General features: G+C 37.8%; 1 protein-coding gene and 1 non-coding gene across 5 annotated transcripts; both read right to left on the bottom strand.

Annotated features, from left to right (window-relative positions):
* Positions 1-39,747: 39,747 nt before the first annotated feature.
* LOC149066930 (protein madd-4-like) lies at positions 39,748-266,331 on the bottom strand. 4 transcript variants are annotated; one of them, XM_089253235.1, is made up of 21 exons: positions 265,466-266,331; positions 163,775-163,864; positions 124,251-124,409; positions 106,288-106,518; positions 105,978-106,122; positions 90,412-90,541; positions 83,236-83,437; positions 81,874-82,045; positions 81,611-81,701; positions 78,698-78,828; positions 73,128-73,292; positions 71,966-72,095; positions 70,779-70,989; positions 69,264-69,605; positions 67,344-67,533; positions 66,036-66,317; positions 53,113-53,831; positions 51,230-51,382; positions 47,057-47,239; positions 42,685-42,836; positions 39,748-40,019 (listed from the first exon to the last, which is right to left on the bottom strand). In XM_089253235.1, exons 1-21 carry the CDS (start codon positions 265,517-265,519, stop codon positions 39,929-39,931), a joined length of 4,023 nt encoding a protein of 1,340 aa, XP_089109361.1. In that variant the 5' UTR covers positions 265,520-266,331; the 3' UTR covers positions 39,748-39,928. The 4 variants fall into 4 exon arrangements, 2 of the variants coding, with proteins under 2 accessions (XP_089109361.1, XP_089109360.1); XM_089253234.1 differs by having other exon boundaries at positions 39,814-40,019; positions 42,689-42,836; positions 265,466-265,603; XR_016195428.1 differs by having other exon boundaries at positions 39,889-40,019; positions 42,685-42,867; positions 265,466-265,603.
* TRNAT-GGU (transfer RNA threonine (anticodon GGU)) lies at positions 115,414-115,487 on the bottom strand. Its single transcript has one exon. It is a non-coding gene; the product is annotated as a tRNA-Thr (tRNA).
* Positions 266,332-280,841: the final 14,510 nt, after the last annotated feature.

Here is a 280,841-nt window from a genome sequence, read left to right as displayed (position 1 = left end):
CAACTTTTAGAACGCAAGATATCGCCATCGTTCGGTCAAAAGTTGTGGGTACCACGTGCATTTTGTCATATTTCATTGAAATTCTTCAAGTTTTTAATATTAATTTTACCATTTACCAACATTATCCAGAGCAATTTCGTTTAAATAATTGTTAAAGGTGCCGAGAACTTCGATAATAATCTGAAGATGGACTTCTGAAGGAGAAACTGAAATATTTTTTTTTATTTTGCAGAATTATAAGTTAAAGGAAGATATGTTCGCTGCTGTTTCGTGTCGAAATTTTATTTCCTTCTGTATTGAGAGCAGTTTTATATTTCTTATCTATGGATCTATGGGGGGGGGGGGGTTGTTGGATTATATAAATACAAATACAACGCCACAACAGGCAAATTGCCCAACGAGGTGGCTGACTTAAGAACATCATGGATCCCCGAGCCCTACCTACTACTGCTACACCACACATGCACCCCGCCCAAATCCAGAAAAGACGCAACAAATCATGACTAAAATCCCAGTGAGGTATGAATCAGATTTGCCAATAAGTGAAGAAAGAAAAAAACTGGGTAATGGAAAGGCTATGGAGAATTATGAAGAAAAAACAAGGGCAAAATATATAAAAATGAGTTATAATGATAGAACCTGGATAAATCCAAATTTGAAAGGAAAATGGAAAAATGGACCCAAAAATTCAAATTGGACAAATTCGTCAAAAGAACAAGAAAATAAGAAAATTAATGGATCTGATGGTAATAATTTCTGGAAAATACAGCAGGAAGAGAGAAAAGAAGGTGAAGCTCTGAAATTCAATGAAAAAAACAAGACACAAGAGGTTCCATTCTCGAAAAACATTGGTGGGGGACTGTTAGAACAAATTAGGGAGAATACAAGACCAAAAAATGGTGAAAATTACAAGGAAAATCAATTTAATGAAGACAGAAGAGCTTTTCCAACAAATGAAAGAAATTTTTGGCAGCAGAGAAAGGGTTTTGAACGAAATAATGAAAAATTCCAAATAAAAGATCTGTCTTCAAATCAACACACAAATGGGAAAATAGTGATAATAATGAAGAAAAAAGAAGTGAATCTAGATGGGATTTCTCACATATAATGGAAAAATTCATGAGAATAGTGATGGAATTTGGAGATTCATGGCAGCTTCAAATATAGAAATCAAGATAAATTTGGATTTCTACGCCATTCCGGGAGCGTCTATAGGTCCTAGTAGTATTCATAGATGGCAGTGCTGTTATTGCTGGGTGATAGACATGAAATTTTTTTCGCCATCTTACGGTAGTATTTATTCCGAATTGAAAACTGTTACATTCAGGAAATTTTACAAAGTATGGTGCAATATACGCATACCAGCATCCACTGACTAAAATAATTTTATTATGCATTTTTGAAAAAGCAACGACATCAAGAAAATAGAAAAAGATCTATTAATTTAGGCAGTTGAAATTTACCAACGGTAGTTTCAGATTAGTATTTTCAAGTGCAATGGTACACAAATACAATTAGAATCTAATATTTCTAATCAAGAATGTGGGTGTTATTATGTAATGCTCCACGTCAAGGCTGTTGGTGTTTAAGGAAATTGTTTTCACAGATTGTTTCTGCTCGAAGCTAGCGTCTAAAGTTAACCGTTGCGCTATCTAGCGAGGGTTTTTGTAAACTTTTCTGGTTTATCCCCCATACAAAAATCTAGATTTTTTTTACAAACACTAGATGGCAATGCTCATTTTGTCCATTGAAGTGCGCGACATCTATGAACTGCCATCCTATCACAATATATAGATTGAAAACTCTTGCTCTAATTTTAGTTTCCCCTACAAAATTCCAATAACAATAATAGGAGCGCTTATCCGATTAAAATATAATAATATCACCGTTTTTTTTCTCTCGCACAGCAGCCATTCTTTTCGGCCGTGAAAGGCTCCCGTACGGAATACAGCTGCCGTACAGATCTAAGTATCTAGAACAGAGGTTCTCAACCTTTTTTTGTCCATGGCCCCCCTTTCAACCATTTCTCATTCCTGTGGCCCCCTTGGGAACATGAGTAATTTTCGACTCCCCCTTCCTTTCTCCCTCCCCCCTCATTTTCCCATTAGAAGATGGTTATTCAAAAATTGTCTGAAGTATAAATATTTGTGAATTTAATTTGATTAATTTTTAATTTATGAAAATAACGAAAAAGCAAAATAAACATAATAGAATACAGTAAAACTAGAATAAATCCTTTGGGGTCACAAAGTGTCTGTATCATCGTAATGTTACTTTTTGTGAAGTTTATTGTTTTGTGTTTTTCTCAGTTTGATTTGTATGTTTTATGTGTTGTGTCATTCCAATTAAAAAAATATATATTTTTAATCAATGTAAACTCTGCGCTTGAAGACGGCTGTCATCAAGTTACTGTACTGGATAAAATTTTTATTATTTCCAAATTAGTGTTTTTTTTTTGTGTAAAAGATTATGGTTTCATTGAGAAATGTCAGTTGTAGCTTCCAAAATATGCATTCTTATAATGATAAAAATCGCAAAAAGTGGTAGCAAGCAGTTTTATTAATTTTATTCTTTTCATGCGGATAAAAGTAGTAATGAGGGAGTAGCCACACAAATGAATCACAATTGAAAAGTTCAACCTTCCACATCGTTTTCAACAATAATACATGTATCAAGGATATGGGTTGATGTTGTAGCCCTACTATAAATTTAAAAAAATGAACTAAAATACGTGTGAAAATTTTTTAAATATTTGTTTGAACCATTCATTCCAGAGAAATCATGTACGCAGTGACAAAACTGTTCGTGTGAACATAATGATTCATTATCAGGATTTCAAGTCCATCGGAAAATATAAATAATCAGATTTTGTAGCAGGCAAGCTGTTAACAAGGATGTACAGCAATACTTTTATTCACGAGACACGTGAGATTTAAGTTGTATCGAGAGACGAAGACATTCTCGAAGAGTTCGATTTTAACCTTCATGGCGAAGGGTTGTATGTTTCGCAGGTTAATGCAAAATAAAGGAATGCTTCATGTTCGTCGCTTCGTATACACCTCACCAATCGTCACATTGGTGTCCAACGTTTAAAATAGACGCGTGAGGGTTTTTAGCTAAGCGGACATCCTAATTAGGTACCAAGTGAGTGAAAATGGCATACTTAGCGAAATATCGAAAAGACGAACTCCGTCGCCTTGCCGAAGAGATGGGCGAACCTACCGAACCCGAGATGAAAGTGATAGAGCTGAAGAAGCTGATTACGTCCAGTAAAGAATACGATGAGGTCTTCGCAAAAGGAGTGCTACAGACCCTCGTAGAAGAGAGAATTCGACGAGAAGAAACAGAGGAGAGGATTGGACGGGAAGATGCCGAAGAGAAAGAGAGAATTCGACGAGAAGAAGTCGAAGAGAGGAACCGGCGAGCAGAAATGCAGTTCGAACTCGAGAGACTGAGGATAGAAGCGGAGAAGTGCCAAGCCTCCGTTCGACCGGCTGTGACAAATCGGGACTTTCAAGTGTCGGTTCCGCGTTTTGAATCATCAGATGACATTTCATTGTTCCTGGTCCTGTTCGAACGACACATGGGATTACACCAGATTCCGGAAGAATTGTGGATTACGTATCTCATCAATAGCTTACCGAAGGAGGTGGCTAGGATCTGTGCCAGGGAGCCTGACGAGAAGTTCAAGGACTATCGGTATCTCAAGGAACTGCTGTTAAAGCGATTTAAGCTACATGCGGACAGATTTCGACAGCCTTTTGTAGAGCATCGGAAGAACTCGGAGAGTTCATGGCGTGATTTTTATTTTGAGTTGAAAACGTATCTTGAAGGGTGGTTAACAGAAGTTAAGGTCACAACATTCGAGGACTTGATTAATCTGGTCATAGCTGATCAGATGGAGAAGAAGTGCCCTCCACAAGTGAAAGAACATTTCATCGATGTATGGGCCATGTTGATCTCCCCATCGGAAATATCGGAGAAACTCGACGCGTATGAAGATGCCAGGAGTACTTTCACAAAGAAATTCAACCAGCAGTACGATGTCGAGGGTCGTCGAAAGCAAACACCGAGGAAATATCCATGGACGTCATCAAAACCAGTGATTCGTGCAGATGAACAGACACTTTCCATGATCAGTCTGGATGAACAGCGACCTGTAAGTTGCTATGGATGCGGATATCCGGAGTTAATTAGAGCGCAGTGTCCGACCTGTAATCCTGAAACCACAGCGACAACCGCTCAGTTTGGTCAGTTGGAACTGAATTTATGCTCTTCTGTAACAAAACCCGTAGCATTGTTAAAAATTCATGTAAATGCCAAAGTGGGAACTGCCTGTGCCGACAGCGGTGCTACGCACTGTATCGCAAGTGATACTCTGCATCGTATTTTGAAAGAGCAAAACGCCAAATTCCATCGGGAAACTATCGAGATGCGTCTTGCAAACGGACAGCAATCAACGGTGAATGTGTGGACCACAACGGTATTGGTCAACATCCAATGGAAGTGACTAAGGACGAAATTTATAGTTCTTCCCGGAATCGTCGGTAACAGAACTCTTTTGGGAATCGACTTTCTAGAGAAAGCTGGTATCGTGTTGGATCTCAAGCGAAGGCAATGGTGCTTCGGGGAAAATACTCGGAAGCGATTCCACTTTGTGAACGAGTCTACGATTAAAACTGTTCAACATGTAGTAGAGCATGTTAACTTGAATTCTTACCAACTACGACAAGTTGAAGGAGAGCAACGGAAACAAGTGCTGAACAGGTCATGGAAAAAGAATGAAAATTTTTTCAGTCCAGGGGGGGAGGAGACACTCCCGAAGGCGAAGTTCACCATGGTGATATGGCATCGGAACCTCAGCGGTGGGATCGGTCTAGACGTCTCAGGAACCAAACAGGTCGCGTCCGTGACTATCCACGTCATGTTTTTGGCTATCCACGCCTTGCTGTCCATAGCGAAATCCACCAATCCGCAAGAAGTGTTCATCACCAACCGGTGCAAAGACAACCACGAGTTACTCCTACAGGCAGGCAAGTACTAGACTTACGTTTCCGCAGGAACGAACGAGTCGAACTTTCCGGTGCCAGGCGACGCAGTCCAGTATCACCAGGATATTATCACATACTGCATCGTTGTAAAATGCCAAGCCAAACAATAACGTCTAGCAATATCTTCCATGAGTCAAGGACCCAAACAAGTATAAGCAGTGCTAGAGAAGGGAACGATAAATGCAGGGGGAGCGGCATTAAATATTCTGATCAAAACCCTAACGCGCGTCGATCAGAAGGTCGCAGCCATGCCCAAAGAAGTCGTGAAAACAGGTTGACACCCATGCAAAGCCTTACAAGAGTTTCTGTGAAGCAGAAGGTGGAACAAAAACGGGATGAACGCAAAGGTTATGTTGACAACGGTTCCAAGCAGAGTTCTCGACAAAGTTCACGCCACAACGAGATGGACCGTACCCTGTGCTAGCTCAGAGATAGCTTATGAGGTACATAGTCGCTGATCCGGCCAAATCGGGTGTCTCTGTCAGCGTATATCGTACTTCTGCTCTCACACCATGTGCGAAACCGGATGCTGTATCCGTAGTGCCATCACGGAAGAAGGGACGACCACTCAACGTTGGAACTAACAAGAACACTGAACAACCTCCCACAACGCCTATTGCTGGTTCCTTGCCGGGACGTCCGCGAAACCAGAGGGGGAGTATGTAACAGGCAAGCTGTTAACAAGGATGTACAGCAATACTTTTATTCACGAGACACGTGAGATTTAAGTTGTATCGAGAGACGAAGACATTCTCGAAGAGTTCGATTTTAACCTTCATGGCGAAGGGTTGTATGTTTCGCAGGTTAATGCAAAATAAAGGAATGCTTCATGTTCGTCGCTTCGTATACACCTCACCAATCGTCACAATTTTCAAATAAGAAAATTATCAGTTTGTTGACTCCAATTTCGATACGGTGAAAATCTGATATTTCGTTGGATGACAAGTTACCTTCAAGTGGCTTTTTGGTTCATAACGTGGCCGCTCTCTCGCAGGCAAATGAAGCAACTTGCGAGTTGACTTAAACCCAACACAATTACTTCACATAACAATCCGTACTATATTTAATATACAGAGCACATAGATAACGGGGCATATGGCATTTTACTGGTGAACCATTGGTCCTAGGGGCATACTTCCAGTTGGAAAAAGTACGCGAATAATGTGTAGTACTCAGATATTTGATTCATGTTGTCAGGGGTTACATAGTTATTAAAATAAAAATGTTGACTTTTTATGCGAACACCCATTGGCAGCGTTGAAGAAATGACAAACCATTGTAAAGGCATATACACACGTCTGCAATGCATCGCTAGGGAAGCACTGTAACCAAAGTAAACGTTTGGAAAGTGATTGTTGTGGCCCAAAAACCATTGTTGCCCGACAGTTTTTTTGCCCATTTGGGGTATTTGCCCTGCTCTGACGAAATTTTAAAGTAACCTATCGTTTAAGTCGGGTCCCATTTGGTAAATATTCAAAATTTGGCGACGATCGGTCAAAAATTGCAGATTTGTATAGAGAACATACACACAGACAGAAAATCAATTTTATATACACTCATTGCCATAAAAATTTACGCACCCAGAAGAAGTCGTCAAAATGAAACGAAATTTTACTCATGTAAGTACTACGTTGATATAAGTAAGTGATTAGAAAATCCAAGAAAAAGGATCATTTATTGCAGAAAAAAGTACAGATGAACAGAAGTTTTAGTACTGTGTTGGACACCCTCTAGCACGAATGCACGATGCGATACGAGCGGGCATTGAGGCATACAAGTTCCGTATGATGTCCTGAGACATCTCGTTCCACAGTTGCTGTGAATGCGCCTCTAGTTCGACCAACCTCGTAGGGTGTCCAACTTGCCGTCCCAAATGATCCCAGATATGCTCGATTGGTGACAAATCTGGGATAGAGCAGGCCAGGGAAAGGTGGTAATGTGGCGGAGGCAGTCTTGTGACATCCTTGCTGTGTGTGGCCTAGCATTGTCTTGTTGAAAAATGGCTCCTGGGAGCCCTGCCATGAGTGGCAACACATGTGGCTGAAGGATGTTATGGACGTACCGCTGGGCTGTCATTGTGCCATGAATCAATATTAGGGGTGACCGTGTATCGTAAGCAATGGCACCCCATACCATGACACCAGCTGTGGGAGCGGTGTGTCGCTGTAAAGCGAAGGCAGGATTGAAGCGTTCACCACGGGGCCTCCACACACAAACACGATTGTCATCACTGCTCAAGTTGAATCTCGATTCGTCGCTGAAGACGACCTGGTTCCATTCCGTTGCAGCCCAATCCCGTCGTGCTCGACGTGGTGTCGAGCACGACGGGATTGTGGTCCTCCCACAAACTTCCCACAAAAACGGGACCACCACTTCTAACACAAAAACTCGTAACCTCCCCTCCTCCCAACCACCTTTCCTTGTCCTATTCCTTCCGGTTCCTTCTCATTGATTCCGGGTCTCCTAAACGTCACACCTCCCTCCTTTAGGTCCCAGTCTGGAATCCCATACTGGAATCTCGCTCCCACCTCGATGTCTACATTCCAATGAGCAGCTCCGCCTGGCAGTCCTTCTGAAGATACAACTGCCCGAAGGGCAGGGCTAATTCTGAGAATCTACACAAGGCGTTGGAATTAACACCTGTGCATATAGGCGTCTCACCTATTTCTAAATACGCATTTGCTCATTCTAAATAAAAGGCCCAACTCAATTCCCAGACTGTCTGGCGTCGTAAATGTAAATATATTCTAAAAGGCTTCATTAAATTTAAGTTATTAGGTGAATAAAATATTAATTAATAGTTCTACCAATTATATATAACAAGCTAGCGAGCAGTAGCTTGTTACTCTAAAGTTAAAGTAAAAAAGTTTAAAGTTTTAAACCTCTTTTTTCCCATCTTTTCTGATCACCCTGTATATAAAATAAAAAAAAAATAGATTTATAAAAATATTCAAAGTTTATAAATTATATTATTAGGTATGTTTGGTATGTAAATATCAAAAAATATCAAACATACCTAAACTCGGTATTAGGCTATAAAAGTTCTCCAATAAAATGTATTTTATAAAATAAGTTTGACAAAGAAATATTTCTTTATGATCGTATATTTGATAATGTGATGAGTAACTTTTTTGATGGAAGACGTGCTTTGTTAAAGTTGCTTTTATCAAAGTTAACCCCCTCATCCAATATTTCATAAAAGATTTATTTTGATGGAAGTCTGTAGCGAGGGGTGAGGGCGAGCAGGGGGGATTCCAGTGAAATCTCATAAAAGTTTCACAAAAAGATTTTTGTAAAGTTTTATAAACGTACTTTTATGAAAAGTTTTGTCCGCTGTAGCAGGGGCGCAAAATACGTGATGAAAGGGCAAAAACAAAAAAAATTATTGCCTAAAAAAAAAAATTAGGGAGAATGGTTTTCCACATATGGGGGGAAATATCCACCGCATAGGAGGGCGCCAAATCCGAGTAGGAATAGTGAAAAAACATTAAGAACCACAAAAAAATCAAGGAGAATCGTTCTGTCCGCTTTTAGGAAAGGCATCAAATCCGCAACGAAAAGTCGATAAAAATTAGGGGAAATTATTTCTGTCCGCTCTAGCTGGATCTAAATCCATGCCAAATCCAAAAAAAATCTTACTGTCCAAAACAAAATTAGGGAAAATTCGTTCTGTCCGCTCTCGGAGTCTGAAAGAGCGACAAAAAATTTATATTGATCAAGAGAAAAATTAGCGAAAATGGTTTCAGTCAATTCTAGGAGGGACAGCAAATTCCTATGTGAAGAGCAGGACCCTTTTGAGAGCATCCTGACCCCCAATCAAGAGCTGCAACTATGTATAGATACTTTTTCAGCCGGGACAAGCCAAAGACTCTTAGATGTACAAGACTTAATGTATCTCTCCCCCAGGTTGTGACGTCACAAACCGAGTCCATAGCTTGCCTGTTTTTAACGAAGCACACCACGTGCGTCTTGTCATATTATATTTTGCTGAAATTCTTCAAGTGTTTAATATTCATTTTACCATTTACCCGTTGTTACTGCTTTTTTGAAACGCATTGAGCCAGAGCAATTTCGTTGAAATAATTGTAAAAGGAGCCGAGAACTTCGATAATCATCTCACGACGGAATCTTGAATCAAACTAAAATATTTATATTTTTCTGACTTTATTTTCCATAAACAAGTTGAAAGTTGATATGTTCGCTGCTGTTTCCTATGTGGGGAGTTGGACTATATATTATGAGAACCGTGTGGATTTCCATTTGAAAACATTAGAATTCCTGCTAGCTAGTATTCACAGATGGCGCCACTATTACTGCTGAATGCTAGTGATGAATGATTTTACTGCCATCTTTTGCGAGTTTTTATTCCTAATAGAAACTTTTACATTCTAGAAATTCAACAGAGTATGGTGTAATATACACATACCAGCATCAACTGACTAAAATATATTCATTATGCATACTTAAAAAAGCATTGACATTATAGAAATAGAAAAAGATCTATTTATTTACGTAGTTAAAATTTACCAACAGTAGTTTTTTATAAGAATGTTCATGTAGATGAAATTAATGTTATAGCTTGGGGGGAGGGGATTCCACCCCATTCCACTTGGAATAGATGTTGGTGGCTGCAGATTGTGTGAACTGTGATGACATACACTACACATTCATGCAAACACATATTCTTCTTCTTAGCCAGTTTTTATGCCGGCAGTTGGCCCTCGCGGGCTGGAAATCAGTTCAAGTCTGGTCTGGACCATGTATACATCATAAATTACTTATTAACTTAAATTCTTTCATTGAGAGAGATGTGAAACAAAAGCGGGCGTTATTGTATGCCCGTGTTTTTGTTTAGTGCTGCTACATCGACGTAAGGTTTATGTTACAGGTTCGATCGAAAAGTATAGGAAATTTTTCTTTTTTCGAAATTAGTTTTGGCTTGGGGGTGGGAAAATTGTGTATTAGTTTGCGTATTTTATTTTATTGAAATCCATTCATATCTTCCGCTGAACTAAAAATTGACATTTTGATGAAAATTTATAAAAAAAATAATTTTTTCGTAATTACTTATAGCAGTGGTTCTCAACCTTGGCAAGCCCACGGCCCAGTTTCATTCATTTTTGTGGGTGGAAAGCCCAGTCAAATACAAGACCAACGGCAAATGAATGAGGAAAAATGAAACGGCTGATCATTCGCGGTATGAATGATGTCAGGGCCCGGTGGTTGAGAAACACTGACTTACAGCATGGGGTGGGAAAGTTGTTTTGGATATATTTATGTTGCATAATTTTTTCATTGAAATCCACTCATATCTTCTATTGGCCAAGTGCCCCAAAACTACTAGTTAAAAATTGACATTTTCATGAAAATTTATAATTTTTTTTTTTTGAAATTACTTTTGACGTGGGATGGGAAAGTTTTGCCTTGGGCATATTAGTTTGCATAATTTTTTTTATTCAAATCCATTCATATCTTCTGGTTGCACAAGCACCTCAAAAATAGTTAAAAATTCACACTTTTATGAAAATGTATTAAAAATTCTAAATTAATGAAAAATGTTTATAAATTTTGCAGTGTATTCAGGTATTAAAGTATAAACTTATAAATAATAATAATTTTATAATAATGCATGAAGTATAAATTTAAAAATCAAAGCAATAAATCATAAAACTTATAAAAATTTAACTTATATAATGGCTTTTTTAGTTGTATTAATTTGAAGATTTAAATTTTGTTTTTTTCTAAATGTAATGCTTTTTGGTATTAAAATGTTTGATAAGGGCTTCTTGATCTTATCCTGTTCAATATGAAGTCGTGTCTCTTCTCCACACGCACTTTCCGACGCCTCAGACACTAGGCGAATGCATCTTTCAACTGCTCGGATATATGGCGTGAATATTTTTTTTCTCTCTCTCTCACCATTCTTTCCAACTTTCACCATGGCTTCCAAAAATATGCTAGTATGCTTAAAAGACAACTTTTGCACCCTAAGCCGATTCTATTATCCACATTTAGATTTTTCGATCCACCCTAATACACTGAAGAGCCAAAAACACTGGCACACCTGCCTAATATCGTGTAGGGCCCCCCGCGAGCACGCAGAAGTGCCGCAACACGACGTGGCATGGACTCGACTAATGTCTGAAGTAGTGCTGGAGGTAATTGACACCATGAATCCTGCAGGGCTGTCCATACATCCGTAGGAGTAAGAGGGGGGGGGGTGGAGATCTCTTCTGAACAGCACGTTGCAAGGCATCCCAGATATGTTCAATAATGTTCATGTCTGAGGATTTAGGCGGCTAGCGGAAGTGTCTAAAGTCAGAAGAGTGTTCCTGGAGCGAGCCACTTTGTAGCAATTCAGGACTTGTGGGGTGTCGCATTGTCCTGCTGAAATTGTCAAAGTCCGCCGGAATGCACAATGTACATGAATGGGTGCAGGTGATCAGACAGGATGCTTACGTACCTGCCACCTGTCAGAGTCGTATCTAGACGTATCAGGGGTCCCATATCACGCCAACTGCACACGCCCCATACCATCACAGAGCCTCCACCAGCTTGAACAGTCCCCTGTTGACATGTAGGGTCCATGGATTCATGAGGTTGCCTCCAAACCTTACACGTCCATCAGCTCGAAGCAATTGGAACCGAGACTCGTCAGACCAGGCAACGTGTTTCCAGTCTTCAACAGTCCAATGTCGGTGTTGTCGGGCCCAGGTGAGGCGTAAAGCTTTGTGCCGTGCAGTCATCAAGGGTACACGAGTGGGCCTTTGGCTCCGAAAGCCCATATCGATGATGTTTCGTTGAATGGTTCGCACGCTGACACTTGTTGATGGCCCAGCATTGAAATTTGCGGAAGGGTTGCACGTCTGTCACGTTTAATGACTCTCGTCAGTCGTCCCGTTCTTGCATGATCTTTTTCCGGCCGCAGCGATGTCGTAGATTTAATTTTTTACCGGATTCCCGATATTCACGGTACACTCGTGAAATGGTCGTACGTGAAAATTCAAATTTCATCGCTACCTCGCAGATGCTATGTCCCATCTCTGGTGCACCGACTATAACACCACGTTCAAACTCATTTAAATCTCGATAACCTGCCATTGTAGCACAGCAGTAACCGATCTAACAACTATGCCAGACACTTGTTGTGTTATATAGGCGTTGCCGACCGCAGCGCCGTACTCTGATTGGTTCCATATCTCTTTATTTGCATACTCATGCCTGTACCAGTTTTTTGGCTCACTCGAACGGGAGCATAATATAAAATTGCTGGTTCTTAAGGAATTTTTTCGCATATTGTTCGTGCTCAAAACCTCATGGTGATTTTTTTTTGAGTGGATGCAACAAATACCGCTTATATTGTCCAGATATATATTTTTTTTAATTAAAAAAAAAATTATTTGATCTTTGATGAATTTTTACTCCAACTCACGTATGCAATGTTAAGTCAATGGAAGCAGCTTCTCTGTTGCACGAGTGGGAAATTTTAGAAACCTTGAGGGAAATTACCAGGGATGCGTCTTTACGAGAAAAAAAAAACATACAGGGAAAGAAAAACATTAGAAACAATATTTAAGTGTTTAATAATTTGATTGAGCTGAAAAAAAAATTCTTGGCCTAATACGGTATTTGTTTACTCGGCCTTACATAAAGTACAGCAAATTACGCTCGCAGATTTCTTGCACAATGCAAACGCGCGTGAATTTATCCTAATTAAGCCTATCCAAACAGTCGAAGAAGGTGGTAAGTCTTCGCATGAATCGTTCCTCAAACCTGGGGTGACCATACGTCCCGTATTGCCCGGGACAGTCCCGGTATTTTCTGTTTTTTTGGCCGTCCCGACTTTTTAGCAAAAGTGTCCCGGTTTTTCCCGTATTCTACACGAAGCCTACTGGAACATTTATTTTTATTGAAATCAAATATTGAAATTATTTTTCAAGTCGTAAATTATGTTATATTATAATAATTACAACTATAAATGAGAATATATATCTCCCGCATTTGCCTTGGTGAAATTTTTTTTTTTTACGTGGAATTCATTTTAATCCACTGCAATTTGCATTAATGCTTCATTTCCCGCCATAAATTCGTAACTTCAGCAATATTTGGCAACTTTGTTCGGTTTTGGCGATGTCCCGTATTTTCCCGAGGAAAGATGGTCAGCCCACTCATACATCGACATTAAAGATGACTAAGAGACACGGAGCACTATATAACATTGTATGCTTGCGATAACCTTAACCTACTAATATCATGAACTACCGTTGCTAGTTGGTGCGAAGTACCGAGCACTGAGCTCTCGTCTTCTTCGTCTTGGTTTCTCTACTTACGTAGAGATATTGATCAGTCAGTGGCAAAATGGTTGCTTAAAAGTTCTATTGATTTTTTTAATTTGGAATTACATGCGATGATTTTTTATTATTTTTTTAAATATATATAAATATATTTTTTCGGATTTATATATTGAATTTTATCGTGTAAACATGTTTATTTCATTGTTGTTTTGTGTTCGGGGATTTTTTTTTCGTTCATTTATTAGCGTCATCTTTTATGCATTATTTTTTTTGCATATGTTCGTGTGTATGATTATGTTATTGCCTTTACTGCCGTCTCTTTCCAATTTTATTGATTGATTGAATTGTGCCCCTGTGGAGTTAGAGCCTACTGGCCTTGCACAGGTTTTGTATATAATAAATAAATAAATAAATAAATACAAGCTTGTAATTAGGCGAACAATGGTGTACGGTTCAATCGTCTGGTTTTACAATCGAGATTCCATTATGGTTAAGGTTGAGCGGGAGCAGAACAAACACATTAGAAAGATTTTGAAAGCTCTGTGGTTTGTCCGAAACCGTTACCTGCGAGATGATATTAAGCTTGAAACGCTTTTCCGACTACAACCAAAAGCTCGCTCGCAAAGTCTTCGAAACCCGAACATGAACATCTAAACCACGTATCCGATTACGACAGTGATTGTTATATTGGCGCGAAGGCTCCCCAAAAACATCCTGAGCATCCAAAGGCCCAACGTTCAGGGTCTTTAACAAGAAAAGGGCAGAAAAATTGTATTACCTGACTCCCGACTTGTTCCTCACTTTAATAATCAAACCGAAACCAGCGACATCCCCAGATGTAAACAGAAAAACTACGTCCCCGCCGACTCCAAACTGAGAGGTAATCAGCTGGGCGTACAGCCAGTATACTCCCGCTTCACTTCAAGAGGTTAAAGATAAAGGATAGTCGTTGCCCATTGCCATGGCAACGAAATCAGTTGACCATCGCCAACGTAGTGGTGATAAGAGACCCTTATCACCGCTGATAAGGGAAAGAAACAACCGTTGCCTAGGCAACTAGCTACGATATCTCGCCTCCCACGGAGAAGAGGGAAAAAATATTGGGGGAGAAGAATAAATGGAAGAGCACCTTCCACTTTCCCCCCCCCCCGGCACTAAGCTACCAGAGATAACGAAAAGAGGGGAAAGAGAGACAGCGGCCTTGTCGGTCTCCAAGGCAACGGCACCATCACCCCCCCCCCCCCAACTAGATGTGATAAGAAATAAGAGGAAAAGGAAATTGGTTAATGCAAGCCATCCCCAGGGCAACGTAAACCATAGAGACCCCTGCTATCGCCAGATGGCGCTGTGAATAATGTAAATAACAAATGTAAATACTGTAAATAATTGGTGAAGGGCAATTTGACATTTTTATCCCTTTAATTATTTTCTCGTAACATGATTTCTAAATGTATGCAATCCATGATCACCCAGCACCCAGGTGCCACGGCCCTTAGAAGACCCCGTTTTTGAAGTGGTAATCATGACTCGAATACGTTCGCCCCCCCCCCCCCTGCGAGATAGTCATAAAGTTCGACAGCACCCGGAAAAAGAGAAGGGATTAAAAATCGGCGGTCGGTACAACACTGTCTTAGCGAATCGATGAAAGCACGTCTTCTCGCAATACTTGCAAGCCCTCGCAAGGGGGCGTCAACTTTCTTAAAGGGAAGTAAATTATATGTAATCAATCTGCATAAAACGCCATGGCTGCACGCTACATTCGCTGCGCAGATGGCGAGGCTTCATGAAGGGGGTGTCGGGACCCCAAACCAGTAGTATTGTCAACATGAACGAGCAAGGGGGAAAAAAAAAAGTAGGACCAAGTTAGTCACGTGACATGTGTGACCAGATCCGTGTGGATTTCTATGTGGAAGCATCTACAACTTCTTCTTGTATTCACAGATGGCGCTGCTATTATTTCTGAATGGTAGGGATAAACTGTTTTACTGCCATCTTTTTCTGAATATTATCACAAAAATTTGTATAAATTTTCTGAATATTTCTTCAGAATCGAAGACAATTACTTTCTGGAAATTTAACAGAGTACGGTGCAATATACACATACTAGCATCAACTGACCAAAATAATCTCATTGTGCATACTTAAAAAACATTAACGTTATGAAAATAGGAAAAGATTTATTAATTAAATCAGTTAAAATTCATGAACGGTAGTGTTTTATAAGATTTATTTATGCTTTATCGTGATTTGTTTACGGCTAATATCGCCATCTTTGCATTTTAGACGATTATATTTCGCCTTTGAACATATCCAGTCAAGATGGCTCCTTCTATAGGGTATATAAAACGCCCGAGCCCGAAAAGCAATTCTCACCTAACAATAACACGCCGGCACATCATATTGATAGAGTTAATAACAATGTAATTATCTACTACTCATTGCGAGCAACCTTCTTCTCTCTATCCAACTGATATTAATGAAGTTAAAAACATTATTACGCACCTTCACAAAAAGAAAGCCCCTGGCTATGATAACATCAATAACCTTGCGATTAAATCCCTTCCGGACAATGTGATCAAACATCTCACAACATCTTCAACAAACTTTTAGAGCTCCAATACTTTCCGCTTTATTGGAAAAAGGCAGTGGTGAAGGTAATCCCGAAACCAGGCCAAGACCTTCAGTTGGCGACAAATTGGCGCCCGATCTCACTCCTTAGCTCTCTTGGCAAGCTATTTGAGCGTATCATTGCCATAATAATTGCCAAATTCTCAGAAGACAACGAGATAATCCGTCAAGAACAACACGGCTTCCGCAGAGGCCATTCCACTTGCACTCAACTACTCCGGGTAACGGAATATTTGCAAGAAGCCCTAATTAATAAGGATACTGCTGCAATAGTCTTTTTTTGACATCCAAAAAAGTTTCGACAAAATTTGGCATCATGGACTTTTGCATAAGCTGATTTGTATGGATATGCCGTACAGCATAATTAAATTCGTGAAAAGTTATCTGGAAGGTCGAACTTTTCGAGTCCAGATCAACGATTCACAATCCGAAATTAGGCAAATACGAGCTTCTATAGCTCAAGGAAGCTCTTGGGCCGCAATTGCATAACTTTCATATGAACGACTTCCCCAGAGCCCAAAGGGGAATGACCGCACTATTTGCCGACGATTCTTGCATTATCCAAGTTGAAAAAGATCCCCAACGAGCTCTTGATAATCTTCAGCGCACTATAACTGAGGTTGAATCGTGGTGCCAAAGAAGCCGCGTTGTTCTGAATCCTAATAAATCAGTTTTCATGTGGGTCTCTCGTCGGAACATCCTTCCCACGCCCGCTCACGTAACAATTAACAACATAGACGTACCTCCGTCTAACTCTACTAAATACCTCGGAATGATTTTGGATAAAAAATTGTCCTTCGCTACACACTGCAAAGACGTCATAAATAGAGCTAAGAAATCAGAAGCTCTAATTAGACGCCTCTTCAACACGAGGTCTGCTCTTTCCATGGAGAATAAACTAATTTTATACAAAATGATAATCCGTCCATCACTTCTGTATGGATCACCTGTCTGGATGTACCGTAAGAGATCCAACCTCATAATGATCGAGCGACAACAAAACAAATACCTCAGGAAGGTCACGGAGGCCCCTTGGTTCGTACGAAACCATAACATTCGATCTGACATCAAAGCCCTCACGATCTGCGAATACGTCAAGAGTCTCGCAAAGCGCTTTTTTGAAAGGTTAGAGAGCTCGGACTTCGACCACCTCAGAGCGATTTCAGCGTACAGTGCCACCGAATTTAGAGCACTGCCTAGACCTAAGAACGTTCTCTTGATGGGTAGACCCCCTATACAGGGATTGTAAATACACTTTTTTTTTTTTTTTTTTTGTAAATAATATTAACTACAATCGTAGATCATATTTTTTTTTCACCTTATTCCATCACTTAATCATCTCATTTAACATCATCCTTGGTTGTGGAAAGCATTCATCATTTTCGATAAGGGACCCATGTCTCATCCCCCTTTAGCTAGTTGGTTCAGTTATTTGATGTTTTATTCCGTGATGTAATAACATGGTCAACAGTTAACAAATAATTAACATTGTAACGAATCTATTTTCCCAGTATGGATATTTTTACTAACTCTCTATGGCCTTACAGCACCTAATGCGTTTTGTTTGTTTATACGTTGTTAAAAGAAGTTGAGAAGAGAAAATCTATCTTCCAAGAGAAGAGAACGTGAGTTGGAATGTGGCTTCCATTCTGTACGGTTGTCTGTTTTGAGTGTGCTTCGAAATAAAGTCTTCTTCTTTAAGTTCCGCAGTTTCGTGTACCAATTGGACATCCCTCCTATATCAAGGGATTGGGGATATTCCGCCACCTCACGGAAAAGAGACGCACCTTCAACGCGACGTCCCCTTATAAAAGTGGCGCCCAACGTCGTGGCTCGAACTCAAGGCAGTACGAAACGGACATTCGAAATCAACTGTGAGGTTCCTGATAGCTCCTAAAATCGAAATGGCGTACTTGGCCAAAGGTAAGAAACGTGATTTGATCCTACTCGCTCTAGAATTAGGAGAGGAAGTTCCGAATGATTCGCGTGTAGTAGATCTCAAGCACATAATAACAAAGTCCTCCGGTTATGAGGAAGAATTCGTGAAATCCCTGCTGGCTACTATTATCGGAGAAAGAGAGGGAGAAGAAGAACGAGCTAGAATAGCTGAGGAAAGAGAAGAAGAACGAGCTAGAATAGCTGAGGAAAGAGAAGAAGAACGAGCTAGAATAGCTGAGGAAAGAGAAGAAGAACGAGCTAGAATAGCTGAGGAAAGAGAAGAAGAACGAGCTAGAATAGCTGAGGAAAGAGAAGAAGAACGAGCTAGAATAGCTGAGGAAAGAGAAGAAGAACGAGCTAGAATAGCTGAGGAAAGAGCTAGAATCGACGAAGAAAAGGAACAATCTAGGATCGCCGAAGAAAAGGAACGAGAACGTTCGTTTGAACTTGAAAAGATGCGGTTGCAGCTTGAGTTTCAACGACTCTCGCAACCGGCAGAAGAGCCATCCGTCACTCTCATCGATCAGCCCAAGTTCGACGTGAAGAGGTTGATACCGAATTTCAATCCGAGTGAAGATGATATGTCGCTATTCCTAAAGTTGTTTGAAAGACAACTAAAATTCTTGAAAGTGGAGAAGGTGAACTGGGTTGCGTATCTGCTGGGAGTTTTGCCGAATGAAGTTGCTAAACTCATTGCTCGAGAACCTGAAGATAAGGCTCATGATTACGACCACATCCGGGAGGTTCTCTTACGCCGTTTCAAGCTGAGTGCGGAAAGGTTCCGGCAGCTCTTCTCTACTCACAGAAAATCACCTGGAAGTACCTGGAAGGACTATCACTTTGAGATCCAAAGTTATTTTGAAGGCTGGCTGTCCGAACTGAACATTAGCAACTTTGACGAGCTGAAAGATCTGATGATTTCGGATCAGATGAAGAAGAGGATTCCACCCGAAGTAAAAGAACATTTTCTGGATGTTTGGAGTGAGTGGACTACCCCTGATGAAATCGTGGAGAAGCTTGATGCTTATGATAACCTTCGAAACAAAAAGAGCGAGATCCAATGCGAGAGGAAGAAGTTGTTGTCAAAGCAACATGAACCCCCTAGGTCCCCAGTGCGACAAAGAGACTTTCATTCTGATCAACGTGCGAATCCGGAATCGGAAGATGCAGGACGTCATCCTGTCTTAAGATGTTATGGTTGTGGGGAACCTGGTGTTACCAAGTCCCGATGCCGAACGTGTAATCCTCCAACGGATAGACCAGGACCCAGTGTCAACGCTTTGGACTTATACAGTTTATCATCCCATCCTAATACGGAATCGAAAGATGCCAGTAGCAGTCATATCCTAAGATGTTACGGGTGCGGAGAACCTGGTGTCGTCAAGTCCCGATGTCGAACGTGCAGCCCTGCCACGAACACCCCAGAAGTTAGTGTCGACGCCTTGGACTTTTACAGTTTCTCAACTGAGAGACGTCAAAGTAATGCTATCGAAGTCATGATCTGTCATAAGCGTGGAGCAGTGTGTGCTGACACGGGTGCCACACATTCGGTGGCAGGGGAGAAACTATATCATCTCCTACAAGAACATGGTTTGCTCTTTTACAGCAAGACTATCGTTATGAGACTAGCCGATGGATATGCTCGTAGAGCCGAAGTCCTAACTACGACTGTGGACATTAACGTCCAAGGTAAAGTGATTCCCACCGAGATGATGGTGCTACCACAGGCCAGAGAAAACCGAACCCTTCTCGGTACCGACTTTCTCAGTGATGCTGGTATCGTCCTGGATGTTCCGCAAGGAAAGTGGTACTTCTCTGAAGCTCCTGAGAAGCGACATCCGTTCGTCGAAAGCCCATCTGAAAGTAGTGCTCTCCTGGCACTACCTGCTGAGTCACCCTCGTGTCGACTTCGTGAAGATAAAGGTACCCACCTTACTTCTCAGCAACGAGAACTTGATTCATTCCCGCCGGAGTTCAAGCGATGCTTCAAGCCAGGGGGAGGCCCGTTACCTTTAATCGAGCAGCGAGAACTTTATTCCTTCTCAGAAGAATCCCATAGATGCTCCAAGTTAGGGGGAGGAAGATCTTTTCTCAAGCACCAGATCAACAAGAGTGGTGATGACAGGGTACACCGCTGTGAAGGTGGCCCTAGAGAAGACTACGAAAAGTGTCGTGTTTCAAATTCTCGCTCGACCTTGCGAGAAAGGCATGCTTGCTATAACTGCGGTCGACGTGGACACGTTGCCCGAAGATGTTGGGATCCGATAGTGTGTTATCAGTGTAAAAATCGTGGTCATATTGCCCGTAACTGTCCAGGCAGCCACACCGATAAGCTATCCAGCCCAATTGGTAAAGGAGCCAAGCAGTGTGAGCTGTTCAACTTCATTGTAGTGGAGAAGAGTTCACGGACTCTCCGCGAGTCCCAAAGTGGGAATGATGTTTTGGATAAGATCAGTGAAAACGTTGAATCTACTCAGGAAGCTGAAGATTTCCTGAACGGGAGGAAACATGAACTCGTCTTGAATCCCGTCAAGCAGTACCGATTCAAAAGGGAGTTGACTCCATTACGAGATGCTGAGACCACAACCGTGGTTACCCGGACCCCAAGAGAGTGGCGTTCTTCAAAAGTGCATCCGAACCCTAGTCGACGTCCCCAGAACCGGTGTGACTCGAAAACTGAACTTCGACCTGAGACAAGAGTGTCAGCAGTTGCCCGGAGCTTCCCGTTCTGTTCGTCAGGAACTACTCCCAAAGGAGAGATGGCTCTTACTGACTCCTCGCCGAGGCGTCGTCGGAGCCAGAGGGGGAGATTGTAACGAATCTATTTTCCCAGTATGGATATTTTTACTAACTCTCTGTGGCCTTACAGCACCTAATGCGTTTTGTTTGTTTATACGTTGTTAAAAGAAGTTGAGAAGAGAAAATCTATCTTCCAAGAGAAGAGAACGTGAGTTGGAATGTGGCTTCCATTCTGTACGGTTGTCTGTTTTGAGTGTGCTTCGAAATAAAGTCTTCTTCTTTAAGTTCCGCAGTTTCGTGTACCAATTGGACATCCCTCCTATATCAAGGGATTGGGGATATTCCGCCACCTCACGGAAAAGAGACGCACCTTCAACGCGACGTCCCCTTATAACATTTATTTAATTAACTTTTGAGAGCGAGAATCAAGCGACCGACTGATACAACAACAACAAGAAGACTCTACAATATTATACAGTACATTCGAGAACATTGGTCAGAAACGTGTGAGCGTTTTAGCTAGTAGAGCCGAAGTGGGCGCGCGCGACACGACTGCCATCTCGAGGAATATTCGTCGCCACACCCCCTTATCCTCCCCCCAGGAGAATAATATAAGAGAACGTTCTTACGTCATACACAAACAACCCTTATCCGTTTAGGATACAGCCTAGCAAAATTGGCTCTCTCTTTTCCCCCTTCTTCTACCCTCTGTACCGCCACCAGGTGGCGCCCAGCAGCCTAAGAGCTGCATAAATCTAACGCCCCTTACACCAACCATGGCAAAATTTGCACATCTGTGACTACAATTGGCAGAACAATGATGAAGTGGTTACATTGTGCCATAATGGCAGCGAGGCACCACGTCTGACAAATTATGGCTTTGGCTTTGGCTATAGTGATTGATGTCTGCTTTTTGGTTTGTAATAAACGGACGTTGTTATGTAAAGTTCCGCGTTAGTGTTCACTCGTTAATGGTTTTCGACACAACGGGAGCATAACGTAAAATTGATGGATTTTAATTAATTTTTTCGCATATTGTTCATTCTCAAAACCTCATGATTTTTTTTTTCGAGAGGATACAACAAAAACCGCTTATTGTCCAGATATATATATTTTATCATTTTAAAAAATGTATTTGATCTTTGATGAATTTTTACCCCAACTCATGTATGCAATGTTAAGTTAATGGAAGCAGCTTGTCTTCCACGAGAGGGAAATTATCAGGAACGCGTCCTTATGAGAAAAAAACATACAGGGAAAGAAAACCATTAGATACAACATTTAAAAGTGCGTTTAATAATTTGATTAAATTGAAAAGAAAAAAATTTTTTTTTTGCTCTCATACGGTATTTGTTTATTATTATTATTTTGAACTCGGCCTTACCTAAATATTTAAATTAGAACAATTTACGCTCGCAGATTTGTTGCACAACGCGTGAACTTATTGGTAAAATTGATTCCCGAGCAGGATGCCACGGCACCCGTGGGTAAGAGGCAATAACAAACAATGCCGTCCTAACGCATGGGCCCATCCAGACACGGCCAGGGGGGACCTCAAGAGAGAAGGGCCCCACAAAAATGAGATGTGATTGAAAATTACTAGAATTAACCAGGCGCCTCTGAAAAATCACTTGGCTTGGGGGGGGGGGCTTATGATGCTCTTAAGATAACCCCTGGTAACAAGGTAGGGGGGAGGGGGGGGGGTTCTCATCATTTTCTATCTTCCCAAGGGGTTTTCGTTTGTTTTTTACTGCTGTAGAATATAAATTCATCTCGTTTCTGTCTCAGTGCCGTCTTAACGCATGGGCCCACCCGGACACGGCCCGGAGGCCTGCTCTTCCGTCCAAGTACGCCAGTGCCGCAAGATAGCCTATGTTAGGAATTATGTTGAAGACGGTGACTGGGCTGTAATTCCCAATGGTGAGCCACAGCATATTGGGTTGCTATTTGTGCCGTAAATATTCTGATATTCTGCTGATAGTTTATTGATAGTTATTGTATTATAGTTATCCTTATAATACGTGCAATATAATTTAATACCCGGAATATCACGGTACCTCAGTGAGCCGCGGCACGCAGTTTGGTTCCAGACTAGTGACGGGGAGCACCGGAGTGGCGCAGTCGTAATATGTTCACCTTCCACTATGAAGGTCACCGTCAAGGTCCACGGGTTCAAATCCAGACATAGAACGTCAGAATCAAGTTGTTTACCTACCGAGCCTGGGGTGACCACCGGTGGACGGAGCCCCCATTTCCCACCCTGCTCCACTTGTTGGAAATTGCTGTTTGGCGATATAAGACCGGAGTTGGTGGGCGGTAAAGCAGACTAGTGGCGGGACTGCCATTATGAAACGGTGTGTCGCGGTACACAAATGCATTGGTTCTTAATATCGGGTCATACGGCCTCTTAGTATCCTAGTATATTCTAACGAGACCCATGGGCGAAAACCAGATGAAAGGGAAGTCACAACAAGTGATGAAGAGGGCCACAGAGAGCTGTGAAGAAATAGTTATTCCCGTAAATTATGTTGCGACAAAATAGGACTATACTTTCTGAATCTAGCAGAGCTGTCCGAGAGACCAGATTGGTGCAAAAAATATTGTTACGATTGTTACGATACGATCTATAGATAGGGTGACCATACGTCCCATATTTCCCGGGACAGTCCCGGCACTTTCGGTTTTCTTCGGCCATCCCGACTTTTTGGCTAAAGTGCCCCGGTTTTTCACGTATTTTACACGAAGCCTACTTGAATTTTTATTCTTTATTGAAGTCAAAGACATTATTCTTCAACTCATAAATTATTTTATGATAATTACAATTATTATAAGAATAATCTCCCACATTTGCTTTGGTGAACGTTTTTTTTTCGTGGAATACATTTTGATCCACTGCAATTTGCAGTAATGCATCATTTCCCGCCATTGTGATTTTTCCGCAATTTCAACAGCATTTGGCAACTTTGTTTGGTTTTGGTGATAATTGGCGATGTCTCGTATTTTTCCGTATTTGGAATCCCAATGTCCCGTATTTCTCTAGTAGAAATATGGTCAGCTTATCTATAGATGATATATTTCTTGATTTGTTCGACGACTATGAAACATACGATATCTGTTGGCAACAGCAGTTAATTTACAAATTTTATTTACCATAATAACCCCAGGAGGCATGAAATGCACTTATACTGGAAGAAGAAGAAAAAAAAAAAAAACAATATTCAGAACGGGAAGCACTTCGCATACGGAGTCAGGTCGAAATCCCCAATAGCGGAAGCAAATCTTGCGTAGGAGGCACGTACAAGTTCTGATGGAAGACTGTTCCATATTCTTGCCACACGGCATCTATATCCGTGGAAAAAGCAATCCCTTCCAGCCGTTGGTATTCTTATTTGGAAGCGATGCCTACGTAGGTTAACTCGCCTGTCTATGATCTCAAAGAAAGGCTCTCTCGATGGTAGATAAACATTTTGGTGGACTAGTTTGTAGCACATCTTCAGATCTGCAGCGATTCTACGCCATTCCAGCGAGTGTAAACCCAGAAATTGAAGTCCCTGGCAATAAGATAGACCGCTCATGCCAGGTATTCGTTTAGTAAACGATCTCTGTGGCTTTTCGAGGAGCTTTATGTCCTTGATTTTGTAAGGGCTCCATACTTGCGAACAGAACTCCAGAGTCGGGCGAACGTACACACAGAAAGCATATGACAACGTATGCGCATCACACTTACGGTATGCCGTACGTAACATATATGAAATTCTATTAGCTTTGCAGACTATGCCATGATAATGATCAGTGAAATCCAGAATGCGGCTCATTGCAATACCTAAATCCACGCATGTATCCAATTGCTGTAACGTTTCATTACCTAGCTGGTAATATTCAGGATCGGTGCGTCTACCTAAATGCATTGATCCACTTTTTGATGATGAAATAGGTAGCTTATACTGACAACTGCACTGGAAAAGTTGTTGGCATGCAATTCTTAGGCCCCTAGTGTTTTCCACTGGAGAGAATAACTTCACGTCATCAGCGGATTGCAATAGAGAAATGGGTGACACAGCCTGAGTAATGTCGTAAGTTATATTAATACCGGTTTCGGTTTAGCGCAAAGACATGCGATTGGCGGAGAACTGGTGTAGGGTTAGCAAAGACCCTGCCGCAGGGATCCGCCCTCCAGACAGTGGTGCCGCAAACCTGGTGCTATGAAATAGAAATTTGTGGAATATTCTTTTTCTCGAAGTTTCGATCGTAGCTATAAACAGTGAGGTGATCACAAGAGGGAACGTTCCAGATTAGAGGGACTCGATGAAAAGTCAGTTGTGATTGAGCTTTGCGAGAAAGTTGTTCGCTCTCTCTCTCTGATTAGCTTGTGAATACGTGCATATTGCTGTTCTGTAAATAAATCTGTGTTTGTTCGTCGAACCGCTTGTTTTGCAATCTCGAAGTCTTGTGGAAAATTGTCCGGAAAAATATCTTGAGAATATTCCCAAGCAGAGAAAGATTTTGACATTATGGATTGAAGATTTCCTTATGGGGTAATATATGATGATGATGACGACACAAGTAGGTAATTTCTTTACATGTAAAAAAAAACAAAAACAAATTGATCAACAAATAATTTTCTTTGTTTATAATAATCAGTTATAGTCCGTTTCAGGTTAACTTTGCAGTCCAGAGAAAGGTAGAGAGTGTATTCCTTCGCCGCAAAATATAGTTCCCACATATCGGAGGCTTACGATGATCATTTATGCAGAATATTTCAATTTTTTGAATGATTGAAAATGAATACTGAAAAAATAGTGTTCTGAATCGATCTTTATTCGTTTAAGAATTTTAAAATAGAAAAAAAAAATGATCACCATTATGTGTAAAAAAAAGATTTTTCTCAGTGAGATTGGCGAGAATCAGCTATACCTTACCGCGACTGCGCATCGATACATTGGTTGAAAGGCTTTCGTTGTCATAGCAACGTGTGATGCGGTTCCCTCGTAGCTTCCCTTTCACTGCAAAGTTAACCTGAAACGAACTATAGTTCCTTTTTGGATAGCACATTATATTTCCGAGAGAATTCTTTCTATCGCAGCGCCTTCTAACGAGGAAGAGCGCCTTTAATGACAATGACGATCTAGCAGCGAGCCAAGCAGCAGTCTCTTCTCTTCCCCCCCCCTTCCTCTTCATTGAGGTGACCATACGTCCCGTATTTCCCAGGACAGTCCCGATTTTCTTCTTTTCCTGACCATCCCGACTTTTTTTTTGTAAAAGTGTCCTGGTTTTTCCCGTTTTTTACATGATGCCTAGTTCGATTTTTATTCTTTATTGAAGTCATAAATTATATTACGATAATTACAACTATAAATAAGAACAATAATCTCCCACATTTGTCTTGTTGAACGTTTTATTTCGTGCAATTCATTTTAATCCACTGCAATTTTGCAGTAAAGCTTCGTTTCCCGTCATTACGACTTTTCCGTAATTTCCGCAATATTTGACAACCTTTTGCACTTTTGGCGTTGTTCTTAGCGATACTCGGAGATGCCCCGTATTTACCCGTATTTGAATCTCGATTTCCCGTATTTCTCTCGAAAAAATATGGTGAGCCCAGGGATAGTTGACACAACTGACCATATTTCCTCGAGAGAAATACGGGAAATTGGGATTACAAACACGGGAAAATACGGGACATCGTCAATTATTGCTAAGAATGACTCCAAAAGTGATCAAAGTTGCCAAATATTGCTGAAATTACGGATATATCGCAATGTCGGGAAATGAAGCATTACCGCAAATTGCAGTGGATTAAAATGGATTCCACGAAATAAAACGTTCACAAAGACAAATGTGGGAGATTAATGTTCTTATTTATAGTTGTAATTATCATAATATAATTTATGAGTTGAAAAATAATTTCAATCTTTGACTTCAATTAAGAATGAAAATTTAAGTAGGCTTCGCGGAAAAACTGGGACACTTTCGCCAAAAAAGTCGGGACGACCAGAAAAATAGGAAATACCGGGACTGTCCCCGGAAATACGGGACGTATGGTCACCCCAGTTATTACGCCCGTTTTGGCAGCTATCTTTCAAATCTGCTGTATGTTTCGTAATTTTTAAATAAGAATATATTTTGAACATAAAAAATGATATATATAGTTTAGAAATGTGATCTCTTGCGGCACTTTATCATTAAAAATATGATATAAATCTTTTAAATTATAAGAAGATCATGAATTCTCACAATTTGCAAAAAACTATTGCCGATGTCAACTGGTGAACCTAAATGATGATTTTCAACATTGTTAAAATATTGATTAGGCGCACTCTCACATATTATTTACGTCCATGCTGCGTACATAGAGCATTATTATTATTTTTGTACTGCATAGTTGGACAGGTAAATATTTCGAAATCTGCGCCCCCAAGTACGTGCAATGCACGTCGTGCATGCTCTTCCTAACCATTCCTCCGCGGAATTGAATCAGTACATGCAGGATGCTGTTATGTGTGTACACGCCTGACCTCCTATCATATTTGTTGCCGCAATTGTGCTTGTTTTAATTTTCTTGCCGATAGCGCAGTAAAAAACAAAATGCTGGTGCATTTTCAATAAAAAAATCATTGCTGGTTCTTCTATAAAAAAACGGGGAAAACAGGGATATTTTTGAAAAAAAAAAGTCGGGACGGCCTCAAAGCCAAAGAAAAAGAACCGGCACTGCTCAGTTATTGCAGGACGTATGGTCACCACAAAATGTTAGGATTTCATGAAGTATATAAATAAAGTGCTGCCATCTATCAGCCGAAAGTTAGATTTCCCATTTGTCAGTAATGTTCCTGCATATTCTCGAAAATTTTGATCATTATTTGAAATAAATTTAAGTTTATTTTGTGGGGAAGAAAGGACTCCATTCGTATAAAGTGGCGGGAAAGTAAATTTTATCAGAAATTTTTTTTTTTCACACTTGATAAAACGAGGCATTGATACTGTTTAATTTTATTCAATCACTTTCAATACATCGCCGGCAGGTGGTAGCACCAGTTCCATGACATGAACTTTATTTTGCTCTTGAAGGTGCACCCAATGACCATATGCCCCTAATTTGTCTGTCTTTTTCCCCTTTACTTCCATCGTGACCATACATCCCATATTTATCGGAACAGTCCCGTTTTATCTTTCCAGAAGTGGAATACCTTTTTGTAAAAATGTCCGTTTTTTCTCAATTTTTTTTAAAAACAATCAACGTGGACTTTTATTAGAATCAAGGATTATTTTTTAAATTATAATTATAAATAAGAATATATTCGTAGGCTGACCTCGTTTTTCTCAACACGTTCGCTATAGAGGGGAAAATATTTGTCCTGGGGCCCCACCTCGGCATCCTAAGCATCAAACACGGGTGCACTTTACTTGGAGGAAGGGGGTCTCTGAGCGAGGTGTACGTGCTCAGAACTCAAATTTTCAAGGCTACGAAATTGACCGCCTTTTGCATTGCAGGCAGAGGTCCCTCCCCATTCCTATGCCTCAAAGAACACTTTTTATAAGGGGTCCCTAAAATTTCATATTTGCCCGGAGTACGGACTCAAGGTTCGAGTGGCTGTACGAGGGGGGGGGGGGTTCTGTCTATACCCTTGACTTGCAGGTTCCCTGTCTTCGACATAATTTTGAGCTATTGCTTTGTTAAGAAGTCATTTAGTCAAAGCATTTCTATTCCGTTTTGCAGCCATGTGTGGCTGCACCCTTCGCACCTGCCGAAATCCATCCCCCTCGGTGCTGCCGTCTATTCCACATTTCAAAGTAGAGATGGCAAATGCTTGAATGTTTTTATTGTTTTTGTACGTTACTTTTATGTTGTAGGTCTGCCTGCTCTATGCGGAGAGAATTTTTAAAGTGGGAGACCGCAGACACTTTGGGAAACCGCAGAAAAACCGACTTCAGCCGACCACCACTGTGCCGCCAGCAGGGGAGGGGGGCGGTTCCCACCCTCGATTCTTACAATGAGAGTTCAGCACGATGCCTACACGACAGCACAGCGTCCACGCCCCCCCCGACACTACACACACACACACACACACACACGTATTATCGAACAGCCCGGAATGCTTTGCGTTGAAGGCAAAGTCCGCCAGGGCAAGCACGCGTTTTGACACTATCATCATGGCCCCCACAAGGGGTGGGCTGACAAGGCTCCAGTCCTGGAGCCCGGGAGGATTTTAATCATTTTTTTAAAATTCAGAATCATCGCTGTTCCTCCTAACGGAGAGAAGACCATATGGGAGGCACCTAGGGCTCGCAGGCACTCGGTCTAGCCAGTAAGGTCAAACGGATTCAGAGCTCATCAGAGTGAAAATATGCGAGTGTAGGGCCCGCCGACCTCAATGTAGACATAAAGGAGGACAATAGGCCAAGGGAGCTCGCCGAGACCAAAGCCGCAAAATCCCATTCCCCAGACAGCCGGCCGGAAACAATGGCAAGGCAGCAAGTGCTCAACCGAGCACTGGGGCTCATTCGGGAGCTCACCACTCAAAGACCCATTGACTACACTTTGAGAACTTTACTCGTGGGAGGGTAAGAGTTGCGCAGTATATGCAACTGTCGCGAAGCGGCTGAACTTTGAAGGCTGCGCCACGATCGGCCACATGTTACTATGCAGCTGTATGTGTTTATCTGTATACTTTGTATATAACCGTTTTCGTGGCTCCTGCCCAGAGGGTTCGAGTTATAACAGACCCGGGGGGTACAGTAACAATTCCGGCACACCTAAATCGGTAGTAAACTGCCTATGGGGCTGTGCTCGGTTTGAATGAACGAATGTTCCTGCTAACTGGATAACTGGACATGAGTATCGGCTCCTTGAACGGGGGGGGGGGGGTGAAACCTAAGCCCTCCCGCTTATGACAATCATGAATTTTTTTTTTTTTTACTGAACGGAGGCGCGCGATTCGCAAAGGCGGATTTATGGTTTTCCCGCTTGCGGGCTACAGAAATTTTGCCGCCCTTCTCCCATTCAAATCTAATTTTCTTCAAATTCGCCAGCCTGTACAGTATCTCGCTTGGCCTCTCACATTTTTGAAAGTACACATGTTTCTAGAGTCAACTCTTTTGGTCACTCCCATGCATTCATATGCTTGCACATTTGTTTGGTCACTCACATGCTTGCATAAGTTCTAGGTCACTCTTGATTCCTCACTGACATAGTTCCCCTTGCTGGGTCTTTCTTTTGATCATTTAAACCTTAACGCATGCAGTTTTCAACCTGTTATGTCTTGAGGACCCGAAAGCCCCCAATTAATTTATTTATCAGATTAACTGATTCATTTTATTGTTATAGAGCGGACGCGGAACATTAGTTGAGAACCACTGCTGTAGGCAGGGCTGTAACTAGAGAGGGCGGGAGGGGGGGCAACTGCAAAAATTCGGGGGGGGGACGGTTTTAGGTGGAAGAACAAAGAGCACCGTTATATGAAATTACCTTATTTTAAAGATGTGAGGGGTGACAAAATCATGTTTGCCCCGGGTGGCAAAAATCCTAGTTACGGCCCTGGCTCTATGTCAGTCATTCTTTTGGCCATTCACACACTCTCGGTCACTCACTAACTGTATCCCTGGCTCTGTATGTCATTCACATGCTTGCACGCGCTCCAGATCACACTAGATCGCACTGATATGGTTATTGACATGCTTTGATATTCTCTAGGTCACTTTTTTGGTCAATCACATGTTTGTGATCACTCTAGGTCACTGTTTTGGTCATTCGCAAGCTTGTACACGCTCTAGGTCAGTGGTTCTCAACCTTTGGTAGCCCACGCCCGTTAAATGTCTTTTTGTGTTAGTGAAAGGTCCAGTCATACGCACAACTAACAAGAAATTAAAGGGAAAAATATATGGAACTGAATCATTCACGGCCCGGTGGTTGAGAAACTCTGCTCTAGGTCACTCATTAACCTGGTTCCTCGCTCTGTGCGTCATTCCCCCTTTTGGTCATTAACATTGCTTGCTCACGCTCTAAGTCACTCTTGCTCACTCATGTGCTTGCAAACTCCCTAGGTCACTTTCTTAGTCACTCACTGGCCTAGCCCCTAGCTGTCAGGGCACAGGTGGATTTATTTAGGGTTATACACATTTTTCCGCCCTTCTCCCTTTCTGTAACTTTTTTGGCCATTCATTCCTCCAATTTGCCGTCTCTCTGAACTTTTCGCACTTGGCTGTAGCCCGCTAAGCCCTCATGGAAATATACTGCTGCTCAAGCGTTAAGACGGCCACTGCCCAGGTATTTAACAAGGAAGGCTCCAGGGAAGGTTGGCATGAAATACTTTTAGTTTCATTTACGTTAACAAATTTACTGGAAAAACCCCAATATGAGTGTGGGGGGGGGGGGGGGGCACTGAATGTCTCTGCCTGGTGGTTTCCGTAAGTTACTGGTAGAAACCTGAAAGCTAATTACTGACGGTGAATTGATGGTTCGTTACAGTGAAGGACCCCCAAGAGCATAATTGGGGATAATGGACAGTGACGAAAAAAATAAACGACCTTTAACAGCCGAATTTTTCGTTCCATTGTATGGAATCGTGAAATAACGGGAGAATCGAGTTCTAACTTTCGATGTCTGCTTGAAACCGCTATCAGCAGAAACATCGTAAAACTTACGTCAGGGGTTCTTAACCTATGGGTTGCGATATGGGCTACTCGTGCCCAGAGAATGAATGTCTCGGATCTCTTGTGCCTATAAAACGAAGGCCGAAGACCTTTCGTGCAGATAAAATGTTTGCCATGGACTACTCGGGCCTATAAAACGAATGCCACGGACCATTTGTGGCTATAAAGTGAATGCCACGGACCCATCTCGCCTATAAAATGAATGCCACGGACCCATCTCGCCTGTAAAATGAATGCCATGTCAGGCCTATAAAATATCCGTCATGGATTACTCGTGCTCATAAAATGACAACACTCATGACTATAAAATGTTTGCCATGGACCTATAAAATGGAGGCTATACATCCCTCATGCCTATAAAATGAAGACCACGGACTCCTCGAGTCAATAAAATGTACGAATATATCACGGACCCCCCCCTTAATTAGAATAATATCCAGTACATTTTATAGAAATAATGAATTAATTATTTTGTCATGTAAAAAAAGCTGAGTGATCCCCTGAAATCTTTGCAAGGTTCCTCTGGGGGGGGGGGGGGTTCATGGACCCTTGGTTAGGGAACCCTGATTTATTTGATTTACCGATTAGGTATTATTATACTTAGCACTGTACGTATAAACTCAAGCATATACTCCTAAACTCTCCTCATGATTAAGTAATTCAAATTATCCACCTCTGTTGAAAAGCACCCGGTCAAGGACTCTTGTAAGACTGCCCAGCACTGTAGCAAACAACTACTACGCATTGTTCACATTTCCCAAGTGAACAGATTCGATCCGATTGTCGCCGCCCTTAAATACGATCGCCAATCCGGAGCCGATTCAATAAGAGCGTGCGACCAGCCTAGACTAGAAGCTCCCGAGTGGCGTAGTAGTAAGATGCTTGTTTACCACCGTGAAACGGTGTCACGGTCCCAGGTTCAGACCCAAGGGAGGATATAGATAAGATATTTTCCCTAACAAGGTTGAGAGGACCACCGATAGACAGCACCTTCATTTCCAACCAATCTCATTAATGGCAGTAAATTGCAATATAGCGATATGGTCAGGTTTGGTGAAGCAGTAGAGCACAAAAGAAAAAGTTCTATAATGTGTCTCCATAATGGACGTTTGTTCTCGCATCCGAAGAGTCTGAGGAGGTCCGTCTGGTATAGACGGAGTAAGGGAGCCGGCATCTCTCTGGGCGGCAGTTAGGGTTGTCGTTTTCCCTTGCCACAATAATCAAGGACCCAATCGCTCTTTTCATAGACGCAATTTTAGAAGTCAAAATTATCGAGAAAAATAATTGGGAGAGTTGATTGGTTGGTTCCCAAACTATACTCCGTGGTCCGGGAGAAGCGGGTAACTATGGGATGTGTTCAAGTTGTGTTTAGGAATCACTCAAACAGAGAGTATGCACAAAACCCATAAACTTTTTTAAACACTAAAACTATTAGATTAGAGTTTTTTTGAATTATTAGGGGAATCGGAACGGCCCATGGTTTCCTATGGGTTGACCAGATTCTAATGAGATGAAACCAGGACACCTAACCGGGCCGATTATTCTTAACCCTTTCAGAGACAATGATGAGATATCTCGCCTAGCTTGATGCCTAGTACTTCGACAGTTTCACATGATATCTCGCTTCCTCAGGACTCTCGCAAAACGTGAAAAATTCAAGCATTTTCATCTTTACTTTAGAAAATGAAAGACAGATGGCAGCATGAACACGAAACAAGCGCAACTCGACAACATAAATACGTTAGGACCAAGCCTATACTCAGAACACACATTCCGACATGTGCCGATTTGTTAGAAATTTCGGAATGTGTACGACGTGCATATCCGGTTAAGTAGTAGTCTCTAGTAGGCTATAATAAACTTCGAAGTGGCATCAAAATCATTGTTGTGAAAAAATTTAAAGTAAATTTATTAACGTTTATTATCAAGATCAATTGCAATCACAAAGAAATTAAAAATCTTCATTGCAACGTGTAGAATTTAGTATGAAAATGTGCCTCGATGAATAATAAAATATTAAAAAATATAAAAACTCCGAGAAATCACTAATTATAGTCAATACGCCAAATAATTAAATAACTACTTTGATTACAAATTTCTGACTGAATCGTTATTACTTCACTGTTCCCATCAGTCACGCTACCATTTTACATCTTTTTGATGTAAGCTTTTCACTCGTAACAGTTCGATGCAATTTTAAAACAACTCAAGAAAGTCTTTCCCCGTTTTATTAACTAATGTGTGTTCCAATTCGAAAGACAAGGTAGTAAAAAACGATCGCGCATTAAAAAGTATGCACTGTATCAGCACCTCCTAGAGATAGAAGGCCTTTGTATTGTTTGTCATAAACGTCATTCAGACTACCTAACAAGTTTGCCACATCTTGAAACACAGCATCATATTTCGTTTCTTTTTATTTTGGCGTAGAATCTTCCTGATTGGCTCACAAATACCGCATAGTGATTGGATGTGGGGCATAGAAATCGCCAATTCTGAGCCTGATCATTTCTTTTTCTCACAACAATGATTCTGGCACGAGCAGGGATTTTCTTTTCCTGAATATTCTGAGGGAAAATGGAATACTCACTGACGTCACAAGCAGACTGCGGAGGCCTTCTATCTCTAGGAGGTGCTGGCCAAACACCCAACGAAAGTAAATTTCTCCGCCAACAGCGGGTTGTTCGTGGAAATCAACTTAAAATTTCAGTTTGGATATTTAATATCGAATAATCGGGATGGATATTTTTAATATCCAATCCCGTTAGAAGCCAAGTTCGGCCTTTTTCTTTCAGAGTCGACGCTTTCTCTCAACGTAGTATGACCTTGTTATTACGTGTTACTTACGTTATCAGCTTCCACAACTATATTGGAAAATTTATCATCAGATTTGGGAAGTGTTAGCCAAATGACATCTATTTGAAAAATTTTTAAACTAAATCAACACTTTTTGGTCGAAGTATGTTAATTTACTCTCCTTTACTGTTTAGTGTAAACTTTGGAGGGGAAGGTGTATCAGCACCTCCTATAGAGATAGAACGCCTCCGCACGAGTTGCTATAAACCATCATTCCGACTACCTAGCAAGTTTGCCGCATTTTGAAACATAGCATCCTATTTCGTTTCTTCTTATTCTGGCGTAGAATCTTCCTGGATGGATCACAAATACCGCACGGTGACTGAATGTGGGGCATAGAAATCGCCAAACCTGTGCCCGATCATTTCTGTTCCGCACAACGAAGATACTGGCACGAGCAGGGAATTTTTTTTCCTGAATATTTCTGAGGGAAAATGGACTACTTACTGACGTCACGAGCAGACTGCGGAGGCCTTCTATCTCTAGGAGGTGCTGACTGTATACACCCAGCACCAGTATTTATCATACACGACGAGACACAAGAAAAGAAAAACCAGAACCAAAAGAGTCAAACTAATAATGGTAAAATTTAATGGAATGTCAACAGATTCACGCGTACAATAGACGTTTCATGACAAGTGGAATGCATAAGTAATTAAGATAATTGTCGTAATATATGTTTGCAGACACTCGTTCACAAGTGCGGACATAATTCATTATTCGATTGATATTTAAGCTCATGAGAAAAAAAAAAAAGAGAAACAAACAAGACATCCTATAAAACGAGCAATTTCTTGGACGCGAGCGCGGCTTACTCGGTTCTTCTTTAACTTACGATAAAGATCGTGACTTAAGAGAAAACTCGTAGAGTCCAGACTTCGTCAGCCACATTTAATCGCTTGAATTCAACCAGTAAATACAGTAAAAAAATTGCAGAGTTGAAGGGAGTTTGGCGCTTTTAAGTTACATCTGCATTCGCTGCAACCGGAATTTGACATCGACTCTCACCATCGCTAGTTAGCATCCGGGAGGATGCCAAATCACCCGTCACTAATAGGTTTCCTATAAATCGATGTTTTCCACATTTTTTGGACGTCCCGTCTTTTGGTAAGAATGTCCCGTTTCGCCAATGAATTTGCTACTTTTACTGGAATCTTAAACATGAATGATTTGCATGAGTCACATATTTGCCATGTGGGAATTTTTCTCCATTGAAATGAATTTTAATTCACTTCACCTCGTCCATATACCTCTGTGGAACTTCTAACTAATTGGCACATGTTGGAATGTGTGTGTACGTATAGCAGGGCCGTCTTAAGAGAATCATGGGCTCCGTGCCGAGTAATTTTTGTGAGGCCTTACCTGGCAAGTTTTCGAAAATTTCAACTGCTTTTCATTTTTCTGAGGCCCCTCTTTTCTTGAGATGCCCGGGTGGACCCATGCATTAAGATGGCACTGACGTATAGTGAACCTTCCGTGAAGTTTGTTTCTGTGTAATGCTTGTTATGTGTAGTGCTGCCAAGGACTATTGTATTGTCTCGGTTGCTGATAGGGTTGGCTTTAATTGATTGCTTCAACATTACACTTCGACAGTTTATTCTCCGAAAGGAGGGGGGGGGGGTTTGCTTCATCTTCAAATAAAACTGCGAACCATTGCTTTGGCCCAGTTTGTAAATGAGTGTTGGCGATTATTTTGGCGTCGATTGACAATAGCTAGTTTTCGTTTTGATGACATATGGGTCAACCAAATCATTATGATCAAATTAATCAATTCCCTGAAGATTTGCTCCATAATTTCGGTTGTAGGTTCGAATGCAAGTGGAGTTCAGACCTTTACCTAGCGCGTGTATTTTTTTAATATTTTTTTTGGCAGCAAATAGCAAATTTTGGTGATTCAAGCAGCAGTAGATTCATCATGTCTGCTGAAATTTGCGACTTTAGCTGGTTCATGTTGCAAATGAGTTATCAGTGGCAGTGTTCTTCCCTGGATTCTGGGTAGTTTGGCTGAAAATTACTCCAAGTCGTCCCCTTCGACAGTTCATATCGTTGCAAGACGGATGCTTCATCTTCCATAAAACTGCGAACCACCGCTGTGGCCGATTTTCGTAAGAAGCCGATTGACTATAATTTTTATTTCAGTTGGCAACACCCAGTTTCTGCTTGAAATATTGTCAACCAAAGCCAAATTAATTAATTCACCGCAGACTTTTTCTGTGATTTAGCGTAGTATTTTTATATCTAAGTGATGAAACTAGGCCCTTAGTTTGCATGAATTGGCGTCTTTTTCAGCGGCAAATAGAAAATTTTAGTCATTTCACCACTGGTAGATTCGTCAATGCTGTTTATTTTTGAGACTTTTGCTGATTCAAGGAGCAAATGAGGTATTAGGTTCTGCCCTAGTTACTGGGTAGTTTAGCTGAAATTGCTCCAACACGGACACTTTGGCAATTATTGCAACAGGAGGATTTACTGGGTTCATCTTCATATGAGACGTCAAACCGGCTGTAACGGATTTTTCGTAAGTAAGCAATTGGTGATTATTTTGGCGTTAATTGAAATACTCAGTTTCCGTTTGGATGATGAATGTCATGATCAAATTAACTAGTTAATTGCGGATTTGTTCCGTGATTTGGCGTTATAAATTTGAATGCACGTGGTGGAGTTGAGACCTATACTTGATGAAAAGTAGAGTCTTTTTGGTGGCAAATATCAAATTTTGTTGATTCCAGTAGCAGTAGATTCATTAATGCTGTTGATTTTTGGGACCTCCACTGGTTCAAAGTGCAAATGAGGTATTGGGTTCTGTCCGGGTTGTTGTTTCAGACTCTGCCACGAAGCTGTGCTGGAAGAGACCTCGGCACAGGGATACGTCCGGCGGCAGAATTTTTTCATTCATTAATTCTCGCTCGTATTCTTGGTCACTGGGGGATTTGGCTGGAGTAGCTTCAAGGTTACACTACAGTTCTACTTAATCACGTGTGTTCTTGTTACTACTTCGACAGTTTATACTACCACAAGGAGGTTTCAGACTTTATCTTCAGATAAGACTAAACCGGTGCTTTGGCCGATTGTGTAAATGAGCGATTGGTGATTATTTTGGTGTTAATTGTGTGTGGCAATACCTAGCTTTCGTTTCGATGACATATGATCACTGAAACCGTTATCACGATCGAATGCAGATTTGTTCTGTGATTTGGCGTATTAGGTTTCAATGTAAATGGTAGAGTTAGGCCTTTCACTCCACGCGAATTGGTGGCTTTTTGCCGGAAAACAGCAAATTTCGATGATTTCAGCAACACTAGATTCATCAATGCTGTTGATTTTTGGGATTTTCGCTTGTTCAAGGAGCAAATGAGTTATCAGGTTCTGTTTTTGTTTGGCTGGCATTGCTCCGGCATGACACTTCGACAGATTGCCACAAAGGGGTGGGGATTGATAGGCTTCATCTTCAGATAAGATTGCGAACCGACGCTTTGACCGATTTGTAAATGAACGATCGGCGATTTATTTGGCATTAATTGGCCATAGCCAATTTCCGTTGTCAAGATACATAGTCATTCAAGTCATGATCAAAGTCAAATTGCGCCAACTAATAAAAAGGTCATCATTTTGGAACCAAATCGGAAAAATTCAAACAAACATGGCTGACTTCCGAAAGCTTTGTTTGCATTATGATGAATCCCAACGATGTTAATCTAGCCAATGCTCCGACCAAAACATTGCTCATTCTACGAAGGATATAAAAAATGGCTTTGGATTTTATGTATTCTCTCTACATAGTAGCAATGATAATAATAATAATATCTATCTTTGATGCAGCTAATCATAATAAAACAATCATATAGTAGCAACACCACAATCAACAACAACAACAACTAAGCCATAAAATAGAGGACGACTAGGGTTTTAGAACAAGAACCCTGACATACAATACACACACACAAATACAATATAGTATAAAAAAAATATATAATAATAATAAAAACAAATAACTTCTTGTAATACTTGGCGCTGAAACATTGGAGCCATCACGTGTTCGGTTTTCCTGAGTTGTAAATTAAGACTGGGGGGGAAAACTTGCATGTATTAGGATTCGTTTAGGCTCCTGGTGAACCAAATTGGTGGATTAGGTATCAAAAAATGAAAACAAAAAATACCCGTTTTAATATTTCTTAATATGCGCAAAAAATTGAAGCTTAGTGTTATATTCAAAAACGCAACTGCCAAAGTGTAGTGATATTCCCAGCATTGGCTAGTACTGCCTATCCCAAACGTTGCCAAAGAAGCGTCGTCACTGTTTTGTTTGTTACCTCTGAGACAAAGTAGATGTAGCAGTAACTAAAACCGCCATATTGGGAAAACCTGACCATAATGTTATTTTAATGAACACCAAATGTAACAAGCACGAGGCACATGAACGTTATTTTGAACATATTGTCTCTCTTTCTTTTGGCGAAACAAACGGCAAAAGATGGCAAATCACTCCTATTTTTTGGTTATCGAATTTTCTAGAACATTAAAGCAGCTGTTCTTACGAGATCAGTCTAACAACTGGCAGGGCCAAAAGTCACACAAGAAAAACGAAACAACAGTAAATATTTCCCAGCCAAAAATCCCCGTGCCAAGCATCATCGATGTTTTTAGCTTTCAAGGAGGCCTGCTGACATCATTTTGTCTAGCTCTCAGTATCAAATGAAGCGACCAATTTGGAGGTTACCAAACAAAAAAAGTCGATATCATCACCATATTGGCGACAAACAATCGCAACGTAATCTGATTTTGAAAAATCGCGTGCTACTAGAAGTAGCATTTTCGATTTTTTTCAGCGAAACTAACTGCACAAAGTGGGGGATTTTTCACCAATTTTCGGTCACCAAATTTTCTGGAACATTCTTTACAGCAGCAGTTGTCGGCAGGGTAAGCACACGTACAATTCGCAAGCGAGAGAAGTCACACAACGAAAAAAAAATGCTTTACAAAGACACCGTGCATGTGTGTGTGTATTCCACGCACAATACAAAGTAACACAAGTGATCCGATATATAATTCATAGAGTGAAGCACGGAGTACTCATTTTGGCAAAAAATGACAATATGATGAATGTCTATACATAATATCAGAAACACAAGAAACAAAAACCGAAACACTTTCTAGAAACACACGAAAAAAAAAGTAACTCCATATTTCAAAGAGGACATTTCTGAGATGAGGAACATCGATAGAAATCCGTTTCCTTTTCTGTAATTTGATTCCAGGCAGCGATTGTTCTTTTTCTTTTCTTTTTCATGTCAATCATCAGATAATAATAATTATAATAATATCCACGAAGATATACGCACAAACACACAATGACACACACATACACAGACACACAAAAACTCCTTGTTTTTTTTTTCATCCGGGGCAGAGAGAGGACAGGATAGAAAAGGAAAACACCTCTCCTCACAGTTTCAGTTCTTTCCGATGAATTCCACATTAATTTTTTCTTCTTCTTCTTGTTGTATTAATTTATTTGTTATAATACGTTCGCCCCGCCCAATAATAATTGATAGTAATAAGAAGGAGAAACACAATAAGAAACTCACGCATTCATATTCAATGAACATCTTGGAAATTGATTTCAGTTTCTTTGTCTTCTTTTTTTTTTGTTGTTTAGGTATAAAGAAATAAGACATTTTTTTTTATTATTTTAAATTCTGTTGTTGTTGGTAATTTTTTTTTTTTTTTGCAATATGCTAGGCCATTTGTATGTTTGTTTCTTAATTATACCTACATGAATCACAGCATCGGTGATGGTATTGACTCAGGCGACAGAGGTGCATAGCCTTTGCTAAGCTGCAGAGATTTGATCGATCTGTGCAACCGTCTCCTGTGCATTCAAAGGAAAAAAAAGAGAAAGTCCATCATACTCAAAATATTTCATATAAACAAAATATACACAGTGTCTGTAATTGAAGTTGACGTGTTCTAAGCCGGTGTGTTCTTCAACCGATGGTCTACGAAACATTTCGACCAATTCATATAGCCACTATATGATTTTAGATTTATTTTAAACTTCATACCGTCTTTCTTTTTTTGGCTTTTATTTGTGTATTAGCCAAAGGAAAGTCTGCGAATTATTTCTCATATTTTTTTATTTTTTTGATCTGCAAATTATCTTTCCCATTCATTTATTTTCTGCTGGTCCGCAAGTAATTGCTCCCATTCGTCCGCAAATTATTTCAATTTATTTATTATTCCGCGTGTCTCACATTATTTCTCCCATTTATAATTTTTTACTGGTCCGCAAATTATTTCTTAAATTTATATCCCCTTTTATTTTTTGCCGGTTTGCAAATTATTGCCCCCCCCCCCACCATTTATTTTTTTCCGATCCGCAAGTTATTGCTCAAACAAATTGATTTTTTCCTCCCTAGGTCTGCAAATTATTGTTCCTATTCATTTATATTTTGTTGTTCCAAAGATTGCTTCTCATTTATTTTTATTTTTTGTTGCCCTTTCGCAAATTGTTTCTCCCAGTTATTTTTGTTACGGTTCGTAAATTATGTTTCTTCATTTCTGCCTGTTAACGTAATTGGGCAACTACTTTCATCTGTTCACAGCTGTAAAAAGTTGAAAAACACTGCTCAAGCAAGTGTTGTTTTCCCAAAATTTTTCCTAATCGTTATTACGAGGGTCATTAAGGGAAGAAATAATGTATAATATATAGCTGTGCTCACACAGATGACAAAATGTTGTCACTTTTTCAAAATTTCACTATGACAAATTTGTAAACAATATTTTGCTAAAATGCGTTATTTTGGCTTTTCGACTTATTGCCTCCATTGTTTCCCATAAACTGAAAGAGAAAAGTGAAATTTTGCCATTTTCCAAATTTTGACAAACGAGACGCTGGAATGTGAACTCAACCTTTTGAGAAAAGTGACATATATATATATATATGTTTATGTGTCATAACTGCAGAATAGATAATGCAATCTTATAGGCTTATCTCACACGGCGCTACTCAAATCAAGCTCAAGTAGCTCGGAGACCAAGAGACTGATCCGAATTTTGCAAGAGTTGCTCGTAATTCCTCACCGGCGCCACTAAAAACACTTCAAAGCCCAAGAGGGAAAATTATGCAGATTTTTTTTTGTTTTTCACCTACACAATATTTGCCGCATTCACTAAAAACTTAATAATTTGTCAATGTATATAAAGACACGAGAAGACATCGTTATGAAGAACTTTGAATCATCAACAAACGAAAAACAATCTGTTGCGTTCAAGAGAAGCATCGGCAGGTCGTACCATCTATGCGCAAAAAAGTGCACTAATTTGTTTCAGAATCGCGATACTTGTGTATCGAAGAGACTGGTACGCGAAGTCATCAGTCAGCCGGTCAAATGGATATCCTGGTCTGAGAGGTGCTATAGAAATAAACGTGTTAGGTCTCTTGAATACTAAATTTCCTGGTGTCCAAGAAAAATCAGTATCTCCGTGTGAGGAGGACCTTAGTGAAAATGACGTAAATTGTTGGGGGCTTAACCCCTTTAAGCGGCAATAACGAGATATATCTCGTCTCCATAAAAGCCTCTTATTTCAGCATTGACAAGCCTAGATATTTTGTGAAAATTATTTCTCCATGGAAAACTTTCCCTATACTTCTCTTAATTTGCACCTACTGAAATTTGGAAGAAAGCCTACTTAATTAAAAAAAAGAAGTGGCATTTAGAAAGGGGGTTTGGTGATTTCTAATTGTCGCTTAGAGGGTTAAGAAACGTTTTTTTTATTACTCTTATGGCGTCCTTGAGCAATGTTAGGTGTGATGTCTGTATGTATCACGGGGTACTGTGACGGTGTAAGATCAGAGATCGCCTGAACCGTAGAAAGGTTTCACTACGAAAAGTCAAGCTTGATAGTCTCAATTTGTCGCTATTGATAAACTGTAGGTTAGAGACAACGTAGTTAAAATTTCAATCAAACGAACGAAGGAGTCCATTCCCCCTTCAATCAAAAAAATTGATAACTTTTATTGTGATCGATCTTTTGTCAATGAGGACAGTGGTAGTTGCTTTTTCTCACTGTAGAACTTTTTTTCCCAACTACAAGGAATTAAACCCCCGGCATGAAGGATTGTGCAAATTTTGAGTTAGAAATATGGTGAAAGTGAACTTTGGCGGCTTTCATCAGAGGGCAGCACTTGAAGTTGAACTTTCAGGGGGGAGGATTAAGATAGCTTTCAGGAGAAAGTGCCTCCGGGAAGAGTGCGATTTAATACATAAAATTTAGCAATAAAATTATGGAAAAATGTGTATGTGAAGAAGAACATATACTCTGATTGAAAAAAATTGAATGAAGTGATTATTTCTTCTCAAAAAAAAATTAAAATTTGCTGACATTTATGTTTTAAATGCATTTCTTGTGTATCAAAAACGCAAAAAAAATCTTGATGCTTGGTCTGAAAGTTTTAAATAGCCACCAGGCATTGTGGATGCATGCATTGAAATTAAAATAAAAAAAAAGTTAGTAATTAGTGGTCGTTGACTTACTCACTCGACTGGCATGGCGGTCCGGTACACGGCCGCTCAACACTCGGCCTGGGCTGGTCACGGCAGGTGTTCCCGGCGGGTTTCGCGCTCCCGAACCATACACACTGCAGGATCCTGGACTGGAATCCCCGGCGACCGCAGGATGCTGTGCACTGGGTGGACACATAAGGAGGAGACAGCAGGCTGTCGGTTTTAACATCATATTGGGCAGCATTATGTAGAGAGAGACAAAGATAAAAGAAAGAAAGAGAAGGAGAAAGAAAAGAGAAAGAAAAACGAGAGAAAAAGAGAAAGAAAGAATAGTTGGTTCTCGAACACAACATACAGACAACACACACAAATAGACATTGAAAAGGTTGCAACATGATTTGCGCATTGCTGCATAGTTGCCATCAAAAGGCTTGTTACGGACTCATTTACTCGTACGGTTTTTATAAAGTGTTTTGTTAAAGTTAAATTTTCGTGAGAGTTTTCCCTCGAAGGGTTATTAATCCCTTTAAATCTACGGCTTGCCTTGTTTCTTATCCTCTCCTCGGAAAAAGAGTTTTGAGGAGACTGTTTTGCTTTTGTTACACCGAGAGAATCGAGAAATCACATGATCATTTTTCATCGCTAAGAAAGCGACAGATACCCTTAGGCAAAAGTGCTCAAAATATGGGTACTGCATGTTATACTCCGTGATGCTCAGCTTATACACGAGTATGTACGGTATTTAAGATTTTCAAGGGGATCGATATGATGGACCGTGAAGTACTGTTACACCTTCATTCAAATGCTTCTACTCGGGGACACCAGTTTCGATTAGTTAGGGATAATTGACATCGATGTGAAACATCTTGATTAATGATGATACGAATGTGAAACTTCTGTTTGAACTATGAGAATTATGTGAAGCATCTTGTCGATCTATGAGAACTGTGTGAAACATCTTGTTGGACAATGAGAGTTATGTGAAAAATCTTTTTGAACTATGCGTGACAGCTACATGAGTCATCTTGTCGATGTATGAGAGAGAGAGAGAGCTATGTGAATCATCGTATCGATCTATGTGAGCTGTGCGGAACACCTTGTTCAAATATGAGAGTTACATGGAACATCTTGTTCAAATATGAGAGTTACATGGAACATCTTGTTCAAATATGAGAGTTACATGGAACATCTTGTTCAAATATGAGAGTTACATGGAACATCTTGTTCAAATATGAGAGTTACATGGAACATCTTGTTCAAATATGAGAGTTACATGGAACATCTTGTTCAAATATGAGAGTTACATGGAACATCTTGTTCAAATATGAGAGTTACATGGAACATCTTGTTCAAATATGAGAGTTACATGGAACATCTTGTTCAAATATGAGAGTTACATGGAACATCTTGTTCAAATATGAGAGTTACATGGAACATCTTGTTCAAATATGAGAGTTATATGGAACATCGTGTTCAAAGTTATATATATGAGAGTTATATGGAACATCGTGTTCAGAGTTATATATATGAGAGTCATATGGAACATCTTGTTCAACTATGAATTTATGTGAAACAACCTTTCTAAATTATGACAATTACAGGAAACATCTTTCTAAACTATAAGTAAGAGAGCTGGGGAAAACATGTTTTTGAACTATGAGAGTTATGTGTAACACCTTTTTGAATTACGAGGGTTATGGGAAACATCTTCAACTATGAAAGTTATATGGAACATCTTTTTGTACTGTGACAGTTATATGGAACATATTTTTGTACTGTGACAGTTATATGGAACATCTTTTTGTACTGTGACAGTTATATGGGTAACATCTTTTTGTACTGTGACAGTTATATGGAAAACACCTTGTTGAATTATGAGATTTATATTACTTTTCCAACTATGAGAATTATCGGAAAGATCTCGTTAATTAGATTATAGTAAACATATGAAATATTTTGTTAAACTTTGAAGGAAAATTACAAGGAATTTAAATTTTTGAAGACTCTTATATTTTATGAATTTCTTAGGACATTATGATTGATTATTGGTTTTTTTTTCATTCAATTTAAGATTTAACTGAAATTTTCCATTACACATTGGAACAGAACAGCACAATTCTTAATATTGAAAATGACAATCGTAGAGAAGAATTCTGAAGCATTGCAATTTGGGATTCGTTTTAAATGTACACAAATCAAGAAAACGAATTAACAATGAACAACATCCTTCTAAACAAAGAAATAGAGTATTTAGCATTTAAACTGAATAAAATTTATTTTAAAGCGTTTGGGGCTCATAGTCGCATAATTTAGGTGATTATGTCTGGCGTTAATTCACAATTTATTTGTACTCAATCTGCAGTATCCCCACTCGGTCAATCAAGGATGGGTGCCAATATGGATGCAGAAATGATGAGGGTGACGATGCAGTTCACGCAGCGAGGGAGCTCAAAAGAGATTTCAAGCACGATGTCGCGAACTTTTAAAACACTTAAAAGTTTCTCAAAATTAACGTTTCACGAGATTCAATTTAGTAGGGAGTTTTGGGAGGGGAAAATTTGTTTGGGCACGTGAATGGCAAATTATGTACTACATACAAATCCTCCACCGCCTTTAAGCTCAACTTATTAGCATAAATGACGAGAGGTCCTGACTAGTGTACACGAAAAGGAATTTTCCAGGTGTCATATAGAGCGGAAATTCTAGAGGCAGGTTGCTACATCCACCAACTACCCTTCTGCTTGACGATACGGGGTCTACCAGGATTATAATCACGAGTCTTTTAAGTGAGCACGAAATTTTTAATAACTTGGAAAGTGATCCGAAAAATTTAGTTTAGTTTCTTTTTGAAAATTTAGAAATTTAAGATACACGATCCATTTCGAAAGAGTTAAAATGCAGCAAGGCGCATAATAGTAGAAACATCAAGAAAATAATGAATACATAGTAGAAAATTTAACGTATAAATTAGGTAACATTAACCAATTTTATTTGCGTAATACCAGAGTTTTGATTTGCATCTAAAAACACATTTGAGTTTAATCAGCAGGCTCCCAACCAGTTATACGCTATACACGGCAGTTCATGATACGTCATGATATTTTCGAGTGTCACGAGTGAAGTACAGGGTGTCCCATAAATTTGTAAATATTTTAAAAAATTGTAAAAAAATTGAATGAACATTTTAATGCGGCTTGCGAGAAAAGTTATTATTACGAAGGAGAGATTTCTTTTTTTGTATAGGAAAAAGAAAACTTGTTCACATTTTTTGCCGATAGAAGACGCTGCATGGAAGGTAATCACTGGAAATTTGCAAATCTGAGTCCTATGAAATGCAAAGCGTACGAATAAGGACCGTTACACACGGAGCGGGAGCGGCTCCGGAACCGCACGGCTTTTCACACTAACACATATTTGCGGGCGTTTCGTCCGCATTTTTAGACTCATTTTGTTTTCACCCAGTGAACGCTGTACGTGGATAGCGCGTTTTTTTTGTATTTAAATTTTTTAAAATTTTTATTTTATTATTTAATAATACAATTGTGAAATATGGACAAAAGGAAGGTTCTACCTGTACTAAAAATATTTTTAAAACATTTTAATATAAACTGCTGGCAGGCATTACACATGCTAATGTTTTTCATTAAAATGCGTTTTTCTCAAAATTAAGTTTTCTGTTAGATAATTAACATTTTTTCGAACACCATTCATTCAAAGGTCTTGAAACTTTGTGTGTCTCTCAACACTATGGTGTTACATACTTTAACATGAGGATTTTTTATTGAAATTATTTTTAAAATATTACGGAACAAAATACGGGGAAATTTTGGTGATTTTTGAAAAAGTTTCATGTTGTTGTTGAAGTTAAAATTCAAGAAAAAAAAAAAAACCAACAATTACAATATCCTAAAAGCTCATGTTAAAGTATGTAACACCATAGTGTTGAGACACACATGAAGTTTCAAGACATTTGAATGGGTGGTGTTTTCGAAAAACGTTTCCTTATCTAACAAAAAACTTAGTTTTTAGAAAAACGCATTGTAGTGAAAACCATTAGTATGTGTAATGCCTGCCAGCAGTTTATATTGAAATATTTCGGACATATTTTTAGCACAGGTAGAACAAAAACTTGAACATAGTCGCAGAACATTCCGTAGTATTGAAAAATTGGAAAGTGTGTTTTTTGTACAATTTGCGAGCACCAACCCCCTTAAAACGGAAAAGTTTTTCGCCAATTTTCTGCTACTACTTAAAACACCAGATATCGGGTTGAATCATTAATTTCTGTTTGAAATTAAGTATCGATTTAATTGATAATTAACCGTTAATTGATGAGAGTTATGCGGATGAAATTCATTGCTTGATATGGACCAAGAATTTATTCATTGACGGTGATACTCACGTCTGACCATTCTCCGACTTTCCAGGTGCTCCGACAATTCTCGTTGTAGCACTCACGCTTCCTGCGGGGACGAGTCTTCTCGTCGCAATGAGACAGTGGCACGTTAGTACCATTCGACGTCCGGCAATACACGGCTCGTTTCTGGTACGACGTATGCCACGTGAAACACTGTGATTCCAAACACTATTAAAGCAGAAAAAAAAATTGCATTAGTCGTTTCCTGATGGATAACAGCCAAAAAAATAGTCATCGGTGCATAATACAGTCTACGCTCTACTGTACAATGGCCGTTCCATTATAACGACTACTTTACCGAACACCAACTCCGGTCATACTTCGTCATACACCAATTTCCCGCCAGTGTAGTTGAGTGGGGAGGCGCAATCTGCCGATGGTCGCCCCAGGCTCGGTAGGTAGAGAACTTGTTTCGAATGCTCCATGCCCAGATTCGAACCCGTGGACGTTGATGGTAATCTTCATAGTGGAAGCAGGGCATCTTACCACTACGCCACATGGGATACATCATAATGACTGGTACGACACAGTCATAAATTTTTTCTATTTCCACTATGTTATTTTTTCCATCTCGTATAACGACGGGTAGATATTGTTGCGGATAATGTCTCTCCCAAGCACTCGAGATGGCAAAGCACGGAGACATTCGTTCGTGTTTTTTTTTTTCAATAAAGAAATGGACAAAATCCGTTTTTAAGTGTGTGTATGACCTTGATTTTTGAGGAAAGGGTAAGATAATTGTTGATAAGGGGCCGTACAAGTATTACGTCAGCAAATTTTTAGTAATTTTTGACCCCCTCCCCTTGTCAGCACAAGTCAGACTCTCCTCCCCCTGGTCAGCAAAATTTCGTCAGCTCTGTCCCCTACTTCCTAACGCATATTGGTGGTATCAGAGACGTACCCCCCCCCGCCCCCAGATGATCAAATCTTCATTTTTAAAAATATTAAAGAAAAATACTGTATATTAAAATCTTGAAAGAAAGAAATGAAAGAAATGAAAAGAAAAAAAAAGAAAGAAAAAAGAAAGAATTTTGAAAGAAAATGTCTTTATATGTGTTGTTGTAATCAATTTCTGTTAATTCCAAAGCTATTTGAAGGCTAAGAACTCAAAATTTCTTTTTAAGAAATTCTTGCGGTCCCCCCCCCCCCAAGTCATATATAAGAAATCCTTGGCCCGCGGACCAAATGTGGCCGGTTATCTGATGTGGCCTGCAACCTAAAACCTAATTTTGTAAAAATGAACTGAGCGGCACATTTACAGATCATTTAAGCGACCCGTGGCACATTTACAGATCATTTAAGCGACCCGTGGCACATTCACTGATGACTTAAATGACCCGCGACACAGTTCCAGAACACTTGAGCGATAAATGGCACATTTAGTGACATGTGGCACAGTTTTAGAGCACTACAGCAGCCCCCAGTGCGGTTCTACATCACTCAAGTTACCAGAGGCACATCCCCCCAGATTAGTTAAGTGATCCGCGGCATAATTATGGATCACTTGAGTGATGCATGGTGCAGTTCCAGAGCACTTTTGCGGCCCGGACACATTTCCAGATCACTTGGATCCGCGAAATATTTAGAGATCATTAAAGTGGCTTTGCAGGGCACTTATCAATAGAAAGAATGTTAGTTCAGCTACCCGCAAACTAGCGAAAGGTTTTTCCCGTTTTTGGCGCACCACGAGTAAAGATGAAATTAAAAATATTTCATGTTTTTCATAAAGGGTGGTTGGTGACGTAAGCATCATTCAAACCCCTTTCCCCCTTGTCATTAAATCCACGACGATCCTCTTCTAAATCCACGTTGTTTATCGCTGACCCACTTCGTTTTCTCGATGTAGTAGTTGATTCTTTGTGTCAGCAACTTTTCGAGAATTTTTCCCACTGTGTTTAGAAGAGTTATTGGACGGTATGAATTGATATTGTTCGGATCGTTTCCTGATTTTAGAAATAGTATCAGCTGCCCTTTCTTGAATGCTGTGGGGAAAGTATTGAAGCTGAGGCATTTACTGAAAAGAGTCAGGAAAAAGAATTTGTGGAGAGCAAAAAATGGATACTTTTAACCAATGCGTCTGTTATTCCATCAGGATCGGGAGCTTTTTTCACATCTAGTTTATATATTAATCTATTAACTTCTTGAATTGAAAAAGGTGGATCGTTTCTGGTATCAGCATCCTGTGTATTTCTTGATTGTCTTACAATATTTCCGTTTTCTCCTTCATTAGTTTTGGGGAAAATTGAGTAACCAGGAGAGTGTATGGATTGAATACCAGGATTGCCACTTTCCCATTTTTTGGACATCCATCTTTCGCATCTTCTCGGAAATCCAAGCAGTGGCTTCCCTGGTATTCCTGGCTCAATTATGTCAATCTTGTTCTTCTTGTTCTGCCGCTATAGTTCAATCTACATTTATTTGTAGTATTTTGAGATTGCCCATTGGAGATGGGGCTGTTGAAGAGCATTGAAGTTGTTCTTTTCGACTTAATCTTGGATGTTTTTCCCATCCGTTATTTTGAGCTGTTATCTTGAAGTTGGCTATTGCATCCTTAGTTATCTTGAGGCATTGTATGTCATAAATGTAATATTAAAATAGTATGCTATAATGGTCGCTGCGATGGTCGAATGATGATAGTGACGGACTCGCGTCGCGAGATCCCGGGTTCGAATCCCACCGTCGCCGCAGTGGTGGTCGGATGGAGTTGGTTTTCTGTGGTTCCCAACTTCAAGGCGCGAATGCGAGCCAATCTCTCCTTTAAAAAGTCTCGCCACTGAGAGCAACAGACCTACAAACAATATAAATGTAATGCAATCATAACACATCACACTCACTTTACTTCTGAAATATAGATGGCAGCACTGAAAAATCAAACAACACTACATACGCACTTAGACTGTTAGGTACACACACAGTTACACTTCCGGCACAACTCAATAGGTAGTAAATCGCCCATAGATGGTGATAGACCTGAATTGTGCTCGGTTTGAAAGAAAGTAAGCGAGCTATAATAAGCTACCCGACTTACATGAGTAGGAATACAATATATTGTCTTGTTATCAGTTTTTCAAGTGGTAACTTCAACTTGAAATTGTTTGCGACTACTGAACTCATCACCTTTGCAGCTGACGAGTTTTTACATATCAAAGTAATTTGACCTTTATGTTCACATCTGTATATATAATAGTAACGAGCTCCTGTAGATTGCTGTCTAAGGAGCAACAAGTCTAACTGTTGTTCTAAGTCATTCATCACTTGCTTGATCTCTTTTTGGTCATTAGCGTTGAATGTTATTTTGGATTCATTGAGATCTGCATACTGATACGCGGTATTGCAAGCTCTTGAGGCTAGATTTTTCTGGTTAGCACAAGAGATTTCTGCATATGTACTATGGCTGCTTCTAATTTCACTATGATTCTTACGATGACAACGATTGTAGGAAACCAAGCCGGATCCAAATCTGAATGCTGAAGAGGCCTCTCTCTTATAATTCTGTTTTTGGGAGTCTTAGACAATATCACCCAAGAGGTTTGAATTTTTCTGATACATTGTGTGTGTGTGTGCTGTTGTTTTATTATTGAAAATACGCCCAAAGTTCTTGTTATTTAAGGTTTTAACTCCTGCATGTGTTTGCGGCTGATGTCGTTATAACAAGCGTCGTTTGTATTTCCTCCAAACGTCATTGGAAAAAATTCAATCCAGTTCTCTTTGCTTTCTTTCCTCATCACCGCGAAGCTTTATAGCAACTATGTTGTTTTTCCCTCCCCGTTTTTCCTAGGCTCCTGTTAGTGATTTACCCCCAATGCAATGTAACGTTCTACTATAAACATGTAAGAGCGAAAGAGAGCACCTAGGGTGAGGGCGATAAGACAAATCTACTGTATATACTCTCTTACCTATTATACTGTTTTACTTTCCCTTCTTTTTTTCCCCGCTTTCTTACTTTTTCTGATGTACGGCTAGGTTAGGACAAGGTTACCAAATTTATCGCCGATTTGTCAAGTAGAGATTCATGGTTATGCAATGCAACGTACTCTGCACTCCCATCCACTTTCTATGCGCGCGCAGGAGTCCCGTATTAACTTTTTCACGCCCGTGTGTGCCTCTGATTAGAGTGTAATTTTACAAATACAAAAGAAGCAGAATCGAAGTACTGACCTCCGACCAAGGAGCTGAAATCCACCGCGGACAGTCTTGACTTCCACAGCTCTGGACAGTCTCAGGAACTTTAAGGCCAGCGTCCTCGCAGAGGCTGTTGTCCACTGTCTTGGTGACGTTATTTAGGCGGACTAGACACTGTGTTGCTCGGACCTACGAATGTTTTCCATAGAAATAAAACTTAAATAGACGAAATACCATGCAAGTTGTGTGCGGAAAATTGATCTCCAACGATTCATCGACATGGAAATTTGCAGTAAGGAAAATTCGCCGACTAACATCGATAATTCATCGGCAAAGTGATATAGTGAGTGAAGCAGGCGAGTGAGTTAGGGGACTGGTGAAAGAGTAGATGAGTATGTGTGAGTGAGAAACTGAAACGTCACTGACTCGGAATATCACCACTCGCTAGGTCAGTCGGTCATTCATGCTGTCACTGGCTCGCTATCTCACTCGGCCATTCTACCGTTCACTGGTTGGTCACTCAATCTCTCATTCACCCACTCATACGGTCACTTACTTCGAAATATTCACCCACTCACTGATAGAGTTACTTATTCACTTACTTGGTAATGATACGGTTACTCAATCAATTGCTTACTCACTAGGTCAATCATACGGTAACTCATTCACTCTCATTCGGTCACTCACTCACCAACTAGCTTATTCGCTAGCTCACTCACACATTGACTCACCAACTCATTCCGTCACGCACTTGCTCAATCACCAAATAATTCAGTCACTCACACATTCACTCACCAACTCATTCCGTCACGCACTTGCTCAATCACCAACTCATCTCAGTCATACACTCGCTCAATTACCCACACTCATAGGCGTACGCAGAATGTTCTCGAGTGGGGTTTCAGATTTTTTTTTCCTTCTGAGGAATGGGTACACGGTTTTTCCTGCAAAATAACACTATAATCTTGGCTCGGGGGGGGGGGTTTCCCCCCTTTGAGTACGCCAGTGCTCACACTCACTCATACATTCACCAAACACGAACTCTGGCCATATCGCTGCATTGAAATTTACTGCCATTAATTACGTAGTTTGGTTGGAAATGAAGGCGCCATATATCGGTGGTCGCCTCAAGTTCGTCACGGAAAATATCTATCTTCACCCCCGGGTTTAAGCCTGGGACCCTGACAACAACATTCACGGTGGTAGACGAGCATCTTACAACCACGTCACTCTCTTTTACCTTGGCGGTGACCTATCGGTAAGAAATTCTTCGAAATATAGACTGGGTCGCAGTTTCGGTTAGTAAGTAAGTAAAAAAGCCACGTCATTCGGGCGCACATTCACACACTAGCTTATTTGCAAGCATATTCACTTGCTCTCATTCGCTCACACATTCACTTGCTCTCATTCACTCACACATTCACTTGCTCTCATTCGCTCACACATTCACTTGCTCTCATTCGCTCACACATTCACTTGCTCTCATTCGCTCACACATTCACTGAATCACTAACTCCTTCCGCCACACACTTGCTCACACATTCACCCACTTGCTTAGGCACTTATTCGTTCACTCGCTCAATCACCAACTCCTTCGGTCACACATCCCCTCAATTGCTCAATCACCAACGCATTCGGGCACACACTCGCTCACACATTCACTCATTCGCTCAATCACCAACTCCTTCGGTCACACATTCCCTCAATTGATCAATCACCAACGCATTCGGGCACACACTCGCTTACACATTCACTCATTCGCTCAATCACTTATTGAGTGCTGACGAACTATTGTCGGTGAATTTTCCCAATTGTGATTTTCCGGTCGATGAATTGTCATCGGCGAATTTTCCGTAAATCCATGCAAGCTGATAGATAGCGTTTTTTGGCAAAATGTGGATGAAAAGCTTCGTGATTACCTGAAACCCGGTGGTGCCACAGGTGTGCGAACAAGTCGACCAGTCGCCGATCACCCACTCGAAGTGCAAATTTTCGGCATTGCCTTTCCCCAGGATGAAACTGCTGGCGATAGTCTTCGAAGGGTTCAGGAACACCTCGTCGCCGTCGACCTCTTCGTCGTTCATGTCTTCGACGCTCTTGTCGAATGCGGGGACAGTCGTCCGGCCACCCGCGATCGTGTTCCCGCCACCGCCACCCAGAGTGTGGTGCAGGTTGACCAGAAGCTGTTGTATGTGGGACCCCGAATGGGTGCTGGAAGCACCCGAGCTCGCGGGTTCGTGGTCGAGTCCTGGAAAACCTTTCCCACCGTGAGGGGTGCCGAAGTTGAGCTCCCCGCTTTCCTGATCCGAGAACAACGCCCCGCCGTGGTTCCGCTCCCAGGTGTCGTAGGGTTTCGGGTACTGGGGTTTCCGCCTGGAACCGTCGTATTTCTGTTCCCAGCTGTCGACGGTTTTCGGGAACGGGTATGTCGGGATCTCGTTCCTTTGGTCCTCGTGAGAGCTTCCGGCGTCCGGATTCGTCCTTATCGAGGGATCTCCGCCCAACGACGGTACCAGCTCATTGGAATCGATGTCCAACTCGGTGGATGTCCTCGGTCCTTCTGTGGTCTGTCCCGCCAAGACGTATAGGGGTATCCTCTCCAAGGTACTGATGTCGAATTTGTTCTGTTTGTTCTTCCCTGAAATATGAATTGAAACATTTATGAGGTACAAGATTACTAATAGTTTACCGCACATTTTAACTGCGGTTATATCGCAATATTGACTTCTGAGGGTTTACGTAAATTCGGTCATCGACACTTCACCCCCACCACCACCACCATACCGTTTTGCTCCGTGAAGTCTCCGTCACCTCTTCCCGGACGGAGCCAACTGAGTGGGTGAGTGACCGTATTAGCGATCAAAGCCATGTATGACTGACCAAATGAGTGATGAAGTGAGTGTAACTGACCGTATGCATGATGAATTGTGTGTTTGAGTAGTCGCATAAGTAAGTGCATGATCGTAGGAGTGACTATATGAGTGAACAAGTGAGTGGATGAGTGGCCTCGTGCACAGAAAAATGACCTTGGTGCGACAAAAATAAAATCAAATGATCAGAATCCGACATGTCAGTGCGATTGCTGTCTCATGTTTTGATTTCTTTGGAAGCAAATGTTTGATAAATCGGATGACCACCAGAGGACTCCATTATCCAATTTTTCTAAATTTTAAGTCAAATGTATTTGTAGAGTTCTGTATCCGCGTCTCCCAGTTAAAACTTTGACTTGACAGTACTGTGAAAGGCTCAAGAGCCCAAGAAGGAAAATGTCGATTGTTCGAAGGAAAAAGTCCCCTTCAGTTCTTGTGATTTTGGTTCTGCAGGGGGACATTCAAAAATAAAAAAAGTGTGTGTACAAAACGATCGAATAGGATCGTCGTCGCCAGTGTACGTTCTTATTCTATAATTTTTACTAATAAATCCCTGCTTAAGTTTGTCTTGATGAGTGCTCACTATTCGAAGAAGAGTCACTACAGTATTTTTACGATTTTTAACTCACTTCTATGCTCACTAACTTGCTCATTCACTCACTTCTATGCTCACTTACCCACGAATGCTATAATCTATGCTCATTCACTCACTTCTGTGCTCACTTGCTCATTCACTCATTCCTATATTCACATGCTCACTGACTTGCTCATTTACTCATTCCTATATTCATATGCTCTCACTGACTTCTGTGCTCACTTGCTCACTAATTTGCTAATTCACTACTTCTGTGTTCATTTGCTCACTAACTTGCTAATTCGCTATTTTTGCGCTCACTTGCTCACGGAGTTGCTCATTCAAGTGAGTCATAAAGTGAGTAAATCAGTGAGCAAATGAGCTCTCCTTGAGCCCGCGATCTTGTGAGCGCCACCGTTTTTATAACCCTGGCAGAAACTTCGAGAAATAAAAAATTCCACAAATTTCTATTTTACTGTTTCCAATTTGGCGGCGCCACCGTACGGGGGGTGTTGGACCACTGTCTGGAGGGGCGGGGCTTTCTAGAATGTTCGCGCCAGTTCTCCGCCAATCGCATGTCTCTGCGCTAGACCGAAACCGGCATCAACTGATTTCGACATTTTGAGAGCCATCGAACGCGCCATCTATCGATTCTATCGTCTATAGTTCGTAACAATATGCTCACTGATATGACTGAACAAATCAGTGAGGCATTGAGCATAGGAGTGACGATTCAGCACATAAGTTAGCAAGTGAGCACAAGTTGTGGATGAGCAAATCATTGAGCAAGTGAGCATAGGAGTGAGCGAATGATAAATCAGTGAGCAAGTAAGCACGGAAATGAGTGAATGAGCGAGCAAGTAAGCATAGCAAAGGGGGAAATGAGCAAAGCAGTGAGCAAGTGAGCATAGGAATGAGAGATTGAGGAAAATCAGTTAGCAAATTAGTGCTCACTTGTTCACCGACTTGATCATCATTCATCAATGAGCGTAAGTTGAGTTGGAAAAAAAAAAATCTCATATGAGCCTTCTTGAGGCGTGAGGAAGTTCAATAGGCTTGTTTCTGTGCGTTTTAATTAAACAGGCAGCCATCTGATGTTCCGAACAGACCAGCATCAGACTTTTGCCCCAGTGCGCAGCTCTAAGGGCTGATGTTCCACTAGGTTTAACAAAAGATATATTGTCGCTCATTATCATTGGGTTACATCAGTGTTTCCTCAACCTTTCTGAAAACAAGGAGCAGTAAAATGTCTAAAACAATTTGACGGACCACTTGTGGCCCATTTTACGGGTCATGTATGTAGAAAAATGTCCTCTCCACTTGTTAATACAAGATTCCTCGAAAGACAGTTACATTTCAGGAGATGATTACGAGGAACATTCTGTTTCCATAGCTAAGTTGGTAAAGCAAACGGGAGACCGGGGTTCGAGTCTCCATGGAGACAAGAGTGAATTTTCTTCCTTGTAATCATCGTCTCCAAAAACATAACCAGTCTTTTGAGGAATCTTGTAATACGGGACATACCTGTAATTTTCGTTGTTCCGATTTTTTTATACATTTGTCCCGTTTTATCAACGATACTCATTTGCATTTATAATACAGTAATTACTAAAGTCGTTAATACACAGTTTTTTTTCATAATATAAATTATATATTATAAATAATAAAAATACTGAATCTCACACTTATTTGTGAGGTTGAACGTTTTTTCCTCAATTTTTCAGCAATTTCAATTACGATTTTTGATTGTGCATACTTTTAGCAATGCTTTTTTGATGACAATTGGCGTTGTCCCGTATTTTAAGGATTTATTTATGATCCCAGTTTAGTGCATTTTTCCTCAATGAAATATGATTATCAGATCGTTAGAATATTATTTTGTGAAATAACGTATATTTTTGAAAAGTGTGATTTGTAGCAGCCCTTTATTTCCACGCCCTTCACCAACTTTAGCAATAATTAGTAAATTGCATTTAAAGCAATAAATTGAAATTTTTGGCAAAAGTTAGTGAAATCTCGTATTTAATTGCAAATAATCGTAAATAGATCGCAATTTCTAGCATTCTCCTCAGTGATATATGGTGAACCTAAGTATGAAGGTATAACTTTATTTGAACTCGCTACTAATAACAATTACAACGGGTGAATAATTTTACCAAGTCTGCCTACGAACCACATATGTCATCGTCGCGGACCATAGGTTGAGAAACGCTGGGTTGCACAATACTACGGCTTGCAATCTCGTTCGAATGCAAGCCGGTCCTTCATTTGAAAAGCGGAAGAATTATTTCAGAAAAACGTTAAGAAGCCTTTCCGAAAATTAAACTGAGCGTTCTATTCGGTTCTTTTGACCACCGCTGAACAATGTTCAGAAAATCTAAGCAGCTCCTCAATGAGAATTTCCAAATCGGTGGCCCTAGTTGCATGAAAGGAATAATTCTAGAATAAATGAAAAATAATTCTAGAATAAATGAAAGAAATTATTCTGGCCCGAGATTTACGAGGTGCCGGAATATAATAATTGTTCGGTAAAAAAGCACTAGTTAGCGGTAGTAGTGCGCTCGATGAGACAAATACGTGGGATGAATTATTCGTAGATAAGATATATATAATTTATAAATTATGAATATACCATCTGTCACACAAAATTTCAGTAAAGATTATAAATTCAAGTTACCTCTCTCTGTTGAAAATACGGAGCACATTTTTGGAATATGTCGGGAGTGGAGAAATCACATGATATTCAGCACAATGTGTACCGTGATATCCGTTGTTTGTTGTTTCACGCGATCGACCTCCTTCACTATGAGAGGTACCTCGCGGTGGTAGATACGCTGGGTTACTTCTCAAAACATCGCTTTGCAGACTGCTGACGACAACCGGTGGAACGCGGAACGTTTGCGGCTCAGACTCGACCATACTGGCTGCGGACGCTGCAACATGGTGTGCGCGTATGCGTTGACTTCTTGTCTCGACAACGGAGTGACCATGGAGCGCCTTTAGCTTTCTGCATCATGCTGGCTCGTTATAACGCCCGGTCCATCGAGAAATAAACGTTCTGCAGCTGCTCCGCGATGGGACGCGTCCATAACCCAGGACCTACTCACAGTTTAGACAGGGTTCTCATCTCTTTATATATATATTTCAACTTACGTGTGATGAGGACTTTTGATTGTTACGAGCAACACTCACTGGTTGTTGGAACTCACTGTTGGACATCACTTGACAACAAAGTGTGCTTTGGTGTGTTTCATTAACAATAGCATTGTACCCTAATGGCGATGGCCTCACAAGTTGTGGATGGAGGAAGATCAGCTGTCTCAGTCTGAAAATCCCTCTTGATAAGTATAAGGACACTCACTCCCTCCTGATACGTTAGGGCGGTCAAGTCTATGGTATTCATATGTAGGGCATAGGCAGAGATCAGCATCAAAGGTGGAGTCGACTGGTGTAATGTATATATGAATTGACATAATCATCATCGTGCCCCTCCCCCAGCAATAATGACCGTGCCCCTCAGACTTCCAAGTCTATCTCCGCCTTTGATGTAGGGACTGAAGTTGCGTGATGGTGAAAGCCGCGATTCTTGTATGATTCTTGTATGAGAATCGCTTCCGGATTAAATTCCTCAATGCTTTCACGCAATTGATGGAGGTTATTGGGGAATTCCGTCAGCGTTCCAGCTGAAGATTCTAAAAGGTTTAGGAGCCGTAGTAAAAGTGTTGTTACTAATTGCTATCGCATTAGTGTTTGAGATTCGCAAAAAAGCAGAAATTGATAAGTGAATTGAAGTAATTGTTGATGCATGTTTCCCACTCAAAGAATGAGGGGTAGGACGGACGTTTCTTCAGCCCCCAACGAATCGTTAATGTGCGTGTACGTGTAGTGAAACCTGACGTGAAGTTTTTGTTTCTCTGTAATGCTTGTTATGTGCAGTGCTGCCATCTGTCACCAGTTTTTCTAACTACGAGTGAAGTGTTATGATTGAATGATTTATCGTTGTAGGACTGTTTCTCTCTGTGGCGAGACTTTTTAACGGAGAGATCGGCTCGCATTTGCGCCTTGAAGTTGGGAACCACAGAAAACCAACTTCAGCCGACCACCACTGTGGGGTTCGAACCCGGATCCTCGCATCACGAGTCCGTCACTATAACCACTCGACCACCACAGCGACGTTAGTAAGTGACCGAAAGCGCCCTTCACCAACTTTAGCAATAATTAGTAAATTGCATTTAAAGCAATAAATTGAAATTTTTGGCAAAAGTTAGTGAAATCTCGTATTTAATTGCAAATAATCGTAAATAGATCGCAATTTCTAGCATTCTCCTCAGTGATATATGGTGAACCTAAGTATGAAGGTATAACTTTATTTGAACTCGCTACTAATAACAATTACAACGGGTGAATAATTTTACCAAGTCTGCCTACGAACCACATATGCCATCGTCGCGGACCATAGGTTGAGAAACGCTGGGTTGCACAATACTACGGCTTGCAATCTCGTTCGAATGCAAGCCGGTCCTTCATTTGAAAAGCGGAAGAATTATTTCAGAAAAACGTTAAGAAGCCTTTCCGAAAATTAAACTGAGCGTTCTATTCGGTTCTTTTGACCACCGCTGAACAATGTTCAGAAAATCTAAGCAGCTCCTCAATGAGAATTTCCAAATCGGTGGCCCTAGTTGCATGAAAGGAATAATTCTAGAATAAATGAAAAATAATTCTAGAATAAATGAAAGAAATTATTCTGGCCCGAGATTTACGAGGTGCCGGAATATAATAATTGTTCGGTAAAAAAGCACTAGTTAGCGGTAGTAGTGCGCTCGATGAGACAAATACGTGGGATGAATTATTCGTAGATAAGATATATATAATTTATAAATTATGAATATACCATCTGTCACACAAAATTTCAGTAAAGATTATAAATTCAAGTTACCTCTCTCTGTTGAAAATACGGAGCACATTTTTGGAATATGTCGGGAGTGGAGAAATCACATGATATTCAGCACAATGTGTACCGTGATATCCGTTGTTTGTTGTTTCACGCGATCGACCTCCTTCACTATGAGAGGTACCTCGCGGTGGTAGATACGCTGGGTTACTTCTCAAAACATCGCTTTGCAGACTGCTGACGACAACCGGTGGAACGCGGAACGTTTGCGGCTCAGACTCGACCATACTGGCTGCGGACGCTGCAACATGGTGTGCGCGTATGCGTTGACTTCTTGTCTCGACAACGGAGTGACCATGGAGCGCCTTTAGCTTTCTGCATCATGCTGGCTCGTTATAACGCCCGGTCCATCGAGAAATAAACGTTCTGCAGCTGCTCCGCGATGGGACGCGTCCATAACCCAGGACCTACTCACAGTTTAGACAGGGTTCTCATCTCTTTATATATATATTTCAACTTACGTGTGATGAGGACTTTTGATTGTTACGAGCAACACTCACTGGTTGTTGGAACTCACTGTTGGACATCACTTGACAACAAAGTGTGCTTTGGTGTGTTTCATTAACAATAGCATTGTACCCTAATGGCGATGGCCTCACAAGTTGTGGATGGAGGAAGATCAGCTGTCTCAGTCTGAAAATCCCTCTTGATAAGTATAAGGACACTCACTCCCTCCTGATACGTTAGGGCGGTCAAGTCTATGGTATTCATATGTAGGGCATAGGCGGAGATCAGCATCAAAGGTGGAGTCGACTGGTGTAATGTATATATGAATTGACATAATCATCATCGTGCCCCTCCCCCAGCAATAATGACCGTGCCCCTCAGACTTCCAAGTCTATCTCCGCCTTTGATGTAGGGACTGAAGTTGCGTGATGGTGAAAGCCGCGATTCTTGTATGATTCTTGTATGAGAATCGCTTCCGGATTAAATTCCTCAATGCTTTCACGTAATTGATGGAGGTTATTGGGGAATTCCGTCAGCGTTCCAGCTGAAGATTCTAAAAGGTTTAGGAGCCGTAGTAAAAGTGTTGTTACTAATTGCTATCGCATTAGTGTTTGAGATTCGCAAAAAAGCAGAAATTGATAAGTGAATTGAAGTAATTGTTGATGCATGTTTCCCACTCAAAGAATGAGGGGTAGGACGGACGTTTCTTCAGCCCCCAACGAATCGTTAATGTGCGTGTACGTGTAGTGAAACCTGACGTGAAGTTTTTTGTTTCTCTGTAATGCTTGTTATGTGTAGTGCTGCCATCTGTCACCAGTTTTTCTAACTACGTGTGAAGTGTTATGATTGAATGATTTATCGTTGTAGGACTGTTTCTCTCTGTGGCGAGACTTTTTAACGGGGAGATCGGCTCGCATTTGCGCCTTGAAGTTGGGAACCACAGAAAACCAACTTCAGCCGACCACCACTGTGGGGTTCGAACCCGGATCCTCGCATCACGAGTCCGTCACTATAACCACTCGACCACCACAGCGACGTTAGTAAGTGACCGAAAGCGTGACCTATAGTGAAGAGCCAGTAAATGACGAAAAACGTGACCTAGATCTGAGCATGGGAGTGATTTGAAGATTAAAGAACTATGTCAGTGAGTGACCAAAACATGCGAATAAGCATGCAAATGAACAACAGAGTGACTTGCAGACCGAAGGACTAGGACAGTGAGTGATCAAAAGAGTACAAACATGTTAAGTGATCAAAAGAGTGGTCTAGACAAAGAGGTATATTTACAGGCGGGGGGGGGGGCAAGAGGATACGGTGCAGGGCTACAAATTTGAGTCAATAAAACTAGACTTGAATGGGAGAAAGGCGGCAAAACCATAAATACGCCACTGTGTTTAAGTGTGACTCGGGGAATATTCCTACATTACTTGAATGGCCCGCTGCACATTCCCAGATTACTTGAATGAACCATGTCATATTCCTAGATTGCTTGAATGAAACACGGGACAAATTCTTAGATTACTTGTATGAACCATGGCATATTCATAGATTGCTTGAATGAAAAACACGGGACATATTCCTAGATTGCTTGAATGAAACACGGGACATATTCTTAGATTACTTGTATGAACCATGGCATATTCATAGATTGCTTGAATGAAAAACACGGGACATATTCCTAGATTACTTGAATGAAACACGGGACATATTCTTAGATTACTTGAATGAACCATGGCATATTCCTAGATTACTTGAATGAAAAACACGGGACATATTCCTAGATTACTTGAATGAAACACAGGACATATTCCTAGATTACTTGAACGGACCGCTGCACATTCCCAGATTACTTGAATGAACCATGTCATATTCCTAGATTGCTTGAATGAAACACGGGACATATTCCTAGATTACTTGAATGAAACACAGGACATATTCCTAGATTACTTGAACGGACCGCTGCACATTCCCAGATTACTTGAATGAACCATGTCATATTCCTAGATTGCTTGAATGAAACACGGGACAAATTCTTAGATTACTTGTATGAACCATGGCATATTCATAGATTGCTTGAATGAAAAACACGGGACATATTCCTAGATTACTTGAATGAAACACGGGACATATTCTTAGATTACTTGAATGAACCATGGCATATTCCTAGATTACTTGAATGAAAAACACGGGACATATTCCTAGATTACTTGAATGAAACACGGGACATATTCTTAGATTACTTGAATGAACCATGGCATATTCCTAGATTACTTGAATGAAAAACACGGGACATATTCCTAGATTACTTGAATGAAACACAGGACATATTCCTAGATTACTTGAACGGACCGCTGCACATTCCCAGATTACTTGAATGAACCATGTCATATTCCTAGATTGCTTGAATGAAACACGGGACATATTCTTAGATTACTTGTATGAACCATGGCATATTCATAGATTGCTTGAATGAAAAACACAGGACATATTCCTAGATTACTTGAACGGACCGCTGCACATTCCCAGATTACTTGAATGAACCATGTCATATTCCTAGATTGCTTGAATGAAACACGGGACAAATTCTTAGATTACTTGTATGAACCATGGCATATTCATAGATTGCTTGAATGAAAAACACGGGACATATTCCTAGATTACTTGAATGAAACACGGGACATATTCTTAGATTACTTGAATGAACCATGGCATATTCCTAGATTACTTGAATGAAAAACACGGGACATATTCCTAGATTACTTGAATGAAACACAGGACATATTCCTAGATTACTTGAACGGACCGCTGCACATTCCCAGATTACTTGAATGAACCATGTCATATTCCTAGATTGCTTGAATGAAACACGGGACATATTCTTAGATTACTTGTATGAACCATGGCATATTCATAGATTGCTTGAATGAAAAACACGGGACATATTCCTAGATTACTTGAATGAAACACAGGACATATTCCTAGATTACTTGAACGGACCGCTGCACATTCCCAGATTACTTGAATGAACCATGTCATATTCCTAGATTGCTTGAATGAAACACGGGACAAATTCTTAGATTACTTGTATGAACCATGGCATATTCATAGATTGCTTGTATGAACCATGGCATATTCATAGATTGCTTGAATGAAAAACACGGGACATATTCCTAGATTACTTGAATGAAACACGGGACATATTCTTAGATTACTTGTATGAACCATGGCATATTCATAGATTGCTTGAATGAAAAACACGGGACATATTCCTAGATTACTTGAATGAAACACGGGACATATTCTTAGATTACTTGTATGAACCATGGCATATTCATAGATTGCTTGAATGAAAAACACGGGACATATTCCTAGATTACTTGAATGAAACACGGGACATATTCTTAGATTACTTGAATGAACCATGGCATATTCCTAGATTACTTGAATGAAAAACACGGGACATATTCCTAGATTACTTGAATGAAACACAGGACATATTCCTAGATTACTTGAACGGACCGCTGCACATTCCCAGATTACTTGAATGAACCATGTCATATTCCTAGATTGCTTGAATGAAACACGGGACAAATTCTTAGATTACTTGTATGAACCATGGCATATTCATAGATTGCTTGAATGAAAAACACGGGACATATTCCTAGATTACTTGAATGAAACACAGGACATATTCCTAGATTACTTGAACGGACCGCTGCACATTCCCAGATTACTTGAATGAACCATGTCATATTCCTAGATTGCTTGAATGAAACACGGGACAAATTCTTAGATTACTTGTATGAACCATGGCATATTCATAGATTGCTTGAATGAAAAACACGGGACATATTCCTAGATTACTTGAATGAAACACGGGACATATTCTTAGATTACTTGAATGAACCATGGCATATTCCTAGATTACTTGAATGAAAAACACGGGACATATTCCTAGATTACTTGAATGAAACACAGGACATATTCCTAGATTACTTGAACGGACCGCTGCACATTCCCAGATTACTTGAATGAACCATGTCATATTCCTAGATTGCTTGAATGAAACACGGGACATATTCTTAGATTACTTGTATGAACCATGGCATATTCATAGATTGCTTGAATGAAAAACACGGGACATATTCCTAGATTACTTGAATGAAACACAGGACATATTCCTAGATTACTTGAACGGACCGCTGCACATTCCCAGATTACTTGAATGAACCATGTCATATTCCTAGATTGCTTGAATGAAACACGGGACAAATTCTTAGATTACTTGTATGAACCATGGCATATTCATAGATTGCTTGAATGAAAAACACGGGACATATTCCTAGATTACTTGAATGAAACACGGGACATATTCTTAGATTACTTGTATGAACCATGGCATATTCATAGATTGCTTGAATGAAAAACACGGGACATATTCCTAGATTACTTGAATGAAACACGGGACATATTCTTAGATTACTTGAATGAACCATGGCATATTCCTAGATTACTTGAATGAAAAACACGGGACATATTCCTAGATTACTTGAATGAAACACAGGACATATTCCTAGATTACTTGAACGGACCGTTGCACATTCCCAGATTACTTGAATGAACCATGTCATATTCCTAGATTGCTTGAATGAAACACGGGACATATTCTTAGATTACTTGAATGAAACACGGGACATATTCTTAGATTACTTGAATGAACCATGGCATATTCCTAGATTACTTGAATGAAAAACACGGGACATATTCCTAGATTACTTGAATGAAACACAGGACATATTCCTAGATTACTTGAACGGACCGCTGCACATTCCCAGATTACTTGAATGAACCATGTCATATTCCTAGATTGCTTGAATGAAACACGGGACAAATTCTTAGATTACTTGTATGAACCATGGCATATTCATAGATTGCTTGAATGAAAAACACGGGACATATTCCTAGATTACTTGAATGAAACACGGGACATATTCTTAGATTACTTGAATGAACCATGGCATATTCCTAGATTACTTGAATGAAAAACACGGGACATATTCCTAGATTACTTGAATGAAACACAGGACATATTCCTAGATTACTTGAACGGACCGCTGCACATTCCCAGATTACTTGAATGAACCATGTCATATTCCTAGATTGCTTGAATGAAACACGGGACATATTCTTAGATTACTTGTATGAACCATGGCATATTCATAGATTGCTTGAATGAAAAACACGGGACATATTCCTAGATTACTTGAATCAACCGCAGTGTATTTCTAAATTACTTGAATCAACCGCAACGTATTTCTAGATTACTTGAATCAACCGCAACGTATTTCTAGATTACTTGAATCAACCGCAACGTATTTCTAGATTACTTGAATCAACCCCAGTGTATTTCTAGATTACTTGAATGAATTGCGGCACACATCGGATCACTTAAGTTTTCAAATCAATAAAAAGTGTCCCGTGCCGTTATAAACAAACCCTACATTCCTAGCTACATTATAGAAATTTAGCGCATCGTGATTGGCCGAAATGAGTGACGAACCATTACGTCACTCATAATAAAATTTTTGCTTGGCGACGTTTAACAATAGATATACTTAAGTGTACTCGAGTCCGACATCTGCAGTTGAAACAGTGGTTTGAGTAAAAAAGGCACGTGCACCGAATTTGCGTGTTCGATTCCCTCTCAAACCCATCCGAAATATTTTTTCCCTCCCTCCCATCTTTGCTATCATTTATTCATTCACTAAAAAAAATGGTTTCATTTTTCGTTAATGAACTCCGAAATTTAGTTTCGCCATAAGCTCCGCCCCTCGTGACGTTTTGTTACCTTTCTTGCTCGTAGTGACCAATCACCGGCGTGCTAATGCCTCTTGTGTTACTAAGACTGTAGGGATTGTAATTACGCGTCCCATACTCTCCTAAAGGTTGAGCACCTTTGATTTAAAGCGATATATTGACTTAGTAAGAGTTTCCTCTAACCTGTGTTCTTTGTGTTGGAACCAGAAGAATGATGACTGATCTTGTTCAGGTCGTTCTCTTCGTCGTCACCGTCCTCGTCATCGCGAGCACCTCCGCGATTTTCGTGCGACTTCACGAACTTGTTGTTGCCGTCGTGTGTGATCGGAACCATGTTCGTATCGATATGGTGTTTGTAGTTGTTGTTGTTGTTACGGCTTTTGCCCTCGTTGTTTGCCTTGTTCGACGTGGGGCGTCGCTCGTGGCTATATATCTCTTCCGTGCTTGGTGATTTTGGTTTGACTTCTATGAAATAATTCAATTCAAATCAATTGCAAGAGATATACAGGGTGGTCCAGAAGTCCTGACCTCTTTTTTGAAAAAAGAATATTTAAGAAAAGCTGTTGAAAATAATGACAAATGGCTCAAAGAATTTGAAAGAGAAGGTTTCAAAGTTTTTTTATTATTTGATACTTACTTCAAAATTTCTACATTCTACGTGCGCACACATCTTTAGTGACGCAGAACATGCTCAGTGCACGGCCCTCTGGAGAAATGTGACCCGCGGTGTCTTCTAATGTCGTCCGTGACCTCAAACCTGATTTTGTAAAAATGAGCCAAGTGACAGATTTCTAGATCACATGAGCGGCCAACGGTAAATTTTTAGATCCCTCAAGCGACTCGCGGCACAGTAAAAAAATCGTTCAAGCCGTCCGCAGAAAACTTGCAGATTAATCAATTTTGCCACGGCACATTCCCAGATCATTCAAGTGACAAGCGGCACAGTTCTAGACCACTTAGGCATCCCGCAGCACATTACGTTGGCGCACGACACAGTTGCATATCACTGCAGTGGCCCGCGGCACATTTAAAAGATTACTCAGTGCCCGCGGCACAGTTCCAGATCATTCAAGTGATACACGGCACACTCATAGATCATTAAAATGACCGGCGGCACATTGCCAAGTAATTCAAACAGAACGCCGCACATTTAGACCACTTAGATAACCTGCGGTGCTGTTCCTGATCACGTAACTAAGTGGCTCGCACTCTCCTAAAGGTTGAACACCATTGATGTAAAGCTTATATAGTATATGCCATGTTACTAGTAACATAATTGTTACAAAGAATGGAAGTAAAAAAAAACTCTGAAACCCCTTCTCTTTCAAATGCTTTCAGCCATTTTTGTCTCTATCTTCTTTAACAGTTTTTTTAAATATTTTTTCCTCAAAAAACAGGTAACGACTTCTGCACCACCCTGTATGAATAAATACAAACTATGAAAATCGATTTTTAATAACGCATCAATAACATTGATAAATATGAGCTTACTAGCCGGTTTTTCTGGAATGTGTTCTTCCTGCTCTTCGCTATCCGTAGGTGGCGCTGGCTTGACACTGATGTATAGATCGGCTTTCGAAAATCCGGTTTCACAAGTGTACTTTCCACTGTCTTTGTGCGAAACCTTGCGGATACGAAGAGCACCTTTCAACGAAATCTTGATCCGGCGAGACGATGATATCTGGAAAGAGAAATGTATACGAGTGGTTAAACTGGATGTATTCATTACATATACAGGGTTATTCAGACACGGTACAAGCACGCATTTTGGCTCCCCCTCGTAATGTTGAAGGACAGTTACAAATGTTAAAGAGTGACATTTGTGCCCCCACTCTGGTCCGGCGACCGGGGCACCAGATCCGCCTGCTTCCCATAGTTGCGACCCTGGTAGCCCCATCTATTGGTCCATCGCTTGCGTTATCATCATGCATTGTACTTCGAAAATTGCTTGTTCAGATTTGTTCAATCACTCCTGAGTGCAAAAGGTGACCCCAAGCTTTCAGAAGGGCTCTGCACTCATGATAACAGAAGTGAAAAAATAAGCACTGAGAAAATCTCGAGGCAATCGAAATATCAGAGGACCATAAAGAAATAGGTGTTGGCCGGGAAATGAATAAATGCATATTTGTTCCTAGTTGTGGGTCGAAGGCATCCAGAACCCCTGATCTAACACGGAGGTCCCAAATTATTGAAAGCATTCACGAATTCTCGAATTATTTCTTTCATTAATTCTGGAATTGTTTCTTTCATTAATTCTGGAATTGTTTCTTTTACTAGTTCTAGAATTATTCCTTTCATTAATTGTGGAATTGTTTCTTTCATTAGTTCTGGAATTGTTTCTTTCATTAGTTCTGGAATTGTTTCTTTCATTAGTTCTGGAATTATTTCTCTCAAATACAAGTACAACGCCACAACAGGCAAATTGCCCAACGAGGTGGCTGACTTAAGAACATCATGGATCCCCGAGCCATTTTTTGGAGGCCCTACCTACTACTGATACACCACACATGCACCCCGCCCATCTCCCCCCCCTTCCGCGGAACCCCCAACGAATCGGTACATGCGGGAATGTGCGTGTACGTGTAGTGCAACCTGACGTAAAGTTTGTTTCTGTGTAATGCTTGTTATGTGTAGTGCTGCCATGTGCCACCAGTTTTTTTCTAACTATGAGTGAAGTGTTATGATTGAATGATTTATCGTTGTAGGACTGTTGCTCTCTGTGGCGAGACTTTTTAACGGGGAGATCGGCTCGCATTTGCGCCTTGAAGTTGGAAACCACAGAAAACCAACTTCAGCCGACCACCACTGTGGGGTTCGAACCCGGATACTCGCATCGCGAGTCCGTCACTATAACCACTCGACCACCACAGCGGCTCTCATTAATTCTGAAATGATTTCTTTCATTAGTTATGAAATTATTTCTCACATTAATTCTGAAATGATTTCTTTCATTTGTTCTGTAAGTATTTCTTTCATTATTTCTGGGTTTATTTCTTTCATTATTTCTGGGTTTATTTCTTTCATTATTTCTGGGTTTATTCCTTTCATTAATTTTAGAATTATTTCTTTCATGAATTCTCTCAATGACCTTCAGCTGTTAAGTTATATCGTTCATCAATTCTGAATTGTTTTCAACTGTTAAATTATTTTTCTTTTCATTTCTAAATTTTGATCAGTTCTGGAATTGTTTCTTTTATTAATTCTGAATTTTCGGAAGAGCTGATTCACCTACCCCCTAAAAATATATTATCAGATCAAAAGGGGGTCCCTAAACATTTTAGGGGCCCGAAATTGTGAAGGCGTCCCTTGTCCAGACATCATTTTCGCACCGATCCCTCGAGTCTGGTAGGGGGTGGCCCGGATAGAAATCAAATAGCGATACTTATGACAATTACAGTCGAGTTAGCTTACTTTGTCGTCGTTTTTGTACCACTGGATAGTGGTCTTGTTGGACTTTCTACTTGGGCATCTTATCTTCAAATTAGTTCCGGCGAAAACGATGGCGGTCCCGCCGACTTTGAGGAACACTCTCCTTCTAGGCTTTTCCTGGACGTAGGTTTGGTGAGACGGATATATCCTTTGATTCAACACGTCGTCTGGATCCGGACAAGGTTTGGAATTGCAGGACTTTTGAGACTTGGGCTGTCGTTTCGGGCAGCTGGACGGTGCTAGTTCGACGATCTGCCCGAATGCTAGTTCCCTCAAACAACGCAGCTTTCTGGTTTTTTTACCTCCTCCGCAGCTCTTCGAGCACTATAAAAGAAAGAAGAAAATTATTCATCAAAATTCCGTGGAAACTCTAAAAATCCAGGGGTTCTTAATCTTTTTTCAGCCGTACCCAAAATCAACAACGAAATCAGCTTTGCGACCAATGGAACTGTTTGTTCTTCGAAATTAGTGAAAACCCAGTCTCACAATAACGGCATTTATAACAGGATTGTAACTGGATTCGTACTACCCATCTCAAAAGCCCTGTGAATAATGTTTGCGTCGTGACAGATAAGTCAAGAATCTTTGGTTGTAAGTGGATTTGTACGAACCATCTTGGAAGACTGCGAATCTAGTTTGGGTCGTGACCCGTAGCTCAAAAATCCCTGGCTTTTCAAGTGGATTTGTGTTCAATGAGTTTCGCTCTTTAAGTGGGCTTCAACTTTTCCTGGAAACCCCTGCGAACCAAAAGAGGTGGGAGCCATATCTCAAGAAGCCCTGGCTTGTTCGTTTGAACGGACCATCTCGGAAGCCTCTGTGAATCAAATTTGGGTCGTGACTCAAGAGCTAGCTCTAAAGCCCCTGACTGTTTGCGGATTTGTACGAACCATCTTGGAAGCCCCTGCGAATTCAGTTTGGATTGCGACTTATAGCTTCAGAATCCCTGGCTGTAAGTAGATCCGCAAGGCCCTTCTAGGAGATCCCTTTGAATTAAAAGGGGCGTAACCCATAGCTCAATGAACCCTCGCTGTGGTTTTATTCGAAGGAACCGTCAAGGAAGCCCCTGCGAATCAAGTTTGGGTCGTGGCCAATAGCTTGAGAATCCCTGGCTGCAGGTAGATTCACACGTCCCATCTCGCACTCCTCTGCGAATCAAATTTGGGTCGTGACAGATAAGTCAAGAATCCTTGGCTGCACGCGAATTCGTACGAACCATCTTGGAAGCCCCTGCTTTCAATTCTATCCGGTTTGGGTCGTGGCCCATAGCTCAAGAATCCCTGGATGTATGTGGATTTAAACGAATCTTGTAAGCCCCTACGAATCATATTTCGGTCGTGACCCATAGCATTAGAATCTCTGGTTGTAAGTGGATTCGTAAGACCCATCTCAGAAGCCCTTTGCGACCGAGGTTCGGGTCACGACCAATTAGGTTCAGAACCCCTGCCGTAATCAACCTAGTTTATTTAATCTAAGTTTTTTTTTTAGAATTTCACTGACCTTCGACCAGGGTTCGGCTTCCCATTTTGTCGGGCAGTCGAACACGTTGCAGAACTGCTTGTCTCTAGGCTGTGGTTCGGGACACTGGTCGTTCGAGACGACCAGCGTGTTGGCCGCACCTCTCGTGACCTCGTGCAGGCAATGAACTACACGGACCTGGACGCCTCCACCGCACTGCTTCGAACACGTTGAATACTCGGAGACATTCCATCTTTGAAAAGTTGATGGAAAGAAAGAAGAAAAAAACAATTAAATATATATATATATTGACAAAAAATCCAAAGCATGATATAAAGTAGCACTCATTTTCCCACAACATTTTGTTTCATCGCCCCCATCTTCAAATTTTTTTATCGCCTCCCAACTAAAGGCAACCGATAGGATCCTATAATAAACACATAGCACCTATCACCCTCCTCTAGACAATTCCATCTCCCTGGGGGGGGGGGGGTTGATATTGCTCATTTTCGGAAACACATATATTAGTGTAAAACTCCATCGACATTTTTAAATTTAGGAATAACAAAAATAGATGAAACAAATCATCAGCTGTAGCGTGGTTCATCACAATTCAATAATTAATACGCAATTACTTGTAATTATTATTAATAAATTAGTATGTAATCTATCACATATAATAATGATCTATCACATTCATAAGCATGATTCATAACTTATAATCCATAATCTATAATCCATAATCATTATCTATCATCTTGCATATTTATAACAATTGCTCATAAGTTACGAATCAGAAGTTCTAATCCAAGATCATAAGTTATAATCTGTAATCCTGATTCATAACTTATAATCCACTATCATAATTCAACATCTATAAGCATGATTCATAATTTATAATTCTTAATCATCCTTTGTAATATATCATGATAATCATCATAATCCATGATAATGATTCTTAATTTATAATCCAAAATCATCAGTTGTAATCCATAATCTATGATCATGATTCATAATTTATAATCACCCCTATAATCATAAGTTGTGATTCATAATCTATTATAATGACTCATATTACATAATCACCAGTCATATATAATCCATAACAATCAGTTGTAATTCATAATCTATGATCATGATTCATAATTTATAATCCATAAACTATAAGACGGATATTTAAGAAACGTGATACATGTCATAAGTTACGAAGTACAAAGTGCTTGACTTACTTCGGCGGACAAGGATGGTCATTACACGTCTGTGTGATGATATTGGGTTTCTTTGAGATATCGCAGTGCGATGTCAGCACGACGGATTGGTCATGATCCCGGACGCATTGCACGATGGAGTCACGGACGCCTAGAGAAGAAAAACATAAATTTTTTTACACGCAAAAATATAACTGAATTTTATTGATGCATAATTATAGTATCTACAGCACTTACTAATTCTGAACTCATGCATATTTGATCTAATCATTGGATCCGTTAATTGGATATTTCATTAGAGATCCGCATTTTTTTAAACAAGATCTTGATGAATCGTAATCAGTGCTATGATTTACATAAAAAAATTTCAATATTTAATCAGTATTGTATGATCATTTATTGAAAAACAAAGAATGAATTTCCATTGATTGGCTGATAATACAGTGAAACCTGTACGACACGGAACGTCAAGGGACTGAAATAATATTCCGTTTTAGATAGATTTCCGTTTTATATAAAGGTGCAAATCAAAGCACTAATCATTGAACGGATTACATTTTGATTCCGTTTAAGACAGGTTTCCGTCTCATACAGTGTCCGTATCAGACAGGTTTCACTGTATTCCGTTTTAGACAGATTTCCGTTTTATAAAGTTACAAATCAAAGCACTAATGATTGAACGGATTACATTTTGATTCCGTTTAAGAAAGGTTTCCGTCTTGGACAGGTTTCACTGTATATATTAGTGATCTCTTTCGAACGCAACATTGATCGCTGTGCATAGTGAGAAATATACACAGCTGACACTTTTCCCATATTAAGTTTCTTCAATATATATACAGGGTCTCCCATTAAATTAAGTTAGTTCAAAAACTCATAAAAATTCAAATTGGTACATCGGTATATTTGATAAAATGCGGTTTGCGAAAAAAAGTCATTCTCACGAAGGGGGATTTTTAGTACAGAAAAAATATTTATTCAATTTAATTCAATATATTTACGAGTTTTTAAACTATCTAAGAATGTATGGAAACCTTGTAAACAATAAAAATATACATCTGAAATTTTCCCATATTACATTCGTTCAATATGGAATTTCTACGTCAAAATTCAACTTTCATACCTTAATTATAGGCATGATGATAATCAATGAAAAAATTTGTGTAAAAGATAGTATTATTACCTCCTAGACAGGAAGCACTGCAAGGAGTATAGCCACTAACTCTCCACGAATATGTCACTTCGATACCGATTTGGTTTTTCGGAGGTCTAGGTCCGTCTTCGGGTTTATTCTGGTCGAACGAACACGGTCTTGAGAAGCAGCTTTCGACGTCTGGTGGACGAGGACCTGTGAATTGAAATCTGCTATTCAACCAGAATCTACCATTATATATATATATCTGATGTTTCACACTTGCAACTTTGATGTATCGTTTCATTTACAAATTCTTGAAAAAAACCAACTCGAAAATTAAATTCTGTTAAAATGAAATTCCTATAAAATGAAATCAAGATGAACTGATAGAATAGAATTCTGATTAAAAGAAATTGAAATTATATCCAGGTAAAATGACAAAAAATTTGAGAAAATTATTAAAGAAAATTCCGAGAAGGTAATTAAAACAAGATGATTCCGAGGTGGTAATTCCAATAAAATTATATTAGTGCAGTTTGAAAAAAAAAGTCACAATAAACATGGAATTTTGATGATCGCTCATTTCTTGTGGGTTTCCTGATGAAAAAATATAGTTTAATATCTTTAAATATATTGAAGGGGAGGGGAGAAGAGTGTCTTGTTGTTTGTGACCACACTGTCCTACACATGGTAAAAAGACCAAAGAGTGACCTAAAGCATATGCAAATATGAGAGTGTGTGAGCATGAATGCCGCAATATGGTGTGAGAGTGAGTGACGAAAACATGCAAGCATGTGAGTGACTTGGAGAGTGTCAAAGCATATGAATGGCTAAAAGTGACCTACAGAGTGAGTAATCAGGTAAGTGTGTGATCTAGAGCATGTGCAAGTACGTGAATAATCAAAAGAGTGGCCTAAAGAGTGTGAATTACCAAAAAAAAAAGAAAAAAAGACAGAGCATGTGTAAACGTATAAATGATCAAGAATGGAAAAATGATAAAAAAATAAAGGTACAGTGTTAGCGCAATGACCAAAGGGTAACCTAGAGCATGTGCAAGTACGTGAGGGACCTAAACTGTGTGCTGGCACGTGAATGACTAGGAGAGTGACATGGAGAGTGTGTGAGAATGTTAGTGTCTGAAACATGTGTGCAAGCATGTAAATGACTAAAATAGTGATTTAGATATTGTGTGAGTATGATAGTGGCCTAAAGAGTGACTTAAAGACACGGAAGTACTTGCAGGAGGGGGCGGGCAAGTGCTTTATAGTACACGGTGGCGAATTCGAGTAGTAAGGAAAAGCAGCACGACAGAAACTAGCACGAGAGAAGGGCGAGAAAATTCGTGTAGCCCACAGGTGGCAAACCCATAAATGCGCCTCTGAGTAGAAATGGAAAAACGGTGGATAAGAAAAATATGTGAGACAAATTATTCGTATAGTTATAATATAATTTACAAATACAAATACAACGCCACAACAGGTAAATTGCCCAACGAGGTGGCTGACTTAAGAACATCATGGATCCCCGAGCCCTACCTACTACTGCTACACCCCCCCCCCCAACGAATCGGTACATGCGGGAATGTGCGTGTACGTGTAGTGCAACCTGACGTAAAGTTTGTTTCTGTGTAATGCTTGTTATGTGTAGTGCTGCCATCTGCCCCCAGTTTTACTAACTATGAGTGAAGTGTTATGGTTGAATGATTTGCCGTTGTAGGACTGTTGCTCTCTGTGGCGAGACTTTTTAACGGGGAGATCGGCTCGCATTTGCGCCTTGAAGTTGGGAACCACAGAAAACCAACTTCAGCCGACCACCACTGTGGGGTTCGAACCCGGATCCTCGCATCACGAGTCCGGCACTATAACCACTCGCTTATATATTCTTATATAAGTAATAAGAATGTCATGTCATCATAACGGATTTCAGTAGAGGTTATAAATTAAAGTTACCTCAGTTGCAAAAATGTCAGCACTAGAACAATATGAGCAATTATCTATAATTGAATTTAGTGTGAACCGTGATATCCGTTGTTTGTTGTTTCACGCGATCGACCTACTACACTACGAGCGGCGTCACGCGGTGGGAGATACGCTGGGTTACTTCTCAAAACATCGCTTTGCAGACTGCTGACGAACGCGGAACGTTTGCGGCTCAGACTCGACCTTACTGGCTGCGGACGCTGCAACATGGTGTGCGCGTATGCGTTGTAAAAAAATACGGGATATTTGGAAAAATGTTGCCAATTACAGCCGAAAAAATTGTCAAAGACCAATAAAGTTGTCATTAAGAACCAAAAAAAAAAAATGTTAATGACAAGTTAAGTTACCAATTACAGCCAAGAAATTTTCAAACGCAGGTAAAGTTACCAATTACAGCCAAGAAAAATTTCAAACGCAAGTAAAGTTACCAATCACAGCCAAGAAATATTCAAACGCAAGTAAAGTTGCTAATTATAGCCAAAAAAAAATTCGAAGTTGAGTAAAGTTGTCAATCACAGCCGTAAACAAAAATTGTCAAAGTAAAGTTATCGATTACACATAAGAAAATTTCAAACATAAGTGAAGTTGCCAATCGCATCCAAGAAAAACGTGAAAGGCAAGTAAAGTTGCAAACCACAGCCAATAAAATTGTCAGTAGCAGTAATTGATGATGACATGGCAATAATCTTAATTCTTGATCCGAAAAATTCAAGTAAGTCTCACTGAAAAATAAGAGAAAAAAAAAACGGGACACACACACATTTTACGGAAAACTTGGTGCGATCAGTATTACGGGAATGTCATGTAAAATACGGGTCATATGGCCACCCTCTTTATACAAGTTTCTGGCTACTTTATGCAAGTTTTTGGCCAAAGGGCGTCAGAAATACCGCATATCTGGCCCGCTGACTGCAAAGGTTGTGCAGCACCCGGATCTAAGCCTTAAAGAATCTCTATGCAATGAAATTAAAATTTGTTTCTGCATCGTTTCACACGCAAGCACTTCGAGAAATCACAAAAACAAATTTCTACAAACATACAAATACAAAATGTATGCATATAATATATGTACAAAAAAAAAGAAAAAGAAAACAAAATAGAGGTTACAAGCTAGAAAATATTCAAAATATACCCGATTCAAGTTATTGAAATAAAAGACCGAAAAGAAGAAAAGAAATGCATTAACAAACGACTAAAGACTCAAAACAAATAAAGTAGAGACTATTAAAATGAAAAAATTGAGTATGTTTGGAGGGAAAAATAAAAATAAAAAATGTATAACTCACAAAAGGATGAATTAGAATGACGTCTTTGTGTGGTTATGTAGTATCAAAAGGTATATTTTCCAGTGGAGAAAAGACCGAAATTTACGACGATGGAAAATCACCGTTTGTAGATAGATACGTAACATGAACATTCCGAAAAATCAAAGACTCGGGAAGAAATAAAAGAAATATATATATATATATATATATATTCATCGGTATTACCTCAATATGTATTTAAAACATGGCCGAAACATCACGTACTGCTTTGATCTTAAAAACCCATCCAGCGGCTCATAACACCGCCCACCTCCCTCTCTTACGCTCTGGGAAATCCTTCAGGATTCAAATACACACAGAGAGAAGATCATAGAGATAAAAGAAAGAAAAAAATTTGTTTTTTTTAACTTTACAAAAAAAAAAGAAGAAAAGAAAAAAAAATATGAGTACTTAGAAGAACACGGTCCAGATCACACGGAATAAATTTTTCCCTTTAAAAACTTCTTATTCTCCTCGAAATTCCAGAAAAGCAGATACCAGAAAAAGGACTTGAACTCATGGAACTAAAATACTATAAACCTTTAAATAAATATATTTTATTTCTCGGGTATATTTTGTTTTCTTTTTTAAAATTACATATTACTATTTTAAAGATATTTTGAATTTGCTGAGATACAAGGGAAAAAAAGTTCCTGGAGGCAAAAAAAAAATTTAATTTCGTCAAGTATTCATTATATTGGAATGAATACACTTGCGTCAAGTATATAATTCGTAAATGAATAAAAGAAATTTTTTTTCGCGGTTTTTTTTTTTTGTGATAATTATTATCAAAAACCAATCATTACAAAGTCATCGAATTATAAAAAAAAATATAATTGTGAAACCAATACTACACCACTATAGAGTACTTTTCACATAAAGTAATTTTTTTTAATGTATTCTATAGTCATTGTATCTATCAAAGGAGTAAATGGCATAATTAGATATAAAATAGTTGAATAATTTTTTTTCCTCATATAGAAATAGGGTGATACCAGAAACTTATTAAAAATACTAGAATAAAATATGTTTTGAATACGTGTAATACTATTGAATTTATGAGCAAATAAGAATGTGTATAGGAATTTTTATAAGTAATTTGAATACAGGAAATACACGGGCACCTAAAAGTTCAGCACATGACGGTTTATATAAGAAATATACGTCTTATATAATAATACGCAACCACTTCAATCTTGCCCACTGGATTAGACGGTTAGTGGAGCACAAGCACGTCGTATTTGGAAGCACAGCCCTTTCGTGCGGATCCTTCGGAGGCGCACAGTACTGGCAGATATTGTCTTACTGAGTAATGCTGTAACCATGAATGTGATAGTTGTGGAGGTCACTCGACGATTCTGCTTAGATACTTTTACAATATAACGATCATAAAATGGGATGGTAACCCTAGGTCCAAGCGTGGATCCAAGGCGACGATCGCCCCTTCTAAGAGCCGAATGATATGGGAGAAAATTTGTCTGTCCCGCTAAATACGGAATGATCCGATGCACCTATGCAATAAGTCGCTTCTCTGACACATCACCCTGGTTCCACTCCATTCGCAGCTGAAGATGTTTGTTTCGGTTTCTTCCGCAGCTGAAGATGTCTACATCGGTTTCAGCTGAAGATGCCTGCCTCAGCTCTATTCGCAGCTGAAGATGCCTGTCTCAACTCTATTCACAGCTGAAGATGCCCGTCTCAACTCTATTCGCAGCTGAAGTCTGCCTCGGTTTCATTCGCAGCTGAAGATGCCTATCTCCGCTCCATTCGTAGTTGAAGATGCATATCTTCACTCAGGTGCAGATTCGGGATGGGGAGACAATGGGAGCGACCGCCTTCTCCCAAGATCCGAATAAAATGGGAAAATTTATATGGAAGTGAGATACGGAACGATCAAATGAACTTAGACAATTCACTCCTCCCGTCAAGTCATCCTGGATCCGCGCCTGCCTAGGTCGACACAGGTCGAGTACAGGTCTCCGGACAAGTGTTTGAAATCGTTTTCATTATCGGTATATTGCTATAATAACCAAGCGGAATCAACGAGCGATCTCCATAACTGTCACATCAATGGTTGCAGCGTCACTTGGTAAGAATCTGCCAGTACTGTGCGCCGAAGGCTCCACATGAGGGGGACTATACGCCCGAGTACCACGTGTTTGTGTTCCACTAACCGTCCAATCCAGCGGGAGCAAGATTAAAGAATTCAAAGGTTGTGCCGTAATGTTATGTAAACCGTCTCAACTTTGAGATGGAACTTGTATATGAAGTTGTGAAAGAGATCGAGAGAGAGAGAACTGACTATATACCATAAGATGATTAAATAGTTATTTACCAGGGCATTCTCTGTCAGGTAGGATGGCAACTGTTCTCGAAAACTCTAGGAATATCTTGCAATCGACTTTACGTTTGCGGATTCCTTGACCGCATGTTGTGCTACACTCGCTCCACTCTCCTGGTACGTAACTGGGGAAAAATTATTATAGTATAAGGAAGGAGTTTATACATATATATATTTAAAAGAAATAATTTAATAATGACAAATGATTTCTTTGACGCTATTTAATATCATAATAATCTATGAAATCTGCCCGTGAAAATTTTTTTCGCTTTTCAGAGGCAGAGAGATGAACACCCACTAGACCAATACTTACTAATAAATTTTTTTAAAGTCGAAATAATAATATACGCATATCTCAATAATGTTTTTTCGATGATTTCTTTTTTTTAAATGATATCATAGCTATGTGAATCTTGTATCACAACAATTCATTCTTAGAAATCTGTGTCTCATAACAAATTTGAAAAACTTCTTAGAAACAATGATTTTGAGCCCACTATAAAAAAAACAATTTTTGCGAATGAATTTCGATCGACAATATTTTGCACACAGCTTCTATCAATGTTTTTTTGCAAATATCCTCTATCAACATAATTTTGGATGTCTTTTATCAACGATGCTTTTTGGACGACTCCAATCAACAATGTTCTCGAAGTTCTTTGGGTGTCTAGTCAACGATGTTTAATTTATATCAACGATGTTCTTTGGGTGTCTCTTATCAACGATGTTCTCCGTATGACTCCTATCATCAACGACCATTGGTGTCCTCTTAGCAAAAATTTTCCCTGGATGACTTCTGTAAAAAAAAAATTTCTTGGATGATTTCTTTAGTCGGTTGCAATCAACAATGGCCATTGGTTGTCTCTTACCAAAAATTTTCTTTCGAGGACACCTACCAAAAAATGCCCATTGGGGATGCCTCTTATCAAAAAAAAAAAAATTGGATGACGCCATTCAAGAACGTTGAACTGAGTCAAAAATTTTGCAAAAGTTCCTCTCATCAACGATATCCTTTAGGGGTTTCTTATCAACATGTTTGAATAACATCTTTCAACAATGTCCTTTGGATCCCGTTATCAACGATGTTCTTTGGAGGACTCCTATCAACAATGTCCTTTTTGGGTGGCTCTTTGGAGGACTCCTATCAACAATGTCCTTTTTGGGTGCCTCTCCCTCCTTTTTATGAGAGGAACAGAAAAATTGCCTTTTCTGTGCCTCTTATCAAGGATTCTCACTTTGGATGATTCCTATCAACATTCACCTTCGACTGTCCGATGAAGTGATTCCCCCAACGATATTAAGTCGCAGTAACTGAAACTATGCAAAGATATGCAACCGATTTTACTGAGAAAACAACTCCGAATAATTAAATGCTTCTGAAATTTCGTGTCACCAAAAGTACTGTTTTCAACTGTATTTATTACTTTACTGTAGTTCTTCTGTATTTCAAATTAACTTTGATGATTCATGTTACAAATGCCCCCTCTTACCGATATGACGATATTCATTTATATTCCTGTGATGATGCGATTCGAATCAGCTTTTGATTCATAGGGTCTACCTACACATATCTGTATATATGTCAGTCTTAAACTACGTTAATATATATATTTTCCTGCTCAACAACTATCATGTTAAAGGGTGTCATGACCCCGGAAGTCGAATTTTCAAACATTACTTCAAAAAATACTTCATTCAATCGCAAATAAAATACTAAAAATTTCGTGTCAATCGGTTAATTTGTTCTTTCATAATAAAAGAAAGAAATAATGAATTACAGTGTAAACGTATACAAATACAAATACAACACCACAACAGGCAAAATGCCCAACGAGGTGGCTGAGAAAAAGATGCCCATAACAAATATGGATGTCATATATTTAAAAAATAACAAGAAAAAACAACAGTATACAAGAAAAAACACTTTAAACGCGATTTTCTCAAATTGCAGTTTCTGAGCCATCCGCAAAATTAATAAAAAAACTACAATCCCGAAAATTCTGAAATTTTGTAAAAATGTTTATTCGACATGTGTTAATAAAATGAACTTCGGATTTAGCAATTGGCTGGTGGAAAGTATTTTTTAAAAAATGTTGAATTTAGATTTTTGAAATTTATATATTTCTCAAACTTTAAAAATTCATGAAATTCTAATGAAACGTCTGATATTCAAGTTCGAGGTTCATTTCACTAACTCATATTGAATGAACATTTCTGCAAAATTTCAGAATTCTGTGGTGTTTGGTCTGAACATGATAACTTCAAAATCACATTTTTGAGATATAAGCATTTTCATTGTCATTTAAAAATCAAAAATAAAGCATACACACAAATACAAATGAAAATATCATACATCAGCATGTTGTTTAGCCGTATGCATGTATTTGGGCATTTATCTCACTTCTAATTAGCTGCAATTAGCAAGACTTACTTGTAGTAGACTTACTACAGTAGACTTACTGTAGATCAAAAAGCCATTTTTTGGAGACATCATGTTCTGACCAAACACCACAGAATTTTCAGTAGTTTTTTATTAATCTTGCGTATGAGCTCAGAAACTGCATTCTGAGAAAATCGCATTCAAAGTGTTTTTTTCTTGTATACGTTTACACCATAATTCATTATTTCTTTCTTTCATTATGGAAGAACAAATTAACCGATTGACACGAAATTTTTGGTATTTTATTTGCGATTGAATGAAGTATTTTTTGAAATAATGTTTGAAAATTCGACTTCAGGGGTCGTGACACTCCTTAAATAAACGAGCTCAGATATTTAGGAACTTTCTAAATGAAGGCTTTGACGAAGGGGGCGAGGGACTATGGAATTTCAGTAATAATGATAAGAAATTTCGTAAAAGGCACGTTCATCTAAATTAAAAAATAATGAAAGATGAGCAACAGTCACCTTGGCTCGGTGGAGATTTGCTTCTGCTTCCATGGCAAAGCGTGATAAGAAGAAACTGGTGGAGCATCTTTGAGCGATCCTTTGAATATATCTGAAAAAAGAAAATCACTCAATCCCAATTATCAATATATATAGATAATTCAATGAAAATAATTTAGAAAGTACATGGAAATCCCCTCCACCCTAAAATGAAAATTCTATATCCTGAAACGTATATTCACTTACATTAGATGTTACAAATCGACAGTTATCACCAAGCTTACCGGAGAACAAATAAGTGCCGGGATCTTCCGATGGCGAGCAGATGAGACCACTGTCACATTCCTGTTTCGTCGGTGGCATCACTTCGACGTCACAGTCCTCGCTGTGATGTCCTTTGGCATCGTGGCATGCCACTGATCTGGTTTTATGACCCTTGCCGCAAGTAACTGAACACTTGAAATCAAGAAGAAAAATATAATATCAGAAAAATAGTGAATATAGCCATATCCATGAAGATGGCTGGTAATTTCTTCTACCATTGAGAAATCACAGAACTCGTAAGATAAGATAGTATTAATATAAGCCCAACGAGTGAGCCATAACAATAAATAGGGGTACGATTCTAAGAGTTCACTTCTGAGAATTTTGAGCACTCTGAGCCCCCGGGTCCAAATCCACTGCTCAGGATGATTATCAACAGTGTTCCCGCTTCTTTGTCACTACTGAGGACAAGCAATCTGAGTCCTAGGGTTTAAATCACTGCTAGAGACAAGCATCAATAGTCCATAGTGCCTTGGCCTCTGCCATTACTGAGCTCCCGAGTCTTACGTCACGGCTGAGGCCAAGCATTAACGGTGCTCTGGCTCTTACACCAAAGTTGAGTCTATCTGCAGCCCATTGCACCTACGCCTTTGCTGAGAATGAGCACCAGAAAACTCCGACTGTGACGTCACTGCTGATGATGAGCTCTAGTGATGATTCAATGATGGATATCGAAATCCATTCTTATGGAATATTGCAGTGAAAAATGTTCAGACACTAAATCCCACTGTAATCGGGGAATACGACGCAACGAAACGTAAATTAGAAAGGGGAAGTATATACGCAATTCAAGGGAGTACGCACCTCGATTTTGGTGCCTTAAATAAACAGCGCTGTAGCAGCAGTCAGTGACGTCAGCTAAAGGTCAATCAATGCTTAATACATGCTTTGTTCAATGCTCTTTCGAACGTGATATCATTCATTTCCTGTACCATTTATACATTGTAGTTTTCGAGAAATTAAGTTTTTTTTGTGATCAACACTTTTTTGTGATTCTCTCAACTTTAGCGTGATACAATAAAAGTCATATAAAAGTTCTTTTATAAAAATCTATAAATTCAACCGATGAGCTGATCGGTTGCATTTGCTGGAATATAATTGATAAGCTTATTTGTTGCATTTTCCAAGTTTTATAAAAGAACATTTATATAACTTTTGTAGTGCAATCCTGGCCTTAGTTTTCGAAAATGCACCCTTGAACGATTTCAAGACAGAAAATTCTCTCGATTCAAGATGATTTTTTTTTAGTTTCAGTGGCGAACACTTTTTCAAAGTATTTTTTTTTCTCCTAGTACATTATAAAGGAATGCAAGGACTCTTACGCCTGACCACGGTCCAGTAATCCACTGCGGGCATGGAACCGTGTTGCAGGGACGCTCCGTCAGAGGCTTCTGCCGGACGCACAGGTGCATGTCAACTCTGATCCTGATTCCGTCAGGTCCCATCTGAGCGCAGTGGACTTGACGAGACTGTCTTCCTCCTCCGCAAAACTTGGAGCACGGACTCCAGCTGTCCGTTACCCAACTGGAAAAGAAGATAGAGACAAGCATACATCACTAAAATAGTTCGTACAATAGCAGTGATTCTCAATTTTAGGGGGGGGGGAAACTATTTTGTAAAAATACCTAAGCGAGGAACACACTCGTGAAAACTCTGTCTAGTCCTCTAAAACAATTCAAAAGACTATCCTTGAAAACTTCCTGGTTGAAAAGTTTTGTTTCATTTCACTTGAGTGGGCAGGCACCGGAACACCTTATAGCAATATATGCTCAACCCGCGGGAAAAATGTGGCCCTCGGAGTCGTCTGATGTGGCTCGCGACCTCAAACCTAATTTTGTAAAATAGACTAAGCTGCATATGGTTTGAATAGATTCTATTCTGTCTCGCGGTGCAGCTCCACAGCACTTAAGTGACCATCGTCATATTTAGATCATTGGAGCGGCGCAAAAAACAAAAATAAAGAATTGGTGGGCCGGACATATTCGGACATTGATTCATAATTGGAATTTTTATGCTTAGAAATGAAGTGCTGCAGATTCTTCGGCGGTCTGGATAGAACTTCCATCACTACCTTACACCGAAGACGATATCGCCACCTGCCGAGGTAAGAATGATTGTCCCTTCAGAACTTGGTTCTTGAACCTATTTCTAGTCGTGCGAACCGCCCACCTTCGCTATCAAAAAAAGAGCACGTTAAGGACCTTTGAGTCCTTAAACGTTTGCAAGATTCGGTGAGACGCAAGCGACGAGATTTTTGGAAGGCCAAATCTTTGGGGGGGGGGGGGTTTATCACGACAATCTGTTGGTTCACATGACCTCCCCCGGTGTCAGATTACCTGTCAAAACATCACATTCTGATACTTTCACAACCAGCTTATTCTTCGCTGATCTTGCCCCACGTGACTTTTTCTTTTTTCTCAGATAAAGGATTAACTCAAGGAGTATACGATTCTCTGTTCTGAAGAAGTGCAGTGAGCAGCGGCGAAGGCACTACTACTACTTAACCGGACATGCACCTCGTACACATTCCTCTATGGAATTTCTATCGAATTGGTACATGCCAGAATGCGCTTGCATGTGTTGTGAACCTAACTTAAAAAGATATGCACTTAAAAAGGCCAAAATATGCACTTAAAAAGGCCAAAATATGCACTTGAAATGCCAAAATATGAGCTTAAAACTGCAAAATATGCATAAAAACCACAAACAAATGCACTGAAAAATACTCAAAAAGTTAGAAGAATTCGGAAATGTGTACCAAAAATCAGCAAATATGAATTTTAAAAAATCACTATGTAAAATAAAAAGCAGATACGCGCGTTTCAAAATGCATATTTTCTATTTCTTAGTTCATATTCAATTACAAAAAATATCCCCACATATGTACGTAGTGAATATGCAAATAATTTCTACATATTTTTGTTATCATGACATTTTTAATTTCTTGTTTGTTGCAGCTGCTCAGTAACGAAATTCCAGTAACAAAAGAATTTTGATACTATTTTCTGAATAAATTTAACACTTTTGACACATCTCTAGAAATAACCTTACAATAAAGCGGTTGATATTTGGAAAATACAGTGTTAAACATATTATGAGCAATATTTATATGAAAAATTATTTTAACAAAAAGTGATTCAGTGTAAATAACACTTCAAAAAATATGCAGTTATTCTGAAAATTCTTTGATTTTATGCATTTATATGCATTAATGCCCAAAAAGACCAAAATATGCAAATGCATATGTGCATATGCATTTGCATATAATCCTGGCTCTAACCATGACATTAAAATGCAAGTGACGTGACCGACAAATACATATTAAGAAGATCCCAGTACGAATTTTACTTCAGCATGCAGCTCTCTCTATAAGATGTCACACTGTCTGCGTTATTCTTCGTGCATAATCACATTCAGAGCATTTATTTTCTAACAGCCTACATTCTTTTTTAAGTGTATTGCCTTTCTCCATGTAAGTGCCTCTCTAATGCATTTATGAAGATGAAGTCATAAAAGATAGATGGTAGTGCAAAATAAAAGAAATCGATTACAACACGAAGGTGTCTTGCTGCAGGGACATGAATACTCAATAATCCGACCATCTTTATACCACTGATGCCCCTATTGCGTATTACAAAAGCGTAATTTAATGCATCAGTAGTTACTTTTTAACAAAATCGGGTACTAAACGATGTAGTAAATAACCGGTACGACTATATCTGAGGGTGGTTTTTTTCCGTCTCTTTTATAACGTAGACACCGATAAAGATTGGTTGCAATAGAGGAAGATGTGGGAGGAGGGAAGATAATAGAAATCTGTCTTTTCCTCTTCACCAATAAATTTTTTTTTTAAGGAATAAGCTCATAAAACGTTTCTTATTTCATCCACTCTTTCGATTCTGGGGAGGATAAATTTACATGAATTCCATATGAACGGGAATGTCGTTGTTATCGACGAACAAAAAAGGTGTTTCCCCCCCCCCCTTCTTGATAAAGCTGATGCAATGCGACAGAGAACAGGATAAATGTACATCCTACACTATAAAAATCGAAGGATATTCTTCATAATATAACGATCGGTGGGAAATATGAAACATATTTTTAGAAATGTTAAATGGAAGAGAAGAAAATAGGGGAAAAAAATGGATACATTTTTACGATAACTCGTTATGTCCATCCATTCACGTTGCGATTCATTTTTTGATGCGCGTAAGATAAATATATGGGGGAAGAGAAACGGAGGGAGGGGGGGAAGTGATAGACGTCATCATTGTGGCGCCATCTGTCGCTGTCGATCAAAACAAGTCACTTTGAGAGGGGGGCCTTTGTTTCAAAACCGTCCCAGAACTTTACGAGAGCCATGTCCCCCTCTCCCCCACATATTACAGCAGTGGCCCTCTACTCTGGGATCTTTCGCGGGCTATCTCGTCAGATGTTTCAGAGGGGGGGGGGGCAATACAGTGGATTTATAGTGTGAAAAAAGAGAAAAATTAAGATTTATCCCGTGTCTCTGGCTGGAGCACTGTCAGCAGGGCAGTAACTAGGCGGGGGGAAGGGGGAAGCAGGCGGGTCTCGTGCCCCGGACGCTGGACCCGAGGAAGCGCAAATTTCATTCTGAAACCTCTCTGACAACATTACAGAGGGGTGTCAAAATGCGCTCTTGCCCCGGTGGACCAAGTATCTAGTTGCGGCCCTGACCGACAGCTACATTTTTGTTGGTGCCAGGACGAGAGCAATTCATGAAATGTTTTAAGTTAGAAAGATGAAATTTAGCGCATGACTGTAATTTGAATTTGTATTTTTTAAGAGGTTTTTTTCTGAGCATATCGTGGCAAAAAAAAAAAAAAAAAAAAAATTGCATATGCAATAGCATCAAATGCGTACTAAAATGCCAAATTACTTTTTCATCATTGTTTCAAGAAATTAGAATATATCTGATCTGACTTATGAAGAATTATTACATGAGTACTTTCATGCAAATTGACATCAGCTTGATCGAATAGGGGTTATGTGTCTTTCCTGATCGTGTATCTTAAGCCGGGTTTTCCTAGGAGCAGGTTTCTACAGCCCACGCAGCGTAAAAATGCTGATTGGTCAAAAAAACCTGAATTTCAGGTTTTTAGCCAATGAGCATTTTCACGCTGCACACAGCGCAAAAGTTTTACTCCTAGGAAAACCCGGCTTTAATCTAGAATAGTCCAATTACGGGAAGAAAAACGGGACATATCTGCAAACGCAAAATTACGCGTGCACTTGTCTGGGCAGTACAAAAAAACACGTGCTGATATCGTACAAGTGCAATGTACTGTGGTCGTCATGGGCTTTGACTATGAATTATTTATGCATCGAGCGATTGAATGTAGATTTTAAACTTAGAAATTATATTTTGAAGCTCTCAATACTAAAAATTATCCATGGTCTACAGATAATAAGGCTTCTAAAATTCACGAAGAATAAACATAAAACAATATCGAAATATAATTTACGGCAGGAGATAAAAAGCATTTTTACAGGAAAAAGTTTGAAAATAGGCAAAGAAAGAGGCACTTTTTTATGGCACTTTGTCCGAACTTCCAGGCTCTATATATAAACAGTCCCTACGGCATTGGTGCTCCAGTGCTGTTTCAACTAAAACAGCACTGGATTACACCAGAGCCGTCGTCATTTTTCTGAGGCCATATCAGGCGAATTCTCAAAAATTTCAACCAGATCTCATTTTTTGGGACCCATTTTGTTGTCTTGAGGCCCCTCGAGTCGTGCTTGGTAGCCTTATGCGTTAACATGGTAATGGATTCAAATACAGTATAACTTCATATCGCTTCGTACTTTGAGGTTCTTTTTCGGGTCAGAGTCACCACTGACATTTTTATCCGGGGGTGCACAACGTCCAGCCCGTGGGCTAGATGCGGCCCACAAAGTTTTTTCAAAAGTTATCAATACATACAATACGATAAATACTCAGGTTGATCCATATTTCTTTCATAAAAATACGGGATATCACAATAAAAGTTGTCAAAATAAGTGAAGTTGCTCACTTACAACCGAAATAATTGTGAAAAGCTAGTGAAGTTGCCAAACACTGCCAAAACATTGTCGAACGCAAGTGAAGTTGCCAAACACTGCCAAAATATTGTCGAACGCAAGTGAAGTTGCCAGTTACAGCCAGAAAAATTGTCAAAGGCAAGTGAAACTACCAGTTACAGCAAGAAAAATTGTCAACAGCAAGTAAAGTTGCGAACTACGGCTAAAAATTCTGAAAAATCGCCAATCACGGCAGATGATGGGTACTGTAAGTCAAAATGTAATTCACCCCAAAAATGTTTGTTTGATAAATATGCGAGATGAATATATATCTATTTGACTGTAATTATATATATATAACTACGGTAGAGTTATAATTAAGGTATAATTAAGGTATTAATTAAGGTATTAATTACCGTAGAGTAATAATTATCGTCTAACACATATATGTAAGTCATGAAAATAATCTTCATTCTTGCTTTCAAAAATTCAAGCTTTGCTGAAAAAACGGTAAAAACGAGATATTTTATAAAACAAAGTTGCAACAGCCAAAATTACGGGAATGATCCGTAAAATACGGGTCATATGGTCACTTTTTATATTTTTTTTCACCCGCAAGAGACAGAAATACCGCATATCTAGCACGTGCATTGAAAAGGTTATGTACTCTCCCCACCACCGTTTTTATCAATTAAAAACCAAATCAGGTTTGAGGTCACGGGCCACTGTTAGATGGCTCCGGGGGGAAGGGGGCGAGGCACATTTGACCCACTGACCATGGGTGTATGAGCATGTATGCTGTAAAGTCAACTTTTATTGTTACTTTATCGCTTTAATGCGACTGTCATAAGAGGGTATGTATACACTGTATCATATATGACATTATGAATCTGAATAAATGGCTTAATTACAATGTAGGGTATTAAGACTATTATGGATATTAAAAAAAACTGAATTCCGAATACATTATCCATTCTTGATCGTAGACTGGGAACATGAAAAGAATTCATTTTCTGATGAGTGGGGGGTATAGGATTTCGGTGCGTTTTGTACCCACAAACATTCTTTCTATGGCATCATGTTGAAAATTGAATGACGACATTGAATTTCAACAACTTTCAGGGCCCTGGAAAGCGTTCTGTGCTGCTCTAAATGGAATTCGGACACACTAGACACTCCAGACTCTCTCAAATTCGTTTTCAAATCACCACTCGCATAATCGTGTTTTCAAATCCTGACCGCAACATTCATCATGAAGGTGGATACCATATTTTTTTTGGGGGGGGGGGGACGAACTTGTTCCACAGTTTTGTGATGCTTTGATCCGAAAGCAATGTGGATATTCAGTTTAACGTATTTATGCGGATGGCAAGTATTCTCCCATTATGGATATTAAATGGTGGGATTAATATCAAATGGGATTAACATTATTCTCATTCAAAAATTGAATATAATAATATAATAAATGATATATGTAATATAATAGTATATGTAGTCATAATTCATGATGACTGTACAGCCTGTAAAGAATGTATTTGGTGATTATCTTATTGGATAAACGGTGAGCGCATAATTCTGAAGTGTTCTGTTGCGCCAATTTGCTTTCATTTAGGGGTACTTCAGAGCCTCTATGACCAGGATGCACAACCTGCGGCCCACCAAGAGGTTCCATCCGGCCCAGTAGAAAAGTTTCAGTACACACACAATACGATAAATGCCTAGGCTGGCCATATTTTGTTTATAAAAATACGGGTTATCATCAATTAGTGCCGAAAACATTGTCAAAGGCAAGTAAAGTTGCTAATAACAGCCAAAAAAAAAAAAAAAATGTCAAAGGCAAGTAAAGTTGTTAATAACAACCAAGAAATTTTAAAGGCAAGAAAAGTCTTTAACCTCAGCCCAAGAAATGATCTGAATGCTCTAAATTCGCCAATTAAGCCAAAAAAGTTGATAAAAACAAGTAAAGTCGAAGATTATAGACAAGAAATTTTCAAAGGCAAGCAAAGTTGTCAGTTATAACCAAAAATAATTTTCAGAGGCAAGTCACCAATTACAGCTCGAAAAATTATCAAGGGCAAGTGAAGTTGCCAATTATAGCCAAAAAAAAAGTGATTATCAGAGGGAAGTAAATGTAAAAGTAAAGTATCAATTAGAAGGCTGAAACTGCCAATTAGGAGAATTGTACAATTTTTAAAAGTCATAAGTCTTTTCTAAAAAATTCAAGTAAGACGGGCTGAAAATAACGAAGGGAGGGGGGAAACAAGACATTTTATGAGAAAGTTGTGATAACCAAAATTACGAGAATGTCCCGTAAAATATACGGGCCACCTCATTAATTCAAGTTTCTGGCCTCGAGCGGCAAAATTACCCCATATCTCCCGCCCACTTACTGAAAAGGTTGTGCAGCCCCGATCTTAAGGTACGGAAATTCATCTTCGTCAAATGTATATGTTCAACACAATGCTTAGTAAACTTACATCGGAGGGCATTGATGGGTGTTACATTCCTTTATTTGAGGACGAGGTCTCTGAGTGACATCGCAGAGTCGTTCGTCCACTTCCTTGTCGGTCGCCTTGTTGAGACAAGTAGGTCGAGACATCCGGTAACCTGCAGATTGAATAAAATTGAATATTTTATCAATCAAAAAAATAATTAGATTTAGTGCAAATGGTAGATGATGGCTGTATTGAAAATATGGATATATGGAGTTCAGGCGAGAGCTGTTATAAGCCGGGGGGATTAGTACTGATTCTAAGAAGAAACCCTCTGGCGTTAGCGTTCTACTTCAGGGTATGAGAATTTTCGTTTACAGGGTATTCGTAGACTACAATTTTGTTTATTTTTCACAATTCAGTTGATTCTAATCATTTTTAAATAGGAATTCTATTATTGGTTATTTATTATGCCTTATATCCCTATCTTGGGACAGAGTGGGAGCCATGTTCTGGTTTGGTGGTGGTTAATTTATTATGGGTCTAATTTTAAGTAGTCATCGTTTTTGTTATCATTGTCGTAAGTGTGAAAATGTATGTGTTTGAAGAGCTCATAAGTGTTTATAATTCATCGGTGAACACGAGGCTAAAGAAAATTCGTCAAATGAGTTTCATAGATTTATGATAGTACAATGGAATGATTATGATCACAGATGGATATTGTAAGTGCAATGGTTATTACCTTTCTTGAAGTGTGATGATCAGCACAGATCAATATTCCACAGCGTTTATGCAACTTTATACTCTCTCCGATTTCGACAAATACGTTTCTAGAGTATTTTTCGTGAGTCTACCGTTCTTTGCCAGTTTGTAAAAGCGAGTCTTCATACATTGCTGTAAGAGCATTTACACGAGCTTTATCAGTGTTTAAATGCGAATCGGTGGTCTTCAAAAAATTTTTGCGAGTTTTGATTTCCTTTATGGGTTTTCAAACACGCATTGCGAGTCCTGAGTAACTTTTTTCTACGAGTCTTTTAACGTGCCTTGTGAGTCTGTGAAGTACCTTGTGAGTAAGAATACTCATTTGGAGTCTTTGTGAGTCGTGGAATGATGCTGTGCACCCAAATGAGATTTGAATGTCTTTAAACATGCTTTCGAATCTTTTCTATTCTTTTAACCAGCTTTGCGAGTCATTCTTTTAACCCGTTTTGTGAGTCTTTTTATTCTTTTAACCCGTTTTTTTTTGGGAGTATTTTATTCTTCCTACATACTATATTCTTTATCAAACACGCTTCCTTTTTTATTCTCCAAATACACTTTCTTTTTTATGCTTCAGACACGCTATGCTGATACTTTTATTCCTCAAACACGCTTTGTGAGTCATTTCATTCTTCTTTTTTAATTCTTCAAAAGCACATTACACAAGTATTTCTTATTTTTTCTTATTCTTCCAGTTTCTTTGTGTGTGCTTCAAACACGCTCTTTTTCCATTTTTCAAAAGAGTGCATTTGTAATTTTTAAACACACACTTTGTAGTCTTTTATAGTTTTAAATACCTTTTTACAAGTCTTTTTGAGTTTTCAAACTGAATTTAACGAGTAAACGAGTTTTTATTAAGTTTTTAAACGCATTTTGCGAATATTTTCTTTTGTCTTTAACCACACTTTGGGAATATTTTCTTTTGTCTTTAACCTCTTCGGTTCAGAAGTACACATATGCGTACCTCAATTTTTAATGTTTTCTAATGATTTTAAACAGTTTTAATGGTTCATTTTTTAAGTTAAGACTTGGGGTATCCATAAGAGTACCTATAACGCCAGTGGTCTTAGTAAAGATATCGACCCATAATTGATAATTTTTAAAATCTTTTGCGAGTCATCTATCACTTGCCTGACTGACCCGTGTCAGACACGGGCATTTACTTCTTCTCAAAATTGACTTGCCCGTGCAATCGTAATCTTTGCCCCTAGAGGGTGCTAATGAGAAGTGAACATAACTGGTCTCGTGGGGTCATTTTTACGCCAGCAAGTATTAATGCATTTTAAAAATCATCAAAAAGAGTTTTCATAAAAACAATGGGGTTTTTTATTTGATTCATCTGTTAATTAATTCTCACTAAATAATTTTTAAAATTTTTTAAATTATTTTCTGAAAATTTTTCTTTTATTAAACACATAAAACACATTCGAGAAAAAATGGAGGGATGCATAACTTTTGAAAAATTATTTTTCTGAATTATATATTAATTTTTTTGAACGCAACTTTCATGATTGAAAATTAACACATATGATTGAAATATACTCAAAAAATAAAATTTAGAAATTATATTTACTATATATATTTTCACAAGCACCCAAAATTAGTCTTATTCTAAGTCAACACAGTACTTGTATGCAACACTATGACATATTGATCACACCGATCTTGCGTACAATTCGCTAACAACACTATACTCATGATCGCCTCCGATATCCGATGTTTCACCATTAATTTGGAATCATTATCGAGAAAACTGGAGCCCTTTCGATACGCCACTTCGATCTGAACACTCCAGCCGGCAGACAAAAAAAGACTTACGAAAGTGGTGAGGCGGGCTCATTTTGACCTCACGGAAACTTTCATCAACGATTTAGAGCAGTGATTCCCAACGTGGGCGTTAGCACCCTCTGGGGGGCGATGGAATGTTCCAGGGGGGCGGTAGAAGCTACGGATTTAACATAGGATCCTATGGGGTAGATTGCGTTGGGGGCGATGGGAGAAAAAAATTTCTGAAGAAGGGGGCGATGGGACAAAAAAGGTTGGGAAACTATGATATAGAGGGAAGAAAAAGTAGAGGAACATCATAAATTTGTCAAACACATGCAAACAACTAGCTTGAAAGGTACTGAAACTAAGATGGTCCAGATGCATTCCTTTCTCAAGGGGTGGCAAGATGAAAACTGCGTCACCAGCCTACCACACCAGTCACGGTTAAACAACGGTTTCTGTGAGTCTTTTTCTCCGCCCTTCAACCCTTTTTATTTTTCTTTTAAAACTCGGGAACACACACATTAAGACAAAACATCCATTTCCTACTTGAATACACCAAATTTAGAAAATTGCGTCATACCCACTAATTCTAACACCACCAGGAATATTATAGATTATTTTTCATGATATATATTCGCATATGTTCATGAAGGGAATGAGGAACTCGTATCTATTATCATCATACGTGAATTTTTTTCATGTATTTCATTCACTAAAAGAACAACCGAAATTCACTCTTGTTTTTTACACATGTACATAAAAAGGAACCGGTGGCAAGCTTTATATACTCGAACATCAATATTTAAAAAGAAGTGGGGAGACTAAAAACCTGTCCACCTCTATTTCTAGCTCGATTCGTTCACAGTAGCATTTCGATTCCATTTCTATGTTGGTGCAAATAGTAGACGATACACAATACACTGAGAGAGAGAGAGAGAGAGAGAGAGAGAGAGAGAGAGAAAGAACAGTACATTCAGACAAAAAAAAGAAAATATTTTTGTTTTTTTTGCTCTACTTCTCCATTGTCCCGCGCTCAAGCGGAAAACTTCCATTTCGTGGGAGGGAATGTTAATGGATTTTATGATTAGAGAAGCACAAGTCCATATTTAATAGAAATGAGTTGTGCCCTCTCTCTCTCTCCCTATTTTTCCTCTGTACATGTAAACGTACGGTATATCTGCTCACAGACCGGTCATTCAGCGGGAGCCTTCTCTTTCTATTTTTTTTAGGAGGAAAAAAAAAACAGAGCAAGAAATGGAAGACGGACCAAGTCACGCAGGGGACTGCTGACCACTCCACATACACATTCATACATGCTCGATGGAGTCCATTCAATTATAAATTTGATTGGTGGGTACGTGGCCGTTCTTGGAACCACGTGAAAGTGGTGTTTGATTTAGAGCTTAGGGACGCGCGCCAAACAATAATACTACTATTTGCTACCTTTTTCCTACCCCCTTCTCTACGTTTTCTTCACTCCTCCGCCCCTCCCAAAAATAAAAAAAAATCCCATAATCTGGAAAACTTTTGCCCCTCGTCCTTGTGGTGGTCACTTGGACATTATTCTGGCGATACTTTGCTCCCGTTGCCCACTTAGCGGGATTAATCACACACACACATAGACAGACACGCGGCGCTAACTGCTGCTGAACAGCTGGACGATGTGTGCGTGGATTGAGCAATTTTGGATCATATAAATATAAAAATACTGATTTTTTTTTTGCGGATAATTTATGACCAGGAGATGAAAATTGAAAATAGTTAGTGTCTGTCGGTTGCGTTTATTCATTTATGACAGAAAGAGAGAGAGATTCCATATTCCCGAGCACTGACTCTCGATATTTCACATGATCCTAGAAATGAAAGTTTGGTGGAAAATCTGACTACAGATCCGAATCCCATATAACATCGTTTCTCAAAATTTCTGAATCCAAGGACCAGTAAAGTGTCTGAAACATTTCAACGGACCACAAACGTATATAATTAGTAGTGCTTATATAATCCGCAAATAATTGTATAAAATGCAGGAATCTAATACACGAATGTCCGTATTTTATACGAAATTAAAAATATGTATTTTAATTCCATATTAAAAAAGAGACTAATATACAGGGTGTCTTGTAAGTGCTAATGCGGCCTTTATCTCATCAACCGTCCGTCTTGGAGGTATGATTCCAATTTGAAAAAATGCTCAGAAGGCTTTCAAAAATTACCCTTTACCAGGTTTGAGAGTGAAAATACAGTGTGTAACAAAATAAAAAATCTAAATACCGTCCCCCGTCCTCTAACCTGCAATTAGAAAGTTATTGCTCTGTCGTTCCTGAGGCAAAAAGAAAATCTAATTATCTAATTGCAATATTCACTAACATATTTGAATCCGAAAAAATCAGAGAAAAGTTATGAAAGAACAGTAAAAACTAACGGATAATGCTCTTTTCCCTCATTTATGCTCCCCTCTCCCAACTTTTCCTCCGATTTCTGAATTCGAATATCTCAGGGAATATTGCACTCAGATACTTGATTTCTTTTTGGGGGTGGGTCACTTTAGGAGAGGCAGAGATACGACTTTCTAATTGGAAGTTAGAGAACGGAGGAACAGTATAAAAAGTTTAGATTTTTTATTTTGTTGCACACTCTATTGTGCCACTATCAAACCTGGTATTAGGTTAATTTTTGAACGCCTTTTTAGCCCTTTTTAAGGTGAAACTATACCTCTACGACGAACGGTTGTTGGGATAATATATACTGTATATACGTTTATATATTTATGCTTGTACTTTTTGCCGTTGAAACTTCTTTTTATACAATTGTCTGTTTTCTCAACGAAGCTTATCTGAATGCGTAATATTCACTTATATCGTGGACGAAGGTAATTTTAAATTTTTATGAATTTATGAACTATATTATGATAATTATGAAAAACAAATGTTCATCTCACTTGTTTGTACTGTTCCGTCTTTTTCTTGAGCAAATGATTGTTTTAAGTTCACTTCAATTTTTATTAGGCCTTTATTTTTCGTTTATGATTTTGAACAATTATAGAATCATTCGGTGATTTTGGTGTAACTCATGACAACATTTCTTGTGACAACGGACAATATCCCCTATTTTTTCTGTGTTTGTGATCACAATTCTTGATATTTTTCCTCAATGAAATGTGGCAACAGTTATGATGAATGTTTTCTCGTGAAATATAGCAAACTTTTTTTTCCAATTCGATTTGCAACAGTCCTTTGTTTCTCCATCCTAAAGTGATTTTAGCGAATTATTTTCATTTCATGGCTACATGTAGCTATATCCGTACTATGTCCGTATTTATAATAGTTATTTCTCGCATTATAATATATATTGTTTTTAATTGCATTTTTAATTGGGTTTCTGTATTTTTGAAATATATGACATCCATATCTGTTATGGCATATTTTTATCAGCAACCTCGTTGAGCATTTCGCCAGTTGTGGCGTTGTATTTGTATTTCCGTTTAAGATATATGGTTCTTCTAAACTAAGGGTCTGATTTTTATTTGAACTATATATTTTATTATATACAACTAATACATGAATTACAACAATTGAATAGCTTTTAATTTAGTTATAAATGAGCCATCAAGTTTGCTTGCGAACTATCTCTAGTTCGCGGAGCATAGGTTGAGAAACGCTGCCCTAGATCAATTACAAAGATCTCGCGTGAAATGAGTATTGGGTAGTAATACAGAAACTTTGGAAAACTGTTAGTGAATCTTATTGTTTTGATTTATGAAAAATTTGAGCTAAATTGCTCACTTATGGAGATAAACCTTTGAATTACGTATGCTTTCTATACGACGTGCTTTCTATTCTTGTCAATAATCTAATTCCTAATTCAAAATTTTCATGAATTTTCTATGAACAATTGTGTTTCAGGTCTTTCATATATATTTTCAAGAAATGAGATATAATTCAGAATTTTTGTATAATGTTTTTTTTCTTTTCCTTCTGAGGAACATTTAAGGGTTATACACCGAATGGATGAAGTTGCTAATTACGTAAGAGATAACAACCAATTTCGAATGAAATTTCCCAAAATTCTCGGGTTATTAATGAGTGTCTCGTGACGATAACAGCTGTTTCGATAATTATGGGAAAAGTCCGACCGACTCTCCAGACCAGACCAAACCAAAATTGTAAATTTATACGTGAGATTTTTTTGAAGATAGGCCTACGAACTATTTCAATAAACTATCCTCTTATGGGGGAATTATGCAGAGCCGTCTCAACATCATGGGCCTCAGGGCAAAATAATGTTCTCGGACTCCGCAATAAGCTCACATTTCAACATACTTACTCTCGAAAAGTATGGTACCAGATCTCATCATGTAGGACTCCCCCAGCCATGGTTTGTTGGACCCTCATGTAAGTGTAGAAGACTAATTCTATATGATTTACTTCTAGAATGCAAAATTTGCCACAATTTGTCTATCCCTAAAGGGCCATATGGCCCTATGGCCCCGTAGGGATACTGGGATATTTCAAGGGAGCCACGGAATAAAATAGAGAGAGGGGCTATGACAGGAGGTTTGGAGGGCTGCAGACAGCTGGGAAGAAAAATTAAGGTGTGAAGAAATAAAGCTTTTATATTAGTGACTATACGCTTATACAGAACCCAACAAAGCCCTCCATAAAACCAGGGCCGTCTTAGGGCATGGACCCACCCGGGCCTCAACGCCTCATTTTGCAGCAGGTTCCCTAGGATGGGGTTTATCGCAGGCCCCCAGCTATATTTTTCACAGATCCCTCCTGTATATGAAATTTATAGTGTGAGAAACAAAAAATGATGAAAACCATATCAGGCCCCGGGCTGCAGCTTTGTCAGTCCCGTTCTTGTGACGGGTCATGCCCGTGGGTCTCATGTCCATATGTGACCCCACTTTATGATATGTTGCATAGTACAATAAATTTTGAAAATAAGTAGGAAATATGTAGGCTGTTTATTTCCAGCTAAGTATGGGACTACCATAGCATCACTTTGCCTAAGGCGTCCATGATGTTGAGACGGCCCTGAATAGAACTCGGACTATTGAGGAGCTCAATAAATTCTAAGCCAGTGGTCTGGAGGCCAATCTTATTTGCAAAATTTTTGTTCAGTATAAATACACTGAAAAAATCAGTTCAATACGTATAAAGGATCTTGCTTCTAGATGAGGGTCGAAAACTATGGGTAAGACGGGGAGCCGCAAGGAAAAAAATATGGTTCAAAGGGGGGGGGGGGCACAGGCAAAAAAAGTTAAGAAACACTGGTCTAACGCACTTTCCAGGAAAACGAGGAGACGGTGGTTCAATTTCCCGCAAAAGACTATGAATTTCGTTTTCTAAAACCATCCCCGCATTGTATCCAGTCTTGTGTACTTTGTATCAATAGTGGGGAGTGACTATAGTGAATATGAATCTTCCACAATGTACAAATCTCACAATTCCAACGAGAAATTAGACTCAAACATTAGACGTGAAATAAGTTAAAACTCAAATAATAGAAAAGTATGAAAATTTTTCGAAAATTCTATATAATCCTTATTTTATTCGCAATAATTCCTTTTTAAAATACAGTCAAACTCGGTTGCAACGACATCGAATATTCTACGAAATTATAATATCGTTATAACGGAGGTGCCGTTACAACCGATGTTGACGTTTTTACGACCTTTCTTGACGAAAAATATAATCAGAGGAAATCAAAAAAGTGTATGAAGTTTTTATTTCTTTACGATTAGGGGCGATTATATTTCATTGAAAAAAAGTAGAGGATTGGTATAACTAATATATGGGGCATTGCCGATCCTCATTAACATTTTGCAAAACGTCGGCAAAATTGCTATACAGGGCTCCCATTCAAAAAATTAGAAAAAGTAGAAGGAGGAGGGTCCCCCCACCCCTTGGAAAACACAATCATGGGCTAATAAAAAAAATCCCCTGAACAATTTTTTTTTAACAATTAAAATATCATAGCTCTTTGCTGAGCATTGTAAATATTTTTCATGCCTCTGCATGACCTAAAAATACAGAAGACAATTGAATGCTATTGGGTAGCGTCAGAGTCACAAAGCCAAGAGTTGGCCTATATATCCAACTGCTTTGTTATGCAAACTGTTGTTTCACCTATGCACATAATGACACCATAATTTTGAATGATGAATGTTAGTTACTGTACAAGACCATGAAGTAGTGAATACAAAATTTCTTTTCCCCTCCAGACAGAATTTTTCAATGACAGCTGCCTTGATTGTTGTAGCCTAAGACTTAAGCAGAAGAAAAATTAATAATATTATCACAAAAATTAGAACTTTGCCAGGTTTAAATTCATACACGAATTGACACGTTTTTAAGACAAATAAAAATTTAATTGGTCCAATGGTCGACGCATTTCGGCTCTACAATGGAGAGCCGTCATCAGGACCTCGTGGTCAGATTTCACACATATGAGTCGTGGAAGGGTACGCGTTGACCATTCGACCAATTAAATTTTTATTTCTCTTAAAAACGTGTCAATTTGTGTATGAAAAATTAATAAACCAAATTGTCCAAATACACCTCCAAATAACCTAAAAAACGACACAATTCCTTCTTTGACAGAATCATTAATTGCAATCTACTACATTTGCATTATTTGGCAAAATATCGATGATTCTTTTTTCACAATTAAAATCAATTATACGAATTTTGTTGATAGGGTTTGGTAAAAAAGTAGGAAAAGTAGAACAAAAACTAGAAAAAGTAGGACAAAACGCAGAAAGTAGGACTAAAATATGATATTTTGCCAAAAAGTAGGAAAAGTAGGATCCCTGCACAAATATTGTTTATAAATAACCCTTGGGTGAGAAATGTTGCTATAGCAAGTCTGCTAAAATGTATTTTACGGAAATGAAATTAACTTTGAAAATATGAGAAATTAATATATATATAGTCATATTTATAATGATGCGATTTATAAATCCAACAAATTACGGACTTTCATTATTGATTCTGATAAAGATTAGGGACAGAAGCAAGCTTCATTCAAAAAAAAGAGATATTTTTATAAGAAAACATCAGGAAGGATAAAATACAGGAATATTTTGCATAATATGTCATGCCAATCAACAAGTCGGATCGTAAAACTTGTAATTTGTCTTAGTTTTAACGTTGGTTATAAATATAACAGCAAATGATTATTCCGTGAACGTGATCAGTTGTTAATCCCAGGAATTCCTCTGGGAAACGTCATTGAAACAGAAACAAAAATGACCAAAAAAAAAAATCCTCGTTATATCCGAGGTAGTTGCTTTTCATCTACGTTATAAGCATGGCTCATAAACATTATTCTCTATGTCAAGGGTGCACAACTTCCAGCCCGCGGGCCAAATGCACCCCCCCCCCGACATTACAGTTCTCATCTTGCCCGCGAAAGGTGTTCTGGTAGAAAAATATCAATACAAGCCACAATAAATAAAATATTTGGTTCATAAAAATACGGGAAATCGGCATTTATATGAGGCATCGCAAAAAACATTGTCCCAGAGGCTAGTAAAGGGGCCGAATATAGCTAAACAAATGATCAAAAGTTTGCAAAGTTGCCAATTATCGCACAAAATTGGCTGAAAAATCACCAATTATGGAAAAATATAGCAACTGCAATGGATTAGAACGTAATTAAAAAACAAACACGTGTATCTTTATGTATCTTTCACAAATATGTTATATGTATATATTTATATCATAATTAGATTATAATTATCGTAATACAATTTATACGTTGTAATGCATAAAAATATGTGAAAAAGTTATGTATATATAATCTTTTAATTCTTGATAAAATACGGGTTATATGGTCATTCTTATATACAAGTTTCTGGCCCGCGGACTGTAAAGGCTGTGCACCTGTGCTCTATGGGCATCAGTCTGGGCCATCAATTTATGGTATTCTAGGCGAAATGTCGTTACATCCGATGTCGTTATAATCGAGTTTTTGACTGTTAATTTTCTATTTCTCTGCCAACGATTCGAAAGGGTTTCGTATCGCAATTGCGCAATCCTCACCACATATAACGCGGAAGAAAACACAAACCTAAGAAAGGAACTTAAGCCGCAAATATGATTTATGCCTATGTACACAAAGACACTCATCTAGTGTACACACATATAAATCATTTTATCTACTTAAGCATATGTACGAGGCTAATACACATGCACAGGTCAACGGTCCACATTCGCGTGTCAACCAACATGGTGAGTGAGGTACGTACGATTCCGTGAGCACCTTTTTGGACTTTTCAAGAGGATAAGTTGAAAATGAAAACAAGGTGTGGGGGGAGGGAAGGCAATGGACAGTCAAGAAAAGAAGACAGGATCCGGAATGAATATTAAACAAATTCATTGAGGTACAAGTACTACAAAAAAACAAAAGAAAAACAGGAACAATTTCGTTAACACGCATAGCTCGAGGAAGAGACACGTTATAAACCCTCATGGGTACCAAGCTGAAGGGGCGAAGACGCGCTGGACTTCATCAGGACACTAATAAAAACGTGCGGGAAAAAGGAACGGTCAAGTTTTTAAGAGGAACTGACACACACACACATACACACGATCCTCATAGCAGCAGGTGGAAAAGTGTGTGTGCGGAGAAAAGGTCAAATGACATACACTCACACACAGGGCTTTACCGACCAACGTCCATCGCGTGACCAAAGCTCGAAGATCTTCAAAAAAGCTCGCTCAGGACAATTTCTTCAGAAGCTCCCCGGCTGTACGTAGTATATATAGAACACGTTATTTTCTTCCACCCCTCCCTCTTTTTTTATTTTTTTTCCATGGTGGCCATTCTCTTAACGCGTCCATCATTCTCATTTCAGTATAGTAGTTAAGTTCATTTCGCGTGCCAAATTAATATATGAAGAAGTGCAATGGGGGCGAAAAGAAATAAGAGTGGTTCTGAGTGAAGGAGGGGGGGGGGGTAATATATATATATGACAGGCTATGTGTGTATGTAAACCTATTTGTGTATGTCCATGCGCGTGTGTGTGTGTGCTGAGAATGGTTGTACGGGCATACGGATCACCTTTGAGGGTAGGGTAAAGTATGTATATAAAAAAAATTGCGTAAATAAATAATGCAAAAAGATCCTGGTTTCATTCTCGGGGGCGTACCTCCCGCGCTATTTTTTTTTTCTCTTCTCTCATTTCTCGTGTGTGGTGTTCATATATATACATATAATATATTTTTTATGTAGACTTGCTTTTAGATCAATAAGACCCCGTAGTCATTTCTCCTTAATGAACAGTAGCATGTCACTAGTGGACATTATACTGTTTAATCAATAAATAAGAAAAAAGAAAGTTCTCGAACGTATATGTGAGTTTATGGGTGCAGTATGGTTGAGAGAATATGAGAATAATTTATATTTTTACTTTTTTACGTATTCTTTGTCTTCCTGTTGCTTAGCTCCTATTAGCGTTGATTTGTTCTGGTTTCATTGTTTTTTTGCGAACTATATGTTGTTTTTTTTACTCTATACTGTCTGGAATCGATATCACGACATGATAGTCTGAGTACAAGCTCATATTTACGAAACTGATATTGCCGGAGAGATTATAAGCTTTGGTACAGGTCCGCTTAGACATGGTTTCATGCTATTGGAGCCAATTGGGCAAACTGTTTAAGGGGCTTCACTAGAAAATCTTTAGAGAATTTTTTGGGGTCTAGAATCAATACCTCAACATGATTGTCTGAGCATATATATAACTTATATTAATGAAATTGGTATTTCTCTGGTGTGAATATATAAGCTTACACATGGTACCACGCTGCTGGAGACATTTTTGAACAGACTATTACAGATCGCTTTTTAATCTTTTGGTTTTGGATGCCGTCTAGAATGTCGGTATTGGAATATTATAGTCTGAGTACAAGCTCACACTCACTAAATTGATGTTTTCGGTGCTTTGATTTAAACAAGTCCGCTTAGGCATGGTCTCATGTTATTGGAACCTGGAACCAGTCTTTACACATGCTATGAGAGTATTTGTACGAGCTTTGTCAGTCGTTAAATGCAAATCTGTAGTTTTGCACGATTTAACTTTTTTTTGCGAGTTGCGATTTCCTTCATGGGTCTTGAAGAACTTTTGCGAGTTTTTGAATGCGACTTGTGAGTCTGAATAACGTCGTGCACACAAATGAGATTTGTATGTCTTCAAACATGCTTTGCAAGTCTTTTTTTATTCTTTTAACAAGTTTTGCGAGATTTAAAAAAAAATACAGGTCGTCTCAGACATGATGATGGAACAACCAGACGCATCTCCATGTTACTCAGACGTGATGACAATCAGACAGATGATTCTGCTGCTGAGTCCAGTAAAATATGGATTATATTATCATCCCATATATTTATAAATAATAATTGTCGGCGACGCATTCCTTTTCTCGCCAGCAAGAGATATCCTTATTAGTTAGAAACATGAGAATTGATAGAGTGACCAGATGTCCCGGTTTTTCTCTGTTAAATTCGCTATTCCAAAAAATGCTTTCCGGACGCCTGTTTGATCCGGTTTTACATTGCGCATCAAATATTTAATATTAGACCGAACTATTTCATTTCTAAATTTCAAACGTGTCAGCTTTTTAATTTAGTGCAGTCTTGTGTAGATGGCAGATAGAGAGACAATTCCAAACTTGAGAAGTACAGGGATTATATCCCATACCCAGACGGGGGTCATGTCCAGTTTTTCGTTAGTGTCAAGTGTAAGCTCTGAGTTAAAGCCTTTGAAATTTTTGTCAGCAAAGCAATCTAGCCCCAATTTATTCCATACCGAATCTTTGTAAAAAAACTATGATCAATTTTGTGTATTAAATTTACTTTTCCAGAAGTCAAGTGAATGTTGATTGTCGGAAGGTTACTGCGCAAAATATTTTTTGGGAAAAGTTCTTTGAATCGCTGATTCATGGGCTCGATAAAAGCATAAGACGTACACAGACGAAGTAAAAAATAATTTTATTAACAAAAATAGTATATTACCCGTATCCTGAGTCAGATTTTGATGTCTTAGCGTATCGAATAAGACAACCAGTTTTTTCATTCGTATGGAGACCATGATATTAATGAAAAACTGTACATTCTAACTCTTCTGACCAGAACAAAAGAATTTCCACTGCCAGTCCTAGCTCTGATCACTACTAATATAATGTACTAGCTGATACCCGGCGACGTTGCCCGCCCCGTAAAAAATTTATATATGTATAGCTTATTAATTATTTCTTAATCAAAAAAAAATTCTGCATCAAGTAAGAGAAAATTACTTTTATTTTTAAATATTTTAATTAAAATCTTCAGGCAATCGCTTGTGGATACACAATATTTTTTCTTTTTCCATCTGGTGTGTACAAATTTTTGGGATTACGAACAGGCAACGAAAAGCTGTCCGTGAGAAATACAGGTCTCAAGTAGGTTGATACCTGCCACTGCTAACGACTGGCCTCGCGCTTTGTTGATTGCCATGGCAAAAGCTGAAAGGATCGGGAACTGTAATCGCTTGAAAGTGAATGGCATTTCTTTGGTGATTATTGGGATACGTGGAATGAAGACATTTTTCTTTGTCACATCCAGTTAGAATCGTTGATGCAATTGTGCAATTTCTTTACGCAGAGTCTGGTGCCATTGCAGAGTCTCTGTGTGTCAAAATTTCTTAAAAGCATTATAGGTGCTCCGACTTTGAGGGTCAAGTTGTGTGGTGGCACACCCGAAATATCCAAAGAGTTCAGAAATTCTGCAGGATACAGAACTGCGCTGAGTCTGTGACAGTGTCAACCGATTTGTAAGATGTGGAGTCTCCTGGAATAATTTTTAGGATTTTTTCGTAGATCTTGTTCACATTGTCATTTTTCGGTGCCAGAATCGCTCTCAGAAAGCCACTCATGGTTTTGGTCATTTTGTTGAATGTTTGGGAAGACTTTGTCTGCAAGTTCTTGAACTGAGTTTATATATATAATAACTGGCAAAATCCATTTGGGAACGTTATCAGTCCAGTGCTTGGGTCTACGGGAATTCTTCCACTGCCAAGTTTGATCAACTGATGTTAAAATGATAGCAGTGCCGAGTCATTTTGCAGTTGAACTCGCATGTTGGTGGACAATGATAATTTTTTAGCTTCGTGCCAGAGTGTTGATGTCCTAACGAACTCGAGGCGACCACCGATAGACAGCACCTTCACTTCAAACCCATCTCACTAATGGCAGTAAATTGCAATGTAGCGATACGGCCAGAGTTGGTGTTTGGTGAAGTAGAGTGCTGATGATTTGAGGCAAGCATTGAGTTCATCAGCTGGCGTTGAACATTTTTATTCCCTGTTTTATCGTCGTAGTTGTTGTTCACTGTTGTTAGTGACGTCATATGTCCAGCTTCTGCAGCGAATATTATTCAAACTCCTTTTAAGCACTTTTTAAATTGAAACTATACCTCAACGATGGGTGGTTGATGAGATAAAGGCCACATTAGCACTTACAGGACACCCTGTATACATGCAAGCAAAAATATCTGGCGCTTCCCGGGTTTTTTTTAATTACTGGGAGGATTGGAAAAGTGACAAACCATTATAAAGGAATAAACTGTTATGATGGCAGCGTTAAAGATGTGACAAACTATTGTAAAGACATATACATGTCTGAAATGCATTGTTGGGAACCACGGTAACCAAAGTAAACGTTCCGAAAGTGATTGTTGAGGCCCCAAAACCATTGTTGCCCAGCAGTTTTTCGCCCATTTCGGGCATTTGCCCAGCTCTGACGAACTTTTAAAGTAGCCTACGGTTCAATCCCGGTCCTGTTTGGTATATATGCAAAATCTGGCGACGATCGGTCTAAAACTGTAGATTTGTATAAAGGGCATACATACATACATACATACTTTCACATTTATATATAAGATATGCAACGTTCATGTAAACATCCCTCTTAAAAACTGGTGCATGTGTGTGCCAAGTTTTTTGTGTGCATTATGCTATTTCTACCGACTAGAACTTACTTAATCAGCGTTAAATCTAATGGTTTTTTTTTTTTGTAATCGTAGATAGAGCAACTAACCTCCGCCACATGAAACGGAACATGGTGAATATGGCGTTCTGGACCAAACATAAACGGGTCTCTTGCATGTCGATCCATCACCCCCACAAACACCACACTCGTCGATTTTCTTGTTCGAACCCAACTGCAAGTCACAGCCTACGGCCTAGAGGAGATCAAGTATAGCGTTAATAACAATATTTATTATAATGACAATAGGAAAAAAAGAATAATGTAAACGCACAGTTACTGTGAGGAAAAAAATCGGCATGTAAAGTCTATAAAGTACTAAGCGTGTATAAAAAACAATATTGCGTAACCAAGGTCTTACCAAACATTTCCCTTTAACGCACATATCCAACGACCCCTCTCTACAACGGGTGCCATCTTTGACGTAAGGTGCGAGTTTCGCCACAAAACTCACATCGCGAGCCAAACAAGTCAAGCTGCAAGGATCCTCTGGGTCCTGGTAAGGCAACCATTCGTAATAGTGACCCCTATAAGGTACGTTGTTGAATGCCGAACATTGTGAGGCTCTGAAATCTTCGGAGACCGGGCAAGGCTGTGTGAAAACAAAAAGGGATAAAAAAATTACTACACATTATATAAATGGCTCCAAAATCAAAGTTACTCGTATTACCAGAGAATTGCGCTGAATTTCATGAAGGTAGAAATTTTTTCCTAGGAAGAAGGACACAGACTTTCTCCCGGTTTTGTCTGAAACTTTATACTTTTAATCTCCAGGATGATAGCCTGTCCTGTATGCAAATGCTCTTCTCAACTGTTTTATAACTGCCGATCAGTATAAGTAGTTGATTGATTTTGCGACCGGTGGAAATGAAAGAAATAATTTGGGGACCAGCAAAAAATAAATAAATAGGAAAAATAATTTGCAGACCAACAAAAAAATGCCAAAGCTAGGAAAATTATAAATAAATAAGGGAACTTATCGTTTAATTATCGTTATCGTTGAATCCTATCGCTTTGATTCCCGACTACCCCCATTACCTTCACGTCATCTGCGAATTTGCTAGCAATGCCACCGATATCCTGATTGAGTTTATAGATAAAAAGTGAAAAAACAAGTATGGGGCCAAGGAAACTTCCTTGAGGAACTTCATCTTTACATACCGTAGCCTCTCAAAAATCAGTGTAGTAATTTTATTTCATATAAAAGGTGTTGCCTTGAAGTGGCGAAAATCTCAGAGGAGTGATATTATCCATCAAGAACAAAAATTGTCATTGAACATGGTATCTCAAGCCACGTTTAGTAATGAAAATCCCAAAAATACTTAAGAAGGGTGTCATGTCGAGTGGGACAAAAAGGCCAATAATAAGCAGAAAAAGCATTTATTTGACAGCATGATTACAGCACAGTACTTATTATTATTTTGCACTTATTATTGTACTTTATTTTGTGTACCACAGGCTGTGTTGTAATCATGCTGCCAAAAAATGTTTTTTCTACTTATTATTGTTCTTTTAGTCCTACTCGACGTCACACCCTTCATAAGTATTTTTGCGATTTCCACCGAATAAACGTGGTTTGTATAATACCATGTTCTATGGCAGTTTTTGTGCCTCTTGGTGACTAATATCACCTCTTTGAGTTTGCCGCCACTTCAAGACAACACCCTGTATATTGTTCTGATCAAATAAAATAACTTTCAACTTGATTATCACTTAATAATCTCCACTATTTCAGTAATAATCTCGTGAATTATGTTTGAAATTCGGAAATATTAATTTTTCAAAGAAATTCGCGTAACACCGAAATCGTGCACCTCTGGGTAGTGCAAGTCGGGGAATTACTGTGCAAAAACTATTCCCTTGTATCAAAATAATTTTGATAATTTTGATGATTATATTATCACGTTACTTTCTTTTTCATAACTGATTCCGATCATTTCCAAGATGGCATTCATTTTAATAATCACGGTCGTTCGAACTGACTACTTCAAGTATGGAGAAAAAAAACGTGTTTGCTATTTCCATTAAACAAAATGAATGAATTAAAAAAAAACAGAAAAAAACAGAAATTCTGATGAAATAATCGACATATAACAATTATCTTATAAGAAAATAGAGGAAAGTAAAAAAAGATCTCTTTAGAATCAGTCACCCAATGAACACACACACAGTTGAAAAAATAATAGCGAGTAGTTTCAGAAAAAAAGGACAACGTAAGAGAGAAGAAATAACACGCTAAATAAAGAATAGAAAAAAAAGGGTAGTGGAAATATCTAGAAGAATAAGAAGGAGCATCGACATCGTCCAATAAGCTCTGCCACAGTAATTCACTCAAGCGTTTTGTTTGAGCAGTAAATTTACAGTTACTCGGGAATCGCTCTACGATTTCCATTTAATCACGTTTCCTGGCCCTGTGTTCTTTTTTTTTTGTCCACGAGTACTAGAGAAGTATATCTAGTCCTATTTTTTTTTTCTTACTCTATCCGGGACCAATTTCTCTGCTTTATATATATTTTCCTATTTTCTCCTGATCCTTTCACATCTAATTCAACGCGAAAACGAGGACTTGAAACTATTAAAGGCATTCGCTGTATGTGTATGTTTGCCTAAAAAGAATCGGTCACCGCAGTAAAAGTGTAGTCAAGGGGTTTTTTTCTTCGTCTTTTATAAAATCTATCTTGATCTATTCTTCTTTGTTTCGAATCTTTTCTTATTTATCTGTTCCTAATTCTTCTGCTTTCAACTTCAAAGTGATATTAAAAGACAGGAGGGGGGGGGGGAACCAATCGGACCGTGCAAAACGTGAATCTGATGACAGGAAACCCCCCTTCTTTTTCCATCAGAACCTGAGACTACAACGAAAAGAATTCAACTGGAGGACTTTGTGAGTGTGACTTTTTTTTTCCACTTCTCCTTCTATCAATTGATGTAGGTATTAGTTTTTTCAAGGCGATCGCATAATGCATTGTTTACCAACCTACTCGGTGTCATGGACCCCTTGTGGTGAAGGTCAACGCTTCGCTGATACCCCCCTCCCAGCCCCCATGCAGTGGCGTATTTACAGGGGAGGACTAGGCGGAATATAGCCCAGCTCAGCAAGCTCGTTGGGGGCGGCAGGTTTGAAAAATGAGTGGTAGAGAAAACAAGTGTAGAATGGGAGAAGAGTGTCAAAATTTGTTTTGCTCACAGATGATATCCCAGGTCGGGCATGGATGTCTACTAACACCAACAAATTCCCTGGACAGATCGTAATGATCTCTGGGGTGCTGATCACATTATAAAAAAAAGAAAAATAGTCACTAGGAGATAGGACTAAATCAGCGACTGACCAAACGCGTAACAGAGAATTTGCAAGCATGTGAGTAAAAAAAACAGTCTGCAAGCATGTGAACTGAAAAAAAGAGTCTGCAAGCACGTGAGAGTGACCAAAAGAGTAACATAGACAGCGAGAGAACAGGTTATTGAAAGTCAAAAATGTGGCCTAGAGAGTGTGTGAGCATGGAAGTGATCTAGAGAGTGTGTGGGCATGGAAGTGATCTAGAGAGTAAGGTACCAGATGAGTGAGCGATCAAAAGAGTGATCTAGAGAGTGTGTGGGCATGGAAGTGATCTATAGAGTAAATAAGTAAAAATTCGTGTAACCCACACCCGGCAAAAGCATAAAACCTACTCTTCCCCCCCCCCTCCACGAAGCTCCAGGAGCTGAATTTCAACGCCCCTTATAAAATCCAATATTCACTGTCTTTTTTTAATATAATTTTCATATCATAAAACAATTTAATGAACTACAATTTCACAGCACAAAATGTATCATTCATATAATGGTATTGAATGAAAATTATCCCGCGGACCACTTACAAAGTGCTCACGGACTCCAGAGGGACAGCGGACCACAGGTTGATAACACTCCTTCTTCGTCTTTTATAAAATCTATCTTGATCTATTCTTCTTTCTTCTGGATCTTTTTTTATTTGTCTGTTCTTAATTCTTGTACTTTCAACTTCAAAGAGGTATTGAAAGACAAGAGTGAAACCAATCGGACCGTGCAAAACGTGAATCTGATGACAGGAAACTCTCCCTTCTTTCTCCATCAGAACCTGAGACAACAACGAAAGGAATTCAACTGGAGGACTCTGTGGCCTTTTTTTCTTCTTCTCCTTCTATCAATCGATGTATCCATTAGTTTTCAAGGGTATCGTGTAATGGACTTGATTATCTTCACATTTTTTAGAACTTTATTCGGAAATAAATAGTGAGTGTTCACGGATTAATGCCACCCTTTCTAAGCTGCAATGAATGGTTGCTGCAACTGCTCATGGATTGCGGGACCACCCTTCCCGACAACCCTTTAGCAATACAACCATAGAGTTATAATGACATTGAATTAATAATATGGCATATGTTACGGTAAATGTTAAAAAATTCGGTGATTATGCATATTAACCGAGATCATTCAGGAAACTTTGATAAATTTCTCTAAAGGGATAACTTTAAGGGGATTATGCATAATTCTCAGGTGTCGTTGATAAACATAATAAATCGTACAAAATTCATCACATTTCCTAATTAACGGCTCTACTGCGGGGACGTTTACATGCTCTACCACAAACATGAGTAGATATGTGCTCAACTTCTAAAACCAAACTCAACCCCCTACGTGTCGGTGGAAAAGGATATATTAAAAGGTTGAGATTTTATTGTTATCCTCCCAGAAAATTGTACGAACTGAAGTAAAAAGCAAAAATATGTGTCATACGGTTGTGAAAATTAACATGTGTGCTCTATTAAGGAAATACCCTATATCTTACGGGTTTCCAACTGGTGTTCCGCGGAACCTTGGGCTTCCATGATAGCTGTTTTTTTGGTTCCGCATGATCAAACGCCACGGAACCCTCAAAAATCTCGGAACCCCCCCCCCCCCCCCGAGAACTTTCATGAAGAAAATTTTCTTGCTACTGATATTCGCAAAGCTGTTCTTTGTTTTGAATTTAAACGCGATAGTGTGTCGTATAAAAAAAACCAGATCATTTGGATGACTAACCTTATAGAGGGTGTAAGCATGTGAATCATCAAAACAGAGTGAAAGCATGTGAGTAACCAAAAAGATGACCCGGTTAGCGAATAAAAAATATAAAAAATACTGAACATCAATCTTTCAGCCTGCACTTAAAATATCCAACAAAGAGGAATCTTAGCTTCATATGCTGATGACTCGAAAATCCTAATGACATCCAGGGACCTGGATCCAATCCTGTTGCATCTGAAGAACTTGCAAGAATTTTTCCGAAAGGTCGAGATCTATTGCCGGGTACATGCCGTTGTCTTGAACGAAAGCAAATGTAACTTCAAATGGTTTGCAAGGAGGCAACTCTCGCCGAACACCACTATCACAGTGGAGCACACCGTACAAAACCCAAGTCTCAGACAAAGTATCTTGGTGTTATTTTGAATGAAAAGCTCAATTTTAAAGCTCATATACATCAGGCGAAAGTTCGAGCAGCTAAGGCTGTAGTTGTAAACAGAGTCTGTTGCACACGCTCCACACTCAGCCACAAAAACAAAACTATTATGTACAAGTCAGTCATTAGACCAATTATGTACTATGCAGCACCATGATTTTCCACAGCAAAACCTTCTGTCATCAAACAATTGCAAAAGCAACAAAATAAAATACTTCGGCGATATACCGAGGCACAATGGTACATCAGAAATCTTGACATATTGAAGGATTTGAAAATTGAAACCATACATGACTATGTAGTCGAACTTTGTCGAGGATATTTCGATAGGATATTTCGATATTTTAATATCGGCACTTAAGAGACATCTCGCCTTATTCTGTGAGAGAGATGTTGAGGATTCTTCGACATAATAACATACTGGCCCCCTGATGTGGGTCAGTGAATTGGATTAGTTTTGTAAAAAGTGTAAACAGTTCTAATTTCCTCTTCATTGATTGAAGGCGCATATACTGAACGCTACTACCCGTATTGTATCCACGTGTAATCATATACATCGTATTTAATCACGCAATTCATTGGAATGAACATATATTGTTGTATACCCACGCTGAGTTGGCCTCTGGCTACGTCATGAAACGTCACGCGATGGGCGAGTCCATTGATCTCCTTTCGGTAAAAATGTCGCAGGGAAAAAGAGCAGGTTGGTATTTTCCGTTGAAGTCTTTCGCGCTATTTCCGTGAGTTTTTTCCCCTTTTTCCTCTCGTTTCCCCTAATTGGAAAATGAACCCACCCTTTGCGCGTCAAGGCCAACTCAGTATGGGCATACAATATATACTCTGTTGTTTACTCAGCGTTCTTGATATTACTTCACCTCAGTTTTATTCAATGCGGGCGCTGTTTAATATACAGTCAAACCTCGTTAATGAGTCACTCTTGGGAGAGCAGAAATATGACTTAATAAGCCATAGCTGTGCCAATTCCTGCCTTCTTATGGATGTATTCATGCAGGAAAAGCCAAATTTTAGTTATTTAAGCTTGCTCAATCATGAAAATTGATTAATGTTTATTTGCTACATAATTACGCGTTTGAAAACACAAAAATAGTACCTTTTCGATTTTTCAGAATTCGAAAATTTTTCCACATATTTATGGTAACCAAAATATTGTCTTCTTGTATATATATATATATATAGCAGTTTACTTTTTCTGGAACATTATAAATAAAAATAAAATACATATTCATTATCTATGAGTTGGAAAAAAATTCTTCATTTTACACTGAAAAAAAAATTATCGAGTTTTGTTTGTATGGAATTGGTGGTTGAAGAAGTGATTCTTCTCTCCAAAGAAGAAAAAAAATTGGAAGTCTGTTGTGTTTTCCAGTCCCGATACAAATTTTCTTAATAGATCGATAGAATCCTTGGCCTCTTGTTTGGAAGGCATCTTTTCAGGAGGTAATTCTTCGTCTGTTTCGTCTCATCGGATATGTTTTTACTTTCCGAATCTCGAAATCTCTTGCGCTTTGTAACTCCATCGTGCGCTGCCGAAATAATCAACTCCTTAGGTGCCAGGATACTGTGCAAACTTGTACGGGGTATTCCCTTCATCTTAGCGAATGCAACTTTTGTCATTCCCGATTTTTCATACTCAACCGCTAACGCTGCTTTGTTTTTAATGGTGAACGAATTTTTTTTTAATTTGGAGAACATTCTGACAGTAGGACGAAAGCGGACGCAGAAAACTATGTTGTGTATGTCTGGCGAAAACTAGAAAAATAAACCTCATGATTTTTTTTCTGTAATGAACACCAGGGTTAATAGATACTCTACAATCGTCTAGCCAAGATTAGTTTCAAACGTCAAAAAATAGCCAAAAATATTGAATTCGCCCTACAAACTAAACGTTTTTTCCCTTTTAAAAAAAAAAAAAAACCAACCAACCACACACACACACCCAGGCGAATTTCTGCTAATGCTGCCCAAAAACCGCAACTTTATAAAAACAAAAATTCTTGCTGAACCATTCGCAAATAATAAGAAACAGCCTAATGTTGACAGAAGGATTCTGTTAATAAGCCTGTAGTAAAAGGTATGGATGGGGGAATGGAGACGGCTTCAGTGGCTTCCGCTTCAGAAATGCTATAGGTATAATAAATCTTTGACACAACAAAAGTGAACGACGAACTTCCGTGTATATTGTACGCAGTTTCGGATTTGAATGGTAATTTTCGAAAGGGTGCTTTCGCAAAAGTGACTTATTAAGCGGAGTAGAGTGACACATTATCAGGAGTTCAATAACATTAGTACCCCATAGAGGACAATTGAGACTTCCAAAAAGTGACCCGGTAAGCGGAGTGACGGGTTAACCGGGTGACGCACTAACGAGGTTTGACTGCATATGTAAAATTTGGCGACGATCGATCTAAAATTGTAGGTTTGTATAGAGTTGTTTGTATAGCATACACACACACACAGAAAATCAATTTCATATATATAGATTCGTTATGGTAATGGCTAGATTTAGCACACCGAATCACATAGGAATTTACTGTTTGTTATTGAGGACGCAGAAAAAATTTCAAAATTTGTTGCCTCTAGTGTGTTATTATTTAATACTAGGAATTTAAGCTCAAGTCAGTACTATTTCCTTTCAAACTTGGATCTAAAGACACCACTTGAAAAGAATATGTGATAGCAATTTTAAAATAACTACCGGAAAAAAGTACTCTTTTCCTGACATAACTGTATAAAATAAGATTTATTGGTAAAAACTTTGTTTTTATGGAGTTATGTCGACATGAGTTCGAACTTGATCAACTCGAGAATCTCGTTCGAATCTGCACGAAATTGTCCGGTAATTATAAGAAATTTAAAGTTTTTACTAAACGTAATTCACTGAATACCAATGTTACTCCTGTGATGATATAGTATTTCATCCGCAATTCACTTAGCCATCATCACCATCATCATCGTGGCCAATCTCATGACGAATTTCTCATCACAAGTGGATTTCCATCTCCTTATCGGCGCGGAGTCACGTTTTAGTTCACCTCTCAGAAGTTGGAGAAGCCAGATCTGTCTCTCTGCCTTGTTGCATTAATTTATACGATAACAATCTCGAGAAATTTCTCTCCTCCTCTTTTCCACCATGATCATGAATGCCAATTTTACTGCAAGAACACACGAATTTATTTCTCCGCATATCTCTAATGTAAAACAACCCACCAATATAGTTTCAATTCCCTTGGGAAAACTGCGCAGAAATTACGTTTATGATTTGCTACTGAAGCATCAGGTTCTTCCTCGAGTGCATATTTTTGTTTCAATAACGCGTATATCCATCATATCATCTCTCGAAGTTAACAAGAGAGAAAGAGAGACCGGGATCATGATCTTCTCTCCATGATCCGGTCGTGCGCACTTCATACGATATACATTCAATTTGAAGAGCGGGGGGAAATCCTCGGCGGTTTGAAATTCGTGTGCTTGTGTGTGTGGGCAGTACTATAAGTACCAGCGAAGGTACTTGTAACGCAAATGTTGGGCGCTCATTAAGCGTTCGTGCAACGTTGATGTTACGGTGGTGGAAGAGAAGGTTGCATATGCGTATATATTTAGATGAGGGAGAATACACATAGCCAAGGTACTCGTCTCATTTGGCGTAACTGATAGCTTTATATATACACATTTCAACTGTAGTGCCGGGCACTATCAGTATAGGAAGCACGTAGGTCATAGATCGAATTATATGTAGAGGGGATGTTCACAAATTTAACTTGTTTTGGTAACTAGAATGTATCGAAATTCAAAATACGTTTTGTTTGATCTTACGGGCATGGAAGAAAAAAAGATCAGCTGACGTAAGAGTTGGAAGTCGGCGTAAATTTAAGTTCTGGCGAAGTCCAAAATACAGGATGCCCCATAAATTCGTTAATAGTTTAGAAATTCATAACAATTGAAGGAATTCAAGGAAACAGTTATTTTCCGGATATTATGCTGAGGTGAGCTCGGAAAGAAAAGTCATCACGTCTCCGCCGGGACTCGAACCCAGGCCCTCTTGCATACCGGGCAAGCATGCTACCATCTACACCACTGGAGACACATGAATCTGCCTTCCTAATTTCACGCACTGTGTCGTGAGGCGCTGAAGTAGAGGCATTAGTAGCCTCTCTTAACTTCAGGAAATGGCCCCCGGGAAATATACCAATTGAAGGAATTGGTATATTTCAATGATGTTTGTGAAAAAGTTATCCTCACAAAGGGTGCAGGAAAAAAAGCCTTTCTTCAAATATTTGTTGATAGAGGACCCTGTACGTAAGCCCATCAGGAGGAATTGAACCTTTCTTCATTCTCTTCTGTGTTCGAAACATTCATGGTTGGTCGGTGACCGTGGCTAAAACTCCACATACTGATCCACCAACGTCAACATCACAATGAAAAAAAAAAGTATGTAAGCGCCAATAACCGGGAAATTCAGAAATGAGCTGTTAATCGTCACTGCAGTTTACCGGACTCTGATTTATATTATTTCCTGAGCTTTGCTTTCGTACAGGGCCCTCTATTGATAAAAATTTTAACTATTTATTTTTTCAGTACCGAAAAAAATTTCCTTTCGTGGAAAAGGAATCCTACGTTCCATCTTACCATACAAGTGATTCCCAACGTGAGTGTTAACGCCCCTTGGCGGCGATGGAATGTTCCAGGGGGGCGGTAGAAGCTACGGATATAACATAGAATCCTATGGGTTAGATTGCGTTGGGTGTGGGGGGGGGGGTGGAAGGAAAAAAATTTCTGAAGAAGGGGTCGATGGGACAAAAAAGTTTGGGAAACTATGTACTATACCAATTGTTTCAATTTTTATGAAATTTTAAAGTGCCAAATTAGTTCCGCTTTACGGCACAATGTGAACCGACTATGAAAAGTGACACAGTTTTACCCTTTGTAATTATTTAGGTCCTAGTCGGTTGAACTTTCGAGATGTCATTGTGAGTTGGCCTCCACTTCGAAAAAATTTCGGCACAGTAAGCGGAACACTAAATACGCATTCAGAAGCAAATATAAAGACACACAACAGGCAACTTGCACAACGAAGCGGCACTTAAAGCAAACTTTAGGCCTTTAAGCGGTTTTTAAAATTTTCCTGATCCGCATTATAACAGCCACTGTGGAAATTACTAAACCTTTAAGAAATCGCCACCTATTTTCAAGAAGAATATATATTTTTTTCAATTGCACGAGCCGATAAATTCTTTCTCCCAACAGAAAATAATAATAATAATAATAATCACAAAGAAAAGAGGGGAAAAACACTAACGTTTTTTTTATTTATGCTGTAAGCATAAATGTATATACTATCTCGAAGGAAAAGGAAAAACATCCTTCCTCTCCCCCTTCTGTAATTAGTAGAGCCCGGATTGCATGCGCTAACAAGGGGGCAAAATATGCACTAAAAAGCATTGAGATATGCACTAAAGAAAGCTGAAATATGTGCGAAAAATGAAAATCTAATAATTAGTATGGGACTAAAAATGAAAAAAAAAAAAGTGCTTTTGAAAGAGAAGAAAAAAATGGAAAAAAAATTATAAAACTCTAAAATATCTATGTAAAAATAGACACATGCATTTAAAAATGCTGAATTATCCGTAAAAAGAGAAAATATGTGCAAAAAAAACGCCAAAAAAAACGTGCATTTAAAAACACAGAAATATGATCTAAAAATGAAAAATATTTACAAAAAAAGAAAAATTTGCGCAAAAATAGGGGAAAAATTTCCACAAAAATGGGGAAAAAATATGCATAAAAATGAAAAAATATGCATAAAAATGAAAAAATATGCATAAAAATGAAAAAATGAGCACGAAAATGGAAAAAAAACTTATTATAAGCACTGAAGTATGCCTTAAGAGGACAGAAAAATAAAGAGTAAAGCTGAATGCGCAAAAAATGAAGAAAACGTGCATTTCTAGCAGTGCGAAAATTTTCATTTTAAAATGACTGAATGAATGAACGCCAGAACTTTGCCACTGGACTTATCCCGTTGCCAAGATCTCTTCCAACCCAGCTTCGTAGCAGTCTTTACTTTGCGTCAAAAAAAAAACATAATATACAAAATTTTTACAACATATTTTCCCCGGACATTTGGGTACTGTCGCGATTAACAAATTTTGTGGTGATTAGAGACCAGATCGGGTGGAGAATTGGAAGAACGTTTCTGGGTTTCGTTAAGACGGATAAGTGTACACATATTAGGATAGAGGTATATTTTAAAAACAATTGGAGTGGGGTCCCCCATGCTATCTCATCCGTTATCTTACACTTGACATACTATATACACAGGATACAAAAAAAAAACCTAACTAAATGAGAATTTTATTGTGTAATATAAAATATCCATTTCGAGCGATTCATCTCGCTTAACACCTTATTGGAGCAAATGGGTGTGATAACTTGCAGACTAGAAGCCAGCATCGGTTTTATTGGGTAGAGTTCACTCGCTCCGGTGGATTTCATGAAAATATACGAAATAGAATACTGTGTGGGGGAATATATACAATTAGGGATCACCCGTGCCATCTCACTTAGCACTATATTTGGTGAGCAGCATGAATACGATAATATGAGTACGCACGTGTGTTGTGGACATGAAATGCATGAGAAGCTTGAATAGAGGAAAGAGAAATGGCTAAAAAAATAGCCCCCTAAAATGAATGATACTCAATGGTAAAATATTTTATTGAAAAATTAAAGAAATTTGATTGAATTGGAAGAATAAAAAGATGAAAATAATCTTAATAAATAAAAAAAAAAAATGCTAAAATATGTATTTACTCTATAATTTCGGTTGTTTTATGCATTTATATGCAGTAACTATAAAAAGTACTAAAATATGAAATTGCATATTATCCGGGCTCTAGTAGTCAAGACTTGAACAAAAGTGGGTAAGGAAAATACGTTATCAGGAGAAGAAAACTTACAACTGCATCTGGGTTGCCGTAATAAACCAAATTAAGTTGAACGAGATTTCTCGGGTTTGCCTCTGTAAGGGTTGAGAACAGTTTGTGTGTTCAGAAAAGGTAGTGTGATACCACACAAAATCACCTCGCGGGCCACATGCGGCCCGTGGACCAGCTGTTGGTTACCCCTGATTTATATCATTATCAGACATCATTGCTCTATGTCTCTTGATCTTGAGAAAATGAAATTCCTACTGGGACAACAAAGCGTATAAACGAAATACCCCGTTTTATTTGATTGTAAGACACATAAGGATAATTCAGGAAAAAATGAAAGGACATTTAAGAGAAATGCTCACTGAAGGTACAACGAATGTTATCAGAGAACAATTGGCTGATAGAGCTATTGCCTCACCAATTCCTATAAAACTTGAAGTAATTCGTTAGGGCTTTCTCAATAAAAGTGGTGAATGCTTCCAGTACATTTACGAAACGTTTCCTAAACTGAACAATGAAAAGCTGCGAGTAGGGATTTTCCATTGTCCTAAAATTCATAAATTGGTTTAAATATTTAAAATATTCTTTATTTTGTTTTGTTAATTACTGGTTTACATGTCACACATTTTCAACGTGACTCGTAGGCTGCTTATATGGTACTAATGCAATATAATTTTCACATTATCTCAAGAGCCAATCTGGTAAAACCCATGCCAGACTTCGAATCAGCACCCCATGATCACCCTAAAATCACTGAAATACCCTTGTCGATTATTTACATTTTGCGCAGTTTCAATGTGATTTGTATGCTGCCAATTAAAGTGTTATGTATAGTGATAAGTGTATAGTTAAAGTGTTTACTTGAGTTTGCAAGCATTGAAATACCCGGAGGAGGAAACTTTTAAGGTTATATGTATTAAGCAAATGAAGTACTCTGAATGTCAAAATATTGGATGTTGAATTTTATTTTAGACAACACACTGTATTTATATGATTTATTTAGATTAGAATAACACAAAATTGTCATTTATTGCTTGCCAACTTACTTCTATATAATTGTCGAAGAATGCGCAGAACTAAGTTTCCTCTACGCATGGTATTTTCTTCCCAAATGCGATGGTCAAAAGTTATTCTTGCTTTTGGCTTGTCAAGAAATAGGAGACATGTGTGCCTTTGAGCCATTCTGCTGGTAATTATAGAAACTGTATTTGCACTCATAGATACAAATCGAATGCTTAGGAGTTGCTTAGAAGCATCAATGCCGAAACGAGCTCAAAATATAAAATGCATTTATTTGAAAAAATATAAGAAACTTATGTTGCTTTGAGAGCAACATTGTCAAATAAAAGGTTACTATTGAAATCTAATTTTCACTTTATCTGAGGAAACCAGTCTCACAAATCCGACACCGATTCGGAATCAGTGATACCAAAACCACCCAAAAATTGATTAATTGATTATTAATTTTTGATTATCTTTAAGCGTGCATTTTTAGATTTGGCAAAGATATGGCATTTAATTAAGCTAACTGAAACTGTTTTTAAACTATTTGAAATTTCTGAAAATGGATTTAATTCGTTCAGGATAACCTGCATGATTTCATAGAAATTTTCTGCACGATGAAAGCTATTAATATTTCCCATTAATTAAAAATATTGTTAAAGAATAGAACGCCACACATCGAATACATATTATCTAATTAGATTCAATGTTATACTTAGCGGATGGAAGGATGCCAACAAAGCCATACTAACAACACCCGGTTCGAGTCAATACACACGTACAAAATTACGGAAACCATCAACCAACCAGCAAATATCCGATAAAAGTCTCAAACGACGGTCCCCAGTATCCCCCTCCAGCAGAAAGGTGGTGGAGTTGAGGGAGGATTTCAAATCCTCATCGTAGTTGTCCTCTCGTCCACGGGATCATCCTCTACCAGCCAACCAACGTGTGTATGTTTCGTCGTCGTTCTTGAAACACACAACCGATATTTGTTGACACTCTCGAGTCAATTCCGATCGTTCCGAAATTTTCCGAAAACTAGTCGAAAATCACGTACCGGTGTGCTCTGGCCTCACTACTTCCCGTCGTCACGACCCTCGGCCTCTATAAGAGAAAGGATAGAGAGAGAGAGAGATAGAGAGGAGAGACCACATTCTGAAGTGGTTCGAACCTATAAGCAGTGGGTGAAGTGGAATATCCTATAGGGCAAAGAGAGAGAGAGAGAGAGAGAGAGAGAGAGAGAGAGAGAGAGAGAGAGAGATCGCTATTATGCTACGCTATCTCTGCATTCAAGTAGACTCAAATGATACCCGCCGACCCCAACCAACCTCATCTCGATCCATCGGATCCGATACTCTGAAATCGAGACATAATAACAATAATAGCAGAGAGAAGATGGTAAGAAAAAAAAAAGAGGCTTTTTCCCCTCCTAGTATTGTCGTAGGATTCCCTCCGGATCTCCTAAGTATCTACCCAGAAGCGTCTCCACTAATTCCAGATAGGAGTTGTTTTAAGCTCCCCATCAGGATCTGGAAGACAACAAGAGAGGGACAGGGGAAAACTAAGACAATTGGGGGGAAAAAACAAAACCCAAACTTGAAAGTCTTCATTCCTTCCCAAAACACAGCCAAATGATATAATATGGAATTGGCGGGGAGGGAAATGTGTATGTGGAGTCATCATAGAGAGAAAGAGAGGAGCACGACGCGTGTATGTACGTACTTTACTCACTCATTGTTTTTAATGAGGTCTTCAACATCGTGTCACCCGCTTGAGCGTAAGGAAATTGAAGAACTTGACGGACACAAGATGCCTTGTGTGTAGTTTTCCTGGAGAAAAATGATGACTTCACAATAAAACATGTAACTCGGTAATCGTAAATGAATGGCGGAAACGATTCCATCGGAACTAGTAGTCCATGAAGTTTTAATTGCGGAATGGCATTTTCTTGCTATTTGCCGAATGTGATTCATACACCAATGAAAAATTGTAACACATGGTATGCTTGCTACTCATAATTTATATGAGTAAATGAACTGATTTTGATTTTCTTGCAGAGTTCAACGGTTATTCTCAGATATAATGAAACGTGTTCAGGGTGATTTGATATACACAAAACGCGCCATGGCCAGTGGCGTCGGAGCCGGGGGTGCTGTGGGTGCTCGAGCACCTACGAAAGTTTGTAGAACGGGTCCGAGCACCCATAGAATTGATTCAAAAATTGAAATTTCCTTCATGAATCTCAAGACGGGCACCCACAGATTCGAAACACTTCCGACGCCCATGGCTATGGCTAGTGTAAAATGTCGAAGGGCGTACAGTCGGCCGCATAAACGACTATTCAATAATCAGATATTGGAAAAGGGATATATGTGCATGAGGATGGTTAAAGCACGAAGTATGTAGGATTACCATACGTAGGAATGTATTAAGTAGCTGCTGAAAAGGGAAAGTTATATCGTGACTGAATGCGCGAGTAACGGAAGCGACCATTTGAGAACGTTAATTCGAACAGAGTAACAGAGAAGGAGTTATGCATTGAGAAGTTGAGTTTTAAGATTTGGATGTATTGAAAGTTGCAATAAAGTTCGTTGCTTTCAGCCGCGGTCACTTCTGAGGAAGAGAAAAAGAAGAGGCGGAGAAGGAGAGAGAGAAAGAGAGAGAGAGAGAGAGAGAGATATTATGTATACACATATATGCCCCTTATTTTATAGAACTTTCTAGTATTTTTGGTTGAACTTGAGCTGGAAGAACCAAATGCACCCAAATTTCCATCACTTATACAATTTCGAACCTTCCAGAAGGATGGATGCTACTGGAGGTCATAGTCTTAAAATCCCTCAATGAAAACATCAACGCGGAAGAGAACACAATAAAATATATAACAAAACATCGATTAGTAAGTCAGTAAGATCATCATCGATTACTTGGGCTCAGGTTCAGTATTTTTGGCTTGCTCGACTTTTATACAGAAATTTCCCGTTTAATGTATCTTCTACCATAAAATATAAAGCATAGAATGTTTCAAAATTATTCTCGTTGATAGGATGCTTCGGAATGAATCTCGTAAATGGATTGTTTCAAAATGAATCTCGTTAAAAGAGTGTTTCAGATTGTTTCAAAATGAATCTCGTAAATGGATTGTTTCAAAATGAATTTCGTAAATGGATTGTTTCAAAATGAATTTCGTTAAAATATTGTTTCAAAAGGAATCTCGTTAAAAGGTTGTTTCCAAACGAATCTCGTTGAAAAAGTGTTTCGGAATGATCAGAATTAATCTCGTAAATAGATAGATTGTTTCAAAGTGAATGTTATTAAAAGGTTGCTTCGAATGAATCTCGTTAAAAGACTGTTTCAGAATGATCAAGAGGAATCTCGTAAATAGGTAGTTTCCGAATTATTAGAATTAATCTCGTAAATAGTTTGTTTCAGAATTAATCTCGTAAATAGTTTGTTTCAGAATTAATCTCGTAAATAGTTTGTTTCGGAATTAATCTCGTTAAATATTGTTTCGGAATGAATCTCGTTAAAATATTGTTTTCGGAATGAATCTCGTTAAAAGATTATTTTGGAATGAATCTCGTTAAAAGAGTGTTTCGGAATGATCACAATGAATCTCCGAGTGATTAGGATAAATCTCGTATATTGATTGTTTCAGAATTATCGTGATTCTCGTGAATAGATTGTTTCAGAATTATCGTGATTCTCGTGAATAGATTGTTTCAGAATTATTCTCGTGAATAAATTGTTTCAGAATTATTCTCGTGAATAGATTGTTTCAGAATTATTCTCATGAATAGATTGTTTCAGAATTAATCTCGTTAAAATATTGTTTCAGAATTAATCTCATTAAAATATTGTTTCAGAAATAATCTCGTAAACAGAATGTTTTTGAATGAATCTCGTAAATAGAATGTTCCATAATAAATCTAGAAAGTTAAGTATTCCAGAATAAATCTAGAAAATTCAGTATTCCAGAATAAATCTAGAAAATTCAGTATTCCAGAATAAATCTAGAAAATTAAGTATTCCAGAATAAATCTAGAAAATTAAGTATTCCAGAATAAATCTAGAAAATTAAGTATTCCAGAATAAATCTAGAAAATTAAGTGTTCCAGAATAAATCTAGAAAATTAAGTATTCCAGAATGAATCTCGCAAATAGAATGTTTAAGAATGAAACTCATTAACAGATTGTTTAAGAATGAAACTCATTAACAGATTGTTTAAGAATGAAACTCATTAACAGATTGTTTAAGAATGAAACTCATTAACAGATTGTTTAAGAATGAAACTCATTAACAGATTGTTTAAGAATGAAACTCATTAACAGATTGTTTAAGAATGAAACTCATTAACAGATTGTTTAAGAATGAAACTCATTAACAGATTGTTTAAGAATGAAACTCATTAACAGATTGTTTAAGAATGAAACTCATTAACAGATTGTTTAAGAATGAAACTCATTAACAGATTGTTTAAGAATGATTGTTGCTAATAGAGGGTTTAAGAATGATTTTTGCTAATAGAGTATTGAAGAATGATTGTTGCTAATAGAGTGTTTAAGAATGATTGTTGCTAATAGAGTGTTTAAGAATGATTGTTGCTAATAGAGTGTTTAAGAATGATTGTTGCTAATAGATTGTTCAAGAATGATTGGTGTTAATAGATTGTTAAGAATGAATCCCGCGTAAATAGAATTCAAGTAGCCAAATTGATCATTCTATTTTAAGGAATTTTTGCCATTGTTTTGAACTTTTTTTTCTAACGTTTTTAGTCCATGAAAACTATAAAATATTATCTTGTGATTCATTGAGTGACAAAATATATGAAAATTTAAGGAGAATAATAACTCTATAAAAGTAATGGACATAATAAACCACATTAATCAAAAATAATTCTGGCTTACCTGCATGTTACATATACGATATTTTGCGTCTTCACCCTCACATCCAGTTTTGGTTTTGCACTTCCGCAACTGATAAGTGATGCCTCCATTGCAGCTTCTGGAACATGCGCTCCAATCGCTCCAGGGTGACCAGATGCTCTTCACCTCGTTAACAAGATTCTATCGCAGCGCAAAAGAAGAAATAAATGAATATTAAGTAAATGAATATCTCTCTCTAAATCACTCGAAATCCATAACATTCAAGGTTAATTTACTAACTATAGAAATGAAATTTTGTATTATCTCGTTGATGATAAGAAGCCCAATTTTTTCGACTCGTGTCCCCATAACTACGACGTTTGTCGAAGTCGCTCACCATTGAATAAAATAACAGTTTTTCTGGACATTTTCCCGTATATATTTTTTCTTCCCGGTCTCAACTAACACGATCATAAATAAAATTAATGGTCTTGAGAACTAAGTGAAAAAAAAAATGAAGTTATTACTTCCCGAAAGTCCACCAGTGGGCGTGACCAACAGCAGTAATCATTAAGTAAGAGGAAAAGGTAGACTACGTATTTAACTTCTAAACGGGCCGTGATTATAGTTACCTAGTAAAAGAAAAAAAGAAAGAAACCATCAATCGTTAGGCCTCTTAATGAAAACCAAAAACAGGCGGCTCGCGCGCTTCTGCTTCCGCTGATGATGATAATACAATAATAATAGGGGGGGGGGAAGGCAACCCATTTTCTACAAATTTCCACTTTCTTTCCACCTGACCATTGCAAGAGCACAGGGCGCGCATTTTTGTGAACAAATTACTTTCGAAATTGATATCGATTCTTCACCCTTTTCCTTTTTGCCCGTACAGGTCGAAGAGAGAGAGAGAGAGAGAGAAAACGAGCAACAACTGGTTAATAGGAGCGAAGCCTCGTCCAAAGATGAATATCTCTGCTTCCAGGTCGTGAGGACGTGGAGCTCTGTTGTTACCAATGGCGGTCGGGGCGCCTGGAGTAATTAAGTGACACAAACAGTTGCAAAACACAGGCGATTAGATGGAGTGTGTGCGTGTGCAAAGCAAATGGCTATGTCGATTCCACCGTTAAAGTCCCCCTCGTGCCACAAATAACCAGCCTTTTTGCCGCAATACGTAATCGTGGCCATTTGTCTACCCGAGACGTAAAAGAAGCTGGCGTCGAAGATTCCCCGCGTTTCAATATCATGATTAGTGTTTGTGTGTAAGAATGAAATCGAGTAGGGTACGATGTGGTCACATGGAAACGATATGTAAGGTTCTATCATGATTTATGTTTGGGGTTTGGATGCGAAACCTAAAAGTTTATGCCGCTAGATTCAGGATTGTTTGAGCATCATACAATTTGGAATCTAGAACAAGACCCATGCTTATTCCTTGTTTTTGTGTGAATGTTGGGTCATTCAAACTGTCAACTTTGTATATGAAATATTTCTCATATCTTAAATCCTTGAAGATGTTATCATTATATCAAATATTCTGAAAGAATCTCTATCTCGAATATACATTGATAACGAAGGACCGTTAACAACCCACTTTACTTCTCCGAGAAATAATTGCGAAGCTTTTCTTGGGAGACCAGTGAATCTGGAAGTCCCACAAAAGTCTTTATTAAATTTTGAAGAAGTATAAACAAAAAAAGAGCGAGAGCTGACAAATTTGCTCACACATTAATATTAAAAAAAAAATAAATAAAAATCGTGTAAAACTCATAATAAATCATTTTGAATCGTCATATTGATCATGATGAATCATTAAGAATCGTCATATTGATCACGTTGAATCATTAAGAATCGTCATATTGATCATGTTGAATCATTAAGAACCGTCATATTGATCATGATGAATCATTAAGAATCGTCATATTGATCACGTTGAATCATTAAGAATCGTCATATTGATCATGATGAATCATTAAGAATCGTCATATTGATCACGTTGAATCATTAAGAATCGTCATATTGATCATGTTGAATCATTAAGAACCGTCATATTGATCATGTTGAATCATTAAGAATCGTCATATTGATCATGATGAATCATTAAGAATCGTCGTCATATTGATCATGTTGAATCATTAAGAATCGTCATATTGATCATGATGAATCATTAAGAATCGTCTACATATAAATCATGATGAATCATTAAGAATCGTCTACATATAAATCATGATGAATCATTAAGAATCGTCTACATATAAATCATGATAAAGTATTGAGAATCGTCACTGTTTCGAATATACAGAATAAATATCGTTAATGTTTAAGAATGGATCTTGTTAGTGCACGTTTGGTTATATCTAACATCCATATTTTTTATGGCCACCCTTTTCAGCCACCTCTTTGGGCAATTTTCCTGTTGTGGCCTTTGAATTTGTGGAAAATGTTTAGGAGTGAATCTATAAAAAGTAAAAATTCTGGATATCTCGAATGTGTATTTTTGATCATCAAACTAATTGAAATTCAGAATAAAAGTCAATTATGTTTCAGAATGAATCTTGTGGATATGTTTAAGAATGCTTCAATGCTTAAAAATGAATCTCGTAAATAGAATGTATTGAGTGATGGTATTTTTTTTCGGCCCGAAATATACTGAGAAATTGGATTTTCTGGATGTTATGCCGAAACTAATATTTGGAAAGAAAAGTGATTTGTCTCCTCCAGGAATCGCACCTGGTTCCCTTTGGGAAAGTGCGCTAAAGTATAGTCAAGGGAGACAGCTGTGTCTCCACTCAGCGCTTCACGCTACTAATGCGTGTTATAAGGAGTTTAAAAGTGCGTCTCTGGTGTATTGGTTAGCGAACTTGCTCGGTTTGCAAGGGGACTTGGGTTCAATTCCCGGAGGAGACAAATCGCTTTTCTTTTCAAATATTAGTTTCGTTTCATATAACATCCAGAAAATTCAGTTTCTCGTAAATAGAATGTTCCAGAGTGTGAACCTCGTTATTAGAATGTTTCAGATGAGAAAATAATGTTTTAAAATGGATATCGTCAATAGAAAGGTTTCAGAATTGTAAATATAATGTTTCAGAATAAATGTCGCAAATGTAAAATTTTTCGGAATGAATATGCAATATTCAGGAGTGAATGTTGCATCAACAATGTTTGAGAAAGAATCCTTAAGATTATTCCAAAAGAAACCTTGAATCAAGAATGTTGTTGAAGGAACCTTGAATCAATAATTCTGTAGAAGGAACTTTGAATCAAGAATGTTGTAGAAGGAACCTTAAACAAAGAATATTTCACAAAAAATCTTGCATCAAGGATATTCTAGAAGAAATTTTGTATCAAGGATATTCTAGAAGAAATTTTGCATCAAGGATATTCTAGAAGAAATTTTGCATCAAGGATATTCTAGAAGAAATTTTGCATCAAGGATATTCTAGAAGAAATTTTGCATCAAGGATATTCTAGAAGAAATTTTGCATCAAGGATATTCTAGAAGAAATTTTGCATCAAGGATATTCTAGAAGAAATCTTGCATCAAGAATATTGTTTACGAATTCGAACATATCAGGAACAACCGAACCATATTTATTCTGGAATAGGCCAAGATAATAATTGAGGTAGACTTATACAATCTGGAACAAAAAAGGTCTTTGTCTGCTTGAAATAGTATATTGAAGAACGAACGTAATTAAATGCACAAGCCTAGATGGAAGAGAATGTAGTTTAGTTTCAGTTGAAGAGTGTTTAAATTCAAGGTTTAACCAGTCACAAACCATTACACAACGTTGTACTAGTATAAAAGTGGAAATCACGACTACTGCTGCAAGCAAGTAATAAACATTCCTGAAGAGAAACATTGGCATGGATTGTGACCTTTGGGGGAGGGGGGATTTCAAAGGAAATAAAAAACACCAATACATAATCATTGACTTTTAAAGTGAAGGGGGCAACAAAATTACGTTTATTCCCCCCGGACCAAACGAAAATGACCGTGCAAACGGGATTGCATAAGCATACGTAAACTACAGGGTGGGCAAAAAGTACGTAGAAACTTTAAAAAATGGGAAAATAACCGAAGTAAAAAACGGTCTGCAGGGTTAGCATCACAAGGTCACGGGAACTTTTTAAGACAGGGGAAAAAAAATCTAAAAAACAGCGGATAGACGACGCTGGTACCAGCGTCTTCGGTGGAAATATGCAAATGAGACGGTTATAAGAACTTGCGCTCCTAATCCACAACCAGTTCACCGTTGTAAACCGTGCATGTGGACTTGCTGCACTCTGCCGTTGCTGGATTTGTGACTCGCCTGCAATGTGTTATCCCCTGTGGTGGTGGTGGTCATGTGGAACACATACTGTTGTAATAAACGATTTGGAGACAACCTGTTCGTTATTTGAGTATCTTTTCTTTGACTTGCGTGCACGCAAGCGCCACTTATCGGCTGTTTTTGAGGTTTTTTCCTGTTTTAAAGAAATTCTCATGATCTTGCGATGCTAACCATTTTTTATTTCGTTATTTTCCGGTTTTTATGAATTTTTAAAGTTTCTACGGACTTTTTGCCCACCCTGTATATCACAGTGTCTCATACATTGAAATGATAGCAGCGCTATCACGTTATCAACACATGGCCTCTATAATATTATTACACAGAAAATGCATTGCTGTAAAATGGGTTTTGTAGCATTTCAATAATAATATCGAACCTTTTAATCATTCCGTGATGCCCACCGCCAAGTTCGATTGGAGGAGGTCCGAGAGACTCGGAACACCGTCGATTGAATAGTTTTCAGATAACGTCCAGCCCACGCGTGCATTGGAGATCCACAATGTATACATATATACAGTGTTGCTGTGTGTGTGTGTGTGCGCGCACGGGCGTCAATTGAAACGGGAAGCGGAAACCCCCAATGGAGTTGTTGTTGTAATACTTATTGAATGGTTACAGGCGTAGTAGATTCAGGCTTTGAAACCATTCGAAGCAGAATGAGGTCCGTCCGAATTTCGTAATAAGCTACCCTTGGTCAGACCTGAATGCGATGGCTGAAAACACCGATGTGATATTGATACTATTGAAATAAATTTTACGACCATTAAGCCTATATAATTAATATTTAATGGGATGACATGAGAAAAAAAATGTTGCGAAGAGCAAAATTTTCAACGTAATGTTTTGCGTATTGTTTTAAAGATCATGATTATCTACTACATGTTAAGGTAAACATGATATAAATCGGCTATAATGCATAATAACCAGTTGTTATGCATAATCGTCAATCGTCTCAGTAAGTTTGATAAATGAAGTTGTTTGAAGAATTGTCACGAAAAGTAATTGTTTGGAAATCTATCTTTACCAAGAGAACGATTGCCAGGGTTGTTCTGAAATTCATCCTTAGCTAGAGCATTGTTTCAAGACGTTACACAACGAAATTGTTTGGGGATTTTGTCTTGAGCAAGGCTTTTTCATACCACTTGAGGTCCATTGGTATGCAAAATATTGTTTAGAAATCCATTGTTAACAAGATCATTGTTTGAAGAATCTTTGTATCAGAAATTAATCCTTAGTAACATCCTTAGTAAAACATTGTTTGAAAAATCATTGTTACACAATATATTGTTTGAAGAACCATTGTTACACAATATAGTGTTTGAAGAACCATTGTTACACAATATATTGTTTGAATAACCATTGTTACATAATATATTGTTTGAATAACCATTGTTACACAATATATTGTTTGAATAACCATTGTTACACAATATATTGTTTGAATAAATATATTGTTTAAATAACCATTGTTACACAATATATTGTTTGAAGAACCATTGTTACACAATATATTGTTGGAAGAACCATTGTTACACAATATATTGTTTGAAGAACCATTGTCACGCAGAATAATTTTTGGGAAATGCATCATTACGTAGAACACTATTTTTTTGGAACTCCACCGTTACAGATCGTGTTTTTTGTAGAGCTATGATTATTTCAAAATTGATTGTTTCAATTAATATACAGTATTTCTTTTGTTGAAAATTAATAGACTGTTTATAAGATCCTTGTTTTTCCAGTTTCTTTGAAAGGCAACTGGTTGGTTGTTTGGGAATCCTTTCTATTCAACATTCATGAAATGAGCTGAATTCACACTATGCATCATAATATTGCACCATGAAAAAATATCAGCTGAATTTCAAAACCATAGAAATATTTTCTATCCTTCAAATGAAACTTAACAGAAAGAAAGACAAAGGAAACGAAAACGAAAGGCTTGTGCGGTCAAATACACGTCAAGAGTTGCCTCCAATTGTGTGTGTTTAAATAATCCTACTCCGGTTATTAGTATCAATCCCCCCCTCATTCCTGATGGTAGCTAATTAATAATTATTTATGTAATTGCTCAATTGATTCAATTACGCAGCTGACAGTATGACATGTGTACGTGCATTAAGGGAGACTTGAAACGAAACACGGAAAATTAGGGAACGGGGTTACCATGAGTGTGTTGCATTTTGTTGGCAACTTTTCGCCGTTTTTATCAGGGCTTACGACAGGCAATTCTGCTTATAATGAAATCGTATAAAATGGATTTTTTTTTTTCATTTTCTCCGCAACCTGTAATATGAAAGGAAAAAAAACCCTCAACGTATCGGTTGTGAGATCCTGTATGATGTTTGAATATCCGATAGAGATGTCTTTTTGAATTGACTAACTTCCTATCAGGAAAATTCCAATGTGTTAGGTCCGAATTAGGGTTTTCAATTTGAATTTTAGGATTCTATGTGTGAAATATGAATGATTTGGAATGACAGAAAAGCGATGTGCCACTCTCCACTGTTCATGCTAAGTACGAAAGCCTGGATTACCAGGCGGAGATGAAGATGAAGTTCAGAAAAAAAAAATTCACATTCCTGCAGGGAATCAAACCACCAACCTTCCACTGTCTGGGCAAGTACTGTACCGTTGAGCTACAGAGGACAGGGGTTTCGATTCCCCACAGAGGAATGTGAATTTTCTTTCCGAACTTCAGCTTCATCTCCGCTTGGTTATCCAGGCTTAGGTACTTCGTACTATTTTGAAAGTTCAGTGCATTTTTGTACAGTTTTGGCTCTCTGGCAAAGGTATCCACCATTCCGCAGAAAACGAGCCCTTCCAAGAAGTTGAACCAGTCCAGTTTTGAACTGGATCTTTCTTCTATGTTTCCGAATTCTATGTCTTGAGGATTATGCATTTTAAAGCTTCACTTCGTTGAATGTGAATCAATTCAGATTTAATTACAGTAAAGAGAGTATAAGCAGAGTTGGTAGTTGTTGCTGTTTTGAAATATGTAGTGGCGTTTTCCACCGTTGTTATGGCGGGCATAACTCTAAAATGGAATTTTCTGAGATGCTGCCTTTTTGAACTACATATTACTACTACTACACTCCTACTAAACCACACATGCATCTCGTCCATACGCCTCTGCCGAACTTCTAACGAATTGGTAAATGCGCGTGCGTGTTGTGAACCCAAAATGAATTTCGTTTCCATGAAATGCTTGTTATAGTGCTTCTATCTATTTTTCGAACTATGAGTAAAGTGGAATGATAAAAGATTTGTTCTATTGTAGACCTGTCGCTCTGCGTGGCGAGACTTTGTAACTGCGGGATCAGCACGCATTCTTGCCTCGAAGGTGGGAAACACAGAAAACGACTTTTCGAACTTGGTCATCGATATCTATAGTTGTCCGTGGACTTCATTGTAAATTTCATTTTGGTCTGAGAGATTAACAACCATCCCCTTCCCCAAAATCTAGGCTTTTAGACTCCGACAGACCAGACACGACCCAGGCTCTAGGCTTTTAGACTGGCACCATATATGATCTAAACGCAAGGAAATTCCATGCCAATTTTGGTTTGGTCAGCAAATTTTGAATAAAGATGGCATCACTTTCCGAATACATTACACGCGTAAAAGTTATTTCGACCATGTCGACCAAGATACACTTTATTCATAAAACCTTATTTCAGTATATCAACCTGATGCCCATGATTATACACAAATTAAATTACCATGTTAGATAATTTGTTATGTACCTACCAAGTAAGTATGTATGTACCCACTGTTTAGAAAACAGTATTCTTCCCCTTTAATTTGAACCAATATGGCCTTTCAAATAATGTGCATTATGATTATCATTATACAAATACAAATAAAAATACAACGCCGCAACAGGCGAAATGCCCAACGAGGTGGCTGAGAATTATCATTGTATATTATCATTGTATATTATCATTGTACATTATCATTGTACATTATCATTGTATATTATCATTGTATATTATCATTGTATATTATCATTGTATATTATCATTGTATATTATCATTGTATATGTTACGGCAAATGTGATAAATTCAGTTATTATACATAATCACCTAGCATTTTGGTAAGTTTGAAAAATTTCCCGAAATCTATCACTTTTACCAGCGATTATGCACAGTTCCCCAAGCGTCGTTGGTTAATTTGATAACCAACTGCATTAATCACTTTTACCGGCGATTATGCATAATATCCAACTGTCGCGTCATTAGTTAGCATAATAAATCAAATTGTATGACATACTATACATGATAATTAATACGTGTATTGCATCATTATTAGAACCCGGAATTTCAGGCACTAAAATTTTTCAAAATAGGCCGGCCAAAAGGAACTTAAAACGCCTAAATAGGCATTAAAAAAAGGCATTTATAACTAATGGAAAAATGGAAAAGTAACTGAAAGCTTTTAAGGTAGCGAATGAATGAATGAATCCCAGAACTTTGCCACTGGACTTATTCCGTTGCCGAGATCTCTTCCAGACCAGCTTCGTGGCAGAGTGTTTTTAAAGTAGCGATATTAATGTTCCGAAAACTGGCTAAAAATTGGCCGCACTCACTGAATGTACTGCTTCAGTGATAGACTATAATAATTGGCGTGGGAATATAAGTAAAAAGTAGAAAATGTACTTGTGGAAAATATATAGAAAAATAGCAGAAAACAGGAAATCTCATGACAAAAAAAGAAAGCAGTCAATCCGGCATTAGTGAAAGTTGGAACCACATAAATAAGCCGTACTAAGCGGGGATACGTACAGTGGAAACTTATAAGCGGAATCCAGATTATATACAATGACGCCGAAAGAAAAGCGGTGAGAAGTCTTTTTGGAAAATCATCCATTAGAACTCTCTGCTTCTCGTCATTCCGGAAATATCAGCGTTAAATATTGGGAATATATAGTTATAATATGAGAAATTTATGTATCGGACGAAGCAAACGTATAGGTATGTAAAAAAAAATGTATGTCCAGAGTAAAAATTTTTACATTCCCTAGGCATGTTGGGCAATTTGTTCAGCCCTGTTTCCTAAATTCAAAACATAATAAATGAACACTGGAAATACATTATATATACAGTCAAAACTCGTTAATGAGTCACTCTTGGGAGAGCAAAAATATGATTTAGTAAGCGGAGTGACTCGTTAAACTGAGTAAGCATAGCTGTGCTAATTCCTTCCTGAGGACAATTGGGACTACCAAAAAGTGACCCGGTAAGCGGAGTGACGTGTTAACCGGATGACGCACTAATCGGTGTACGACTGTATTTATAATACATATTAGACTCATTTGGAATTTTTTTTATCATATTTACGAAATTCACCAATTACACTTGGGTAATTATGCATAATCACAAATAAAGATTACAAATTTCCAGTATTTATCAAATTTACCATTTATATATATATAGAAACAGGTAAACAAAAGCTTTGGTTCCTTTTTTATTGACAAAAAAGAACGGCTATGTGTTTGATAATAATTTTTAAAAAACAACCCGTTTCATAGTTCCATTCTGTTCCTCTTAGGGCCGTATTCACCGACATGGTTTGAACTGTAGTCACAATTTTTGGATAAGAGATCAACATAGATTGGTTAAAAACCTGAATTTAACCAATCCGTGCCGATCACTTATCAAAAAATTGGGGCTATAGTTTAAACCATGTCGGTGGATATCGCCCTTGGTTGGCATGAAACATTTTGGCTGACTGATAATATTAGACCTTCATACGAAGAAACGAAATAGGGGAAATTGTTCTTTTTATGGGTAATATAAAATGAGTGCAATAAACAATCGATAATCCAGCCCGTCCAGTAACTTTTTTCTTCAAGCATTGAAGAGGAAAACATGTCACCACGTATCTGTGCGCAGATGCGCAGATTTTTTTTTGCAGTGCACGCCGCTAAATGTGATTTGTACTCGGGATTTCTTATAACAATAACCGATTGATAACTATACCGGAATGAAATTCAAAAGCAAGAGATACCTCCAGTAAAATCAAACCGAACGGGACAACTCGGTTTTAACTTCCCACACAACAGATTGTAAAAAATGTTCAATCTGCCGTTTTCCATAGTGTTTTAAAACAGAATATTTTGACTTTAAAGCTAAAATGCGGTGCTTATTATTATTTACTCACTATGAGAAGTACGAATGGAACTGTCTGATGTGGTTTATGATGTACATTAACTTTTTTAATGCACCGTACATTTCGTATATCCTTTGAAAAAGTCTTTCGGCCGAAGGAAAGGCGTTTGATTTTACGCATAACGTTTGCTTCTATTATACTCGCCCATATAGGGCGAGCTGGGTTTTTTACATCACCGAAAATTGAATATAAACTTCATCCTATACGCGAGTAAATACGATATACAGGGTGTCCTGTAAATGCTAATGCGGCCTTTAACTCATCACCCATCCATCGTAGAAGTGGGGTTCCAGTTTGGAAAATGCTGAAAAAAGGCGTTAAAAAATTACCCTGTACCAGTTTTGAGAATGGAAAATAAAGTGTGTGACAAAATAAAGAAATTTAAATTTTTATACGGTCCCCTTGTCCTTCAACTTACAATTATGAAGTTGCCCTGTATCTCCTGAGGCCAACAGAGAAAAAAAATTCCACGTCTCTAAGGGAAATATTTGAATTCAAAAATCGGAGAAAAGAAATAACGGACAATTTCCCCTCGTTTATGCTGCCCTTACACAACTTTTCTCCGGTTTTTGAATCCGAATGTCTCAGAAAATACTGCACTTTGAAATTTGGGGGAGAGGGCATCAACTTTCTAATTGAAAGTTAGAGGACAGGAGGACCGTATAAAAATTTAGATGTTTTATTTTGTTACAAACTGTATTTTCACTCTCAATACTGGTGCAGGGTAATTTTTTAACACCTCACCTTTTGAACATTTTTTAAATTGGAATCGTACCAGTACGACAGACGGTTAATGAAATAAAGGCTCATTTGCAGGACACCCTGTATAAGAAATAACAATTTTTGTTTCGGACGCAGAAGCTTTGTCAAAATTTGTTGTTCAGTGATCGGTCATAGATATAAGGACATATGGAGTCGAACACTGACCACTGAGCTGTATACGAGCAGCACCTCATTACAGTCGACGTCGCATATTAGAACGACGTCTATTTTTATCATTTGAGTATTGTTATCCCTTTTGCAAAGAACGGAACGGACCAATATCATAACATGGAAAAAAAATCGATTTTTTTTATCGAGACTTCCGATAATGGTATCATCTTTTTTCCGTCCAAAGTTTTTTTTTTCGCGCATGCTGAAGCTAAGGTTTAACCAAACTTACTCCCCTACGTAAGTTATCGTTATCAGACTTCAAGACTATGTAGGAGGCAGAAAGATGTTCTCTTCCTCTTTTCTTGTTGACAAACATTTCAGTTCTTAATGTAGTAATCAACCCGTGATATTATTCGCTGTGGAGCTGCTTTTTACAATGACCTTTCTATGATGGAAGGCAAATGTAGGAAGAAAAAAAGTATTTTCCTTAGGTTTCTTGATCAGTTGATAAGATTCAAATGTCTTTTTTCGTGTCTTTCTAAATGTATCTACGAAACTTATTGCATATTCAAAAGGTATCGAAATTCATGATATACATTAGACAGGTCCATTCTAAAGCCTTAGAAATCCCGTTTTTGAATTTAAAAAAAAAATGAAACGATTGGACATTTTGGAACCTGTAACGGGGGAAGAGAAAAACAGTTGCCCCGTTTCACCTATACTTGCTTACCGTACGTCCCATTCGACCAAACGGAATGTATGGTTATCGTACTTGCGAACGGGATTTTTCCGAATAAAGTTATCCTTCGGTTATTGTTATCAGAAACACCGAGTCCCGATGTGATCACATTAAGCAGTGTCAACTGCATATAAAAAAAATGCTTATGTTTCAATTTTTGTTATGATTAAATAAGAATTTTCTTTCGCTACCGATAGCAAGGAATAGACAAAAAAAAAGCACCAAACTGTCCACACATACAGTTTGTCCAAGACGGCAAAAAAGAAAAACACACTAAAGAGAGTGGGCGAACACCACTTGTATAAGAGATAGCTTGAAACAACGCAAGGCAGGAATGAGAGCCGGGACGAGATTCTTCCCTTCCTCCTTTCTACATGTGTAAGAATCCCGAAACGTAAGCTCTTTTCGGGATTTTCGATGAACCAGGACAAGGAGCGGGAATGTGACTTGGATAGAAGGAAGGGAAGAGTGCCTTGAGAAGATTCTGGAGCGCGTGATGGAGAGAGAAAGAGAGAAGAGATGTGCTAACTTCTCGCATCCGAAGGTGGCGCGTGCAATGAAAACGTGGTGGTGAAGAGGCCCGACGGACGGTCCGGGGCGCCACCGAGTCCGACTCCGATAGTCACGTGACACCCATCCCCCCCCCCCCCAGACAGCCTCTCCCGTTTTCAGCAACCTCATGGACACAGGGAAGCATGGTATACTCACCAGTTCCAAGAGGAAGAGGAGGAGGAGGACAAAACACTGTATTCCTCTTGGCTCTCCATCTTCTCCCAATGTCTGTATACTTGCCATCTTAACGCCTTTTCTTGGAAATCTTGAGAGAGTGATCGAAGATATATCCCTCGTGTGGAGGGGGGGGGGGTTTGGGATTGAGTCCGAGATTTACTACAGGAGCTGAATCTGTGATTTCGCTACTACTGTGTCTTTTCGGCAGGGGTTTGGTTTCTGAAATTACAGCAATCAACTTGCTATAAAAATTTTATCTATTTATTCCAAGAGGTGAAATTGCCCTTTTAATTAATTTTCTCAGTTCCCTGAGTTACTTCATTTCGTACAACACAACACGTAACAATCTTGAAGACACCCTCCAAGAATATAATCAATGTAATATATCTTTCTCCTAATAACCTTGGGCTTCGTGTTTCTTATATTATTCGATGGCGGGATATATATGAGACCTGAAAATACAGTTCAGCCTGCTTAAACGGATATAAACGATTCCAGCACGCCCGTAACTGGACTAGGGCAACCGGAGCACTGCTCCGATGCCCAGAGCCGAATGGGGTCCTCACAAAAATATGTATACTCATTTTGCATAATAATATTTTCAAGGGGCCCTAAGTAATCTGCCCCGGAACCCCGAGATTGCGCTCTACGGCTTTGGATTCCAGCCCAATATATGGTAACCTAATGAGAGGGGTATCCGATTATATGAGGAACATTTCAATTGTCATTTCACACCGTTGGTACAGTTTGTATAATGTCTCACATTTAACATCAAATTGTTCCTTTGTTGCCATCGGGTAACCACCCCCCCCCCCCGCTTTTGAAACAGAGAATGTTTTACAGTTTCCCAAAATCTTTGGCGATTTCCATAGCATTTCGCGAAATCATGGCGTTGTAGATTAATATTTTCACTGCATGCATGATTGGTTTTTCAAGTTGATAGACTTGATTTTTTTTAAAAATATTTTCATTTTAGTGTATGAAACACAACATTAGAGTTAAATAAGTACAATCTTAATTCAATCAAAAAATCGCATGATGCCAGGGTGGCGTCTTCCGCAACACATGGGAAAGAAAGTCTCTCTCCCTATGAATGTTGGGAATGATGGGGGAGATCGAAACGTGGCAATCAATGGGATTTATTTAGGGTGTTATACATATTTTGCCGCCCTTCTCCCATTATAATACTTTTATTTTTGGCCACTCATTTCTCAAATTTACCGCTTCTCTGAGCTTGCCACCTCAGATAAGCGGTAAATTTGAGAAATGAGTGGCCAAAAAAATTATTATAATGGGAGAAGGGCAGAAAAATGTGTATAGTCCTAAATATTAAAACAAAAATAAGTAAAAATGCAAAACTTACCTAAAGACTCGTTTCGGAAAACGGAGGACTTGTAGAGTAAACAACAAAAGTTGAAATAGCTAACTGATTATATAAAAAACTTGGGATGAAATGTTCACAGCAGCCGAAATGCAAAATTCAAGGCCCTCATGCCCACCAGTACCATTCTATAGTCCTCCGACTGAGCACACCAACGTGACGCGAAGTTGGCATCAACCTCCAAGACAGTGGTATGTGGCGTCACCCGCAGTGAAAGTGTTAACGCGTTTTTTGCCTCTCTCAGCATAAAATCAGTACAAATTAGTCAAAACCTTGAGTACAAATTAGACAAAACCTTGAGTACAAATTAGTCAAAACCTTGAGTACAAATTAGTCAAAACCTTGAGTACAATTTAGTCAAAATCTTGAGTACAAATTAGTCAAAACCTTGAGTACAATTTAGTCAAAATCTTGAGTACAAATTAATCAAAACTTTCGAAATATTTATGATCAAGCTTCAAGTTTTATGATCAAGCTTCAAGTTTTATGATCAAGCTTCAAGTTTTATGATCAAGCTTCAAGTTTTATGATCAAGCTTCAAGTTTTATGATCAAGCTTCAAGTTTATGAAGCCAAAATGAGCATAACCTTCAAAACCTTCGAAATAAGATTTTCTCTTCTGACTATGCTTCAGTTTATGATCAAGCTTCCGTTCTTGCGCCAGTCCCTTTTTAATTTCATTCGAATATTTCGTAATGCTGGACACGTGAGCTTAAGATACTGCATACTCTTTGACAATTTCAGTTTGAGATGTTTTTCCTCTACTGAATCCTACACTTTCAATTTGTTGCAAAAAAATCTCAAATCCTTTCTTTTTTTTTCTAATTTCTTAAAAGTTCTTTTTTTTTTCTAATTTCAAGACATTGCATGAACTCCTAGCTTTTGTGCCGATTTTTTCAGATTTTTACTTCAATCGTGAAAGTTAGCACCGTCTATCGGCCTAACAGAGAACAAAAATACAATAAAATAATTAAATTTACTGAAGTCATCTTAGACACTTAGAGCCCCCTCCCAATCCCTCAAAGTCAAAGTTGCTTATAAGTTTTAGCTGAAACATATTGCTATAATTACCGAAAATATTATGTTCATAGTGGTCAATATGTATTTACAATTTCCATGCAAATTATGATTTTCGATTAAGCGGCTAAATTTGTTGAAATTATTCTGTTAAGGGGAACTTTCTCCATGGGAGAAATATTGGTTCCAGAGGATTTTATCTTTTTAAGAGGGGTCGAGTGTACTTCTGAAGCCATTGGCGCCTTAACGAGTGAGCTAACGAGCCAAACAGCCGGAAATCAAACAAGGGTTCTCAAGTTATTGAAAGGTTTCATTAAATTTTAAATTATTTATTTCATTGATTTCAAACTATTCCGTTCATTCGTCTGAAATTATTTCCATTCGTTGAAGTAATTTCTTTCATAAATTCTAAACTGTCATTATATGGGGGCTTTATTTCTATCTTAAACTCTACAATTATTTCTTTCTTAAACTCCAAAATTATTTCTTTCTTAAACTCTAAAATTATTTCCTTCATTAATTCTGTAATTATTTTCCATTATTTCTTTCATTAATTCCGGAATTATTCCTCTCATCAAATATTATTTTTTCATCAATTTTTCTGGAGTTATTTCTTTCACCAGTTCTGAAATTACTATTTCGATTAGATCTGAAACTATTTTTTCATTAATTTTAGAATTAATCCTTTCATTAATTCTATAATTATTCCTTTCATTAATTCTATAATTATTCCTTTCATTAATTCTATAATTATTCCTTTCATTAATTCTATAATTATTCCTTTCATTAATTCTATAATTATTCCTTTCATTAATTCTATAATTATTCCTTTCATTAATTTTAGAATTATTCCTCTCATTAATTCTATAATTATTCCTTTCATTAATTTTAGAATTATTCCTCTCATTAATTCTATAATTAATTATTTTGTTAATTTTTATTTATTATAGGATCATTTCTTCATAAACGTCAGAATTATTTCATTAATTAATTCTAAATTTTCTACTAATTCTGGAATTACTCTCTCATTAGTCGAGAAACCATTTTTTTTTTCATTCATTTGTTAATCATTTTCTTCATTATTTGAAAACTACTTTTTTTCTCTATTCTTAAATTTCAGAATTAATATTAAAATTCAGATTCATTCATCTGCGAACAAATAAAGACATATCCATATGACATGAATGTCGCTCTCCACTTGTTAATACAAGATATACAAATACAAATACAAATACAACGCCACAACAGGCAAATTGCCCAACGAGGTGGCTGACTTACGAACATCATAGATCCCCGAGCCATTTTTTGGAGTCCCTACCTACTACTGCTACACAACACATGAACCCCCCCCCCCCGCGGAACCCCCCCAACGAACCCCCAACGAATCGGTACATGCGGGAATGTGCGTGTACGTGTAGTGCAACCTGACGTAAAGTTTGTTTTCGGTGTAATGCTTGTTATGTGTAGTGCTGTCATCTGCCCCCAGTTTTTTTTAACTATGAGTGAAGTGTTATGGTTGAATGATTTACCGTTGTAGGACTGTTGCTCTCTGTGGCGAGACTTTTTAACGGGGAGATCGGCTCGCATTTGCGCCTTAAAGTTGGGAACCACAGAAAACCAACTTCAGCCGACCACCACTGTGGGGTTCGAACCCGGATCCTCGCATCACGAGTCCGGCACTATAACCACTCGACCACCACAGCGGCTCCACCACAGAGGAAAAAACTCATCTCTGCCTCTACCGGGAGAGGCAGAGATGAGTTTTTTCCTTCCTTAAAAAATTAACATCTCAAATAATAAATATCTTCACAACATCCAGTCTTCCGTATATCTTGTACATATCCATATGTGCGTGAAAAAGTCTGAATCGCACATATATATATATATTGCAAAAAAAGGGAAATAAACAATCAGGAATGACAGTGTACAGTAGATAGGACAAGCAAGAAAAAGCCATAAAAGTTACTTCAATACAAATATTAAAAGAAATTTTTCCAGAATTATTTCTTTCACTAAAACTGAATTTTAGTGAATTCTGGAACTATTTTTCTCACTAATCTTGAAATAGAAGTGAATTCAGAATTATTCTCTTTCATAAATCAGAAATCCACATTTCTTTTCTTTTAAATTCCAAATTTCTTCAATTTTGGAATCATTTCTTTCGTTAATATTCCGTAAGTTTGATTAATTTAGAATAATGTTTTTCACATACTCTGAAAGTACTTTATTCATTATAAAGGGTATCCTGTGAATGCTAATGTGGCCTTTATCTCATCAACCGTCCGTCTTAGAGGCATGATTCCAATTTTAAAAATGCTCAAAAGGGATTCAAAGATTTGCCTGTACTAGTTTTGAGAGTTGAAATATAGATGTAAAAAAAAAATCTAAATTTTCATACGGTCCACTTACTCTCTAACTGCCAGTTAGAAAGTTGTTGCCCTGTATCTCCTAGGGCTAACAAAACAAATTACATTTTTCTAAGGGCAATATATTGAATTCGCTGAGATATTTGAATTAAACAATCAGAGAAAAGTTATGAAAGAACATCAAACACTAACGGACAACGTAATGGCAACTTGAAGATTTTTGTTGTTGTCTTTAGCAGAGACAGGGTAACAACTTTCTGATTGAAAGTTAGATCACGGGGGGACCGTATTGAAATTTAGATTTTTTTTTTAATTTTTTTGCACACTATTTTCCCTCTCCAAACTGGTAGATAGTCATTTTTGAACGCCTTTTGAGCATTTTTTTTCAATTGAAACTATACTTCCACGACGTACGGTTGATGAGATAATGGCCGCGCTAGCACTTACAGGACACCCTGTATAATTCTGAATTATCATTAATTTCTGTTGAGTGTGAGCACATTTTTGTGTAAAAAGTTCTCAGCATATTTATAGATTCATTAATAATGTGTCCCTTTCTGGACGCTGATATTCAGAGAGAGAAAATTAATTACAGTGTTTTAACGTGTATAAGGAACCTCTTTTTGAAAAATATTGGGTCGCGTTAATAATATATCGCGTTATTTTTTCAACTTTTTGTCAGAATTTTATGCCCAAAACATCAGGGGGTTCCTTATAAACGAGGGTTCCTTAGACACGTTAAAAATACGGTATATCTCATGAAGGCTTCCATTTCCTACGTATAGCACGATTGATTTGTGACTATTTTTCGAGAATTGAAATTTCCCGAACAACTTCCTTTGAAATGATGGCAAATGCCAAGATGTACGGCTATCAAATACACATTCAGCAACAAATTCAAATTGACACGTGATCGTCAGAAATAATAAACATTTATAACTTTAAAATAACTTCAATTATTTGACTAAATTTTTTTTAAAGAATAAATCTTAATAAATCAGTCTGCCTACTTCACAGTGAGATAAAATACTTTACGGAAAAGAAAATACCTCGTAACACAATAAAATAGTTGAATAAGAATTTTTTTTTCCCATTGAACAAGAGGTTTCAGATAAGACCAAAAGATGGGGGAGGAATTTCAAGTTCATCGTGTTTATGGCTGAATTTTGCTAATATAAAATATCGCTTTTGAGGAAAGAGCATGTTTTTATGTCATAAGCAGCAACCGGAGTTTTCCCAGATTGGTTTGTTTGACTGCAATACTTTCTATTTCTGTGCTACCTTAACTGCGGAGTATAGAGTTGTACAAAAACTTATTTATCAGAGCTAAGTGGGACGGATGAAATCGAATCTCGAGTTTTTCCGGATTTAGTTTGGATACAAAAACATTATCTTGAACTTATGTAAAAAAAAAGTCCTCATATGTGTTGAAGAAAGCATTGGCTATAACTGCTTGGTTTGTCCGGGATCACTCTCATCAGAATCAGCCATTCCTCTTCCGTGCCATGAAGGGGTTTCTAGCACTGACATAACTTTTTTCAAAATTCATATTTCAAACTCACTGTATAGCTTTTTTATTTTTCTTGGTTAAAAATAGTAATTTTTATGCAAAGTTAAGATTCAGGTAAAATGTTCTCAATTTTGTTTTTTCAAATCGCTGAAAGTTTTGGAAAATAAAGTAAAATTATGCTAAAATTGTAGGCGAAGAGAGTTGAAATAAAAGAAGGGGGTGTAAAATAAAGTGAGAGAATATAAAGAAATAAGAAAGATTGTAGTAGAAAGAGAGAGTAGAGAAAAGAACACTAAAGTTGAGGGGGTTAGAAAAGAATAGTGACGTGAGAAATTGGAGGGAAAATAACAGTGAAATGAAAAAGTAGGAGAAGAATTGTGAAATGAGAGAGTAGAAAAAAAAGCTGCAGATTAAGAGAGTAGGGAAAACGATTGTGTAGTGAGAAAGTAGAAAAAATAATAGTCAAGTGAGAAAGCAGACAATATAATGGTGAAAGGAGAAGGTAGACTAAAGTCAGGAAAACAGTGAAAAGATTGGTAAAGTGAAGAAAAGGAAAAATAGTAAATCAAGAGAGAAAGAGAGAAGACAGAAATAATTAAATAAAAACATGGTGAAAAGAATTGTTAAGTCAAAAAGTAGAGAAAAGAATAGTAAAGTGAGAAAGTAGAGAAAAGAATAGTAAAGTGAGAAAGTAGAGAAAATAATAGTAAAGTGAGAAAGAAGAGAAAATAATAATTAAATGAGAAAGTTGGGAAAAGAACAGTAACAGTTAAAATAATAAAGAAAATAATGGCTGGCTGAAATGCAAAAGTAGAGAAAATACTAGCAAGGTGAGACAGTAGAGGAAAAAAACATTGAAGTAAGAAATTGTAGGACAATGAAAGAACAGAGAACTTTGGTTATATGCATAGCAATTTATTAATCATTCCTGTGGGACCATGGTTCCCATGGGGATCAGCTTGTGACTACTAAAGTATATTAAAGTATAATAAAGTGATAAAGAGTAGAGGCACGAATAGTTAAATAAATAAAATTAAAAAATTAATAAAAACCAAATAAAGTAAAATATAATAAAAATAATATTAAAAAATTTTGTAATGCATTATACAAAGATATTTCACGGAAATCGCGTGAACGGAGTAGAATTCCTCCCTTGAAAACTTAGAGTGGCTTTGTTCTTGATGGCAGTGACAAAGCCAACAAGTACTGTCTGATGCTTTCCTCAAATACTACGTCGACGATCCGGCGTTCTCACTGCCTGATACGAGGGCCGTCATTTCAACTTTTTCCGGGGGGGGGGGCAAAGCACATGTACTCAATGTATGTATATATATAGATATTTGTATATATATATATACAATTTTTAGGGTATTTTCAAAAGCCAGGGCTCCCCCCCTTCCCCCCCCCCTCAAATGACGGACCTGCCTGATACTTCTAATGTGGAGGACTACCACTCCTTATTTTTAGACATGTTCCACCAGCGCAAGGTATGCCAGATCATAGAGAGTCTCTGGTCTGGCCAAGCTCATCTTCTGGGCCTGATGATATCACTATTTACTTTTTGAAACATGCCTCAATTTTGTTGAGTGCATTTCTTACAGTTTTTATCCAAGTTCTTCCAATGTTGTTATGACAGCGATCTAGTTCCCGATATCTGGCGACACGCTCATATAATTCCTGTCTTCAAGAAAAAAATTTGCTCGTCCGACCCATGCAACTACCGTCCGATATCATTGATGAGTGTGGTTTGCAAAAAGTTTGAAAAGTGCCTTTGTTTCCCTATCTTAGAGTTTTCCCAAAATAGAAATATAATCCCAAAAGAACAGTTCGGCTTCGTCCCAGGAAGATCACCAACTATGAAAATGATTGAATGCTTGAATGAATGGTTCACCGCTACGGATCTTAGTAAGTCAATAGATGTGATTTACGTTGGCTTCGAGAGAGCGTTTGACAAGATAAAAGATCAGCTCTGCTTGCGAAATTAAGTTATTTAAGACTTCCAGAAAAGGGATACGTATATTAGGCGTATTATTTTCAACCAGATAATAGCAAGTCAAAGTGGGTCATACTCTATCAAGTAGTAAGATTGTAACTAGCGGAATCGTTCAGGTCTTAGTATTCTTAGTTCAATTATGTTTCTCGCATTCACATATGATATCCCCCTTTCCCTGCTGCCCGTACCTCACTATGTATATGCCGAGAATTTGAAATTTTTCCAGATCGTAGAAGATTTTCAGTCTGCCTATAACCTTCAACTGGCATATGGTCGCCTTTTGATAAGGAGTGAAAATGCATTGCATATATTCCCGGATAAAACTTTCGTGCTGAACATAGAGATCAACAATCCTGAATGCCGATATTTTCTAAATAATTGTGTACTAAAAGCAACAGCCGTAAATTCTTGACCTAGGATTCGATATAGACCAGAGCCTTTCAATGTCCAGCTATATAAGAAAAATCCAGAGCAAAAGCAACTGTGTTGCTCACATGATAAGAAAGCGCTATTAGAAGTGTGACCCCGCGACTCTGATGAGTGCCTTCAAAACTTTTGTTCGACCGATTCTCGAGCACGAATTGCCAGTGTGGATTCCTTGTTTCATTGGTGACATCGAAGAAATTGAAAAAACCCAAAAGCGTTTCACGAAGTGCCTGCCTAGTCTCCGAGACCTTTCGTATCCTGAACGATTGCAACTCTTGGGGCAACATTCCCTAGAATGGCGTATCAACGACTGATCAGCGACTTGAGACTGCTGTATAAAATTGTCTATGGATCGACTCTTTCATCAAACATAAAGTTCATGAACGCTCGTACTAGAAGTCACCAGCTGTGCATACGCATTTTATTTGCAAGAAGTAATCGATTACATCATACATTTTTATGTCGGGCTGGCAGAGCTTTGAATAGGCTTCCATCCGATCTCGTTTGTAAACCGACGTCGCGTTTTGCAAAAGACGATCAAGTTTTGACATTTCGCGAGTTTCCTGATCAGATACCCATTTTAATTTAATGCCCCCCGTGCATGCATGTACAGTACGCCATTATTTGCTCCATTTCTTTTGATTTTTATCGTGCTTTTTTTTTCTTCCCCGCAATATAAGTGCAACCAGCCTTTTGTGGGTACACATAAATAAACAAAATAAAATAAATGAGTGAGTAGGAAAAAATGTCATTGGTGATATTGAAAAAAAAGACAAGTCATAACAATAGAGATAGAAGTTAAAGACAAATTAATCGATGGGAAGAATGACTAAAACTAAAATCAAGAGAGATGGGATAAAAAACAACAACTATATCTGTTGCGCTAGAAAGTAACAGTGATCTGTGAAGGTAGAGAAACAGTTAAAAAATCTAATTACAGATGGATAAAAAATTGCAAGCAGAAGAAAAAATTCAAATAAAGAGTAAAACAGAAAAGGAACAAATTGTATTTTACCGTGACTTATGATTCGAAAATTTTTAAGATTAGAAAAAACTTTTGGAAGGGGCAGTCATACAGAGCCACAAAATTATCAACTAGTTAATTAAAATTGGGAATCCTTCACGAGAACACGAATACTCCAAGTAATTCGAAATTTCGCGAATTTGGGCCAAATACCGAGTACAAATAAACAACTTTGTCTCATGCGAAAGACATGACTTTTATGCACAAACACAAGGAACAGAAAAAAAAATCATTTTGACTGAAGGGCTGAGCATTTCCAACGTTCACCCAATTGATATTTTCCATATGTCAGATAATAAGATGATATTCCTAAGCTGGAACTTTTCCTTTGTTCGATTACGTAAAACTGCTCGTGGTCACGATGAACTTACGACATGTTTCTCGTAGTAGAGAGATATGGATTAAATCTCTTTTTTTTTAGAATTTTCTGGAAACACTCTTTCTTTGTTATTTGTTCCGAAGGAAGTCCTTTCGCCCTAATTGCCACGTGGCACTCAGAAATCGAGACCTAATTTTCAAAGACAATTTACACCAGAAGCGATTTGGATCTCTCTCTATCTTTTGTTTTACACAAAACCCGACATCCAAATATTTTTCCCATAGGGAAAGTGCAAAGCATAGGCGGTGAGGAATGAAGCACGTAAACTTCCTAAGTGGATGGGAATTAAAATTCAGTTCGAAAAGCGGGAAAAGAGTAGAGAGAGAGAGAGAGCTTGGCGTGTGTGTGTGCGAGTGTAAAATACGCATCTCTTCTTTGCTCAAGAATTTCAGATTCACTCTTTTTTGGATAATTTTATTTTTTCTCTCGACTTTAAGGGCGACTCCGAGGCGACACGCCGCAAACAAAATTTCTCCCTATTCTTATGCAAAACTGATAAACCCTGTAAACTTTAAACAGGAATTTCTATGCTGAAAACCCCTCCCTCCTTTATACAACGTCACTTAATTCTTTTTAACTCTTTACTAGCTGCTCTCTCACACATCCTCCTTTTTTTCCATCTCCCGCTGGTTCTTCTCATAGAAAAGATGTGTGTGTGTGGTATGGAGGATAGAATGGATGGCATTGGGTAATATAACCGACCGAACAAGGAGTTGCCAGAAAGAGGAAATTGGGAGTAAAAAGACACGATGGGTATAGATAGATGGATGAGAGATCGAGAGGGGGGTCTGAAGGAACTGTAGGGGGGATGAATTTAAAATTCCTCCATAGGATTTTCTGTCTATGAAGTAGCTGGAAAGAGCGAAAAAAAAAGATATTTTAAAAGACGTTTAATTAGATCATTTGGGTCTTTTATGTAAGATTAACTAGGATCGAAAAAGAATTTGTTGTCTCAACCAGTCGTTTACGGGCATCAGATTCTTCAAAAAGGAGATATCCTGAAACAAAAAAAAATGCTTTTCCTGAAATGAACGTTTACAAATTGTTTGTGGAGAAAGAAAAGACAAAAAAAGAGAGCTTTTAAAATCTGCAATTATTTCTGCTCTTAATACTGGTCTAATTTATCAATTTTTTTTTTGTGACCTCGATATTTCTCGAAGGTCTACTTTTTTTTTCAATTTATCTTGAATATAAATAAATATCAAGATTCTCAAGTTAATAGACTAAAATTTATTTTATGAATATATACAATAGAATCCGGTTATAACGAATTCCAAGAGAGCGGAAAAATCACTTCATTTTAACGAAATTTCGTTGTAAAGGAATCACAGGTTTTTATATTTTCTTTCTATGTAAAATTATTTGGGGGATTAGAAAGTGTTCGTTAAAACGAGATTTTCACTCTAACGGTATTCGTTAAAACGGGATTCGACTGTATATAGATACTTTTTTTTTGAAACGAAATTCTCGTTGAACATCGAATCATGGGTTCCAGATACATCGATAGCCCATCAATAATTCTCTTTAATTCTCTTTAACTCTGAAAATTTTCTGGAATTAAGTGGCGAAATTTACCCTACTGACTTGACACTCAAGTGAACCAATCACACACATGATCCCCTTACAGCTGATTTCCCTGACTTAAAAATTATTTTGTATAATGGGCATGTATTGGAATTTTTGATAAAAGAAAGGAATTTAGATTTAAAGTTAATTTTCTTTCCAATTTTGATTCTAATATTATTATTAGAATTTTGAAAGATATTGTTTTTTGTACAACTTTCAAGGATTAAAAAAACATGCAGCAACGCAAATGATTTTCTCAAAACAACATTTTATGATTTCACCAATATCTTAAGTGGCAACGGTTTTTCTTCTTTTTCATGGGGGTTTAAAATTCACCCACGTTTTTCGACACACTAGTCGATCATTATTTGTTTCTCACTTTTGTGACACTTCTATCGAGAAAAAGTTTAATTTCAAGTAGGATTTCATGTCTTATTCTCTCAACATTTAATGCTTGTTACACATTTCGTATTGTAGTATCTTGAAAAAATCTTGTATGACTGATGTTTTTTTTTCTTCTAGTTGACTTCATTTTTGTATTTCTAAATTTTCCTATTTTCATTTCTATCTTTTTCAAATCAAATGAAATTTTATTCAGGCAACAACAAAGTGTAAAAAGATATGTGAGAAAGAAAAACGATCAAGACGATCGATGATCCCGTAATTGTTGTTAGAATAATGTAGGGCAACTGCAGTTTATGTGATAATTTCCAATGCAAAATAGAAATTCTCAGTATATATATGTATATATATATAATAATAATAATAATAATAAGTTCGCTAAATACTTTCAAAATTATATGAACACATTGGCGTACGCAAAGAGGGGGATTTTTGGTTTCTAACCCCACTTGAGCCAAGATTATAGTGCTATTTTGCAAGAAAAAAAAAGTAACCCCTCACCTCGAGAAAATTCTGCTTACGCCTATGTATGTACATATATATATAAACAGTTGTTCATTTGTTTACAAGAAAAAAATATATAAATAAATACATTAAAAATAAGTAAATGATAAATAAATATATTAAAAAATAAATAAATCATACATAAAAAAGATTTAAAAAATAAAATAACTAAATAAATTACAAATAAATGTATGATAAAAAATAAAAACAAATAAAAAACAAAACTAATTAATTAATCAATCAACGAAAAGTAAATAAATAAAAGCAAAATAAATAAATCCTGGCGAACGTGGCAAATTCGAGTTTTTGGATAGTCCCAATTTTAGGAATTCCCCTTGAGTTTTCTATTCCATTTTACGTTAAAATTACCCGTCCGATATTTAGTTTTATTCAGATATTTCATTTACAAAATGTCTACTTCCTCAAAATTTTTGGCTATCCATTTTTTTCCATCCCGTCGCTTATTGAGCTCTTCCAGAATATAACATGTTGCCATCATTGAAGAAAGTATAATCAACAAATCCCAAACTTTTCTGTTGGGACTTAAAGTAAGATTTGATTTTGTCTTCCCGAAGGCAGCTGGAATTTTACTGGTTTTTGGATGACTTCATTAGAAACCTGCCGAGAGCAGATGCAAATGCCACTACTCAGAAAGTACCGAAGTTTGCGTGAGTGGTTATCTCTACACCGATGGAATAATTAAAAGCTGCATGTAATGCTGAAATCTCAGTCAATTTTCCGGTAGAACGTATTAAAGAGTCATATCTCTTTAGCATTATTGTTCTTTTACTTTGGAAAAAAATTGCAGTTGAAACTCGGAGAAATATCCCGTCTTCCATTCTTTATATCAACTTGAAGATTTTGTACGACGTAAGAGAATCCAAAAGGAAGCAAATTAAAATTACACACATTTACTGATTAAATAGTCTTGTGATACTTGACGTTCTATACCAACCGACCAGACACGACCCAGGCTCTGTCCCTCCCGGGATATAAGCCTTTTACCCATGCGGGTTGGGTCGCGCTGGGCGGACGTTCTATACCCGTACTAGTTGCAAGAACGAGGGAACTGACATAGTAAGTCATGGCATTTAATACATTTTTATAAAAAATAGAGAGATTTTCAGTACTTGTGAAAATATAGTTACCCTATACAGGGTAATTCAAAACTCAACGAAAAATTTTTTATGGGAGGTATAAAACACAAAAATAAAACAAAATTACATAGGAATGTATGACCGGATACCCCAATCTGATCAGCTGGAGGATAAACGCATTCCAACTGCAGCGTCGGCGAACAGCTCTCTCAATCGGATAACACTGCTCTCAAGCGCGCATGACCATAGATGGTAAGAACTTTGAGTACTGGTTGTGGAACTTGACGTGTACACGTACTATCCTCGTGTACGCGTCCTCGTATAAAGAGTCTTTCCACCCATTATTGGTTTGTCATTTTTGCATCTTTGTTATAGTTTATCCTGCAGCTGATTATGTTGGGGGTATCCTGTCATACATTCCTATGTGATTCTGTTGTGTTTTATACCTCCGCTAAAATTTGCACATTGAGCTTTGAATCACCCTGTATAGTGCGTGTGGTGAATTGGATTTTTCGAATTTTGGATTATTCGAACTTTTTGCTGTGCCCTTGTGCTTTGAATTAATCAAGTTCGACTGTAAATGATAAATATATGTATGAAAAAAAAGATAAATAAAAAAATCAAGTGAAGAAATAAAATAAAAAACTCGATAACCAACTATAAAGTCCAACTGATACGGGATTAATACCCCTATGAATGTGTGCCACTACGGTATTAAACAGAAATACTGAACTCATCTGTTTCGCTTACATTTTTCCATTTAAACGCATCGAATGCATGAATTTTCATTTTACAATTCAAGCCAAAAATTTTCAAATTGTGTGGTGCGGCATCTAGATTCATTGCGGTGAGATGGCGATATCTATGTGTTCCTATTCCTTTCTTTGATGTGGTTCTTTTACGAATGCACAATATCTACTAAACTATTCTGGGACTCCACGGATTAATTATAACTACTTATTACTACTTGACCGTACAAGCACTTCGGAATTTTTTTCTGGAATGATTACAAAATTTTTGATTGGAAATTTTTTCTTCAATCTCCCAAATTCTAAATTTAAGAAATATTTTTACGGATGCAAAATTTTTCAATTGAGAAATATTTTTGCGGATGAATTATATATATCTGAGGATGATGACATTCTCCGCTATCCATACGAAAGTTTTTAACAGCTGGCTGATGCGAATATATATTTAGGAAAGAGAGAGAAAATTAAACTGCCCTTGCGGGGAATCGATCCCACGTCCTTGCACTTTCCGGTTGAACGCACTAGGCAACGAATATCTTGATCTTTCCTTGGAGCCCGTGTGCACTGAATGGATCCGTACATGGACGGTCGGACCTAACTCAGGCCGAAGCACACAGTTGCTGACACTGTCACCAAATGGCGACTTATCCGAAGATTATATCACTTTCCGTTATCCGTACGAAAAGATCACAAAGCATATTGTGATCATTCGTTCAGTGCACGCGGGCTTGGATTGAGATATTCGTTACCTCTGTAGTCTAGTGGTCTAGGGCAGTATTGCGCAAACCGTGGGTCACGACCCCACGGGGGGGGGGGGGAGGGGTCACGAGAGATTCTCCAAAATAAAAATTTCCAAATAAGAATTTTTTTTTTTTTTAATATGTAAAAACTAAAGAATGCCTTTATTTAGCTTAACTAATTGTCATGTATCAGACAATGTAATTTTAACAAATTCTGCTTGTACTTATCAATATCATCGGCTCCGTCATGCCAGAATCACGAATTTGCAATGTCCTTACAAAAAAAGAACGCGGGAAATGACGTTTGAATGGTTACTCTACGGAAGTTATTTTCCTAAAATGTTTTGTAACGAGTGTTTCAATAGGGATACATACTCATGTTTCAAGAACAACTTAGATAGCAAAACAAGGTATCAAAACAGCTGATAAAAAAAAGTAAAATTTGTACATTCGCGCGTTTTATCATGCGGCGCACGATATCAAGTTAGTGCTTCTACACGGTGACTTAGAGAGAATCACCCGATTTCAAAATTGTATATTTCTTAAAAATGAAATACAAAGAATAAGAGGATGAGTGATATGTGAATATAAGAGGGGGGGTGAAATGTGTCTACGTTTTATAAACAATTTGTATCAATGGTCGATTCCAAGTGTACAATCATTTTGAGAAATCAGATGATTCTTTTGTAATCACCCTGTACACGAAAATGAACGCCATACACCTCGCAACACTTCCATCTTGTATACAGGAAACTAAGTACATCAAAAAACAAAACAAAGTAAATATTTATTTCTATGATATTAAAAAAAAGTTAATATCTTTGGCGAAGTCAAATCACCTAATCAAAATCGAAACAAGCGTTCCGAAACGAGCTTTCGGGATAGTACGTTTACTATAAAAAAATTGGGATATCCTGGAAAACCGGAACATATTGTGAGTTCATTCCAGGGTCATGGGACATATGGGCAGCCTATGTAGGGGGGTCACCCAAAAATTTTTTGGTCAAAAGGGGGTCGCGCTTCAAAACGTTTGCGCACCACTGGTCTAGGGCGTTCACCCGGAAAGTGAAAGAACGTAGGTTCGATATCCCGCAAGGGCAGTTGAATTTTCTCTCTTAGCTAAATATATCTTCGTATCAGACAGCTGTTAAAAACCTTCGTATATACAGTGAAACTTCTGTTAACGAGCTTAATTCGTTACGACAACGTGCTCGTTATACGAATCGCTCGTTATTCGAACCAAACTTCCCCATAGGAAATAATATAAATTCGCATAATTCGTTCCACAATTATTCATTCATATAAAAGTGACTAATAAAAATGGCTTCATTCAATAATACAACATAATAATAAACGTGTTCTTTTTGTCCGACTTTGAAAAAGAACGTATCTAATGACGCTTGTTTTTGCCTCCTTTTTAGAATTTCTCAAAAATGGGGAATTTGCATTTTTCTTGAACCGATTCATTTCTCGCACACTGTTACAACTTAATTTCACAGGTTCTTTTCTATAGAACTTTGCACAGATACTAGCATTATACACATCTCTCTAACCTTATTTGAAGTGAGGCACTTCTCTCTTCTTCAGAAAAGATACCCTCCATTAGATCTTGCTGGCTATTGTAGGCAATGGAGATCCATCAGTTGGTCTACAGTCACCGTTCTAGCCAAGCATAATTTATATTAAAAAAAAGAACTTCAAGCGCTCATACCCGTGGTTACAATGCGACATCTAGTTTGGTATCATAAGCAGTCAAGCCCATTCATGGGTGTTCATTTTTCGAGTAAGCCCCGCTGATTGGGAACTGTAGGGCAGAATATCACCCACAATTCCACAGTATGTGTGTGGTCGAAAGCGAAAAACCATCAGCTCAGTTGTGGAAACATGACAATAAATAAAGAGCAAAATGTTTGCTCGTAGTGCGAATTGTCACTCGTTAATCGAATCAAAAATTTTGCTCGTTATGCGAATTGCTCGTTAACCGAAGTTCCACTGTGTGCGTACGGTATATATACAGGGTGATTATAAAAAAACTATCCCGACATATGGGCCTCTAACTATCATACCATTCACAGAAACTGAATGAGATTTTGGCATAAGGTATTTTGATGTATGCGCTCAAGAATGATATGGAAAACAACAGTGTCACTCTAACAGTTACGGTTACAGTGAGACAATTTCGAAAATATCAAATTGCAACACCAAGTTTTTTGTATTGGAATGTGATCTCCATTGTGAAAAACCCTAAATAGCGTTCGAACGGCAACTGTAGCATGAAAATCACCGGCGGTAAATAGGCTAAAAGTGAGAACAACCAATAAGGACAGAGAAGCAGCATAAAATAAAGCATTTTATTGTGTTTCACAAATTTTCCACATGACCTTGTGGAGGACTAATCAGGCTGGGATCTCAGCCGAAGAAACGGTGTGACGAATGAAACGAACATTAATACTCTGGTGCACGGCAAAGTCCTTTTTACTTTTTCCTTGGCTAGCTCTCGGTATTTTCGTGCTACAGGTGCCATTCCAACGCTATTTAGTGTTTTTCAGTATGGAGATCGCATTCCAATACAAAAAACTTGGTGTTGCCATTTGATATTTTCGAAATTTTCTCACTATAACCGTAACTGTTAGAGTGACACTGTTGTTTTCCATATCATTCTTGAGCGCTTCTATTTGAACCGGTTCTATTTGAAACCATTCTTTACAGTCAGTTTCTGTGAATGGTATGATAGTTAGGGGCCCATATGTCGGGATAGTTTTTTTATAATCACCCCGTATATATATTTGCGAATGAATGCAGAATTTTTAATTTCTGTTTTTGCGGATAAATGCAAAATTTCTTTTTGGGATTTTTGCGAGCGGATGAAAAATATTTTTGTGGCTGAATCTGAAACTATCGATTTGAAACACCTTTCTTCTTTTCCGAATAAATACAATTTTTTTTTTCATTTGTGAAATTTACGTACCTCTAACCCCCTTCCCCCAGCCAGACACAATTGAGCACGAACACAGTAAAATCTTTAAAATATTTTCTGATGCAGATTAAGTGTAATAATTATTCGATACATTTAATTAATTATCGATTGATTGCACAGTAACTTTATATTTGTAATTTAAGAAGGAGAATTTTTACATGAATAATTTGCAATGCTTATATTTCATTGAAGAAATCGGCACTAAACTCAGAAAAAAAGAGTGTTGGATAACGCATCAAATTACGTATTAAGGAATTCAACTTGACTTGTGAATAAAATGAAAGTGATATCCTATCCCCCCCCCCTTTTCTTTGAGGTTTCGGGGCAGTCCCCGAAGTTTAAGAAATCTGAAATTCAAGAGCAAGGATTCTTCTCTTTCTTTCCATTATTTTAATATTTCGTCATTGCATGTGAATGGCGTTATTTTTATTTATTTATTTGGTATCTTCCCCATCCTGCCAAAGCTTATTTTGCTCCGGGTACACCCCTACAGAATAAAAAAAAAAAAGCGCCGAAATTCAGGCGCCGAAGAGTCGGCGAATGAGGAACAACAACGAAAAGGGGCAGCATCTTCTCTCTTCTTTCTTTCACCAAAATCCCCTTAACATTAAACATCGGCATATCATTCATACTCTTCCACCCTGTAGGGGGATGCCTGGGAGCAGAGATGATATAAAAATAAATTCCAGAAAAAGAGAATATATAAGACAAAATAAGAAAAAAAGAGAAAAAAAAACAAGAGAGGATACTAAAAATACACCAAAGAGATCTTTTTCCTCTTTTCCGGTTTCTATATATGGCGGATTTTCCTCAAATCTATTTGAAGGTGATTATTGATTTTGCCACAATTGTTTGGTTCAACATTCTTGAATGATGATGATGATGATGATGTAGGATAAGGAAAAGAAAGTCTGGAAATCATTTCACGTTCATCACAGTCGAACTTCATTAGGACAAACTCACTTCACTGAATACGAAATTCAGTTGATTTGTCTTTTCGTCTGTGTCTCAACGAAATTCGACTGCATATCAGTGCCCAAAAACACGAGATATAGTAGAAAATGTCTAAATTGGACACTTAAAGATCTTTCAAAAGCTGTTCAAGTTAGATAGAACCGCTCACCATCTCGAACTGATGCAAAGCAACTTACTTCCGTTACCTCAAAAGAAGCAGGGTTGTGTCGGAAGAATTAGCAAAGATTAATAGTAGTGGCCCCCTTGTCCCATGCTCGAAAGTACCAAATCACTCGCGTCATTCTCCCTATGAAGACAGCTATGAAGTCGATGTAACGTACAAGCCATTTGACTAAAAATAGGTAGCTGAACCCAATGAGCAGGGAGAAAAATTGCAGAATAATTTCGGAATAAATGGAAGAAATAACTTTAGAGTAAAAGAAAAAAAAAATTTAAGAATCGATCAAAGTTCAAAATTTTTGGAAAAAGGAATTTCAGAATTAATGAAGAAAAATTACTTATAAATGCATGAGAGAAATAATTTAGTAGATTCTAATAGAATAATAGTTATTTCTTAATAATGATTTAAAAATCATATTATTTCATCATTTTTTTAAATTTATTACTTATTTCACAATAATTATTGAAAGAAATACTTTCAAATTGAGAAGGAAATAATTTCAGAATTACCAAAACAAATAATTATAGAATTACCAAAACAAATAATTATAGAATTACCAAAACAAATAATTATAGAATTACCAAAACAAATAATTATAGAATTATCTAAAGTGATTGTAGATTAAAATTAATCATAATTAATTTGATTAATCAGTAATCAATCAGAAACCTTTCCAGAATTGATGAAAAAGATTGGAGAAAGAAGGGGGAGAGCGGGGCTGAGGCTATTTGAGCCCCTCCCCCCTCGTAATAAATTTTGTGAGGGTGCCTCATAATGCATGAATATACAATACAACTCATCATTCCGCTTCCCGTGTGCGGACGCTTTTCCCGTATATAAGGAACAAAGAGCGGTTTTCAGTCTTCTTTGCTTTTTCTTAATTTCGTTGCCTCAGCTCTACATGGGCTACAGATAACCATTGATGACTGAAAAAAATTTTGGAATGCGGAGATGAAAAAAAAAGCCTTGAAGCCATGGTTCTCAAAGTCTTCGCCGCGGCTTCTTGGGATCACCGCAAAAACCATTGTCAGGGGCACCGTGGTGATCTGTGATTATCAATGTGTACCTATTCAGTACCATGAAGTGATTCTTTGTTTTACTATTACTGGGGAGCCGCGAACATATGTCCCCTATAGCAAGAGGGCCGCGGTAGACTGAAGTCTGAGATCCACTGGCTTAAGGGATACTGACTCGAGAGAAAATCAGAGTTGCAAGAAAAACCCATAATCTGACTGTGAAACCCTATTTTGCATGATATCAGCGAAGCTGTTTCTATAAATTCTGTTTTTTATTAATCCATCTGAGCGGCAGAGAGATATAACTATCCTCCCAACAATAACTTCATAATACTCTCGAGTGTTCACCACATCAGTAGAACATGAGCAGTACTTGTCCAATATAAGACAGAGGGTATCCAATGTACGAGGTAAAGAGGTGTCTAAAACATAGAGTATTGCGGACATTCTACGTTACAGGATAACAGCCGATTTCTATTTAAAACCATCCATTATAGAGAAGTTTCCAGGGTACAAAGGCTGTCCAAAGTGGCTGGTTATGCTAGGGGGGTCGGGGTACAGAATTAAAGCCGATTCTACTTAAAACGGTCCATTATAGGAAAGTGTACAGAATACAGAGGACGATCAAAGCGATTATTTATAATAGACATGTGTTACAGGATTACAACCGGTTCTATTTAAAACCATTCTTTACAGGGAGGTGTCCAGGATACAGAGGCTGCCCAAAGTGACCGGTTATGTTGTATAAGTTTTCTTTTTTACCGCATTTTATTTAGCCGCTTTCACATCCACCACATACGCATAAACACTAAAAAAACACACACAATTGACAGAAAATGGCTGTTCATCGCGTATGAACCTCGTAACGTATAAGGGACCGTTCAAGTATTATGTAAGCAAATTTTTAGTCATTTTTGACCCCCCCCCCCCGTTGTCAGCAAAATTTTGTCATCACTCTGCGCCTCTGAAACTTAACGCATATTGGTTACACGGGGGGGGGGGGCATAGGGGGGCTCCCTCGTGCCAACTTCCCACGATCAAAAATTTGTTTTTTTAATTTAAAAAAAACAATTTTTTTTTAAATTGAAATTTCGGAAGAAAATACATTTATATGTTATTATAATCTCAATTTCTGTTAATTTCAATGTTATTTGAAGGCGATGAACTCAAAATTTATCGTTAATAAATTCATTGCGACCCACTCTCTTAGCCATATAATGATAAATCACATAAAGTTCCTTGGCCCGCGGACCAAATTTGGCCCTGGGGGTTACTTGATGCGGCCTGCCCTCTTCAAACTTAATTTTGTAAAAATTAACTAAGCGGCACATTTACAGATCGCTTAAGTGTCCCGTGGTACAATTCCAGAACATTTAAGCGGCCCGTGGCATATTTTCAGATCACTTAAATGGCCCGAGACAAAGTTCCATAACACTTAAGCGATCCGTGACTCATTTAGAGATCCCTTGAGTGACATGTGGCGTAGTCTTAGAGCACTTAACTGGCCCCCATTGCCGTTCTACATCACTCAAATTACCCGCGGCACATTCTCAGATTATTTAAATGATGCGTGGCACAGTTCCAGAGCACTCAAGTGGCCCGGACACATTTCCAGATCACTGGGATCCGCGAAACATTGAGATCACTAAAGTGGCTCTGTAGGGCACTTATCAATAGGGTGATGTTACTTCAATTGCCCACAAACTATCGAAAGGTTTTTCTCGTTTTTGGCGCACCGAGTAAAATGTCATTAAAAATATTTCATATTTTCATAAAAGGTTGTTGATGACGTAAGCATTATCCAAACCCCCCCCCCCCTTGTCATCAAAAGTCAGCAAATCGGAAACCCCTTCCCCCCCCCACCCCCCATCGATGATGACGTAATACTTGAACGGCCCCTAAGGGCCACATCTTTCTAGAATAAAATTCAACTGTGATGTAAATTATTATTATTGTTTCGTATTCTGTAAACACATGTTTGATGAAAATTCCGACCCAATAGGAAAGATGCAACAATAACGAGGATTGAGGTTCGGGCTAGTGAATTGGAATTCAACTGGTGAACTCGTATCGGTTTTGCGTGATTAATACATAAATTATAGTTTAAATATATATCACTCGTCTCTTAGCATGCTTGCTCCTCAGTAGGTATGTGCAAGCGCTAGAGAACTAACGCTATACAGTATACTCCTTCCTTACTTTTTTTTCTACGTGTATTTCTATTCCGTGGTTTGATTTTCATATCCGATTATCCTCGTATGATTAATTACTTGTGCTAGTTTACCATGTGTTTTACATCAAATTTGGAACTTCCTCCGACGCGATCCGAAGATAAATTAACTTCAAAATATTTTGCGCTAATTATTTTTTTTAAACTCGCAAGATGCGGGAAAAATCGAAACAGCGAAAATCTTGAACTCGTCAAAGTAAATTGAATGCGTTAACTCTTATGGTTACGGAATACCATGCGTGATACGGTTCTGTATATGTTCACGCTGATGAATTCAGATCCATGAATAAGATGGATGAATTTGAATTTGAAAGGGAACGAAAATGATTTCATGTTCGAAGAAATAATGTCCAAGTCAAGATAATTTTACCTAACAACTGTTACTTAATGCACAGGGTCGATAGAAATTCTGAAAACTATAATCTCGATATCTCGAGCCATGCCGAAATTTTTTGTAATTCTTTCTCAAAACCTATTCACCCTCCTTCCCCCTCCCACAAGAAGGCGTTTTGATCCATTTTAACCAAAAAGTATTGGATTTCGGAAGCCCCAGTTCGTAATAAGACCTCTGAATTCAGGAACAAAACTGGTTATGGGTATCATTCGAACTCGTTTCAAGTAAAAACGAGTATTAGAAACGTATTTTCATGGAATGGAGATGGAAATACCTTTGAACTCGTTTAATCGGATAACGGATACCCCGCTTGAATGGATAAAATGCTCCAGAACCGAAATTTTGCCAATAGACACTGTTAAAGTTCCCCGCTAAATCGAATACTACGCTTCACACGGCAACTGTTAATACACACATCAACCACTACACACATAATGGTTTTATTGAATAAAACATTTGAACTTAATGACCAATAAGTTAATAAGTTAAGATAAATAGTACATTTTTTTGAGAATAAGTAATGGCTTTAAGTATTCAAATTGTCTTCAACACGTACATCTAATTATCTCATTTTTGTTTGCTGTTGAGCCAATAGAGGACGCTAACTTGTCTGATGAAAAGAAAAAACCTTAAGTATTGCGATCTTTGTAATTGAATACGATTTTCACTTCCTTTTTGAGATGTCTGATTTATCTCCGAGAAGCTTTATTAGTATTTACCCTTCATCCAGTTTTCAACAACACAAACTATACTAACTCGTTTTCGTACTTCTTTTTTGAACGTATCAGTCGTGAATTCAATAACAGAACTGATGCGTTTAGAAAGAAATACAGTAAGACATAGCGGGATAAATCGAGAGGCTATCGATACTTAGATAAGCTTTTTTATGGGCAGTGTACTATATATTTATTTATTAGATTTTTCTTTCGTATAGGCACATGCTTTTATATTGGGATGCTATGTATTTTGGTTATATTTGACATCCACATTTTTTATGGGCATCTTTTTTTGAGCTACCTACGGCCTATTTTGGCCTTTGTATTTGTAACGTTTGAAAATGGCAGTTGAACTGTTCCCCGAACGATCGAATATCCCGCTTAATCTTATCAATTTTTTGTCTGTAAAAAAAATCGGGGGGAAACACTAGATTTTTTCCCGATTTCCACGTATTGCATAAGAAACCATTCTTAACGATGATCATAGTAAACCTCTCTAAGAGGACCACCTTTCACCTCCCTCCCCCACAAAAGATATTGTGTGCTGTAATCGTTGATATTCAATTAAGCGGGGACGACTGTATTAGCACCTTGTACAGAGTTTTCGATACTTCTTGGTCTCCCTCTCTAGGCCAACCCAAATGATTTCAAGTCATTTTTTTCTCTACCGACCCTTTGTTGTGTTTCATCATCACCCTCGAAGGGGTGATATCCCCGAATTTGAGAACCATTTCAAAAGGACTCGAGCCTGCAAAACTAGTTTGATCACCAACCGGCTATCATAAGCGGAATCTGCAAAGTTTGGCTTCTCTGCACGATGAGTAATGATGCCGTGAAACAATATTATGATCTATTCACCAAGTTCTCAAAATAGTTGCTTTGATTAATATCACACAAGAATTCCTGGAGTTACCAACGAGACTACATGTAGCTTTTCATTGCGTCTTGTGTCATTTCGTTAATTGACAATGATAACGATCAGTTATGGGACATTTCTTCTCTGTAAAAAAAAAGTCGGGGGAAAACACTAGATTTTTTCCCCGATTTCCACGTATTGCATAAGAAACCATTGTTAATCATGATCATAGTAAACCCCTCTAAGAGAACCACCTTCCACCCCTCTCCCCCACAAATTCGAGGTCGTCTAATAGAGGTGAATTTATGTGTAGAGGGAAGTTCCCGAACCAAATTATGATTTTGCTCCATCACAGACATGACCTATCGCTCACTGTATATAGTTTTATTCGATCGGTCATCCATGACACATTATCGAACTTCTCACTGTTATATTGAGACTTTGTAAACTTGAGGTCTCCGGCTGTGTTTATTCCACTTAGCCTGTATTTTTTTTCGTCAGGTATTTGAAATTTTTCAGGTATTCAAGAAAGTCCGAGTGACGATGTTACTTCGAGAATTCGACTGTACTAAACCAGACATGCAGCACCTCGTCCATATTCCTCTGCGGAACTTCTAACGAATTGATGGTAAGATGCGCGTCCATCACCGTGTTGATCAGTAGCCATTAGGTCCCAGGTTTAAACCGGGGGGAAGAATATATAGATAAAATAACGAACATGAGGCAGCCAACGGAAGATGGTATCTTCATTTCAAACCCAACTCGTTAACTGCAGTAAATTACAGTATAATGGTATGGTTGGAGTTGGTGTGTGGGGAGTTGGCTAAGTACGGTAGAGGTATTCAAGAAAATTTCCAGAGATTCAAACAGGCAGATAGTTTGTCTCTACCCCCCTTCCCCTCCAAAGTTTTGATAGTGTTCACCAATACGCATCTAGATGGTTGATTCAATTTTACTATTCCAAATTTCGCCGAGGAGGGAATATACTCCCTCAAGTTTTAGGTGATTTCTTTTCAATAGAGTTATTTCTCTGTTTTTCATAAAAACAAATACTCCTCTCTTTACGAAATTACCCCTTAAAAGTTTGGAGAGGAGTAAAATTACTCTTGAAAATTATTTTTTCGGATAAAACTGGTTCCCACCATTGTCGAGGATATTTTCAGTTATCCACACATGAAACGCCACCTTTCAGGAAAACTGCAGCACTGTCTATCAAGATTCATAAACGGCCCAAATGCTTCATAAAATGCTAATTAAAACTCTAGGGCATAAAGAACACGGCTCATGGAACGAGGATCTTATTTTAAAATTCTGGGGTCCGACCCAAGGTCACAGAAATATTATATATTGGAGCAAAATATTAAAAGAAATCTCTCCAGGAGCATGAGCAGTCAAATTTTTACACTGCTATTACGTACTAAACCAGACACGCACCTCGTCCATATTCCTCTACGGAACTTCTAACGAATTTGTACATGTTGAAATGTGTGTGCACGTATAGTGAATCTTCCGTGAAGTTTGTGACATCTGCAATGAATTTTTTAAACTATGAGTTTTTTCTCAGTTCATAGGGAGTGAAGTGTAATAAATGAATAATTGTACAGTTGTAGGGCTGTTTATCTCTGCGGAGAGACTTTTTAACGGAGAAATCAGCTCGCATCCGTGCCTCGAAGTTGGGAACCGCTGAAAATAAAGCCAACCAACACTGCGGCGACGTTTGAACCCGGATCCTCGCGATGAGAATCAGGTCACTATGACTACAAGACCACCATAGTGGCAAATTTTCACACTGTGTTACGTAGGATTTGAAATAAGGTGTTACAAGTTTTTACCATCCGGAGAGCGATACATTCATTTTGACTGAAGGATGCTGCAATACACACGGACCCTAGGATTGAGTGCTGGACCTAATTGTGAACTTAATGTATTGTCAGAATCTTCTTTTGTAAAAAAAATTATATGTATTTATAGCGTTTTCTAATTTCTTTTCACGATATTTCGAGATTTTAATGGGAGTAGAAACTGACTTTTTTTGATGAAACATTAAGATATAACTGTTATTTTCAAATAATCATTGACAACGATGTAAATGTTTCAAATATCGATAGGTTCAGGTGTAAAAACTGATTTAAAAAATGCTGGAAGAAAACAATTTTATTGAATCTAATAGCATTTATCATATTGTACATGCGAAATTAATGGAAAAATGAATGAAGAAAGAGCATTTTTACGGACGTTACTGACTGACCTCAATGATCGCATCATCCGGAGCTTTCGAAGTAGATTCGATATCTTCGATCGGTAACGACCCTCCTTCAGTAATCAACGGGCCATGTACCTGAAAACCAGAAACAAAAAATTTAATACAAATATGAAACATTTTCGTAAAAATTATCAATTAAATGAATTTAGAGAATTTGAATTATCGTAATACATATTACAGTATTAGTTCCTTTGAATTGGTCAGATGCTAATGATATGAATGGCAACATGTACAAACGTCGACCGTTTGGCATCATCTTTTATCTGACTGATATGAGTTTATTTTTCAGATCAGTAATAAAAATTTCAGAATTTTAATTAAACATGTTGAAATGAGTACTGTGAAGTAGTCTATCTTGAAATTTAGAGAAATCATGTGTAAAATCAGAAATATACGGAATTTTTTTTATTGAAATTCAGTGATTTGTATTGAAATTTACTCATCATCAAAAAAAATTTACGAAATCACGAGGAAAATCTTGAAAATTTGCTGCAGTTTTAACTGAAGTCTTAAAAATTAACCTAAATTGAGAGTAAAAGCTTGCAACATTACTGAAATCTTAACTCTTGAAAATTTGGTGCAATAACAAAGGAAATCTTGAAAATTCACTGAAATCACAATGAAGTCTTTAAAAGTTTGTTTAATCCCAAGTGAAGCGTTTGAAATTTGCTGAAATCGCAAGTGATGTGTCTTAAAATTTTCATTTAATCGCAAGTGAAGTCTTAATTTAATTTTAATGTTTTAAATTTACTGAAGTTGCAAGTGAAGTCTCAAAAATTCACTGAAATCACAATGTGAAGTCTCAAAAATTCACTGAAATCACAATGTGAAGTCTCAAAAATTCACTGAAATCACAATGTGAAGTCTCAAAAATTCACTGAAATCACAATGTGAAGTCTCAAAAATTCACTGAAATCACAATGTGAAGTCTCAAAAATTCACTGAAATCACACAATGAAGTGTTAAAAATTCACTGAAATCACACAATGAAGTGTTAAAAATTCCCTGAAATCACAATGTGAAGTCTTGAAAATTCCCTGAAATCACAATGTGAAGTCTTGAAAATTCCCTGAAATCACAATGTGAAGTCTTGAAAATTCCCTGAAATCACAATGGGAAGTCTTGAAAATTCCCTGAAATCACCAAAAATGAAGTCTTAAAAATTTCCTTTATTCATAAGCGAAGGGTTTGAAAGTAAGTGAAGTCTTAAAATCTTCCTTTAACGTAAGTGAAGTCTTCAAAATTTACTGAAATCGCAAATGACTTCTTTCAAGCTTACTGAACCAACGAGTGTAATTTTCAAATGCCATAAAATTTTGAAAGTTGCTAAATTCAGGCCTCGCAAAATTATGGGATATAAGGAGAATGATCGTTCAGAAATCAGGCCTAGCTCCGGACCTTAAAATGTCTCTCTTTAAGCAGACCAAGAAACAGATTATCTTTAAAGTTTCCATATGCAAGGCAATGTTAACATGAGTTGAGCTTTCCAATATAGTTTGTTATTTCAACCAATAAGCCAATCAATACAAAGAAATTGGGGGAATACGATTTATACAAGACATTAGAACTTGAAATTTGAATATCAATACATTTTACTGATTTTTTTTTAACATTCGAGTGATCTGTGCATCAATTGTGTCGTTAATATGGTCCTTAGTTGAAAAATATGGAGCCGGCTGAATAGCCAAGTCGGTGAGCTAATCTTTATTATCTCATTTCTGAACACTCCTGTTACTGACGCTCACATATGGTTTTCTTTGTGATGTTCACATTGGTGGATAAAGCACTTTTGGTGAAGTTATTGTACCTCAGCCACGAATCGCAGACTGAAGCTCCACAAACATTTCGGACACAAAATAGATTGAAGAAAATTTCATGTGCAATCACTCTTGCCGGACTTTCGTACAACACCCTCTATCGACAAAAATTTTAATTACATTTTTTCTGTAAAAAAAAAAAACCATCCTTCTTCGTGAAAGAACAACTTTTTTCTCAAACCACATTCAAATATAGCAATTCCTTTAATTTTTATGAATTTTTTTGAAACAATTTACGAAGTTATGGGACACTGTATATTGTGATCCGTGTGAATTTGGACGGGATGGCAAGTTCCGAGACGAGCCGCGACTATGTGGCTGCTGAGGATCCGCTTGCTGTCTGTGCATAAAGAAAACGTAGTGGCAAGCGTTTAGTGAAGAAATAAAATCGTAAATGACAAATACATACCCTGGTGAGAAAGAAACAGACCCCAGAATACGCTTTATTCGCAATACAATTGACTCAAGGGAAACTCACGAGTTTGGGACGTGAACGTCGAAAACAGGGCATATCATCCCCTACATGCCGGAAGCACGAATGTGCAAATGCCACATTATTTTGTCAAGTTTTGTCTGAAACGTGAATGTGTATCCCTATTGATATACATGTTACAAAACATTTTAGGAAAATAACTTACATAGAGTAACATGCGTAGAGTCAAACGTTATTGCTTACGTTCTTTTTTTTTTCCCAAGGACATTGCACATTCGTGCTTCTGGCATGAGGGAGACGATACGTTCACCGCATTTACAAAAGTGATGACAAAATATAGGAAGACACACTTCAAGGGATACCAATCACTTTTTACACCCCTGAAAAGCACTAGCATTTTTATGAGGCCCAAGCACCAAACTAAACATTCACATTCAGTCTTGAAATAAACTATCGATGCATCTCCCATATTCTTTGCGTGTGGACTCTAATTCTAAATTCTAAATCTAGAAGAATCTTAAATCCAAAGTTTCGTAAAGTTTCGTGATATATAGTTCCTCATAGAAATCGTCATGTGGAAAAGGGTGATCTAGTCATGAGAATTTCCTCTTCACTCTCGCTCTCTCTCTCTCTCTTTCTGTCCAGCGTGGCGTCCTCCCCTTTGACAAATCAGCGCGTTCTGGACCAATAACTCAGACAAACAATTCTCACAATGATTATGACGATTCGAGATCTCCTTCCATTGATTTTTTGAACTACGAGACGACTATTTATCATTTTCGGAAGGAAGACACTTTTCTTCCAACAACAACAAGCGTCAGCTCGTTCCTCAAGAGAGAGAGAGAGCCGAGTCTGTGTCTCTCGCTCTGAAGCGCGAGAGTTGGACATCATGTCATAAGCAAAGGAGACATACAGACAGCAGGGCAGACAGGCACACAGATTCTTGCTCGTATTTGATGGCTGCCAGACTGGAGGTCGTCATTAGTTTTAAAACTGGTCTGTCAACGAAAAATAGGGGTAGAGGAGACCCCAAATACTACTCCTCAGAATAACCTCCCCCCTGCCGCAGCTTTCCCCTCAGAAGTGGAATTCCAAACGCTGCTGCCGCTGTATAAAGTACAGCCGACGTTGTGAAAGATGGTGTGGTGAGAAGCGGAGGTTATAAAGCGAATCTTGAAAGTGGTTCATTTATCACTATAAAACCAGGATTATGAAGACATCGTTCCTGTTACCGTGAGATTTCTTCTTCATCCCCCTTCAACAAAGCCTTTGAGAAGATGATGGGATGGGGGCGGAAAATCAGAAGAATGAATGGAAGGCTTTCGGAACCTTTTAAACTGTCCAATAAGATGTTGGATTAAGTGATGGGGAAGAGATTTGTATGGTAATCGTCGGAATCGTCGAGCTATTCGATCAAGGAGAGAATCATAGATCTGTTGCCACTAAACTTATTAACTTTCGAACGGGAGGCGGAGTCTCTGGTCGCCATTTGGTTGGAATCACCTATTTTAAAATGAACTGTTATGATTCTATGGTCATCGATGTGGGTCTACGTTCAAACGTTACTGTCAACTTAATAACAACAAATATGCCAAGAATACAATGTAAAAGTATCGTAATTGTGCTAATATATATAAACAAGAGAGAAACATTTCTCTACAGTCAGATATTAATGGCAATTTTTGTGGCAAAACCGTATGATTTAAGCTGTCGAGACACGTGAAATAGGTTTTGGTGAATTTTGAAGCAGTTGTGTCTAGACACATTGTGCCTAATCTTGGTTTGAGCTATAGTGTCGCGACATATTGTGGCAAATCTTTGCGGCCTAAACTACAATGAACAACAATGAAATTGCGTCCAACATGAAAATATACAATTCCGTATGATTTTGACCTGCCGAAAATGAATATTACCATAAAAAAGTTTTATTGACTCTCGTTTTAGAGATACTACCAAGTTAAATGTTAAAAGTACTTTCCGAGCAGTATCACTGGACAACAATGAAACTGAGTCCTACATGAAAATATGCCGAATGATTTTGACTCGCTGAACACGAATTATCACCATGAAAAAGTTTATTAGCCCTTGTTTTTGAGGTATTATCCTGTTAGAAGTTGAAAAGTGCTTTACGAGGTTATTGTATAGCGAAAAAGTGGTAAGGGAGCAACGTTACCAGGGAAAAATGGTTAACATCGATTCTGGCTGAATTGGACAATCGTAATAAGCGATGCTCCTTATGGCGAGTGCAAGCGTAAGACTGGGTGCACGCGGGGTAGACACGATAAGACAAGGCAGCTTTAGACAAGCTTAGTCATTTTTGTTCACACTGACTGGTATGACGAAATGTTTCAATTTGACGGACTATCCGGTAGTCGATGCTCCTTACAAAACAACGTAAACAACAACGATTGAGCTTGTCTAAAGCTGTTTTATCTAGCCGTGCCTAACCGGTGTGCGATTTCCAAAATGCAAAACAAAGTACGTGTCCAAAATAAACGAAGAAACAACGCAAATATACAGGGTGTCCAGAAAGTCCTAATTCTGTCTTTATCTCATCAACCGTTCGACGTAGAAGTATGGTTCCAATTTAAAAAATTATCGAAATGTATTCATAAATCACCCTGTACCAATTTTGAGAGTGAAAATGAAGTGTGTCACACAACAGAAAATCAAAATGTTTATACTGATCTCTAATTTCCAATTAGAAAGTTGTTGCCCTGCGCACCTGAGCCAAACAAAAAAAGACAACCAAGTTTCTAATTGCAATCTTCGCTGAGATATTTGAATTGGAAAAATCGCAGAGACAGTGGGGGAAAAATAGCATAATGAGCTTGCTCGTTGGATTATGCCGTTCTTTCCCCCACCTTTTCTGCAATTTTCGCAATTCTAATATCTCAACGAATATTGCTTCTTCTTTTGCAGGACAACAACTTTTGATAGGTAGTTAGAGGACAGGGTGTGTGTTTCACTCGCAAAACAAGTGATTACTGAACGCATTTGAAGCATTTTTAAATTGGTTGGAACATACCTCTACAACGAATGGTTGATGAGACGAAGGCCTAATTAGGACTTTCAGGACATCCTGTATATGTATATTTTTTCTGTTTATTTTGTTTTCAAAATATTGTATGTTGAATGTTTCAATGTATTGGATTGTGTTATTATGTATGTATTGACTGCGCAATTTTAGAGAAATCCGTCACTAATCCAAAGTTTTTATGGTCAGATTCGTGTTCAGCGCATCGAATTACATAAGAAATGATTATTTTTGTTTCGGGTGCAGAAAGTGTCAACATTTGTTGTGTTATTTGTGCCGGATGAAGAATCTTGAAGTTTATAAACCGTTTTAGGGCGTGGTAGCCCAGATCGATAAGGTGCTTGCCTAAATACCAGAGGATGTTTAAAGGTATCGCGAGTTCGATACCCGGTTTGTCTTTGTCAGAAACTTTCCTGATATATGGGTACGACAGAAATGGCGACGTGACCACAGAAAAAGATCGCTACCGCAGGGAGTCCCAACCTCCCTCGATGAGGCTGCTATAAAAAAAGGCTGTCGTTCGGAACCGGCAATAAATTGTAGGTATCGGTCTAATTAGCCTTCGTGTGCAGAAAATGATCAAAACTTTTTTATAATCTGTCAAATGCCGGCATTAACATCCCTGACCACATTTGCCAGTGGAATCTTTGCACTTTTTAGACCATGTTTCCCTCCTATAAGCCTATCCGTGTCCCGCTGGTGTCAGTAGTCGACTATTTTAATGAAGGCATCACCGTTTTCACTTAAAAATATGAAGAGCAGATGGCAGCACCAGTATAATATAAACATGCATGAATCTGACAAAACAAATATTTTTGGGACAAATATAAACTCAAAAGACATTCCAGCTTGTACAAATTCGACTGAAGTTTCCCAGAGGAATTTTCACAAGGTGCGTGCTGCGTTAAGTAGTAACAGTCATCTGATCTGCGGTTACGCGTTCGTGTGGGCATCGTGATAATTCAACTTTGAACTCCGTTGGTGGGACAGTGGTGACCGGCTGAGAAGTTAGTTTTCCAACTTCTAGGAGCGAATGAAACCAATTCTCACACTTGAAAAAGTCTCTCAGCAGAGAGCATGCCGACCTTCAACACAATACTTACATAAATATTTAGGCATTTTCCATTTTCACTTCAAAATATGGAAGACAGATGACGCACCAGTAGAACATGAACCATTTGCGAATCTGACAACATATATATAAATACTTTAAGGCCACACATTTACTCAGAACACATTCCGTCATGTTATCGATTTGTTTGAAGTTCCCCAGAAAAGATTTTATGAGGTTGCATATGGGGTTAAGTGGTAGTTGCACATATTTAGAGCAGTATTTCTCAACCTTTTCAGCCCATGGCTCCCTTTGGACCATATTTTCTTCTATGGCTTCTCTGATATCCAGGACCCTCTACCCTTATTCAAGAGCCAGACCCTTTTCACTTATCGAAATGAATTTGATTAAAACCAAATTAACAATGAAAAAAAAATTACAAAAAATTATAAATAAGATCGATTTTCCTGGAACTCTGGGCCTGGCACAGATCCAGAAAGTGGGTGATCATTGCTCCCATGAGGAGTTATATAGGAAAAATAGGTGTTCGTAAATTACTGGACGATCCAATGAATCTACACAATAAATAGAAACCCTTCCGACAAATCACCTTGGGTTCACACCTACCCTAGACTAAAGTTCAGTAAGCTTCCTTCTTGTGGAAGTTTTATGCATGACCGTCTCAACATCGGGGTCACCGGTCAAATTGATGTCAAGGGAGCCCCTACTTACGCTTATGTTTGAAAATCATAGTACCGGATCTTATTCTTTAGACCCGCCTGTGGATATGAGGCCCCGGGTCATACCCACATAGGCCCATAGGTTAAGATGACCAATGGACAACTCTACTGGATTCTTCCCCTCACCATATTTCACTTGAAAGCTTAATTTCTCCTCAGCACTCTGCGGCTTCTTCACGACTTGTCGGGGCTCCTTTTTCATCTGATTTTCACCAGTGCCCCCATAGAACATCCCAAGAACGTAAGGCCGCCTTATGATTCCAGGTGGAGAACCACTGATTTAGAGGATCCTGATATTTCTTTGGGCTTTTGTTTTGAGGTCAAATCGTAAAATCCGGATGATTAAAAGCTTTTGTAACACACACATCATGATTAGAAAACATAAAAGCACCATGCGCTATTTTGGAATATATACACACAAATTTGAAAACACAGAGGTGAGTTCAAGAGGAGAAAAAACGCAGTTTGTGTTGCCCACGGGAGTCAATAAGTAACCAATATCGAAAACCCACTTCCAAATAATGATAATAAAGAAAATCAAGTCCTTCGTTTTAGCGCAGGTGTTTTGAAACGAAATTAACAGCGAGGAGGACAAAACAGCGATCAAATTGAAGATGGCGTGTTACGGGCACTAGAACCATCGGAAAAATATGGCCGGAGAAGGCAAAAAAAGTCATCTACAGAGATATAGCACGTTTGCACAATGAATAATAGATGCTTTATTATATTCCGTGCCTTGAATTTCACTTTCGCTCCACAACGACATAATAACCAAAAAAGAAGAGAGAAATACCCTCCAATCAATTTTTTTTTTCTCTTATAATTTGTATTCTCGATACGTCTCTCCGCGATGTTATAGAAACAAATAATCGCGAGGGCTAAAATTCCGTACATACATACGTATATTATACAATATATACGTAGGAGGAAAAAAAAGTAGGAAAAATAGCCACCAAATTACCACAGGGAAGAGAGAAAAAAAAAACTGTTGCAGATTGTGGTGTGGGTTCGAAATTCTATAAAATATTCAAAAAGAGGTAATGTGGGGGGTAAAGGATAGGGTTTTGAGGGGCTTTTCCGGTGAGAAGCAATCGAAGGAAATATCAGTTGTAATACACTTCAACCACTCTCCCCCCTCCTACCCTATATTCTTTGCCCCCCACACACTCCCAATGGGTACTTTCATCCCTCGACCACAATATCTCCGTATTCGATCCCTCGAAGAATTTAACTACCGGGATTGAGTATCTCTCTCTTACTCTCATTCTACTTGGAGAGTATGTGTGTGTGTGTGTGTCCCTGGGATCAATAAAATCGGTTTTAGGAGGGTTATTCTGAAAGTAGTGGGAACAGATTCCGTCCTGCCCCACACTCCACTTCATCTGCTTACTATTTCCGATATCTATACATATAACAGTTGGTGGCAAATGGTACGGGAGGACATGGATATATCTTTCTCTCTTCTCTCATAAGAGAGCTGAAGCACCTTATTCGAGTCCACGTCCCCCTTGAGCTCGTTCTCTCCCATTCCGTAATAATTGTCACTTCTCCAAATCTGGAACGAAGCGTATTCATACTCTAATACTGAAATGTAAATATCGTTGGGAAGAACAACTTCAGGCTTCAGATAAAATCCCGAATTTTATGTTCAGACTCATATCATTCATTCATCCATTTGGCTCCCATCTCCTTTTTATCCATGGCTATTTACCCCGAGAGGACGTTTCCCGAATTTTCTCTTTAATTTTCTTCCGTTAGATGCCACTCTTCTTGTTCCAACCACTTCCACCTTCCGACTATGTGTATCGATGGTAATATATATGGCTTAGGAAAACAAAGGAAAAATCGGTATTTCGGAGACACGTGTCTTAATTTCCGTTTTGATTTGGCTTCGTGATGCCATAGTCACGATGTTATCGAGCAAGATGCCAGTACCTCCGAAAAAATTCCCCAGTTTACCAGGTGCATGTACGGTTAAGTAGTAATAGTACTTTCAGATAAATTCTCGAGAGGATTGTTGACGACATGCACGTACGGTTAAGTAGTAGTTGTATTCTCAGAAAAAAACCCCGAGGAATGTTTACCAAGTGCATGCACGGTTAAGTAGTAACAGTACTTACAGAAAAAACTATTTAGAGGAAATGTTTACCAGGTGCATGCACGGATACGTAGCAATAGTAATTTCAGAAAAATTATCCAGAAAAAATGTCTACCAGGTGCATGTATGTTCAAGTAGTAGTAGTAGTAGTGCTCTCAAAAAAAAAAAATCCCCACAGAAATGTTAACCAGGTATGTTCAAGTAGTAGTAGTAGTATTACTTTCAGAAAAATTCTTCGGAGGAAATGCTTACCAGGCACTGCATGCATGGTTAAGTAGTAGCAGTGCACTAAGTAAAATTACTCACCGGAATATTTACTGGATGCATGTCACGCCTATATAGGAAGGGGCTCTCTCATCCCTCAGAAGTTACTCTTGCCACCTAGGCTCATTGTACGTGATCTCGTATCAAGTGCATGACATCACTGCTCTAATACTTTTTAACTAAAGCGACCTTGAAATACGAGGGAATAAATAAATGACTAAATGGTTATAAATCGGTTCTGCCCGGTAAATAGCCCTTATTATTATATAGCTCTGGGCGCATGTACGGTTAAGTAGTAGTAGTAGTGCTTTAACAAAAATTCCCTAGAGAAATGTTAAATAATATTGCTTTCAGAAAAATTTCCCGGAGTAATTTTTACGGAGGTGCAAGAAAAATTCCCCAGAATAATGTTTGTGTGAGCTGAATTTAAGGTTAAGTAGTGGTAGGACTTTAAGAAAAGTTCCCCACGGGAATGTTTGCTGTACTGTTAAGTAGTAATAGTACTTTCAGAAAAGTTTCCACAGGAATGTTTACAGAGATAGCATGTAGTACGGTTAAGTAGTAGTAATGCTTCAAAAAAAAAATTTCCCAAATTAATTTTCACCAGCGTTATGTGTACTTTTATGAATATATTTTCCTGTGTTAAATCGTGATATTTTGCTATTCCCTACGTCCCCATCAAATGTGGACGATCAATTCTGAATCAGCTTGTTGTTGTTATGAATATATCTGTGCTACATATTGCGGTTTAGTTGTGTGAATGGGAAACCAATTATTGCATATTTCGATTTTTAGTTTCCGCTTTAACTTTGTTATGATTTGACACTTTTATGAATGTGAAGTGGTTTTTTTTTACATATTTTTTATTTGTATTTTTGCTTATGTTATACTCTCGATTATATCTGTATGCCAGAAGTGAAGGGCATCATGAGCCAAAAGGTAAATTTTATAAAAGTAGATGAACGATTTTTCTTAGTGTGTCTTTGTATGGAGCTAACGAGTTTTATAAAGTGAATACCTCAGATGCTTATGGAAACAAGACTTTTGTTGTGTCCTATAACTATGAGTAGTGCAACGAAAGTGCTTCAAATTAACAACAGTGTCACGAAGTATTAACGAAAATGGACATGTGCCCTTTACCTCAGGCATACACATGTATATACATGGTTTTTGATCATTGATCATTTTCATCGCACCACGGTCATTTTCTGCGCACGAGAGCTAATTACACCGGCACTTTTTTATACTCGCCGAGAGGTTGGTGCTCTAACCCCTCGATGTGTAACTCTCTGCGGTAGTGATCTTTTTCTGTGATCATGTCGCCGTCTCCAAAAGAAATGTTTACCAGGTGCATGTATGTTCAAGTAGTAGTAGTGCTCTGAAAAAAAAAATCCTCACAGAAATGTTTACCAGGCATGTTCAAGTAGTAGTAATAGTATTACTTTCAGAAGAATTCTCCGGTGGAAATAATGTTTACCAGGCACTGCATGGCCATCATATATTGTTGTAACCCTGCATCAAGAAAGTTTCTGACAAGGACGAACCGAATGTCGAACTCGCGAAACCTCTAAACATCCTTTGGTACCTGAGGCGAGTATCTTATCGACCTGGGCTCTACCACACCCTACATGTTTTTTTTTTCTTTTTTGCATGTACAGGGTATTCCATAATTCCCATTTTCAAATTCAACTGGCAAACCGTTGTTACAAGAGGCAAACTTCTAATTAGAAAAAGCATTGGTTTCAAAAGTCGGATAAAAATTGGCGAAGAAGAACAGCATAAATGAGGTAAATAAGGGGCCGTTCAAGTATTACGTAAGCAAATTTTTAGCCATTTTTGACCCCCCTTGCCCCCCTCCTTGTCAGCAAAATTTCGTCATCAGCTCTGCCCCCCTGAGTCCTAACTCATATTTTCATAGAGGGTGGTTGATGACGTAAGCATTATCCAACCCCCCCCCCTCTCCCCTTGCCATCAAAAGTCAGCAAATCGGAAACCCCCCTCCCCTCCATCGATGATAACGTAATACTTGAACGGCCCCTAAGCGTTGTCCGTTTGTTTTTTTATGCCGTCCCTTTCCCATTTTTTTTCGATTTTTGGATTCAATTATCTCAGCAAATACTGCTCGTGGAAACGTGAAATTTTTTTGGCCTCAGGAGACACAGGGCAACAACTTTCTAACTGGGTATTTTAGGACAAGATGTCCATATGAAAAGTTATTTTTTTTGTATTTAGATAAATATATAAGACCCATTGCAACATGAAAAACGTACCTGAGGTCTACACGTTATTTGGATGATTTTTTTCCAATTACAAATATGCTTCTAGGATCAACGGTTCGCCACGAGGAATTAATGAATCACGCTGCATATACTCCTTGGTTCTATCCAGCAATGTTTAACAAATAGTTAGTTCTCGCATACCCTATTACAAATGGATCGAGTAATGCTTGAGCACAGCAGTGGATCCCAACCTTTTTTGAATCGTGGATCCCTATTTTTTTAAATAAATTACTATGGAGAAGCCCATTAGCCTCATTTTGGCATTTTTATTTAATTTACAGATTTATTTCATTTTCTGGTAGGGGCGTCATGAAGCACAGGTAAGAAACCGCTGGTATGAAGCCCCCCCCCCCCCATTTCAATGAACAGCTCCGACTATTTTCTTCTGTTTTTTTTTGATGAATCCAAAGACATCAGAAGCTCAATTTACGAGAAAAATAGTTCAGTTTCGAAATCAGCCGTTGAAAATACTGTATATTCACTCCCGTTACCGAGTTTGTTGAAATTATCAGACCATGTCTCACACACGAAATGAACTAGTACATGTACAATGAGACTGTCGCGTTAAAAGCATTTTATGTGCTTTCGTCCAAACGTGGAAGTAATTCACTATCAAAGAATGGCTCCATTTTTCGCGAGCATATACGTACATACATATACGTATGTGTATACATACGTATATGTGTGCAGCGACATTTTACGTTTACAGCGCTCAATGCATAGGTTTCGTCTGTGTCTTCCGTTTGAATTTCCACAAATAGACATAACGATACTTCATCGTCAACGGAAATGAAGTGTATTGTGTCTGTATTTAAATTTTAGTTTCTCTGCCTGTTATTGGGGGGAAGAGAGGGCGCTCAAATAAACCCCGTGCCGGACTGAGGAAGGGAAATGCCACATGAACATGGGAAATGCCACATGAACATGGGAAATGTACGTCTTACTGGTAAACCTGTTTGGGGTTTTTAACCAAATATTATGTAATATATTACGCCGGACGTTGCATGGAAGAACTATAAATCACCATTCTTTCGCTGTTATTGTATTGTTACGTAGAGTGTGTGCCCAATATGAGATAAGAAAGTAATCCTACGAAACTTTTGTAGGAGATTTTTGTACATCCCCGAATTACGGATGTTTCGCATTGCGAAACTCAATGTGCTGCTCCAGGAAGCGGCCCAGTCTACGTATTTTAATTTTTGAATCCTCCCGCTTCAGAGATCGTATGAGTGACCTATGAGTGAGTGAGTGATCGTATGAGTGACCAAGTTAAGGGTAAGTGACTCTACGAGTGACCAAGTGATTGGCCGTATGTATGAGTGATGGAATGAGTTCTGACCTGAGTGAGAGAGTGATCGTATGAGTGAACATAGGCGGAGATAGACTTGGAAGTCCGGGGGGGGGGGCACGGTCATTATTGCTGGGGAGGAGCATAATGATGATGATGTCAATTCATATATACATACATATACATTAGATCAACCGACTCACTCACAAGTGAGTAGGTGAGGGGACCGTATAAGTGACCAAATGAATAGGTGAGGGACCGTATAAGTGACCAAGTGAGAGGATGAGTGACCTGGTGAGCGAGAGAGTCTTTCATACATGCATTCACTTAATTGCTAACTCAATCGGTAACTCACCCAATTACCTGGTTACTCATACGGTCACTCAGCCATACACTTGGTCCCGTCCGGAGCGGAATGTCCGGGGCTGAATATCAGGGGCGAAGAGCCCGGACGCGAAATGTCTGTGGGGCCAAGTCTCCATAAACCACCTACAACAGTCTGCATAAATCTTCTCTACACCCCCTCCCACCCTACACAGTCTATATCCCTCTGAACGTATGACCTCTAAAACCTCTTTAAATGATCTTATAGTCCAAAACTACTACCATAAAAAACATTAATAACAACCCGAAGTCATAAGTTAATGAAATGAAGAGATGTGTGTGTGTGTGTTGCTAAACTATGCGTCTCTCTGATACATGACAAAAACAAAACACTTTTATTAAACATTTTATACAAATCGCTAAAACGAAGAAAGATGTACGAGGACAATAACACGCAGTTAATAAATAAATATTTACTCGGGAGAAAACACACACACACACACACAAACACATGTGCATAACACACCAAAGTCGCTGATTAGTTATGCATCATTATATCCTAAAAAATATGATGGATCACCATTTCATTATCCTGGCGGATTCCCTGTTCAATGCCGTAGTTTTCTGCGAATAAAAAAAAGGGGGCTATTCCTTCTTTAATAAATAAGCTGAATCTCATTTATATCTGATCTGCGGGGTGGAAGCGACTCCTTGGATGTGCGAGTGGTTTCCGGCGCATTTCTTTTCGCCTCTTTTCATACTTGTAGTATTTGCTTTCTAATAATACGACGTCGTTCACGTACACTGTCGAGTCACATCAATATGTCCATATAGTTTTGTGCAGTCTGTCAGCAGCCGCTGGTGCAGTCGTGCGGGTATCGTGCTGACTTTCATCGTGAGGGTTCGGTTTCAAACCCCCAGCACTGTGTTGCTCGGCTGAAGTTGGTTTTGTCTGTGGTTTTCCAACTTCGAGGCGCGAATGCGAGCCGGTGTCGCATTTGGTAAAGTCAAGTCTCTCAAATCTCTTCAATGTGATACTTACATAACACATGAAAAATACAGGTATTTGCCATTTTCAGTTCACAATGTGGAAAAAGGTGACAGCTTAAAATTAATAGCGATCAATTTATTATAGTCGGCCCAGCTTGATATCAATGATTCCAGCACACAATATCGGATTACGCGAGGAACAATTCGATTGCCATTTTGCAGCTTCAGTATAGTTTTTTTATTGAAAACTGATAAAGGATCAATATTAATGAATCTTCTCGAATGATTCAGACATCAAAAATGAAATAAAAATTGAATTAACCATCACAATGCCTAAGATTTTTACTTTTCATTAGGAATGTTAGCGTCCTCTATTGGCTCAACAGAGAACAATACGTAAAATTATTAAATGTACGTTTAATAATTAAATATACGTTTAATAATTAAATGTATGTATTAAAGACAATTTGAATACCTTTGAATACCATCACCTACACTTAAATGTATTTATCTCTATCCCGTAACATACTGTATGCCTATTAATTTTAAATGTTTCATTCAACAAAAATATATTATGTGTACAGTGGTTGATGCATATAAGCAGTTTACGTGTGAACCGTAATATTCGATTAGCGGGGGAGAGAAAAGTCGTTGAAAGTATCATATTAAGCGAGAACTTTAATGGTCTATGGGAGAAATTTTGGTGCCAGAGGATTTTATCCGTTTTTAAGCTGGATATCCGATTGATGGGACCAACTGTGCCATTTCCTCACTAGTCATGGCTAAAATAATTATTGCTCGGAAAAATAAAAGACATGTTCACAAATTATACTATGGATTTCAAAGATGTTCTTCAGTTATATTCATTCAGAAGTAAAGGTCGAGGTGAGACTAATCTGGTTGATAAATATCTACACATCTCACTAATGAAATCCTTCTCCAAAGAAAAAACCCACGAACACGTAAGAATCCCACACAAGTAAATGATTTCGGGTGGTCATTTCTCTTTTTCTTACGTCTACTTATTGAATGGGGATCCTTCCTGATCATCGGGACCTTTTTGCCAATACACCTTCTTGACCCCTTTTTCCTCTTGTGAGTGTCTAACTGCGGGCACAAATCTCGCTATGCCTATTTAAAGACAGTCATAGGTTAATTCTCTTGGAATCCGTCGATCTCTTCCCTAGAGTGTCTGTCTGTGTCCGTAAAAGTCCCCGGTGCAAGCCTGAAGAGAGGGAAATCTGTCACTCGGAGTCGAACAAGGGCAACCATAGTACGCAGTTGTCCTATTCAGTGTGTGTCCCTTTTCTTTCTTAACCGTTCCATTAAGATAACAGAAGTATCACTTAACGCAACACGGGAGAACCTACTAATCCCACACCACACACGATGGAAGAGGGGGGGGGGCAGAGATGGTGGGGAAGACGGGATGTAACCTCTTTCCTATCAATTGATCCAGATAAGAAGAAACACCTTCGATAAAACTGGAGTATCTGTGGACTGACGTGGTCCACTGATCTTTGCGACCTCGAGTTCCATTAATCAAGAACCGAGGTTTAGGTTTCTTTTTTGGTTGTTTGTTTCTGTTTTTTTTTTGGTTGTGCGTCAGTGTACAAGAGTAATAAAAAAAAACGAAGATACTGGACAGGCAAAATAAGTCATGGTCCGCAGCAAAAGAAAGGAGGAGATGGTGTGGAAGATGTCTTCTACAGTGGATAGGTGTATATACCGTCGGGCTAGACTAAAAACAAGAAAAGGGAGAGAGACAGGAGACAAAATGAATGTTGGTCCAATGTCAGGTGGTAGATCGGTAACAAAGAACTTGGAAGTTTGAATAACCGTCAGTCTACTGCAACATATACTTCTTTCCATCCGACCGCCCCTTCCCCAGGGAAGCTGATAGCCACTCTCTTTTGTCCAGATGAAATCACCCACATTTTTTCTCCCCTTTTCTTGAGAACACGCCCTGTAAATTTAACATCTATGTCTAGATTACCGGAGAAAAATTGGGTTATTGATATATCAAATGCCGTGTGTGCCATTCAAATTACAATATGCAACAGGGCCGCACAACCGCCCGCAGGCCAAATGCTGCCCGCGAATGACGTTGTGTATAGAGAATTATCAATACACACAATATATGAAAATGCTTAAACTGACCATGTTCATACGGGAAATCTTGATCCATGCGTGATATCGTCAGATAACAAAATTATCAACGGCCAAGTAAAGCTCCCAACTCCCAATAACAGCAACACATTTTTTATAGTGGAAACCGTATCTCCGCTCATGATAGAGGCACTCTGTCAAATGCTTTAGAAGAATCCAAGAAGAATGATATCAGTTTGCAGGTTTTCTTTGAACACTGTTCGTATCCCAATGAGAAAGTTATATTGGCTCTCATTTTGGAGATATTGCCATATTCATAAATGTTGAAAAAAGTGATCTACGAGTGGTATATTATAGATTCACTATTGTAGAGTTTATCAAATAGGGAGATGACGAGCATCTCCAGCTAATACTAAAATATAGCCTACGCAATGCGGTCGTTCCTTGATATTCGCAAGCAGGGCTGACCCTAGAAATTTTTCCGCCATTTTGAATACGTCTGTCTAAAACGTAGTTTCTCAATTTTTTGTTCCATCGCCCCATTCATCAGCACTTTTTTTTCTCCTTTCATTGCCCCCCAACTCAAGGGAACCCATAGATAATAAGTGAACCATACCCTGCAGACCATGTTAAGTCGGAAGCTTCTATGGCCCCCTTGGATCATTCCATTGCTCACCAGGTGGTGATATTGCCTACTTTGGGAAACACTGGTCTAAAAAGAGTTTTCTATCTTCACGTATATTACCCTAATGCAGTGATTTCCAAAGTGTAGGTAGCGACTCCCGGAGAGGAGCGGGTCATACAGGTGACTTATGGCACTAGCTCTCATATTTTTACCGACCGTGACTTCCTTGTCGCAACAACGTTTACCCGCAGCTCCCAAGAATAGTCTAAAAAAGAGTCACTTCCAAGCACTAAATAGGCAATCATCTACGTCAATAGCTCGCCGCGATGTTCAACAAAAGTTGGAGACGCCCCATAGGAGCTGCGGCACCAACTATGACGAATCCAACTCGAATCCCACACGCACGAAATAACTGAAAACAGTAAGGTGTTTTTTTTGTCGGAGACAAACTTGGCGCTATTATTGTGTCAACGTTTCTGGTAATATTGTGGGCCGTGAAATTACGATGTGGGAGGGGGGGGGAATAAAACCTGCACATGCGCAGATCTCTTAAGTGAACCGCGATGCATCAGTTGCAGTTGCACTCGGCGCACAGTTTCAGATCATTTGAGTAAACCACGGCACAGTTGTTTCAGATTACTTTAGTAAACCCCGGCACAGTTTCAGATCGCTTGACTACACCACGGCACAGTTTCAGATTACTCAAGTGACCCGAGCAACATTTGCATATCACACAAGTGCAGGAACGTCTCAAGAGCATCATGGGCCCTCTGGGATCAGTGATTTTTCTGAGACCGTACCAAGGTACCAATGCCTGCCTACACCAATGACGGGTAACTAAACCTACATGCAACCATAATAAGGTCCTCAGGCAGTAACTGGGTCGGCCTATGGTCCTCCTTAAGTGACCTGTGGCGCTGTGCCAAATCACATAATTTAGAGGCCCGTGACCTGTTTTTTAAACCAATGAAGTGACCCGCGATCTGCTTTTCGCACCATTGTTCTATACTTTCTGCCATCGGGTGATAATTTTCGAATTTTCCTCAAAGAAATATGCTTGCGTAATGTTTTGGTCACTCACGTGCTTGCACGTTGATTTGGTCACTCACATACTCACACATTCTTTATTTCACTCTTTCAGTGCTTCTTCCATTCGCTTGCTCTTGCACACTGTTTTAGTTACTCCCATACTTGCACATACTTTAGGTCACTCACTACTACTACTTCACCAACTCTGGCCATATCGCTATACTGCAATTAGTGAGATGGGTTGGAAGTGAAGGCGCTGTCTACCGGTGGTCGCCTCGAGTTCGTTAGGGAAAATATCTTATCTATATCCTCCCTTGGGTTCGAACCCGGGACCCAGACAACAACCTTCACGATGGTAGACGAGTATCTTACCACCATGCCACTCGGGCACAACGAAGCTAGCTAGTTTGTAAAAATGATTTTTCGATAGAAAACTTTCCCTATACCCCTTTAGTTTGGACCTGCTGAAAATCAGGAAAAGGCTACTTCATCAAAAAAAAGATACGGCATTTTGAAAGGCAGGTTGTTGATTTCTAATTGTTGCTTAAAGCGTTAAGTGTATGCGCTCAAGAATGAGTTGAGCAACAAAAGGCTAGCTAGCTCTCACGGTCATGGTTACAGCAACAACATTTCGAAAAATTCGAATGGTAGCACTCATTTTTATGCATTGTGAAATGATCGGCACAGTAAAAAATCATAAATGCCGTGTTCAAATGGTACCTACAGCACCACAAATGCCGATGCCGCACGCAGGCAATGAAACAAGGTTTCACCAAGGTGTCGGTGCGCTAGCCGTTCAGTCGGGCATCACGGTCAGATCGTCAGGAAGTCCCCAATCGAGTGGTTAGTGCACATATCCCTTCGGTGAGATCTTTCTTTGTCCTGCGCCGGTGTTTATGGTGCTACAGGTGCCGTTTCAACGCCATTCATGGTGTGAGTTTTTTATAGTATCGATCATTTTGCAATGCATAAAAAGGGAGTGTTGCTGTTTGAATTTTTTCGAAATTTTGTTGAAACCTATATTCGAAACCGCGAGATCAAAGGTTTTGTTTCTTTTCTTGAGTGTTTGTTGTTTCTCTTTCTTTCTCTCTCTCATTCTCTCATTCTTGAGCGCATACTTTGAAAAACCAATATTACAAATCAGGTTTCACTACACGTACGCGCACATTCCCGCATGTACCGATTCGTTGGGGGTTTCGCGGGGGGGGTGCATGTGTGGTGTGGCGTGGCAGTACAAATACAAATACAACGCCACAACACGCAAACTGCCCAACGAGGTGGCTGACTTAAGAACATCATGGATCCCCGAGCCATTTTTTCGAGGCCCTACCTACTACTGCTACACCACCCCCCCCCCACGGAACCCCCAACGAATCGGTACATGCGGGAATGTGCGTGTACGTGCAGTGAAACCTGACGTGAAGTTTTTGTGTTTCTCTGTAATGCTTGTTATGTGTAGTGCTGCCATCTGCCACCAGTTTTTGAAACTACGAGTGAAGTGTTATGATTGAATGATTTATCGTTGTAGGACTGTTGCTCTCTGTGGCGAGACTTTTTGACGGGGAGATCGGCTCGCATTTGCACCTTGAAGTTGGGAACCACAGAAAACCAACTTCAGCTGACCACCACTCGGATCCTCGCATCGCGAGTCCGTCACTATAACCACTCGATCACCACAGCGGCAAACGATATGACGAACTTCATTCGCATTCATTAATTTCTGCTGTCGCTAGGGGTTCATATATCGGCAAGGTTATTTTATGACCACCCTGTATATGACTTCAAAATATGTGTAGTTTTCAGCGCTTGCGGCTAATTCAACAGCAATTTTCTTTGCAACAACTTTGAATTTCAACTTTTTTTTGCACGTTTCGTCCGAGGAATTTTAATGAATTCTTGTGGAAGAAAATTGCATGTTATTCTGTTTTAATTACGTTAAAAATATATTTTTACTGCAGGTTAGTGTCTAATGTTTGATGAGTATTATTATTACTATTAAAAATCTGGATAAAACTGGACAGAACGACATTTTTCCGGATGCGGGGTGTGTTTCCGGAAACTACTGTAAATAATTTTTTAATTGCGTATTGGTACAAAAGTAAGACTAGTCTCCTTCTTCAGAATTTTTTTCTCTCATCGCCCCCAACGCAATCTAACACATAGGCCGTGCCGTTTTAACGCATTGGCCCACTAGGGCACGGCCCGTGGGCCTCAAGAGTGAAGTGGTCTCATAGTAATCTGATCTGATTAAAATTTACTAGAATTTACCTGGTACGACCTCAGAAAAACCACTTGGCCCGGGGAACCAATATGCTTTTAAGACGACCCTACCTATTGGATCCTATGTTATACCCGTAGCCGCCCCCCCTGGAACTTTCCGTAGCCCCCAAGGAGGCCTTAACGCCCACGTTGGGAATCACTGATCTATAGCATAGTTTCTCCCAACGTTTTTTGTCCCCCCATCGCCCCTTTCTTCAGAAATGTTTTTCTCCCATCGCCCCCCAACGCAATCGAACCCATAGGATCCTATGTTATACCCGTACCTTCTATCACCCCTCTGGAAATTTCCATCGCTTCCAAGGGGGTGTTAATCCCTTGTTGGGAATTACTGATGCAATCGCATATACAATCCAATGCCATATACAATCGGTCCCGCTTAATCGGATACAACGATTACAGCACACATCTTTTTAAGTAGGGCATCCAATTATACGGGGAAAATTTCAATTTCTGTTTAATTATGTTAGTATAGTTCTTGTATTGAAAACTGATAAAGGATAAATATTAATAAAGCTTCTCGAATTAATCAGACATAAAAAAATGAAAATATTTTTTAATTATACAATATGATCACGATTCCTAAGATTTTTATTTTCCATTAGGAGAGCTAGCGCCCTCTATTGGCGTAACAGAGAACAAAAATAATTAAATGTACGTATTGAAGACGACTTGAATACTTGGAGGTCGATACCTACTCGCAAATGTATTTATCTTGACTTAGTAACATATTTTACATTAACTCCAAATGTTTTATTCAATGAAACCATTACGTGTGTAGTTGTTGATGTGCATTAACAGTAATTCTGTGAAGTGCAGTGTTTTTATTAAGTGGCAGAATGTCGTTGAAATTATATTACGCTGGGAAATTTACCACTAGAATGACCGCACTGGTCATTTTTGGCCTTTTTTTTATCTTCTCGCTCGATTTTCACGTTGAATCAGAACGTTTAGAATGTTGAAATTTCAGGAGTTTTCCTAAAATGCTTAAATATTGTGCTTCCAAATAAAAGAACTCGGTTGAGATATTTTTAGTTATACCTGGAAGGACCATCACTGGTCAATTTTCCGGTAGCATTATACAGTATATATAATGTATATACAGGCCCTTTCATATAGCCGCGCGCAGCAAATATTTCGTCGAATCGTAGCATCAAATTACAACTAATATAGCTATGCTATATAGCTATAACTATGCTCACTTCGGTTAATGAAAAAAACTCATCATTAATGATAAGTCGACTAATTAGAAAATGAAAACACTTATACGGCCGAAAATGTAATATGAATCACTGAATCTTTTCTGAAAGCCGGTAGAAATTTGAGATCGTGGTGATTATTTTTCCTCATCGATACATCTCGAAATATTCAAGCAGAATAATGCAGTGGCAACTCCCCCCCCCTCCCCCCCCCTCCCCCGCTAACGGACACCCCCAATTAAGGGAAACTTTTCTGATTCCCGGTCCCGGGGGATAGGGCTTTAATGTATTTCCCTCCCTGTTAGCGGACACTCTCGATAGCGGACAGTAAAATCACGCAAACTCTAATTTGGGAATTTTTGTTCATAAATCGAGAATTTATCATATTCAGCGTTGATTATGTAAAATCCCAAGCTCGTAATCTTCGAATATGATCATAAGTCGATTATTTACTTTATTAACTGAACATAACTATGGTCCAGGATGCCGATTCCGGTAACGTTGGTTCTTGGAAGAGTTGATCAACTTTTCCCAAGAATATTAAGAAGACGCCAACGAATAAAGCAAATGCACGAAAATACACAAATCCTAATGCATTTCGACACCAATGGATGTCGTCTTCAATTTCAAGTGGGAAACTCGGTCACAGCGTGTGACTAGTGGTTAAATATTTTTCCTCTGAAGACGACACCCATTGGTGTCGAAAAGCATTAGGATTTTTGTATTTTCGTGTATTCCTTCCATATTTCGTGTTATGCCTTATTCGTTGGCGTCTTCTTAATAATGTTGGTCTTAATTGCACATGATACGTGTGAAGAAAGCCAATATAACATATTATATTGTTATGAACGTTTATTTCTTCTTCGCACTTATTTTAACTTGATTTAATTTTTATTGCAAAATATGTGTAGCGCATGTATCATGTATGGGTAAAAATAATTAATTGGTTAAATGAAGAATGGTTAAAAATGTTTCTATATTTATCAGACTTTCTAACTTTATATGGAAATTATGCATAATCTCCGGTGAAAGTGATAAATGTAGTGAAATTTAATCAAGACGATTGATGATTATGCATAACCACCGGTGTATCACTTTTCCACACAGAAATATATAGGGACCGATTGCGATCAAAGCCAAACGTTGTATTAATGTCAAAGTATAAACGAGGTTCCACTGTACATAGTACCTCTCCTCATTAGCGGACACTCCTCACCATCACCAAACATATTCCCGCTTTGTCTCCATGGGATGTATAAGCTGGTTACCACAAGGGGTGTGAGTATGCTGGAAGAACCGGGCGATGTAAGCGGACACTCCCCGTTAGCGGACAAAAGTTTTGGTCCCATTGGTGTCCGTTATCAAGAGGATCTACTCTACTTTGGTAGGCATAATAACAAAAGACCGAAAAGAAATTTCAAGTGAAATTTACCAAGCACCCCCTTTATTACGAAATGCGTTTCCACATAAAGACACTATATTTAATGTTTACTGGAAAAGAAAATGGAAAAAAATTCTTCCACTAACTACGTTCAATGCATTGAAGTATTGAAATATAATACCTTCAAAATGAGAAAAAAAAAATCTGAAACCGAATTTTACAATGAAACGAAGTACAGTATTGTGTTGTTCAAGATGGCTTGAAAGTATTCCGTGCGCATTTGCCACGGTGTTCCCTGAAGCTCCCAGATAGCTCGATGCTCGTGTCCGATTTTGTACTCGCGAGCACTTGATGAACTTTGTAACTGAACACCCTTTACAAATTGCATTCAAGGATTGAAATTATTATGATTTCATGCATTCGTATGTCAAACTTGTCTTACCAGAAAGAGAAGAATTCTGTTTTATATTGTATTGTTTAACCTACATTCGAAAATCGAGATTTTATAGTGCAAATCAACTTCCGATCATTTTGAACGGTATCGGTCCTTCTAGGTAGAATGAAATGTCGGTCCTTCCAGTGTCAACATTGTCTCTGTCGGAGAAATTTTGGTGCCAGAGGATTTTATCGGTTTAAGCGAGACACATGTTATCCGATGACATCCGTTATCCGATTAAGCGGGGCCGACCATATTTTAATTGCGTTAAAAATTAGGAATCATTTTAACGGCTCAAATGGAAAAAAAAGAACCAAAAAAACTGTTATTTCCGATCACCCATCTATTACGAACGCCAGTTTCCACTAAAGAGGGGGAATTTGACTGTATTTCAAAGCGTCATGTTACTGCTTCAGATAAAAAAACTTGAGAAATAAATAAGACTTAATCCGTATGTACAAAATTCCCTAATCCGTAATCACACAGGTCCCGAGGGGGGTCCGGGTTAGAAAGTTTCTTTCTACTGCACATGTAGATTTTCTTCGAAGCCAATTACCACGCCTCACACAAGACATCTTTCACGAAACGATGTACTATCCTGCCGCAGCTAAATTTTGACGTGCTCTAATCGCAAACATTAAACTGTCGGCATCTTTAAGAACATTTCTATTCATTGCTTGGCGCGCTACATTCTTTCCATAAAGATCGCCAAGATTTCCGGATCCCAAAACGGCATTCCTGAGAATACCGCATTCACCTTTTATTATACGCGAGGAGGATATAAGAGGGAGGCAACACGTAAAAGGCAACAAGGGCGCAGGTGATCTTTATCTTGCATTAGTACGCGTTTTCTCCTCAGAGAGAAAAAAAACCAGGTACAACACCCCCGTAGAGTGACCTTTTTTTTTTTATCTTTCGCAAGGGAAGGTACCCCCCAACCTATGTGTGTGTATTCTAGGAACGGCCCAGTAATTTCTCAGCACGCAAGACGACAGAGAAGCAAGAGCCTTAACAAAACTTTACCCTCAGTACCTTTTCTTTGTATTTTTGCGCACGTGTATTAACTATTCTGTAACGTGCCAATGCAGCCCTTGTTGTGACATTATATATATATATATACGTACATACACTTCTATGGAAGTCATCGCGGGAGGTAGTGTGGTTGTCTCTCTTTTTTTTTTAAACGTCTTGTAAGAGTAGGAGCCAGATTGTATATATATGAGGGGCATCAATAAATTTCAGTCAAAGCCACCAGAGGCCGCTTGTCTCGGAAAGTAAAAAAAAAGAAGCCCCATGTGGTCTCTGGGAAAGTGTTTAAATCTCTACAGCATCGTGTAGCTTCCCTCGTAACGACCATGTGCCTCCAAAAAATTTTCCGATGTTCTTCTTCCTCCTATCGTTTTTAACGATTTTCCTGTTATTATTATTTTTCTGCACTTTTGAATATCGCTTCAGTATCCCTCCCACCCCCGAATGCGAACTTATGTTACAGCTACAGCTTTGTGCCTCCACCAATTTCGACAAATCATGGTTCGAGTGGTGGTTCGGGAATGTGTCTGTGGGTGTGTTTAGTTAACGGGAATCGTTTACGGGTGTGTATATATATACATATTGGTTTAGTTCGTTTCGTTATTACTTGCAGCATGTGTTACACCACCCTCTGAGAGCTTGTAAAGAACTACACGCATAAACTGTGAGCTACATTGAGATCTTAACACTATCGATGCCACGTGGCAGGAGGGCAAAGTGAGGGGGGAAAGAGTGGATTGGTAGTGGAGACTGTAGTTAAGAGAGAAAGAGTCAGTTTAGTTTTGTAAGTGGCTGTAGTTAATGCAGAATAAGCCGTACGTGTTGAATTGAATAGTAGGAAGAGCTGTTGTACCTTGACCATTGGCGTGCGCAAGGGGAGGGGGTTCTAACCCCCCCCCCCCTCAAGCCGAGATTATAGTGTTATTTTGCAGGAAAAAACGTAACCCCCCTCCACCTGAGAAAATTCTGCGTACGCCTATGCGCTTGACCATAGCAAACCTTGAAACAGTTGAGATAGTTTTAATAGTACAGTCGAATCCCGTTTTAACGAATATCGTTATAGCGAAAATCTCGTTTTAACGAACACTTTTCTAATCCCTCAGATAAGCGTGCATGGGAACAATGCAAAAACCTGGAATTCCTTTATAACGAAATTTCGTTATAAGGAAGTTATTTCTCCGGTCTCTTGGAGTTCGTTATAACGGGATTCGAATGTTTCTGTAGTGCAAGAGATTAGAAATACGGGACATAACATCACGACTGAATGCAGTTTTGTCTTTTTGTTTGCGAACTTGACAGAGATTTCGCAAGTAGGCAGGCTTTAATAACAAACCTGTATGGTTGTTTTTGTCGTGTTTCCTTCTCAATATTACAAGTGCAGTGAACAATATTTAGTAAGCATTATCTATGCAATCACTTGATAAACCATACAAAGTGCTCAATCACTGTGAATAAAGTTACTAATATTTTTCACAAATGGTTGAGCATCGTGTAATTCCGAAGAGTATAAACTGTGAAATTTTCCCATTCTACCGTGGAATACTCAACTTACACTAACTTTTAACTCTTCTTCTTTTGTGCTTGAATACACATGTTAAATCTCAGTTCTAAAACTCCCATTTCTCGCCTTTCATCCAATTTTAGTTATTTTCTGGTCAAGTTTCTTGGAAAAAACATAAAGTTTGCAGCGGGGGATGAGTCCAAGGAAATCTTTTATCAAATGAATTTCCTTTGGAGTAGGGGTGAGAAAATATTTTATTGCTCATCAGAGCTTGATTGTAGACGAGGTGCATGTGTGGTTTAGTAGTAGTTGTGCTCGATATAGTAAATATGGGATTTCAATACAAATGCTGTATCTTTAATGCAATCACCTAGCGTCAAAGAAACTGACAGAAATAAAGATTTAAAAAAAATTAAATTTTACCTTTCTATACAAGTATAATGTAGGATAATTGTGCATTCCACCAACATAAATACGTTTCTCCCTTCATTATTATTACTTTTGTGAATATGTATAAATAATCATATTTTTTTCAGTATTTTGATCATTTTTATGTCAATATATGATTCATATTTAAAGCATTCTCCTTATATTATTTTGCCATCCATATTTGTATTTCTTTGTCTTTGTAATTTTACCCGGTTTAAAGGTACAACGGTGCATGTTTCAAGGTAAAAGACCAAATGTTGTACCTTGGAACATTTTAGCCCTCTCTTAATTCCTTATCTCATGGTTATAGTAGAACAGAGAGACAATTTAAATATCACCGGATGTCTCATACAGTAGTGAAATTTCACTATAAAAAATGACTCAAAAAGAACGTGTGAAAAATATTTTTAAAGAGTACGACAGTCTCTCCGGTATATCAAGAACTTAATCAAGATTGAACAAATCGAAGCATAAGAATCTGCACTAGTGAAATATAGAAAAACATACCGTTATTTTTTGCAGGGCTAAATAACAAATAGATTGTTTTCTGATGCTATACAACGGTGTACAGGGTGTTCATAATTGAAGTTCCCCTGTTCGGAGCTGCTTACAGAAATAACTAACCATCAGAAAGGTCTGACACTTCATGAACGTTTCAATGAAATGTCAGGAAAGAAATTTCAAAAAGAAAAAGAAAAATCAGTTCAACATTCACACCACTAGAAAGGCGCTTTATACAGATTGCATTTGCTAATTTTTGTTGCAACGTGACGAATATGCTCAAGATTCATGACAGGGCCATAGATTCTGGGTGTTTGTTTAGGGCTTCAAAAATTCTCCCAATACCTTCATTAAGACTTTTCTAAATTTTCACAATTTTCTGATAAATAGTTACCAGACAGTTTAGGATAGGGGGAATTTAATTGTGTGAAACTCTGTAGGGCTTCTTTATTTTTAATCTCGAAACTGGATGTAAACTTTCAGTTCAAAAATACATTTATTATTTACTCATCTTTTATAACCTCACCAAGAAATGGGTTTGGATGCTTTATGCATTGCCTTTATTTCGATTCAAGTTCAAGTTTTCATTGATCTACAACCACCTCCTCCTCGTGAAGAATCAGAGGAGAAGGAATAACACAAACCCGCGAGGGCTAAAAACCGATGTAGGAGAAAAACTTCTTTTTATTTAATTTCAGTGGATATTTTCTCTTCGGCAAAATAAGTATATACAGGATATTACGGTAATCTCTTGAACACTTTAACCGGTATAGTAGAAACCACTAAACCCCTATAAAATTAAATATACACTCACTTCCAATAATTAAGCACGCGACGGCTTATATATAACATAACGACACCACTTTAACCGTATCCTTCTGGCTTGTACGGTTAATGGAACAAAAATGTGTGGTACTCGAGTGCATAGTCCCTTTATGTGGAGCTTTCGGCACACAGTACTGGCAAATATTTTCGCACTAAGTGATGCTGCAACAATGGATGTAATAGTGGTGAAAGCCACTCGTGGATTTCGCTTGGGTACTGTAGCAATATACCGATCGTCAGATGGGGGTGGTAACCCTGGTTGACTGGACATGTTTCTGGTCAGCTGTTTCACTTGCTTAGGAATTGGTTTCGTAATCGGTATATTGCTATAGCAGCTAAGCGGAATCGACGAGCGACCTCCACATCTGTTAATTCCATGTTTACAATATCAATTGGTAAGATACTATCTGCTGGTACTGAGTGCCGACGGCTCCACGTGAAGGGGATGTATGAGTGAGTACCGCGCGTTTGTGTTCCACTGACCGTGTAATCTAGAGGGGGCAAAATTAAAGTGGGGCGTCGTAATGTTATATAAGCCGTCGCGTGCTTAATTTTTGGAATCGAGTGTATTTTTTTTTTATGAAATAAGTTTTCTGATTTTCAGCAGGTGCAAAATAAGACGGATGAAAAAATGTGTGCCCATTGAGAAATCTGCTATATAAAATATCTGTTAAGGCCATAGCGAAAAGGGGAACGAGAGTGCCCCCCCCCCAGTCCTGAAATGCTGTAAAATGACTGATTTTCATGGAATAACGTAACAAGTGATTGTTTTATCACTTTTGTCCCCCTCCCGATATATGAGCCGCCCCCTTCCGAAATAAATTTCTGGCTGTGGCACTGTCCTTGCTTCTCATTGCTTGAATTAAAATCTTTTAAGAAAAGGCGAGTTATCTCGTCAATGTCGGTAAGAGAGTGAGTTTGATCACAGGTCTTTATGAATCTCAGCCGATTCTCGTAGTTAATCTAATTTTTCCCCCCTTAACCTTTTACCCATTTCGTATACGTATCGCACACTAAAAACTCTGAAGTTTACTTATTCACCAAGACTGTTGCAGAAATACTGTTATGAATGGAGCTTGAGTAGTGTATAATGTATTTATGCATTTTATGTATGCTAACTTAAAGAAAAGAACGAACGCGGGAGATAAGAATTTCTCGCCAAATCATCGCAAACAGCCAACTTTGAAGATGAAAGAAGTCTCTGATGATGGAACCAATATAATAATCCTTATTATTAATGCTCCCCGCGTCTCGTTGCGGAATAATCCGTGACAGTTTTAAAACCTCGATTATAACACCTGTTATCACGCCGTTCATCACTTGGAGATATTATCAGGAACAGAGATTATTACGCCGATAATAATACCAATAACAACGTGTGTGTGTATATATATATCAGGGTCTTCTCTCTTTCTTCTCTCGGGCGTGCGGGGGTGTGTTAAGTGTTGTTTTTGTTGGTTGCTCAAATCGGGCGCAATGTTTGCGATTCCACCTGCAACGGGTGTTTTCTTCTAAGTTTTTTGGGGGGGCCTAAAAACATCTTCTACACCACCATTATACTTACCAGAGGTGGGGAAAAAGAATGGCTGAAAAAGCCTAAGAAATAACGCCCCTCTTGCAACGGCTTAATTGTTGTAAATTACCCTTCAGGAAATGAAACCAAACGGGGGCCCCCAAGACTAGTAACAGAATAACAGAAGAAGTAAAAAAAAATTTCTTCCCTTTTTAAAACTCAATTCCGACAGCATATGGGTGGGTGTGAGATGGTCTATTTTTCTTCCTCTGTAAGAATTTATTTTCTTCCCTTCCATGCTTTAAGCTGTTTTATGCTGAATCACGATTCAGAAATACCAAAAATATGTGAGGAGAAATCGGTGTGAAGTCATATTTTCGCATATCGGATCATGATCATACAATAAATCAATCCGATGATTTAAGTTGTTCGATAGATTCAAATTGATTCAAAGAGAGAGGACTAGCATCACTCACTCGCAATATGACGGAAAATTTTCGACCTTACTTATTTATACAAGGCGGCCATAACTAAACTGACAGTACTTAGAGCAGGAAATTCTGTCATTTGCGTTGAACGTGAATGACAGACTTGACCCTTTGCCAAAAAAATTAAGGCAACGTACCCCCTATGCCAGTAAGTTGAAGGCAACGGATGAACTGCACGCTAATAAGACAGTGCCGTAACTAATGGGAGAGGGTGGATACGGGAACAATCGTACCGTTGCGCAATCTTGAGGATGATTCTTGTGGTAAATTTTTAGGGAATAAAACGCCATTAAAGAATCATCGACTTATAGAATGAAAGACAAAGTTACGTTTGCCCCTCTGAAAAAAAAATCCACTTACAGCAATGCGCTAAAATGAATGCAACGGGCACCCTGTGCCAATAGGACAAAGGCAACGGTGCTGGAGAAAAAGGCAACAGAATATTTTGCCAATAAAATGAAGACAACGGATATCCTGTGTCTATACGATAGTCAACTTAACCTTTTGCCAATAAAATGAAGACAACGGATACCCTGTGTCTATACAATAGTCAACGGAACCTTTTGCCAATAAAATGAAGACAACGGATATCCTGTGTCTATACGATAGTCAACTTAACCTTTTGCCAATAAAATGAAGACAACGGATACCCTGTGTCTATACAATAGTCAACGGAACCTTTTGCCAATAAAATGAAGACAACGGATACCCTGTGTCTATACGATAGTCAACGGAACCTTTTGCCAATAAAATGAAGACAACGGACACCTTGCGCGATAAGATAAAGACATAAAGGCAAAGGGCACCCTGTCAATCAGATGATCGAAACGGACGCCTTTTTCCAATACAATGAAGCCTTGGACCTGCTTTACATAAAAATTTTCGGAACAATACTAAAAATAATAATGAGTAGAGATTATATTTTTTCATGGATGCTCACGGACATCCTAAAGCGTTTTTAAGGATACACAAGCGGTCCGTGGGTCCCTAGTTAAGAATCCCCTGACTCTGAACTTCTGTAACTTGATCTAACAACAGGAATGACCCGAAGTTTCCAGGAGGGGGGGGGGGAGTCCTAAAATTCACCGATAAGGGAAAGGGGGGGGGGTTTAAAATGACTTAAGAATTTATGATAGACAGAATAAAGTGAATTGCAGTAATGACAATAAGCTGAAATATCCCCCTTCTATTCTGGAATTTGAAGTTCCCGTTCAATATAATCGCAGTTCTTGAGAGCACAGGAATTACATCCTGTGCAAAACTTCTCCACAGCCGAATGTAACATCTCTCTGGAGGAACGTTTATCTCTCTCACAGCCCATGTTAAATTATCTCTCTAAAGCAGTGAAATTCAAGAAACCATCAAGAGAGACCTCAGATATCCCCACAGCTAGAAAAGGTTACATGGGATTAGATCCAGAGAGTGAGGAGGGCGTTAAAACAAGAGGAAGCAACTGATGATTCTTTTGTCAGTGAAATGATGCTCCTAAAGCAGTGATTCCAACACTGGGGGGGGCGATAGAATGGTCCAGGGGGGCGGTAGAAGCTACGGGTATAGCATAGGATCCTATGGGTTGGATTGCGTTGGGGGGCGGTGGGAGAAAAAAATTTCTGAAGAAGGGGGCGATGGGACAAGAAAGGTTGGGAAACTATGTTCTAAAGCAAGGATGCTCAACCTTTTGGAGGGTGCAGGCCACTCCATTGCTTTAAAAACTAGCCGCGGGCCAGATAAGTGAGCTTAAACTATGCCGCGGGTCCCTTAAAAGCAACAGGCCTACAACGATATAAATATAAATATTCAATCACTACACTTCACTCACAATTTGAAATATAGATGGCAGCCCTACAAAAATTCACACGCAACTCTATATACGCACTCAGATTTTTAGGTATACACACACTTCCGGCACAACTCAATCGGTAAAATTGCCCATGGCGATAGTTATGCTCGGATTGGAGGAAAGAAAGGGCCCCTTTTAAAGAAAATGTGCCACGAGTCACTCAAAGGATTTGAGAACGTGTCGTGTCTCTCTTAAATAATTTGGAAATTTGCCATGGGTTTCTCAAAATAACTGAATCTGTGCCACGGACAACTTGAAACGTGCACGGGTCACTTCAGTGATCTGGAAATGTATCGCGGGTGTCTTAAAGGATCCGTACATGTGCTAGGGCACTTTCAGTGATCTGAAAATGCGCCGTTGGTAGCTCAAAAGATCTGGAAATGTACTATGGACCACTCAAGCGAAGTGAATAACTTTCGTTAGCCACTTGAGTGGTTCGGTAATCGATCGCGGATTAGAATCGAATGAAATGTTTCAAGATTTTCAACTTCTTTTATAAATTTTTGTATAGCAACATGAATTTTAACTGGGGGTTATCTATTTACAAAGAAGCTCTATCTTCGTTGCAATTTAATACCATTTCATGCCTGTTGGTATCTATAGCGATAGAGAGCAATGTGAGATAACCACTGTTTGACCAAACAATTCTTAAATGAATTTGTACAGGGTCTTTATAATTAAAGTTCCACTTTGAAATGGCCATAAAAGGAAAACTACTGGACAAAATGTTATCAAAGTTGGTAATAGTTCACAGGAGGTCATGCTATTCAATTTTCATGAAAAAAAAAACAACAAAAAACGAAATAGTTCAATTTTCGACCACCAGGTGGAAAAGTGGCGCTTTTTAATTGCAGTTACCTTTTTCCCATGGTCCAAATAACGTATATACCAAGTTTCAATAAAATACGTCCACCACAACAAGCGCTATATTGGTCGTAGCAGCGTCAGTATAACTAAGCTGAGTAGTGTCAGTTGAATTATACTTACATTGTTACGATACGATCTGTGTAGCGTCCATTGTGGTGGACGTATTTTCTTGAAACTTGGTATAAACGTTATTTGGATCATGGGAAAAAGATAACTGAAATTAGAAAGCGCCAATTTTTCACCTTGTGGTCAAAAATTGAACTATTTCTTTTTTGCGGAAAATAGGATCCCATGACCTCCTGTAAACTAGAACCAAGTTTGATAACATTTTGTCCAGTAGTTCTACTTTATATATATATAAAGTCGCAAGGAGTCGCAGGACACATCAAATGACTCCGAAGCCCCCCATGGGTTGAGCGCGTATGTTCTGAAGCATGCTTGTGAATGAAGGTGCTCCTTCTTGAATAAAAGTAATCTCGTTTGGACATTGTGCTGAAGCTGCACAATGAAGAAATTGGCCTGTATTTAACTGTAATTCTGTGCTTTAACGTAGCAGTGGCTGGACGAAACTGTTTTTGTGGATAGCATTAAAGTGACTCCACTGTACATAATGTTTAGATCGTGAACAATATTTAAGAGTGAAACTGCATTGCTCATGATAAGAATTGAATTCATGTTTATGTAGATGAATACTAGGCAGATGTTGAAGTCTAGACATGGTTCTCCTCTATTTTGCATCATGCAATTACAAAACGTGGCTTTGATAAAATGGCTGGTTTTACAAATTCGGTTTTATGTGCCAACTTTGGTGAGGTCGTGGGTTCGAATCTTGGTCTAAGTATATACTGCGTATCTACAAAGCTTTTCGGAATCAGGTTCTTTCGATAGGGAATCCGTTCTTAGACCCAGTGAATGCCAGGACGATACTTGAATATTTCAGATTTATTTTATATATGCTGTGCATTATATCGTATATTATTTAGAGTGGGTGTTGAGAGTAAATGCTGCCCACACACCACGTGGAGAATCTCTGTCTAAGGAAATCGGCTGGCATTTCCATCATAAAAGGCTAGGAAACCACAGAAAGCAATCCATCAGCGAGCACGTTAAACCCCCAAAGAGGAACAACTACTAACTTGTAATTCTACCTGCAAAATCTGAGTTTTGCGATAGAATTTTCATCCTTTACTGGAAGGTGTGGGAACGTTCAGCCTTTTTCTCGAATCACGAGCACATTTTATCCCCGACATCAGAAGAAAAGCGCCCATATAGTTACTATGACATCGTCGACGTTTTTCAAGCGAAAGTCACAAAGTCCCAAACAAAAAAAACAAGATTAATCAGAATTCCCAGTTAATTATTTCATGATGTGAACAGTTGTGAACCACGAACTAGTTATCTGAAGATCAGAGAACCTACTGTAGGAGTTGGAAATTGGTAAAATTTATCATTTTTGAAAACGACTCAAAAGTTTAATTTGATTCGTAACAGGCGATTATGGGGGTCACAGAGAGATCTTTGAAAATATTCAGATGTGAAGAAATATATATATTTTCTCAAGTGAATTATGGTGGGAAAAGCTGTGATTGCAGAATCTATCAGAATTCCCGCCGAAGAGTAGAGTCCCCCCCCCCCCTCGCCACATGGACCCATGGGCCTCATGTCCAAAGGAGGTCTATTTGATGAGATCTGATATTATCGAGCCCAAGTATGCAAATATGCATGCTGTCACCTTCCAGCTGAATACAAGCCCCCAGAACACATCTTATTGCGACTATCACGCAGGAACCTTCCCCCCGCAATCACAAAAGTGAGGTTCAGTCAAATCTCTCCCAGGGGCCCGTAGATCAATAAAATTTTTGTTCATCGTAAATTTGCTGAATAAGTCAATATGGGTCCGGTTTTTAAATTATGACCGAGGGACTGTATAAGTCCCAGGGGGGTTCACGAGAAGGGGGTCGGTTCACAGGGGGTCGGAAAAGGGTTCCCAGGATTGAACGGGCTCTTCAAGAATAATAATACATATACCTAGACCAACCGTGACCCCGCTCTGGCTCCCTATGGCTCCCTATATAAGCTGGTTCGTCTCAGGAGACTTGGGAATAATACATATACCATGTGACCCTGAGATATGTGAAAATTGTAGAAATAGCATGAAAATAACTCTCGGGTACTTTTCTTGTCCAACCCCCCATCTCCCGTGGAGGACTTCTGGTTATGAACCACCGTTTCTGGAGCTTTTGCTATGAGCTTTCCAGTGGCTATTGAATACCCTGTAGCAATAGTATCGGGCTACTTATTTAATACCTCCGATTGGTCTAGAAAAATGCTTCAAATTTCTAGCATGATATCGTGTCTTTCTCCAGCACATCCTTTTGCTGCCCTCTCTGATTGCACAAAATCATTTTCCTGAATTTTTGGTCACATTAATGTTACTCGACTGTGTGTGTGTGTGTATATATATAAGCTAAGGTATATAAATCTGGATTCAGTATAAACTCTGCGCGGAGAAACTTATTGAAATTTCAATAAACTCTCCTCACTTCGGGATTCAAAAAAAAAGAAAGGAGGGAAGGAAAAGAGCAAATAAGAATTGGAAATATTTAGTATAATATATACGGTATCACGAATTTCTGAATTTCCATAAAATGGGTCACTAAAAGTTTATATATGAGGATAGGAAAAAAAGAAAAAGTGAATATATATAATTTTCTCTCTTATATATATAAATATAAAAGTTAGGAAAGTTATTAGACTTTTTTTTTTTGGCTGTTGCTGAACTTGGCTGCTTGAATTGTAAAAAAAAAGTTTTCAGTGCATTTATATTTGGTTTGCATTCGCCGCAAGAGAATTGGAACCCATTCCTTCAGGCTCTTGATGTGGGAAAAGTCCGTATCCCGGAATACAAAAGAGGAGTATGTGTGTGTGTGTGTGTGTGTGTGTGTCTATTTCACCCACCACCCTGTCTTTTTATTATTACCATCATCACTATCCCCCACATTGGAGTTTTGCAGCAGCAGTAGGATGCAATTTCCAGAGTTCCGGTGGGAAATGCTAGCCATGCAGGAAATATACGATGGCAATGAGTTAGCCGCTAAATATGAATGGGAAGAAATTATATTCATGGGCTCTTCGGCTTACATATTACTTCCTACTGGAAATGCCAAGGATGGCTTTTCTTTCTGCATACAATCGCGGTATGAAATGAGGGTACTTCTGATTCGTCATCAAGTCGACATTTCCGGATAACCCCCTTTTTCCGAAAACTTGAATAATAGAGGGGGAAAAAATTTACCCAAGTCTAATAATAACAAAATAAGAGCGAGAGAGAAATCTGCATTAAGAAAAATCCCTTGAATTCTCATAGATAGAATCGAAATGAAAACCGATTATCCACAGTTCCCGATTCGTTTCTCAGTTCGAATGTGATATTAGATTAATATAACCTTTTAAACATGACATTTTAAAAATGACGACTTCGTCAAAAAGGACTTCAAAACACAGTTTTCAACTAACTGTTGAGAGTCTAGTTTCCTCTCCACACCTGACTGTAGAGAGGATACGACTGACGACGAGAACATCAGACTCCAAAACTGACTTTGAAAAAAAAAATGACTGATTGATTGATTTGTGTTTATTGTATGTCAAAATGCGCTTTAAAAACCTTATTTTAATTAATTAATTTATTAATTTAGGTCAATATCTTTACTAGGACCATTTGAGTTAGATGATCATTTAAATTGACAAAAAAGAATCATTAATAACCCTTTAAAACCATTTGAAACCACTGAAGCAGTATAGGGGTTATAACATTTTATCTTGAGATAAGTAGACAAAGACGGATAAAAAAAAAAAGCCCTTTTAAACACGATTTTGATTTACAGTCCGAAACGCTTAATCGGATATCAACAATATCCGATTAAGCGGCGAACAATTCAATTGAGATTTTAACAACATTGGTATAGTTTGTATATTGAAAGCTGATGGAGGATCAGTATTAATAAATATTCTCGAATGATTCAGACATAAAAAAAGCAATGAAAATTATATTTAATTGCAATGACCACAATGCCTAATATTTTTTATTTTCATTAGGAAATTTAGCGTCCCCTATTGGCTCAACAGCAGAGAACAAAAATGAAATAATCAAATGTACGTATTGAAGACGACAACTGGAGGCCAGTACCTACTCTCAAATGTTTTTTTTCCTCAAATCTTGACTAATTTCTCTTTTAATTCATTCAAAATTCATAAAAATGTTTCATTCAATAAAAACATATAGTGGTTGGTGCGTATTAACAGTGAAGCGTAATAGCCAATTCAATTAAGCAGGGAAAGTTGAAACTATCTTAAGCGGGAAACTAACATTTTTCTGTGCGGGAGAAATTTTGGAGGAGGAGGATTTTATCCTTTAAAGTAGGGAATCCGTTTATGTGATTAAGTGGGGCCGACTGTAACTGTTGAGAGTCTAGTCCGGCATATACGATTTTTTCTCGAGATAGGTGGAAGAAGTTCCCCTTTCATTTTCCCCTTGGGAAAAATGGGAAAAGTATAACTGAAATGTGTGAAAGCGATTTTGAACTTACAATTGAGTCTAATAATGGATCCTAGAAAGAGGATTTAATCCCTTGGAATTACTGGACAAAGTCGTATAAAAAAAAAAACTTTAAAAAAAATATAGAAAGACTACTTTAAACTGACAGTTGAAAGTCTAGTAAATTTTCATATTGGATAGAATTTCTTTTTCTCAGCTTGTTTCTATCGAATGTGATACCACTGTGGTGTGTGTAAATCTTAATCCTGCTTTGAAAATGATTAAATCAAATAATACGAGAAATTTATGGTCACACTGGGAATCAGTTTGAATAACAACAGCAACATGAGGAATAAATTCCATAGAGATTGCTTTCATCAGATGGCTTACAAAACGCGAAATATTATACGCAATCACGTGTTTAAACATCAAGTATAAATGTTTGTATACATCATAACAGTCACATTAAATCACGGCAAATGACCCGGAACGAAAAAACCACACACTCGAGAAACTTCAAACACGTGACCACGAAAGCAGTCGTCAGCATCTGAAAAGTCACTACAAGAAAAAATAAATAAATGGTAGGAAAAGCAACCATCGAATGAATTCATTTCTTTCCCAGAGGACAGAAATTTATGATCTCCTAAAAAACAGAAATAGACATTCTTGAATACTCATTGAGACATACGTGTAAATAAACATCTTTCACACTCGCGACCAAGGGATTTGTTTTTATTCGGCCACCATTTAGATGATGTCTATTTTATGCTACATAGTTAGTCACCATTGCTGTATAGGGAGAAAGTAAAAAAAAACATAGATAAGCGCTGATGCGGTTTTTTTTTTTTCTCTTCGTACCGATCAAAGCTAAGTGGTGGTGATGATGATATCACACACACAAATATATACACACGAAGTCGCGTATTATCTCTCTTAAAATACATATCAGTCGTGTCATTCACCTTTTTATTTAACAGGTGGCTTCGGGGACTATAAGGCGTCACACTTTAGGTTTTTTACTCACTAGTTTTTTTTCCCACAAATTGAGACAGTCTCACTAAGAAGAATTTTCATCAATTCGAGTCAAAAAAAAAGAGATGTGTGGTTGGATTATGATAAAAAAAATCCATTATGGAAGATTCTAGCAAAGGATTTTTACAAAACAACGCACTGCGTACAACCTGTACGCACAAACGTGGGTGGCTTTTCGTCGATATAGAGGAAAAAAAAACTATATTAACCTGAGGGAGTTGTGAGCCTTGATTACAAAGGATCATGTGTGTGTTATTGTTGAAGTGATCGCTGAACTTTTTGAGATTGACCCGTTCACTTTGGTTTTCTGGCCGTTTCTCTCAGTGCAGTAGAACCTCTCGGTAACGGACACAAATGGGAACAAAAATTTTGTCCGCTAACGGGGAGTGTCTGTCCATTATTGGGAGGTATGATATATATATATACACACGCGCGAGCCGCGATACATAATCTCGTTTATACGACTTTTACATTTATATGACGTCCATGTATAAACTGTCTACTTCAGTCGGAATTGGTTAGTATACATTTTAATGTTAAAATTCGTGTTACAGCAAAAGTGGTACACCAGTGGTTATGCAAAATCACAAATCGTCTCGATAAAGAAAGTTTGATTAAATTTCTCTACATTTATATCATTTTTACCGTCGATTATGCATAATACCCAAATAACGTTGGAAAGTGATAAATATGAAAAAATTCATAACCTTTTGTTTTCTTCATTAAATTAATAACCTTTTGTTTTCTTCATTAAATTAATAACCTTTTGTTTTCTTCATTAAATTAATAATTGCTTTTATGGTAAGCTAATTACTTAATTACTTTTATGGTAAGCTAATTACTTAATTACTTTTATGGTAAGCTAATTACTTAATTACTTATAATAATTACTTTTACATATTATGTTATGATACCCGTACATGGTACGTGCACCACACATGTTTTGCAATAAATATTGAATCAAATTAGAATAAGTGTAGAGATAAAAACCATTTTCAGTCTTATAATGTTGACTTTCTTTACATGTATAAACAAAACCAACATCACCATTCGGAATCAACATCCTGGACGATAGTTATGGTCAAGTTAATCAAGTAATTAACGGATGGATTATCATATTTACCAATACGAGCTTGGGATTATAAATAATCACTGTATTACACGATATGATAAACATATCGATGTATGTATGATAAATTCTCGATTTATAAAGAAAAATTAATAAATTAGAGTTTGGAAAAAATTAGAGTTTGCCTGATTTTACTGTCAGCTAACGGGAAGTCCCGTTACTCGTTTACTGTCAGCTTCGTGGCAGGGGGGGAGGCGACTCTGCCACGAAGCTGGGCTGGAAGAGATCTCGGCAACGGGATAAGTCCAGTGGCAAAGTTCTGGCGTTCATTCATTCATTGGCCGCTAATGGGGAGTGAAATACATTAAATACATTTCACGGGACCGGGGATTAGAAAAGTGTCCGCTAACGGGGAGTGCCGTCAGGGAAAGTGTTCCACAACCTGCGCTTTTGGATGACGATGCCACTCGCGTCAGTAATACGAAATCTGATCATTTGCTAATGTTTTGTCTCAATACGGTCATTTTCTGCACAGGAGAGATAAATACACCCCGGGACCTTCAATTTATTGGCGATTCCAAACGGTAGCGTTCGAAATTTCTGACATTTTCGGGATTCCCGGCGGTAGGAATCTTTTTCCTGTGTGGTCATGTTTTTTACCGTAATTTCTGTTATACCTCCGCGTCAGGGAAGTTTCTGACAAGGGCGAATCAGGAATCGAACTCGCGCCACCTCCAAACATCCTTGGGTTCTTTAGGCTAGTATCTTATCGACCTGGGTTACCGCGCCCCACGAGATCGGTATCAGAAAGCCAATAGACATTTGTCCACGCTAACTGCAACTCACCGAAAACTGATCCATGGCCTATATTTAGATCTCAAAAATGATTAGAAAATTTCCTTTTATGATTAGAATAAAATTAAACCATGCTATAACCGATACTCTGAGGACCAAGAAAAAAATATAGTTGTGAGGGATTTTTACGGTATATCGAGAGACTTCATCGACGCCTTCAGTGAATTACGTGGTGTGAAATACCGATGTTATTAGATATCCTAGGAAGAACGAACACAAGTGATGGAGTTTAGGTTAAATTTAAGACCATTTTAAAAAATTAAGCAATTTCAAAATCTCTTGTCTTAATAAGGGGGTTGGTGCATGCAAATTTTCCAATAACACATTTTCTAATTTTTAAATTTTCTTCAAATACAGGGTATTTCAAAAAGAATCACTCGATTTAAAAAATCATAACTATTGACCTTTTAATCCGCTTTGATAGAATAATGCGTAGGTAAAAAGAGGAAAATCTCGAGTTTAACGCAGTTGCAGACAAGTAGCGCTAACGCTCTTCCTTCTTCCACCACTTCAGTGTTTGTCAAGATTGGCTTTTCCCCCAGTTAGAAACCGAATCGGATGACTTCATTTTCCAGCACGACGGGGCACCATCACACTAGAGCTTGGACGTTTGAAAATTTTTGAACAATCGCCTTCCTAAACGATGGATCAGCCGTACGGGACCTGGCGATTTAGTTAAACATCACTGGCCTCCAAGATCGCCGCACCTCACAGTGTGCGATTTCTTCTTGTGGGAGTTTATAAAAGACTGCGTTTATGTGCCTTCCCCCTTACATGATCGCAAAAGTTGGGGACGAATTTGACTGCAGTATAGACATATACCGTGCATTCCAAGGTGGACACATTGAGCAACTTTTATTTTGGTTTGTAAAAAAACTTTTATTAGTCATGTTATATAAAATTGATCTTAAGTGTCTATGTGTTTAATATTTTCGTAATATACGCATTTCAAATCGGGTGATTCTTTTTGAAACACCCTGTTCTATGAAATTTTCTGCGTCTAATTGTGTTCAAGTTTTGTTCAACCTGCACTAGGAATATTTCTTAAATATTTTTATATAAACGGTTGGTAAGCATTATACTATAAGCTAATATGTTTTCCACTAAAATGCTCTTTTCTCTAAACTAAATTTTTGTTAGATAAGGAACATTTTTTTGAACATCACTCATCAAATGTCTTGAAACTTTGTGTGTCTCTCGACACTATGTTGCTACATACTTCAACACGAGGATTTTTTATTAAAATTATTTAAAAAAATTTTATGACACAAAATTTGGGGAAACTTTGGTAATTATTGAAGAAGTTGCATGTTGTTAAATTTAAAATTCGATAAAAAAAATTACCAACAATCAGAACCCTAAAAGTTCGTTTTAAATTGTATAAAAATATCCGTATAAAAGTGAAGAGGGAAAAAATTGAGAGCCTAAAGAGTGAATAGAAAATTTTTAAATGTCCCTCATAGGAAGATTGGAAGTATTGGAAGCTAAGATCGTGCACTAACCATCTTAAAAAATATAGTAATATGGGTATTCATCGTAGCAAAGGATATCGTTGTATCAAGAAGAGATTAACATCAAACTATAGGCAATTTCAAACGAGATTTAAAAAAAATACAGTTGCAGTGGGATTAATTGTTATACCCAGTATCGTGAGCTTCACTGTATTTCTAAAACTAATACAGGATAATTTAAAGTGATATCGAGAACCTCGATTTCTACCAGTAATAATGAAGAATCAGAATCAGAATTTCAGGAAAATAGAAACGTGAAACAAAAATAAGAAACTGTTGATAATAACTTCATTAGTTATCACACGCATTTTGTGGGACCGGATGAACAAATTCCAAGCAAGAATCTTTTGAGGAAAAACCTCTTATATATAGAATAGATGATATAATTCAAGGCTGTTTTTTTAAGGGAGGCGGGGAGGTGGGTGATACCCCCCTTTAGGGTGTGAGATATGAATTACGTGACCGATTCGGGGTGTTCCTTCAGGGAATCTCGCTGCCCTGCTTTTTTTTTTTTTTTAACTTTCCATGGCACCGTGACTCCCCCACCCCTCCTTTTGTATATTCTTTGCTCAGTTTAATTATGGGGTCGCATGGCCTTTACGGTTTGATTTTGCAGACAGCCCTGCTGATACAGGTCGTGCCAAAGGTCTCGGACCACCCTTGGAACACGTGACTGCCGAGAAGAATTCCTCGGAAACATCTTCATTGGTAGCGTGAAATCTTCTCTAACCTTGTCTCGATTATCACATAGATTATCATTATTATTATTGTTGTGCTTGAAGATATGATTAGAAGATTAATGTTTTAAGTAATCTAATCGCATTCGGGTGTCGTTGTTGTTCTTTTAAATCGGATTTCCAGATACAGAAAGATTTTGATTGGCTGTTTGGCTCGGCTGTGTATTCGTACGAAACAGAAATGGTTTTCAAGAACAAATAAAGACTTGTGCAACTGAAATTCTAGAGCTAATGAGAATCGCAAATTGATGAAAGAAATAATTCCAAAACTAATGAAAAAATATTTCCAGAACTAAGGAAAGAAATATTTCCAGAACTAATGAAAGAAATGTTTCTGAAACTAATGAAAAATATTTCAAAAGCTATCGAATATATATTGATTCCAAAACTATCGAAAAAACTAATCTCAGAACTAATTAAAGAAACATTTCCAGAACTAGTGGAAGAAACATTTCCTGAACTAATGGAAGAAACATTTCCAGAACTAATGGAAGAAACATTTCCAGATTTAATGGAAGAAATATTTCCATCGCTATCGAAAGAATTTATTTCCAGAACTAATGAAAGATATTTCCATCGCTATCGAAAGAATTTATTTCAGAACTAATGAAAGATATTTCCAGAACTAATGAAAGATATTTACAGAACTAATGAAAGATATTTACAGAACTAATGAAAAATATTTACAGAACTAATGAAAGATATTTACAGAACTAATGAAAGATATTTACAGAACTAATGAAAGATATTTACAGAACTAATGAAAGATATTTCCAGAACTCTCGAAAGAATTGATTCCAGAACTCTCGAAAGAATTGATTCCAGAACTCTCGAAAGAATTGGTTCCAGAACTCTCGAAAGAACTAATTTCAGAACTATTGAAAAAATTGATTCCAGAACTATTGAAAGAATCAATCCCAGAACTATTGAAAGAATCAATCCCAGAACTATTGAAAGAATCAATCCCAGAACTATTGAAAGAATCAATCCCAGAACTATTGAAAGAATCAATCCCAGAACAAATGAAATAATTATTTCCGGAACTAATGAAATAATTATTTCCGGAACTAATGAAAAACTAGTTCCGGAATTAGTTTTTCATTAGTTCCGGAATTAGTTTTTCATTAGTTCCGAATGAAAAACTAATTCCGGAACTAATGAAAGAAATGCTTCCAGGACTATCGAAAGAATTATTTCCGGAACTAATGAAAATTTATAACTAATAACAGGAATTATTCCTAATTAGTGAAAATCAGAAATTAATGAAAAAAATGATGAATCGCGTCTATGAATGAAATTATGGCTGAACTCATTAAATGACGTAATTCATAAGCCATGTGTGATGCTTACAATTCTATCGTTATGCCAGCTAAATTCATATCGCAGTGTGAATCGTTGAAAGAGAAAAGCTACGTGAAACTGTCCACTCTTCCTGCAAAATATTGCAGATAACGACAGTATTTACTCGCATACTTAAAAGTATGATGACTCAAAAACAGATATATTCTTTTCTGACTAACCTTACATGTGTATATCGCAACCTCGCTTGATGGATAACCAATCGGACACTCATTAGATGAGGTTTTTCGTTAAAGGCGGAGATCATGATGAAATTCCAATGACACTGTCCGGAAATATTCACGAATATCTAGAGGATAAAGCCTAATTATATGGATACTGTACGAAACACGCCCAAAAAACCATCCCCCACGCGTGATTTTATGGCACCAAATAAGTAGACATACAATGTATATAATTTAAGAGAGAGAGAGAGAGAGTACGTGGCAAGCAGAAAATCATTGTGTAGCATATTTCATCCGGACCTTTTTCACAACCTGTTTAAAAATAACTTCTCGAATATCAACGCACGACTTTTATGATAAGGTGTGATCTTAGTTGCGTATGGGTATTGCGTAAAGCGAACCCCCCCCCCCCCCACTTCACGTGGGGCCCTGCGTAATAAGGAAAATATTCTCCTATATAGCAATCTTAAAGGGGCCCTATGGTATTCTAGAGGGGGGAAGGAGGCACGAATTGGAGCCGTCAAAATGAATTAGAGGCGCTAAAACATGGGTTACTGAATTTAATAACGGAAAAGGCAAACGTTCGGTAACTTTACCCCGACCTTCCTGAACGGAGGAGGCCTCGTTGTAGGTTTCTCAGAAAATTCATCGGATTTCTATGTATATCGGACTTTGTTTTATTTTATCCTCGCCCTTTCGACCTAGCTAGGGTCCGATCTACATAACGGGATCTGTGTGCGGTTCACAAGGGGGGGGGGGCGATAATTAATCGTTAATAAGAGGGGAATAATTAATTCTAAGGAGAGGAAGCGTGAGTACATACTGCCTGTGTGGTTTCGGTGTCCCCCATTTCCTTAGCTTAACCACCCACGAAGGGTAGAAGATGCCCTTATTCGAAATATTCTTGGATAATATTACCTTTGAGTTTTCAGCCAGGGCCGTACGCAGAATCGACTTTTGAAGGGGGTGGGCAGGGTTTGGAGTTCCCTTCGAGAAAATTGTTGAGTCTCACTAACCTTTAAAAAAGCATTTAAATTAGCAGAAATCTGTTAAGATAGCATATGAAGGTATTTTAAGTCGATATTTTAGTTTTCTTAAAGAATACCAAAATCACAATCATAGAAAAAATTGTCGTTATAATAAACTTCTCGTTACAAGTGAATTTCATTCTTTTCTTCTTTTTTGCTGCTGTCTTGCAATAAATTATAGAACAATATTATTCGGCCTTTAATATTCATATAGTTACTATTCTTTAATATTCATACCTTCACATGCTTTTTCTTAATCGATTTCTATTAATTTAAATACTTTTCGAAGGTCAGTTAACTCAAAATTCTCCGGAAGAACTTGCTTGTGCCGAAGGTTGAACTGCGTACGTCTCCGCTAGGGAGACACACACTCCATTTGCGAATTTCAGGGGGAGGGGTGGGGGGTCCTCAAGCCCCGTCGTATGTTTAGGCGATCAACAAGTCTCCAGTGTATTTCTAGGGAGGTTAGGGTTAGCGAGCTTCCTACGTGTACTCCATGAAACTCGTAGTTCGTACTCATGGAGTACGACCTTCCAACTTTTATGCACCTTCTACGCATTTTCAAGGGACCTGCAATACTCTTATTTATTTCTAAAGTGAGCAAGCCTTTGTCGTATTTCGAGTGGTACGCATGTTCAGGAAATAGCAAACCTGCGCGCGCGTTGCTGTTCTCAAAGACTGCTTACTCTATGGACGCATTTCTAAATGAGGGCTCGCAAGGCTATTGTGAATATACAGGGTGTCCTGTAAGTGCTAATGCGGCCTTTATCACGTCAACCATCTGTCTGAGAGGTATGTTTTCAATTTAAAAAATGCTCAAAAATCATTCAAAATCCCTGCACCAGTTTTCGCAGTGAAAATAGTCGGTCACAAAATAAGAAATCTAAACTTTCACGATTCCCCCGTTCTCTAATTTTCAATTAGAAAGTTGTTGCCCCATCTCTCCTGAAGTAAACGGAAAAAAAAAATCCAAGTTTCTAAGTGAAATAGATATTCGATCTGAGATATTAGAATTCACAAAATCTGAGAAAAATTGGGAAGAGACACCATAAATGAGGGAAAAGAGCGTTGTGTGTGTGTGTGTGTCCGTTTGTTTTGTTGTTCTTCCATACCTTTCCTGCAATTTTTGAATTCAAATATCTCAGCGAATATTGCGCATAGAAACATGAATTTTTTTTCTGTTGGCCTCACACACACACACACACACACACACACACACACACACACACAGGGAATACAGCGCAACAACCTTCTAATTGGAACTTAGAGGACAGGGGTACCGTATAAAAATTTTGATTTTTTTTTTCAATTTTGTGACTGGTTTTCACTGCCAAACTACAGGGCAATTTTCGAACGCTTTTTGAGCATTTTTTAAATTGGAATCATGCCTTTACGATAAACGGGTGATTAGATAAAGGCCGCATTAGCGCTTACAAGACACTGTGTATTATTCTCTTGTATTTTCTCATGGATCGTAAAAGCACATGGAGCCTCTTAAGACACATTTTATGTAGTCAATTGCTCTGCAGAGTTTATATGCTCTTCACGAGACATAGTGTTTTGAAACCATCCCATATAAGACGACTCTATGGTAATTTATTCACAAATTTTACAACCTGCTAATATAATCTCCAAACGCAGCCAACAAAATTTTTAAAAATAACAATTTTTTTTCAAAAATTAAAAAGATTCTTTTCCTCTTTCTAAAAGGAAGCAGGAAGGCAGTAAAAACAAAAAAAAAAATCCTATTAATTTATGCGTTGAGATTTTTATTTAATATTTTGTACGTGTGCTAGTTTTTGTTTCCAATACATTAAATGGTCAAAAAATGCTGACCGAAAACTCAACCAAAAAAAAAAAAAAAAATCGTAAAATAAAATCCCTTACGAACACATAAAAAAATTCTCGTAAATTACGATAATATACGATATAAGAAAAAAAAAATGCACTTAATTGAAAAAATAAAAAGAAAAAAGAAAATAAAAAAAACTCTCAAGAGGAAATTGATGAACCACGAAAAATTCTTAGATCTACGATCTCACTCTTAGGAACATAAAAAAAAAATCGCAATTAATCAAAAATTCGGTTGAGGTTCAACGATGAAAAATAATGAAAAAATATCGCATAGTGAGGTGGTTTTTACTCGTAAAAGCTAAGAGAATAATACTAACGAAAAAAAAAACAACTGAATAATGAATAAGAGAGAGGAAGGGAAAAAGATCGAAAAAAAAGGGAATACTCTTTTCTTCAGTTACGATTTATTAGGTGGCGACAAATCGTACCAAATAGAGCTGATACTACTACTACTACTACTGTACTATACTTCATCGAGCTTTGCCAAATTACAAGCAGCTTAATAAAAGAAAAAAACTAAAATAAATTTAGCCATTCACCATTTTTTTTTTCTATTCTTCCTCATCATTTGGTGCCGTAATGTCTAGACGATTATATATATATGAAAAAATAATAATAAAAGAGAATTTTTTTTTTTCAACATGGCTTCCGTTGGATCTTATTTTGTTCTTTAGGCTTTGGGCGATTTCCCCATGTTTTTGTGTGTGTGATGATGATGATAATGATGATGCCATTTACGATATTTTTTTTTTTTCTTTAATGCATCCAAAGGGAAGAAGGTTTGTATCACAACAAACATTTGTGAAAGTTTGTTGTTTTTCTGGATTTCCAGTTTGTGCGTTCCTGTTTATCCCCCCTTTTAAATGTCTACCAATGGGTATTGCTCAATAATGTTTTTGCTGCAAGTCCCTTTTTTTTTTATTATAGCGGTGTTTCATAAGAACTCAATTAGAATGACGCAATGTTTTCGATTTTTATTTTCTGTTTGTCTCAGAAGAAGAGTTTGTTAGAAACAGTTAAAAAGTCTCTGGGTCTTGTCTAGACTAAGGCTGCTCGTAAGATGTTCATCTACCACTATGAAGGCAGCCGTCATCTATACGGGTTAGGTCCTGGGAAAGAATAGATAACAAGTTCTTTCTCTAACGAACCTGATGTTTCTACCGATAGATGGCGCTACATCTCTGACCCAACTTCCCCGGTAGGAAATTGTTGTTTGGTGATGTGAGCGCAGTTGGTTGAGCGCTGACAACGAAAAAGTTTATATGGTAACATAATTTATAGAAATTTTGAATGAAAACCTCGTTGAAAAAAATGTATTACTAAAAGAAATTTCTCAAATGGAAAAGTTGAGTTGCCAAAACAATTTTCATTAAGGCAAGTAAAATTACTCTAAGTACAGTCAAAAAATTGCCAAAGGGACGTAAAGTTAGCAATCACAGCCGAAAAAATATATATTGTCAAGCTCAAATAAATTGCCAATTCCAGCCCAAAAAATTATCGAAGGCTATGATTTATTTATTTATAACTTATGAAAATAATCCTGATTATAGATCTCAAAAATTCAGGTAAGCCTCGTTGAAAATAAGAGAGGAATAAACGGGCTATTTTTTATGAAAATGTTGGGACTACCGCGAAATTACGAAAATGTCTCGTGAAATACATGTCATCCTACAAGTTTCTGGCCCATGAGCAGAGAATTATCGCACGACTGAAAAGTTTGTCTGATCTAGAGCATTGTTTGAAAGATCATCGTTTCGGAAATATTGTTCAAAAGAAACATTTCTACAGAATTACGCTATACCTTATTTAATGTTTAATCTGCCCATCTACTGCGAATTCGTGATTTCAGGATCGTCGGGCGTGCTATAGACACGTGGATGCTCGACTCGACCTTCAAGTAAGACAATTTGATTTATAAACTAATTCTGAGGGTTTCGGCCCCACGCCGTTATACAGGGAGGCCTACTCGAGCATCGTACCTACAGGTCTGACACTACCGAGTGAGTAATAAGCAACAACACCTCACCATCTGCACTCCATGATAAAACTCATGTCATTGCTTCAGCAACAAGAGGACATTACTTGCTGACAGATAATTCATCCCGTTGAAACTTGAATTCCATCTCGAATAGCTCCCTCCCTCAAGCTTTGAGTATCAGAACGTTGACCATCATATTTTTCGAAAATTTCCTTCCGGAAGGGCTGAAAAGGACCTTCATTTATCAATTCCAATGTATACGTGATGTGATGAGTTACAAACTACCGGAAGCGATGGATGTGGAAGAAAAAAAAACGGACTTATTGCACTATAATATATGCACTATAATTATAATCACAACCCATATAAGAAAATATAGCATTACGGTAAATATTGTGCCTCATGTGTGTGCATTTTATTTGCCCCGACATTCCCGAGAGATTACCACCTTTTTCTTCGTCCAAGAAACAAAGAATTCCAAAAAAGCACTAAGAATAGGATTTTGAATTTTTTTTCAACTCAAGACAAAGCACAGACAAAACTAATACGAGGTGCCCTATAAATTTGTAAATAGTTCAAAAATTCATAAAAATTGAAGGCATCAGTATCTTTGAATGTGGTTTGCGAAAAAGTTATTTTCATGAAGAGAAAATGTTTTCTGTGCAGAAAAAAAAAATTAGTTCAAATTTTTATCGATAGAGCGCCACGCACGGAATCAATCCCATGGGTGTCGTAATACAAGTTCGTAAATACTTCAAAAATTAATAAAAATTGAAGGCATCGCTATCAGTGAATGTTATTTGCGAAAAATTTATTCTCATGGAGGAAGAACTTTTTGTTCTATATAGAAAAAGGTTCAAATTTTTATCAATAGAGGACGCCATTCTGTGAACCTGAACCTTTCTTCAATCTCTTCAGTGTCCGGAACATTCGTTAAGCCTCAGCCGTCGATTCGTAACTGAGGTAAAACAATTTCACCTATGGTGCTTTCTTCACCAATGCCAACATCACTACGGAAATCTTATGTAAGTGCCAGAAACAGGAAAATTCAGAAATGAGCTGGCATATTTCGTGATTTGCTTTTGTGCAGCGCTTCCTGTCGCATAAAGGTTAAACTAATTTTTTTTCTGCATCGGAAAAAATCCCCTTTGAAGAGAATAACTTTTCTCAAAAACTTCATTGAGTAAGAATGTACTGCTTATATTCGGAAATGTGCTGTTATATTCGAGGTCGTTCCATTTTCACCGACGTTATAATCAGTTGAAACTTACCAACTCTTGACGTCATGTCCAAGATGTCGTTAAAACCGAGGTCGTTATAACTGAGTCTGACTGTCAATAAAACGAATGTATAAGAAAGAAATCCCACACGTATTCCTTAATGATGTTTTCGAACGATTTTGAGGGATTAATTACTGATCACGTGACGATTCGACTTGAAAAAGCAACTCTTAATGACTCTTTTTCTTATCTTTGCCTTATGAAAAAAATGGTAAAGCTAGATGATTAAGCTCGCGGTTTGAGTCAAAATAAATTATCTTCTAACCGCAAACACATGCGTGTGGTGTGTTCTTGCCGGGGGTGTAAATGTAAGGAACCACGCAGGATATTCGATGTGAGATCATGGTCTTTATAAACCGGAAGCTTCCGGTGATGAGTAACAAATAGACCATGAGTAATTTTATATAGTTTAAAGATTTCTTACTGCGTATAAGTTTTGAAATTGTTTCAAAGTGGCCGCATGGTCGAATCCCATTGAGAGCATTTAGTTAGTTTCCAATGCTCTTTAAGCAGTGAAGTGTTTAACCTCTCAATATCATTTTTTTTATCTCTGTCTCAGCCGTCAGAGGGTCTGCAAAATATATTTATTTATCTAGCAGTGATACCCAGCGCTGTCTGGGGTTTTCTCTAGATGCTGGGACCATTGAGATAGATAGATAGATAGATAGAGAGAGAGAGAAGAAATGACATAACTTTGTGAATGAATAAAAATTTCTGAAAATTTAATAATATTTTAAGATTATGTGTCCTATAACATGCTTTTCAAGGGTTCTGCAGAGATGGTTGAAAAACACTGCCTTAGAAAGTCCGTGAGTGCCAAAAACATTTCCTGTGGATTGTGGTTGGAATCGAAGTTGTTTTGGGGGGGGGGGGACCTCCACTAAGAAAATATACTGGAACCTACGAGTCAGTAGCACAGGGCTATTTCTCAGCTCAGCTCAAACTTAGGGGAAACATCTGTTGCAAGAAGGTTATCAGAGATTTCTATCTCAGGACAGATTTATACACAAAAGAAGAGGATTATAGATTTGATAAGGAGACCCACCACAAGCACTTGGCAAAGAAAAAGAGGGACTGCACAACATTTCCAACGATTCCCCCATCTGTCAATGTTGTGGATGACAAATAGCTATAATGCATACATCCAATTTTTAAAAAAAGGCCACAAGTAAGGTACAATCGCTTTATATGAAGTAGATCCACTCCAAAAGTCTGACAATAATGACAAAAATATAAAGTATGTCAGAGTGGGTTTTTTAAGTGTTGTTAACACGATTTCTTACATCTTTCTTTTGTTAGAGGTTCACCCACAAGATGACTATTCCTGTCACATTCAATGAATTCGATCGAGATTATTGTAACTTTGTGACAATGCTACGTGATTGGGGTTTTTTTACTGGCCAGATTAAGTCGTTGAGATTTTTTTTCTTTCTTCATACAAGACTCTCAGCTGTGTGTATATTAATGAAAGTGAAAAGAAACTTTTTTTTATACTCGTATCTGGAAATCTTTTTCCCAAATTTCAAGTCGAAGTCACAAATTCAGATATGCAAGGGGGAAATGCAACCCGAGAGTACCACCTGAAGCATGTGCCAACAATTCACCGACGGAAAATTCACAGTCACGAAGTTCACCGACATGACAATTCACCGATAGGAAAATTCATCGACAAAGTCACAGTGACTGAGTGAAAAAGTAGGGGAGTGAGCCAAGGCACATGTGAGCGAGTAAGTAAACAAATGAGTGATTCATCAGTGAGTGAGCAAATGAGTGATTCATCAGTGAGTGAGCAAATGAGTGATTCATCAATGAGTGAGCAAATGAGTGATTCATCAGTGAGTGAGCAAATGAGTGATTCATCAGTGAGTGAGCAAATGGGTGATTCATCAATGAGTCAGGGAGTTGGTGAGTGAGCAAATGAGTGAGTGAATGATCGAGGGAGTTAGTGTGTGTGAACGAAGGATTTTGTTTTGTAAGTGAAACGTTGATTCTCAGAAAAATTTCAAATCAAAAGTTTTACATTCATCAGCAAAAATATTTTTGAAATGAAAAATGTTGCATTCTTCCGCAAGAAAAAATTTTCAAATCAAAGATTTTGCATTCCTCCGCAAGAATATTTTTCAAACCAAAGATTTTGCATTCCTCCGCAAGAATATTTTTCAAGTCAAAAGTTTTGCATTCATCGGCAAAAATATTTTCCAAACCAAAAGTTTTGCATTCATTAGCAAAAATGTTTTTCAAATCACAATATATCGAAAGTTAATAAATTAAAGTTAATAAATAAAATAACAAAATAAAACTAAAAAAATAAATGAACTCTAACTTTCCAAGATTCTAATTTCATTTTCAAGGGTGACATGCACGTAAGAAAAATTTAAATCCATAATTTCAAGCGCTGAATGCTGAATTATTGTCCATGAATCTCGTACGAAAAGTTAAAAATAATTAATATTCAATTAAATAACGCTTCGAATGGAAACATGTTTCTTGGCAAGCATATACGAATTAAGAAACTAAACGAATCAACGATTATTATCAAAGATTAATTTCGAAATACTTCATAAGATATCATTTAAGTTATTCTTCTAAAAATACGGAGGAAAAACTCTCAAAATACAATTTTCATCGTATTCTTCTTCTTCAATTCAATCAGAGATTCATTATTCGGATAATAAGCAAACCATCATTAACTCTTATTAAAGCAATATCATCGCAACACGAGTAGGGATATCTTAAGGTCAATTTCTTCCGAATAAGTTAAGTACAAAAAAAGAAAACTATAAGAGAGACGGAGGAAAAAACATGGCTTTTTAATGAACTCCGCAGTCATTAAATGACGTTTATATTAATTATTTACTGAAGTAATTTGTTGCCAAATTATTGCGTATAGAAAACGGTATCAGTTTCCTTTTCAACGAAGGGGGGAAAAAAACTTTTTTCCTTTTTCCCAAAGAAATTATCTATTATGCAAAAAGGATGAGGATAAATTCGCTGCATACGTTTTCATATATCCGCCATTTAATCGGTTTAATTTATTGCATTAATTAAGAAGAAAAAATGTGTACGTATCGTTGAGGAATGTATTCCAATTATAATTAAAACATTGATTACGATATGTTTACTCAAATTGCGATGATTATTCAAATCATTTCTCAATGAATAATTCATGTTGTAAGGATAAGCGATGCGAAAGAAACGATATTTTTCTTCTTTCCGACATTTAATCACATATTTGCGATTTTCATCCTATATATTTTTCTTGATCGTTTTTGAAATTTTACTGCAGTATGTTGATATTTTAAAGATTTCTTTTTCTTTCAAAAAAAAAATCAGATAAAATTCCTTTATACTTATTTTTTGTACTGATAACGGGAAGACATTAAACTTTGATGAAAGAGGACGGCATTTTTCGTGAAATGATACCTTGTTTCCATTTACTGTATTCTGAATTCACAAACTTTTCTTTAATTAAAACACTTAATTTTCTATTCTTTACGCAAGCCATATATTATTTTTGATTTGCCATTTAAAGTTAATCATACATTTTTCCGACCAAGATCTAGTTCATCATATCTCAGTGACAGTGACGAAATTGCATTCTATTATAATTGTGACGAGATTTGTAGGCTTTGTAATTCTGAACTCAATGTTAATTGAACTCAATGTTCTTGAACCCAATGTTACTGTATGTACATATCCTATTTCAGTCCCCCTTTTCCGTGCTTACCGTAACAGATACATTTTGCTACACTATGAATTTATTGATTTTACCGAAAGATGTTTAATACTATTGATAAATGCCAACTCATCCAATAGAAATTTCATATTACATATACGCAATTTTATTAACGACGTTTGTTTGATGTTGTTTGAAACTAATGTTAATTTTTTTTCCTTCTTTCCTGTTTCTTTTTGAACAATTATGATATTATTAATTATTATAGTATAAACGAGTCACCGATCTTTGTAACGGGCCAATGGCCTATATACAAATAAATGTTTGATTAATTGATTGATTGATATATATCGTTGAGGAATGTATTCCAATTATAATTAAAACATTGATTACAATATGTTTATTCAAATTGCGATGATTATTCAAATCATTTCTCAATGAATAATTCATGTTGTAAAACAAGCAATGCGGAAAGAATCTTTGTAACGGGCCATTGACCTTTTTTCAAATAAAATGTTTGATTGATTAAAGGGTGTTTATAATGAAAGTTCCCGTACTCTGGATAGTTTTTCCTCAAAATCTACTCTTCCGAAAACAATCTAATTTTCAGGATATTTTTATGAAACCACGAGAGAGAAACGTACGCAATAAAAACATCGTTCAAATGGCTCAATTTTTGACCACCAGGTGAAAAATGGGGAGCTTTTTGTTATATCCCCCCCCCCCGATCCTCATAGCGTATGTACCAAGTTTCAATGGTATACATCAGACATCTTCAACCCGTTGCTCCCTGAAGCACCAAGAGTGCTCCATGCTCGTATCCAATTTTGCGCTCGGGAGCAGTTCTTCGATGTTCCAATTACACACCGTGTACAAATTGCATTCAAGGATAAAAATCATCCTGATTTCATGCATTTGTACGTCAAACATGCCTAAGTCCGCCCTTCTTTCGATAATGGGTACAGACAGTACTCGCGACTAGAAAAAGGTAGAAGACGTTTGGTGTACGTTCACCAGAACTGGGGCTACATTGGTTTGAGTAGTTTCAATATTCTAACACTGCTCACACACACCTATGTAGCGCCCGTCAGTACACTGACACGGATCAGACATATATAGCTCTCGTTCCGCTGGACGTATTTTATTAAACATGGTATGGTATATACGTTATATGGACTAGGGGAAAAAAGGAAAATTCAATAAAAAAATATATTTTGTGTTGCATAAATATCTCTCTCTTTCTGTGGTCTCATTAAGATAATATGAAAATTTGGTTGATAAACACCATGTGCATCGTTTAGGAATGTATTGCAATTACAATTAAAACATTGATTACGATATGTTTACTCAAATTGCGATGATTATTCAAATCATTTCTCGATGAATAATTCATGATGTAAGGATAAGCTACTCGGAAGAAACCTTTTTATCTTACAGCTCCTCAGTTTTGTTTTCCTCCTTCAGAATGAGACTTAACGATATGAAAATGTTTTTCTTGATAGTTTTTGAAATTTTACCGTAGTGTGTTTATATTTTTACGATTGTTATTCTATTTTGAAAAAGAATTTCAGATAAATTCCTTCTGTAGTAATAGCATGAAGACATTAAGCTTTAATGGAAGAAGACAAGACAATTTTTTTTTGGCGAAATGATGTCTTGCTTTTATTTGCTAGTTAAGATATTCTCTCATCAATACGATTTTCATCTTATTGAACTGACGCAGGAGTTGATTGTCTCAGACTTTCTAGTTGCAGAGTTGAAGTTGTGTGTATGAAAGTGATGAAGAGAGACAGGGTTTTTTTTAGATTTTTGTGAACTTAAGTCACTTTTATTTTTTTATCTATTATTTCAAGATTTTCGTATCTTTACGATTTTCCTGAAGCATTGTCATGATATTTTCATTTCAATTACAGCTTGTTTCTTCTTTAAAGAGATATTCGACACCAACTCGTAGGAAAGAAAATAACTTTGATTTTCATTTCGAGTTTTCTCTGATCTTCAAGATTTTTATTCATATTGACAGCTCGACTAACAAAAATGTGTACGATTCCAAACACCGGTTCATGAGTTGAATTGTTCGAAACAGGCGGAGAGTGAGATTTTTCAGGGATGTACTATATTTAAAAATTCAACTCTACAAATAGGATGTATACCGTTGGGAATAGGACTACGAAAAACATAAATTTTCACAAAACCGCATGTCATGGTTCATAAAACTAGGTAACGATTTCTAGTAATTACAGTCTCTTATTTGAAACCAATCAGATGCTTACAATTCACTTAAAGGAGAATTCTCACTTCAAGGGTCAAGAATTTCACTTACAGGTTCTTTGAATCAATGGAAGTATATCCGCGAATAACCCAATTTGCACTCTATTTTCAGCTGATGGGGTTTTTTAAAACAAAAATAGGGATTTTTTTTTGCAATGAAATCTGATGTTATTAGAGTGCGATAATGGAAGGAACAAGTTAAAAGAAAACCTAAACGGGGTTTATGGACTTTCCCCAAAGACGTTAAACGAAACTTTCGATTATTTCCTGGAATCGAAAAAAAAAATATCGCTTCTCAGTCTTTGAAAGCGTTGGAAAGTTTCTGTGGAATCGATTAAGTAGTGAAAAGTAGTTTTCCGAATACATTAGCTTGTTTTATGCTACAAATTCAATGAACAGGTGCTTCTGTAGAATAAGTTTATAAAAAGAAAAACCGTAAAGGGGTGAGAGAATCTCAGCAAGAAATCTTTTATTATCAACAAGTGCAAGGTTTTCCTTTAATTAACTTGTCATTAAGTATTGATTAGTTTTAAAAATAATCTACCAGAAAAAATCATATAGATACTAGGATCTCTGAGATCTAATCCAGAGGTCATCCATGATTATAGATACATAAATTTCACAAAAATTTTCAGAAATTGCATATTTTTCAAATAAAAAATTTGGCACTTATTCACTTATTTCGCAAAAAAAAAAAAAATCTATATGAAAGTAATTCTGCATTATTCTGCAAAAAAAATCGCTTTCAAAACATTTTTCAAATAAAAAATTTCATAGTCATCCACAAAAATATTTTTTAAATGAAAAGTTTTACATTCGCTTGCAAAAAAAAAAATTCCAAATCAAAAATTTTGCATTCGTCCACCAAAATATTTTCCAAATCAAAAATTTTACATTCATCACATTTTTCAAATCAAAAGTTTTACATTCATCAGCAAAAATATTTTTTAAATGAAAAATTTTGCATTCATCCACCAAAATATTTTCCAAATCAAAAATTTTGCATTCATCCGCAAAAATATTTTCCAAATCAAAAATTTTACATTCAACCACCAAAATATTTTCCAAATCAAAAATTTTGCATTCATCTACCAAAATATTTTTCAAATCAAAAATTTTGCATTCATCCTCAAAAATATTTTCCAAATCAAAAATTTTGCATTCATCCACCAAAATATTTTCCAAATCAAAAATTTTGCATTCATCCACCAAAATATTTTCCAAATAGAAAATTCTGTACTCATCCGCGAACAAAAATGGCATATCAAAAAAATTCTGCATTCATTCGCATCAATGAACTGAATTTACGGCACGTTTTTTTTTTAACCAGTTTAATTACGAGGCCAAATTTTGAAGTGGAGTACTTAGTCGAAAGTTCTAGAAATTCGGGAGCTCAGCAAAATCATTCCCTACTTTCTCACTTTTACACTTAAGGTGTAATATATCACAAGATTTCGCAGAAAAGTGGTAAAAATCATACTTTCGAATTTATTAATCAAATATAGCAAATTTCGGAAATTTCGTATTTATCGCATCTATTTCGTAAATACGAATATTACGTATCCCTAATCATTGTATTCACATTAATGATAGATGGGGTGGGGTGTGCTGTCCATGGCAACCATGCTGCAGCAGTACTGAGATATGTAAAATAGGATTGCAAAATATAGCAAGATTCCGAAGTAATGCGTAGGAACCACCGTGTTTCTATTCGTTACATATACTGGTTTTGTATATATGCGTAGTATCTATCTATTTGTTATATTTTTCTTCCAATTGAAAGAAAGTGGTTCTTTTGGGCAGCCATGAGCCAGTTTGGAACCTACCCAAAAAAATAAAACCTTTGTTTTATTAAGGGTTAATTCTCTTATATATATATATATACATATATATATATATATACTTTTGTGGGAAGAAGAATCGAGGAGAGCAAAATGCGGTTCCTAGCAGAGAGAGCAGGAGGTCCTCGTTTCTTTCTGTTCTAGGACCCCGAGTTCATCCTACGCACTTGGAATGACGTCTCTATTGATTATACGGTATACATGTCGTATCTTTTGCCATTTATTATTGTGTGTATACATATATATTTGTATCTTTCTCTGAGTTATTCTATGAAATCCATCAATCTTACAGGATAAGAAAAGAAAGATATTAATTCATCACAGTGCTGCAAGCCAAAAAAAAAATAGAATCTTCTAGTATGATGACTAGCTTCTATCTGTCCTGGGTTTGAAATCCAACTGTGTGTGGAGCATATGAATGAATGCTTTCACGGAGTACGCGGAGAGTCCGGGTAATGACTATACGCAAATTTGAAGATGAAAAACGAAAAAAAAAAAAAATGCTGAGAAGGATGCCCAAAAAAAAAAATGTCATCAAGTCCCAATATAGTCTGATTTAAAATGTACTGACAGCTGCATTTTTCGACTAGTGCTTCTATTAGCAATTCTCTACAACCGGCGCCACAGGGGTGATCGCCTGAAGTTTGTTTCCTGTGGTCCATCGCTTTTAGAATTCTGAATTTTTATCAATTTCTGGAATTATTTCTTTCATTTATTCTGAATTTTCATTAATTCTAATACCACATTTCTTGCATTTATTCTAAATTTCAATAAACATTGGAATTATTTCTTGCATTTATTCTAAATTTCAATAAACATTGGAATTATTTCTTGCTTTTATTCTGAATTTTTATGGGTGCTGGAATTATTTCTCGCATGTACTCTAAATTTCCGATTGCCCTATTCTGGAATTATTTCTTTCATGAATTCTGGAATGATTTCGCTCATCAATTTTGGAATAATTTCGCTCAATTCTGGAATAATTTCGCTCATCAATTTCGGAATAGTTTCGCTCATCAATTCTGGAATAATTTCGCTCATCAATTCTGGAATAATTTCGCTCATCAATTTCGGAATAGTTTCGCTCATCAATTCTGGAATAATTTCGCTCATCAATTCTGGAATAATTTCGCTCATCAATTCTGGAATAATTTCGCTCATCAATCCTGGATTTTAATCGATTCTGTAATTATTTCTCTCATTAATTCTGAGTTTTCATCACCTGGGATTTTTTCTTTCATTAATTCCGAGTTCTGGAATAATTTCACTCATCAATTCTGGATTTTAATCGATTCTGGAATTATTTCTCTCATTAATTCTGAATTTTCATCTTTAGGATTTTTTCTTTCATTAATTCTGAATTTTCATCTCTGGGATTTTTTCTTTCATTAATTTTGAATTTTCATCAATATGCTGGAATTTTTTCTTTCATTGAATCTGAATTTTCATTAATATCTGGAATTTTTTCTTTTATTAATTCTGAGTTCACAATAGTGAGTAAATACCTCTCAGCATTCCTGTATATTGTGATAATGCATGAATCTTTGGATGCCCGGATACCACTTCCCCCCCCCCCCCCCCCCAACAAAACATATAAAATCAGGGCTAAGGAGCTCCAAAAGTATTCCCACACCGGGCCCAGCATCTGATATGGCTGGCGCTGCTTCTAGATATAATGTAAATAATAGCCGGAACCAGGAACAAATGACGATGGCCTGAAGAAAAGGTTGTAGTTTGTGAAATTTTCACAATATAAAGGAATTAAGCTGCATTAAACGGTGTGCTCAAATTATCGACGGTTCCTTGAACTTCCCGATCTTCAAATGCACTTGAAATAAAGCTCGACGGACTTAATGGAAAGAGATCGGATACCACCACAGTTTCACTTTTCTGTATTGCAACCACATCTACGGTAAACTACTTTTTCTTCCCCCAATTATTTCACTCTAATACCTTTTTACAGCTTCATAAATCCACAAAAGAAAAAAGGGTAGGACTCTATACCGGATGCAAGAACCATTCACATATAAAGAAATATATAACAGTATTATTTTTCATTCTTCCACACGAATTGAACCTGTGACCTATTTTTGTGTGTGGAGTCTTATCTTTCTTAATTGAAAACAATGGGCGTTGGGGTAAGCAAGGGAAAAAAAATCACTGGAGAAGGTAGAACGCGTGGGCGGATAGAGAGATTTTTACGCCGTTTTTATGATAAAAAATAATTGTCTATATAGTTTCCAATACAGAATTTTCACATGAATTCGTTCAATTTAGAAGCCCACAATATTTTTCCCCTCCATGAAATTGAGCACTCAGGATTTACTCATAATTTACAGAAGACGACATGTCTAGTGGTTGAAATCGAAACTTTCAGTTCAGGATCTGAATTCCGTTGAGTGGCACGGAAGGGCTTGGCCATACGATTTCTGACATTAAATAAAATTTAATCAGCCGTGGTAGTGAGGACGCCCGCCGGAATCCTGCATGAGCGAGCGGAAATGGGTGCATAAATTAAGAAGAGGACAAGGATGGAGGCAAAAGAAATTTTTGAAAAAAGCAGAAATTATAGAAATTCAGTATGGGAAAATCAAAGAATAAGGCATTCAGAAAAAACGAAGAGTAAAAATTGAGGAAAAAACGAACAGAAAAAATTCTGAGAAAAAGGAAGAGTAAAAATTTAGAAAAGAGTAGAAAACATAGAAATTGATGGAGGAAGTTTAGAAACTAAAAAAAGAAAAGACAGCTTAGAAATTCAGAAAAGGGAAGAAAGCTTTGAAATTCAGAAAAGGGAAGAAAGCTTTGAAATTCAGAAAAGGGAAGAAAGCTTTGAAATTCAGAAAAGGGAAGAAAGCTTTGAAATTCAGAAAAGGGAAGAAAGCTTTGAAATTCAGAAAAGGGAAGAAAGCTTTGAAATTCAGAAAAGGGAAGAAAGCTTTGAAATTCAGAAAAGGGAAGAAAGCTTTGAAATTCAGAAAAGGGAAGAAAGCTTTGAAACTGAGAAAAGGGAATGAAGCGTAAAGATTTAAGTAAAAAAAATTGCAGAAATTGAGAAAAGAGCAGAAAACGTAGAGATTGGCAAAAGGGAAGAAAGGGGGAAAAGGAAGGGTAAAAATTCAGAAAAACTAGATTCAGAGAAAAAGAAACACTAAAAATTATGAAAAAAACTAGAAATTTAGAAAAGAGAAGACAAGCGTAGAAATCAATACAGAAAGTTCAGGAAATTCACCGCCAGCAATTCACCGACAACAATTCACCGCCGGAAAATTCACCGCTAGGAAAATTCACTGACCAACAGTTCACCGATAGGAAAATTCACCGACCAACAATTCACCGCCAGGAAAATTCACCGACCGACAATTCACCGCCATGCAATTCACCGACCGACAATTCACCGCCATGCAATTCACCGCTAGGAAAATTCACCGACCGACAATTCACCGCCATGCAATTCACCGACCGACAATTCACCGCTAGGAAAATTCACCGGCTAACAATTCACCGACAACAGTTTTAGTGCGAGTCAGTTAGCGAGGGTTGTTGGTCGGTGAATTTTCCTAGCGGTGAATTGTTGGCGGTGAATTTCCCATAAACCAACATACATTTATAATCGTATTTTGCGTCATTATTTTGATACTTTTTACTTCAATGCTTGATTTATACAGGGTGGTTAAAAATAAACTGACACTACTGAGACGTATGTAGCGCCCATTTTGCTGGAGATATTTTGATGAAACTTGGCATATTCATAGAATATATAGACCATTGGGGGGGGGGGGGGAAAGATTCAATTAAAAAAAGTTCGATTTTTGGCCACCAGGTGAAAATGCGACGATTTTTTTATCACATTTACCGTTTTTTCTCGTGGTCCAAAAAATGTACATACCAAGTTTCAATGAAACGTGTTCATCACGACGGGTACTATATGGGTTGGAGTAATGTCAGTAATTAAGCTCAGTAGTGTCAGTTTACTTATACTGACACTACTCAGATCAATGTAGCGCCCGTTGTGGTGGGAGTATTTCACTAAAACTTGGTACATACGCTATGTAGACCACGGGGGGGGGGGATATAACTGCTTTAAAATAACATCACTTTTTCACCTGGTGGTCTAAAATCGAACTATTTTTTTTATTGAATTGCTTAATCTTCCTCTTCCCCCCCCCCCATGGTCCATATATTCTATATATCAAGTTTCATCAAAACACCTCCAACAGAATGGGTGCTACATATGTCTGAGTAGAGTCAGTGTATTTTTAACATTATTTCATTTTTTATATTATTTTTTCAGTAATGTTTGTATTTTGTGTCAAAGTAATTTTTCTCGGTTTTAAGGTACAGCAGTGCATGTTTCAAGGTACAAGGACCCCATCCCCCGATAATTTGGAACATTTTTGACTTTCCAAAAAAAAAAAATCCATATTTCATGATTAGAGTTAGAAAGAAAGGCTTCATACAGTAAACGCGAATACTAAAAATGAATTTAATGAAACTATGCGGGAAAATTTAAAACTGAGGAAGAGAAATTGTTTGAAAATAATGTTCCAAGATATAATAGTGCCCCCCCCCCCCTATATCACGATAATGTACAGCAGTCTTCGAAACAAACTCGAATGAACAACTTCACCCAAAACTTATTTGAACTACCAACGCAGTCCTCAGAGGACGAAGGAAAAGTTCAACATCCCATTTTGTTTGAGAACCTACAGTATCCTATAACGTACCTATACTTACACCAGCCAGTTTTCTCGTGTTTTCCCGAATACAAAACCTAACCAGAAAATAAGCCCTCGTATGATTTTCCAGGAGGCTCGTAATTTATTTAAAAATAAGCCCCCCTGTTGAAATCGACAGTGAATAGGACGTTTTCAATCATAAAATAATTGTATTAATATTGCTACTAAGTATAAATAAATACTAGTGTATCGACTTCAATACTTAGAAAGAATTACAGGTACTTACTGCAGTATTTGTGAATACCCGACGGGTGTGTTTTGACGAGTGGCAAAAATTACTGATTTGAACCGGAATCACTTCTTATGCCCATAGCCTTGATTTTGCAATGAACACATAAACATGGCATTTTCAAGCGCCATTTGCGCGATTATAATGACAGAATGGAGAGAATGGCGTGTGACGTCGTGAACCCTAGACTGCAAAAGGTCGTGACATGACGTAAGAAATACAAGGGAAGGAATAAAAATCGTTGGCAATTGTACTGCCGAGCAGGCTACACGGCGAAGAAGCGCTCGAGAACTCGATCGCTTTCGTACAAGAATGGATGTGAATAGGAAAACATCGTCAGTAATTCAACGCCGGAAAATTCACTGACATGACAATTCACCGCTAGGGAAATTCACAGACAAGCAATTCATCGAAAAAGTGATATAGTGAGTGAGTGGATGAGCACGTGAGTGATTAATAAATCGAGTTGGGGAGTTGGTGAGTAAGCGAGTCAATGGATGAGCAGGTGAGTGAGCCAGTAAGCAAGTGAATGAGCAGGTGAGTGAGCCAGTAAGCAAGTGAATGAGCAGGTGAGTGAGCCAGTAAGCAAGTGAATGAGCAGGTGAGCGAACCAATGAGCGATTGATCAAGCGAGTCAGAGAATTAGTGAGTGAGCAAATTAGGGAATTAGTGAGGGAGCAAATTAGTGAATGAGTAGCTGATCAAATGACATATTATCAGGAGTTTAATAACATTAGCACCCCATAGAGGGCAATAGGGATTTCCAAAAAGTGACCCGGTAAGCGGAGTAATGCCTTACCCGGGTGACGCATTAACGAGGTTTAATTGTATATATATATCGTTCACTCACTTGGTAACTCACCCACAGTCACTTATTCACTCATTACCTTATTAGTTAGCTCATTCATCAACTCATTCGGTCATTTATTCACTCAATCACTGTCAGCCACTCACTTTTGACGAACAGTTGTAGGCGAATTTTAACCGGCGGTGACTTTTCCATCCGTGAATTGTTGGCGTTGAATTTTCCACGAATCAGAAATTCACCCTTGAAAACTCTGAACTGGAGCATTGTGACGATGTTCCAAAAGAAAATGCAAACGCCACAACAGACGAAATGCCCAAAGAAGAGGCAGAAAAAAGATGGCCATAAAGAAAATTACATGACCATTAGAATGGATGAACATACTTGTAAGTTTCTGTACACTAATAAATGTAGATTGTTGCACATAAAAAAAAAATCCCATCTAAAAATATGAGATCCAAAAACAATGACATCCGAATTTAAAAAAAAAGCCATAATGTATTTTTGGGACAAAAATTAATGTAAGACCCAGTCTAATTTTCGGGGAAACCCCACCCTATTTGGCAATATTACTTAAGCCTCAAGCGAGGGGGAGGCGGGCCCAGCGAATTTTAATCCATTCAAATTCTTATCGTATTACAAAAGAAGAAATGAATCAATAGTCATTATATGTCATTCAAAAAGATAAGAATTCCAACCAACATGCTTCAATACTCATCTCTTATGATACTAAATAATTTATATTAAATTCAGAATGTAAGATTAATAATTTTTTTGAGAATATCCAGAGAATTCAAGTTACTTTTGATACTGACAGATAAGCGACAAAAAAGGAAAATAGTGAGAGTTCTGTCTAGAAAAAACTTTCAAATCATTTGTTTCCGCAGGTTATGTGATAATCTCTCTTCTTTTCTTAATTTTTTTTTCTTTCTTTCTTATCAAAATTAGACATGTGAATTTAGAATAATATAGCTGATGTTTTTCTTATCTTTCCGAAAAAAGAAGAAAAACAATATTTTTCATATCAAACAGATAATTTTTCCTCTCAAATTTTGCAGAAATATGTGGTTTTTTTCCCCCCTTCCTTGAAAATATGAATTGTTTTTATCTCTTTTTTGATGGTTTAACCGCTCTTTAAAAAACATTGGGAGTCAGTGAAAATAGACGCGATTAATATTTTGTGGAATAATTTCGGACCATTCTATTTTCATAAGTATAAAATCTGTATATTATTTTTTTTATAATCACTGATGATGCAACTTTGCTTGACAGAAACAGAAAAATTTCTTTGGCTTTTAATTTTTTCCCACCAAAACTTCAAAATTTCTCCCTCAATTTCCTTGAACAAAACTCGAAAATTTCCTTGATCAAAACCTATTAATTTCCCTGGCAAATACCTATAAAGTTCCCTGACAAACACTCTAAAACTAAAATTTTGCTGACTTTCCCCGAACAAAACCCAAAAATTTCTCTAACCAAAACTCCAAAATTTCCCTTCCTTTCCCTGAACGAAATTCAAAAAATTCCCTGAAATAAACTAGAAAATCTCCCTGAAATAAACTAGAAAATCTCCCTGAAATAAACTAGAAAATCTCCCTGAAATAAACTAGAAAATCTCCCTGAACGAAATTCAAAAAATTCCCTGAAATAAACTAGAAAATCTCCCTGAACGAAATTCAAAAAATTCCCTGAAATAAACTAGAAAATTTCCCTGGCCAAAACTAAAAAATTTTCTTGACAAAAAATAGAAAAATTCATAAATTTTTCTTGACAAAAATTTAAAAAATTCTGTAATTTTTTCCGACCGAAACTCAAAAATTTCCGTTTTCCCCTCACCAAAACTCTACAATTTCCTTTATTTTTTCTGAACAAACTCAAGAATTTCCCTGACCGAAACTCAAGAATTTCCCTGACCAAAATTCAAAAATTTCCCTGACCAAAATTCAAAAATTTCCCTGACCAAAATTCAAAAATTTCTCTGACCAAATTTCCGTTTTCCCCTCACCAAAACTCGAAAATTTCCATTTTCCCCTCACCAAAACTCGAAAATTTCCATTTTCCCCTCACCAAAACTCTACTTTTCTTTACTTTTCCTGAACAAAACTCAAGAATTTCCCTGACCAAAACCAAAAATCTTTCCTGAACAAAATTCAATACTTTCCCTAGCCGAAGCTTAAAAACTTTCCTGACTTTCCTCTTTTCCTGAATAAAACGCGAAAATTTCCATGTGATATTTCCTTTTTCCTGACAAATATCTTTCACTTTCCCTGACCTTTCCTTTTTCCCTGACAAATATCTTTCACTTTCCCTGTGACCTTTCCTTTTCCTGAGAAACATCTTTCCCTTTTTCCTGCCCTTCCTTTTTTCTTGACAAACATCTTTCACTTTCCCTGTGACCTTTCCCTTTTCCTGACAAATATCTTTCACTTTCCCCGTGACTTTTCTTTTTTTCCTGACAGATATCTTTTTCTTTCCTTGACCAAAACTCTAAAATTTTCTGACTTTCCCCTTTTCCTGAATAAAACGCGAAAATTTCCATGTGATATATCCTTTTTCCTGACAAATATCTTTCACTTTCCCTGTGACCTTTCCTTTTCCTGAAAAATATCTTTCACTGTCCCTGTGACCTTTCCTTTTCTTGACAGATATCTTTTTCTTTCCCTGACCAAAACTCTAAAATTTCCCCCCAGACTTTCACTGACCAAAGCGCCTTAAAGAAAGAAATACTGTATAATTCAAAATGTTAATCTTCCAACTGTTTTTTCGAGTTGGCCAAAAGATGTTCAACGATGTCTGAAGTTCTTCATGCCCGACTAGTCGTTGTCGTAATGTTTGCTTACACTGCCACAGTGTGACAAAAGTGATCAAAAATTCAGAGAGTTCGGACACCCCCATTGATATTTTTTTTTTATTTCGTTCTTTTCTTCAACACAATTCCAATTCCCGTCTAGAAATAACGATTGGGAAGAGAAGCAATATGAGATTTATAATATATGGGACACACATGGAACTTTCTTACATTTGTTATTTTCCCAAAATGAAAATCCGCCATCTTAGATGAATTCAATGTTTTCACGACTCGCGAGTAGGTGTGCGTATGTGTTAGTGTGTTTGCTCCCATGAGACGTACAAGAAGAAGAAAGCCCTAATCTGAGATCGTTTAACAGGGCAAGGAGGTTCAAAGTCCAAAAAAAAAACTGCTTATCTCACCTTATTCATTATCTTATGTATTCATAACCTTCGGGAATCAATCGTTGCTAAATAAGTTATCGGTAGTTCCCCCACACCTTCACAGAAGAAACTTCTATTTTGAATGAACAGAGGCATCTGTGAAGCATTCACAATGTACAGTCAAGCGCGATTATCAGAATCAGAATTCACCTAATTTGCGGAGTCGAATTCGGTGGAGCCAGCCACCACACTCGTTTACAACGACATCGAAGATTTCGTGAGCTTTTGCTGTTATAACCGAGCTTGACGATTTGGAGATTTTTTCGGACCAAAAATGTAAACAGATGGAATTGAATGCCGTGCAAGAAGCCGTTATTTCATTATGATTAACGTGATCATATTTGATCGAGAGGAAACGTGAAATTGGAGGCCATAAATACGATATATATGTATATCGATCCAAATTCTTGACAAAAATATTACCAACTGTCAGATAAATCACCTAATATAGTTAACCCTTGGCAAGAAATACAATACTAGAAAATATGCAATAATTCAAAATGTATTTCCCGGGGGGAAAAATTAGCATGGCAAATGTTATGATTAGAAACCCGGAAGTTCAGGCGAAATGCCATAAATGCCTTTTTTTTGCTCATTTTCAAATGTGTTTTTGTAAAAATGTCTTTTTTTGAGACTCTTCCCGCAGCAAATTCTTATTTCGATATTGTTATATGTTTATTCGTGAACATTAGAGGTCATATTCTATAGAATGGAAATAAAACCTTTATTCCCTATGGATCAACCCTCCATTATAAGATATGTATGCAACTAGAGAAAAAATTGGGCACAGTCACAGTACATATTGAAATTTTCACAGCTAACCATTATCACACTTTCTGTGTCGCCGAACAAAGCCTACCTGATCTTTTTTCTCAACTGCCCTCGAAATGATAATAATGCGTTTTATATTAGCATAACTGTATATATACTATCAACCCAACCAAATGTAATTTGAATCAAAGATAATATGTAATACAATTTACTCGGGGAAATTTCTCCAGAAATATTTTGACTTAATAAAAACATCTCTGACATTTGTTAGCTGGCTCGTAATGGAATAACTAATTTCTGCAGTCTTTTTAGAGCCGAACATCACGAATTTTATATTAAAGAAAAAAGAAAGTTAAAAGAACGTTTTTAAAGGAAGGATTCGGGTTTTCCCCATTCCCAAATGAGTACACCATATGGTTCCGCGGAGAAAAATAAGGTTCCACTTCCCCCCACTCGCGTTATGTAATGAATGTACATGGACGAGTAATTTAAATGTTTATCCTAAATGTTTTCGGAGTAGTTCTCTCTCTACTCTCCCATCGGCAGTAATATATTTAAACACTTCCCCTTCTCCGAGGAAAAGGGCTTTTAACTAACGGTAGGGGAGGGGGTTGGGGGGGATCTCTTCTATACATGGCTTTTTAACAAATCAAATTACTAACCAGTATTTGCGTTTCCGACTAATTACGTTAAGCAGTCCAACGAAGAAAATTTCGGAGCGAACAACTCAACTCTTTAGCGTTTAGACGAATAGCCGAGTCTTAATACTAATTTCTCAGAGCCTTTTCAATTTGCGAAGGATAATATATATGTATAGGAAAGAGAAGATGAGAGAGAGAGAGAGAGAGACCTGAACTTGAACTTTCTCATGAGATCTCCGACGAATGTTGTTGATTCCCCCGATTTTATGGGGGAGTTTTCGCTTAACCATATTAGTTATACTGCTATATTATTTTTTTTTTTTTTTTGGAAAGGAGGGAATTACCGAATCAAGCCTTTGAAAAAATTTGTAATAATTTATTAGAAAAATAGAGGAAATTTATTTAGGATTTATTCAGAGAAAAGTCATTTAATGTTACAAAGTATACTCGTTAGCTGTGTTGTAATGATGATTATTAAGTATTTGGAATTCCCATGCAACTGTATATAACCTGTAAGCAAAATTGTTTCCATTTGGTAAATTTCTTTTGTTTTTATTCCCATATATTTAAAAAAAACGTAATTCACAAGCTAATATATTAAATTATTTTTCTGAATTGCTCCAAACTTTAGTTTGCTGTATTTAGGCTATGGCAAATCTACTAACAAGGACTTTTCCAATGTTATTTCTTTATCATATAGGGATCCAAGTTGTCCCCTTATATACCGGTTATCTTTCAAATTTGATCATTTGATCATTTTTGTCGCACCACGGTCATTTTCTGCACACGAGGGCTAATTAGACCGGGACCCACAATTTATTGCCGATTTCGAACGGCAGGCTTGTTTTTATACTCATCGAGAGGTTGGTGCGCTAACACCTCGATGGGGGCTGCGGTAGCAACTTTTTCTGCGGTCATGTCACCGTTTCTGTTGTATCCCTGTGTTTGGAAAGATTTCTGACAAGGACGAACCGGGTATCGAACTCGCGACACCCATAGGCGGAGATATAGACTTGGAAGTCTGGGGGGGGGCACGGCCATTATTGCTGGGGGGGGGGGGCACGATGATGATGATGTCAATTCTTGATCAGTCGATTCCACCTTTGACGTTGGGGAAACAATGCCCCGCCCCGGCCCCCCCGTATCTCCGCCCATGGCGACACCTATAAACATCCTATGGTACTTTAGGCGAGTATCTTATAGACCTGGGTTACCGCACGTCCTTATCTTTTAAACCGTTAGTGATAGAGACGCAATTTCAATTAGAAAAAGTATTCAAATAACATGCCCATTTTAGATTAGTCATTTATTTTACTAAGGCCATATATTTGTATGTCGGAGTAAACGGCACTAATGATTTGCAATATTAGAGAGAAAGGAAGGGGAAAGTTCTAGGTTGTGGTATCGCAGGGAGTCTTTCTCTAATAGGGTTGTCAATAAATGGAATAGCTTACCCCCGGGGGTAGTAAATTCTAACACAAGTGGCACGTTTAAAAAGAAATACGATAAACATGTTGGGGCAAATCAAGAAGTTATCCATACTTAGAATAAGACAACCATAAGTATTCTTCATGGGCATTGTATAATATTTTCTCATGTATATAATATATACAGTCGAATCCCGTTATAACGAACGCCAAGAGACCGGAGGAATCCCTTTGTTAAAACGAAATTTCGTTATAAAGGAATTCCAGATTACTTAGCATTTTTCCTATGTAAACTTATTTGAGGGATTAGAAAAGTGTTCGTTAAAACGAGATTTTCGCTATAACGGGATTCGTTAAAACGGGATTCGACGGTATATAGCGTTTTTAGTTTATATAATTTCATTTTTAATTGGGTTGCTGTATTCTTGAAATATATGACATCCGTATTTGTTATAGACATCTTTTCCTCAGCCATGAGCATTTTGCCATTTGTAGTCTTGTATTTGTATTTAATTAATGCTATTAATTTACAGTGCATTGGTTACGCTACACATAGGTATAAGTCATCAAGTACTATTTTTCAATAAATAACTGAGATATTCACTTCATAAAACAAGTGAGATTCATAGAAAGTCATTCTGAAAAAAATTCTTTCAACGGCTCCCCTGCAAAATTTCTCTTTCGTGCCATTGTGGCCGTCTATTCTTTCATATATCCTTGCTGTTCGTTCTCCCATTTTTGGCGACTTTTGAATTTAAATATAACGGCTAATATTGTGCACTTTTTTAGGGGGGGGAGGGTGCTCAAAATATGCAGGAAAAACTTTCTTTTTTTTAAAAAACCTACCTACACACGTACACATGCATCACAATAACAATAATAACAAATGAACATACGTATAAACAACGATGCAAATGTTGAAGGAGTGAACAAGGAGTCAACTATGCTGCATCCTGTACAGGAAAGAAATATGCATTTCCTCCACCTTGAAGGATGCAAAATAGATAGGATAATAATTTTCGCTCTCTCTCTCTCTCTCTCCAAAGCACAATCAAATTGCTGTGATAATTCTTAGGCTAATGCAAATTACGATATCTTTAGGTCGTTTATAAATCTAGAATTGTCATTCGGTCGAACAGTTTGAATTGGTTATCAGTCACGTTTAGAATTCAATTCCAAGATCGAGATTTTAGAATTATTGGAAGTCAAGCTCTCTTGAAGCCCCTCACTAGGTTTAAATTTATCTTTCAATGATCAGTAAGTAATCCATTAGTTCTCAGACATTCAACACCCTCGGCTCCCCTGCCCAGTCATAATTCCATTCAGGAGAAACTGAATTAAGGGGATTTTCCCCGGATTCCTTGCAAAAACCATGCACGGAGAAATATGGAAGGGACTTTTGGAAAACTAAGTGAAGCGATTTTTCCCCCTTTGGAAAAACGGGACATCGTTCCAGCTATCGACACATATCGCTAAACCGTAAGTAAAATTGCTGGTCATTACTACACGGGAATCAAAATCACTCAAAAAAGAAAACAAAACCAACGTGAGAATTTCGCGCGATAGAAGTGAAACTTCTAGGTGTTTAACGTAACTAGATTCAACTCTCAATCAAATTTAATTTTAACATTTATTTAAATTTAATATTAAATTCGATTGATCTTGTTGGCCCCTTATTTTTCTTAAATCTTCCCCCACTTAAACTTGGCCCACTTTATCTAATTGCTAATTGAAGCCTAAAAACCCCAAGGCACCATCCGCCCCGTAGAATCATAATTGAGCCGTCTGTGAATCCCATGTGTGGCAGATTTGTTCACTAAAAATTTCTGGCGGTAATCGGAGTTGGCTCTAAATCGGGGGGATTTAGTACAGGAATGAAGAGTGAAAAGAAAAAGAAAAAAGTGAAGCACTTTGGATGTATTCTGCATTATGACAGCGCAGCCAATGAGGAGCTGGCATTGAGACGACACAAAACTTGCGTTCCCGTGCGAAGTATACTCTCATGACAGCAGGGGTTGCGGTATCACTAAGGGGGGATGGTAATAAACTGTCTTTGTCCGACGCAAACCATTTCTTACATGGCGGAATGCCTATTAATCGCCCACCACCACAACCCATCTACTTCTCGCAATTCCATCACACAATCAGTTATTCTACGGAAAGGGTTTTGAGGGGGGGGGGGAAAGCGTTCCGTACTTTTGTGATGAATTTCCTTTCTCTCACAAAAGTTCACTTCCCTGGCTAAAGAAGTATCACTTAAAAAAATTTTCCATTGGCTTAAAAATTTTGCCACATAGAGTAATACACTACTCTACCGTAGAGTAGCCACTACAGTAGTAAAAATATTCAAGCTTTACAGCAGCGCTAAAATTCACGCTCAACACTATTTACGCAGTCAGACTGTTTGGTTCACATGCACGATTCCGGCACAACTCATTCAGTAGTGAATTTCCCACAGCTATATACCAGAGTTGTGCTGGGTTTGAAAGAAATAAAAGCTAAAACCAGGACATATACGCTCAAAACGGGAAGTATGGTCAAAGAAATTACGTCGATTTGCCATATTTAACGATTTTTCGCCTTTTCTCCAAGCCGAAATTATACATATCTTTGTGATTTATTGTAATGACAATAACTTACGCATGTCATGTCATTTCGGGGGGGGGGGGGAAACGCAATAGCAGCGGACGTTGGTATAATTTTTGGAAATTCTCAGGAACAAATTATTTCCCCCCCCCCCAAAAAAAAAGTTGGGATTTTTTTTTTTAATCTCGGTCAAAATTTGGGAGATACAATAACTTTTTGCATTGATGTGTGCCGTTCAGTGCTTCGGAGTGATTCCCATCTGGACTATTCTCGAGAACCGTGTGTTGAAAAAGTTTGAGAACCACTGACTTAGATCGGCGTGATGCCCCTGGTAGCTGCGACACACACCTTGAGAAACTCTGAAGTCATTTATTGCGTCATGTATCCTTTCAACATTATCGGGTTCACCACAAACGTTTATGCCCTCCGTTCCTTACCACTTCTTTCGAATGCAAAAAAAAAAAAGAAAGATTTACGGAAAATTCACCGACAACAATTCAACATCACGCAATTCTCTCTATAGAAAAGTTCACCGATAAACAATCGATCAACGAAAAATTCACGGCTGGAAACAGCCCTTTACGAGTGAGTGAGTCACCGGGTGATTGAGCAAGTAAGTGACCGAATGAGTTAGTGAATGAACTAGTGCAAATTTAGTGAGTGAATCTATGGCCGTATGAGTGACCACATGAAAAACCATATTGATTATCCAGGTAGTGAATGATCTTGTGAGTGATCGAGTGATTGGGTGAGTGAACGTAGAAGTGATAAAATGAGTTACCAACTGAGTGAGCAATCGAGTGAGTGAGTGACCGAAAAGTGACTCACTCGCTCATTTGCTCCGTCTGATATAAACTCCCTGATTCATTTGATCACGTACTCACTTGCTCACTGGCTCAATCACCTGCTCCACTCACTTTAATATTATGTCACTTTGCCGATGAGCTGTTTGTCGGTGAATTTTACGAAAAAAGAAAGCGTTATTCACTTACAAAACACACCACCACATTGTACTGTGTTATCATAACCACTGGTGCCCGCTATAAAAGGGATTAAACGAAGGTGTGGATATCCCTACAATACCTTGAAATCATTTCCTGTGAACATAAATCTTCAAAATAACAAACTAATATGATAATGATAAGCAACAGAAAATCCCCAAATAGATAAAAGGAAAGGGTAAGAAGAGAGGAAAAAAGTGTGGCTTATTTATAAATCCACAGCGAAAAATCGACTACAATAATAAAGCCGGACCTAAACCGTTACGTCATCGGACCGGAAGTCACTGGATTTCCCATAACTTCCGGCCGGAACAAACAAGTAAACATTAAGTGATTCTATATTTTGCGAAAAAAAAAAAGTATAGAGAGGAAAAACAAAAAAAAAAAGGTAATTTCTTTCTCCTTGAAACCGTTTCAAGCTTATCTTGTTAAGGGCAGCAATAAAAGACCTTATAAATTTTTATTCCCCTTTCCCTCATTTTCGGGACACCTTCTATTTATTTAGTTTTATCAGGAGGAGAGATTAGTTAATAGTATTTCTCTCCCTTTCCTCCCCGGAAAATTGTGTTTGGGATCGGATAAAAACCGTATTTTTGAGAGCAGTTTACGAATATATATGAAGGATTACGGGGGAGAGACAAGAAGATAAGAGAGGAGAGCAAAAGGAAACGGCACCAGCTGTTTAAATAACATTAATGTTTACCAGAGAAAAAAAAAAAAATTTTATAGCTAATAAGGTTAATTAAATTTTCTCCTAATTTCGGTTACGTGTAAAATTTAGTAAAACTCTGTGAAGTCCAAGGTGAAAATTGTCCATGGTTTGGACGTCTTGGGAGGATATATACACGGTGTTGTGTTATTGGACCGACAAACTCAGAGGGTTGTTAGTAGACATCAAGAGCAATAAAAATTGCAATGGAACATGGTGTCGCAAACCCCGTTGAGAGGGTGCAAAATCGCAAAAAAACGCGTGCGTTTTACACCAGCTATGCTTTTGATTTCTGCCGCAGCGACGACAATCCGAGGTATGAGATCCTCCGGTGTGTCCACAGTAGTCACATAAACAAGTGATTTAACGTGACCCCATAGGAAAAAGTCACATGGATTGAGATCCGGCGAAAGTGGAGGCCAAGCAAAGGGTCCCGCGCGTCCAATCCACCTCCTTGGGTATGCAAGCAATAGCGCTAGTTTACGTCGTTATGTCGTCCGCAGCGAGTGATCCTACCCCAGTGCATTGGTTCCCAACATCGAGGTGCGAATGGAAGACGATTTCCCCGTTAAAAAGCCTCGCCACAGAGAGGAAGAGGCCCACAACAGTAAAATCTCCAATCATTACACTTCACTCATAGTTCCAAAAATAGGAGGCAGATGGCAGCACTACAACAAGCATTACACAGAAACAAGCTTCACATTAGGTATACAATACGGGCACGCACATTCCAACATGCACCAATTCGTTAGAAGTTCCGCAGAGGAATATGAATGACGTGCATGCAGGGCCGTCTTAATAGCATCATGCCCCCCGAGAGAAGGGATTTTTCTGAGGCCCTAACACGCAAATTTACACGTATGCTACTCTGAAATTTCAACTATACTTCATTTTTGTGAGGCCTCTCTTAGCTTGAGACCCCCGGACCGTGCCCGGGTAGGCCCATGCGTTAAGACGGCACTGGGTGTATGTATGGTTTAGTAGTTGTATTAGTACCCCAGTGCATGCGTTTCGCGGCGCTGCTTACGTCAGATATGGTGAACGGACAATAATATTGTGTATAGCGTGATTTTAATTAAAGTTCTTGAACTCTGAGGAATAGTTTTCGCAAAAACTTCTTATCCGAATGCAGCCGAAGTTTTAAGATATCTCAATGAGACCACGTGGAAGAGATCTATGAAAAAAAAAAAATAGTTCCATTTTCACCCACCAGATGAAAAAATAGCGTTTTTTACTCAATTTGCCCTTTTCCCGTGAACCATATAGCGCATAGTTTCCCAAACTTTTTGTTCTGTAGCCCCTTCTTCAGGAATTCTTTTCTCTAATCACCCCCAACTCAAGCGAACTCATAGAATCCGATGCTATACCCGCAGCCTCTATCGCCCCCCCCCCTGGACCATTCCATCACCCACCGGGGGCGATATTACCCACTTTGGGAAACACTGATATACCGCATATACCAAGTTTCAATGGAATACGTCATCCTGAACGGGTGTTGCATAGGTCGGAGTAATGTCAGTATATAGACGGGTTCCTGATTGGTCTGAGCAGTGTCAGTATACTGAAGCTACTCAGAGACCTATGTAGCGCCCGTTGTGATAGAAGTCTTCCATTGGGACTTTTTATATACGCTATATGGTCCATCGGAAAAAGGAAAATTCCATAAAAAGCGCCCCCTTTTTCACGCGATAGTAGAAAAATTAATACAAATACAAATACAACGCCCCAACAGTCAAAATGCCCATAAAAATATGGATGTCATATATTTCAAAAATATACCAACCCAATTAAAAATGCAATTAACAAAAATTGTAAACCATCTTTTTATTTCATACATCTCCGTCCCATGGTCACATTGAAATATCCCACAAATTTGGCTGCACTCGGATAAGCAGTTTTTGAGAGAAACTACTCATATTACACGGGGAGTTTAATTATAATCACTATGCATATGTAAATAAATCCTAAACTCCTTTCAGGAGAACGTTTTTTTTTCAACTTATTTATTAAGTAACTAATTAAAAATGAATAAAAATATTTTAGGCCAATGTTACCCTAACATGTGGATAATTTTAGCCTACTTCACTGTTTCCTATCTTTAAAGCATTAAATGAAAAGCTAGGGCATTCCTTGAACCTATGCTCACAATAAAACTTCAATTTTTGAAAGAAAACTTGTATTGATCATAAAAATATTAATACTGTGTTTATACATGTATTTTACTCAACAATCTTTTGTCCTACAGGTTTTGTAGGTATAGTCATTAAGATAGCCCAAAAAAAACACACACTTCGATCTACGTTGTCGAAGTGTGTGTTTTTGGGCTATCTTAATGATTAGACCTAACTAATAAGCTACTACAGTAAAACCTCGATAAGTCGTCACCTCAAGTTATCGAAAAATTATGACGGCTTAAGCGGAGTGCCATCAGTTGACATCAGTTATGTAATGTTGTGAAAATCGTATAAATTTATAGATTGCGAAAGAAAAAATAATAGCCAGTTTTTATCTTTTTTTATCTTTTATTACTTAAATTATTGTGGTAAAATGTACTGGTACACTTTGATTTATACTAGTCATTTTTAATTTAGACTAATAGAGCAACGGTTAGAATAGGTAGCTTTTCTTTACAATAGTCTAAGTCTAGTCATAATAATTCTTTATTGCACATTAATTTTACATATACATCAAATTTAATTTTAGTGTTTTAATGCTTCATCAGTAGCTCATGATGCAACTACAAAGTAATCTCGAACACTTTTGACTTTTTTCTACGGTGGTTATAGCTGTTTGTTTGCATAACTTTGACTTCCAGACTAACGCTTGTATTTATATGTCATCTTTCCAGTCTGGAAAATGAAACTTGAAATAGGTAGACATTTGAAAAATAAATTATTCATAATGCATAATTATGTTTTCAAGTTCACTCACAAACAAATTACTAAGGATTGCAAAAATACGATCTCTTTGGCCCATCAAAATGCTGGGCCAAAGAGATCGTATTTTTTAGGTTGCCAGAGCTTTAATTAATGCTTTCGAAAAAAATGAAAGATTAAACGAAATTCTAATCATACTACAGTTAAAAGCATTAAATTGTGTTTATAATTGCTACAATTGTGTTACAAGGTTCTGACAAAGATGGACTACAACCCACTTCCCAAGTGAGGGTATGAGCGACCCTAAGAGTGCGTGATCGTATGAGTGACAGGTGAGTGAGTGACCAAACAGTCATCAAGTCAGTGGATGAGTGACCGTATGAATATGTGAGTATCGGTCACCATCACCGAGTGAGTATGCGTTTGAGGGACCAAGTGAGTGGGTGAGTTACCGACTGTGATTGATTGAGTGCAAGCATGAAAATCAGCTCACACCCATTCACCCATTCATTTCGTCACTCATACGGTCACTCACGCACTCACTTGGTCCCATCTGGGGCCGTAACGTCGAGGTCGAATTTCGGGGAGGCAGTTTCAAGGGCGAAAAGGAACAATGTCAGGGGGTCGAATTTCCCAGATTCACAATACGAAGGCTAAAAATATAAAGCTAAAAGGAGCATAAATGGAACTGTGTAGAAACCAGTGACGTAATCAACACGAAAACAAAAATCCTAAAGTAGAAAACGTAAATGTTCGTAAAAATTTCGTAACAGCGTAACATTCCGACAGAAAATGGAAGAGCTCTTAAAATAAACTCAGACAGATCAAAATGAAAACAAAAAGAAATTGCGAGCGATTCTAGAGAAATGTAAAGAAATCGTTCATAGAAAGGCGTCACGAAGCAATAATATGTAATGGGGGGGGGGGGAAGACCATATCTGTAGTAACATTCGAAGTCTGTCAGTGGCGTAATGACTATGCAGTTAATTTCACCTTGTTTCCTCTTAAATGGACCGTGACGATTGACGCTGATAGAATAAGCAGCTGCCATCGCAAATCACGGGTGCGATTACCGATCAAAAAAGAAGATCGTCGTCCTTTTATCCTCTGGAACAAAGGGAAAAAAAATCGTTTTTCTTCTCTGCTATTTCAGTACATATACCTATTCCTAACACTGTATATGTGTATAAAAAAGTAAAATATTTGGAACTATTTTTTCATAAACAATATAAATTTGCTTCTTTTTACTTTTTCCACACGAACTCCATTCATCTTTTTTTTCTTTCTGAAAAAGCTTTCCTACATTATAATCCATTTAAGGATGGAAGAAAGCTGGGGAAGATACTTCTTGATACTTATAATACGCAGCATTCTCTCCAAGACCGAAGCAGCGGAATAGTCATTTTCGACGTTTCCATCATCAGATTCGGTACTGAAGAATGCCGCTAGGCGCTCGTTTGTGGGGATCGTGATATAAGGTGCAGGGTTCGACCCCTGCAGGTGGAACATTTATATTATACAATAAGATTTCTGTGTTGTTTTTTTGTTGTTTTCTGTGTATATAATACGACAAGTGTAAGATAACAGATGAGATGGCATGGGGGCTCCAATTGCTTCTAAAATATATCTTCAACCTAATATGTGTACATTCATCCTTCTTAACGGAACCCAGGAACTCCCATCTCGTCTGTAATCACCACAAAATTTGTTAAAGTTTGTTTAACAGTACCCATTTGGTTGCGCAGTTGGGAAGATGCTCGTCTTCCACTATGAAGGTTGCTGCCTGGGTCCATAAGTTGGAATCCAGCACTAAGAACATCAGGGGCCATTCAAGTATTACGTAAGCAGATTTTCAGCCATTTTTGATCCGCTCCCCCCCCCCTTCGTCAGCAGCTTAGAATATTTCATATCTTCAAAAAGGGGTGGTTGATGACGAAAGCAACTTTGAAACCCCCCTCCCCCTTTGTCATCAAAAGTCAGCAAATCCGAAGCCCCCCCCCCCCTCGATACTGATGTAATACTTGAATGACCCCGCAGAAAAATTTCTTTACCTATCGAGCCTGGGACGACCCCCGATATAGATGGCGCTTTCATTTCCCACCCAACTCCGTATGTTGGAAATTACGGTATAATGACTGGAATTGTGGTGTGCGTGTCCGGGGGAAATATACTGTAAAATTGTGTATATATATATATATATTATGCTTGTTCTTTTCTTCTTTTTTTTTTACTCAAAATAAAGTGTTTTCGGACTCTGCCACGAAGCTGGGCTGGAAAAGATCTCGGCAACAGGATAAGTCCAGTGGCGAAGTTCTGGCGTTCATGCAGATGGAACAGTGATGGTTGCCTGAGTTTTCCGACTTCGATCAGAAAACGCAAGTCGATCTCACCATTGCAAAGATTTTGCCGCAGCTGGTGACAACATTTAAAACAAGGGGTACTTCAACCTTTTGGAAAGTGCAAGCCACTTCACTGGTAGCAAAACGTGTCGCGGACCAATCAAGTGATCTGGAAATGCACCATGAGTCATTTCTATTTCCACTGGTCAATTCAGTGCTCCGCAGTGAATTTACAGATCACTTTAAGACCGTCTAGGACGCATTCACAGATCACTTAAGACGTCTAGGACGCATTCACAGATCACTTAAGACGTCTAGGACGCATTCACAGATCACTTAGGACGTCTAGGACGCATTCACAGATCACTTAGGACGTCTAGGACGCATTCACAGATCACTTAAGACGTCTAGGACGCATTCACAGATCACTTCGGTGACCTGCGGTACAATTCCACATCACTTAAATAGTCCGCCGCACAATCTCAGATCAATTAAATGATCTGGGGGCCCTGTTCCAGATCATTGAAATAGCCTGCGGCACATTCTCACTTCAATTAAGTAGTCCGTGGTGCATTACAGATAACTCAAATGACCCACGGCACATTTCCAAATTACTTGAACAACCCACAGCCCATTTACACGTCAGTTATGTGACTCGCAGAGTACATTACAGATCACTCAAGTAAACCAAAATCGTACGGCACGCTCCGGGCCAGGACGAATTAATGCTCAGAAAAACGAAAAGCTCACTTACGAAGAACGCGACGAAACATTTTTAGGAATGAAGCCGAGCATTTTCTATGCGATTTGCTGACCACCACGAAACAATTTTCAGAAAACCTAAGTCACTCATTAGTGAGAATTCCCAAATTGGTGAGCCCAGTTACATCCGGAATAGTTTTGATAATTTTGGTATTCAACTCGCTAGTCAAACGTGGTTTGCTCAATCCAAAATGAGCGAACATGCATTTGTCGACACTGAAAGGCATGCTCCATATGTGATTTTTTCCCATGTTGCAATCATATTCAAGTTGGTGTGGAGTTTTTATCTTCTCTAAATCGTTTGGATTCCCGACTACACCCGTTTGCTTCACTTCCATCTGTGCATTTGCTAACAATCCCGCCGATACCTCGAACAAGGTTATCTATAAAAATTTAAAAAGTATGAGTCCCAGGACACTTCCTTGAGGCACTCTACTCGTGATACCTGTTCAATCCGATTTCCCGTTCAGAATAACCCTCTATAATTTATTCCGCAGAAACGAATCGATCCAATTCAATAAGGGTCTTTCAACCTCAGTCTCATGTAAACTGTTCGAGAGTTTGATCATATCGAACCTGGTCGAATGCTTTTCGAAAGCCAAAATAGACAAAGTATATATTTTTGCCTTTCCCCAATGATCATAGATATTCTCACGTGATCATAGAAATAAAGAAGATTGGTTACACACCGAACGGCAAACACACTCACTGAACGGCAAATAGAGACGGCTTCCCTACTATCCCTTTTGAATATCGGAAGCACATCAGCAAGATCTTAATCCCGTGGGACGATACCTTCAGCAACACCACTCATATAATAAATCTGTGCAACTGGCATCAATAATATTCATTAGCATATTCCCTAAGCGCTCAGAGATAAATATCCTCAGGTCCTATAATGCCTTGATAGCAGATACATATTTAAGAAGTTATAGAGCTTCCTCGACTTCCACTTGAATGCCGTTGAGGACCATGTTCCCCCCATGGTTCTCCTCCTCTTGGAATATCACCGTCCTTATTGCAACTGAAGCGAAAAATAAGTCATTGAATATCTTGCACATGATTTTATTGACCACACGAAATCCCCCCCCCCCCCCAATGGTGAGGCTGACAGGGCTCCAGCCCAGCTGCCCGGGACGATTTTCATAATTTCTTCGTTTTACAGGCACTATAAATTTACTATAAAGAGGCCCGTTGCAAGTGACCTGGGTTACACCAAAGATCCCAGTCTCGGAGCGGGGGGGGGGGAGGGTGATGCAGGATGCGAGGGTCTTGATTGACTCTACCCTAGACATTTCAATAGGGGAGGGAGTTTATTGTGCAGTTGTATTTCACCTGTATTATTAACGTAATTTTAAAAATATTTTGGGTCAGTGCCAATATTATCTGCCAACAAATGTTCAAATTTCGGATAAGGGATCTCAATTCTCTATCTCCGTCTACTATATATATCATACATTTGCAACGCATGGCCCCACGGGCCATACGTAGCCATTGGAGTAATCTGATTTGGATTGCGAGTTCTAATCTAATTTTGTAAAAGGGAACCAAGCGTCACATTTCCAGATGGCTTAAAGGGAGGCCCAGCATATTCACAGATCAATTTAGGGACCCACATCACAGTTACTGATCAATTGAGGAACCCAGGGTGCAGTTTCACATCACTTTAGTGTCCAACAGCACATTCCTAGATCACTCAAGTGACTCCCAGCACATTCTTGTATCACTTAAGTGAAACGGGGCACATTTACAGATCAACCATACTCTGGAACTGTGTTGCCTACGGCACAGTTCTAGAGCACTTGAGCGACCCGCAGTTCAATTCCACATCACTAGTTATTCGCGGGACACTTACAAGTTACTCAAAGGTGACCCACGGCGCTGTTCCAGATCACATAGGTGGCTCGCGACACGTTTTCAAATCAACGAAGTGGCCCGCACTCTTCTTAATGGCTGAGCATCCTTGATGTACATCGTATGAATAGGTCTATAATAACTCGAAAATCACATAATAGGATATTATAAGTCTATGGACAAGTAGTTATCTTGCAGAAAACATCACGCGTCATAAAAATGCTTTGTTTGCCATCCCGTTAAATCTCTTCGAGCGACTCGTCAATTCAATCAACCGCCAGTATCAAACCATGGACAATTCAAGCGATTAACACTGTATGCGGGTTTAGAATATAGCGTGTCTATATAGGTACACCACATCATAACGGGGCTGATATTGTCGCAAACTCGCGGCTGTCCCCGACACAAACACACACACACACACACACACTCTCGCTACCCCATCCCTCCCTTCTTTCACCTTTCATACACCCATCAATGTTACAAATTCCATGATGGCAACGTTGGATCCCGCCATCAATCAGAAACTGTCAAATGCAGCTCAACACAGAGAGTTGTGAGAGAGAGAGAGAGAGAGAGAGAGAGACAACATAGGATTCAACGACGTGACCACGCAATACAATAAGCGGATACAAAGCCCTTCTCTGTGCCAACCTCCCCCAGCAAACCCACTCCCCCACTTTATACATACGTATAGCTAGTGCATGTATTCCCCGACCCTGCCCATGTAGGGAACCCCGTAGCACTCCGAACAATAACTTTCGACAAAAGATACAGGATTTTTGAAAGTTTTACAAAAATTTTCGTTGTTCCCATTATTTTTTTTTTCTCTTTAAGAACTCTTTCCCCCCCCCCCGTTTCTGACTTTCGCAGTTATGATCATTAAAATGTGCGGAGGGGAGAAAAAAAATCGACTTCCATTGTTGTTTGATGATTGTTTCGATGTTAAGGAAACGTTGAATGAGTTGATTAATAATATAAAGCTCTTTGAGAGAGAAGGGGGGTGCGAAATATAATGTCGTTTTCAAAACAATAGGAAGACGCTTTTTGTTTGACCCACGACTGTTAGGAAATAACAATAGTAGAAAATAGATCTGGGGTAAACTTTTAAGTCTTTCAGTGGCGTAATGACTGTCACATTAATGCCATCTTCCGCTGGTGGGCATGCAGGATCGAAACCCAAAAGGTTGAGATTCAGACTATAACCAAACAGCTGATTTTACCCGAAGAATTATTATAACCGGCAGTTTTCGTTTTCTTCGACAGATGGCATTAAACATCCCAGTTCAATGATGTTTCTCGTGATAACAGACTTATATTCTTCCCATTATATTTTTTCCCAGCGGTTTGAATATTTTCTCCCCATTTGTGCCGGTCTTGCGAAATTGTTATTTCAATTTGCGTGTGACTGTTCTTTGAAACAATATCAATGTTATAAGTAACACTTGGGGAAAAAAGCATGTTCTAGGGTTTTTACTTCCTTTCACCCATGGCTGTCTTTTGACCATATCTTTTCACGGCCCCAGTGTCTTATCCAGCACTCCCTTTCTCCTGGGGAGCGAGACCCTTCAATACTACTGAATTTACTTTTGACCGGCTCAAGACAAGCCACAACTAAATGCTTGGTCATCCATGGCAAGAACGTATTTTGACGCCCCTTCGTAATGTTGAAGGAGAAGTTTCAGAATGAAATTTCCTCCCGCTTCCCCCAAGTTGCAGCCCTGGGCTCAGAAACATGAGTTCCCGGGCAAAGAAGTATTCTGGGGGGGGGGGGGGTCCCGTACTCATCTTGATGCATGAGACCTTACATATCTAAGGCGATTTGACCAGAGATGATGTGCAGTACAGTAGTAGCCCCTAGGTGCCCTTTCTTTCTTTCTAATCGAGCACAACGCAGCATTTATGGGCGATTTACTACCTAGTGAGTTGCGCCGGAAGTGTAACTGTGTGTACCTAACAGTCTGAGTGCGTATGCAGTGTTGCGTTTGATTTTTCAGTGCTGCCATCTATATTTCAGAAGTGAAGTGAGTGATGTGTTATGATTGAATTGTATTTGTGCTGTTTGTAGGCCTGTTGCTCTCTGTGGCGAGCATTTTTAAAGGGGAGATCGTCTCGCATTCGCGCCTTGAAGTTGGAAACCACAGTAAACCAACTTCAGCCGACCACCACTGCGACGACGGTGAGGTATTATGACCACTAGAGTGGGTGCTATGATGATGCCTCACCTACGAAGATGTAAATATCTAAAATACTGTAATATCTGGACATAAAATATGGCTTCTTAAAACAACACAACAACGTGTGGCCGATTTCGAAAATAAACCGTTATAACAACGGTTTCACGAAACACACACTGCACAAAAGAAACGTATCGATGTAATGGTGATACACGTGGCCAAGCAGCTGCTGCGGTCGAAATTCAAAGCAGTTGTATCGATAACGCCATCGTCTTGGAGAGTGACGCTGGCCTAAAATCTAATGAGCAAACCGGAGCTTGTCTTGGATTCGGTCAATACAACAAGAGTAAGGAAAAGAAAGCTGTCCACGAGCTGGCGATAGGAGAAAAAAAAGAAGAAAATTAAACAATAACAGTGCGGGAGAAGTTAATGAATGAGCATATATGTATGTAGTATCGAATATAACGGATAAGTCGATGATATCGATTAATCATCAATCTTCAATCTCCTTCTTCTCACACGGAAAAGATCGCGTAACGTTGCTTGCCCATGACGTGATCTAAATCTATTTTTTTCCCGTTATAGATTACGCGAAATGTCTATAAAAAATGCTCTTTTATATAATGTGGCGAACAATTTTTACATATGCTTTTTATTATATAAGGAATACGTTTAGTTTCGTTCAAGTGAAATAAAAAAAATGCAGATATATTTCAAAGCGAAGATACACTTTGTACATCAATAACAAAAACTATTTTTCTCTCCTCTCATTACGTAAATCATGTATAATCATTCTTTCACACAAAGAAGATAAATCACAAATCCAATAGTTTCAAGCTGTTATACGAGAATTCTAAATCTCTATTGATTTGTGTCACTGTGTGGTCTGTAATGAATGTAAGTGGTGTGAAATGATCAAGATTTACCGTAGAATGGTCGGTAAGTACATCTAATTACATGAAAGATGCATTTTTTTTTTTTTTTTTTTTTTTCATGTTGCGTGTACCAGTTTGATTCAACTGACATGATATGATTAACTGTAATGGACGTCGAATGTGGTATGATTCTACCGCACAACAGGCAGTGAATGTTGTGTTTCATCTCAGAATATAAATTTAATGTCCAGTGTTTCACCACAGACAAGACAGGATTTACCCATATGAAGGCCCTAAGCACTCAAATGGTTTTGTTGCACCCCATCTCCTTTAGATTTGTTTAAAATTTTTGAGAGTAGGTATGTAAAGTGATAAGCAGGAATTTTTTTTTTTTTTTTTTGGGGGTGGGGGGGGGGTTCAGAAAATCATTTTTCCCGGGGCCTATGATGCTACGGGTTGGTAAGCGTCATAAAAGCCTTATGAAAATTTGATCTGGTTAAAATTTTGGAGAGAGAGAAAGTATGCAAATCGGTAGGCAGATATTTATAAATAGGTGGGGGGTTCTCAGAAAAATTTGTTTTGCTTATAATGCTGCTGAGACGGCTCTGGGCTTATTTTACGGAAATTGAGCGAAATCTCAATTCAAAAATTGAGGAGCATTAGCGAGAGTTCTTGTTCGCAATTAACTTAGTTTCCTCTCCTTTTGTGTCACCCTCAGTGATGTAACTAGAAACAAAAATTTACTTAGTGGCTTGGGGGGGGGGGAGAGGTTTATCTATTTTAGCACCTTCTTCCCCGTAATTTTAACGGAAATAGAGTAAACTCAGTGCCTTTCCTGGTCCAGCGCACGGAACACCTCACCCCCTTACTCTCCCTTGATTGTGGGGGCCCTGGTCAACCTTTTGATTAAGATTTTCTACTGCGCAATCAAGTGCTCTTAAAATTTTAGGTTTTTCTCCAGATTGTTGATGCTGGAGAAAAATGTGCATGAAAAAAAAAGAAGATAATTTTTCGTGGTGTCCCCTTTTCTCCTGATACCCTAAGCACGTGCTTATTTTGCTTAATGGTTAATCCGGTCTTGACCACAGAATAGACAGTAGATGTCTGGTATTTTTGCCGCAAAACAGGCAGTAAATGTTAAGCGTTTCATCACAGTAAAGGCAATAAATGTTGATCGTTTTGACCACAGAATTTGCATGTTGCGTTTGCCAGTTTAATTTAAATGGCGGTGAGATATTTGATAGAATTCACGATAAATTGTATGATTCTACCGCAGAATAGGCAGTGAATGTCGTGTTTCACCATAGGATAGGAATTTAATGTCAAGTTTGTTTCACCGTGGAATAGGCCGTATATATTGATGACCATTGCTTATTATGGGATTTCTCCACATAAATGAGCAATGAATGCTGTATTTCACCAGGATAAAGGTAGTTATCATTCTCACAGAATATGTTAGGAATCGTCAGAATAGAAAATCAATCAAGTAAATTTGTCAGAGAACAGGCAGAAGCATCGTGATTCACCATCATGTCACACGTGGATGAATACGCTTTATAACAATTGGCAACGGAAGACTTGAAGAGATTAGAATGTGAATTGACTCAGAATAAGCCGGTATTGAATTTAAAATTGTACTACTACGTATATATTAGTTGAATGGACAATCGCTTACCAAAAGAATGTAGAAAGATTTTAAACAGCGTGTGATTCAAAGCATTTATACGAGTTTTGAGAGCATTTATTGAACGTATACATTGTAATTTTAAGGATGAAGTCGATAAACTTGGGTCCAGACCCCAGTAAACTCTTTTAAAGCAATTTCTCTTTTTTCGTTCTTGCCTCAATAAAAGTACAGCAGCCTGACCACCCGTCGTCGAATAACCGATACTCTCCCTACGGAACACTGTCCCGTATCGTAAATGTGTCACCGATAATAACAATAAAAGAAAAAAAAAGGAAGTCTAAAAACTTCTTTTCACTTCGGAATATTTCCTTAAAGTCTTTATTATCATTATATAACGCGGGATTTTATTGTTTTACTTCTCTTAAAACAATTTTTTTTTTGTACGTGAGTGGATTGCATGCTACGTATTATGGAGTGGAGGGAAATATTTCATTATATACGTACATCGTTGAGTCACTTTTTTTTTTTTTTGGAGTCTTGTTTATTGATGTAAAACATTTTCCAGCTATTTCTGTTCTCCCTGCAGGCATGGAGGACGTTAATCTGTATCTATTGCTCCCCTCTGCCTTGATCTTTATCATTAAAATACGAAATATAGTAGACGACTCTTATTATAGAATCACTGATAATGTTATCGTTCGGGTATTGTTATCCCTTTTGCAAAGTATGAACAGGAACAAATTACAACACGAGTAAAACTTTGTTTATAGTTATCAGGTTCATGTTATGAATTTTTGACGTGAATACGTCTTTTGAATCATCTGACGATACCGAGAGCATTCGCAAAAAAGTTGCGTGACGAAATTCTTTAAACACTCATATCTCAGGAAGTACCCAACACAAGTCAGAAGCAATGATATCGTAAGATGCACGTGGCAAAGGTGCATCCAATGATATCACTCCGGTTTCAACATCTTTTTCCGTTTGGGCACCAGGCTTGCTTCCCTGATTCGTAACGAAATTGTTTTCCGCTGTATCTTGAGCAGTTCCCAACGAAAGTAGACGGTATTAGTATCATTTGTCAGCTATTCCAAAGACAAAGCCGATGATGATGACATAATTATCAGTACCTACCATGCGATTCAAGTCACAAAAAACGTATTCACGTCAAAACTGGCGGCCTTGTATATATGGCACAGACTCTACTCTATTTTCATATTATTTTTTATTTTTTTTGCATATTTTGAAGGTAAGGTCCAACCAGAATAATTGTTTTTCCCTAATAGTTATCGTTATTAATCTGCAAGACTACATATCAGGTCAGAAGGCTTCCTTATTCACTAAAACTATCCGTACTCGGGTTCCTAATCGGGTCGTTACAGGGGCTATGATACATATACGTGTAGCGCTTCTTTTGAAATTTCTTTCCATGAACTGAAGAAAGAAAAGTCTCTTTCTTCAGTTCATGGGGGGTAAGTTTCTCTCAACTAACCACATTCACAGTTCCTCGGCCGTAAGACTTTCACAAGGGAATCTATGGAATGTACCGTACTTTATAATAAGTATCATAATTCGTGATACACATCAAACAGTTCCATTTTAACTCGTAGGACTGCTAATAGGTGCTTGGTAAGCCGGGGCAAATACGCATTTTGGCGCCCCCTTGTAATGTTGATGGAGAGATGAAAGGAAGAAATTTGAGACTCTCTGGTCCGGCACCCGGGCACCAGACCTGCCCCTCCCCTCAGTTGCAGCCCTGTTAACTCCTCACGATTGCTCAATAAAACAAAAAAGCTTTTAGTTTAAAGAAGGAAGAAAATCATGTTTCCGAATGAATGAAAAGAATGCACGATTTAAACATTTTAAAAACTGTTATATGTGGGAGAGAGAAACGGAGTAATCCTTGTTTCTATACGTCTCGTTCGATCAAACAGGAAATATGGTCACCGTAGTTACCTTGGATATAGTTATCAATCGGATATTGTTATTATAAACCCCCGAGTCCCGATGATATCATCTCTTTGGCTGCAATTTATTTTTTCTTCTGCACTGAAATCATAAAATATTGCTTAAAATTATATCTGGATGAGCGTTGAAGGCAAGCAAGAAAGAATTGATTCCACTTGATTTGATACGTCCCTAACACGGACACCTTTCGCTAACAAGGCCTACTAGACTCAGGCCGGGATTACACTATAATTTTTTTTAAAAAGCTCTTATATAACTTGAAAAATTCAACCAATAACCGTATCAATTACACTCGAGAGAATCTATCCAATACGCTTATTGATTTATTTAAAGTTTTGTAAAAGAACTTTTATCCAACTTTTATCGTGTAATCCTGGCCTCAGATACAGTTAACGATTTGATAAAAGAAATGCATGCTACTGTAAAGATTCATTCAATTATGTTGTTTTCTCTCAGCATCGTCTTCTACAACCAGCTTGAATCATGATGATAAAGCACTATTTTTAAATGGTTACCCCCATCCAACAATGGCTTTATCATAAGGACTTTCACACCCAAAGGGCTTTGATCACTTCCTTTTTTTTTTTTGCTAACCGTCCACAACCCTCGGTCTACCGCTCTATTCAGGTAATTTACTACCGTTTTCACGCTCTCAGCGGCATTTACGAAATATCTCGCCTAACTTGACATTTCGTATTTCAGCAATTTCGCGAGATATCTGACTTCTTTGAAAAACTCATCTTATTTCGGCAATGAGGAAAACAAATACTACTACTACTAAAACACATATGTACCTCGTCCACATTCCTCTGCGGAATTTCTGACGAATTGGTACATGTTGGAATGTGCGTGTACGTGTACTGAACCGTATTGCTTGTTATTTGTAGTGCTTCCATCTGCCGTAACTGTTTGAATATAGTTAGCTTTTCAATAAACAGAAGTATTGCACATTAATTTCACACATACATGACATTTAATTTCAGTGCTTTGAATTCTTCATCTGTAGTTCATGATACAACTATAAGGCAATCTCGAACAAGGGCATATTTTTTGACTTGGTGGGGGGGGGGGGGGGAAGCATGAGCAGCAAAATTTGCAGACAGTACAAGGCCTCAACCTGTTTAAATTTGAAGCTCCAAATTAGTGGGGAGGCCTGTATTGAAATTCAGGTCCATCTCGAACGGTCCCTAATGTTTTGAGAACTTTTTGTGTTTTAGTCGGCAAAAAAATGAGCTTCCTCAACGTAATTTTCGTTACCTGAGCAATTCTATTTTTCTGCATAAGTCTTTATCGTAGGGTAATGACACTCTTCGCTATCCATACGAAGGTTTTTTCATCAGCTGGCTGATGCGAAGATGAAATCAGGAAAGAAAGAAAATTCAACTGCCCGTACGGGGAAATCGAACCCCGTCCTCTTACTTGCCAGGTGAGTGCCCTCTAGACCAGTGATGCGTAAAAATTTTTGCGACCCCCTATATAAGCTGACTATATGTCCCGCGACCCCTACATGGACTCATCACGTGTCTAGGTTTTCCAGGACATACCGATTTTGTTGCCAGTAAACGGGATGTCCCGAAACCCTTTTCGGAACGCTTGTTTCAATTTTGATTAGGCGATATTGACTTCCAAAGATATTCAATATTTTCTAAATATCATATAAATATCTACTTTGCTTTTTGATGTACTTAGTGTCCCTTATGCAAGATGGAAGTGTAGCGAGGTGTATGGTCCTCTGATTTCCGTGCACAGGGTGATTAAGAAAGAATCATCCGATTTCAAAATGATTCTACACTTGAAATCGATCATTAACAAAAATTGTTCATAATACGTAGACACATTCCCCATCCCCTTATATTCACATATTACTTATCATTTTATTGTGTTTTTAATTTTTAAGAAATATACAATTTTGAAATCGGGTGATTCTCTGTAAGTCACACTGTAAAAGTACTAACTTGCTATCGCATGCCAGAAGCCCGAATGTGAAAATTTCCCTTGTTTTTTTATCAGCTGTTTGGATACCTTGTTTTGCTGTCTAAGTTGTGCCTGAAACGCGAATGTGTATCTCTATTGAAACACGTTATAAATCTTTTTAGGAAAATAACTTCCATAGAGTAAACATTCAAATGCCATTTACAACGTTGTTGTTTTTGCAAGGACATTGCACAATCGTAATTCTGATATATTGATTACTGTACAAGTAGAATTAGATAAAATTACATTGTATGACATTGTATACATTGTATTACATTGTAATACATGGTAATTAGCTCAGTTGAATAATAAAGACATTCTTTAGTTTTGACATATTTTAAATAAAAATGAATTTCTTATTTGAAAACTTTTATTTTGGAGAATCTCTCACGAACCCTCTAGTTCATTGACGCGACCCCGCAGGAGGATCCAGGGGTCGCGATCAACGGTGTGCGCATCACTGCTCTATTTCTCTAGACTACTACAATCCTTCGTATGGATAGCGAAGAGGGACATAATCCTAGGAGAAGTCACCATTTGGTAGTAGTTTCCGCAATTATGAGCTTTGCCCTGAGTTAGATCCAACCGTCCATTAACGGTCCCGGTCAGCGCACACCAGCTCCAAGGGGAGATTGAGATATTCGTTGCCTTTTTACTCTAGTGCGCTCACCCGGCAGGTGAGAGAACGTGGGTTCAATTCCCCGCAAAGACAGTTGAATTTTCTCTCTTTTCTAAATTCCTCTTCCCATCAGGCAGCTGTTGAAAAACTTTCGTATTAACACTTTTGAGCATATAACAATGCTGTTATTAACCTATTTTCTTAAAAAGGGAGCAAAAGAAAAATCATCTGTTCTTCTCTCTCTCGAACTTTTTCAATAGTGACAAGTTGTCCGAAATTTACGACGGTTAAACCGGTGTGACGACTTATCAGTGTAACTACTTAACGAGGTTTTACTGTATTTCACGCCTTTTATTCAAATGGTTAAACATTTAACCAACTCAAAAATGAAGAATTTTTCATTGATTATATTTCATTTTCAGTAAACCGTGCTTTTCTTTGTCCCGAGTTAAACGTTGGGGTAAAGACGATTCCAAGAAAGATTTGAAAAAAAAATCGTTAAAGATGGATTTATCGTTATGTAGAGCATCGTTGTAGAGTGATTTATCGTTATATCGAGTATCGTTGCACAGGAGTTTATCGTTATAGCGAGGTTTCACTGTATTCGTTAAACAACGAACCAAGGCTTTCCCCTGCTCATATGTTGGTGGCAGAATTCATTTTAGAGATCCATTGCCGAAATCAGGGGAAAAAATATTTATTTATATTAGTTTGAAATATCGCTCGTTCCGCTGCATTAATTGCCGTGTTATGAACCGCTTTGGCCCCTCCGCATGAGCCTTTCCTTTATTGTAGAAATACAGAAACACCGTAAACCCCCCCCCCTCTTAACGGTCACCCCATTTTTTTGACCAAATAATAATTACTTACCCTTTCCTTAAATTTCTTTAATAACAACCCCCCCCCCCCCCCACCTCCATCATTTACGGTAACCTCTGCCTTGCGGACAATTATTTTATTTTTTGTCCTGCCGTTGTCCGCTAAAGAGAGGTTTCACTGCATTTATTCTCGGTTCAAAGTTTATCGCCATCCTACTCACGCATTTAATTAATTGAAACTACATAGCCTATCAAACTAATCGATTTAAATATTTTCCGTCATCAGCGCAACACAGCCGCATCTATAGCATCATTACGCGCGTTTATGTGATTGGGTTCGGTGTATCGCTGAATCAGCGGAACAACAATTGCACGGTTATAGAAAGCCTTTCTAGACTATCATTTCCTACGTAGTTTTTAATCCCGATACGTGTCGTCAGTCATCGCTGCCAACAGAGAGGAAATAACATTTATTCCACGTCATTCCCATATTTATACGCGTTGTTCTGTAAGTACTGATGCGGCCTTTGTCTCATCAGCCGTCCGTCGTAGAGAGTTATGATTTCAATTGAAAGAAAATGCTCAAAAGGCGTTCAAAAATTACCCTGTACCAGTTTTGAGAGTTGAAAATACGGTGTGTCACAAAATAAAAAAAAATCTAAATTTTTATACGATCCCCCCTGGACTCAAACTTTCAATTACAAAGTTGTCGCCCTGTCTTTTCTGAGTGCAACAAAAGAGATACTGTATTTTTAACTGCAGTATTCGCAGAGATATTCGAATGCAAAAATCGGAAAAAAGTTGAGGAATGACAGCATAAACGAGGGAAAGTAGTGTTGTGTGTCCGTTAGTTTTTACTGTTCTTTCATAACTTGTCTCCGATTTTTGAATTCATAGCGAAATAGTGCACTCAGAAATATGAACTTTTTTTCTTTCTGTTGGTCTCAGGTGATTTAGGACAACGACTTTCTTATTGGAAGTTACAGAATATAAGGGGACCATATAAAAATTTAGATTTCTTTTATTTTGCGATACACTGTATTTTCACTCTCAAAATTGGTACAGCGAAAGTAATTTTCATCAAAATTCTGGAATTATTTTTCCCATTTGTTCTCAATTTTCATCAATTCCGGAAGAAAAAAAAATTTCGAATTTTTATTAATTCTATAAGAATTATTTTTTGGAAATTTTCATCAATTTTTTCTGGAAATACTTCTTTTATTTATAGTGCACTTTCCTTGGTTCTAGAAGAATTTCTCTTATTTTTGTTGAATTTTAATCAGTTCTGGAATTATTTTTGCCATTTATTCTGAATTTTAAATTCTGGAATTTCTTATTTTTTCTGAATTTTTAAAAATTCTGGAATTTCTTATTTTTTCTGAATTTTCAACAATTCTGGAACTATTTTCTCCATTTATTCTGAATTTTCAACAATTCTGGAACTATTTTTTCCATTTATTCTGAATTTTCAACAATTCTGGAACTATTTTTTCCATTTATTCTGAATTTTCATCGTCTAGAAGAATTTCCTTCTTTCTGAATTTTCATCTGTTATATAAGTATCTCTTCCATTCACTGTGAATTCTCATCCATTCCGGAATGATTTCTTTCACTTATTTGTTTCCTTCAATTCTAAAAAAAAATTCCCCTCCCGTTTATCCCGAAATTTTCATCAGTTATGGAATGATTTATATTAATAATTCATAATTTGCATTGGCACTGAAACGATTTCTTTCATTTATTTTGAATTCTTATGGGTGCGATGGTTTTAATTGCCCGACTTTGAAAAATAACGCATCTAATGACACTTGTTTTTGCCTCCTCTTTAGGATTTCTCAAAAATGGGGAGTTTGCATTTTTCTTGGATAGGCTCATTCCTCGCACACTGCTATAGCTTTATTTGACTGGTTCTTCTCTACAGAATTTTGCACAGATTCCCGTGCATTTTACACATCTCTCTAACCTTATTTGAAGTGAGACGCTTCTCTCTTCCTCAGAAAATATACCCTCCATTAGATTTTGCTGGCTGTTGTAGGCAATGGAGGTCCATCAGTTTGTCTAGTCACCTTCCAGCCAAGCATAATTTATTTTTAAAAAAACAAAAAAACATACTTCAAGCGTTCATACGCGTGGTTACAATGCGAAATCTAGTTTGATATTGTAAGCGGTGAAGCCCGTACACGGATGTCCATTTTTCGAGTAAAGCGCGCTGCTGGAGACTGTAGGGGAGAATATTATCCACAATTTCACAGTACGTGTGTGGACGAAAGCGAAAAACCATCAGCTCAGTTGTGAAAACGTGTCTATAAATAAACACAGCGCAAAAGTTTTGCTCGTAATGCGAATTGCTCGTTAACCGAAGTTGCACTGTATTATATAAAATCGGGGCTAAGGGGCGGCGAAATACAGTATTTGAGACGCCTCTGGCCACAGCTGTTATTTTTTGCATTTAACCTCGCGTTTGGTAAGGGTACTAGTTGCTCTGAATGAATTAATCAAAACGTACAAATGACTTTAAATATCCAGAATATCCTCTTTTTAAAATTTTCATTGCCTTCATTTCCAATTGGAAATGTGTACTGATTGGCTAGAACAGGGGCAACAGATTGATACGACGAGAGAAATGCAGCCGCGAAATACACCTCTCCCTTATTAATACAAAGCCCTGAAGCGGCTCCGATTTACCCTTTGACACGGGATGGCTCTTCCATTGGGATTTCCCGTGTAATTGAGTCCTATTAATAACGGTAGCGGAGCCCAATATATTCTAGTTATTGATCAGTAACGTCCGTACGTCCTTCGGGTTTTCGATACAATCGGTTTGAATCGGATACGTAACATGACGATTGTGGCCCCGGGTAGATAGAGAAAGGCGTTTATAAAATTGGAAAATCGGGAAGAAAAGGGAAATTCCAGGAATTGATATGGTAATAGGACGCAATTGAGGCCGTTCTGAGCATGTTAATTGATAAATTACATTAAAATAAATTTGGTATATTTATCTTAAAACAAACAGAGACACATCATTGGAATTTGTATTATATTGGATCGAATTGTTCTGACGAATTTCGATAAAGTCGATGAACAAATGCTTAGACACATCCAATGTTCATGGTTCTAATGGGGCGATAGTTCCTGACCAAGGGTCAACGAATCAATTGGGGGGGGGGGGGGGAGCTTACTTTTACAAAAGCAAAGCCTTATGGAATTCCAGAAAATCTGAACTTCCCGTATACGGAAAACACGGATATAACAGCGGTTCCTCACGGTGGTCCGCGGGCCTTTTGCGGGTCTTTGGAGAGTTATTGGAGGGCATGAGCTTGGATGTGAAAACAATTTAATTATTTTTTATTGCAATTTGATGAAGTCTAGGGTCTTTATTTTATGAAGAAAAGGTTCCTGGCTTTCGGTTTATTGGCACAACGAATCAGTTGAGAAGACAAAAAAATTAACACTTAGACTACCGGCAAAATTTTTATACCTTTCAGTACCAATGGGGTCCAATGGACCCACGCTGAATTTTTATGTATTTCCCTGAGTTTATTACAGCAAAGATATATTAAAATTATTTAAAAAGCGATGGTTAATAAACTGAATATCAGTTGATGAGATTCATTCATTTATACAATGGGTTTTTTTTGTAATAAAATTGTAATATGTATTACATACTCGTTATAAGACCCCGCCACTTCATACAAAACATCGGTTTTTCTGAAACAAAGCAGGTGTACACCGTTTGAAGCAAGTTCTGAAGTTCATTTCAATTACGTTTTCAGTAATATACATTGCAATTTGCTCATTACATAGGAGTACGCAGAATTTTCTCAAGGGGTGGTTAAATTTTTTTTTTCTTCCTAAGGGGAGGGGGGGGGGTACATTTTTTCCTGAAAAATAACGCTGTAATCTCGGCTTCGGGGGGAGGGGGGAATTAGAACCCAAAAAAAAACCCTTTGCGTACGCCAATGCCTCAGTACATATGTGAACATTACATTTCTTGCAACTGATCTTGCGGCTCTTTTTGATGGACACATTACGTCAAGCTTCCTTCTTAGGTGGCTTATCAACATCCTGGCTGCCTGATGGATCGTCTTTGAAAAACTGCCGATTGTTTTCCAAGTGAAATCAGAAAGCTTCTTTGTTTCTGACATTCATTTGTGCTACCTTCTTGAAATAATAGTCAAACGATGTATGTATTGAGACCACTCGCATCGACTACGTGGTGAAAAGTGTCATTTGTGATATTTTTGTCTTTCTATAGCATCGAGTCGTTTGATTCATGGTATGTATCTAGTATCTACACCAGATTTTGTTTCGCTGCAATGCAGGATTACTTTTGCTTTTTTCTTCTGGTGTTGAATTCACCTCGGTTAGACTGTTCATTGTGCCGAGAAGAGTGAACGTTTTATTTTTCTTCGGACTGTGGACCGTTGAATTCCGACCAACTACCATTGAATCCTTCGGAACAGGAATTCAAAAAATATTGCTGTTTACTGTCCGGTGTGATCTACTTTTACAAAAACAACTGGAAGTTCCAGACATTTTTTGATGATGCCAACGTACGTCAGTTGCCGTTGCTTTAACTGACGAGCTAAAAATAGGCTTGTGAAGAAATTATCGGCAGTAATATTTTAACCTGCACCTATATGCATGCTCTGTTAGTTTCCAGAACTACTCTTTCACCTTAAATGGTTTTCCTCCCTCGTTGCGATCTCTTTCCAGTCTATTTCTGCATGTTGCACACATTGTTCGCTGTCCTGTATCAAGTAACCCAGAATTTCATACCACAAATTTTCCTGGTTTACTGGGTACCTATCGCCTAAAAGCAGCGCCCTTTGAATGTAAATGTAACCAACTGCTCGTCCTCCATTCCGTTAAAGTTGAAATTCCTCAGTTTTTCATTGGGAAGACCACCACATGTCATTATCTGCAAAACAGAACTAATCTGCAAAACAAACTAAATAACTAATAGTTCCTACTCGCAACTATTTTGAAAAACCTTGCTTTAAACAAGTACCAAATGTAGCTTTGTCGACTTCATTATTCGACTTGCTCCGGTAGCGCCACCTACATCTTTGCTATGCAAGAGTGGGAAATAAGCTTAAAAGGACAGGAAGACGGAAAGCTGTGGTGTCTGTGGTGAAAAATCTGATCTTTTTTTCAGAACATCCCTATAGGGGTCCAATGGACCCTATTGGTATTGAAAGCTATAAGTTTGAATGAAAAACAGAAAAAGTCAAAGAAGCTTTGACTTCGGAAACGCACATTTAACTCGCAAATTGAGATTGAATACAATAACGTGGGTCTTTAGTGGACCCCGTCGGTAGACTAAGGGTTAATATAATGTGAATAATGTGTAATAACCCTGTCAATTCTTTTTTCATATATTTGATTCATCGATATTGAACTTTTATTAGTTCTCAGGAAAGTTCTTTCATGAAGTTTTTAGTTGATTTTGTATTTATTTCAACTAGCAATTTAAAATATTCTTGTTGTTAATTTACATTAAATCATGTCTATATTTTTTGTTGCATGGATCTTTTCAGCACCTGTATATTTTGTAATAATGTATGAATTTTTGGATGCCCCCCCCCCCGATTCTCCGGTCCCACAGAATACATCAAATCGGAGCTAAGGGTCCCTCCGCCGAAATTATGAAGACGCCTCTGGCCCCACTAATATTTTCGCACAGGGCCCCACGTGTGGTAAGCGTGGCTCTGCAGTTAGCATGTTGCTCTTATTGTTTTTATAAATAAATTTATTATAATATTTGTTCTCATTAAGAAATGCCAGCAATAAAAGTTTTCAAAAGAACACACACGCACATAGATATATATATATATGGCGTATATACTCGTGTATAAGCCGAGTTTTTTTGTGGAAAAATTCGTATCTCAAGTAGGGGGGTCGGCTTATACTCGGGTCAGTTTTTGATGAAAAAATATTGACCCCCGAAATCAGTAGTCATTTTTATAGCAGAGTTCGGGAAACCGGCATTATTGGTATGGGATATGTTCAAATCCCACAGAACCGATAATGTCAACCGAGGCAATGAATTTGAAAACATCATTGGCTTTGATACCAGGTGGGCTAACGTCGATTGTACAGCCTTTAGATGTGAGCATGTCTTTCAAAGACTAATTGAGGAATTTGTGGATGGAATGGATGAGTTCCGATGATAAACTACAAAAAGTGGTGCCTTGAAGAAACCTGACATTGGCCTTGTGTGCGCCAAAGGGTACATGAAGCGTGGAATTCTGTTTCCGCCGAAATTATCATCCGATCCTTCAAAAAGTGTTGCATCAGCAATGCGATGGACGGAACTGAAGATGATATCCTCTTTGAAAGTGACAATGACGATGAGGATGCCGCACATCCTGTGATGATCTAATGGATTACAATGAGCTTGGACACTCAGAAGGAACGGATTAAAAAGTTTGAATCATTTTCTATTGTAAATATCCGCAAGCTATTCATTTTGCATGAAAATATAAATGTAATTTTTTTCTCTGATATGGACGGATTTTTTGGGGGTCGGCTTATACACGGGTTTTCAATTTATTGCGGTTTTGGTGGTCCTGAAGGGGGGGGGGGTCGGCTTATATACGAGTATATACGGTATATATATTCTGGATATTTGTAGGTAATTTTACGTTGATTAATTTCTCCAGAGCATATCAAGCAGTATATATGAAAGGTGTCCACATGGTTTCGTTATAAGTTTAACAACTTTGCTTATCCATTCTTTCTACGGATCTTTACCTCTACCAGGGATCTTCAACGCACGGACCGCTGAACTTTTTTTCGTAGCCCACCGACAAGCATACATACAGTGGATTCCCGTTTTAACAATTACTGTTATTAGAAAACTTTTCTAATCCCCCAAGATAAGTTTACATGGGAACAATGTACAAACCTGGAATTCTTCCGTTGTAACGAAGTGATTTCTCCAGTCTTTTGGAGTTTGTTATAACAGGATTCGACTGTATTTAAGAAAATGCGGAAAAAAACACCTTGATGAAAGAAATAATTTTATATTTATTGAAAGAAAGAAATTATTAATGAATTAACCATTGGTCCACACACGGACACTGAGAATTTTGGAGTCGTTCAAGGTGGATCGTAAGTTTGGTGAATGCCGTTCTGTAAAGGAGTCCGTGCCCTTTATCTTATCAGCAAAGGGAGTACGTCACCTTCGTTTTATTATCACAAAGAGTCCGCGGAACACAAACGGTTACCTAAGAACTCCTGTATTAGGATTTTTCCGCAAGAACTTGCGACAATCTCTCGTGGCTAATCTCGTTGGTAAATTTTGCTTCTAAAATTTTAAGCCAGATTTTTCCTTAAAATTTGTTCCCACCCCGACAAAAATCCCGGTTACGGTCCTGGCTATGCCCCCCTCCCCACACACACCTACACATGGCTTGCACTCACAAGTCTCCAGCCCTGGGGCACCGGACGATTCTCAATATATATATATATATATATTTTTCAAAATGCAAATTCGCAATAGATGCTATTAATGTATGCATGTTCGCAATACCCGTCTGGCCGAGGGGGGGGGGGCATGCTCCAGAACGAGGAGACCACGTCAGAGAGAGATACATATTTATATAATGTTCATAGAATTTCACACTAGGTCTTCATTAAACAGTTCAAGGCGAAATAATATTTGTAGTCAATGTATTCCAATCCCGTGTGTTTCGCTGCCCCATGTTGTCTGAAACTGTCCTGTTTTGCAGTGCAGCCCATATATTAGTCTCCGAATAGGATAACGCAATCATAGTGCTTCAATGCAAACGAATATCGTTATAGCGAAAATCTCGTTTTAACGAAAACTTTTTCTAATCCCCCCCCCCTCTGATATGTTTACACAGAAACAATGTAAAAATCCGGAATTCCTTTATAACGAAATTTTGTTATAACGAAGTAATTTCTCCAGTCTCTTGGAGTTCGTTATAACGGGATTCGGCTGTATTGTTACCGGTAGCTTTCGAAAAAAAAATTGAATGTATTCGTAGTTTCGAAGATACGGAGATATTTTTAATTTTGTTAATTACTCAACACCAGGAAGGATGACCGGGCGATAGAGGAATTCTGGTTGCGACCGTGATTACCTACGTCCGTGCGAAAATACGTAATACTCTGAAGAGAGAGACAAAACAAACTTTACGTTGAAATATGAGAAGTTTCTCCGCTGGGCCTAATATCTGCGTGGGCAAGTAGAACATGAAACAAAAATGTCGCGCGATTTTAGAGGGAGGGTTGGAGTGCCACAAATTTATACGCAGGGAAACCTTTCTGAAGGGCTAACAGTATTTAGTTTGGGTTTTAAGGCTGAACATTAGTCCACCACTGGGTTTTGCCCGGGACAGTGGGGCTCCAAGCGTCGGAACAACTTCACTGGACAACGATGAAACAGTGACTGACATGAAAATGCACAATTCCAAATGATTATGATCTTCTGAACACGAATATCACCACGAGAAACGATCTATTGGCTCTCGTATTGGAGATATTACCATGTTTTAAATGTTACAGAAAAAAGCGCACCATGAGCAGTATCACTGGACAACAATGAAACTTTGTCTGACATGAAAATACGTAATTCCGAATGTGGACGTGACCTAGTAAACATCACGAAATTATCACGAGTATTATCACCGCGGAAAAGTTTTATTGGCTCTGGTTTTGGAGCTTTGACCCTGTTATCAGTAAAAAAAAGTGATTTAGGGACGTTATTGTATGATGAAAACGTGGTAAGGGCCGTAGAACAATGTCATAAAGAAAAATGGCCAACCTCGTTGCTGGCTGACTACAGTTGGACAACAGTGCGATACGAAACGAATCACGTTTTAGACACCGATAAATTAAATAATTGTACTGTAATGCATTTACGTTTCTATGTATTTCTGTTGCGTTTAATTGTATTTGTGTTGCGTTTTTATACACTGACCAACTATAATACCCTGCGCTGCCCGGGTTTTCTTCAATTACTGGGTTGAAAAGTGACAAATCATTATGAAAGAATGAACACGTACATAGCACTGGCAGCATTAAAGAAGTGACAAAACGTTGTGAAGGCATATGCATGTCTCAAACGCCTTGCTAAGGAACCACGGCAATCAAAGTAAACATTCCGAAAGTCATTGTTGAGGCCCAGAAAGCATTGTTGCCCGACAGTGTTTCGCCCATTTCGGGCATTTGCCCTGCTCTGACGAACTTTTATAGTAGCCTGTCATTCAATCTAGATCTCGTTTGGTACATATGCAAAATTTGGCGACGATATATCTAAAATTGTAGATTTGTATTCAGAACATACATATACATAGACAGAAAACCATTTTATATACATAAAGATGTGCCCAAGGGCGTTCCCAGGATCTGCACTAGAGGAGGGCAACTCACGGCAATTACTACACTTCAATTTCTCTTCTGGGGACAGCACCCCCTTTGCCCCTCGCTGGGTGCGCCTATCGTTGTGCCTCTATAGAAAATTTCTTAAATATTCGTGTTTTATTTTCTGAATTTATATTTTGTTTCTATATGCATACTTAGATAGTGTTGCAATGTATTGTGCATTGCGTGTGTTATTATACATGTATTAATTGTACCGATCTGTTAGAAATTCCGCAGAGGAATGTGTACGATAAAGCAGTATATTTATCAAGTGTGCTATTTAAGAGAAAACCGCAACTAATCTACCTTTCTTACGGCGAAATTCATGTTCCGCGCACAGCAATTACATATAGTAGAAATGACTAGCTTCGTTTCGGGCGAAGAAACTTAGTCAAAATTTGACGTCCAATATAATCTAGACACCGGTTATAATATGCCGTTTTCCAGTGACTAACAGCATCAGACGTGGCCTAAAAGTCACACGGAAAAATAACCTCATAGTTGTATAACAATTGGAATATAAGGGGGGGGGGGAAAAAGAACTATATGGTGGGAAAACACACACACAGGAAGAACTTAAGGCTATTGACACTCCCACAGTATTTTCTTCCACTAAAATCCCATCAAATAACGTCCATTAAAAACAGTCATATACGTATTTTAAAGGGAAAAAAAAGGTAAACATACACTTACCGTTATCAGGTAGGCGATAACAACAACTAACGAAAGCGGGACCGTAGATGCCATAGTCAGTGGATATTTTCTTTTTTTTTCTCTGAGTCTCAAACTTCAGTTAAAAAAAAAAAAAAAAAGACTGTAAATAATCAGTAAAATAGCCAGTAGATGAGTCAGTCACACGCGAGTTCCATGTCACAGTACCGTTTCCTCAACTCAGACATCGACAGTAAAGTACCATGTGCAATGCACTGAATCTCTAGTAAAATCTCTCGAACAAAATTTTTATCCTTGGGGAAAAATTTTCGTATTTATATATATATAACACGTTCTCTACCTATAGGCCGATACGAAGCTGTATTTCTATATATGTCCTCCTCTCCACACACACACACACAAAAAGTTTCAATACCAACTAACCTCTTGTTATCCTCTCTATCGGGATTTTTCTTCTCTCTCCGGCATCCACAAAACTTTTTCCCGGAAAGAATAAATCCGCCGGATTTATATGGATTTATTCGTTAACGAATACGTGAAGAATCCTATAGGATTTTTTTTCCTTCTTGAGGATGAGAAAACACTATATAACAAAGTTTGTTCGATAGAAGTTTTTTTTTTTTTTCCGGAAAGAATGATGATCGGAGAACTTTCCTCTCGCGCACACACAACGTAACTGAATAAAATATAAGGATTTTCACCTTTTTTTGTTTGGCGCGTTTATTTTATTGTTCTTGTCGTCTGGGGCCGCACTTGATATGCTGTGATTTTTTTTCACGTGGATAGGACCGGAATAAAAATATTAGGGCCCGTTTGTTCTTTGGTGTGTGTTTGTCGTCTGTTCGTAATCTAGTCTGTCCCGGCGGGCGGATAAAATGCTTTTCCCCTTCTACTGAGCAATAAACGCGAGGAAAAGGACGGTTGTATTTGGTTGGTCGGTTTGATTGGGTTGCCCTGTTTTTACGGAACGACGTAGATACAACTTCTCGTCGCCAACAGTTCCGTCGCCAAAGTGTGATCTTGATCTTCTTCCCCCCTACGGCGGCGGTGGTGGTGGTTGCACTACGAGGAAGTAACTTATAGGAGATTTTTAGAGGATTCTTTTTTTGAAGCTTCAAATTACTGTCGAATCCCGTTATAATGAAATCCAACAGACTGGAGAAACCACTATGTTGTAACGAAATTTCGTTATAAAGGAATTCCAGGTTTTTGTATATTTCCTATGTAAACATATCTGAGGGATTATTAGAAAAGTGTTCGTTAAAACGAGATTTTCGCTACAACGGTATTCGTTAAAACGAGATTTTCGCTACAACAGTATTCGTTAAAACGAGATTTTCGCTACAACGGTATTCGTTCAAACGGGATTCGACTGTGTATTGAGTTTGCAAAACTGAGAGAGATGGACAGTCGAATTCCGTTTTAAAGAATACCGTTATAGCCAAAATCTCGTTTTAACGAACACTTTTCTAATCCTCCAGATATGTTTACATAGGAACTATACAAAAACTTAGAATTCCTTTATAACGAAATTTCGTTATAACATAGTGGTGGTTTCTCTGGTCTGTTGGATTTCGTTATAACGGGATTCGACTGTAAAAGCTATTTAAAAATACATCAGAACCTCACAATAACGATCACACATGAGACCAAAAATTTTGTCCGCTAGTGGGGAGATACGATATAAAAACGAAACCTCGTTCCTTCCACTTTCACATTTATACGGCGTCTAGGCGTCGGTCGCAATTGGTTCCTATACATTTTAATGTTAAAATGTGCAATAAGCATTTCAACTTATTATGTTATTGTTGAAAGTGGTACACCGGTCGTAATGCATAATAACCAATCGTCTTGATGAAGATAGTATCACTGCATTTACTTATTTTCACTGTATTAATTTTTTCCAGCAATCATTCCTGATTCCCAAAATAACTCTGATAAACATGAAAAACATTTATACAACCTTTCCTTCTCTTCATTAAACCAATTAATTACTTTTCTCGTACATGATACGCGCACTACACATAAAAATCGAATTAAAATAAGTGTGAAGAAGATAAAAACATTATCAGTCTTGTAATGTTGGCTTTCTTCACACGCTTCAGCAAACAAAAACAGCATTATCACCATCCTGGGCCATAGTTATATTCCGTTAATCAAGTAATTGATTGCTGGATTATCATATTTACTAACACGAGCTTGGAGTTAAACACAATCTTAGTTGAATAATAATAAATTATCGTATAACACCAATAAGTAATAAATTAGACTTTTCCTGATTTTACTTCCCGCTATCGAGAGTGTCCACTAATGGAGAGTGTAATGTAATGGATAATTTAATGTAATACATTAAAGCAGTGGTTCTCAACCTGGGGCCATATGACCCCCTTGCGGTCCTGGGATATTCTAGGGGGGCCACGGGAGAAAATCAGAAGAAAGGTGATCCACGACAGGTGGTGAAGGGAGTCATAGAGAGCTGTGAAGAGAAAAGCTTTAAAAGTGAAACATGGTTGAAAAATATTACTACTTTCAGAATCCATCAAATCCGTCCATAGAACAAGGGACATCTTAACCCTTGGATCTATGTGGGCATGACGGGGTCTTCATATCTATAATGGAGGGAGGGAGGCTGCACTATATGGGGTCTGGTACTATGGTTTTCATATGTAATCTGCTACTTCCAGCTAAGTATGGAGGGCCGCCAGAGAGAAACGGTTGTGTGTTTGGAAGGTCGATTTATCGTACATGTTCGTTGGATCGTTCAGCATTTTACACAGACCGTTTTTTGCCTTATGGTTTGACTCCTGGGAGAGATGATAATAAACCATTTACCATTTGGATCAGTGCCTAGCCAGGATTCCAGAGATTGATCTGATTCATTAAAATTTCATTCATATTAAAAAAAATAGAAAGTATCTCACTCTTGGATGAGGGTAAGGGGAAGGCTGGATAGGACAGGGGCCAAGAGAAAAAAATGTGATCCATTGGGGGGGCCATGAGCTGAAAAAGGTTAAGAAACACTGCATTAAAGCACTGTTTCAAGGTACGCGGGGGATAAAGAAAAGTGTCTGTTAACGGTGGGTGATTATTAACGGGGAGTGTCCATTAGGGGAAGTTCCACTACAATTGAATAATAAATGTGAAAATTTTTAATGAAAATAAAATAAGAAAAAACATTAAAATATGCATGTAAAATCGAATATTTACAATGCGTATATCCTGTCCACCATTCAATATGGAATTTGTGTGTTGGGAGGAGAATATGACTCTGCAATACCCAAATACTAAATAAAACAATAACACAAAATTTAACTGTAATCGCGCGTAACACTCATCTTCCATTAAATATCTAAACAAATGGCAACAAATTCAATCACCATAAAAACTATGTTGTATCACCATAAAACTACTCTTTCTTAGATAGACGTAAATATATAATACAGTCGAATCCTGTTATAACGAAATTCAACAGACCGGAGAAACCACTATGTTATAACGCAATTTCGTTACAAAGGAATTCCAGGTTTTTGGTATTGTTCTTATGTAAACATATTCTGGAGGATTAGAAAAAGTGTTCGTTAAAACGAGATTTTCGCTATAACGGTATTCGTTAAAACGAGATTTCCGCTATAACGGTATTCGTTAAAACGGAATTCGACTGTAGAAATATACAGGACGCGTATGTAAGAGGTCGAATGACATTTTACTGGCGAACCGTTGGTTCTGAAGTCATACTTCAAACTTAAAAAAGTGTCAATATAACGTGTAGTACTCAGATATGTCATTCGTATTGCAAGGGGATGAGTGGTTATTAAAATAAAAAAAAAATAACTTTTATTACCGCTGTGGTGGTCGAGTGGTTATAGTGCCGGACTCGTGATGCGAGGATCCGGGTTCGAACCCCACAGTGGTGGTCGGCTGAAGTTGGTTTTCTGTGGTTCCCAACTTCAAGGAGCAAATGCGAGCCGATCTCCCCGTTAAAAAGTCTCGCCACAGAGAGCAACAGTCCTACAACGGTAAATCATTCAATCATAACACTTCACTCATAGTTAGTAAAAACTGGGGGCAGATGACAGCACTACACATAACAAGCATTACACAGAAATAAACTTTACGTCAGGTTGCACTACATGTACACGCACATTCCCGCATGTACCTATTCGTTGGGAGGTTCCGCGGGGGGGGGGGGTGCATGTGTGGTGTAGCAGTAGTAGGTAGGGCCTCCAAAAAATGGCTCGAGGATCCATGATGTTCTTAAGTCAGCCACCTCGTTGGGCAATTTGCCTGTTGTGGCGTTGTATTTGTATTTGTATTATACACTCCCCGTGTGCTCCAAATCCCAATTACAAAGATGTTGCCCTGTCTCTCCTCTCTCTCTCTTATGAGAACAAAAAAAAAAATCCTCATTTGCAAGTGCAATATTCACAGATATATAGATAGAACCGCTCGCTCACAACCCCGGACTGATGCAAAGCACCTTACTTCCGTTCCCTCAAAAGAGGCAGAGTGGTGTCGGGAAAGATTTATAGTGGTGGCTCCCCTTGCCCCGTGCCCGCAAGTCCCGAAGCAATATTCACAGAGATATTCGAATTCAAAAAAACAAAGGAAATTTGGGAAAGAACAGTGTTAAATGCGAAAAAAGTGTTTTATCAGCAATTAACGCTGTTCTTTCCCAAATTTCCTCCGTTTTTCGTATTCAAATAACTGAGAGAATTGAAAAGTCGTTGCCCGGTCTCTTCTGATGTCAACTAAAAAAAGTTCCTCGTTTTCAATTGCAATATCAACTGAGATATTTGAATTAAAAAAAAACGGAGGAAAGTCGGAGAAAAAAAAAGGGATAAAATGCTGGTAAAACGGTTGTTCCACATTTAATAGTAAATTTCCCATGCCGATAGACCTGAGTTACGTTCGATCTGAAACAAAAAAAAGGCCTCTGGAGAAACATGGGGGGAAAACTTTCTAATTGGGCTTTTAGGACAGAGTATAATTTTTTTTTCATTTTATTAACTATAGCAGGCCCGTCATTGGGGGGGGGGGGGCAGGGGCTTTTGAAAATACACTGAAAATGGTATATATATATATACATACATTGAGTACATGTGCCCCCCTCCCTGGAAAAAGTTGAAATGACTGCCCCGAACTATAGAATCTTTTGCAATATGAATGATGTATCTAAGATCTGCATGTTATTTGGCGCATCTTACTAACGTTAATTTACCGTACACAAATAACAGCTATTAAATTTTTGAAGCAAACTTGACAATTTAAATGGTATTATTGCTTATAAAAAAAATATTTATCAATATAATATTATACATATATTTTTTTCAATGCTACTCATCAATCAAAATTCGGTTGTCGATTAATAGAAGAATCACAACAGTTTCATTTTTGATTTCATAGGTGACAGCAGTAGTTCCTTATTTTAAATGTTTTTTTAGAAGGCACGTTTTTACTGATAAAACTTCTTTTTCTGATTTATTGGTTGTGGACAAAAGTAACAAAAAGAAAAGAATCATTTTTTTTCATGGTGAATAAGTTTGCAAATTATGGACGTTTAGAGTCTGAGAATGACTGAGCATGTTCCCTGTGTACACGTTTTCTTTTTTCTTTTTGCTGAGCAGAGAAAGATAGCATGTTATTTTACCACAAATATCGAAATTCTATGCCCAGAGTAAAAACAGGTCAGTGCAGGTGAAATAAAAGAGAATGTGCCCAATTCTCTGGATAAATAATTTATAGAATTTAAATTATACATTTGGAAATGAATTAAAACGTCCGTACGAACACATAAAGAAAGAAAAATTTATTATGCATAGTGGGAAATACAAATTGAGAACTCAATACAAGGAAGATTAAAAAAAACCGCTATGCACAAATACAATCAAGAAATAAATTAATTTAACAAAAATTCGATGCACAGGATAAACAAAAAGGCAATTCAAGGAAACAGTTATTTTCCGGATATTATGCTGAGGTGAGCATAATATCCGGAGCTGAGGCTCACCTCAGCATAATATCCGGAAAATAACTGTTTCCTTGATATCTCTGGCTGAGAAAAAAGCCATCTATATCTCTCTAAAATGGCAATTGATATGATAATCAAATAAAGGTCATAATAAAAAAATATAATACCAAAGTATTTACTCTAAGAAACTGAAAATGATATACAATTTTAAAAAAATGAAATATATATGTTACGGTAAATGTGATAAATCCGTTTATTATGCATAAGTGGTTATTATTTTGTATGTACTTGATATTATAATATGCATAATCACAAACCGTTTTGTTAAGTTTGATCAATGTTTCTATATCCATCACTTTTACCGGCGATTATGCATAATACCCAGGCGTCATTAGTAAACATGATAAATCATGCAATATTCATCATATTTGCATGTTATTCCGCATAAATGTCATTTCGTATTGGTAAATAAGGCAAGTCGGTCACATTGTCGTGACGGGGTTTATTATTTAGATGACCGTACTTGTGTGAGCCACACTCTGAACCTGATGTAATTAACTCAGATTTAACGCATGTTTCCGAATAATCCTCGAAATACCTCCTATTTGACGAATTCTGAAATCTGACCTCGATATTACGAATTCTTAATTAACAAACTTTAATGAACCTACACCGATATAATAATCCCTCATTTAACAAATTTTAAGATCACACTCCGATGTAATAATCTCTGGTTTAACAACTTTACTATGGTTCTCCGACATAAAACGTTCATTTAACAGATTCTTCGATTTGACGAATTTTTACAAGCTTTCGTGGGCATACAGTGCGATATAAATATAACAAACTCCTATTTGACGAATTCTACAATCGGACCTCGGTATAAGGAACTCACATTCGACAAATTTTACAATTTTACCTCGAAATAATGAACTTGCATTGACGAAATTTCACGAGTGTACCCCTACATTACGCATCATTTTACGCATACTTCTTTTTTTTTTCAAATTTGCCAATGACGCTTGGGCATTACTCAAAATCCCTGTAAAAAGTGTTAAATTTATCAAACTTGCCAAGACGATTGGCTGATTATGCGCAGTAACCTATCACATTTACCGTAACGTCTATGCCTAGTATAAGAATATTTCAAACGAAATGATTTCAGGAGAGTTTTGAACACGATTTTATTAAATTTGGTTATTTCTACGATGATGGGTGTTCCCGGTTGTGTCTGAATCTCGCATGAAAAATTCAAACGGGAATTTATACCGTAATCTTCTGGCCATTCGCTAACGTATTATCGTATGTCGTTGGGTATTTTGCCTGTTGTGGCCTTGTTTCTGTAACTGTTTTGTTATCTGCTAATAAAGGGGGACCCCCAACGATCCATAAGACCAACTCCGTAGAATCAGCCCATGTCTCTGTCTGGGGCCACCGGTTGGAAAAACTCCTTCCCCAGTTAAGATCCGGTCCTAATACGAAGCGGAACCTGATTCTACACTTCGACTCGAGTCGCGCCAAGCTTCACGAAACGCTAGAACACGTTCGGAGTCGGACACGCGGGACTAGAGACACCTGATGCACGCCACATCCACAGATGCAATCAAGAACCAGGCTAAGGTCAGCGATATCATGCGAACCGCATACGGTGACCAATCCTTGATTAATGCAAACAGATGCCTTTTCGAACCCGCGGACCTCACCTTGCGAAGTTCCCGCGTTCTGATCCACTGGCTCGACGAAGAGAAATTGATCCCCTTAATTAGTCGGATAATAACCATCAGAAAAGAGTGGGCTCTACAACCCACCGGCAACTCTAACCGTAACCGATGCTCTTTATATAGGTGGATGAACAAATCTGCGTCATTGTTGAAACAGCAGTGAATGACCGTAACAATACGAGAAATAAATGAATCCACAACAAAGACGGAATATCCGATTGATACAACGAAATGGACATCGAACATTAAATTTTGCCCATCGGCCATGTGGTTTGTCAATATTTCGAGTCAGGAAAGCTCCAGGTTCGATCCTCCGGTTCTTTTAATCGAAGGGATCATCAATAAGGTGGGTGACTGCATTTCTGTGCTTTTCCAACATCGATTTCAGCCACGATCTCCACTTGGAAAAAAATCTTATAAATCGAGTTCGGAAGTTCAGTCAAAATGCCATAAATGCCTTTTTTCTGCCTATTTTCTTTTTTTAAAAACGAATATTTTGAGCCATGTGTGCTGACAAATTGTTCCAAAATTGTAACGTAACGTTCAGTAGTAATCGTTTCTCGCACGAAGAAGGGGCCGATAATATCTCTGGCGCATACCACAGCCCATGCAGTAACTTTAGGCGAATGCAGTGGTTTCTCTTCACACAAATGAGGATTTTCGGAATCCCAAAATCTCCAGTTTTGTTTTCGTTTTTTTAAATTTTAAAAAATTAAAAAAAAAACTAAATTTTCAAAATTTCTGTACAACATTCTTACAGTTTTGCTAATAAACGTACCGTTTACCGCATAATTCTATTGATCTTTGTTGTAGAGATATTTAATTTTGAAATAAGAGCTTATTCGCTGATCACCCTGTATTTTGCCTTTCTGACAGTAGCTCAATTATTCAAATCATATTATTATCTCTAAATTTCATACTTAAAACACCATGCGTTGCCACAATGATGTTACTATTAATTTTTTGTTTTCCCCCCTTCACCCATCTATTTGATATTCAACTATCAATTTCCCTCCCCATTTATATTTGCGTTTGTGTAAAAGTGTTTATATATAGGTATTTCCCCCCCTCACGCATTGTACTTTTTTTTTTTAATAAGACATCATCCAGTATGTGACAGTCTTGTTCACCTTGGATGAAAAGTTGTCTCTATTTGTATATGTATGTTTGTACATTTCTTTGATAAATAAAAAAAAAATGATATGCTGGGGCTCGACCGCCTAATTTGCATACTTTATTCTCAGAATTTCCTATAAAGAACAGCTCTTTATGAGTAGCAATACCTAGAAAAGTCTTTTCTGTGAAAGCATTGCAGGTGCATAAATCCGTGACGTTTGATTCCGCAGAATAATTTAAATAGCCCCTAAAGTTTTAAACTTATTTTATACTGAAAATCAAATTAGCAATGGAAAAAACATAAATCATATAGTATTTGACTTTGTTAAAAATAATGATTATGAAATTATTTTAACAAATACGCTATAATCAGATATAAAAATAGTTTTGTGAACTGTGTACGAAAAAAGAGAAAGAAATTGTAAAATGATGAACAAATGTATATGGTTGTTATTGTGCATATAAGTATAGATAGATACATGTATGGTGTTACATGTAATGTACTAACTGATATTTATAATACGTAATTTAATAATATAACCGTGATTATGACTCTCAGAATGAGAAATCTAACATCTTAACGTATACCGTAATCGTAAATATATAAATAAAAATACAATATAACATGTCTAATCTTTATAACAGCTGTTGTCTGAAACATGTGATTATAACCCCCTTTAGACCTGCTGGAAGGACTTTTAAGTCCCTTGGGGTCACAAAGTGTTTGTATTCGTGTGTTTTTATGTTTCTACCTATGTGTATGTTTGTATTTGTATATATGTCTGTGTTTCTGTGATTTGTTTATTAAAAAAAAAAAATCCGTGACGTTTGATTCTGCAGAACCCCAAAAAAAAGTTATCACACAACCCTAGGGTTCCGCGGAATATCAGTTAGAAATCTATCGACTACAACCACTTTATTTTTGGCAGGAAATCACTTTATATAATATCTATAGTATTATCCAATTTAAACTATAATTTGTAAAAAATTTTTCAGCCAATTTTTGGGCCTTGAATAATTTGGTTCCCCCTCCTTCTTCTATTAATTTGTATTTTTAGTGCCCTTTTGTCTGCTTTATTTGACCATTTTCAGTGCATAAACTTACGGGCTCTACTTATCAAGGATTTTTGAGGTTTGGCCGTGAGGTTTAAAAAAGACTCAGGTCTGAAATAACAGAAATTTTATTGGAATATTCATACGACCGGATTTGGGAGATTCAACTTCAATTGTGGAGAGAGAGAGAGAGCGTGTGAGTGAGATATTTGAATTTTTTTTTTAAATTAACAAATTTTTTCCATTTTCAAAAACTAGATCCGAATTTTTTTTTCTGCAGTAACTAGAGTATGATTTATTATTTTATCGTTTTAAGCAAGAAGGATTCCCATGGCCAAAATAGGAAGCGTTTACGGTAACTGCATCGCAATTGTTTCTTTTTTTTAACAATAATAACTATAATAACTATAAGTTGCAATTATTTGAAAAATAATTATACAACTTTGCTCAAATATTTAAATGTTTCCTACGATTAGAATGTTTCTTTTTTATTCAAGAAAATGACATTTTTAGTGCCATTTTCTTAACGTGCAAAATCATAATCTATATATATAAAATTGATTTTCTGTGTGTGTGTTCTCTATACAAATCTACAATTTTAGATCAATCGTCGCCAAATTTTGCATATACCAAATGGGACCCGACTTGAACGATAGGCTACTTTAAAATTTCATCAGAGCAGGGCAAATGCCCCAAACGGGCAAAAAACTGTCGGGCAACAATGGTTTTTGGGCCTCAACAATCACTTTTCGAACGTTTACTTTGGTTACCGTGGTTCCCTAGCAATGCGTTTCAGACGTGTGTATGCCTTTACAACGGTTTGTCATTTCTTTAATTCTCTTAGTATATGCATATGTATAACAGTTTATGCCTTTATAATGGTTTGCCACATTTTCAATACTCTCAGTGATGAGGCTTTTTGAATAGACGTCATAATCATCATGAGCATCGCTTTGAGGATCAGGAAAAGGGTGATCCTCATAGAAATCAGTGTTAAAATTGCCGATTTTACTGTAGAAATGCTGAAATTTGGTGAGGTTTTTTCTGTCACATCAATAATTTTAAAAATTGTATTGAATTCTCGATTGTTTGAATACTGAAGTTCGCTTAGAGATACGAAGCCCAGAAAATTAAACGTAAAGTAATTATCCGGACCTACGTTTGAGTTGGATATTCATGCAATAACATTGATTTCAACTTTTTATTTATATCTTCTCAAGCGTGAAAATTAATGTCTTCGTATTCTCTTTTAATATTCAACTGTATAAATTCATATAGTTTAGGTGGTTTTAAAATTAATTGTATGGGCCCATAAAAAGTACATCGAAGAAATTCCACAGCTTTAACTAAGCATTTTTGGAAGCTGAAATAGGCAGATGGATAACTTGAAGTTCAAAAAGTGGGGACGGGAATCGAAATACTTAGCGTCCTTAAAAAAGGAAAAAATATATATTCATTTCTACGTTTCTTAAAATCTAGATTTGTTTATTTCATGAATCGCGCAGGAAGTCGCCATATTGGTTATCTTAGACAATGTTTTTAAGTTCTCCTCAAAGAAAGATATCATGTAATCCAAAAAGCCTCATTGAAGAAAACCCGGGCAGCGCCGGGTATTATAGCTAGTTTTGATATAAAGTACGATACATTCACAACCATACAAGCATTAAATAGCACTTTTAATAAAATCAGATCATTAATAACAAGTACTAACTATAACAACAATAGAACAAAATGTCGCACACTAAATATGAGGCAAATATATATTTCCCTCATTTTTCAAATATTCATATATTATATATATTTCATATTTCAAATACATATGGAATTATAAAGTTTTTGACAACAAATAATACAAGGCTAACAATAGAAGAGCAATATGACATCTACTGGATATAAGAATATTTATCAAGAGCTACGAGTCAATAAAACATTATTTAAAAAGAGTTTCTGCTTATACCATATTGTCCCTAAAATACAAAATATTTTTCATAAAATCAACCATACGAATAGTAATATGAGCACAAATTGCAGCATTTGCTCATTTGCAAAAGATATAAACTATGAAGAAACCATGTAATAAATACTGATGATTAATAACAGTTACAAAAGCTGATATATATATATATATTTTACAGTATTGGTGAATATAGTTTTGATCATTGCCAGAAAAAGCCTTCTTGCTCTTTCTAAATGAATCGCTAAATGTAAAAAGGGGTAATGTCTGAAGTTTTCAGGAGAGGAAAAAAAAGCACAATAGTTTGTTTTTAGTAAAAGAAATTTAACTGAAGTGTCTGTGGAATACATTAATGAATCCTCGAGGTAGGATTTAAAATTCCATTTGCTTAAGAATAGCCACGAGCGAGTTTAGTCTCATACGGGCATGACCGCATCTCAGAAGATTAAGCATCTCAGGGGTCACCAATTTCCCAATGAAAAATCTCAGGAAGACAACGGTTCACAATCTAAACTTCATTTAGCTTTGTATACTAATACAAATGAGAGGGCACGACAGGCAAAATGCCCAACGAAATGGCTGGAAAAAAAGATGCCCATAACAAATAGCTATACTATACTATAGAAGAATAGACCGGGAACAAAAGTACTTTTCTTACGATTGATTGCCTTTCTAATGAATTAATAGTTGGTGCACACACACTAAAAAGCTGATACCAAAAATCATTGTACTCCATTGGGATGATTTTTTTTCCTTTGGATATTGCAAGTTTTTTCGATAAATTAGTTAATATTTATAATTACTAATTATAAATATTACCCCAAAGCCTTGCTTTGGGGTATTAAGAGTGGTGCACCAAGTTTTTTTAGTGGGAAGATTCGTGAGCCAATACCATTGAGTATTATGTAAATTTCACTATATGGGATGAATCATCTGTGTTCAGATAAAATTGATGGTATTTGGCAATAGAGAATGACAGCCTTTTCTTTGCTCTTTTGGGACATTCTTTTCTCTGCTTCCCAAACTTAAGATTTTCATCTTGTATAGATTTGGTCACCGCGCCTTGAAATCGATAATGTCTTTACTATTCAAGTTTTATTACAGCAAACTTTAATGTATTCTGGTTGATCAAATCCACATTTTATTCAACTGTGCGTACAATCTCTTTTTGATAATTTTTTTTATCTGGGTGAAATCTCTATCGCAGGGGGGAAAAGAATGCCCTCTGATGGAGAAATGGAGCTTAATTTCCTCAAAACTTCCAGACTCCGCTAAGAACATCAAAAACACCGCATTAATGTGTGACTTTTCTTCTGCCTTCCAAAGTTGTCCATAAAAAGGTACAAGATCTTTCCATCTTCAGCTGCGTCGATATATTTTTTCAAAAAGGAAGTGACTTCATTAGGCCCTTTGCTTCCGTTTGCTCCGTCATAAAGTAAACATTTCATTTTACATCTCTTAGGTAATGAAGCTGCCTAAAATAGTAAATATCTTGCACTGGAATCCGAGGTAAGTATACAATACACAGACAGAAAATATCGCTGTTTTCTTGGTAAAACCTTTACCAAGAAAGCCTTTACCAGCTTCTTCTTCACATCATAAGAAAATTTTCTCCTCCTTTTATGCACTAATAATTCTGTCACGGCAGTTTTCTTAGCTCAGTGTTTCTCAACCTTTATGAAAACAAGGACCAGTAAAATGTCTGAAACAATTTGATGGACTACTTGTGTCCCGTATTACGGGACATACCTGTAATTTTCATTGTTTTGATTTTTTTTTATTTTGAAAAAATCATCGCAAAGGCTTAGCTTTGCGAAAAACTTTTTTTTTTTTTCTTTTTTGAGCAAATGGCAACTTTTGAAGTAGATGGCAAGTTAAGTTTTTCAATATATCCTCTATTGAAATGCTTTTACCTGGCTCTACATCAAGGTTCTTCTTTCTTCTCTCTTTACGGATATCTATTGGCCAACTGCTTTTTTCCTCTCCATTTCAATTATAAAGGAGTCTGAAACAACACTTCCATTCGGGCCTGTGGCATTAGGATCAGAATATGCTGGTAAGCGTTATAAGACTTTGGTTGAACAAAGAGCTAGCCTTCTGACTCCAGCTTGTAGATTGTCTTGTGACTTGGGAAGAACTTATTCCACAGTTTATTTAATAATGAAGGAAATACATTTTCAAGGACTGTTGGCATGCTTCTTCCATGTGGTGTCATTCCCCACTCATCTTCAGCTGCATCGATTGTTTTCCGTTAATGGTATTTCAACGGCCGATAATAAGCTAGGTCGAGAGGTTGCGTAAGATGGGTCGCATTTGGAGGAAGCGCTATGAACGCAATGTTATGTTCTTGACAAGCTTTCAGAAATATGAGAATTGAGGTGGTCAATAGTTTTATTTCATGACCTAAAAACTCAGTAAGAAGGGTTTTTTTCGAAGTTCTACCCCTAAGAGGAATGAACAAGGAAATGGAATTCATATGGAGAAATCACGCCTAGACGAAACCGCTGAAGCTATAAATATAAAATTTGGTCAGTATTTTTGTATAGTAATGTGGAGACTCACCGAGAAGGAATTTTCCAAACTTCGACCCCTTTAGGGTGGAGAGGGGTTCAAAGGAAATCGCTGAAGCCATAAATATGAAATTCAGTCAGCATTATATTTTATAATGTTATAGATGCCCACACACTAAGACAGGATTTCTGAAAATTCATCCCCCGAGGGGGTCATAAGGGGTTCAAACGTTATATGAGGGACTTATCGACGAGTAATTTTCAGATTACCAAATGCACGCGAGCGAAGCGCCGTGGATAACAAGTGGTCCATAAAAATGTTTGGACCGTAGTGGAAAGTAAAGTTCATTTTCTATTATTTTTCCTATAAATATTTCTATACATATGCAACTTAAAAGAAACAATTTAAAACGTATGTAAATACTAAATTACCTGTAATATAGACCATCAACTGCGCAGAACAGCTTGTTGTAGTAACTGAGTTACTTTGTTGTTGTAGTAGCCGAGAAAGTTTGCAGCTGACAAAATAACTCGAAAACATAACCCCTAATCAACAGCTGATTCGTGGGAGAGTATCAGACAGAGGGCGTTCTAACGCACCTACATATTACACTACCTATGATGCTCTTTGTTTCAGTATTTAAATAGTCCACTAAATGTTGTTAGCATTTCGATTATCGATGTTTTAATGAACAACGGGTGTTTGGACCATAGTTGTGAAAATTACTGTGTGAAAGTACGGTACACTAAAATAAGATAGAATGTAACTTTGCATATAGCTTGATATTAACCACTTTTCTTACAAGCGATTGAAAAGAAATTCAGATTATCTGTGCTTGACGAATCGATGATAAATATGGTAACCTTTTCCTAACCTAACCGCATGTTAGTAGAAAGAAAGAGAAAAGTATAAAAGAAAACAAATGAAAGGAAAGCAATATGATACATAAGTATAAGCTCCTATATTCCCCCTTTATCTATAATTCTTACAGATAATAGAGTAGGTACGAAGTAGATTTCTCTTTCATCCTCACCTACTTGCTCTCTTTCGTTCTCGCTCTTAGACGTATATAGT

Source organism: Pholcus phalangioides, unplaced genomic scaffold (assembly GCF_987345545.1).
Source record: "Pholcus phalangioides strain wild (caught in Gottingen) unplaced genomic scaffold, Ppha-v1.0 ptg000032l_1, whole genome shotgun sequence".
Taxonomy (NCBI): domain Eukaryota; kingdom Metazoa; phylum Arthropoda; class Arachnida; order Araneae; family Pholcidae; genus Pholcus; species Pholcus phalangioides.
The sequence above is the reverse complement of the archived record's forward strand: the minus strand, read 5'-3'. Positions and strand labels throughout refer to the sequence as shown.

Excerpts from the sequence above, each read along its gene's own strand:
- LOC149066930 (XM_089253234.1), bottom strand. The coding sequence starts at position 265,519 with ATGGCATCTACGGTCCCGCTTTCGTTAGTTGTTGTTATCGCCTACCTG. Across the intron at positions 90,542-105,977 it reads TTCCGTTTCATGTGGCGGAG|GTTACCGGATGTCTCGACCT; the intron begins GTTAGTTGCTCT and ends TTCAATCTGCAG. Across the intron at positions 47,240-51,229 it reads TTTCAGCTCCTTGGTCGGAG|TGTTTGGAATCACAGTGTTT; the intron begins GTCAGTACTTCG and ends CTGCTTTAATAG.